At 36.5% G+C, this 244,857-nt stretch overlaps 6 protein-coding genes across 7 annotated transcripts; 3 read left to right on the forward strand and 3 right to left on the reverse strand.

Annotated features, from left to right (window-relative positions):
• Positions 1-12,771: 12,771 nt before the first annotated feature.
• LOC139127629 (dehydrogenase/reductase SDR family member 4-like) lies at positions 12,772-25,465 on the reverse strand. The gene is made up of 9 exons (XM_070693546.1): positions 25,249-25,465; positions 22,870-23,047; positions 19,463-19,540; positions 18,865-18,888; positions 18,077-18,147; positions 17,482-17,533; positions 15,010-15,144; positions 14,299-14,357; positions 12,772-13,472 (listed from the first exon to the last, which is right to left on the reverse strand). The coding sequence occupies exons 1-9, from the start codon at positions 25,395-25,397 to the stop codon at positions 13,358-13,360; spliced, it is 861 nt and encodes a 286-aa protein (XP_070549647.1). The 5' UTR covers positions 25,398-25,465; the 3' UTR covers positions 12,772-13,357.
• Positions 25,466-27,914: 2,449 nt separating this feature from the next.
• On the forward strand, positions 27,915-54,380 carry LOC139127690 (ubiquitin-conjugating enzyme E2 Z-like). The gene is made up of 7 exons (XM_070693590.1): positions 27,915-28,074; positions 37,479-37,551; positions 38,333-38,520; positions 40,802-40,913; positions 50,123-50,238; positions 52,616-52,706; positions 53,252-54,380. The coding sequence occupies exons 1-7, from the start codon at positions 27,950-27,952 to the stop codon at positions 53,429-53,431; spliced, it is 885 nt and encodes a 294-aa protein (XP_070549691.1). The 5' UTR covers positions 27,915-27,949; the 3' UTR covers positions 53,432-54,380.
• An 18,035-nt stretch (positions 54,381-72,415) lies between these two features.
• Positions 72,416-243,513, reverse strand: LOC139127661 (ankyrin-1-like; the record flags this gene model as incomplete). The annotated part of the gene is made up of 17 exons (XM_070693574.1): positions 72,416-75,109; positions 75,667-75,785; positions 77,664-77,765; positions 78,400-78,498; positions 104,042-104,140; positions 152,720-152,818; positions 160,370-160,468; positions 172,778-172,876; positions 174,436-174,537; positions 192,451-192,549; positions 196,060-196,158; positions 197,142-197,243; positions 199,153-199,251; positions 211,080-211,178; positions 227,296-227,394; positions 239,705-239,803; positions 243,415-243,513. Coding segments are annotated over 16 exons (1,584 nt in total), but the record flags the coding sequence as incomplete, so codon positions are not given.
• On the forward strand, positions 92,814-95,861 carry LOC139127638 (uncharacterized). Its single transcript, XM_070693553.1, has 3 exons — positions 92,814-93,025; positions 93,628-93,793; positions 94,182-95,861. The coding sequence occupies exons 1-3, from the start codon at positions 92,841-92,843 to the stop codon at positions 95,859-95,861; spliced, it is 2,031 nt and encodes a 676-aa protein (XP_070549654.1). The 5' UTR covers positions 92,814-92,840.
• LOC139127664 (uncharacterized) lies at positions 96,158-100,643 on the reverse strand. 2 transcript variants are annotated; one of them, XM_070693576.1, is made up of 3 exons: positions 99,975-100,642; positions 99,451-99,800; positions 96,158-97,130 (listed from the first exon to the last, which is right to left on the reverse strand). In XM_070693576.1, the coding sequence occupies exons 1-3, from the start codon at positions 100,133-100,135 to the stop codon at positions 96,745-96,747; spliced, it is 897 nt and encodes a 298-aa protein (XP_070549677.1). In that variant the 5' UTR covers positions 100,136-100,642; the 3' UTR covers positions 96,158-96,744. The 2 variants fall into 2 exon arrangements, with proteins under 2 accessions (XP_070549677.1, XP_070549676.1); XM_070693575.1 differs by having other exon boundaries at positions 96,159-97,130; positions 99,451-100,643.
• On the forward strand, positions 115,294-117,299 carry LOC139127635 (uncharacterized). The gene is made up of 2 exons (XM_070693549.1): positions 115,294-116,855; positions 117,080-117,299. The coding sequence occupies exons 1-2, from the start codon at positions 115,307-115,309 to the stop codon at positions 117,277-117,279; spliced, it is 1,749 nt and encodes a 582-aa protein (XP_070549650.1). The 5' UTR covers positions 115,294-115,306; the 3' UTR covers positions 117,280-117,299.
• Positions 243,514-244,857: the final 1,344 nt, after the last annotated feature.

The raw sequence follows: 244,857 nt of genomic DNA on the forward strand, positions 1-244,857 counted from the left end.
GTGGCGTCATAAGGTGTTTCATCATACCATACATGAAGGCTGTAGCACTTGTGGTTACTGAGTTATGGACAAATATGTATATCTGAGGTCAAAGGTCACCGAGGTCACGTGACATTTTGTCAAAAAAATTGTATTGCTAAGTTATCCCTATATACCAAAAATCAGACCTCTAGCTCTATTGGCGCGCTCAAAATTAGATATGTGCATAATTAATGAGATGCAATATGTGGCGTCATAAGCTGTCCCATCATACCATACATGAAGGCTGTAGCACTTGTGGTTACTGAGTTATGGACAAATATGTATATTTGAGGTCAAAGGTCACCGAGGTCACGTGACATTTTGTCAAAAAAATTGTATTGCTAAGTTATCCCTATATACCAAAAATCAGACCTCTAGCTCTATTGGCTCGCTCAGAATGAGATATGCGCATAATTAATGAGGTACAATATGTGGCGTCATAAGCTGTTCCATCATACCATACATGAAGGCTGTAGCACTTGTGGTTACTGAGTTATGGACAAATATGTATATTTGAGGTCAAAGGTCACCGAGGTCACGTGACATTTTGTCAAAAAAATTGTATTGCTAAGTTATCCCTATATACCAAAAATCAGACCTCTAGCTCTATTGGCTCCCTCAAAATTAGATATGCGCATAATTAATGAGGTACAATATGTGGCGTCATAAGGTGTTTCATCATACCATATATGAAGGCTGTAGCACTTGTGGTTACTGAGTTATGGACAAATATGTATATTTGAGGTCAAAGGTCACCGAGGTCACGTGACGTTTTGTAAAAAAAATTGTATTGCTAAGTTATCCCTATATACCAAAAATCAGACCTCTAGCTCTATTGGCGCGCTCAAAATTAGATATGCGCATAATTAATGAGGTACAATATGTGGCGTCATAAGGTGTTTCATCATAGCATACATGAAGGCTGTAGCACTTGTGGTTACTGAGTTATGGACAAATATGTATTTGAGGTCAAAGGTCACCGAGGTCACGTGACGTTTTGTCAAAAAAAAAATTGTATTGCTAAGTTATCCCTATATACCAAAAATCAGACCTCTAGCTCTATTGGCGCGCTCAAAATTAGATATGCGCATAATTAATGAGGTGCAATATGTGGCGTCATAAGCTGTCCCATCATACCATACATGAAGACTGTAGCACTTGTGGTTACTGAGTTATGGACAAATATGTATATTTGAGGTCAAAGGTCACCGAGGTCACGTGACATTTTGTCAAAAAATTGTATTGCTAAGTTATCCCTATATACCAAAAATCAGACCTCTAGCTCTATTGGCTCCCTCAAAATTAGATATGCGCATAATTAATGAGGTACAATATGTGGCGTCATAAGGTGTTTCATCATACCATATATGAAGGCTGTAGCACTTGTGGTTACTGAGTTATGGACAAATATGTATATTTGAGGTCAAAGGTCACCGAGGTCACGTGACATTTTGTAAAAAAAAATTGTATTGCTAAGTTATCCCTATATACCAAAAATCAGACCTCTAGCTCTATTGGCGCGCTCAAAATTAGATATGCGCATAATTAATGAGGTACAATATGTGGCGTCATAAGGTGTTTCATCATACCATACATGAAGGCTGTAGCACTTGTGGTTACTGAGTTATGGACAAATATGTATATTTGAGGTCAAAGGTCACCGAGGTCACGTGACGTTTTGTCAAAAAAAAATTGTATTGCTAAGTTATCCCTATATACCAAAAATCAGACCCCTAGCTCTATTGGCACGCTCAAAATTAGATATGCGCATAATTAATGAGGTGCAATATGTGGCGTCATAAGCTGTCCCATCATACCATACATGAAGGCTGTAGCACTTGTGGTTACTGAGTTATGGACAAATATGTATATTTGAGGTCAAAGGTCACCGAGGTCACGTGACATTTGTCAAAAAAATTGTTTTGCTAAGTTATCCCTATATACCAAAAATCAGACCTCTAGCTCTATTGGCTCGCTCAAAATTAGATATGCACATAATAATGAGGTACAATATGTGGCGTCATAAGGTTTCCCATCATACCAAATATGAAGGGTGTAGCACTTGGGGTTACTTAGTTATGGCCATATATGTATATTTGAGGTCAAAGGTCATTGGGTCACATGACATTTTGTCAAAAAAATTGTATTGCTAAGTTATACCTATATACCAAACATCAGACCTCTAGCTCTATTTGCTGGCTCATAATTAGATATGCACATAATTAATAAGGTACAGGATGTGATGTCATAAGGTCTCCCATCATACCAAATATGAAGGGTGTAGCACTTGTGGTTACTGAGTTATGGACATATACTCATATTTAAGGTCAAAGGTCATCGAGATCACATGACATTTTGTCAAAAAATTTGTATTGCTAAGTTATCCCTATATACTTATTTTCACTTTGTTTAGTGTGATTAGATATTATTTTAGCTGAAAAAAGGGTCCAGGGAAAGTAAGGAAAATCCAGTATTCCACAGTGTAACAATTGGCTGAAAATATAAAATTTCTTTCAGTCTCTAGAATCCGAAACCGAATCCGAAACCGAATCCGAAACCGAGTCTAATTTCAGCATCGTCTAGCCAGAGTGTAACGTGGGGATAGCGCCCTCAAACCACAGATACCGGCTTGCCATAGACTACCATGTATCAGAAAAATTAAAACTGTGATAACTTCATTAATATGCAAGCCACGCCCACCAAAACCTTTTCAGTTCTAGCCATTTGAATTCTGAAGATGTCTACCAAATTTGACTGAAATACGTTCAGCCGTTTTTGAGAAAATGGACCAACAGACAGACAGACAGACAGACAGACAGACAGACAGACAGACAGACAGACAGACATCGCTGCGACATATGCCCACGTGTGTGAACACGTGAGCAAAAAATGAGGAACATCTTTCTGATTCTACAGTTTGAAACAAGTTCCAAATATTAATTTTAACATCATAACTAGAACACTCAGTCTGCACAGAATGGTAATGAAGACATTGAAGCTAAAGCAATACCTCGTTCCGGCATACGAGTACAGCCAGTTTTATTGCGGCAGCTGTTGTTGACAAATCTCATCGACATTGTTTGATATTACGCATAACGTACCATGAACTGCAAAGCATCTGTAAAGATCTCTTTAAAGTCCAAAGTTCTGTCCACATTTGGAAGTCATCAACCCCGATGCATTGCAGCCGCGCCTTAGGAGTGGACCATTTGATATCGGAGGGCGGTTGCTTTGGAATATTCCGGGGGATTCCGAGAGATCACAAAGATGACAGAAAAATAGGAACAGATTGCAAGCAGATGTGAAGTAAAACATAATGCACGAACAGTTACCTTAAATCTTTACTCAAAATCTTACTACATCTTTACTTTCCGGCGATCCATTCTTGGCGCATCATCTTAATACTTCTAAAACTTCAATGTCAGTGCGCCCTTCGGATGCTTTATTTTCCTCTTTCCGCGCATCCTTTGGTCACGACATTTTCATAACATCTAAACTCGTTATATTTCATTTCATTTATGCCCTGGTTAGATTGATAACTTGATTCAAACTTTTGCTGTTGTTTTACATGTACCCGGTGTTTTATTTTGAAACGTTAAATAGCTTATTCATTTTATTGCTCACGTGTGAACACGTGAGCATATGTCGCAGCGATGTCTGTCTGTCTGTGTGTCTGTCTGTCTGTCTGTCTGTCTGTCTGTCTGTCTGTCTGTCTGTCTGTCTGTCTGTCTGTTGGTCCATTTTCTCAAAAACGGCTGAACGTATTTCAGTCAAATTTGGTAGACATCTTCAGAATTCAAATGGCTAGAACTGAAAAGGTTTTGGTGGGCGTGGCTTGGATATTAATGAAGTTATGAAAGTTTTAATTTTTCTGTTACGCCGCGTATGACAAGTGAAAACAATCGACTGTTTGAGGGCGCTGTGAAATGTGCTTGTCCAGGTTGGCTACAGCTGGATACTCTGGTTTCAACCACGGTCCCTCCGTGTTTCAACCTCGTATTGAACATTAAAAATATGATATTTTATTACTCATTCAACTCACTATTCAAGATAAAATATCGTTTAGCAAATTAGCTTTATCCTTGGTAATTGATTGTTTCCCTCGCTGCTCGATCGCCAGAAATGAGTACATACGTTCTCTACCTAGCCTCATGGCATGGAAGTGCTGATGAATAATAACTTTGGGTCAAAGGTATTGAAGTGTCCAATCAGGTTCGTGCACAGAGTCCAAGGCCATGACCTACTTCATGTACTTCTGCACTGTTTTGATTTTGCTTCGCCAAGAAATGTGTTCGTCATTGTCCATAGAAGTATGTTTGCTCTCCTTTGAGGTTGTTTGTGAAACAAATTCCGGGATAGGCCTTGGAATGCATACGATCGGCATCGCGGCAGTGCATGTAGCTAGCCCTACGAGTATGACGAGAGTGTCCGGCTTTGGCTACGCCGCCTCCCACCTCCGGTAGGCGGCGTAGCCAAAGCCGGACACTGCACTGTCGCCATACTCGTAGGGCTATGCATGTAGCGTACCATGCTTGTGTAACTGCCGAGCTCAACGTGCATTCACGGTTGATACTCGTGTACAATCATGATGTGTTCAATTCTGATGAAGATTCATAAGTCTTACTTTTGCAGTCTTTTTTCCGTACGATAATCCCGACAATACGTGTTACTGTTAGACGAGGTGGCCATTTTATGATAAGTTTCAATACTGCACAGCTACATAGCGTCACTATCGTGTGATCGAGGTACAGCGTTGTTGAACGGGATACAGAAACTCTGCAGAGGGAGAAACGATCGTTGACATGAACAGTCAATGTACTTCAGCACGTAGTCCGCAGATAGCGGATCGAGAAAATAAACGTGTCCCAGTAAATAACGGAATATTTATGTACATTAACTCGATATTAATCAAATTTCCAGCTCATCGCAAAAAAATGTATTGCAAAGATTAATATATATATTTCAGCCTTTGTGAAGCCATTTTATTGATATTTTCAATTTTTGTCTTGGCTTTGTTGTGGAACATGTTGAATCGTCTCCGTGGACATGTAGGCAAAAGTGTGACGGGGTCGAAGTGACTTGGGTACCTGGGGCCGACCAAAACCAGTGTGAATTACTGGGGTCAAAGCGGACAGCGGCCGGGATGACGTGTTCCCCAAGCGAGCTACCTTCAGAAGTCTGTTTCATCGCAAAAAACGTCAACTTTTAAAACCCGTCATTTATTTACTGATGTTATTCTCAGCATCACAAACATATACGCCTCTGCTATGTATCACAGCAAATAGTTATATTTGAGCGCCCCGTAAATGGGATCCTCGTTTTTTTGCGAACCCGGAAGTGTGTCTTGCTCAATGCATTTCCTACCCATAGCGAGGGAAACTGCCGCGTTCCCATGCTCCCATGCACCCTTTTTCAATGCCAGTGCAACGCCATCTGTGCAAAATTTGTGGTGGTATGCTCCCGTGTGATGGAAAACCTCTCTTATTCTAACAATGACGTAGTTTACTTTGGACTTCGATTTCGTAAATGTGATGTCCATGCAGTGAGTTTGGGTTGGCGCGCTTATAATGCAATCTTCGCCCGCCTGCGGTCCGATATCCCGCATTTATTAGCGATATTTATCTGTTTTGACTTGACCAAAGTTGGCAAAACTTGCTATGTACATTAAAGATACTATGATACAAGATTATTGAAAGTCATTTGACATTTTTTTCAGCCAATTCCCAATATACATATTTAATGAACCTTCCAAATTAGGGATATATACTGGCATTTACTTGATAAAATTTGGCGAAACATGCTGTGTACATTGATCATTATACCAGGTTATAACAGTATTGAAAGTCATTTTGCATTTTCATGTCAGCTAATTCATAATTTGCATAAATAGCTAACAAGCTTTCACGGTTTGGCATATAGAGCTTGAAGGACTTGACCAAAGGTAATTACACATGCTATATTGTGATACAATGACAGTACTCAAAGAAATTAATTATTTTTATTTCAGCTAATTACATATTTGAATACTTAATGACCTTTAGAATTGATCTGTGGTGAAATTCATTGTGTTGATCATAACACTTTAATGTAGCAAAGCATGTAGCAAAGGTTCAAACTTGCACATAAATGCAATATATAATGAAACACGTGAGCATTTTCAGTTCATATCTGGTATTGTACCTCCGTTACAGTTTCTCATTCTTACAGATGTCACCTTGAATACTCAATTCAGCATGTCCACATAGCCTGTACCAGATATATGCTTATTTTGTCTTTCAATGCATATTTAAGGTACACCTGTTAATAAGAAAAACGAAGCTGCAATGAAGCAATGAAGCATGAAAAGCGATGAAAATGAAGCAATGTATCGCATAAGCTTTTGATACATTAGAAATGCCGACATGTCTGTTGCATATATATATATATGCAGAAGCTGCATTTTGATTTTTTGGTATTAGTTTGCATTTCTTTGCATTAAGTAATGAAAAAAAAAGTAAAAACATTCTAATCGGGATGTCCACTTATCTCTGTTGACACGATAATAATGGGAAATCATTTTATGTCCAATATATTTTGAGTCTTCATGAAAACTATTTTTAACACTCAAATTGGCCAACAAATAACCCAATTTTAATATGTGAAATTGAATTTTTCCTGTATCAGGAGCTTGACTTTCCTCTTAAGATAGTATGCACCTCGAAAGTGAAAGACTTAAACTTTTGCTCTAACTTTCCTCAAGGAATTCGAATCTTTCAATCATTCTCTTTCCAAATCAAGAATACAAATAGGGGGTCAACGTGCAAATTTTGGTAATAGAGAAACAAATTACCCAAGATTTACCGATATTAGAAATTCAAATTGGCCGCCATCCCTGTGTTAACTCTATGGAGAAAAATAAAAAAATGAATTTCGAAAAACTAGGCCGGTGAAGTTTTCTTTCACCAAGAGCTTTAAAATGAACCCCCACATGTGGTATATCAGAAGAAAACTGTAAACGTTTGAGAGTACGAATGTCTGTCCCCGAGGTGCGTTCTACCTTAACCACCCTAACTAACTGGGTTATTTAATTTCATCATGCCTCTAACTACCTAGAAGAACTTAAGAACTGACAGTGGTAGTGGTTTTCTTACTGATTGAGACCTCGATGGGTTCTTATTTTTCTCAATCAGTAATTCTACTGCAGTAAAGGATGCTTCTATTTCCTGGATCCAACTTTACAGCATCGCAAATATTTCAATGTACAGTCTGTGCTGTTTGACTTTCTTTCTTTATTCAGTTTTGTCATATCATGTATGATAGAAAGCATCTTCGCAAAGAGAACAACGGATATTGGAATTTCTGCGCGTATTACAAGCGGAAAGAAAGATTCCCGTGAGAGGGGAAGAGTTAAAAAACATGCTACAATTTACGTCAAAAAATACCAGGTGAATCAGGGAGACAAGGTCGGTCTTCCAAGCCCCCCCCCTCCCCCAGCCAATGGTCAACCCCTTACCGTGTTTTGAAGCAATACGACTTGGCAGAACGTAAGGTAACCTTCGGACACCTTGTAATAGGTTTTGGGTTCGCCGCACATCGAACGACCTTGTCCCCACGCAATTTTCTTTACACAATGAGGACGTGTAATTGTAACGCCGTCCAATGGCGTCCCTCACTTGGCCAAGGCGTGCGAGATGATGATAATTTTGTAGTTATTAGTTATGGTAGTTTAGAAACGGTGTAGAAGTTTGTGGAGAATGAACATTAGGGAGACATACAGATTAGGAGCCATCTTGAATAAAGATCTACATCTTGGTGTGTCAGCTTCAGTTACTGAAAGCATTATTATCCAGACTGTTACCTCAACTCGCTGAAGCAACATGATTCAGAGGATTGTATGATTCTGAAATCCGCAGTATCTGGTGGTGGAGTCAACGATGGGCGTTTACGAGAGATGGCAGGGTCGGCTGAAGTACCAGTGAACCAGCAGCACGAGCGACGTCGACTGTATGGTGATCATGTAGCGGTTGATCGAAGATGCACCGCAGCGGATTGAGGTGAACTATGACCGGCGAGAGGGGGGCGGCTTGCAGGCATGGACGTCCGAGGTAGGCAATGTGACATTAGAGAGGTTTAGTTACACGTAATTACGTGTACGTCTGACGGCGAGCAGTGGCGTACGCGTGTCCGTGCTCACGTGTGAATAGAGAGGTTTAGTTGTGAGTTCCCGATTATTTTGCTGCATATTTTTTCTCAGAAACATGCGAAATTCGATGAATTTCGATACATGAGGACCACTTTTATAGTAGCTCGTTGTACCATCGAACAACCTTAAATCAGCCGATTTTCTTTGATGCAGCTATTTATGTTGTTTAGAGAATTCTTTTTGGAGGCGTCAGACAAAAAGTGGAATGCGACTACAACATTTCGTTCATGTAAGGAAATTATGGCAAGTACTTCTTGTACAGTTGCAAACTCTACGAAATATTCTGATATCAAAGATGTTTGCTAATTTACAATGATACCTTTTGATTTTGCTTGTCTAAATTCGTGGAAATCATCGAGAAAATATCAAAAATACTACACGTAATTATGACTACGTGTAGAAGTGTTGTTTGACGTTCGGAACGTCCATGCTACACGTACGCGACGTCTGGTTATCACGTGACAAAGACGCCACGCGTACTGATCGAACGTAATTACGTGTAACTAAACCTCTCTAGTATTAATGTTGGTGCTAACGTCATGCCACGAAGATGCACCGGACGAGAGAATGGTTATCTACAGAAATGGCTGAAGAAGTTTGAATTGTACGTGATTACGTGACACCCACTCATAAGGTTCGACAACAACGTGCAAGATGCATGACTTTTCAGTTTTGTTGACTGTATTTTCTGGTACTTCGGAAACTACCCTTTTCATAGGTTAATATTCTGGACTTGTATGCAAAGAAGGCTATTCTTTCTTGGAAGTTGTTTTGTTTTGTTGATGAAGTGTTGTTGTATTTTGTTGTTCATGATGTTCGTTGTACAGGAGTTTGGTTGTTTTGTTTTTTATCTACTCATTTGGCTAGAAATACCAGTGCTAGTGATTTGTAAGTGATGCAATGGTCCTTAGATTTGACCGAATGAGTTTTTGGAGATGATATCAGAATACATGAGACAAAATTACATCACCCTTCTCAATGTCCACCACCTTCCAGTTCACTCACCTTTCAGACAAATTAAAGAAAACTATCAATGATATGTCGCATTTTGATTGATTTCAGCCGATTTTCTTTTGTTCTTATAGGTTGAATAGCCGCACTTTGAGTTTGTCATTAGATGTATTCTAAGTAATTGTATTAGTATTTCTCTAAGTATTTGAGATGCGTTAATGTCAGTCTGTAATTTTCAATGGACACGAATTTATCAGCACACTTCATGCTAACTTGTAAAATATGTGATTTATGCGTATTTTAACCACACTGCCTTACAATTAATGTATCTTTTTATTTTAAGTAGATTGCAATCGTCAGCTATCTCCATGCTTCGTCACTCGTTTTGACCAGCGAGGACGCTGGTTATAAAAAAGGTCTGAGAGTGTAACGCTCTTCCATGGCGTCCCTCACGTGGCCAACGCGTAAGCAGGTTAATTGTGGTTCAAGGTCGTACGAGAAAGAAATAGGAGATAGTGTGATACTTTTAACTAATCATTTGTAGACGACGTTGAGTGAGAACAATCGAGTACGGGATATCCCATGATGTAATCAAAAGACTGGCGAGAAATTGTAGTTGTGTAAGTTTAGAAATGGTATATATTTTGTAGAGAATGTACACTAGTTGTTGTTAATAAACTAGGACTATCATTATTTCGGAAGTCTTAATTTGAAATATTGATGTTGATACTTTCAAAACTTGCATTCCTTATTCAAAAATGTGATATACAAGTGCCGCGGTAACCCCTTGCGTTGCTTCACTTAATAGATGGCATACACGTTGGACAACGCCTCCAGCGATTTAATTTGAAACACTATTGCGAACTGCTTGAGATTGTCGTCTGATTACGGTAGTATACATCTCGGAAGTAAAGGACTTAAAATGTTACTTTCCTCAATGCAACTTTCAACTATTCTCTTACCAAATCAAGAATACAAATTTTGGCTGACAGTCCAAAGTTTGGTACTAGATAATTTCAAATCGACTGCCACCCCTGTGTTAACTAATTAGAAAAAAAACTTCTGATTTTCGGAAACTAAAGCTTCAAAGTCCCACTAGTGGTTAGACAGAAAATAACTGTGAAAAGTTGAAAGTCTGAATATTCGCCCTCGAGGCACTTTTGAAATGATTTAATATGGTATTTGCTTCAGGTAAGATGCGCAGTTCATTGAATAAGAGCTTAATACTACATGTACATAAATCTGCTTCCAAGGTAGATCCATTCAGTTATAGAGTGATTGACATTTCCAGTTGCCTTGGAGAGTTCTTTACAGAATCTTATATTCCACATTAACTGGCCATTTTAAGGTAGTGTGCGCCTCGAAAGTAAAAGACTTACACTTTTACTCAAACTTTCCTGAATGAAGCTTTCAACCATTCTCTTACCAAATCAACACAAAGAATCCGGGGTCACCGTACAAAGTTTGGAACTAGGGAAACAAATTACCCAACTTTTGCAATATTTGAAATCAAAATAGCCGCCACCCCTGTGTTAACTCTACGAGGAAAAATGACATTCTGGATTTTCGAAAAAGTAAGATGGTGAAGGTTTTCCCCTTCAAGCGGTAAATCATAAAATAATTTTAGAAATTTGAGAGTCCGACTGCCTGTCTCCGAGGCACGTTCTACATTAAAAGAAATAATTTAATATCTGACGAACAATTTTGTTTTAATATCTGACGAACAATTTTGTTTTAGAAAAATTAAACAACTGATTTCTACTGAAGAAAATCGTAACAAATATCTTTATCATAATGACAGAAAGTCGAAGATGAAGGAACTAAAACAAAGAATCAAAATAAGTTTTATGCTTGTCTATTAATCTCAAGACAGCTTTCGATAGTGTTTGGCATATTGGGCTTTATTACAAATTGCTGAAAAACAATGTAACAGATTATATGTATAACACTAAATATATGTACAGTAACAAGGTCTTACAAAACAAGTTCAATACAATGTGGGAGCAAAACAAGGATGCAATTTAAGTTTAAGTTTACGCAACCTATTCATTAATGACTTACATTGAAATATTTTACCCTGAAAGCGGTGATCCGCCCGAACTTGACAAATCTCATGTTAGCTGTCTACTCTACGCAGATGATATTGTCATTTTATCGAAATCAAGGCAAGGGCTGTAGAATTGTTTGGATAAAATACATACATACACATCCAGGTGGAAACTATCAGTCAACACAGACAAGTCAAAAATTATGATCTTCAATAAATCAAATAGGTTTTTGAGTGGTGATATGTTCTTCCTAGGAGTAGCAGAACTTCAAAACGTAAAACAGTTGATTGTAGTATCTTTGACTAGAAGTAATTAGTGCTAGCCGTAAATTCAAAGAAGGGATAAAAATCTGACAAAAAGGGACAAAAAGCATAGTTTTTTCTAAAGAAATCGGATTAGAACGACATTTGAGTGTTCCATTAAACCCATTATCGTCTATGTAATGAGATATGGGGTGATTAATGCAACCAATAAGCTATAGAAGAGGTGCATATCAAATTCTGTCGGCTTTGTGTTGGGTATTTCCAGAAACGCATCAAAGATGGCCGTACATGGTGAGCTTGGTGGATATCCAATTGAGGTTTTCGTCCAAAAACAGTTAATTAAGTTTTATAACCGTTTAAACATTGCTGATAATGCCTTGCTAAAGAAAACACTTTGGGTAAACAAAGAAATGACGAAGTAAATGGTATATGAACATAGAGTCACCATTGACGAACATAAACAAATTCCATGAAGTAAATAAATCTTGATGAAATTATCTCGAAGTCCAGTTTCAATATAATATATCATTAACTAAAGGAGGAATTCAATGAAAAGTGGATGCATGAAATAAAGACTTATAGTAGAGCAAACCAATTGCAATTGCAATTGAGAACGTACACGATCTTTAAAACACGAATTGGATATGAAAATTTCATCACTGAAATAAAATACGTGAAGGTACGTAGTTGTCTGACAGAAATTGGAATAACTGGGCCGGTCACCGTCTTAAAATTTAAACCAGTCGCCACAGGAAAACACCCGTGTCGATATAATTAAATTAAAGAAGAATATCACTTTATTAAGACGTTTTTACAAGGAACAAAGAATCCGTCTATTTACGGTAGACAAGCACTGCCCTAATTTGAAGTCCATGTCAAATCGATTCTTGAAAAGGACGCAATGGTAATCAATTTGAAGTTACAGCAACAGTATTATAATAATTTTAACTGACTGTATTCTTTATCTGTTTTTGCGATATTAATGTATTGTCTTTATCCCTTGTATTTTGGGTGATTTCTAAGATATAGTAACTTATTTTTTTCTGAGTGGTTATAACGCTTTTAATTCTCTGCCATATATATATATATATATATATATATATATATATATATATATATATATATATATATATATATATATGTATGTATATATGTATGTATATATATATATATATGTATATATGTATGTATATATGTGTATATATACATATATATATATATATATATATATATATATATATATATATATATATATATATATATATATATGATACCCCTATTTACTGTTACCTTTGTTAGTTGATTTTTATTAAATACAACACTTGTAAACGTACAACATAAATAATTTAATAATTTTGATTTTTTCTCCTCTTAACCTTTTGCCCCGTGCTTGTTGGTAAAGCTTCAAATGGCACCATAGCTGACCGTTGCTCCGAGCGACAAACGGGTTATAGAAGGCACTTACAAAGCGACGTCATATAAGATTCTAATCGGCAATCTGATTTTAACACGATTGGAACTAATTTGGGATAATTCGATGGTGAAGTAATGTCCGTTTAATCTGCAAATGTAAGCTCATCTGCTTTTCTTTTTAAGTTATACACTTGTTTTTATGAGTAATTTGTAATATTCAGCTATATGTTACCTAACACTTTTGAGACATTTGAAAAAATATGAAGATCCAACTATCCCAAATTAGTTCCAATCGTGTTTTTATAAATTCTTGCACATTCAACCGAAACAATTTAATGGATAATGTTGTAACTCTGCTGACCACACATGCTTCAAACAGTATGTCAATATCACGAAAATTTAGATTTTCTGTAAAATTTATGAAAGTAGTTTGCCCTTGTAGTGAGTCATGGCCCCTGCCTCAATAATGGTATCTTCCATCACAGTCTGGAATCAATACCTCCTGCAATGACGATAGTTTCCCCAGTGATGAACGACGCGTCATCAGAACACAGAAAAGCTGCAGCGCCTGCACAGTCACTAGGCTCGCCAAACCTGAAAGGGGGTAAAGATTAAATCTGCAGATTGAAATCTCAAACATTGTTGTGCAAATAGAGTCACCGTCGCGATTGGACAGATTATGCAAAAAAATTGCCTATAGATTGTGTCGAGTACTCCACTTTATCAGTGGAGGAAAACCGGCCTGAAATCTGTTCCAGCTTTCAGTGTGTGTGGTATTGGTGAAAAGTCCAACTGTAAGGTTCGTGTAGGCATCTTGCTTATTTTTCATATTAGTCGCGTTGCTGTTGTCGTTGTTGTTGTGGACCAATAAATTCAACGAACATAACTAATGTGTTGTTGTTGTTTCAAACGTAATGTTGATGTCATAAGAAACACGACAAGGATATTTTCATTATTTGACCCACCGCAGCTCTCTTCCCAACGTAATACCTTCTTCTATAAGCCATTATAGGAAGAGAGTGTACACTGGGAGAGAGTTGTATTGTGTAAAATGATGATAGTGTCCTTGTAGTGTTTCTTATGATATCTACATTGAGATTTAAAAAAACGCACGAAAGTTATGTTCGTTGAATTATATTGGTCAACAACAACAAAACATGACAAATATAAACAACAACAACAACAACAACAATGATAGTGATAATAATGATAGTGACCTTGTAGTGTTTCTTATGACATCTACATTGAGATTTAAAAAAACGCACGAAAGTTATGTTCGTTGAATTCTATTGGTCAACAACAACAAAACATGACAAATATAAACAACAACAACAATAACAACAACAACCAGATTTCTGGGCTCCCTATCCCTATGCATTGACCAGTGTTTATCTTTGTTGACAAGTGTAAAACCGCCTACCTCTTCATGGGAGTCTTGCTTAGGCCATAATTATGCAGCATGCCATCATCGTCTGTGATCTAGAAATAATGAAAGTACAAACCAATGCGACATGTGAGCTAGGAATTTAGAAAGTTTGAGACAGTGAAATTCTCCAGGCGACGTGGGCACAGTAAGTGATCTGCCATGACTAAATCTACATTTTTGCGCCCAGGTGGCGCAATTTTCTGAAGCGCGTACTACCTCCATCCAATTCTCATCACAACCACGATGATTACGTCAGTGTTATTGTTCTCATTTCAATTTTTTTACGAAATATTTCAACAGAACGATGTTTGTCTATCGTTGTTTTATCATCAACTCTAACATGACGTATTTGTATGGATGTCAAAGTTCGATCATAATATGATGCAAAAAGAAATATTGCTTTTATCTCATGTATGCGTGGATTCAATTCACCACCAACTTCTGCCACTGCAAATCTAAAGACGGGCTGCTTTAATCTGCGCAGGCCAATGCTTGCTGCGGTTTACTTAGGGGCAACGCGAAACCTGCCTGGGGAGGCAAAGGCCTTTTCTGCGCATGCGTATATTAGGGATCACAAAGGCTGAGTTGCTTCAGTTGACAAGCAATGATTTTCTTCAAAAATTCTCTAGTCATCAGAATATATTCGCTCAGTCTGAGCACAAGTATTCTCTGCAAACTAAAAGGACTGATCATGAAAATACTCACAAAACTGGCGAATTTTGTTTTGATAATGCCAGGAGCAAGGCAGTTCACCCGTATGTTCCTCTCTGCTAGTGGTGGGGCCAGTGCCTTGGTTAAGCCCACCAACGCTGTCTTGGATATACTGTATGCGCCAAATAACTGAAAAGTACAAATCACGCAATAATTCCATTATTTACAACGCATCATATGATACCATGTGTTTCGAATTACACAGCTTAACCCTTTGAGCGGCAAAGTATATTTTTGTCCGCAACATAAAATAGACCCCTGTCAATTTTTCTCAGATTTTTGCCAAAATTTTGAGAGAAAACTGTTGCCAATGAAATGTGATGTCTATTTGGTCAAAAAATATCAAAAAAATTACAGAAAAATCAGAAAAATTGGTAAAATTTTGCACTAAAATTTTGGCGGGAGAAAAATTACAGTGCTCGGAGGTTACGCTTGCGGTCCTCAATATTAGTGAACGTAGAATGGACGTCAAATAACTAGTTCATCTCCGCATAGTTCTGTAAAATAGTCAGAATGGTCCATACAGGAATGCAGAACGACACAAACACGCCGAATTCGAAGCTACTAAATCACACGAAATTTTAATGTTGATGATTACAAAGAGATTATGAATGTCAAAGGTCTGGTTAGGAACATATTGCTTGCAAAGTAAGCTATCGTGTTGACCGACATGCATGACCGCAAACACTAATTCTGCAATCTATGTTAATTTTTTCAGCGATGTTTCACATATATCTTGGCTAAAAATGAAGGTACGGCGCCCGGAGGGTATTCTGGGAAAGTGACACTATTGTACTGCGCTTTTGCTTAGGCTGTGGGCAATGGAATACTCTTCTGGTCAATCGCTTGATTGGTTTATTTTAAAGCTGTTTGAGTAAGAGAAAAATTCGTCGTCCAAGCTTTTGTTAAATTGACAAATTTATTTTCTCCCATAGAGGTAACATAGGAATTGGCGGTGTTTTTGTTTCTCTAGAATCAAACGTTGCATGGTAAACCCTTATCGTTGACTTATTTGGTGAGAGTATGGTTGAAATATTTTTAGCAAAGTTCTAGCAAAAGTCTAAATCTTTCACTCTTACGCGCAAACTACCTTAAGCATCGTGTTAATACGATAGTTATGACGTTATTCGTGTATTTCCTATCAGATTTCAATAGTACTTGTATCGTCGGTTGGGCAAATCCAGTAATCCGTGAAAAATCGTCAGACTATAATTCTATTCTTCTGGCCATGCGGATCAAACACGATTGGAACTGATTTGGGAAAATTGGATGAGAGTATTATTAGGCAAATGTAACGAAATCGAAATTTTTACAGCTGAAATTTAACAAAATGATAGAATAGTGTAAAATTTGAAATATTGTTCTCATCGGACAAAACAACGAAAATACAACGATTATGCATACCTCTTTCAGGATTCAATTTTATGAAAATAAGTCATTTTTGTGTAAAGGTACTGAAGAAACGAGACTAAATGCTTAAAATTTCTCTAATTGACGAATTTTGAGTCAGGGCACTTTTGAAATGTCCCTGACTTTTTCACGAATTTAAGGCTTCATAAACATTAAATTGAGTCAGGGCACATTTTAAAAGACCCTGACTGACTTAGCTGTAAATCAATCGAAAAACTTCATTTTGTCGAGGAAAAATGACAAACTGAGATTATTACTAGTGTTTCAGTAAAGAAGAAACTACAGACAATCTCTCATATTTTCATTCAAATATGAATATTGTTCACAAATTTTGAACAATATTGCATTAGATACTATCATGCACTGATTCTTACTCATAAGGTTTCAACAGCATCGTAAATTTTGAATAAAATTTTAAGATGGTAAGCAAATATGGTGTAAAAGTAGAGAAATTTCTAAAATTCTTGAGAAATTCTGCCTATCCAATTATCCAAATTTAGTTCCAATCGTGTTATCAGTGAATACTAGATAATGTGGACAAGAAAGAATGCATATAAGACTGGCAAATTAAACTGCAGAACCTCAGAAATGACGCCGATGTTATTCCGATGATTCGTGTTGATTTTACGTGTTCCTCTATTGTGGCACTGGCTATCATTTCGTTCACTTCTACGTCATTCTGGCTAACGATTGACCAACCCACCTTGCTCCTGAAGGGCTATTTACAAATAATGTTAAATCTACTATGTAACGCTGAACTCGAAAATATAAATAAATTAACAAACAAACAAATAAATAAATAAATAAATAAATAAACTGTGATTTGATTTCCCTTACTATTATTGTACTTTGTCTGTCTGTCTGTCTGTCTGTCTGTCTGTCTCTGTCTCTGTCTCTGTCTCTCTGTCTCTCTCTGTCTGTCTGTCTGTCTGTCTGTCTGTCTCTCTGTCTCTCTCTCTGTCTCTCTCTCTCTCTCTCTCTCTCTCTCTCTCTCTCTCTCTCTCTCTCTCTCTCTCTCTCTCTCTCTCGGTAGAACATGTTGTGCAGTACCCTTACCTGAAACGGTACGTACGCAGTTATACTTGCCATATACAAAATCGAACCTCCACTGTTAAAAATGGAAAAAAAAGACTGGCTTTAATAGAGGACACGATGTAGTGTATCTAAATCCACTTAAAGTTTGTTAGGGCTTACATTTTTTCTTTGGTTTAATGGTCGTTTTCATACAATATAGTCAATCGTTTACGCTATGGCAAAACTACATGGTTTGACCTCTTCACAAGTCCGCGGGCGTTCCCTTCCCGTAATATCTCCGTGCATGTAAATCACATGCATGCGCACACACTCCAAATCATGCACACACAAATACACTGTCGGAAATCGATCCCCAAACACAAACATTAACCTCGGAATACTAACGATTAAACTTATAAGTATTAAACTTACACAAGTTCACACGATTTAGTTTGGTCGAGCATCAAAAATACAGCAAATAAGCTTAGTGTATGCAATATTTTGTGATATTTTTATTTTCTTGTGTATTATCCTTTGATTTTTTTTTTTACATTTGTTTCTCTTTTTGGACTTCTTGGTGGGTGCTTTACTTTTTGCATAATTACAGCAACATCTGGGACGAAATGACTTGACTTACCCTCTGGCCTCCATATAAGGTATGGCTTTTTTTGTAAGGAAAAACGTACTATGCACATTAATATGGAAAACCTGTGAGAGAATAATGTAAATCAGTATCTATAAGACAAAAACACGAATTTATCAATATGAAAATGATATAACTGGTTAACCCTTTGAGTGCTGTAATTTTTCCCACTAAAATTTCAGTGCAACATTTTACCAATTTTTCTGAATTTTTCTGTAGTTCTTTTGATAATTTTGAATCAAATGGACATCATGTTTCATTGGCTACAGTTTTTCACCAAAAGTTTTGGCAAAAATCTGAAAAGAATTTGACTGGGGAACATATTGAACATATTGTAAAGATGACAAAAATTGACTTTGGCGCTCAAAGTGTTAAGACGAGTTACCCTGAAATTGCACATATGGCAAATTGTCTCTGTACTATTGGTATTAGCTGATGACATAGTGTATCTACGTAATGTAATTTGTACTGTCTATGTGTACAGCCGAACTCAAGCATACACGTAATACATTCATGGACGTTGGCCCATATCATAGAATACGTCACACAATTAAAATTGATAATTGGAGTGGCGAACTTTTTAAATCTAAGTTACTAACAGCTTATCTTCATAGCTTCAGTGAATCTAGTAAGGTTGGACAGCGTAGCGGAAAACTTGCAAAGACTCGTGACTAAGCGCATTGCGTCTCCTCTGAAAATAAGAAAAACTAAAGTGTGAGACAACTTTAAGGAAATTAACTTCTGTCAGTAAGAGAGAGAACATTTGTGTCTTTTCATCTTACCTTTTCCCACTGTGACTCAGTGGTCTGGAAGGAAACATTGAAAATACTGATCAAAATTGAGAAATGTCAACAAAAAACAAAAAAACAAAACAAAACAAAGAAAAATTGTGTTTTTATTTTTGTACGTTTGTTGCCTGGTGTTAAACGTGTTTTGCATCATCTAGGTGTTACCGCTATATTCGTGGTTCTTAAATGCAACGTATTGTTGTCTCATGATGTTATTATGTTCTTGCTCTGTTAATTGCCATGCGATATAAAGCTCTTGTGTAACCATGTTGTGCGCTGTGACCCATGTGAACAAGACCGGTGAGAAACACTAATCAAAACAAAAGGAGTGAGGGTTTTCATTCTGGCATTATTTTTCCTCTGATTGATGTAACTCGCTACATCAACCACCTGTTCTTCTTAAGAAGCGGTTTGCACTTAAATATATTTTCCTCTGATGTTTGTGTCTAGTCCTATCAGGGCGTCTGATATGTCCCCCTAAGACTGTAGTAAAGTATTGTATATGGCGTTGTACAGAATTGAAAGTGAAGATGTTTTAACTCATATACCGACAGTACCAAATGAATGGTTTGATCAACTTTGATAGACTTACCTCTAGCATTGGTCCGACGTGTGGGTTTACTCCAGCATTCTGAACTAAGATATCAATACCACCATGTCGTTCTGCTGTCTGGAGAGAGAGAGAGAGAGAGAGAGAGAGAGAGAGAGAGAGAGAGAGAGAGAGAGCACATTAGTGCTGTTTGTTATTGTGAACGTCACACAGGGCGATAACACAATGCACAAAGTCAAATGTGATTGTACAGAAAGTTGTTTTTGCAAGTAGAGCTTAATAGGCTCAGGAGAACACCCACCATTCGCCTGTTTGTAGACGTCGCTTTAATGACAAAATGATGAACGACTTTACAAACTATCTTTTAATTACTAACATCATATTTTCTTTGCTAGAATAATAAAACAGGAGCTAGAACGAAACGAAAGATCTGACCAAAAATTGATGTAGACTTCACTGGATTGCGACAGCATAGACTTAATGTTCCTCGGTAGACTTAATATTTTGCAAAAATCCCCACATTTTCAGATGAATAATATACAAAGCAAAATGCACTTTGTTTGCAGAGTGGTACCGATCCGTTAAGGTGTCATAGGCTTGTAAAACAAAACGCCTTAGCCACAATGGATGTGTATGTTTATAGATATACTGGGAGAGGTGGGTCTATATCCTTTACTGACATCGATGACAACTAAAAACTAACCAAACAGAATGTTCAGTTTTTGAAATCAAGAAAATTGGCATTACCCATATAATTTCACTATGACATCAGATCATGCAGCAAGATTATATAATTGAAAATTAGATTAAATTTAGCAAGTTTAGCACACGTGACACACTAATGGCATGGTACTGCTGCTGAAGAGTCCATTTAAACTGCAGTGTTTTTGTACTCCTAAATAATAATAAAAATAGTGCAAATGATCTGCAACTCAAGACAACAATTCACAACCTCCAACAAGACTATATTATACTAGTGAGTCGACACCTTGCCATGTTACAAATTCACATGGTCCTAGGGGATCCAGTTTTCTTACAGGGCAACGTAAGAAGACCCCTAAGTTTTCATGATGTCGATAAGCATGACGCTTGGTAGATTTCGCCAAGAGTTAATAAGTTTGTCTATACAGCACAAGCGAATTGTTTTTAAACAGCTCTACTCATTATGGCAATCAAATTCCATTTTATCCGGTATAAATTGAGTTTCAAAGAAACCTCTGTCCTAAACAATCCCTAAGGGGAATTTGCCCTGTCCTGGCCATCGGTTTTCTTTAATAGAAAAATATTATTTTTGCCCAAAGTAAATTTGTTAATGCCCCTCAGTTTAATGTTATTCGGTCGAGATGACCTAAATTGAAATCTACGTTGGAACGATCGATGAGTTTTTGAAGATCTTCTACCTGTGACGTTTAATAATTTATTGTACTTCTTATAAATCTTCTCTTAAAGGTCAGCTAGTCTTATATTGCAAAAAAACATGAAACAACATGGTTGTCTTTTCATTAAAGTAATCGCGTAATCTGTTTCCCAGGGTAGTATTGGCCAGCGAATGCGACTCGACTGCAAGTCATCATCGGTACAAAATTATTGAATGCAAAGCGGTTAGATATCTAATGGATGTGTGAAATTCAAGCATGCTAGCAATGGTGAGCACCAGCAAATCCCGACTGAAGACATGTGCTTTGACAACACCCTAGTATAATTCAAGATTATCTTGTGTGTTTAGCTCGAACTGAGTCACAAGATCCCTCGACTAGCAGATTTCTACTATGACGAAGATAGTCCCCTCCATTGCCATGAAGAATTCGTGTTTCTCTCTTTATAGCTGCAAGCGCCACTGACAGTGGTAATACTGTTTCCATATCTCTGGGAAAGAATTTCCCCCGGGGGGGACTTGTTCAAAGAAGTGGCAGGGATGTGCGGCCACACATAAAAAATCGAGGGTCCAACCTAAGTCTCGTAATTGTAGGACCCATTTTTGACCTCTACCAGTTTGACCAGGCCAAAGTCATATCGTCAAATATTTATAGGGTAAAAACCAAGCATTTACATGGACGGGTGATCGGCGCAAAGCCTACTATGGTACAGTGTTTCTGGCCAAGCCATGATTTGCCAAAAAAGCCTTTCTGGAAATACTAAAACTTTTGGCGAAAGAACATATATTTCACTCCAACCAAACTTTTGTCCAACTTCTGAAAACTACCCGTTATCACAAGTTACAGACTGTCTGGTGTTTCTTAAAATTCCGAACACAAGAAGCCCAGCCATTCGTCTGTAAAGAACTCGCTCATGCTGCTATGGTTGAGCTGTCACAACAAATACTAGAAGTACTGAAGCGACTTTGTTTTGATGTTTCTATTGGCCAAAAATCTTCCGTATATGGAGTCCCGACCAATTATTGACGGTGTTTTTAAACAAAGTTGAGATTTACTTTAGCTAAAGCTAGTAGGTCTCTTTCATGGTTCCCCACCACAAAAAGATATCGATACCTAATTGAGTGCAGCCCAGAGCCAGTCGTGGCTAGCGAGCTATCGATAGGGGAAAGTACGGTTGAAATTCCTTTGTGTATGTTACGAACTGGCGCTGAAAACTCGACCTCATTTCAGACCCTTGGTTACAGTGTAACTGATACCCCACTTTAGACCAAGATGCTGAAATGCCAATCCCATTGGGCGGCACGTGTACGTATTGGCAAGTAATAGAAAGTCCCCTCCCCGTGAGAATTTCACAGCTTACTGGCGATTTACTAGTGTTTAAATGTCAACTAGTTGTGAAGGTACCACTGTACGATGTATTTTCTAGCAACCGGATGAATTAATTACAAACAAGAACAAGTTAGCCAGTTTTCCTTGAACAGATTTAAGCTAGAATGCACATCGGGGACAGACATTCTGACTCTCAAACATTTACTTGTTAAGTTCATATTTAAAGCTCTCGGAGCAAGAAAAACTTTCAGAGTCTTAGCTCATCAAAAATTGAACGTTTTGTTTTCCCAAGAGTGGACAAAGGAATGGCGAACATTTTGAATTACAAATATCGGTAAATATAAGGTACTGTATTTCTCTGGTATAAATTTTGTATGGTGACCCGTATTTTTTATTATTGATTAGGGTAAGGGAATGTTTGCAAATTTCATGGGGGAAAGTTCGAGCAAAAGTGTGAGTTTTTCATTTTAAGGCACGTATCATATTGAAATATATTTTTTTTTCTGTTGTCCCTTTAAAATTTTACAAAGTCAATGGTTCACAAGGAATTGTCTAGTTGCTTCATGAGCTGTTCCAGACTCTCAGAATTTATATTAAAAACGCCAAAAAATCGACGAAATTTGGTAAATTAAAAATCAGTGGACGCATATGCGAAAATCGCTGATATTTGTTAGAATAAGCATTCACATAATGCGGAAGACTTCATTTTGAATGTATGTTCCAAAATCAAACAAATTCACTTACAGTTGCTAATAAATGCTCCCTTTGTTCTGCATTTCCTATATGACAGATCATGCCAGACACATCCAGGTTTTCAGATGTTAGTGTCTTCACTGCCCTATCTACGTTTTCTTGTCTTCGACTGCTAACAACCACCTGTGCACCGTCTTCCGCCAATCTCCGCGCGATGGCCAATCCAATCCTAGAAGACACAATATCAATTCTTTTGAAATTTTAATCGCCAGGAATATATTCACAATGTGCTAAATGCACTGTTTATACGTGGAAAAGAACTGTGGTTAAAGGAGAAAAAATGAACAAGCTCTTCTTGAGAATATGCAGTGTAAAATTTATTGCAGCAAACGATAAATTTTAAAATGCAAATCATAATCACCTATATGATTTATTTTCAATGTATATAGGCTATATACATACATACATACATACATACATACATACATACATACATACATACATACATACATACATACATACATACATACATGCATGCATACATACATACATACATACATACATACATACATAAGACATACAGACATACAGACATACATACATATAATATATATATATATATATATATATATATATATATATATATATATATATATATATATATATATATATATATAACAAGCGATGTTATCTTTGTATATCAGAAAAGCTGCACATTATCTACACTGTTAAAAAAACTCTCTGAGTTGGTTTGAAAATGTCGCCATCAAAACAAACAGTAATTATCAAAGTTTAACACCACCTACAAATTGAATGGGTACGTCCAAAACATATAAATGAGAGTGTTGCTAAGAATCATTTCACTTCTTATTAATCTTAAGTATTATATATCATTACTTTGTACTTGAAGTAAAGTGTTATTATTTATAAAGCTTTGCTTTCCGCATCGAGCACTGTAATTTCCCACAAGGGGCATCTGTTGTACTTATATATATATATATATATATATATATATATATATATATATATATATATATATAATTATATATATATGAAAATCCTTTCACTACCTTTTTCGTTGTGATCACAGAAATATATCAATTTCTGTTTTGAGTTCATTCAGGGCCTGCCTTAATGAAAAAAATATACTTACACGCTGAGTTCAGTCTCTATTGCATGAAATCATATTTTGCAATTTTTTCGTTTATACACTCGGTTTGGGCCCTGTCACACCTTGACGATTTAGCCAGCGTATGCCGACGCATCAAAAGTTCTCTAAAACGCTGGCCTGCTGAACCAACGATGTATTTTCCATTGTTCGGTGTATACATAGCGTATTCATAACGTACTCATTGGTAAAAATACGTTTTTGATGCTCTAGACAATTATCTCGACGTATTTTAACTTATGAGTAACTTACAAGTGACGAGCGCATAACCTACCTACAACTCTTAGCCCGCGTGTGCGGCTCGTATGAGCCATACGCTGGCATAACGTGACGTCAAAAATTTTGTGCATGCACAAAAGTTTTCGGCGTATTACGACGTATACCAGCGTGCATTTATAAAACTTACCCATAAGGGGCCGTCGATAATAAAAGCGACAAACGTAATTCTTTCGTTTAGGGGGGGGGGGGGGGGGTAAAAGTTCATTTCGTTTTTTGTGCGTCAAAGTCGCATAAGGATTTCTATTGTTTTAGAAGTGCGAATTTGCAGCGAGAACGCAAAACTACCTTCGCGTTCCGTCATCGAGAACAGAATGACCACAGAATACGGAGACGGAAGAGAAAACAAAAAACTTGTATGCTTTTTCAACTTGAAACATGTATGTGAAACATTTTCAACCTACGTGTGAGATACATATGAAAATGTTCTGCCTTACAAAGTGAAACGCGTAAAGTGGAGGTTGATCAATTTATGTGCCCTTCCGGTATTTTTTCATGGGCGTGCGGATCGGAGAGATGCGTGTGGGTTTGTCAGAAACGGCATCATAATACGAAATTGATTTCGCATAAGAACTTTCGTTTTGAGGGGGGAGGGAGGGGGTTTTAAGTAAAACGAAGGAATTAGGCCTACGTTTCTTGTGCGTCAGCTTCGGACGTATTCAACGTACTTTCAGCGTATTCGCCAAATTGTTCATACGTTGGCATACGCTGGCTAAATCGTCAATGTGTGACATGGCCTGAAACTTATCAAAATATCACTGTGAGAAAGCTGAAGTTACTGTTATATGAACCTCTATGCTTTGTGAGTACTGCGTTAATTCTTGCTAGCACATATTTTGATAGTCTAGTCTTCGATTGACGGAATAAAGATATCTTTTCTGTACAGCCATGCTGTTTATTTATTGCCTTGCCCCCACGCCGGGTTAAATTTCCTTTATTTGTTTGACCTTCAAAATGGTGAAAACTAAAAAAGACGAATTCCTTACCCATCGGTCGATCCGGTTACCACAGCAACTTTGCCTTCCAGTTTTCTCGCCGCTACGTTCGATAATGACGCCATTCTCGTCACAAAAAACGGAAACAGTCTACCTTGGTTTCTACACAGACACACCAAACACTTGTTTAGTACTGACATGGTTGTGTTCTCTATGTGAAAGTCTGCCTGTCTGGTCAAATGAGGTCATTTTGTACAGCGCATGTCACGTGGTATAGACTGGCAAGCTATTATGCTCCGTGCTCACGTTTGACCCGTTCACAAAGGTATGGGAAATCAGTCTCAAGCTAAACCAATCACATCGCGCGTATTCCGACTGTTGACCTACATATTGGGCAAATGTCAGGCGCTGTGTTGTCGTCGAGTTTGTTCACCTTGAATTGCATATTTGAATCGCTTTTGGCCTGGGGTACTCACATTATCTGTTATTGCCATTATTGTTACATTATTTCGGACCATACCAGAATAGAAAATTAAATTGTCTTATTTATTATTTTTATTTCAGGCCTTTGGTCGTTAGGCCCTACTAAGAAAATATCAAAATGATAGACGTCAGAGAGAAATAAATTTAACAATTTTTTAAAAATGATAAAAAGACTAATGTGAATACATTACATTCCTACAATGCTACCAGAAAGTTCAATTAAATTAAAAATCTGAGTTTATACAGATTTATACAACGGAGTTCTTACTTATATAAATGGCAGTGCAGTAACTTTTGAGTCTCAACACTATAGGGGAAAAGTGCGTGAGTCTTTATGATTCTCGCCAATGAACGGCGAGTCTTAATGATTCTCGCCAGTGAATTTCAATTCTCGCTGTACTTACTGAGAATTTCCATTCTCACCGGTGAGAATTTGTTCTCACACTTGATTCTCACCAAGAAGTGCATTTCTCACCAATCTCAAGTGGAGATTAAAATTTTCTCACCGACAGCGGTGAGAATAAGAACAGATTCTCACCGATTGCGAGACAGTGTCAGTTTCTCGCTCTAGTCACGCACTTTTTCCCTATAGTGCAAAGTTACCGGCGAACGACGAACTTCGGAACAAGACGTGAAAATATTTCCTAATCCAGTGAATATGTATGCGCTATATTTAAGTGACATTAAAGCAGTGCTTATTTTTGCCAGCCAAAGGCCAAAATGACAGGCTATCAGTTAAATTTTAGCATCTGCACTTCAAGTCTGTTCACATACGCCGTGTACATACAGCACTTACTCACTGTTTGCCCAGTCTACCTAGGTTATGTAAAACTCTAAACTGCAGTCAAACTAAAGGAAATTTTCTGGGGTTCATGGACCAAAGTACTTGTGATATTTCATGTTCCCTCCGCCATTTCGGAAAATCTAATATTCAGTTTATCACCATGGCCTGCAGTTTTCTGTGATTGTATCCATCATCACATGTAAGCCCTCTTTCTCAGTTTTCAAGGTATGAAAATCCATTGATTAATTCCGAAATGTGTTGATTTACAAACATTTTTCATCCACAGAGGCCTAGGGGATACCCACTTCCCCGCGCAACTCCCAAACCAGCACGCTTTATTTGAATTATCATAGTTCTTTTGCATGGTGTACAATTTTGTCAATATGTAAGGGAGTCAGGCCTGGGTTTGGATTTTCACACCAGTGATAAGCTCTTTCGTGTCGAGTCAGAAAAGTTGACGTATTGTGCCTTAAGCAAAACATCGTTATTTTCAGCCTGCCACACCCTTCTATGAACAGAAGATACTTACGAAGATCATAGAATGAAGGCCTTGAGCAAAGATGCAGTTTATATAGGGGAACCTCCAAACATTTTATTGGTTTAAATGGGGCCCTTCAAACTATCCCAAATTTTTGGGGGGCGTCAAAAAAAAGCTGAACTTTACAAAATCCTAATAAAATCAAAAGCCTACACGTTTATCGATCCTCTGATTCAACTCTACCTTAACACAGAATTTGCCGAATCCTTGTGAAAATACGATATTACATAAGTTACAAATGTGCACACCACATTTGTGCACATTGGATACTGCTGAGCGCTTTCCCAGAAAAGGGGTGCGTCACGTCTATATTACGCGTTTATGGTATGTCACAGTACGTTTGAAATCTATCTAGTAAGAAAAGGGAGCTCGAGTTTGTCGCGCTTGTTAGATGAGAGTCCGAAGGGGCTCGTCATTCGCAAATGATGTTATTGTTTCATTTACATGCAAAAAAAGGAAATACTTTTTTCCTGATATAGCAACGTCACGCATATAGCCCTGAGAACGACGAAAATGCAACTAAATGGGTCACTGTGAACAGGGCATGTAAACGGCTCAGACTACAAGCTGCCACACATGCAACACAGTCCAATGTTGCGTCGCGTGCGCGGCAGCGAACAGGCTGCGCGCGTGCAAGCGTCGCAGTCTATTCTCTGCGTGTCCCACATCCCGTGCGCGTCTGAGGTTGGTACGCGCAGGCGCAGGCAGAGCTGCCTGCATCGATGTCGGTCATTGTCTGTTTTCGTAGCCAGATGGAAAAATGAACTTATCAATATTTGTATCCATAACGGCAAGATCAACAGTATTTTGACGAATATCGAGCGTTAGGTGCGGGGTTATGCTAGAACCAGCAAAGCATTGGATCACACCAGCCAGATACCCACCACCCCCGTGAAAACATTGGAACAGTCCGCAGTAAACAAAAACAAGTCAGGCTGACATTCAAGATGGCGGAGGCAGCACTGGAAATGTTGGGAGGGACGTCTGGAGTGACGACCCAGTGGGATCCATTCCAAAGTAAAGATTGGGACAAGGAAGTCCCCACACAACAGTGTATACTTAGAATTAAAAGGTATGATATTTTTATTGGAATTATTTTTATTACTTCAATGCTGTCGCCATCGAAGAATGCGGTGTTTCGATCGTGTGCACTGAGAGTTTATGCTTCCGGTTTCGATAATTTTGACAGGTTTGGTCGAAGTGACTCTACCGTAGCGAAAATTTACAAACGAATTAGAAGATATTGAACTTACCAAGCGATAACTGACATGGAATTTTATTATGTTCATTCGCTGCCATGACACTAGAAATGACAGGGTCTATGACGGGTTTGTGGGAGAGTTCTTGATGTCGTCCTTGTAGTCTGCAGACAAGTTGTTCTTCATGTTTTCAAACTCAAACTGTATATGTTTTATGAAACAGTCGTGATAATTTCTGAAGACGAGGCCAGTATTATAGTGGGTTTTATGTCCATGGTGTAAACGTTGGATCGATCAGGGTGTCCTTTAAAAGTGTGATAATTGACACGGAAGTGGTGGACGTCACCGTGTCATGTCAGTGAAAATGTCAAATTTGAAAATGCAGTCGGTGGTCGTCCGATGCTGACAAAACCAGGTCTTTCAGCAGCGGTAGTTGTACAAAGCTGTTGGCAGGTATAGTGCGTAGATCACAGTGAACAAAAAGACAGTGTTTCGCATGAATCACATTTAAACTACTGAGTTTTTGAGGGTTAGGGATAGAGAACGCAGCCAGGGCCTCTTAGGAAAACCCTTGTTGTTTGTCTGTGAAAGGTTTATAATTATATCCACTGGTCGGTAAGAATGCACCATACACCATGGACGTAAAAATTAGTAATATATGTACGTAAAAAATAGTCTATTTTTTACGTTCATGCTTACACTCGTACAAATGCCACTCTGTGGAAGCAGACTCCACGATGCAAAATGCCAAGTAGAGGTGGTATGTAATTGAGCTTATAGGGAATGACAGACTTCTTGTAGACAAACAATAGCTAGCCATAGAAAGTAAACTCATCCCATATACCCATAGCTCCCTATACCGTCAATGGTAGAATGTAGAAACCATATAGATCAGTCGTTGTCCTTATTCAACCCCTTTCACAACCACGGTTAAGCCCAAACCCAGTTTTACTATAAATTCTGAGTGTGGAAATAGATACTTGGTTTTATGGTGTGGACCTGATTATTGGGATTTTTTGTGGGACGAACAGATTAAAACAAGTTGAAGACTGGAAGATATCACTCTAGATATGAACAGAAAGATTTTATTCCTTTAGCACCTCTAGCTTTCAAGTCACTACTAATTATCAAGACTCCCAATTTTAATGGACCACCTATTTCACTGGTGATTAACAGCTGTAGAGACCATAGTGGTGTCAGAAATCTAGTTCTGTGACACCTTGATGGTAAAAAAACTCCCCGTCTCCAGTCATTCTGTCTCTTAATTGCCAACTATTTCAATAATGAGGATTGTTACACACTATACCACAGTTTACTTGCATCAGGGCGTGTGTGTACCATCAGTATTGATATCAAGGACATTTTCCCATATCTGTGTAATAATGAGCACTCGTGACTCGGATTTTGTTTGTATTTATAAGTGCCAAAAGCTACTGCTATAAACAGACTGAAAATGGTCATCTGCAACCTCTACTACTTCGCAAGAGAAGCGTCCATCAGCATGGAAGATTTCAAACATGATTCTATGAAAAAGCTAATTTTATTGTTTCACTGAATGTTTCTTTCAAAGAGAAATCTCATTGCTGAAGTGTTTGATATCTTTAGGTCACAGTGTTCTTTTATGTTCATGCCAGCTAGCTCTGAAAGGGCTCCAGCTTGATGGATTGCTAGCTCTTGCTCTTTCGTGAAATAATAAAAGGTCAACTTTGTTTCTTTGTCGCTTATACATCTATTTCTACAGAGCAAATAGCTACGCATTTGACAAAGCTGACTATACATGTATGATTTATCCAAGAGACAACACCACTTTTGTTTTGACACATTTAGACCACAGCGTTTATCCCTAACAATAGTTTGTGAAATAATAATAGTTTAAGTTTAACTGTGTTACTGTTGCTTATATTTATACCTGTTTGTAAATAATTTAGCATGGACAATGTAAATTAAAAAATGAGTAGCTACCGGTATGTTCTTTTCTGCCATGGTTTCAGTGAAAGGCTTGAACGAGACATGTTCTGCAAGTACTCGAACCTTTGACCCGTAAACATGTAAACAACTTTACCCAATCAGAATGAGGCTGTGGCAGAAGTAGCTAATCAGAAGCCAATGAGTACAGTGTTGTTGCAAAGGTTGGGGAGTATTATCGGTAAATAATTTTGGCAACCCAGTAACATTGCTGCTGTTCCCTAATCTGATTGCATTGATACACAAAGGGAAACCCCAATAAAATGACTGGGGAACCCCGGTAACATTAATTGGGGTACTGGCCTTTAATAGCAAAATCACTGCATCATTGTACCTATGCCAAACCTGATCACAGATGTTGACACCCGGTACATATTGTTTTGCAAAACTTAAAGAGATCGAAACGTGTCATACTGAGTATCACTCTGTTCTTGTTTTCCGCTTTAACATATTTAACCGTTTGAGCGCTGTAATATTTCCCAGCAAAATATCAGTGTACATAACATTTTACCAATATTTTTGAATTTTTCTGTAATTTTTGAAAATTTTTGACAAAATGGACATAACAATTCAATGGTTTGCAATTTTTGACCCAAATTTTGGGAAAAATCTGAAAAAAAACTTTTCCAGATCTGAAAAAAGTTGCTGGCTATGTCATATTATATGAAGGCAACAAACATTGACTTTGGCACTCAAAGGGTAATAACAGAAACCCATGGTGAGAGTGCATGTGCTTCATACTTGGAGTGCTTGCACTCAGGCTTGCTTACTCCAGTGTTTTGCATCTGTGGAGGATGGCCTTGGACCACACAGCAACCCCTTGTGCAAATGCCCCATGTAGGTTGCACTTGTACTGGTGTTTTGCCCTACTCTTGTATGACAGATACCCAGTATTGTATCACGGCCTTGTCAATACCAGTGACTTTGTGATGTCGAAGTCATCATCCCAGATTATTACTGATAATGTATCAGATTATCAGTGTGCCCTCTGGGGGAGGTGAAAACAATTTTTTTGCGTCAAGTTGAAGAAAACCTGACTAGCTCTGGGTCACTGCATGCATGAAAATGGTTACAAAAATCAGCAGTTGTGAGTATAGCGCCCTCTATGGACATTTGTCTTTCTCGATTCCTGGTACTCTTGTGTTAGTCAATGAGAAGACAATTAAAACAACAATGGTTGCCTCCTTCCCTGTCGATCGGTCGGCAAGATAAGTTAACTATCAGCACGTAGTATCACCGCGGAGACTTATAGAAACGACATATTCAGATATTTTCCCCAAAAACTTCAGGGAAACATGTTCTCTGTGTAAGTTATGAATCTGCTGAGCATTTCTAGTTATCAGCAGGCTTTTCACAGCTATGTCAGTGATGTGTCAGATTACTTGTAATTCAAGGCATCAATCAGGCGGGTTTGGCCTGCGTCCTTGCATGTCAATTCGGCTTAGTTGGCACACTGCTGATTATCCAGCATTGTGGCCTCAGATGTTTTCTTGATCTAAGAATTCCCTGGCATTGCCAAAACAAAATAATACCAATAACATACCCTCCTGACCCATCTTGGGCAGTTTCCTTTTGTCTATAACATCATCCTTAAGGGGTTACATAATTGCCTTAATATCACAGCATGGTCAGGCGATGAGTAAAGAAGAGAAAATCACAAATACATTGTACCTCCGATACACTGCGGTATGATGGGGACAGAAATAGTGCTACATTTTGAATACATGATCTTTCAATGTGGTTCAAAAGCTGTATCAGATAGACCGATGGAAGAATTCAATTTTTTGTTGATACATGCTTTGCAGAATAGAGCAAGAATTTGCAATTTACGTAGAAGAAAACAAAAATAGTGAAAATCACACTAAGAAAGTGGTCAATATTATATATTATTGCCTGAATACCGGTACATGGGTTTATGTGCCCGAGAACAGGTGACAATTTGCCCTACGCCAGGAGGGAAAATTGTCTCCTGCTGCGAGGGCACATAAACCCATGTATTCAGGCAATAATATTTTTATTACATGCCTCTTCAGGCATTTTCATACAATGCTACCGCTATATGACATTTAATTACATGCCAGGCATTTTCATACAATTTTACCATTATTGACCAGCATCAAACAGATTTTAATGAAAGTCAAAAAAGCAGTGCGTGCATGGATATTTTATATTTAGCGTTAAGCATCTACTTTGACGTCGAAAACGTCGAAGGGCTTCACTGGACCAGGTAACCTTGGACACTGGTCAGTACCGCCGGTACATCGTTCACTGGCCCATGAATATCCCGGATGTTCCTATTCAAATCAATGCAATGATTTGCACTCACGTCAAGGCATGTAATAAAGTGTACACTTTGGACTAAAAACCACAGTTTAATCACAGACAGTAGTCTTGCCTGTACTGACTATGTACACATTTGGGGAGATTAAAGCAAGACCAAAGATGGCAACTGATTTACAGTAAACTTCACTCAGAGTCGTTAAACCATCCTGTGAAAACTCATGACATGAGAATACCCATGTGTCTATGTACCGGGCATATCTAAACCAATGCAACCACTATGTGCATTGCATCAGCTCACTTGATATTTTACATTTTTTTTATGACCGGTAACTTTGACCCCAAACCAATTCAACCCGGGTGTTTGCATCAATGACTGTCTCAGTGAGAGCCAACTCGGCTGTGATCCTAGATAACCCTAGTACAACCCAGCTTCCTAATCCAGCTACAAACACAACCCCCAAAGCAGAAGTAGGTTTGGTACGGGTAATTAGGTTGAGGGTACCGGTATATAGGTTAGTGTTACATCTCAGCCCTGTATGAATTAGGACACAGGTTCATTTGACACTTTCCTGGCAAAACGTTTTAAGCAGATTTGGTCAAAGCAGATTTGGTCAAAATTAATTGTGAATCAGTGCCTTAAATTAAGGTTAATACCTTGAAAATTTTTTTTTCAACCAGTCCATCATCAAAAGGGCATTAGCCCAATGACAGGATGAGTTACACATAACCCACTAACCCCTTACGGAGCAATAAGGAGTAAAGTGCCTTGCTCAGGGGCACAACACCGTGCAGAGTATTGAACTCCCCATCCTCCATTGGTGTGGGCCTGCTGGGTCCTGAACTGGGTCTCAAACTCTCCATCCTCTGATCATAAGTCCGTTACCCTAACCAATTAGTCCACGGTATCCATTGGATTGCCCTCATATATCAATGCAGTCATATTAGGGGACATATATGATATTGAGGTTACTAAGCCCTTGAGGTAGAATGCACCTCAATGACATATTCAGATTCTCACATTTTTACCATTCTTTAAAGGTATACTGTCACCTGTTCCAAGTTTGCCACAGTTACCATGGAAAGAGCAAATCTAAACAATCACAGATTTTAAGCGGTTGGCCCTTTTTAGCTTCTATAGACTATAGTCTATAGAAGCTATTGGGATGGTATCCGTCCGGCGTCCATCGTCAGTCTTTTCAGTGTTCTCCCCAGGATTTTGAAATAGGGTGGCGGCTAATTAACATATCATTTGCATATCATTTGCATGATTTTTGCATATGTATCATGGGATCTCTACTTGCAAATGCAACTACACTGAAGACATCTTACTTTTAATACAAGACGCATTTGCTTTACATGATCGGTATTTTTATTAGCATTCTCAAACAGAGGACATCAAAAACTTATGTTGAACTTCTGACATGCCCTGTATAGCATTCCTAAAAGAAAAGACGAAAAGGTCACTTTGTACAATAACAAAAGTATCCCGGACACTTCGATTTTACCCCCAAGTTTTTGCCTCCTTGGGTCTGGTTGTGACACGAAAGTTAATGTAATCTTACCAGCCACAAAAAAATGACACCGCGAATATAATTTTGTAGTTGTTATTTTCGGTTGATAGTGTGGCAATATTTGCCATAAAACGTAAAACGAAGGAATGCGACGATGATTTACAAAACGCTGTAGCTGACATAAACGTAAACAGACATGAAACAAAATGGCCGCCGCCCTGCACGATAGATTCTAGAGAGACATAGCAATTATCAACATTCACAAGTTACGGTGGCATTTGAAACTTAAAAATAACTTTCTAGAATAGGAGACCTACATTTGTTCCCCTGAAAGGATGAGAGATATCAGAAACCACGCCGAACCGAACGATATCTCTGCGTTCTCACTTTGAACTGTTAGTTAGTACTCTCCAGTTCTCTCCTCCAGTCATACAGTGCTCGGATCGGCACGAGCGCCCTCGAAACACACCGATCAATTTTGACAATACACGACGCAAGGTTTTGACGAAAGACATTTATCGAACCGATCTGACATTTAGTTTATTAAAATCGCGAAAAAAATCTCAAGACAACGAGTCCCATGACAGGACGAATGAATAAAACTCAAAACACGTCTCGAACGAAAAGTCTTTGAAGTACTTTACCCGTACCCTTACCGCCATCCTTGTCACCCCCAGGCCAAGTAATCAGCGTTGCCGCTGGCCGCGCGCCCGGTGACAACGTCTTTTATTGAACGTCTTTTACTTACGTCAGTAAACGGTTTACACCATCAAATTGCGTTTATAACACCTTCAAAATTAAGATTCTTTGAAATTGAACTTGACAAAACGAAGTGTAAACGTGATAATTAGGGCCTACAGAACGTAAACAAAAAAGAGGACAATGAACAGGACGTTCAAACAATGAATGTCGGTGAAAATGAAAAGATTTTACAAAGAACGGGGCCGTGATCACAGAGTGGCGGGCCAAGTGGTAAGCGTGGCGGCCTTGATTAAAGCGTGGCGGGTGTGGCCGTAAGCGTGGCGGCACCGCCGCGCTATTTGTCCGCTGGGGAGAACACTGCTTTTATGTATGTATGTATGTATGTATGTATGTATGTATGTATGTATGTATGTATGTATGTATGTATGTACCGGTATGTATGTCCGTTTGTGAGGCGTCCGTCCACTCAAATATCTTGAGAACCGCAGTACTTACTGATTTGATATTTGTTGTGTAGATGAAAAGTGTGATTTTGAGAAACTATTTTTTTTAATTTTTTGATATTGTGAAAATAGGCAAATTGAAAATAGGCAAATTAATGCCAAAAAAGGTGTTTTTGGTAAAAATCTTCTTCTTCATAACCGCTGGTCAGACAGCTTTGTTATTTGGTGTACAGGTCCCTAGGGTAACCCAACTTAGATTTGTTCAAACTGTGATGAAATATGCAAATGTGTATTTTTAAGGAATTTATTTGTCATTATTGGTCAAAACTTGACTTACATTGTATGTAATTCTTGTACTGTATAAACCCTATCAATTCACCCAGAAAAAAAAATAATTAATATGATTTTAAATAATTGAATTAGGAAATCATCAAAGCCAAAATAATTTTAGTGTAGAATTATCAGAAAGTTCAACTTTTTTTGACAGTTCATAGTGAAATGCTTACCATCTTGGAGGATTAAAACATGTAAAGGCAACTTTCCTGAATCCCAACTTTGACATATTCTGAACCGTCATTTATTGTGCCCTGTATGTTATCTAAAAGAAATTGCTCAAAATAGTCAATAGAGATAGAGATAGAGAAAGTTCTAATTTCCATTTATGGTTGACTTGGTAAGGATAAAATAAAATTACTTTTTGAGGAAAAAAATAGAGTGGTCAATTAAAAGAGTGGTCAAAGTGATAGTGTTTTTATGGTAAAGCTGGGCTGTAAGATTCCTCATGTGCTATTTATAGCAATTATGCAATCTGTGTAATCAGTGCAATGAAAGTTACATGATTCCTTATAATGCTTTTGATGACCTTGAACTTCTTAAGTTTCAAAACATTTGTCTCTTCAGTGTGCTTTCTCTGAGTATGTACAGTCTCAACTTTAATATAATCACAGATATCCACCTTCTTCATCAATACATGTGTCACAAAAGGTTATTCTCTCTCTACATAACACGGCAGAGCTCTGTCACTGTTGAGTTGCTTATTCTTTCAAAACCGCTGGTCAGATAGCTTTAATATTTGGTTTACATGTCCCTAGGATGACCTAAGTGAGATAATTTCATATAGTCAGGAAATACTTAATTTTGTATCCATGTCTATAGTAGCTTCAGTGACTTAGGCCCTATGTTTTAAAAACAGCACCCTCACATGGGCATTTTGTATACCAAAGAACGCCTCTTTGACCATATATGGGCATATTTAGATTACAGGTGACTGTATACCTTTAATGATCTAGCATTTGTGGGGGCTCATTTTAAAGCTCTTGGGGTGCAAAAGTGTGCCAAGATCTTAGTGTTTTATAAATCAAAAAAAAAAAAATTTTCACATAGAGTTAACACAGAAATGACGGGCATTATGAAATTCTAATATAAGTGAAAGTGATGTGCTCTTGGATTGTCCCAGTACTTTGCATTGTGGGTAAAATTTTCTGTGCTATTGAGTTGCACCAGTACAGAGTACTTGGCATTATGGGTAAACTGTTCTGTGTACATTTGAATGTTAAGTGTGAAGGATAAACATCAAAACTGTCAGGAGTAAAACTTGCCTTGGTGCATGTAGAGAACATTGAAATGAATTTTGGTGAAATGTACAGGATAGAGGTACATTAGCTTGGTTAGGGATATTCCAATGCATTGTGGGTAATGTACCTTGAAAGTAGTGGATTGCCTAAAGTTTGTAGGACATTGCAATGCATAATGCATATATTTACCCTGTACAGGACAAATCTAAGTATTGCTAGTGAACTCAGTCTTGTCCTGTTGTGTCATGGTGTTGCATTGTTGGTAAACTTTGTAGTGTGATAATCCAGATGTAGTCGTATAGCTTGGTGTATGTTTCAAAAAAAAAAACTCTGTCGTGAGTTTTTCAGACAGTGAGGTCAAATTACTTACAGCAGTATATGGAGTTGATTAAGGCTTACCTTGACATGATTTTCCCAGCTAAAACACATACAACTGTGATGATGTTCACTCACTGTAGATGATACCACAAATATGTGTACTACCGTAAACTTCTTTTGACATGTACATTAGCTTGTACGCTGATTTTAAATGATTTGACTTTGAAGGGTGTCAGAAGTACATTTCAATGCAGTTCTCCCATTTATGCTTTTTTATGTTCTATGCATACTAACCACATCACTTCCAGTCCTTCGTATTTAATCTCAGTTCCATCTCATCTTTAATACCGGTATGCTTTATCAAGTCACACAGATACCTTTTGTCTTGTGTCATACAGACGATACCCTTGGATAATGTAACTCGAGTTTATAGACTATATCAATAATTGTTTTCTAAATTCTGTTTGTTTCTTTGTATCAGGGACATAATGAGTATATACAATGAGCCACCACCAGGCATGTGTGTAGTTCCTGATAAAGACGATATCACAAAGGTCAGTCATACAATTTATCTAATCACCCTCCATGTCACTGAAACTTAATATCTTGTCAAGTACCCTACCACTGGTCATAAAATCAATTCTTGTTTGTAATTATTCCATTAGCAATAATCACAAATTACTTCTAAGCAACAATTTTGCTTTTGATTTGTTGTGGTACATACACATACCTTAGAAGCATAAAGTGCGTTTCACCTACCAATAGGTACCGCAACTCGGCATATGAGACCGACACAATCCACGTACAAAACACATGTTTAGCTTGGGGATCAAAGACACATTTCAAAGCCACCGACTCGTCGATTAATTACAGTAAAACAGCATTGGGCAGCCGCTGTCTAGACTGAGAGATAAACAGTTGACTAGACTTGATCTACAATGTAAATGTTTCTTTACAATTTCAGCAAAGAGTTCAAGAGGTGATAGTATTCTCAACAGAAACTAACTAAAAAGCCACACGTAGATCAAGTGTATCTCTCAATCTAGACAGAGCAGCTGCCCCATGCTGGTTTACTGTAATTAATCAATGAGTCGATGACTTTCAAATGCGTCGTGATACCCAAGCTTATCGTTTGTTTCGTACATGGATTTTGTCTGTCTCAAACGCTGAGTTGCGGTACCTAGGTGAAATGCACTGTATATATAATGAGAAGACAAAAGCGTTCTTTTCTTTGTACCATTCCCTGCGAATGATATTATAATTTCTGATACAGAGAAATTCCATGATTTGTATTATGTATACATGTAATGCCACTTACTTCTGTTTCATTTAAAGGTGCATGCGCTTATTACGGGACCCTTTGACACCCCTTATGAGGGTGGTTTCTTCCACTTCCTTATTAGGTTTCCTCCAGATTATCCAATCAGACCCCCAAGAGTCAAGTTAATTACCACAGGCGATGGTAAAGTTCTGTTTTATCCAAACCTCTATCGAAATGGCAAAGTCTGTCTTAGTATTCTAGGGTAAGTTGCATGTCCTTCTTTATCTTGCTGCAGTTCCATAGCCCTGCCACTCCCTGGCTGGTTGAGTGGATGCAGTGGGGGCTATGGTTCAGTCGATTGGAAAAGTGCACAGTTGTGCGCACTGAAAATCATGCATGGAGAAAGTGAGCGTTTTACTTGCAATTCTCCAGAAAAAATAATAATTGGGAGTTGGGTGCATCTACCGCCTACCTATAGAAAGATGCCTACATAGATGTGCATTTTCCTCTTGGTCTAGTCAAGTTTTCGTATTTCACTGGGCGGCTGCCATGGAAAAATCCGCCATCATGGATATTAAACTGTTGACCTATGACATCACATTCTAACATTGGGATCTCAGCAAAAACAGCATGTGTTCTCGGGTGATACTTTGTTTAGTAAGCAAACTTCAGCGCCAGAATCAAATCAACTCTCTGACAACATTTTTTCCACACTTTAATAGATGTAAACCTGTTTTGTTGAGATCCCGTTGTTAGAATGTGGCGGCATAGGTTAATGGTTTAATATCCATGATGGTGGATTTTACCACGGCAGCTGCCCAATGAAATATGAAAAAGTGACTAAACCGAGAGGAAAATGGACATCTACCGGTACGTAGGTATCCTTCTGTAGGTACGCCCTAGATGCACCCTGACTCTGGGTTATGTTTTTTTAGCTACTATAGACTATAGTCTATAGAAGCTATTGGGATGGGTATCCGTCCGGCGTCCGTCGTCAGTCTGTATGTATGTATCTATGTATGTCCGTTTGTGAGGCGTCCGTCCACTCAAATATCTTGAGAACCGCAGTACTTACTGATTTGATATTTGCTGTGTAGATGAAAAATAGGATTTTCAGAAATTTTTTTTTTAATTTTTTGATATTGTTGAAAATATGCAAATTAGTACCAAAAAAGGCATTTTTGGTAAAAAATTCCTTCTTGATAACCACTGGTCAGACAGCTTTGTATTTGGTATACAGGTCCCTAGGGATAACCCAACTTAGGTTTATTAAAATTGTGATGAAATATGCAAATCTGTATTTTTACGGAATTTTTTTTCCATTTTTGGTGAGGCCATCCTGAAATGAGCTATCAAAGATATCCACCTTCATCACTACATGTGTCACAAAAGGTCATTCTCTACATAACGCAGCAGAGCTCTGTCAACTGTTGAGTCACTTGTTTTTTCAAAACCGCTGGTCAGACAGCTTTAATATTTGGTTTACAAGTCCCCAGGATGACCTTAGTGAGAAAATTTCATACAGTCACGTATCCATGTCTATAGTAGCTTCAGGGACTTGGCCCTATGTTTAGCTGATATTTGGTTTTGTATACCGGTATAAATACCAAAAAGAGCTTATATGATGAGTCGGTGGCGTCTGTATGTCTGTATATTTGTGGGTATGTATGTAAGGCTCCCATATCGCCAGAGCTACCATCGCAGTATTTGGTGTACAGGTAGACGCAGGGGTTGAGATGAGAATTTGTTCAAATGAACACATTAGTATCAAAAATGTGCAAATGTCTTTTTTTTCTGGAGAATTGCAAGAAAAAAGCTCACTTTCTTTGTGCATGATTTTCAGCACACGACTGTGCACTTTTCAAATAGACTGAACTGTAGCCCCACTTCCCCACTCAACCAGCCCGGGAGAAGCAGGGCTACGAAACCACAGCAAACATTACCAAGCATCTGTACTTTTTGTCTGGCTGCTATCAACTTTTCATATCTTTAAGGTCTCTTTGGTTTCATTCATACCCATTTTTCTACTTTTATATGATGGCATTGTTTGGGCTCAGTGTCAGTGTTTGATAAATATTTGACAAAGCATGTACACAGTAGGCAGTCAAATGATTGACTATGAAACGGAAATGCTACACAGAATCCAATAATGTACTGTTTGGTAGTTACATACACATATAAATTATGTATACATTGACTTTGTCACACACACATACATACATACATGTACATTCATACATACCGGTACATACCGATAAATATTCATACATACATACATACATACATGCATGCATGCATACCAGTACATACGTACATGTACATACATACCGGTACATGCATGCATACATGCATGCAATGCTTGCATGCATACATAAATACACCTGTTCCTCTTTGTATGAACATATATATGCCAGTACAGAGAGAGAGAGAGAGAGAGAGAGAGAGAGAGAGAGAGAGAGAGAGAGAGCAAATGTACTGTAAATATTGACTCAGTAATTAGAAATACAGATTTATTTCATAATATATTTTATTATACGTGACAGAACCTGGTCAGGGCCAGCATGGAGTCCAGCACAAAGTTTATCCAGTGTTCTTATATCAATACAGTCATTAATGAATGAAAAACCCTACCACAATGAACCAGGCTTTGAACAAGTAAGTGTTTACTAAAAGTTTTTACTTTTGATTTAGTGTCTACTATCTTTCGTTAATAAAAAAATAAATCATACTTTAAAAGGCATGTAGCAGAAACTCTTAATGGTGTTTCACAAGCTTTGTTTTGTTCAACAAAAAGTTCCTGTTCTCCCTAAAGCGTGTTAAGTAGCTTGCCAACACAATGTCTATATGTGAAGAATGTGCTGCTAATGATATCTATGAAGTCTACCCATATACAGGCTGAGTTGACAAATTGGAAATTGTATCTGAACCTGCTTTGAGTAGAACAAGAAAAGTAGTTGATATAGAAAAGAAAATGGTGGAAAGTCATCAGATGTTACAGCTACTAACAAGGACAACAAAAAGCAAGTGTACAACAAGTATGCTAGCAATCAATCTTGCATAAAGTCTGTCTTCAAAGTGCTCATCTCAATCTCTGGTACTTTCAAAAGTACACTGTAGATGCGTGAAATGCTAATTAACACTGTCAATCTTTTCTTTCAAATGAAATGTTTATCAATCTTTATCAATACATTTTCGATTGTAAAACATTGATAATAAAGTGGTGCCTTTATGAAAGTTACTCCTTCAGTCAAAGAGTGGGACTCTGAATGGCGCCCCCAGTGGCAGATTTGTATATTCCTTTTGGTACTTCAGAACAGGCGTAACATGGCAAAGAGCTTATTTGTAAACCAACAGAAAGAGTGTTTTAGTAAAACGGTACTGACAATTGAACTGAAGTATGGGCATTAGTTTTAAAAAGGCTAAAACTTATTGTTCAAACACCACCATTTGAAAAAGTGTGGCTCACTTAAGGGGGAGACCCACATTCACAGACACTTTTCTTTAACCTGATTTTTCACCATGAAAATGAATCTTTAACCCGACATGTACGGTAGTATATGTTTGGGTAGCTCAACAATTGAAGATTGTAAAAATTGTAAGAATATTTCAAAACCTGTTTGCTTATGTTTGCTTTGCTCAAAAATGTGTGTTTTTGAGTTTTTTTCACTTAAAAAAGTATAAGTACGAGAGGGTGATGGCCATTGGTAAGTCGTTTACTGCAATCGATAGCAGGGTAAGGTGTGTAAAAAAACTGTGTCTTGGATTTTTGATACTCCGCTTTATTTTTGCACAATTAGCCTTGAAAGTGAGAAGTGGTGGATTCTGAATAAATTAACGGCTTTTGTCCACGTTTGTCACGATATCTTTTGTTTTTGGAACATTATCGGAATTCTGAGACACAGTTTTGTAGAAACAGTCACTAACTACAACCTGTGCAAAGATAAGGCTAATCCGTCAATGCGGCGCCAAGTTACACTCTCCAGAAGTTGCGATACATTGCCAAAAACGGAACGGAGTAAATCGCAGAAATGTGTATGCGACCCTTGGAGTCGCACAAAGTCAGCTAAAATTCCGGTTCGCTCACATTTTCGGTGGAAATTCCCAGCCCATAATGAAGTACAGGACTTTTTACACAATTGTCTGAATTTGTGGTATGAATGAAATGATACATGACGTGAAAATTGGAAGAAAATGAACACTGAAACGGCCAGTTCGCGGCGTAAGCGTTAGGCTTTATTTACACAACTGTCATTCCAGCTAAATCTGGGGATAATCTTCTTGCTAAATACAAACTAGCGTATTAACTGTGCACTGTAGTGTACCAGTTAAAATTTGATTAGCAAGCGAAGAAATGGCTGGCTGCGTATATACTTCGTAAAATTTATGTGATTTTGCATGCCAAGTCCGATGACATTGTGTTTTCCTCTCTTTTGGTTGTGCAATCGTCACTGCGTTTTCAGCTTCGTGCCCGGAGAGAGACACGTGACAGGAATTTACAATGTGGTACATACCGACAAAGACGAAGTTCATTCAGACGCCGTGTTGCGTACGTTAGCTTTTACGTTCGGTACTGCATCTTAAAGTACGACCACAGTCCGCCTTGAACATGGCATGGAGCTAAAACCGGACCGCTACATGAACGCGTTTCTGACCTCAGAAGCACCAGTGCCTGGCTAACTTTTGTGTTGTGCCAGGTTAGAACCCATCGTTAGGCTAAACTAAATGTAACACCTGACAATATTATGGCACACAGTCCATGTAGCCGACAATGAGATGCAAATGATATGCGGTCAAGGTCTCCTCAACTAACTTTCAGCTGGTTCTTCACTTTCTACTATTTTTATAGTATTTTTACAAAGGCACAGACTTATTCTACCTGCACTTAAAACTGATAGTGATTTTGCACCTCATTCTTTACTATTTTCATAGTTTTTTGTAGCCGGTAACAGACACTTCATGTTCGTGTCGGCTACATGGACGATCTGCCCAACATATGGTATCTAAAACGATTTCCTAAAAGTAAGATAAAAAGTTGGCGAAAAACTGAAATAAATCGATTCTGACACGAAACTTGAACAATTCTAAAAGCAACTTGTTTTGGCTTCGCGAGTACCATGGAGGCGATTACCTAAAACAGATGTGAATCTGTGACCACGCTGATATTAAACTGAATGCGTCATTCTAAAATCGCGAAGGTCGGATTTTGTACAAGTAATGAAATGCGTGAACTTCAGTCAAACAGTTGAATATCGCGTTGGCTGATATGTGGAAATGAGCATTCGTCGTTCTCCGGTGGCGACTGTCCGTTAAACTACTATAATAACGACGACAGACAAACCAGCAGCACGCTGCTTTTCAGCGTGATTGAGTTTATCCACAGGAAAAAGTAGTTGCTGATTCGAAAAAAGCACGTTCATGGTTGTTTAATTTTTTTCAAGTTCATGGAAATTATTCTATCATTTTCAATTTTGGTTTCTTTAAATTTACCGCATAAGTTTATAATTACCTAATAACAATTAAATCGCAATGATTTTAAAGCTATACTGACATGAATTTGTGCTGTAAAATATCGCATACTTTTCAATCGAGATTGATTTCGACCCTGGACTTCGACTCACTTCATGAGCAGTTCGCCAATAAAAGTTCAGTTGATCGAGACAAATTATGCTCTATGATTAGCTCCGGTACAGATTGAAAAACAAATGCTGGATCAACATTGTGTTTACACTGTAAATCACGGCATCATTCTAATGTAATATAGCAAAACTTTGCGTGCATTACCCACATCACGCGGCGTACCCTCTGTACTCGCATAGAATTTACTAAGAATAAGCTCACGTTTCCAAACCGGGCAGAGCAGACACCGGCGCGATTTTCTCGTTATAAAATTTCGAACTATTGGCATATTTCTATTAAATTTCTACTGAGAGGAATGTTGCTCGCCCAACTGTCGAAACAAAAAGACGTCGCAACCATTTTCACAAAAAAGATAGAAAACTTGTGGTGACGTACAGGAACGTAATCTTCATTGCATGCTTTAAACCGTAACGTAAGCGGGAACAGTTTTGGTTGCCGGACTTCACTGGGTATTTGCAGACATTAAAAAATCATCTGACATTTTTATCGTCAGTCGCAATTAGTTCGGAGCGGGATCAATTTTGAATGTCGGACTTCATTAGGTGCAGACAAACATGTAAACTGTTATCAGAAAAAGACGTAATTTTTGGATTTTCGGAGTAGCCTAGTTTGATTAGGGCGGGGTCAGTTTTGAATGTCAGACTATTCTTGACCGCGGAGTTACGTCACTTTCACCTCACGCACCGAGTGAGGTGAATTGAGATTTGACTATACAGGACAGTGAACAATGCAAAAATTATGTGACAAAGGACGGAACTTAGTGTTTATCATTGACATAATGTTGAAACTTTGAATACTGGTGTAAAGGTTGAAAAATCCACACTTCAATATTTTGTTCTCACAGCAGTGTGACGCAAAAATGACGTTAAAAACCGCAAGTTCCCGGATGTCCGCGGTCAAGAATACTTTGCATTGAGTCCACGTCATTTGTTAGCGGACACAAATGTACGTTTTGGTTTTCGGCGGCGATTAATTTTGAATGCTGGACTTTATTTAGCAAACATGTAAAGACAAAGACCTACTATTTGGATTTTCGGCCGTTATTTGTTTTATACGGGAACAGTTTTATTAAATAAGTGTCATAGGAAAACGAGGTAAAAATAACGTAAACTACAATGAGCAGCCTCTCTGTTGTGCGCAAGATGTATCACAAGTTTTTGTTCGAAGCTCAGTTTAGTGTTGAATGAGTATAAAGCGTTCTGCGTTACAGTCCTCGCTTGCGACCATTTCCAGTTTACACCATTTCAACGCATCGGAAACTGGAGTTTTAAGCCTGACTGTAACTCTGACAATTTTAACTGTTCTCTCATTCCCGGCCATATGCTTGATATTTCGCTTTGTGGACCATATCTTTTGCAATCGACGGCCGGCTACCTTCAGCATGTTTAGTAGCCGCGACATACTTGTACTTCCTGCCGGCAGCTGGGAAGAAGACTGACGCATGCGCACTCCTCCGGATGGAATTAACGTAATCTGCTTACGCTCTTGAGATAGCCTTGACTAATCTGGAAACCGTTAAGACATAAGAAAAACACGGCACTCGAACTGACCTACAATGTTCATTTTTACCTTCTCGTGTCTATTTATAGACAGAGAAGGTATTAGAGTTGAAAACCAATATGCTGCTGTCAAGAACTTCCGTCTGTCAAGACTTCCGTCTGTCAAGATCCGTTGACGGCATGCCATCGTGATGGGTCATATCATAAACTGGTGGGGATGTTCATGGCTCAGGTTGAGGTGTGGGAGAACGATTTTGAGCTATGACAAAAATCAAAAGGGACTTAGCGGCATAGCCACAGTGTTAAGCCTTTCTCCAAGGTTTCTTAGTTGACTACAATCTATTACAGACTACTGAGCTGACGTTAGGGGTACTCACTTTGTGTTTGCTCACTCTGTGAGCGCTAGTGTTTGGTACTGAGTTGCGTGGATATCCCCTCATGGCCTCACGTGATCTGGGCCTGTTGCATAATCTGCAGAGATGATCATATGCCTCCGAGTCTGAAAACTGTCATTGTGTAAGCCTGTCGGCATTTTCTTGCATTTTTTCTCATTTAATTTTGCAAAATATCGGCGAGTACCTCAATATTTCAAGATAACCCTTTCTTCCCAATCGTTTCCTGGAGTTTCAGAGTCATATGAACGAAAATGAGTGAAAGTTTTAGACAGGAAAATCGGACGTCGGCCATGTTCAATGTTTACAGTACAATCAGAAGTTTACGTGGAGGAATTAACCAACAAACACAGGAGTGTTCATGATGCCCGCCCTCTAGAGGCAGACCCTCCTATATGAAGTACCACATTTGATGCTTGTGGAAAGCTTGACCACACAATGGAGCATTTAAACTTTTAGAAAATGACAAACTGAATAAGAAGGTATTCAGAAAATGTCAAATACTGAGGAAAAATGCGCAAATATTCAAAATAAACAGGTTAACTGATTGGTCAGCTATAAAAAACAATGAAAATGTTTATGATCAAAAGTTTTTGAGATGCGCACATTTTAACAAATACAGAAATTATTAACATTATAAATATAAGACCAAACTATTTTTTCAGGGATGGGACAGGTTGGAAATGAGGGTGAGAGACAAAGGCACTCCTATTGCTGCATGTGGATGCAGCCACACCATTTCATTTACAGCATACTTATTCACTGTGTTGTGTTCAAGTTCCATATTGTACTGACTGTCATACAAGGATAACATAAGCAAATCAAATCAAATTAGAAAAGGATCAATGCTGTTGTGTGGATTTTGCTGAACATGGCTGATATTTCGCCCTATATATTTGGTATCCAGCAAAGGCATATTTTGATGTAAAGTCAAAATGAACACTACATTGCTGACAATATATTTTACCGTTTCTGCATGAACTTTTTTTTTTTAAATTATAGTATTAGTACTTCAAACAGATTGACAGTTATCGTGATGTCAACCCATAATTTTACATCACAAAGACTGCCAATTCTGCCAATTTTTTTTGTTTTTCAGTCATTTTATAAATTTTGCATTGCACAAGATGATTGAACAAATTGCAATGTTTGAATTTGTAAACTCAAAGAATAAAAATCCTTTGGTCACAAATTAAATTATTTTTTGAAAAGAAATTTACTCTTAAACACTTTTAGCATATATTCTTTACACGGTCATGTATTTCAAGGAAAATATGGCTATTAAAAACAGTAATTTCTTCACTTTCATTTTTTTTCAATACTATGACAATTATCAGCCATGAGGTTATACAAACACAAGACCAGATAGGCGTTTTTCATCATTTCCACAGGACTCTTTGGAAAATCCATTAAAAACAGTTAAAAGTGACTGGAAATGATCACTTGGTATACATTTAATTTACAGATGCCAGGTTGTGTATTTCACATGCACTCAGGTCAGTAAGGAAGTGCGTCATTACTATTTTGGACTGTTAATTCTTATTCTGAATTGTTTAACTTTTTCCACATTGAACTATCTTTAGGCAGTTTATACAGTAGCTTAGAATTTTTTTGATTGATGTATTTAATCATCTTTTGGGTTCTTTGGGTCCATATCCCACCTCATGCCCCTACATCATCAACTATTTACCAACAACTCCATGCCAACCAACCAATTACCTGACCTGGCCACACATTAGAGAAGGTACAGCGTCATTGACGGTATTTTTGTTAAAATTTAACTCATTTCCGAGTATGTTATGGTTTCAAACTTATCGTCCACTCAAAGGCCATATTAGACAGATTCAAAATTCACCATAAGACAAAAAATGACCAAAATCACTCAAGGAAGGTGGGTCTCCCCCTTAACCCTTTGAGCACCAAAGTCAATTTTTGTCACCTTTATAAAATGTAACCCAGTCAATTTTCGTTCGATTTTTGCCAAATTTTGATACAGAACTCTAGCCAATGAAACTTTATGTAAATTTGTTCCCAAATTATCGAACAACTACAGAAAAATTCATAAAAATTTGTAAAATGTTGTACTCAAATTTTGGTGGAAAAAATTACAGCACTCAAAGGGTTAAATCTGTGTCCAATACTTTGACAGAACATTGACAATATTTTAGAATGCAAAAGTCAGGTTTAACTAATCTTAATTGCATATTGTTTGATATGCAACATTTGTATGGTTTATTGTATTATGTGGCCACTCACACAGTGGATCTCAGACTCTTATGAATTTCAAAATTTCCAGACATATGAATTTCAAAATTTCAAGTTATAGTTACAATCCATAGAGATCAGACCAAAGTAAATACCAGGGTATGTCAAGGTTTATTCATATACTGTCCCTAGTTCCATAACAATGATTATCTATTAAGGGGGAGACCCACATTCGCAGACACTTTTCTTTAATCTGATTTTTCACCATTAAAATGAATCTTTAACCCGACATGTAGTATATGTTTGGGTAGCTCGACAATTGAAGATTATAAATATTGTAAGAATATTTCAAAACCTGTTTGCGTGTGTATGTTTAGCTCAAAAATGTGTGTTTTTGAGTTTTTTCACTTAAAAAAGTGTAAGTAGAGAGGGTGATGGCCATTGGTGAGCCGTTTACTGCAATCGATAGCAGGGTAAGGTGTGTAAAAAACCGTGTCTTGGATTTTTGATACTCCGCTTTGTTTTTGCACAATTAGCCTTGAAAGTGAGAAGTGGTGGATTCTGAATAAATTAACGGCTTTTGTCCACGTTTGTCACGATATCTTTTGTTTTTGGAACATTATCGGAATTCTGAGACACGGTTTGTAGAAAACAGTCATTAACTACAACCTGTGCAAAGATAAGGCTAATCCGTCAACGCGGCGCCAAGTTACACTCTCCAGAAGTTGCGATACATTGCCAAAAACGGAACGGAGTAAATCGCAGAAATGTGTATGCGACCCTTGAGTCGCACAAAGTCAGCTAAAATTCCGGTTTGCTCACATTTTCGGTGGAAATTCGCTGCCCATAATGAAGTACAGGACTTTTGACACAATTGTCTGAATTTGTGGTATGAATGAAATGATACATGACGTGAAAATTGGAAGAAAATGAACACTGAAACGGCCAGTTCGCGGCGTAAGCGTTAGGCTTTATTTACACAACTGTCATTCGGAGTTAAATCTGGGGATAATCTTCTTGCTAAATACAAACTAGCTTATTAAGTGTACACTGTGGTGTACCGGTTAAAATCTGATTATCAAACGAAGAAATGGCCAGCTGCGTATATATTTTGTAAAATTATGTGATTTTGCATGCCAAGTCCGATGACATCTGTGTTTTCCTTTTTTGGTTGCGCAATCGTCACGCGTTTTCAGCTTCCTGCCCGGAGAGAGACAGGTGACAATGAATTACAATGTGGATTTTCTGAGTAGCCTAGCTTGATAGGGCGGGGTCAGTTTTGAATGTCAGACTATACTTTGCATTGAGTCCACGTCATTCATGTCATTTGTTAGCGGACACAAATGTACGTTTTGGTTTTCGGCGGCGATTAATTTTGAATGCTGGACTTTATTTAGCAAACATGTAAAGACAAAGACCTACTATTTGGATTTTCGGCTGTTATTTGTTTTGTACGGGAACAGTTTTATTAAATACGTGTTGTAGGAAAACGAGGTAAAAATAACGTAAACTACAATGAGCAGCCTCTCTGTTGTGCGCAAGATGTATCACCAGTTTTTGTTCGAAGCTCAGTTTAGTGTTGAATGAGTAAGCGTTCTGCGTTACATTCCTCGCTTGCGACAATTTCCAGTTTACACCTTTTCAACGCATTGGAAACTGGAGTTTTAAGCCTGACTGTAACTCTGACAATTTCAACTGTTATCTCATTCCCGGTCATATGCTTGATATTTCGCTTATGTGGACCATGCTTTTGCAATCGACGGCTACCTGCAGCATGTTCAGTAGCCACGACATACTTCCTGCCGCCAGCTGGGAAGAAGACTGACGCATGCGCACTCCTCCGGACGGAATTAACGTAATCTACTTACGCTCTTGAGATAGCCTTGACTAATCTGGATACCGTTAAGACATAAGAAAACACCGGCACCGCGAACTGGCCTACAATGCTTATTTTTGTTAAAATCTTACTCATTTCCGAGTATGTTATGGTTTCAAACTTATCGTCCACTCAAAGGCCATATTAGACAGATTCAAAATTTACCATAAAACGAAAAATGACCAAAATCACTAAAGGAAGGTGGGTCTACCCCTTAACAGCCATTAATCATTGACTCTTAAACTTTGTTTCTAGGAGAGACAGAGTGGTGATGCACAGAGATATAATGACTGTATCAGACATGAAACGATACGGGTAGCGGTTTGTGAAATGTTAGAAAATACCTCAGACAAAGTTCCAGATGAACTTAGGTAAGTAAAGTCATTGCAGTTACTGCACAGTCCCATCTTAGTTTTGAAAACATTTACCACAGCGTTAGTAGAAAGAGTGGAGAAAAAAATGAATGCTTTTTTCAGGTACCGTACAGTCATCCAATCATCTATAGTCATCTCTTCTATTTGATTGTTTGAGGGCGCTGTTTACCTCAAACAGTGGTGTTCATATAGTTCTTACTAGACGGTAGACAGTGACTTGTGCTGCTATGGCTGTTATTTTGTTTATGAAACAGTGGGAAGTTAGTGCAGCTCAACTGTTTTGTAGCTCAAATTTGGTATACCAATGTGAGGTTATCGCATAAGCTAAAGTTGGCTGCGTCTGTATGTACCGTATGTGTGTACGTATAGTATGTCCGTCAACATCAAAAACTCGCAAACTGCTGCACTTTTCAGCTTGGTATTTGGTGTGTTTGATGCATCCTGGGCTATAGATAGGATTTTGTTCAAATTGAGTCTGCATTTTCCAAAATTATGCAAATGAGCTTAAAAATGTGAAAATGGTCAAGAATTAATAACTCAAGAACTGCTGTTTTGATTGCTTTGAAATTAGAGTGCAAGTACCTTAGGAGAACCCTATACAGTTTTATGAATATTGTGGAGATATCTTGAATTTTGTAATTTTGCTGAATTTTTTGGTTATTTTCTCGTTTTAAGTAAACACTTTTCTTCTCTGAAACGGCCAGCCAAATCACTCTAAAATTTGGGTTGGATGTTTGCAAGGATGTTACTCTTCTAATTTGTTGAAATTATGACAAAATTGGGAAAATTACTATTTTGGGGCAATTTTTGTCATTTTGGTCAAAAAATCTTAAAGTGTATTTTCTTTTTAAAGCCCCTGCACAGACACCTTTTATATTTGGTACACAGATGTCCAGAGATGACAATAGTTAGATATGTGGAAATTGTCCTGAAGTATACAAATTTGTATTTTTATGACAATTTTGTCATTTTTGGTCAAGAAAACTTGTTCTCAAAATTTGCAATTTGGTATAAAAGTCCCAAAGGGATGTTATTAAATAAATTTTCTGCTCAAAGTGTTGGGAAACCCCAAATTTGTATATTTTAGTGTAATTTTCTCAGTTTGTGACCTTAAATGACCTACACCACCTAGGATATGTTGTGAGACAGTTTTGAAGGCTGTGAACATAATTTTGTCATATTTGGTATCAATTTGTAGGAAAATTTGATCGAGAAAACAAAGCTAGGTGCATTTTTCATTGCGGACCAATTTTTGCAATTTTCTATGTTAGACACACAAGGACTGGTGAGAAATTTGGATCCAGGATAATTCCAGCTGTTGTAATAATCCCCCCCACAGTGGAACGCATTGCACTATCTGTAACTAACTTAAGTGCCGTTTATCTGCTCTACTTTTAGAATGATAGCACTCATAGCATTAATTAAAAAATCCCAAAGGTTGTAAATAGTCAGTACCAAGGGGTGGAGCATTTGATATCAGGAGGGGGTAGGGTCTGGAAGATTGATGACGTAGCATTACTTTTTTACCAGATCCCTTGTACACTTTTCCCCCACTCCCACCTTTTCTTTTTATCAAGCCTTCTCTGGCTATGTTTTGTTGTTGACATTTTAAAGATGACCTCCAGTACTAAGTTGGAGACCTTATTTGCTTTTGTCATTCTTGTTTTTCTGGTTTAAGGAATGTCTACAGCTTTCCCGGCACATACTGACTTGGTTAGACTGTTGTAACAGAGTCACTATGTGCCGGGAAAGTTGTAGAAATTCCATGAATAAATTAATTTCGCCTTGAAAAGTTCTTGTAAGTGAAATTGAGCCATGAAATGCGGGAAAGCAAAGTGAATAAACAAGAAACGTAATCAGCATTTGCCAAGAAGCTACAAACATATGGATCCAACAATTTGCCAAATCTTTTGCAAAGGACTTTCATGTTTAGAAACAGCATCGTTCAAGAAGTGTTGTCGCCACGAACTGATGATGGTTATACCGGTCATAGACAAAGCACAGTAGCCAATAATGGTGACACACTCACTGCAATTATTGTGAGTAACACTTATTGAATGTTGCCTGAGAAAGTCTGTTTCATTTTTAGAAATGAATATTTATGATGCATATCTATTTGTTATAATTATTGATAGTATATTTACAATGTACGGTATATAGTTTTCAAAATTATCAATAGTTTCAACTTGAAGGAAATAAATGTGATATTTTCAAGGCAAAAGAGGCCAACCACTACCGTACATAAAGAGAGTCATTTAAATCTCTTTGCCAGCAGACGACCGAAGCAATGAAAATTCGGGTAACAGATTTCAAATCTATGTGTGCATTATTGTTGTTTTCATGACTCTAATAGATATTTTGTTATGTGTTTCAGAGTTGTTATGGAGAAATCATTTCCAGAATTTTATGATTATTACACATCAACTGTCAATGACAGGTTGTATCTATCAGGGCAAACAATGCAGGTATGTATACAATGCTAATTAGCATATTGTAGTTGGCATTGAATCTTCTTTGAACAGGAACTTGCCCTATAAAAGCCGGATTATCGTAAATCTATGCAAATGTAAAAAGGCCACGCTACTGATTGGACGTACCCTGTTTTGTCCCAGAATCCCATAATTTTGCCATGTTTCAGGTGTTTATTATCATTGAACCTTCCATGTGAATGTATAGCGACTAAACTTGAGTCGAAAAATAAACTGAAAAAATGTTCTGTCTTTTGTTAGAGAACGCATATCTGTTTCAGAATGTTTTCCCTGTTTGACCATTTAACCCCTCTTTGCATATGAAAGTGCCCATCATGATTATTCAATTTTATACGGTCTAAGCAATGCTATGAGAATTCAAAAACTCAGTGTATGTAAATGACTGTGTCATCAGTAATCCTCTATTGTGCACCCATGGTCCTGTAACTTCCCTTTTAATGACCTTTAGCACTGTCTCTTCTCTGGGGAAGTAAATGCTAGATTCTCTAAAAGTTAAACTTTATTGTACATTTTCTCTTCAGGATCCGTTTGGTGAAAAAAGAGGTCGCTTTGAATATGCAACATTAAAAACAAGACTGGAAGTAATCAAGAAAAAGATAGAAGAGAAATTAGGAGATAAATTATCTGATTTAGACAGCGATATGAGCACATCAGATACAGAAACTAATATTGATACAAATACCAATCAATCAATTAGCTGATTAGTCTATCAATCAATCAGATGTTAAAATATGTCTTTGAATGTAAATAGTCATAATAATTATCAGAGAAGAAGGCAGATAACTTACCATTATGATGGTAGGTGTCTGTTTGTAGTTCATGATGTGAACTGTTTGCAAAATGGCAAAATATAATGACCCTTCCAAGTTTTGTGTTATGGTTTTATCGCAGGGTATGTTTTGCTAAGTTGTCATGACAGATTGTCTGTGTATCTGTAGACATGGAATGACGCCCGGTGTACAGCTAAGGTGACTGACTGTGGTAGCCAATGTAAAATGTTAACAGAATGCATACCATGGCACTATACATTATGACAGATTTATTTAGAATTCAATCAAGAGAGTTTGTATCATATTGTGTCCCATGTTTTCTGCTGATGTGCAGCTGGCTCAGAAGGTTATATCTGATTGGTGGATTGTCACTATTCACAGCAACTTGGGGAGTCTATTGTGTATAATTCAATGATAACAGTCTTTCACATGCTAACCTAGATAAAGTTGTACATGCCTCTACACAGAAACAGTCACTTAAAATTCTGTTTAAATTTCCCTCAAGTAAACTTTAAAATTATTCTATTTAAAAATTTATAAAAATAGGGTAAATGTGCAAATTTAAGTAAAAGGGAAACAAACTACTCATGTTTACCAATCTATCAAATTCAAAGCGACCACTTTTTCTAAGATAACCTTGTGGAGAAACTTAAATTTTTGATTTTCTTCACTACCATAACGTAGAAAGTTGATATACTCTACAAGCTTCCAGACAAGTCTTACATTCAGCAGATCAGTCAAGTATTGTAAAAAAGTGAGTTTGAATATCTGTCCCTAAGAATCTCTCTACATTAAAGCCTCATTATACCTGTGTTCCATGTTTTTCACATGCTAATCAACAATAAAACCTCTGTGCACTTGAAATATAGTGGGTCCAATCTTATCATTATAATCTGCTTCTGTTCAGGGTTCTTTATTAAATATAGAAAATACTTAAGATAATATTGAACTGTAATATGGCTTTATGTAAAGGTGTTATTCTCCATGTTTGCTCAAAACTCACCTGTGATAATCTGTAAAGAAGGGTGATCACCATGTGCAACAAAGCTGGACAAATGTACGCTGAAATGTCAGATGCTTCACTCCATCAAGCTTCAGCATGCATTACTTTCCAGGATAACGGTTGACGTAATCATTTATAATTTACTGCAATGATTCACACTGAATGTGAGTTGAAGGAATGACTTGTGGAAATTCTACAAAATATCAACATAGAGGTTGAAACCTATGTGAATTCCAAAGAATATTAAAGGTATACTGTCACCTGTCTAATTTTGCTTCAGTTACCATGGAAAGAGAAAATCTAACCAATCACAGATTTTAAGCGGGTGGCCACTTTTTAAAACAGGGCCCTCACATGGGCATTTTGAATACCAAGGAACGCCCCTTTGACTGTATATATTTAACATAAAGTCAATTACCTGTATAATAACATGTGGACATTCCAAAAATTATCAGCATAGATGTAACTAACCTGTGGACATTCCAATGGTTATCAGCATAAAGGTCAATAACTTGTAGAAATTTCAAAGATTATCTACAAAGAGGTCAGTTGCTGCAGAGAATAAAAAAATATTGGCATGGAAGTCAATAATCAGGGAAATTCCAAAGATTGTTAACATATATGTGAATAACCTGTCGAGATTCCAAGATTGCCAGTGTAGAAGTCAATAATCAGGGAAATTCCAAAAGGATATTGGCATAGTGACCCATGATGTGTGGAATTTTGAAAGAATATCATCAAAGATGTTGATAGAATCCAACAAAGATTTTCAACATCTTAGAATATAGTGATTTCAATGTTCATTTCATTTTTTTACCATTTTTGTTTGAGAATAAAGTATACTCTCTTGAACCCTATGGAAAGAACAAAAACATTGTAGTTCCTTTTGTATTTTTAGCTCCTATATGGTATATGTATATATACATGTACCAAAGAGAGCTTATATGAGAGGTTGGGTTTTTATTTATGTATATGAATGTATGTATGTTAGTATGTTCAGATGTACGTCCATCCACATCAAAAACTCTATTTCTGCAGCACCTTCTATCTTAGTATTTGGTATACAGGTGCACCCAGGGATGAAGATGTGAATTTGTCAAATGAACATGTCAGTGCCAAAAATGTGCAAATGTTGTGAACAAAGGGAAAATCCTGCAAATTGCTCTAGAACCATGGGCCAGAATTGGTTGAAACTTGGTACGTAGATTCTTTATGGTGACTTTAGCTGGATTTGTTCAAATTATGTTAAAATATTGATAGTTGTATTATTGGAAATGTTTCTCTTTTTTGGTCAAAAAATCATTTTCTACCAAAGTTCAGCAAGGATTGCTCTGAAACTTAACAATCTTGATCCTAGAGTTGTCTTCCGTAAGATTTGTATTTTTTGGGCAATTTCTGCATTTGTGGTCAAAATATATTTTCTGTGAATTAACTTTTCTAATTGCTTTGAACATACGCATGTACCCAGAGGCAACATTAGTGAAATGTTTTCAAATTGTGGTGAAATTTTCATATTTGTATTTTTGGCGTAATTTTTCCCGTCTTCTTGTAATTTTTTTTTTCTGAAATCGATTGTCCGATTGCTTTGAAATGTGGTATGCATGTTACCAGGGGTAAACGTAGTGACGTTTACTCACTGTGACCGGCCACATTGAACCAAGTGTGAGCCAAGTGTCATTGACGCTATGTTTTGTTACTTTTCATTCATACATTTTATTCAGAAATGAAATCTGAAAAAATCCACTAACTATGCGATATGATGCTAATTTCTGATTTGTTTGTCTCTAGTATTTTAAAGCTCAAATGTCAAATGAATGTTACATGTTATGCTATATGGCACCGTGAGCTGAGTCAGTGTTAAATTTCACTTTTCAATGCTACAAACATTTGGCAAATTAGTCGCTTGTTAGATCAAAGTCATTCTGCGTTCAGATCTTCATGTTGTATACTGCCCTCTACAGGGCTTACAAAAGGAAAGCCAGGAACCTGTCTGCATAGTCTTGACATCTCTATTCTTCCTGTTAGTTGAACATGAAGAACTTTTAGATGACACAGGGGCAGTATGTCTGTTGATGTGGTAAGCCTTATTCAAGAGCCACGTAGGGCCTGTCCAAGTGCCCCATGCCAGTGTGTCAAATTTCATGGGCCATGATTCACGCTCTACAGCTTAAGACAGAAATAGATTCATGTTCACTGCAATTAACTTTTAGGTCCTCTACCTCCGTGGTAATACACAGAGGAAAAAAAAGCTTAAGGAAAAGATACAGTAGATGTTCCCTTACAAGTGACTGCAATAGTAGAAAGTTTCCGTTAGCCAATCAGTGACCTCACAGCTGATGAAACGGTCACAATATAGAATCTATATGCAATCAGGCCGTGTTGCGATCAGCTATTTCTTTCGACGGCTACCGACAAAAGTTGGGGACATATGAAATAACAACAGAACTCTGTGGCCTCGGAAAGCTTTTTGTGGCATTCCAAAGGTATTTCCCGAGGGATACGGTGTATTCTGCAGCCAGTGCTTTTCCGAGCAAAGTACTGACGGCAGAACGCCCTCCGAGGCCACGAGGTTCTGTCATAATCTTCAATACAATAACTGACAGCTCATTACTCTTAAATCTGGTAAAGTATAAAATTGATAGAATGTACTAGCAGCATCGTTCTCTTATTTCAAGACTTTAGTATGCTACTTAAAGGCAATGTACACGTGTGTAATTTAAGTTTTTATTTTCGTTTCAAGCATTAAACGCCAACTCACTGTAGGATTTTGTTCAAAAACAGAGATTAACATGGCGTCGGCAGGGAAGATGAAGCCAGACTGTCGCAAATGGATATGGGTGTGGTTTGGGCATCCCTTTAGTCATAACAGTTTAGCAGATGGTAAATTTCCTTTGCAGGAATCAAACCGATCTCATCGTGTTCCAAACATTTGCTGTATTTAAGGTTTTCTCAAATAATATAAAAAGACGCTCTAATACACAGGGACTACAAAATAGATGATTTTGTACGGCTAGACTTATTGTGTCAGAAGAATAATTTCATTCTCTGAAATTACAAAAATGTAATATCATGGTAAACCTTCAGAGTCTATCAACATTATCAAAAATATCAAATCACAGCATATGGTCAAAAGCCAACTCTTTATTTGTCATAGCATTACGCTGAGTGCTTTTTGTATCATTAGGTTTGTCAAAACATCTTTCACGATGTATTGCGTCTGATGTTGTTGCGATTTTGCTTCAATAAAAATGTTGATAATTATATCTCAAAAGAAATATCTTGCAGTGAGTTGACTCCTGCATTATATTATACAGTGAAACTTTTTCTTACCGTAGACATGGCCAAATTATCACCATACACCTGCAAAGAAATACAGCTTATTACTGCGTGACTTGAGTGATGTAAACCAAGAATTAGCAAAATCTTTGTTAAATTCGGCATCTATTGCTACCTTTCTTGAACAACAAACACGTTGATATGACAGGCAATCATCGACAGTAAAATTATGCATGCTGCAATGTCAGTTTTGCTTAAGCAAGAAGTCAAACATTTAATTATCCACTTCTTACGCGACTTAAGAAAGCCCATGTTTAAATGAAGACGACATGAAAATGAACGTCATAAGCTTATGATCCTTCTCTGGTACAACCTCTGAGTATTTCACTTATTTCGGTTACCTTCGTTACAACGATCCGATAGATCTACGAAATTTTCGCCAGAAAACACTAGCGTCACTTTTTGTAAGTGGATTATTGAAACCACTCCACATACCACTTTAATATGATGACCTTAAAAATAAATCAGTCATAAGGGGATCAATGGACCAGTATTTCTAACCATAAATATACCTTATTGTGAAATGTGTACCAGTCCAATTGCTGCGCACCTCACTAAGGCGTTTCACGTTGCAGGCTTAACTAATTATAAGAAAATTTTCTTAAGACCTAAAGGTTTATAAACACAAACTTCCGCGCTGGTGCGGATGCCAGTGGTGTACTTTATCTTGGCAGATGGAAATCTGCAAATGTTTTTTTCAAGCATAACTTTCACAGCCATCATAGCGTTGTCACGGATAAAATAGTTTAACATGGTGCTTAATATTCCATGTCTCAGGCTGTGATAGGTATACAATGCTCTTAGTTTACAGAAGTCTCATTATAGTAATAAGTCTATTTCACTTACTATAATAATAGGTATATTTCAATTATTATTATCATTATATTGAGAGCATTTAAAGATTGAAAGTGGCTTGTAGTACTATCAATTCTATTCATGTGTCAGATCACTTATACCACTTTAAGAGCTAAATTATTACTTAACTTCATGAAACGGTTGCGATGCGAAAGGCATCCAATATTGCCACTATGACCATTTTCCATTATTTTAGGCTGATCCGTCTGTTGTGGGAATCAATTAAAAATCACCCGAGGGCAGAAATATTATGCCAAGAAGAAGACAAATTGTTTTTACCATAACTCATACAACAGCCAGTTCTACAACAAATTATATTATTCAGCGATTTGGCTATGACCGCGAATCGACATTTGCTCTGCCAAAGGACTGTAACGTATTCGCCGAGAGATATCCTTTGCCACGCAGACTTCTAATGCATCAAAAACCATCGGGGATTAAAATAATCTATTTCAATATAATAGCAAACCATTTCAGCTACAACAGGCTGGAGCTTGATCAAGTTGTGTCTAACGCAACCTATATGACGATATTGCGCAATCCCACAAAAAGATTCGAGTCGGCAATTGGTTTTTACAATTTCCTAAGCATATTTAATCGCAATTAAAGTAAAACACCACTGGAAATTTTATTACAAAGCCAGACAAATATTGGAAGAAATCAAAAGGGGTGCGAATTGTCTGCTGAGAAATGATTTGTCTGATACTTTTGATTCGATCATCGTTCTGACAAGAACGATTCTGTTGTTAATGTTGTGTTGTTGAAGAAGATTTTACGAAGGAGAATGGATGATAGTAATACACAAGCAAAGATATAAGGAGTAAGAACAAACGACACAATATGTCACAATCCGTTGTAGGGAAGATTGTGAAAAGGAATAAAGCCGAAGTTTAACTGTTCTGTAATTTTAATGCCACGTTTTATAATAAAGTGAACAGCTATGGGAAAAACTCCTGTGAAGACCTTCGTGAGTTTCGTGATGTCGGCGACAGTTCCATGAACAATGTGTTGACATGAACAAACCAATAACAATTAGCGGCCGTGAAGACGGAATTATCATGAGACTCATGCAAACACTCTATGTAAACTAGCTTTCAAACGTGACAGAGAATTTCACAAGATTATCAAAAACGAGGAAACAGAAAATTACAATATCATGGGAGAAAAGACAACAAACAGCTCAGCATCGATTTGAAACATGACAAAAGTATAGCAAACAAAGTATAAGATCTGCTCTTTGTGTGAATGCCGCTATCGTCATTGCTGAAATTTGTATCTTGACTTCATTTTCGCCGCATTGTTCAAATCAGGGACCTGCCGTCACACGTACGTCTGAGGGCGTACTCCGATTCCGTTTAGACGGCAAGTCATGAAAGACGCACAGTCTAATCAAAGTCCAATGACATTGTATTTCATAATATCCTCGCTCCCAAACTGTCATAATATCGCCTCGGTGACAGTCTCGGTGTTACCGGCAGTAATGGTTACATTTCCTAAAAGTAAAGTTATAGCTCCAGCTACTCCGTTCTTTGCTATCCGAATAATATATAATGATCTTTTTATTTACCGCTATATTTACTTTTTTATCCACCATGACCAAATAACAGGACTCTCAACATTTTGTTATGAAATATTTTTTTATAAAACTTTGGCAATTGCGGCTTGCACTTCCCTCACACGTTCGTGGTGTCTGTAGTATTGGCCGCCTGAAAGTCCCTGACCCCTATTTCCGTTTTGCAGATTAAGCAAAGATGAGCTGGACGTAATCTGGTAATCCATTCTTAGTGTACGGACAGAGAGTTTTATTTTGCCAACTGCCGTACGATGTTTAAGGTAGTATGCGCCTTGAACGCGAAAGACTTCAACTTTTTTTCCAAACTCTCCTTAAGAAATCTTTCAACAACTCTCTTTCAAAATCAAAGACGAAATCGAGGGTCACCGTGAATTTTTTCAACTAGAAAAACAAATAACCCAATATTTACTGATATTTCAAATCCAAAATGGCCACCATCCCTATGCTTTAAAATGAACCCACAAGTGGTAGATCAGAAAGAATTGTAAAAGTTCGAGAGTCCGAATATCTGTCCCCAAAGCGAGATCTACTTTAATTCAGTGATAACTCTTAATCCAAAATGAAACAAAACTGAAAACTTTGATGCCTATAACTGTTGTAGTAATACTCGCTAGCGATAAAAAAAAAAATTTTGAATTTTATTTAGTAAAAAGGATAGCTGTCTTCTTTTGTAGCTAGATATCGAATAAATAAATCCCGTGAGGAAAGGGATATGAAAACTTTAATGCCTAAATGTCCTCGTGTTACAAGGTGGCGATAACAGCTACCGCAGATCTTATATACGGATGGAGATAGCTGTCTCATGTGGTAGTTAATGGATAAATGACGAGTATATAGCGAATTTTATTGACAATAAAAATACGCTGTTTAATTCAGTGATCTCTTTGAATCCCGTGAGGAAACAAAGTGACAACTTTGATGCCCAATTGTCGTTGTATTACAAGGCCGCAATTAAAAATAGCTCAGATAGGGTATTTTAAGAATTTAATTTGCGAAAGAGGTAGCATTCTTATTTTGTGGTTAGATATTGGGTAAAAGAAGAGTATGTAACGAGTATGTGGTCTTTACTTCAGTGACTTGTTCAGTGAATTTTAATAAGAAATTTTTAAGCAATATTTCACCAATTTTTATGATTTTGTTTGTTTATTTTGTATAATTTTTGTCTAAATGGGCATCCGTTTTCATTAGCCAAAGTTTTTGATCAAATTTTTGCGGAAAAATCTGAATAAAAGTAACTGAATTATATTTTATAACAGCAACGAAAATTGACTCTCGCGCTCAAAGAGTTAAAAAGCCACCATAAACACGACCGCAGATCGGATATTTTTTTACGGAAAGAGATAGCTGCATCAGCAGCTTGTAAGAAGTGTTTACCAATGAGGCATGGTTCAGCGAGCACCTCATACACTGTGGCTCGTATCCTTTAAAACATATGATAGTTTACACAAATTATTTTTACTGCACAGCCTACGATGTCTATCAAAGATGTCTATTTACACCACTATATTTAGTACACTAAATTTATTTGATGATTCTAAATTAGTTGCATTCTAATTGTTTTGGAAAATGTTTGCCTATGGGACATGGAAAAGCCTATATTTGGACCCACATATTAACAGAAAATGCGATAGTTGACCGAGATTATAACTCCATTCTTAATTTGCATTAAATTTGAAATCTATTTGGGATAATACATTATATTGATTGCACTAAATTCATTTAAATTTTCAACATGAAACGCTTTCTAGTAGAAAATCAGAAGTGTTTACTTAAACACGATTGGAAATAATTTGGCAGAGATAGATCTTCATATCAAAAGTGTTCGTGCCCTATAGCTGAATGTTGCAATTTGGCAAATTACCTATAAATATCGTACGACTACTGAGGCGATGTCAATGATATCAACCGAGGACGAAGTCCGAGGTTGATATCATGGACATGGCCGATATTTGACATGGCCGATATTTGACATACACAACGAGTGAGTAATGCAAGTCCTTCTACATCTTACCATCCCTTAAACGACAATACGCTGTTCGAATATCATTTGAGCAGACCCGAAGGGGTTGATATCGGCCTAACTTTCAAAATGGTATTATCCTACTTGCAGAAGTATTGTATACATTACCGAACTCAACCAATTATTGCCTAGTAATGAGCTTATGCGCAATGTTTCTTCTGATTTTATTGACTGTGCATGTTTTACACGTGTACAGTGGCATGTGGACTACTATAAATGCACGGCTCCGAGGCACAATTATCTTTTTGATCAACGTGTCATAGTGGCAGCATTGCACAGGAAGTGTATCCAGATTTTTCTGATATCTCTGATGTAGAGTTACTTGAAGCCTCACAAGCAGCATATCTGAACGAGCTTGGCTTCGAAACTATTGATGTAGCAGTGACCAACATCCGTTCGGTGAGTCATTAATTAGTAATTTTCGCCATTTCCATTGAGCATGCAAGTGAAAATGTCTATTGAATATTTGTTTTATTTCATTTAAGGATATTCCGAGAGGGCGGTTTGCTGACCAAGTGTCGGACTTCTACGTACAGGGAGTTGAAAATATTCCATTCCCAGGAATATTCAACGCCGTAATATGTGGGCACTGCGGACTTATGATAACTCATAGTATAGAAACGATGGCCACGGACGATTCGCATTATTGGAAATAGATTGATAAACTTTCTTGCCGACAAAGAATTCGTCGGTTTCCGTCAGGTTCTTGATGCAGAGATGAAGAGACTTTAGCATTTGTATTGAAACAAACAAGAAACAGGCTTAGGAGGCAATATCTACTGAGCAAATCGATATACTGTGGAAAATGAAACTACTAGGTGACCATTCCCCCTGATTCTTGTTCGCACAATGGTATTCTTGAATGGGAAAAAAATTGCCCTCAGAAATGGTCAGGAACACGGCGCGCTTCGCTTTGACAAACCTGCGATTACTTTGAATGAACCTGATAGCGACACCCCGTATCTGCTATACGACGAAGACGTGTCAAAGAGCAATCTAGGCGTACTGAAACACATGAAAGTGGGTCGCAAGGAAGTGAAACATCATGTAAATACCGATAATCTAGTGAGAATGACATGTCATGTCCGGCTATATTAAAAAAAACGTTTCGCTGTGTCCACCTTATGGGGAAAAGAATGGATTTTATCTGCAGCCGCTGTGCAAATACGAAGGATCATCAAAGGTGTGGTTCAAAAAAACAGCCTGTAGGTCACAACACCAATTAAAATTGAAAATACCGACGTCAAAGACCGTGAAATGTCCAGCAATGTCAAATCTGGTGTGCAACTAAAAATATGTTTCCTTGCTCTGGAATCATATTCTATTCGCGGTAATTCCTGTAACTCATAGCGATTTTGCTTTCGGTAGAATATTTCGACTGAATCACTCAGCCTTCATCAGCTGTTGTGTTATTGTGAATAGTAGGATGACGTAACCGGTCTATTGACCGCAGGAGGGCGTTGTAAACTGCTGGAATTTCCATCCCTTCATCCCTATTGAGAGCTGACCGTTGTGCTTTGATTTCAATAGCCTCTTTCACTCTGCGTTTGATGCAATGATCTTCGCATGAGATGATCTTGACATTGTCAGGACATTCAATCAATCCTGACAATGTCAAGATCATCACCGCGAATAGAATAAATCTGGTGTGATTTACAACAATTGTATTTTCAATATTCATAAATAGAGATTTGAATAAAATTAAATAAACATGTCTGAATATTGCACTTTGTAGTTATGTCTACAATTTTATTTGGAGGTAGGTCGTGATATTGTCTCCAGGCGTAGCCGAGGGGCAATATCACGACCGTGCCGACAAATATTCTTTTTCGAGGCATGATGGCAGAAATTTCACGAGACGAAGTCGAGTGAAATTTTTGCTATCATGCTGAGAGTTCACCAGGTTGATATCACCCCTTCCAAAATATCAACTCAAAATGAGGTTGCTCTCTAAAATTTCAACCACTAAATCTATTGTTCTGTCCGTGACGAGTTGTGTATTCATAAAAAACAAGTGTGTCACTTACAAAAAGCAGAAGAGGTAGCCTTATATTTGCAAATTAACCGACATACGTCGCACGTAGCTGTAACAGGTTATGTTTTTCCATTGAATTTGTATGTTCCAGTTCTACTCACGATAAGTCAATACCGTTAAAATTTTACATTATTTTTTTACCTTTCAATAAAATTAACGTCAAATGACTCAATAGAACCTAAATGAGCGAAACCTAATACACATGAGCGGCTGTTCATCAAAAAACCAAAAGTTCTAAAGATTGATTTTCGGGTGGTAAAACACATGAAACCAGCGAAGGGTTGCAAAGCAACGACAAAACATTTTATTTATTGAAACAGTCAAACGTTTCACATGCTGAAAAACCGAGCACATTCATTGGTTATACATAGTGTCGCAACGGCTAAAATCCAAGCGATGGGAGGGTAAGTTATGACGTAACAAACAACGGATCGCGCACAAATGGAGCCAATACAACATTTGTCTCGTCCAAGAATGACTCTGGCTTCTCCTCTTCGAGAGAAGATGACTATAATTGAACCAAAAGAAGGGAATGCAGAAAGCATGCAACTGATAAAAAGCACAAATACTGAGGTCCCGAAACTCACATTAAGACCGTATCTCAAAATTATCCTTCACAGGACCTGGTGACCAAAGCAAGTGGTCGAAATCAAATTAATACATTCGTTCATCAGAATGAACTTGTAAACATTAAAAATTGTATCCGTCATGCAAGTTTATTATTTACAGAGAACTAAATGCTCGCTTTCATTGAGTACGACACGATAATTGTCACATTCCGGTCGGTGACGACAATGATACTGAAAGTAACATATCATTTTGAATGAAAATCAATAATGTTGTGAACTCCCATGAAAGGCTTCTCCTTTGTTTTTGTATTTCTGCGGGATGTAGAATTGTGAACGGTCGAAAAGGCGACTCAAGCTATTTCTACACATCTGTGTACACCAAAACAATTTTACCTGTAACACAATCGGAACTAATTTTGGAAAATTTAATCTTCATATTTTTCAAATTTATCAAAATTGTTAGGTGCCCTATAGCTTAATGTTGTAAGTTTTCAACTTATTCATAAAAACAAAAGTACATGAGGTTATATGTGCATATTAAGTCGACACTACGTCACCATCCAATTATCCCTAATAAGTTTCAATTGCAATCTGTGTAAGGAATTTGGAAATTGTAGTCGTACAGAGTCTGATCAGATGCCGTTGATTTTCGCTATACTTGGTGTACATAGAGATAAATCAGAAATGAATGACGAAAATATAGTTGGAACTGATAGCCTAGGAAAAGTTACTATCGACAGAACATACTGCGATAACTGTAAATTAAAACCTTATCATGATTTTTGCGAGTCGAATTTAGTGTCAAGTCATATCGATAGCATTAACCGTCACATTGCATACGGAGATAGCGACTCTGCTATCTTTTGTTTGAATGACATCTCTGTTGCCATTTCATGTGAATATCCTGAAAATACTTGTATCAGTGGAAATGATATTAAAACTGGCAAGACTTGATTTGATTATGATTGTAAACAAGCAAAACGTAATGTCCAAAGAGAATTGAACAACTTTTCGTAGATAAGGCAACTATGAAAATTTTGGGATCTGTAACGAAACCAAGAAATCATATCAGAAATTAATTGATATAATAAGAAAGAATAAGCAAAGTAAAATCGACACTTTTTTATTCGATGCAATAGAGACCAACTCAAAATTTTGGCAAAGTGTGTTGTTGAAATTCTAGAACAAGACGGTTAAGTCGATCAAAACATTGACTGTTGTTGACTAGATGAGCCTATTACAATAGATAAGGTGTAGTTTCTTGTATAAACATGTCACTCGGGTTAAGGTTTGATGGTATTGCGGGAGAGGGCGTAAAAGAGAATTTCTTTAGTTGTTTTTAGTCAATTTACACAACGTTAAAGCATGTGTTCGTTGGCAACGTGGTTTAACTAATTTGTTCTATTGTATGTGTGGTCTAACATGATGTCGCCACTTTTGTAGCTTCTTTGAAAATGACATGTAACCTGAGTTAGAAACGGAGTATTCATTGGTATTTATATCTTAGGGGTACATTTAATTGTACTGCTTATTAGTCCCCACGGACACCGTCCGGGGGGACTTATAGGTTTGGTCATGTCCGTGCGTCCGTCCGTCCGTCCGTTCACGCAGATATCTCAGAGATCTCGACGTCTGGAGCGATTTTGATCAAATTGGTACAAGGATAGTACCCTACCCCATACGGATGCACGTCGATTTGTTCCACAATGCGATCAAATTTGGCCGTGTTAGAGGACTTTTTAGTTTACACCTCCATAGACTCCCATGTATAAGGCAGTCCATAGACTCCCATGTATAAGGCAGTCCATAGACTCCCATGTATAAGGCAGTCCATAGACTCCCATGTATAAGGCCAAGAAAAATAAAAATTTAGTTTCTCATCGTATTCATATTGCAAAAAGGATGCAGTGACACAGTTTTTAGTCCCCACAGATAAAGTCCAGGGGGCTTATAAATTGGGTCATGTCCGTCCATGAGTCCATCCATGAGTCCATCCGTTCACGCAGATATCTCAGACACTTTGACAAAATGTCACGTGACCTTGGTGACCTTTGACCTCAATATACATATTTGTGCATAACTCTGTAACCACAAGTGCTACACCCTTCATATATGGTATGATGGGACACCTTATGACGCCACATATTGTACCTCATTAATTATGCACATATCTAATTTTTAGCGAGCCAATAGAGCTAGAGGTCTGATTTTTGGTATATAGGGATAACTTAGCAATACAATTTTTTTTACAAAATGTCACGTGACTTCGGTGACCTTTGACCTCAAATATACATATTTGTGCATAACTCAGTAACCACAAGTGCTACACCCTTCATATATGGTATGATGGGACACCTTATGACGCCACATATTGTACCTCATTAATTATGCACATATCTAATTTTTAGCGAGCCAATAGAGCTAGAGGTCTGATTTTTGGTATATAGGGATAACTTAGCAATACAATTTTTTTGACAAAATGTTACGTGACTTCGGTGACCTTTGACTTTAATATACATATTTGTCCATAACTCAGTAACCACAAGTGCTACACCCTTCATATTTGGTATGATGGGACACCTTATGATGCCACATTGTACCTCATTAAATATGTGCATATCTAATTTTGAGCGAGACAATAGAGCTAGAGGTCTGATTTTTGGTATATAGGGATAACTTAGCAATACAACTTTTTTGACAAAATGTCATGTGACCTCAATGACCTTAGACCTCAAATATACATATTTGTCATATTTGTCATATTAACTCAGTAACCACAAGTGCTACACCCTTCATATTTAGTATGATGGGACACCTTATGACGCCACATATTATACCTCATTAATTATGCGCGTATCTAATTTTGAGTGAGCCAATAGAGCTAGAGGTCTGAGTTTTGGTATATAGGGATAACTTATCAATACAATTTCTTGACAAAATGTCATGTGACCTTGGTGACCTTTGACCTCAAATATACATATTTGTCCATTTCTCAGGAACCACAAGTGCTACACCCTTCATATTTGGTATGATGGGACACCTTGTGACGCCACATATTGTACCTCATTAATTATGTGCATATCTAATTTTGAGCCAGCCAAAAGAGCTAGATGTATGATTTTTTTGTATATAGGGTTAGACTATAGGATATAAATTTTTTGACAAAATGTCATGTGACCTCGATAACCTTTTACCTAAAATACACGATTATGTCAATAAATAAGTAACCACAAGTGCTATGTCCTTTATATTTCGTAGGATGGGAGACCTTATGACAACACATGCTTTACCTCATTAATTATGTACATATATAATTGTGGGCAAGCCAATAGAGCTAAAGGTCTGAATTTTGGCATATATGGATTAATTAGCGATACAATTTTTTTTCAAAATGTCACGTGACCCTGATGGCCTTTGACCCTGATTATGCATATATGCATAACTCAGTAACCACAAGTTCTTTATGCTTCAATTTTGATAGGATAATAGACCTGAAGGTGTCACATCTTGTACCTCATTTATTATGCGCATATGTATTTCTTGGCTGGCCAATACAGCTAGAGGTCTGATCGTTTTTCCCGATTTAGAACAATAACTTAGACATGCCTCTTGTTTCAAATTGGGAACAATGACATAGACCTATGTGTCCATAGATCTGAACATATACACTCCAGTGATACTTCTTATGACCACATTTCCCTGCCCAATCAAGACTAATACTCCTATTACAGTGGGGACTATGTCATTGTCAATGACTTGTTGCTGATGATCTCGTTTTGATGAGCTGTGCACTTATAGGTTTACAGAGATTGTGAATTTGTTAAATGAATACTGTATAAGTGGCAATTATAGTACATGTAAATCCATCATTGTTCTTTTTAGGCGTGGGGGACACTCATAAAATAATTTAAGTGGTATCTGGATGGACACAAAATAGAGATTTGCCTAGTTATGTCTTTGATCCCCCGTAGAATATGAGTTTTGTCAACTATGTCGACAAAAACGTTAATTACTGAACAAGCAGAGTAAATATATAAGCATATTTTTTCTTTTCAAAAGAGGGAGAATTTGTTACAAACCTAGATTCCTGCTCATATACCATGATGTATGATGCATTACTGTAAATCGTTTTGTATTAAAAAGGTCATTGACTTTATGTAAATAATATATGACATCCATTTATTAAGTGCCGTTTCGTAAGGTCTTTCAGCAGGCACACAGTGACAATCAGTCTGTTAACTTTTTATTTGCTATATGTGGTTTATTTGAATATAATTTTATTTGTTAACCCGGTTAAAACGTGGGGGTAATTACATGTTTATTGAAAGTTACTGACCAGTTTCGTCAGGAGCAACAGGACAGTCGGGTCTGCCTCAGTTAGCAGTTACTGGTCCGGCATGAAATTCATACGTTTCGTTTCAATTTGAACAATGATTCGCATTTTGCTTGCAGAATTATATTCATTTGGACTTAAATATGATTTGTAAAATTGATTTTAAAACTAACTATATTTCTTATTTTTTCTTCCGCTTTTCATTCATTTCGTTTGTGTTTTGATTTATAAAACGTTGTGGAAAAATCATTAACTTCTCCGAAAGTGTCTTACAAACATGGTTACTTCAGATAATGACATGACACTTTTGAAATTGAAACCTGAAGTGATCATAACCGACATGTATACACATTGTAGCTTTGCAGAAAACAAAAACAAAAACAAGAACAAAACGACTGAATTACTTGTAGATGGAATCACAAGGAGAATATTTCGTGACGTGCAAGCATTTGATGATCTACTGTAGACCCACCTTTCTCTATCTCTATGAGTTTTACGAGGAATACATTGATTCAACGGAATTCCATGAGGGAACGATATATCCTTGATTATTAAGGAAGGCAAGACTGAGTAGAAAAGTTTGGTTCGTTTTCATTATTTAAATAAAAATGGAACAGATTCATTTGTGTCATAGGTATGAAACATCAATGAAGGAGAAGCTCCACTCAAATTTAATATACTTCTCTGATATAAAAAAATAAAAACGAACGACATTTGCATTTCAGATTGTTCAATGATACAAACTAGATCTCTATACACAATGCATGCTATTGAAAACCACTAAAACAGGTCGACTCTTATTAGTATTTATGTTTGTGGTTGAGAATGATTATAGCCATAGAATTTGAAAATGTGCCTTGATAGCCTTCGAATACTTTCATGTATATTTAGAAAGTTAATTGCGAGATTCACTAGCACTTTTAGATATTTCATGTGGAAAAATATATCTGTGAAATCAACACCAGGTATTATTTCTCTTATCAACAGTTTGTCATTGCATGGTATACTCATATTTTCATTCTTACACTACAACAAATGTTGCTTTGAAGTTTTAATGAGGAACGTCTGGGTTAACGTAAAGCACCTAGGTTCATTTCACCTTAATTACAGCGTTTCTGATAGGGATTCTGCGCTGTCCCTTTTACAAGGTAACTCACAGCATATCACGCCATGCATGTGTACGTGAGTGAATTGAAGATACCCAACAACATGTTTATCCCTTTACCGATGAAATGTTTTATTTAATACCATCTGTTAAAAATTACACCACAAAAATCCCTTGCATACAATCTTATAAACAACACTGTAATTGGTATGAAACAAGAAGCAACACTCAGCAAAGTGAAATATCCAATAATTTTCTCCTCTTTGAACAACTACAGACAGTTACAAATACATCTCTGCATGATCACAATCTTTAATGTCTTTAAGTGTTGGAAATTAGACAGTTAACATTGAAAAGAAACAACAGTGAGTGGAATTGCATGATAATCCAGTCAACATGCCTGCTAAAAATGTGCTTATCAAAGTAATCAACAACTAAGGAATTACCAAATATTACAACTTTTTAGCATGTAGATTCTTTCATCAAATACATTAAAATATTATTTTTCAGTGACAACAGAGGTTCATTTCCTATTTTACTGGTTTACAGGTTTATTCAAAGACACTCATTAAAAATGTCTTTAAACATGAACCTCTGTTTAGAGATTCATTTCCTATTTTGCTGATTGTACAGATTTATTCAAAGAAACTCATTAAAAATGTCTTTAAACATGAACCTCTGTTTAGAGATTCATTTCCTATTTTGCTGGTTGTACAGGTTTATTCAAAGAAACTCATTAAAAATGTCCTTAAACATGAACCTCTGTTTAGAGGTTCATTTCCTATTTTACTGGTTTTACAGGTTTATTCAAAGAAACTCATTAAAAATGTCTTTAAACATGAACCTCTGTTTAGAGATTCATTTCCTATTTTGCTGATTGTACAGATTTATTCAAAGAAACTCATTAAAAATGTCTTTAAACATGAACCTCTGTTTAGAGATTCATTTCCTATTTTGCTGATTGTACAGATTTATTCAAAGAAACTCATTAAAAATGTCTTTAAAACATGAACCTCTGTTTAGAGATTCATTTCCTATTTTGCTGATTGTACAGATTTATTCAAAGAAACTCATTAAAAATGTCTTTAAACATGAACCTCTGTTTAGAGGTTCATTTTCTATTTTACTGAAAAATACTTCAAACGATTTGTAAAAAAGTTCTTCCAAAATTCTACAATTTTACTATGCTCATGAAAAATGGTCAAATCACCGTGTTTAAATCTATTTTCTTTGTTGTGCAACGTTTGCCACACTCCAAAATTTGATGCGAGAGTATACTAATCTGACTGAATTATGGGATATCTCACTTATTATGAAATATCTTTTAACTCAAACAGTAAACATTACTCTAAAGTCTTCTACAGTCAGTCACAGGTACCCCATCGTGCAATATGTCAGCTATAATTTCTATTCAAATAAACTAATTATAAAAGTGCCTCTAAACATGCATTCTTATCTGTATATACATATAGCTTCTACACGTTTCATCTTTGCATCACAATCATGTAATGGCATTTGCTTTGATAGTGATAGATTAGTAAAAAAGATCAATCATATTAATATATCTAATAGCATAGAGAGGAGATCACGAAATGAATTTTCGAACAACAAATATCACCGGTTCTACAAGTCATTAAAGTCCTTTTTTCTTTCAAAAGAAAGTAAGAGTATAAAGTTCACTGCAGTATGCTACAAATTATAAAACCTATCAAATCTGTTTTTGAAATAATGATGAACGTGTCAACTATTGAAAACACACAAAAATAACTTTTGTTTTGACCAATACCTGGTAGATACCATACAAATCAAATAATACGTTTCTGATCAAGTAATTACAAAGTGAGATAAATCCATTTGAAAAGACTTTAAAACATCAAGAAATGAAATGTCAATAATGTTACTGAAAATCTACATCTACAAAGTCACCAAACATTAAAGAATATATAGCAAAGAAATAATACGTGTTGTTAAGTTTCATTTGTTGACTACTTGAAAGCTTTACTTCAAAGCAACTTAACATAAACTATTGATGTTACAAAGCATTTAGATTTCTCAAAAGCAGCAGTAACTAATATTAAGTGTGTTGGTGAATATAGAGCATCCATATATGTTATTTCAAATAATCCATTTAAGTGGCTACTGTTATCCAAAAGTGAACCAATACGTATTTCGTGAAAAAACAGTCATACATGAAAAAATTTGAAATTTCACTAGACTAGTGTTCAGTCATGTGATTTGATAACTAATAAGTATAAAATATTGTGGAAAATTGGTAGTAAAGGGAAAGCAACTCCACAAATCGTTCATACTTGAGTTGTTTGCATTTTGTGTATGATATTGTGTATAGTGTAAGTGTATATCATGTTTGGCTTTTTATATAAAATGTTGATGTTTCAATTTTCTGATTCTAAGCAGAACACTACAAAGGATAATGAAAGCATATTCTACTATGCTAAATGAATGTCTAATGTTCATGAAACGTAAAACATTTTTAATACATTACAAATCTAGACATTGTATTCTTTAACACAAGACTTTGACATTCTACCGGTATGCTACACAAACTCAACTGTAAAATATACTTCAATGCTATCCAGGAAAAAGAGATCACAATCAAAGCCATTACCCTTTGGCCTTGGTCGTTCTAAAACTCTGATAAGTGCATTATACATCAGAGTTTCCTTCTTCATCATAAATTGAAGTATCAAAATAGATATTTCAGAAAAACAGTAATTTCTGATAGGATTCTTATTCTGAAAGTGTCTTATCACAATACATTGTAAGGTCAAAATGATTGAGAAATCGTCAAATGTTACATGTTAGTAATTAGAAACATAACTATTTACAATATGGCACACTTCTTTGACAGAGTCTGCAGTACAAACTAAATCCAATAACTAAAGTATATTCTGCAGAAGCATAAACATTAAAAGAAAAGTGTAAACACTTGGCTCATTTTTAGGCTACCAACCTCAGATATCACCTTTAAACAAGTTTGTTTTCTGATACAAATAAAGGAATTGTGTGTGACAAAAATGTTACAGATATAGCTGCTTCCATTGCTATAAGGAATATGCAATAGAAACCAAGAAATCACAAGGATTGCCATCAAGTCCTTGTTCTCAGTTAAAAACGAACAGAGGGTGAGTTAGTGAATCACTCACATATTGACAAAAACAAAACAAAACTCAAATCGTAAAGATGTAAAAGACTAAAGTCACCACAAAGGAAATAATACTCTTAACTCTCAAAATCATTTACACTGTTGCCATAATGACGGACACATGATGTATAGGCCTCTTTGTATTTAAACTAATATGAATAACATGCATATCTCAATATGAAGCCCTGTTAAACTGCAATGCCAAAATGAAAACGTGATTTGACATAAAGTATATTGTATGCAATGTTCTGTTTATTTCACAAACATCTAGCAATTTATCTACATACAGACGTAATTGCATATCACTGACAATCCTTCAAATATAGAAAATACTGAAAATGAATAACTTGATTTTATAGTATTATATTTTTACAGCATACTATGGAACCCAAACATGAAAAACGCTTGAACAGAGTTGCTAAAAATAATACAACCTACTACAATCTATCTTTTCCATACATACTAATTAATATAATTTGTTTTTGCAATGTTTTTAAAAATATTTCTAAGATTTATACCAGTTGGTGTGCTCCGTAATACTGTTTGTAATTTCCCCATTGACATTAGTTTAGATTTTCTGCATTATGTAATACCCCTGTATGTTTGAAGATTCAAATAGAAATGCTAAAAGAGCAATATTGCTACAGTCGATCACGATGCATACATCCTAATATAATCTATTTATGGTTTGTTAACTAATTTTCTACATAGAATTGAAAACAATATACTGTCATAATATGATATTTACAGAATAAATCCTTAGGCCGCACAAAAACTCATTCTGTAACTTTATTCTCTAGACTGCAATGTAACGTCTCATTATAAGTGAATGATGGCTCACAAGATATCATGTAAAGAAACCATATGAATTTTCTAATAAGTGAAAATAAGTATACTCTGAAATAGTCACTTATTGTAGGGTGAAAATAATGTTTCCATCAACAAAAAAATGGTGACAACTAATGCTTCTGGAGAAAAACAATCCTCTGCGAAATCATTTACAGCTAAGCGATTGTACTGAAATGTCATTATAATTTGTTATCACTTACCAATGCAATAGATTTGCACTGTGGACCAATACATTTGTTATCACATAGACTAAACACAATGAAAGTAATGCCTATCTTTGCTTCAGTCAAGTACAAAGTTTATTATACAACACAACTGACTACAAAACATGGAAAACTTTAAAGCTATACTTTTCACAAATATAAACACACAGGGACCGAAGTTACACAAATATGATATAATTCTAATCATCGAAGAGTATTTGATTTTTATGCATATTGTAAGCTATCTCAAAGTTGTATCATCCATGCCATTACATCTTCGTGACATTGTCTTTGTAGTGATTGAATTCCTCCACTAATCTAATGAGGTAGACAGAGCCAAAGTTTGTTTACCAATAGTTTCATTTCCATTAGGTCCAGGAAATTTCTTTGAGAGTGTAATAAGTAATGAATTCAAGTTAGTCAGCCATTTGGGAGTACAAGAATATTTTCATTTCATATATTGAATATATTGTCCGTAACAATGACGTGGAAATACATCACAGCCTTAAAATTTACACAGCTTCCTCATCCAGGCTTCAAAGAGTAGTAGGGAGCACTGTCATTCCTTGAAAGTGTAAATAAAAAAAATTATTGAGAAGTTATTTTAAAATGTACAGAGAAATACGTGGGTTGATTGCCAAGCAATGATGATGCCAATGCTTTTTTAAAGAAAGTCTACAGAGTGGGCAATTTTTCTCTTGATTGTTTTGTAATGAAAGCAGAATTTTGCAACTTCACTAAGACATCTATCAAAGGGACTCCACTTTTTGAATTATATATTTGGCATATGATAATAAGATATATAACTGCACATTTCAAGCAAATTATCTTTATGACAATAATATTTTCATACATTTCTACATGCATGTCAATGGAACTGGCTGGCAATTTTAATATCCATTTGTGCAAACATCGTGCTACAAATGCAAACTTTCAAAAGAGTTACCGGAGATATAGAAATGAACCTAATGGCAATCCGATTTTATTAACGCACAAACATACTAATGATTAGCTATGTCCCTTCAATTGAGTCGAAATAACAATGTTCTATGAACTCTTACCATTCAACGCTATCTTCAATAAAAGTAAAATAAACGTTCTTATGTATGTATGGATGCTCACCTACTTTCATTCACCTACTTGGATTTCGTTTACTTTACTGGTGTACTTGCATCTGTCAACAGCTTTGCCACCTCAGTGTGACCATTATCAAGAGCCAACCTAAGTGCTGCTTTTCCATCCTGTGAAAGAAAGGGGAATGTAATATGGACAAACACGCTGAGTAACAAGTATGTAAAATATCTACCAATGAACATAACTTCATGTTGTGTCCGTAATGTTGACATTAAGAAATATATATTATACATTACACAATCATAGAATATTTCAACAGGAATTTTTTCTACATCCATTATTGATGGGTAGCATCCACACTAGAAATGCAGTATCACTTTGTACACTTGCGCGTTCAAAAGATTTGCATATTAGCTGAACATGATTTTTAGTCCCCAGGGACACCGTCCGGGGGGACTTATAGGTTTGGTCATGTCCGTGCGTGCGTGCGTGTGTGCGTGCGTCCGTGCGTGCGTGCGTGCGTGCGTCCGTCCGTCCGTTCACGCAGATATCTCTGAGATGCCTGGAGCGATTTCATTCAAACTTGATACAAGGATTACTTCATATGGCATACAGATGCACGTCAATTTGTTTTGTGATACAATCCAATATGGCCGCTAGGCGGCCATTTTATTACGATTTTTTCATGTACAGAGCCATTACTCAGGCATGTTTCGACCGATTTTATTCAGAGTTGGTACAAGGACATTGACCAATGTCATAGATATGCACATCAATTTGTTTTGTGATACGATCCAATATGGCCGCCAGGCGGCCATTTTATTACGATTTTTTCATGTACAGAGCCATTACTCAGGCATGTTTTGACCGATTTTATTCAGAGTTGGTACAAGGACATTGACCAATGTCATAGATATGCATGTCAATTTGTTTTGTGATACGATCCAATATGGCCGCCTGGCGGCCATTTTATTACGATCTTTTCATGTACAGAGCCATTACTCAGGCATGTTTTGACCGATTTTATTCAGAGTTGGTACAAGGACATTGACCAATGTCATAGATATGCATGTCAATTTGTTTTGTGATACGATCCAATATGGCCGCCAGGCGGCCATTTTATTACGATTTTTTCATGTACAGAGCCATAACTCAGGCACGTTTCAACCGATTTTATTCAAAGTTGGTACAAGCTTATTGACAAATGTCATAGCTGTGCACGGCAATTTGTTTTGTGATACGATCCAAAATGGCCGCTGTGCGGCCATTTTATTACGATTTTTCATGTACAGAGCCATAACTCAGGCATATCTCAACCGATTTTATTCAAAGTTGGTACAAGGACATTGACCTATGTCATACATATGCATGTCAATCTGTTGTGTGATACGATCCAATATGGCCGCCAGGCGGCCATTTTATTACGATTTTTTCATGTACAGAGCCATTTCTCAGGCATATCCGCATGTTTTGACCAATTTTATTCAAAGTTGGTACAAGGACATCGACCAATGTCATAGCTATGCACATCAATTTGTTTTGTGATGCGATCCAATATGGCCGCTGTGCGACCATTTTGTTACGACATGTTAAGACATGTATCAAGCGAATTCATTCAAAAGTATTTTTATCACAGACCTAATGAAGAGGACTCTATCCTCTTTGAGGACCTGTAATCAAAATACCGATTAACAAGTGGGGACTGTGTCATCAACGATGACTTGTCATTCAAATTTTAATACATACTTCTTATTAACTTTAAAATTTCACAGTCTGATTAAAGTGTAACGAGGATACAGTGGAAATATTTGTTGAGAAAATTGATGGCAAATAATTCAAGGCAGTTCTCTATTTGTTTCTTCATTCAATTCATTCCTGGTAGTAAAAGAGCATGTAATCAATAGCAAACATTTTATTTCATTGCAAATATTTTTTATTAACTGGAAAAAAATGAAAACTAAGAAATCCTTCTAAAACCAAACTTTGTGTTTAGTCTGGTGCAATGTATCACATGTAGATCATATATCAAATATGTCTTATCTTACCTGATTACATACATCTTTGTTTGCACCAGCATTAATCAGAATCTTCACCACATCTGCATGGCCTTCCTGTGCCGCCCAGATTAGAGGAGTATAATTCTTGTACTAGGGGAAAAGGAAACAGTAAATTAGCTACAGGGTCATACTTTATCCTTTCTATTGTGTAAATACAAAAAGGTTTCCCCTGACTAGAATGATGGGATAATTCGTAGGATTGAAGTTCGAACAACACATTAACAAATTGTGTCTTCACAATTTTTACCTGAACAACAACATGTTAAATATAAATAACATTCGTCTAATATTTCAATGGTAGTATGAGAGCATGTAATGGGGATTTATTCAACATCCCCAAGTTTTTGTAGCATCAACAATGCAAATACTATATACCGTTATATGTATGTATGAGTATTCTGAAGATGTTCATATTACCTGAATATGATGGTACATTCTTGTGTTAATTAAAAAGTTCAAAATCTAAATAATGTAGTGTAACAAAGACACAGTGGTGATATTATTTGAGAAGACTGACAGCAAAGAATCCAAGGAAGTTCTTTTGTTTTTATTTCTGATAGCAGACGAGTATCAAATCAGTAACATACATTATATTTCAATGCAAGTATCACAGATCGGAAAAATTAAAAAAGGAAAATACCACTTTGCATCAAACTTTGCATTAATACAGAGTACTGACACACTGTATCCCATGTACAGAATACTCTTAACCGTAGTAACTTACCTGACTACATGCCTCTGTGTTTGCACCAGCATCAATCAGAATCCTTACCACATCTGCATGGCCGTTTCTTGCTGCCCAGATTAGAGGAGTATCCTTGTACTAGGGAAAGGGCAAAATGAATAAGCCAGTATATCTGAATCAACTTAACTATACATATACACATTTTTGTTTGCATCAGCACTGATAAGAATCCTTTCCACATCTGTAAAGGCTTTTCTTTATGCCAAGATTAGATGAGTATTGTACATAAGAGGAGAACAAATCTTGTACAAGCTAACATATCAGGGCAATTACTTCTATATAAATATATTTCATTCATAACAATTCGCAGCATACCATAATTCGGTATAGTACTAGATCCTTACAACTTAAAAAGGTTTCTTTGTCAAATGAGTTTCATATAGTGCAGTGCAGACAAATAAACTTCACAGAAATAAGATATGGTTTGAGAAAACCAATCTGAATAAACTAAGCCTAGATAAGGAAGTTACACTTTTTTTTTGCAAGAAATCAGAGCTTGCATAATTTTTAATGAACCCACACTCTCAAAAATATTGTCATTCTTAAACATGGTTAGGGAGACAGAAATACACTAGGATGTGTATAATAGATGAAATATAATATAAACCAGCAAAAATGCAAGTGAGGAGATACTATTGTCATGCGATAAATGCTATGTCCTGTGTTCATATTTGAAAACAATGCCATAACAAAATTGCGTATGAAATATACATACAAAGATCATGTGATAGGCTTGATTATAAAAAAGTGTGCTAAAATGATACTACCATGCATCGGCTGCAATATTACAAAGACAATGCCAATCAAAATCTGATTAAACTTATTCTTCTTTTGAAAACAGTAATTACATGATTTGTTATGTTCTGTATACTTTTCAACGAAGGAAAATTATAACATGGCTCTTCTTGATACTATCAGACCTGAAATGAGTATTTCTCCATTTTCAACATTTGAGAGAGTCAACGAAAATTTAAGTTGTTCTTTGCATAGCACAAAGGGCAGAACAATTCACATTTTCAACCCACAGTGATGATGTAAATATGATATGGCAGTGTTTTTGCTGATTTGTTTGTTTTTGGACCAAACAAAAAAAACCTTGCCTTGCCCAAAGCAAGCCCTTACAAAAAAGTCCTACAGGATCCCTGTAGGACCCAAGGATCCCTGCAGGAGTCCTATAGGGCTACCTCCATCCTATAGCACTCGTCCTATAGGACAACGCCTGTGCTGTAGGATTTATGTGTCATGTTTTATGGGTTCGTACTAGTCCTATAGGCTCATATTTGTGCCCTATAGGACACCCTACAAGATGATTCTGCCTGACTTTAAGGACTGTAAAACTGAACAAGTAATGTTTGAGTAATGTTTATAATTATAATTATTCCCTTACGAAAATAGTCTGTAGAATTTCACACATTCTCATATACCCTTCCTCAAAAGCTATTTCTATTTACACACACATGCCAGGAACATACCATATTCCTTTTGCCGTTTGTACATGTCATGGCTGTACACAGACAAAGACTCTCTTTGTTAGATCCAAGGTCAAGTGAGCTGACCAGTGTGCCTTGGCTTTGTTATGTAAATAGTTTCCTGCATTTACAATGGTCTGATTACATAATAGTACAGCCACGCATTATTCATTTGAACTTGAGGCAGGCAACAGTGAACATGCATGGCTCTTGTTATAAGTACTAAAGTTCAACTCCAAATTGCATGGAACATTAGGATCCAAGGTCCATTACCAAGATTCTAACAGTGTTATGGAGAAGGGAGCTCACTAATATGTCACAACTGTAAGAATCGACATTGCAGCATCAACTGAACTGACCTTTAAATTACGTGAGTTAAGATACACATCTATTCAGTTAATAATGCACTTGGCTGAGGTGACAAGTCAAAGGTAGGCCTTGCATTCATATGTGTAGGTTGCTTTATATTTTGTAGTCCCTGTATGTTGCATTGATTTCTGTTTTGATTGATTGTTAATCTTAATTCCTTTAGAAATAAACTACATGTTTATAATTACTTGTTTTGTAAGTTGAATTACTTTTTGTGAGTTTAACAGTTATTCATTGCCATTGGTACCTATAGCAAAATCAGAAGGAGTTATTCCTTACTTAACAAAATTTCTGCACTCTTTTACAGAAGTTTGTTTGCCTTGTGCGAGTTCAATCTCTTAGAAAGTATGATAACATATGTAAAGCATATTCTGTACCCTAAAGGGCTCCCTACAAGACCCCCTATAGGGTTCCCTATAAGACCCCCTATAGGCTGCCTACAAGACCCCCTATAGGGCTCCCTGTAAGACCACTATAGGGTTCCCTATAAGACCCCCTATAGGGTTCCCTGTAAGACTGCGTTCCAAAATCCTGTAAGACTACTACTGCCTGATGTCCTATAAGACCCTACATGCCTCTACCCTATAGGACTGGTATAGGATATTTTTGTAAGGGAGGCACAAAAATTTGAAGTAACACTCAGAAATATTTTACCATCATAATCATCTTACCCAAACCCTAATGAAAAAGTTCAATCCCTTGGTGTGTGTAAGATGTCATAAATGCTTATATTATCAGTAAAGTTATCTGAAAACAGATCAGTGCACTGTACATTGCAGTGCAGGACAAGCAAAGGTGATGTGATGTTAAGTACTGGTAAATGTCCTTTACACTATGGATGTAGATTTACATATGATAGTCAACTCAAAGATTTATATATATAATTGCAACGCACAAACACACAGACATACAATGTTTGGCAGTAAAGGAAGTGCTTTATTAACCGCGCAACAGAACACAAACGCGCTACAAGGAGTAAAGCACCTCGGCACCTACAGTAAAGAAACAACGGTAGGTATTGAAAACAGCAGTAAAATGACATAACATGAACAAAGTTCAAGTGTAAAACAAAAGGTGTATCAATAATTACAGAGCGAGGAATGAGCTATGAATGAATGATACAAGGCACAGGGCGGGAAGTATAGGGGGGGAGAACGAGACAACGGCAGCCAAGCAGTAAGACAGATGCATGCTGGGAAGAATTTCCCACAACAGTAGACTGAGGGCGCTAATATTACAGCGGTGCACTGCAGAGAAACCTGCTACGTGCTGCAATTACACAAATTTAGTAAACAAAATTGAATACAATTGCAATGCACAAACACACAGACATACAATGTTTGGCAGTAAAGGAAGTGCTTTATTAACCGCGCAACAGAACACAAACGCGCTACAAGGAGTAAAGCACCTCAGCACCAAGGCAAGGCCACCAAACAGATTATGGCTGAGGCAAAAATTAAAAACAACAACAAAAACTGGTTTTTGGAAAGTGAAATGGAGAAAAAGTGGAGGGAGGAACAGAGTTACGGGGAGAAGAAAATGCTGACTGTGGGAGGCTTAAGGTAGAAGAAGGCCCATGGCCTGGGTAACGGCAAATCTCTGAGAGGGGGGAATGGAAATGTAACCTGTGTATACCATGGACTTCCAGTCTCCCTGAAGCTTAATTAAGGACTCAGGAACTCCCGCCATGGCGGCAGCCGTAGCTCCGCCTCTTCGGAGGCTGTGAAAGGAAAAATCCGCCGATTTGCGCGCAGAGCTGCTTAAATTTAAGAGCGAGGGATGATTTTGTGAGGGGAACTAACTGGCCAGAATGAGGCACGACAAAGGTGGGAGAGCGAGCAGGGGCGGGAACCACGGATAACATATTGCAGTAAGTGCGAACTGGGCAAAGCTGGGAGGCTGGAACCGCAGCTATAGGTATGTGGTGCAAAAAGTCATGTTTCTGTCTGGACTTAGACCACTGAGTGGTAATGAGCAACCCTTGCGAAGTAAATTTTATATCCCCACGAGTGAGATGTTCAGTAGGAGAGAAACTGGAGGCTGAAGCAGGGACTAGGTTTGATTTCCGAAGGAATGAAAAAAAGGCAATAATAATACATGCCCAGATGGTTGCATCCATGGGAACAGTAGTGTCCAGGCAGTTGTACATGGATGCTAGGTGAGAGGGCAAAATTGGCTGGCGGGGGTGAGAGGTCTGGGACATGGACTTGTCCAGTCCTTGCAAAGTGAGGCGGAGATCAATGGTATAAATGTGGGAGTGGGGGAAACCTAGTAACTTGGACCATGTGCAAATACCTGCCACGTAGTTCCGAATGGACCTAGCACTACGAAAGGACCGGGCTAGAAAGCAGGCAAAGGCTGACAGAATGAAACCGTTCGCTGGAAATGGCTTGATACGCATGAAACTAGTGAAATGCAAATAAGAGTCTAATTGAGTCTTTAGGTTGCGGTATGTCCCTGGACGGAATGCTGCGATCTGAGCTGACCGAACTTCTTGTTTGATGATGGCCCAGCGGTCATCGTTACCTGTAAGAAATCAAATGATATCATTCAGATGAAACAGGTGCGGGTAAACAGGCATCTGGTGCAAGGTAAGGTGACTGGTGAGACCATGGGAGCGTTTCTGATGTGTTGCAGATGTGTGCCACCGAGACAGCTGGTCTGCAATTGCGTTATTCCTGCCAGGGAGGTGAGTGGTGCGAACTTTAATGTTGTGGTTGGCACAGACGAGCCAGATGTGCCACGCGATGCAGAGTAAGGTGTTTTCTCGACTGCGTCCTGAGTTGAGCACACTAACAACTGCCTCATTGTCACTGTGAAGCTGGAGACGCTCACCCTGAAGTGAGGTCGCCCAAATGCAGATGGCAACAAGAATCACTAGCATTTCTAAAATCGCAATGTTTTGGTGTTTCCAGGTATCTGGGAATGCACTGTGGAAGTATTCGGCGCTGTTGCCGGCCAGCTGACGCCATCCGTCACACCCAGTAGTGCATGCGTCAGTTGTGATGTAGCTTGGAGTGGACCAGATGCTCTGGGGTATCATGCTAATTCCGTTGAATTTGTCCATGAACAGCAGCCACCACCGGATATCTTTGCGAAAACCACTGTTTAATCGGGTGTGGTGATGCTTGCGTTTGGCGGATCGTAACAGGAGGAGCATGCGTTATTAAATAGTCATGATGAGCATACACATTCGGCGACAAATGCCAATCTGCCGATGAGCGACTGAAGTTGTGTTTTTGTGCACCGTTGCTTGTGTGCAAATTCCTGCAGCGTAAGCTTGACTTCGGACAGCTTCTGCCCAGGTATACTGATGACCATGCTTTGAGTATCGAAGGCTTTTCCAAGAAATGTCAGGCATGTGGTAGGAGGGACTGATTTATTCTCAGCTAGAGGAAACCCTAACTTTGTGATTAGAGATGTGAGCTCCTGAAATGCCTGATCGGCTATATGCGGTTGCTCTGCCCTGGCAAAATCGTCAATGTAGTTAACGACATCGTGACCGGACTTCCTGTGGATATAGGAAACTGCGTCGGTGCATCGCTGACAAGCCATAGCTGAAGTGCGTAGACCAAAGGGAAGCTTAGTGTCAAAGAAAATGTCCTGGCGCCAGGTAAGTCCAAGTAAGTGATAGTCGTGAGGGTCTACCGGTATCCAACGGTAGCAGCGGCGAATGTCACATTTGTAGAGCAGGCAGCCGCTGCCTTTATCGTTAATAATGTTAATCAAATTCTCTATGGACGGATACCTGAGCTTGCATGATGAACCGAGGTATGTTTCGATGGGAATTCCGTCATTAACTGAGGTGCCATATGGGAATGACAGATCCATGACTGTGCGTCTCTCGCAGGAATCCTTCTTAGGGACTGATGAGAGTGGTGATGTTGCCAGTGGGATGTGAAAAGGGTTCTCCCTGAAGGGGCCGAGAAGTGTCCCATATTCCAGTTCCTTAGTTATGTATTGATCCACGTGGGAGGAGAACTGTATGGCCAAAGCGTGGTTCCGAGGGTATGTCGTGGGTAGTTTATTGTCTACGTAGTTAATGGGCCAACCGAATTCCAGGAAGTCTACAACAATCTTATCGTGATAGTCTTGTAAGAATGCACGTCAAAGTGGTATGTCAAATGTTGACGGTACGGGAATACGCATGCCCATAGAGTTGGGGCAGTATGACTCGTATACCTCCCTGTGCACATTGGTTCATAGAGTTGGGGCAGTATGACTCGTATACCTCCCTGTACACCTTTAACCAATGAGCTGTGTTCATGTAAGGCAGGGTAGGCCATACTGGTGGTGGTGTGCAGGTGCTGTGAAGAGGAGCGGATGTCGACGCCGGTGGGCTGCATGCCAGCTGGGGGTTTTAAAATCGGGATGAGGCAGCTCAATGTGGGAGAGTGCAGTTTTGGTACTGTGATTGTGAAAGACTAGAAAACACTCATTGTCATTGCGTGGCTCCGTTACGTAATGTACAGGAAGATCGGGGCTATAAGTGCACAGTCCGGAGGTAGTCTAAGCTGTTGATACGTAGGTAATGTCTGGGTGTGTATCACTGATACGCGTGTCAGGAGAATAAAAGTAGTCACATGGGTCTTCAACAGAGGAGATATCTGCTACGGTAGCGACTGCAACGGTGGCGTCTTGCTGTTTAACTGCAACAATGGCGTCTCGCTTTGGTTTGGCTGTAACAGGGGCGTGTTGACTAGGTGTTACTGCAACGGTGGCGTCGAAGTTGGGGATGAGAGTGCGTCAATCGGTGTGCTGCTGATTTTGGGTTGAAGCTGGTTTGTGTGGGCAGTCCTTGGGTGGGTGTGCAGCTTGTATATTGCGTATGCGTAGACAGAAGCGGCATACGTGCATCTCCATTTCCCCCGACTCGTTGGTGTGGTTGCCCTTTAATTTACATTTTCCCTGTTGGTATGGTGCGCAGTACCGGACTCGTTGTTTGGTTTGGTCGGAGGTGCTGGATTTTGTGTGCAAACACCGTGCTCTCTCTGTAGTGAAGTCGTCTCCCCATGATTTTGTGCCGTTCTCAATGGCTCGCAATGTTTCAGCATGGTATTCCCTGATTTCAGCCCAGCTGTAATCATCTGCAACATGTAACAGTTTGATGAGGTGGTCTGCACGTTGTTTTGCTGTGATTTTTGGCTCAACGTGGTTAATGATATACAACTCCCCGCGAACAAGGGCGTTGAGTGACAACTTTGTGTATGACAGGTCGTTGGCACGTGTGGTGCCTGCTTTGAACAAGTATTCATGTGGCCAGGGTACATTGTATTTGACCAGTCCTGAAGATTTCCTAACTGGTCCGGATTTGGCCTTTTTCTTTTTACTGACTCTCTTGAAAGTCTCATAACCGTTCTTCTTACCTGCTGTGTTGCTCTGGCTTTCATCAGAAGTAGCGATGATTCACTGCTCAATGAACTGGACGATCATTAGTCGGCTGAAAATATGGTTTGACCCTAAAAAAATTGCTACAAAAGGTTTCTCAACGGTTTTCTATAGAGTCAAATGTGCTTAATAACATACTAAAAGTCTACCAAAATCTGACCACCGGAAACGTGTCATTTTCAAGATGGCGTCCAAGATGGCCGCCATATACTTAAAATGACCATAACTACTTAAATATTAAACCTAGACTAGTGATGTCTGTGTCTACCACCATGTTTTAGTGGTTTAGGAATCCAACTACCATATCTAGATTATAGGCAAGTGGTCATAAGTCCCATAATTTGCATATTTGTACATGTATTAAAAATACCCCTACAAAAAAGTCCTACAGGATCCCTGTAGGACCAAGGATCCCTGCAGGAGTCCTATAGGGCTACCTCCATCGTATAGCACTCATCCTATAGGACAACGCCTGTGCTGTAGGATTTATGTGTCATGTTTTATGGGTTCGTACTAGTCCTATAGGCTCATATTTGTGCCCTATAGGACACCCTACAAGATGATTCTGCCTGACTTTAAGGACTGTAAAACTGACAAGTAATGTTTGAGTAATGTTTATAATTATAATTATTCCCTTACGAAAATAGTCTGTAGAATTTCACACATTCTCATATACCCTTTCTCAAAAGCTATTCTATTTACACACACATGCCAGGAACATACCATATTCCTTTTGCCGTTTGTACATGTCATGGCTGTACACAGACAAAGACTCTCTTTGTTAGATCCAAGGTCAAGTGAGCTGACCTGTGCCTTTGCTTTGTTATGTAAATAGTTTCCTGCATTTACAATGGGCTGATTACATAATAGTACAGCCAAAGCATTATTCATTTGAACTTGAGGCAGGCAACAGTGAACATGCATGGCTCTTGTTAATAAGTACTAAAGTTCAACTCCAAATTGCATGGAACATTAGGATCCAAGGTCCTTACCAAGATTCTAACAGTGTTATGGAGAAGGGAGCTCACTAATATGTCACAACTGTAAGAATCGACATTGCAGCATCAACTGAACTGACCTCTTAATTACGTGAGTTAAGATATACATCTATTCAGTTAATAATGCACTTGGCTGAGGTGACAAGTCAAAGGTAGGCCTTGCATTCATATGTGTAGGTTGCTTTATATTTTGTAGTCCCTGTATGTTGCATTGATTTCTGTTTTGATTGATTGTTAATCTTAATTCCTTTAGAAATAAACTATATGTTTATAATTACTTGTTTTGTAAGTTGACTACTTTTTGTGAGTTTTGCAGTGATTCATTGCATTGGTACCTATAGCAAAATCAGAAGGAGTTATTCCTTACTTAACAAAATTTCTGCACTCTTTTACAGAAGTTTGTTTGCCTTGTGCGAGTTCAATCTCTTAGAAAGTATGATAACAATATGTAAAGCATATTCTGTACCCTAAAGGGCTCCCTACAAGACCCCTACAGGGTTCCCTATAAGACCCCCTATACGGCTGCCTACAAGACCCCCTATAGGGCTCCCTGTAAGACCTCCTATAGGGTTCCCTATAAGACCCCCTATAGGGTTCCCTGTAAGACTGCGTTCCAAATCCTGTAAGACTACTACTGCCTGATGTCCTATAAGACCCTACATGCCTCTACCCTATAGGACTGGTATAGGATATTTTGTAAGGGTAATCACTGTCACATTCTTCATCCGGAAAGTTGTTCATGTGGATTTTCACAATTACCAAAGTTAGGTAGTAAAAGTAAAGCAACTCCACACATCGTTCATGTTTGGGTTGTTTGCGTTTTGTGTATGACATTGTGTATAATATAAGTGTATGTCATGTTTGGCTGTTTTAAGTAAAGTGTTGCTTAGCCATGGCGAGATGTACCCGTAATCTACGTGTCTTGATGTTACTCCACACTGGAGCGGAGAGACAAGTGTGACACTGCGATCCTTTGGCGCTGCGTTTCGAAAACAGAGTTTTCTTCATCAGTCGCTTAAAATTCATTCTTGATTGTGAGCTGTGTTGAATGGTTGATTGATTTTATTTGTTAGTATGTTGTTCCACTTACGTTTGGTGTTCAAGTAGGGAAGCTAGAATGTCTACTGGTTGGTCTTGATGTGTTTGTGTAGGTTCGTGTGAACCTGAGGTCGAGCTGTTGTCGCTTTGTGAAGTCTGGCGCTTATAAGTGTATTGCCTCTATTTCTGTTACTTCTATATGCGATTATTGGTTGATTTTTTAACAGTTTTTTAGTGTTTCATCTTTTCCAAGTTCACTCAAGTTTTCTGTCAGGGATTGCTTGATTTTTGTCATTTCGATGTACGGTTTATATGTTGTTATGAAGACTACTGTATTGTTGGCGGCGTTCTTTCTTTCTTTTTGTTGTTCAAGATGTCTTTTTCTGTTTTTTATGATCTGTTTCGCTGATAATGCGTTCTATTTCATTTTTTTATATTGTCAGTCTTGTAATTTTTCACCAAATTGTGTGACTTTCTCTGTAAAATCGGTTTCGTTGTTGCAAGTTCTGATGTATCGTATTGTTTCATCTTTGATCAGACTTTTGAATGTTGCTGCCGGATGGCATTTGTTTCTTTGTAAGAAATGGAATGTATCTGTTGGTTTTGTGTGTGTCTTGGTGTCGAGAATGTTCTTTTTGTTGTATCTACGACCTTTGTAGATAGTCAGGTCTAAATATGTGATTTCTTGAGAGGAGCTTTCAAATGAAAATTTGAAAGTAGGATGCCTTTTTTTTGATGTTTGATATGAATTTATTGAGTTGGTGTTGTGTTCCGATGAAAATCAGAAAATCATCATCCCTGAACCTCAGCCAGGTCGGCATTTGTTGTTTGTGTTACTATATTATTCTCATTTTTGTCTCGTGAAATGTAATATCTGCTATTTTCGGAGACGATAGAGACCCCATAGAGCACTCCCATATTTGCCAGTAGAATTCATCGTTTAATTCAAATGTGTTGTATTTTAAGATTATTTTTAAGCAGAGTTATCATGTATTTCGTTGGTGGCTGCTTGATTATGTATTGTTTGATGATCTTTCCTGATTTCATGCTCTGCCGACTGATTCAACTGCCTCATTATGTGGTGTATTTGTGTAAATTGAAATTACATCTAGTGTTACTAGTGTTGCATTGGACGGAACTTTGATTGTCTAAATTTTCCGTATAAAGTCTGTTGTATCTTTGATGTATGTTGGTTGTTTCTTTGACGATTTGTTTGAGAAAGTGGTCGATGAATTCTAATATGTGAAATGTTGGACTGGAGCATCCACTTATAATTGGCCGTCCTAGTTCCTGGTGGCAGCATTTTATTTATTTTCGGTAGAAGGTACCAAAGTGGTGTTCTTATTTCTCTATTGACTGATTCAAATATTCAAATATGGGATAGTAAATGTGTTTTTCATTGTACATTTCTGTTGTGATATTGTGTGTGTCTTCTATTGTAGTGTTTGTGTCATCTGTTGCCAATTTTGTGTATATATCGTTGATCGCTAAGTTGACGTTGGCATTCTTTTATGTGATCATCAGTGTTTAAAACTGCTGTCCCCCGTCCTCATAAAACGGTTTTATGGTTATCTTCTTGCTCTTTGATAGCGTTTTCAACGCTATTTGTTTTACATGTGCCATGTTGTTTTTTGAGTCTCGAATAGGTGTGTATATAATAGGCAATTTTGTCGCTTCCACATAATTTTCTAGTTTTTAGTTCTCAGTTGTATGTGGGATCCATTTTGAGTTCATTGAATGGGTGTTGTACAGTTATCAAAGACCATCAAACAATACATAATCAAGCAGCCACCAACAAAATACATGATATCTCTGCTAAAAATAATCTAAAAAAACAACACATTTGAATTAAACGATGAATTATACCGGCAAATATAGGATACTCTATGGGGTCTCCCTCGTCGCTGGAAATAGCAGATATTACATTTCAAGAGATAGAAATGAGAACAACAAATGCCCACCTGGCTGAGGTTCAGGGACGATGTTTTCCTGATTTTCATCGGAACACAACACGAACTCAATACATTCATATCAAACATCAACAAAATGCATCCTACTTTCAAATTTTCGTTTGAAAGCTCCTCTCAAGAAATCACATACTTAGACCTGACTATCTACAAAGGTCGTCGATACAACAAAAAGAACATTCTCGACACCAAGACACACATAAAATCAACAGATACATTCCAGTTCTTACAAAGAAACTTATGCCATCCGGCAGCAACATTCAAAGGTCAGATCAAAGGTGAAACATTACGATACATCAGAACATGCAACAACGGAACCGACTTTACATAAAAGTCACACAATTTAGTGAAAATTTTCAAAACCGACAATATAAAAATACCGCAATTATACAGTGTCGGTCACATTTGATCAGAATTGGTACATACCAGTATGGGTACCAAAGATCAACAATAAATGTTGTTTCTATCTCTACAGTGCAGGAAAATTCAACGTTGATGTTATGACAATGATTTCTGCACAGTACAACCAGAAACACAACAAGAAATATATAAACCAGAAAAATAAGAATGACAAAAGTAAATAACGTCTGAAACTTTCGGAACTGGAGGTCAACTTTAGCAACATGCAAAGCAAAAACAGCTAGTCCCTCTTAGTATGAGCAGGTCTGTTAATATGTAACAGTTCAAAAACAATGACAGGAAATGACTCAAGATCAGTGGAGTAGCCTGTTGCAGTCACTGGCATACCACCACTCCTACACATTTGCAGGATTTCCCTTTTTCTTACCTCATTTGCACATTTTTGACGTCCATTTGAACAACGTCACATCTCAGCCCCTGCATCTACCTGTACACCAAATACTGAGATGATAGCTTTGGTGGTAAGGGAACTTTTGTGTTTAACGGACGTACATCCGCACTAACATACCCACATACATACATAGAGATACACAGACGCCACCGACTCACCATATAAGCTGTTTTTGTTATTGATGTACATACCAATTATGAGCTAAAAATGAAATAGAACGCATTATCAGAGAAACAGATCATAAAAGCAGAAAAAGACAGCTTGAACAACAAAAAGAAAGAAAGAACGCCACAAACAATACAGTAGTCTTCATAACAACATATAAACCGTACATCGAAATGACAAAAATCAAGCAATCCCTGACAGAAAACTGAAGTGCACTTGAAAAAGACGAAACACTAAAAAAAAACTGTTCCAAAATCAACCAATAATCGCATATAGAAGTAACAGAAATATGGGCGATACACTTATAAGCGCCAGACTTCACAAAAGCGACAACAGCTCAAACTCAGGTTCACACGAACCTACACAAACACATCAAGACCAACCAGTAGACATTCTAGCTTCCCTACTTGAACACCAAACATAAGTGGAACAACATACTACCAAATAAAATCAATCAACCATTTAACACGTCTCACCAATCAAGAATGAATTTTATGCGACTGATGAAGAAAACTCTGTTTTCGAAACGCAGCGCCAAGGGATCGCAGTGTCACACTTGTCTCTCCGCTCCAGTGTGGAGTAACATCAAGACACGTAGATTACGGGTACATCTCGCCATGGCTAAGCAACACTTTACTTAAAACAGCCAAACATGACATACACTTATAATATACACAATTTCATACACAAAACGCAAACAACCCAAATATAAACGATGTGTGGAGTTGCTTTCCCTTTACTACCTAACCTTGGAAATTGTGAAAATCCACATGAGCAACATGTTCCGGATGAAGAATGTGACAGTGATTATTTTTAATAGATGTACAAATATGCAAATTATGGGACTTATGACCACTTGCCTATAATCTAGATATGGTAGTTGGATTCCTTAACCACTAAAACATGGTGGTAGACACAAACATCACTAGTCTAGGTTTAATATTTAAGTAGTTATGGTCATTTTAAGTATATGGCGGCCATCTTGGACGCCATCTTGAAAATGACGCGTTTCCGGTGGTCAGATTTTGGTAGACTTTTAATATGTTATTAAGCACATTTGACTCTATAGAAAACCGTTGAGAAACCTTTTGTAGCAATTTTTTGGGGTAAGGTCTTTTTTTTTCATAAATGCAGCCAACTACGAAGTTGCTACCATTTTTTTCATGTGTTTTTTGGCTTTCTTGGTGATTTGTTTGTTAGTGCGAATGTCCTGTATGGTGGTAGTACTGCTGCTGTCAGGCTTCACTTTCGAAGGAGTAGCCGCCTTCTTAAGTTTGGTTTCTTGGCTATTTCTCGTGCCAATTCCACTTCAAGTTGGTTTATTTTCCTGTTTCAGGGTGTCTAACATCTGTTTTGGTGACTCGGATGCGCTGGGAGGATTCCATTGCTGTCGAATCGCCTTGCGTGTCTGACTGAGATCTCTTTCACTGGTTGTAGAGAGTGTGACCAGGGCTGGCTCCGGTCGAGGAGAGACAGAGGAGGCGGCCATGCTTGCTGTGACGTCACCCAGTGCGTCTTGGCGGAAATACGTACTGGAGCCTAGGTCAAACAGAAAATCGCCTTGTTCACTGGCCTGTGGGCACTTTTTGCCAGAAGGGCCGATGTGCCTGTTCAGTGGGACTTGGCAAGTTTTACACAGTCTCTTAGGGCGGCCGGACATCGTGGATGGACATAAAAGAAACGGCTGAAACGGGTACGGGATGCAGAACGAGACAATGGCAGCCAAGCAGCAAGACAGATGCATGCTGGGAAGAATTTCCCACAACAGTAGACTGAGGGCGCTAACATTACAGCGGTGCACTGCAGAGAAACCTGCTACGTGCTGCAATTACACAAATTTAGTAAACAAAATTGAATACAATTAAACAGATGGAGCTGAGTTCATATGGACTCTGATAATGCACCTTATCCTTGGTTTGGATGCCAAAGACACACTAAATGCTACAGATGTATTTTGTTCATAGTTTTAATCAAAGCTCAATCAATTATTCCAAATCAGTGTTTTATGAGATATTGACAAGTTTACAGTGATATAACTGACAACTGACAGTATGCAAATTATCCAGAAGCACATTTCCCCAGTTTTGCTTTGAAATTGAAAGGTAGGGTCGTTTGAATGAAAACTATCAACATATGTGAATGAAAGTTATCAAAATTCGCCGTTTTCATGACCCCATATGAACCCTATACGTCACTTCCGGTTGCGGCCGTTGGTATGGGGATTACCCAAGCTAAGATGGCAGACGACACTGTATGCATAGATCTTACCGAGGATGATATTCCTGGTGCTAGACTATCTGTTTCGGACCCAGCTAATCTGACAGTTTGGCAACTGAGAAGATGGTTACAATGTAGGAGAGGGGCGTCTATTTCAGGGAAAAAATCAGAGTTAGTGAAAAGGTATATGGACGTTTACGTTATCGTAATGTCGTCTACTGGTTACATTAGTACAGTCTATACAGACGATATTGATATGTTTACAAATGTCATTATCGGTTATTTCCCCTGGGGGTTCATAAATCTGTATGATCTATGTGTAAAATATTTGTTTGTGGTTAAAATGTTTGCACAACTCTAAAAATGTGACCATAAGCTGCTGTCGAGTTCAGAGAGCAACATCATCAAAAAGTGAACCCGATACCGGCCATGTCGATGTTATGCAACAGTGCCGGTTGGTCACTCACGGTACGCGAACGCGTACCTAAAGTCCATACATGCTGTTGTCTTCCGAAGAGGTTTTTTTGGCGTCGGGTGGTCAACTTTACAGAAAGTCTTCACATTTTTGGCAACAGGGAGCTTAAACGGGAACCTGATCTGAACATGCATTCGTCGATGTGTTTTGTTGAAACATATACCATATTGGTACGGATTTGTATGAGCTGTCAACTGCATTGCTGTTTCATTGAACCAGACATTGTACACTGTGATCTCCAATCAAAATAAGCGAGTTTGTCTTACAGTTAGATGTATCGATTTCATGCTTTTGTATTCATTTTACTTAGAGTAAATGACTACATTGCTGGTGGATTGGATGGTTTCCTTGTTGATCCTGATAACGGAAGAAATGTGAAAAGAAAGCTCGAAGCCAAGGGTATTGATCAGCCTGCAACTCTGAGTACTGAGTTTACTGTTCCACCCGATAAAGGGTGGGTTAAAGACTTGACCAAGGTAATTGACATTTCCTCATTTACTTACAAGCTTAGGGCCTGGACAGATTTTTGGTAAGCAGGGAGGGGATTCATGGGGGTCACCATGTTTTCAATATTGGTGGTATGTGGGAGTCACTCTGTTTGGAAATGTGAATGGCCTCAAACCAGAGCATGATTTATAGTTCTGTTGATTGTTCACAAACTAGTAACATTCATATATATATAGCCGTTATTTTGTCTGTTACATGTTAAGGCTATGGCACCTTAAGGGTTAACTTGTGTTATCATCAGTTATTTGCTAAAGAAAACTGAAGGGTCTATGAGAAAAAAGTGGACATTGTTTTCTTAACATGAATGTTTTTTTGAATGTAAAATATCTTCTCACTGTGTCACTGTCAAATAAATAGGTACCAGCTATTGATTTTGGATCAATGTGGCATTTTCTTGTAAATCAACCACACCTACAGGAGAAAGCCAGGGGTACTGACAAGCAGTTTGGTAAAGGATACAGAATTTATCGTGCTGGTCATATACAATCTGTAGAATACCACCCAATGTCAGAAGAAAGTCCATTTGTCTATCTGAAGGCTTCCATACTTCCATCAATGAAGAAAGCAAATTACAAAACATATATCTCCATCAGAAAGAGTAACTTGATGCTTCAGTCAGCTTACTGTACATGTATAGCAGGTTTGTCTGGCCTCTGCTGTCATGTTGCTGCATTTTTGTATGGATTGTCAGAGAGCAAACAGACACACATATCTCATGAAAATGAGGAAATCACATGTACATCACTACCCCAGCAGTGGAACATTCCCTCAAGAAGAGTCAAGCAGAAAAACATGCCAATCCAACAAGTTGTATTTGTTAAACACAGGCCAGACAAGCCCAAAACAACAGCAAGGAGAAACCACCACCTTGATCCGCGACAATCACATATGCAAAAGAATAATGCTGAACGCGTTCTCAACCTCCGGGGAAAGTTGGATGTGTTGAAATGTCAAGGGAAATCATCTGGTTTTCTACATGTTTTGCCATTTTCCATATCAAGGCAAGCTGCAGATTCTGATCATCCTTATTCATTATTGTCGAAGCCAGCCACCACTGATGACCAGCCATACTCTGATACACCTCCAGATGCAGCAACCACATTTCTACCTGTACCTGTAGCAGAATTGAGTGGTAACCAAGCCAAGTCACTTTCAAGTGTAGATGCCAATTCAGCACAATCATGTAGCCACAGTCATCACAACACAATATCTGAATGTACACAACCAAAACTTGATAGACAGACATTAATTTGCAAGCAGAAGATTAGTATTGATGAAGCAGCCAGCATTGAAATAGCTACCCGGGGCCAAGCTGATAATGAGAACTGGTACAAACATCGACAAGGGAGAATAACAGCATCAGTTGTGGGAACCATCATGAATAGAAGAAAAAATACACCACCAGATAATGTTGTCAGAAAAAATTTAAGCTATGACAAGAGGCAGTATACTCCAAAGTCATGTCAGCATGGTCTTGTAATGGAGCCAAAAGCAGTACAAGCTTACACGAAACACATGATAGATAATGGCCACCAAGGACTTACAACATCAGAGGCCGGATTGGCAGTAGCACCAGAGTATTCCTGGTTGGCAGCCAGTGTTGATAGACATGTCCATGACCCAACCAGTTTGCCAAGTGAAGGTTGTATGGAAGCCAAATGTCCTGTTTCCTCATTACCGGTATCTCACCTCTGTGATGAACGTGGTTCTGTTTTCTGCCTAAGGAAATCAGCTGATGGATCACTTTACCTAAACAGGAAACATGCGTACTTCTACCAAGTCCAGTGTCAGATTGCAGTGACAAAGAGGCAGTGGTGTGAATTTGTTGTCTACACTGAGTCAGGAAGTGGAGAGGGTGACATCTATGTTGAGAGAATTGCATTTAATGCTGAGCTGTGGAAGGAAACTATTTTCCCTAAGCTTCAAAGATTTTATGATTTTGTGGTGCCTGAAATTCTGAAGATGCATTCAAATGATGGTGCCATGTTTTGTCAAATTCTGAGCTGTGAACAATTCACTGGTGATAAAGGCAGATAATAAGGGCAACAAAATTAGCCATTTTCATGACCTCTTCATGACCACATATCATTGTACTTCTGTTGGTACAAATTTGTCAATTATATACATAAATTATTAAACTATTTATATCATAATATTATTATTATATTATATCATTTACATTTATAAACTATTTACTTAATTATCTATATATAATGAACTATTTTAATTCAGTGCCAGTCAATTATATACATATAATATTATATAGATATAATAAATTATTCAGACAATTATTAAAGAAAATTTTAAAATTATAAAAAATGAATTTTGACCAAAAAGAATTCATACAGATGCAGCTCATGGACATAAGAATATATATGCCGATGGCTTTTGCACAATATTTATTATTTATTTGGGTTGATGCAATTTTCATAACAATTTTGAAAAGGGCTGTTAATGCTTTTGTACTGCTGGTATGAAAACGAAGAGTAATTGTACCACTGCACTGAATGTATCATTACAAGCAAACTGTTTCACAACAAATCTACCAACCACATACATACAGCTAAAAATATCACAAAGTCTTGCTGGGTTAATGGAAATATTCAATAGTCATTTATTGTAAAAACTTCTGTTGCAGCTTTAGATTCTTTCAAATTTATAGTACTGATAACAAATTTTTCACATTTTTAGTTATAAAGAATTACATCCAGATTTTAAAAAAATTAGGCAGTTCATGAAACCTTCAATAAAACTCTCTGGGAGATAGATTTGGTCCATGTTCACATTTGTCAAGTCCCTGGTTTCAGTGCCAGCCTAATTAACAATATCTGTGACCTCTGACCCCTTCAGATTTCAAAATGGAAGACGTTGCATGGAAAGCAGAAACAGTTGTATGTTTATATTCAATAAATATTTGTCATTACTGGAACACTATTTCTTTCTTGTTTTTTACTTCTGGTATGAGTGGTGGGAGAAAATTTGTTAAAACTGCACATACATAGAACATTTGATTTGCAAGCGCACATAATGAGACTGGAATTGGTCTGTCAAATATGTGGTAATTTTTTATCCTTTCCATGCATCTCTCAATGTGGATCCTAACAACAGCAATACTACGTGTTTCTATGACATCCTCAACTGACATCTGTTGTCCTGGAGTAACAAATGGAGGCATGTTCAAAACTGCACCTTTGGCTGCAAGTTCATCCTGTATATTGAACCCCTTGTCTGCCATGACTCCATCCCCTTTCTCAAGTTTATCTGGTAGCCCACTAAAAATGGTGAGTTCCTTGTCTGAAACTGACCCTGAAAATTAAAGAAAAAAAATCAATTTTATGAAACTGGCATTACAAAAAATCAATGGCTAATGAAATACTTCAGCCTTTCACTTTGAAGAGACAAAGTCACTCACTTATGACAGTATTTCGATCATTTTAGTTTCTCTTGATATATCATTTACATGTATTCTGTTACTGAAATGTGCCCTATCACTAGATGTTACAAGTCAACTCTTATCCTGTACATGGCCATAACACATGAATGCTACTATAACATAATTTTTTGTATGTATCAAAAATTACATAATGGAAGTAATCATGCATTACATATACATTACAGCATGTGAATTGAGCTGTGACAATCAGAATTTAAGTTCACTTCTGTGAGTAGAACACCAAAAATAAGATTTCAAAAGAAACTAAAATAATCAAAATTATGTCGAAAATGAGCAACTTTGTCCCTTTAAATGGACAAAGTTGTTTTATTTGACCCTTTTTGATATCAAGGACATGGGGAATACTTGCATAAAAATATGTATGAAAAATGATGTCAATACAGAACCAAAAATGTGTAAGACATTGCCCCTTTGCTGTATAAGAAGATGTGATTTTATGTGTAACTCTACATGAACATTACATTCCAACTTTCTTTTCCGTGACAAATAATTATTTAGCCACCCATCACCTTGTTGATCCCACCTAAACAATAGATATGTGATACATGTACAGCTTTCATCTGAATGAATGACGACGTCAGGTTGAAGTATCAGAATTTAAAAAAAATTTAAATCTTGGGGGTGATTTTGTACATATTACAAAAACTTTGCTTTGTTGGCTGTAATGAAAGAACAACTTTATTGATATTTAAAGGGACAAAGCCACTCATTTTTGTCATAATTTCAATAATTTTAGTTCCCTTTGAAATAAAAATATTTATTCTGTTCTGTTCACTGAAATAGGCTCAATCTCTGGTAGACGCAGCTCAACTCACACAATGTACCGGTACACGAACATAAAGAATGATTACTTCCATCATTTCATCATGGGTATGTACCAAAAATAATGTTATAATAAATTTCATGTGTTATGGCCAAGTCCAGGGTTAGAGTTGAATTGTGACAACTGTTGATTGAGCTTATTTGAATGAGCAGAACAACATCAACATGTCAAAAGACAGTAAAATACTTGAAATAACATCATAAATTTGTGACTTTGTCTCTTTAAAGGCGGAGCCTCCATTTTAAAGGGCGCTAATCTATGGCGGCATTCATTATGTAAGTGGACACCAAGCAGGCAACATGTAGGCACACGCTCCAGAAAATTCCACTTTTTTAGTTTTTTTCCGACTGCAAACACACAGACAGACTGCCCAGCAGTCAGTGCGAAACTGCTGCTGATCTAACTTTGTGGTTATATTCAAATTCTAACGTGACTGGAAGACGTTTTTTAGGAAATTTGAGCGTTGTTGTTGGGAATCAATGACCGTTGGCGATTTGAACCGACCGTCAATCAAAAGCTTGCATAAACTCTGTTTGCAGGATTATTAAAAGGTGATAAAAGGTTGACATCAGTTTGTGTAATTAATGTTATAGAAATCAAACATTGTACTGGCCTGGCCTGGGATTGAAAAAGTGCGGCTTTAAAGCTGCACTTTTTCAATCCCAGGTTCTCACATTTGTAGAGTTCTCCTCCAAGTCAGACACTTGGCCAGTACGATGTTTGATTTCTATAACATTAATTACACAAACTGATCTCAAGTAATTACACAAACTGATCTCAACCCTTTGTCACCTTTTGCTAATCCTGCAAACATAGTTTATACAAGCGTTTGATTGACGGTCAGTTCAAATCGCCAATGGTCATTGATTCCCCACCACAAATGCTGGAATTTTCTAAAAAATTGTCTTCCAGTGGCGTTAGGCTTTGAATATAACCACGGAGTTTGATCAGCAGTAATTCGTGCAGACCGCTTGGCAGTCTGTCTGCGTTTTTGCGGCCGAGGAAAACTAAAATGTGGCATTTTCTGGAGCGTGTGCCCGCATGTTGCCTGTTTGGTGTCCACTTACACTATGAACGCCGCCATAGCTTCACATCCTTTTAAAGGGAGGCCCTGCCTTTAAGATACCAGCAAAAACAACCAAACATAAAGTGATCTAATGGCTGATAAATTTACGCTGTTATTTTAATATTGCTCAGGCATAAAAATCAGATTTTGTAGATAAGTGTGCCAATAAACACTGTAATATATATATGTATTATAGACCAAACATGGGAATTTATTTGGCAAAAGCAGGTGATCTGTATGACAATTGGGAAAAAACTGCTGAAAAATAAACAACAAAACAAACCTGTATGAAGGTCAGAGACAAATGAAACTGCCCCACTCGGAGTAATGCCAACCAATCCTTTGACAGTGTTTCGGCTCTTGTAACACGAGTAAGTAAGAGACTGCAGGTCTGGAGATGATGGCTTTTCCATCTGAATCTCTGTCGCATCTATCACAACTCTTGTAGTTGGATATTTCTCCTTGAAACAAGATGGCATCATCAAGTCAACAAGCTCTCTTGACGGCCATATGTCAATCTCCTTCAGGTCATAGTACATAAGGTCGATCCACTTACTGCATATTCTTGACACTGTTGATACTGAAATCTCAAAGCGTTCAGCCATATCTTTCTCAAACAGCCCAAGTCTCAATCTACACATGACCAAAAAGAATTGATTCAAAGGAGTTAGCTTATCCCTCGGCGATGTTATGTGGTTTACAGACTCTCCAAAATATTCAAAACATATTTTGAATCGTTCGAAATCTGGAAATCCTGTGTAAAATGACACATCTTCATCATTATTTTTGAACTTGTCAACGCTGAACCTGTTTTCCCTTGATTTTGCCAACTCTTCCTTGAGCTGCATGTATTCTCGTAGATGCTTTTCTTCACATTCTTTTGACAGTCCTATCGCATTCTTGAGCTGCCTGTTCTCACTCCGGAGTTGTACTATTTCATCATCGCGTTGCCTCAATAATTGCGTCATGTTTGACAACTGTTTACGCAACTCAATAACTTCAGCAGATGGCTCGGCTTGTGACACGTCCGTGATAATATTATTTGAGTCAATCGACGATATTTGATTCTGTAATTGATGAACTCCCAGCGGCTCTCGCTCCTTGGGGGGTTTCCTTGGTGGCTCGATTTTTGTCCATGGGAATATGCTTGGTAGTTCATCGTAATATTTTCGTCCGCCTTGAAAATGGACACTACAAATACGGGTATTTTGCCACTCTACCTTAAGAGTATTGTTCCTTACCCGGGCTTTGAACAGTCTCAGCAACTTCTTTTGTTTTGGCAGCCGATAAAAGTGTAAACCTTTGTTTTTGACGAGTTATTGTAGCACTTCGGCACGCAACAGTTGTACGGCATAGTTGAGCTGCTCACAGCTGATAATCAAACATGGCGGGGGCATACCAACGGCGGCAACCGGAAGTGACGTATCGGGTTCATACGGGGTCATGAAAACGGCGAATTGGGAAGAACCAAGCAATGTTGGTTTTGAGAGTATTTTAGGCATTGATGTAAAATTCCTTGAAGGCACTCCTAAAAGCAATGGACTCACATAAATTGAGTAGTTTTATTTATTTAGATGTTACAACGGCAAGCGAGGGTATTTGGTTGTGAAGCGAGGTGGTTATTTCACCCAAATATGCTAATTTTCACCCCAGAGGTCTTATATCCGCAACCAAATACCCGAGTGACTGTTTATAATCTCATTATAATATGCTAAAGTTAATTATAAATAAAAGTGGACAATGTCGTTATTTAGGACCGAAGTTGGAAAGAGGGTTTAGGGCCCCAGCCTGAAGAATGTTTCAGAACGCGCGTGCGTGCACAGTTGATTCCATACAATACTGTAATGATACGCATCGATATCGCGATTACATATTAAACTTGATGAATATCAGTTATAAAAATGCTCAAAAATACTTTTAAATAATTATGTTGTTGTTACATCGCCGTCGCTGCTTATCAAACTCTGCATTTGTGGGTTCATCGAGCTGCACCAGACTAAAATTTAACAATCAAAATCAATCTCAAGGCATACACTTGTTAAACGTTATGGCACGTTGAGCTATGGAGCTGGAGTCCGAAATTTGTGCAAACTCAAAATCTTTTCTCCCACTGCGTTCGCTAGCCAAGGATCGGTGAATTCTCCATCTACGCTAGCAAGTTCAGAACGCAGAATCGTTGGTTCAGATGATGGTGAAGTTCCTATGACTCTGACCAACGAAAATATTGATCCCTCCGACCGGCAGTCGGCTTCCCGGAATTGGGAAGACTCGACGATTGGTCAGGCGGATAAGGTAAGTGGTTCAGGTTTAGGGGGAACGATCGACATGTCCGACAGTAGTACCAAGGAAACCCGAGAGGTCACGGTACCTAGTGTAGGCAAACTTAACAATGAAGTTAGGCAGGACTTACGCCGCGAAAGATCTCAGAAGCGACGTTCTAGTCCGAATTATATCTCTCGCTCCAGCCGAGGCCTACGTCGTAATGATTTTAATTCCTCGCTCCAGCCGAGGCCTACGTCGTAATGATTTTCCGCCTCAGCGTTTTGAGGGTAGACGTCATCGCTCCCCTTGCAGAACTTACAGGGAGCGTGATCAATCGCCCTATCGGTATGACGATTATGGGGCTCGATTGTGTTTGAAGCGCGCAGGTGTTCTTGTTGAGAATATAAACCCCGGTTCCAGCCAATCAGATTACTAGATTCAAGCTTAGTTTGTTTAACTGTTTTCATGAAAAGAATGTTACATGTATATCATACAATCTGAATTGGTATTGAAGATTTATTGAATGGCTCGTCATATGTTGTAGTAATGTCTTTCCCTCAATTGAGTGCTGGAGTGAAATTACGCATGCAAATACAGCCATTATGCAATTTTAGCAGGCTAATGGATATACTGTACGAAAGGAGGAAAAAGTTACCACGAACACTGATATGTAAACTGTACTGGAATAAAGTCACATTTCCTTTCGGGGGAAAACTTGCCTGATTGCAATGCACAAGCCATTTACACAACTGTCATTTCTTATTTAAAGTCGAAAGGACCAGACCTCAGAAACTTAACAACTGTGGATACCAATGGGGCATTGGTTATGACCGGAACAAAAACAGGTGTGACAATGCGATTTAAAGAGAACATATAAACCCATACAAATTCATTGTATTGCTCATAGATTGGCATTTGCCAGTGGCAATGCAGCTGATAATGGTCAATTATTTGCTGCATTTCTTTATTACCTTAAGTCTGCAACATGTCAGGTTCTATAAGCAAATCAGAAGGTAAAAAAAAGCTCAAAGATTCGAAAAATCACCATTAAATCAGAATCTAGAACTCGGTTTGTGATATAACAAACTACTTTCTCAATAAATTCAGAAGTAGTTGTTTCAAAGATTTTTCCTTAATGCTCTATCTTTAATCTGAGGAGACATGAATTCGGACTGATCCCCACCCTCAGGTGCACATGTACTTCTGTGACACAATTTGTCAGGAACTCTTGAAATGCGAGGCTTACAATTGCTGCTGGATCTGAGCAAAAACTTTTCTTCTGAAGCGATTCACAAAATGCACTGAGTATTTCCAGTGCATCTTTGAGGATATGCCGTAGCCAAGAATTTGTAATTACCAGCCTGCTTAAGCAACCCTGCTGTCTTCACATTGTTGGAAGACAAAATCTGAGAGCAAGTTAACAATCCATTTACACAAGTGATCACTGATGCTACTGATCTGTGAAATGAAAGCTACCTTGTATGGAACATTAGTTTCACAGTTACGGTTCTGTCGTCCTGTAACACTTCCCTGATGCTCTTTAAAGTTTTCGCAAGTTCTTTGGTAAATAGTGGAAAAATTTGAAAATTGCATTCATGATTTCTTGAAACTTTATTAGTTGATATCTAACATTTTAGGGATGCCAAAATCTGGTAAGGATGGTAAAGAATATGGCCAAGTTGTTGATCCAAATTCTACTTAGGTGGAATGGAGAATTGTGAAACCGTTGATGGTCTCCAACAAAGATATGAGTCTTGACCTGAGTTATAGGTGTTTTGGTAACTGACAGTGATGTATACCCAAATGTGTGTACATTAGTAGTTATTTATTTGAGAAGGCCATATACTGTTGATTGTTAAAGGGGATCCTCGCAATACAATTAAGTTAAAACAAGTTCAAGAAACTTATTGAGAACATCATCTGTTAGCAGACTTTTGCAAATAAATATAGAGGGACCACCTATTTCTGATTTCAGTTTCCAAGAGTCATTTGCCATATGCACCCACTAAAAAGAGAGACGAAATCTGAGCACACTGTGTGGGGTGAGCAAAGGGGAAACTTTTAACACAATGCAATCTGACCTTGATTTGTTCAAGCAAGGCCTCAATGCTCTGCAACAAACTTTGAAAGTAACAGAAGTTGACTCTGATTTATTGTGAGACAGTAAGCTGCATGTGCCAATGTACCTGTGGCGTGTACCATTGACAGTACTTATATACTATTAAATGCCTGAACTAAATGTGCGCATGACACTAGTACTTACCTACTGAGTGTACCATTGACAGTTCCTGTTGTTGACTATTTTATAGTGTTAGCAGTGGTTTGTTTAAGTTACACAACTGATTGGTTTAAGTAATAAAGTTACTACCAAGTGTTACTCTTTATGTCATGTCTTTCCTTTATTCAATTTTCAATTTGATTTGTGTGGCTAACAAACTTTGGCTGTGGATAAAAATTTCAGGACTAAATTTGCCACACCAATGGAGTCTGGCTAACAAGAAAAAATCCTAGCGTAAGGTTATCCCAATTAGTTTTAAAAAATACATGCTAAATTGGCAAACAATGGAAGTGCACCATTATTGCTTTCTGCTTAAGGAGACAGTTACACTTACCTGTGAGAGAGCTTCTATGTTAGCCTTAGCACCAATGAGAATCTCTACAACATCTTTATGGCTATATGTAGCAGCATAGTGCAATGGAGTAAAACCAAGCTGAAGAATGAATTAAAGATATAAATAATATATATCCTTTGAAAAGATCACTGGCATTATAAGTAGGTGTGGCAAACAAAGAATTCACAAATAAATTATATAGCATAGGACTATATAGGAGTCTTTTTGAACTCTTTATAGAATATAATCTTACTTGAGTAGGCACAATCCCCTTGTGCAATGAATGATATTCATAGTCAGGATACTCTTGTTCTCATATATGGTCATATTACTTAGTTTTGCTTGTATTGCACTTTGCAAGAAGCAAGTACTTTTAGACAATTTTTTCCATTATCAGATTGAACCATCCCACTTCTGTTTTCACCTTAGTGGTGGGTGGGAAGCTGACAGTATATGTTGAATTTTCATAGCAAAGTCAGTTTATATACATTGGTTGTTGATAATCTATGCTTGTATGAATGATGATAAAATGTAGTTCAGGTATGGTTATATTGTGACCTTTCCATCAAGGTTATTCATTATCAATGTTAAATGGGACTTTGCTTTCAAAATTATATTATCAGAGCCAAACAAAAGTACCCTACACATGCATCATTTCTTGTGTTGTATTGTGTAGATTTAGTTATTTTGATACGATGAAATATGAACATGCAAAAATAAACTTCGGATTTTGGTTGTTCTAGTAACATTTACAAGGTTTGACCCCTTATTAATGCCATGTTATCTTTATAATTAAACTTTTGAAAAACAAGTCATTGACAATGACATAGTCCCCACTTGTAATAGGAGTATTAGTCTTGAGGGGGCAGGGAAATGAGGTCATTAAGAAGTATCACTAAAGTGTATATGTTCAGATCTATGGACACATAGGTCTATGTCATTGTTCCCAATTTGAAACAAGAGGCATGTCTAAGTTATGGTTCTAAATCGGGAAAAAAGATCAAACCTCTAGCTGTATTGGCCAGCCAAGAAATACATATGTGCATAATAAATGAGGTACAAGATGTGACATCTTAAGGTCTATTATCCTATCTAAATTGAAGCGTAAAGAACTTGTGGTTACTGAGTTATGCATATATATGCATATTCAAGGTCATAGGTCATCAAGGTCACGTGACATTTTGAAAAAAAACATTGTATTGCTAATAAATCCATATATGCCAAAATTCAGACCTCTAGCTCTATTGGCTTGCCCACAATTATATATGGGCATAATTAACGAGGTAAAGCATGTGTTGTCATAAGGTCTCCCATCCTACTAAATATAAAGGACATAGCACTTGTGGTTACTTATTTATTGACATAATCGTGTATTTTAGGTAAAAGGTTATCGAGGTCACATGACATTTTGTCAAAAAATTTCTATCCTATAGTCTATCCCTATATACTAAAAATCATACATTTACCTCTATTGGCTTGCTCAAAATTAGATATGCACATAATTAATGAGGTACAATATGTGGCGTCATAAGGTGTCCCATCATGCCATATATGAAGAGTGTAGCACTTGTGGTTACTGAGTTATGGACAAATATGTATATTTGAGGTCAAAGGTCACCAAGGTCAAGTGACATTTTGTCAAAAAAATTGTATTGCTAAGTTATCCCTATATACCAAAAATCAGACCTCTAGCTCTATTCGCTCACTCAAAATTAGATATGTGCATAATTAATGAGGTACAATATGTGGCGTCATAAGGTGTCCCATCATACCAAATATGAAGGGTGTAGCACTTGTGGTTACTGAGTTTTGGACAAATATGTATATTTGAGGTCAAAGGTCATTGAGGTCACATTAAATTTTTTCAAAATAATTGTATTGCTAAGTTATCCCTAGATACCAAAAATCAGACATCCAGCTCTATTGGCTCGCTCAAACTTAGATATGCACATAATTAATGAGGTACAATATGTGGCGTCATAAGGTGTCCCATCATACCAAATATGAAGAGTGTAGCACTTGTGGTTACTGAGTTATGCACAAATATGTATATTTGAGGTCAAAGGTCATTGAGATCACTTGACATTTTGTCAAAAAAATTGTATTGCTAAATTATCCCTACATACCAAAAATCAGACCTCTGGCTCTATTGGCTCGCTCAAAATTAGATATGCACATAATTAATGAGGTACAATATGTGGTGTCATAAGGTGTCCCATCATACCAAATATGAAGGGTGTAGCATTAGTGATTACTGAGTTGTGGACAAATGTGTATATTTGAGGTTAAAGGTCACCAAGGTCACTCGACATTTTGTCAAAAAAATTGTATTGCTAAGTTATTCCTATATACCAAAAATCAGACCTCCAGCTCTATTGGCTCGCTCAAAATTAGATATGCACATAATAAATGAGGTACAAAATGTGGCGTCATAGGGTGTCCCATCATACCATATATGAAAGGTAAACCACTTGTGGTTACTGAGTTATGCACAAATATGTATATTCGAGGTCAAAGGTCACCGAGGACACATGACATTTTTTCAAAGTGTCTGAGATATCTGCGTGAATGGATGGACTCACGTGGATGGACTCACGGACTGACATGACCCAATCTATGAGCCCCCTGGACTTTATCTGTCGGGACTAAAAACTGTGTCACTGCATCCTTTTTGCAATATGAATACAATATGAGAAACTAAATTTTTATTTTTCTTGGCCTTATACATGGGAGTCTATGGACTGCCTTATACATGGGAGTCTATGGACTTCCTTATACATGGGAGTCTATGGACTGCCTTATACATGGGAGTCTATGGACTGCCTTATATATGGGAGTCTATGGTCTGCCTTATACATGGGAGTCTATGGTCTGCCTTATACATGGGAGTCTATGGTCTGCCTTATACATGGGAGTCTATGGAGGTGAAAACTAAAAAGTCCTCTACCACGGCCAAATTTGATCGCATTGTGAAACAAATCGACGTGCATCTGTATGAGGTATGGTACTATCCTTGTACCAAGTTTGAACGAAATCGCTCGACCAGGCGTCTCTGAGATATCTGCGTGAACGGACGGACGCACGGATGGACGGACGGAGGGACGGACGGACGGATGCACGGACATGACCAAACCTATAAGTCCCCCCGGACGGTGTCCGTGGGGACTAAAAAGTCATCACAACAAACCTCTTTGGTGGTTAAGAAAAATCACACACACACGCAAAAACTCAGTTTATTTAATGATACCGGGTACATACTATGACTAATATACATTTATACCTTAGTTGATGACAACTCCCAAAATCAGACCCACTAGCCAATACATTATGACAATGAAAGTTTTACTTAATCATGTGGGTATTTCTCCCAGCATGCTTGGAGGAAGTAGCCAATAGTGTGACACAGTCAGGTACCAGAGGCTTTCTATTGCCTGATTATAATGTTTATAATTTAATATAAAATCATCAAACACACTTTTTGTGCAAAAAATAATGAAGAAGGCTTCTCTTGCATAACTATAAACCTATGTAAATATCCGGCATAAGTATAACCTTATATAAAGCTATTACAGCCGAATTATTTCTTTGGTTATTGGCAGATTGTCATATTAGGTTGTCCACATTGTTAAGGGTTTATAGATAACAGTAATACCTATATTAGCATGAACATTTACTGAATTCAAGAAAATCACTGACTGGCTAATGGAAATGGTCAGATCACATCAGTCATTGGTGGGTCATGTATTGACTTTGTGCAGACCTGGATATGGTAAGAAACTGCATGATCACTGTTATTTGCTGGTAATAATAGTTATGACAACAGGCCATGTTGGAGTCAGCAGTTAATTGTCATGTTGCTTGCTATATATTATTGTACATATCCAATTTCAGCAATCATGATAGTACAAATACTGAGTGATTCCAATGGCATCTTGCCATGACAGAGTATTTCCAATATCCACTGAGTGACACGCACTTCTTGTATCCACAGTTTGAAAGCTGCATACTAATTGTCTCCGAATATACATTAACATTTTGCAACCTTACAGATATATGATACAGCTATGAAAAATTCAGTAAATTAACTTTACCAAAACACCTTAGCAGTACATTGAACATGTACCTTTAACTATTTGCACAACACTATACTGCTACAACAAGTTGCATTGTGTGAAAGTGTTAATCAACACGCTATCAATGCAGGAGTGTCCAATGCATAATTAAATTTAATTAAGCATTGGTAGAATCATCTGAGTCTTTTCATTTCTCATGTGTTGTATATGATATATTATCTTGTAACCAAGATTGTCTGTTGATTGACATTCTGTATTCCTACAAATTGATCAGGGTATGTATTTTCTTGATCTTTATTTCAATTAGCTAGGCATGTAATTTTATCATTTAAATACTTTATATCACACTAATTATCAATGAAAATACTTTCATATATGTGTGCTAATACGGATAGTTTTCAATCAGATTCGAACCCACAACATACGTCATCAGTCGCCTAGCTGAGAGGCCACAGACAGAACCACTCGGCTAAATCTCCACTCCCAAAAAAGAGTGGTTCAATAGCCGGCTAAGTTGTTATATTTTTCTGACTGAGATCGCTCATCACGTTGTAGAGTTCGTGAAGCACTCACGCACGCATGCTCACTATCATACATTGCACATACACACTTTATCGAAGCGAAGAAACGAATTTCATCGCTTTAACTGGGCGAACGATAACTTTGGGGAGAATTCTGTCCACCAGCAGTGTTACCAACCCTGGGTAGAAAATACGGATAGTTTTCAATCGGATTCGAACCCACAACATACAAGTGTCACATATTTTCCTGGTTTACTTATTATAAACAATCACTCTTCAATGGATCAGACTTAATTGTCTGAGTATTACCGTGATATTGGTTGTCCTCATTACAGTCTACTATTCTGGCACTCTATTGGTATCGTTGCATTGTATAAAATCAGGGAAAGTATGTGTATGTAGTCAATCTTTCTTTAAGAAAGCCATACAGAGAACAAATCTGACAGTGATCAGACAGCCATGATTCAAGTTTTCAAACATATTCACATGGCTGAGCAATTTTACTAAACTTATAGTTTATACTATATGTATAATGATTCATGATCAAAATTTTATTCTTTTAAACAACAATCTTTTAGAGCATTAAATTATAGCATTAAAAGAAAAAGAAAGCAAAAAGCTGCCAGAGTCTCACCCTAATAGGTTGCAACAGTGTTATACTGACCATAAGGCCCAAGACTTGTATACATTTCTAACTCCTGACTCAGCAAGGCAGATGTCCAATGAAAAAAATACAACTATTCTATATAAGAAAAAATGTTATACTAGGGAATAACTGGTTTATCATGCAGTCAGGCAAGAATGTTAAATGTGCATTAAATGATGGTACACAAGATCAATGTGTTACAAAACTACAATGCCACTGTGAACTCACAAAAATGCATGTCTCTCCCATGTATCTTACACTGCATGAAAACGCAATAATACAGATAAATTCACAATAATGAGTTTACTGTATTATACAATAATACACGAGAATTCACATGAATCCACACAAATACAGGCTTGCTGAATACAAGCAATGGATTATTGACTGTATTCATCTATAGATGCACTCTTCAGCTAAAATACAAATCATTATACAAAATTTATTTAATGTCCATGCAAATACAGTAAGTATCTTTGGGTTTTCATGCAGTGTTACTTTACACCATTAGAATAAGGATAGAATTATTCAAGGTCAATAGAGCATTATCCATAAAAATTTCCATGTAATTGTGCTTCAATTTCCTTGGTTTAAAATATTGTACTATATTAACAAGTGCCAAGTGCCAATGCACACCAGCGCATTTGTATTTTTTTAGTCTGCAGACATTACAGAAGCAAATTGATGTCACCTGCACTTTCAAGTATTCTTAGTAGACTGCTATTTACTACTAGTCTGTTTACTTCTCTTCAAAAGTTCAATGACACAAGGATTGTGACTCTCAACGATACCATGGCAGATTCAATATAAAGTGGATATTTACAAGTCACACAAACTACCCTAAATCATTAAAGCTATTCAAATTTATAGCATCATCTCAGTTAATCAAGTTTATATGTACACGTGTATACATGAGAGGGTTTTCTCTAATTTAAACTTTTGGAGGAATTCAACATCAGATTGAGGTGCAACATAAAAATTGTAAATTTAAGTTTAGTGTATGGGGCTTTTACAATGTACTAGCAACGTTGAAATGTGGGTCAGTCCCTTACCAAACCTGCAGACTTGCCTGGAGGCTGGTGCAGATCTGCACAGCTCAGCTATATAAGATCACTTGCATATGTCTACAAATGGTCTGATTTTATGCATATATAATTAGTTTTGAGCTGCAAATTGCAGCTCATGGGGCATGGTATGCAGATCAATGACATACACATGACAGCTCAAATGCAGCCCGTGACTTTTGACCTGCAGACATACAGCAGCTCATAGCAGACAACTTTCAGCCCATGACTTTTGACCTGCAGACATGCCACAGCTCATTGCAGACAACTTTCAGCCCATGACTTTTGACCTGCAGACATACAGCAGCTCATATTAGACCACTTGAAGACATATAACAGCTCAAAATGGACATTGCTCATTCACCATTATCATACTGCATGTAATGGGTCATATTTTATTTGTACACACAAAAATATATTTATTTCTACCTCATGTCATGCTCACTTCAATGGCTCACAACAATACAACACAAGCAGCTGGAGATCCTCGTCACCCTGTTAGATAAATGTGACACACCTCATCAAAGTTACCATACCAGTGAACTAGCTCACATGTGAGTAAAAAAAGATAACACCTGATGTAGGATGAAGAAACACTCATTTATTACGAAAGGTTACGGGAAAAATTACATTGAATACAACAAAGGAAAAAAGTCTAAAACCTTTATGAAGCTAGCATAATGTTATATCAAAACTAGTACAAACTAGTCCAAGTTTACTGTCATGAACAACTGATGTTGGAGATATTGTGAGATGTTTACCTCAGCATTGTTTGATGAATCAAACTTCTTCTGAGAAATTGTGAAGAGTTAATCTCAGCATTGTAAAATAGATCAAAGTTCTTGTAGTTTATTAAAATATTTCCAGTACTTATCAATTCCAACAAAAGTTATTCTGATGTATAGAATAAATATAGGAAGCTTTGAACAAATACCGGTAGCAGTAATGAAATTGAGATCCTCTATATGGAAAGGACATCAAACTATATATCAAGCAATACACATTTGTTTTGGCATTTAATGAGAAAGAAGATTCGCGAGGGTGTAATTTAAATAGATACAATTCACCCAGATGGACCATGGGAAATAAAAGTGTTACTTTATGTAAAATCACTTCGCAGCAAACATGTTTACAAATTCTGTTTACTCACTCAAACGCTCGCGTTTTTGATACTTTTATAGTGTAAAACTGTGAAGTTTTCCTTCAACGTGAAGCCTTAATACCAGTCACAGATGAACTCTGAAATGATAGAAGAATGAGAAACACAAGTTACTGAAATGTGAAAATATGTGATTTACAGTGCTTAAGTGCAGACAAAAGGTTCACGTAGCTTTTAAAATCCAGTGAGAATTTACATTAGCGAACTTATCAATAAGCCATTTAAGGCCTGTCGATGAAAAAGAAAGTGAAGCAAGGCTGCAGGCTGGCAAAAACTGAACCATATTACCGGTACACAGTGTTTCATCTAGGATACTACACCAGGGTGGGGGGATTGGTCCCCTTCCACTGGAATTTTCGAGGGGATTTTAAAATTTTGGGGAACTTAACTTGTAACTTGTACGGGTTTATTTGCCCCGAAAAATAAGTTTGTCTGTTCACTGAATTCAAAAACAGGACCCATTGTGTGGGCCATTGACACCACAGTTTGCTTGTGACTTTCATTGCATGCCGTCTGCACTGAACACGTTTCTGTGACAATAAAGTCCGATTGTTCGTGTCGATTTTGCTATCAGAATTATTTTCAGAGTGTTATGGACATCCATACAATGCATAAAAACTTCAGTTTGTCTCCTTTTCTCAATCGTACAGAGATAATCAATCTGATTAAAATCAGATAATGTGACACAGAAACCGTATCGGGCTAGGGCAATGAACTTTGTGAACGTACACGTAACTCTCAACTGGCAGGCTTTCATATGCAAAATCAGCGTACGGAAAATATTTACGCGTGGTATATTGTTTCAACAGCATTTTCATGAAGCAGATCAAAAGCCTAGATGAAACACTGATTACATGGTGATCGAAAATCGGCAATTTTATTGATGACAATTGTGTTGGATTGACTGTGTATATTATTTCAGCACCCTGTCTTCTTGAACCGTATCTACAATCGCAAATCGGCAGTTTTACTGATGCCTGGCTTGAACTTTGAAGCAACTAGATATCCTCGATATACCGAATGTAATCTTCAGAAAAGTCTGTACAAATAAAAAACGCATATGAAGGAGATATGTCAAAGTAACTTACCTATACTAGTATCATTGGGATCGGTATGCGGTTTGCAATGCCGTTTGCAATTGCAGGCAATATATCCATGGTTTGACGTCATTTCTCCTGACGGCGAGACCTATTGGTACGTTGAATATGTCGTCAAGTATACTCGTTCAATTTGCTACCATTTTATCAAAGTTTGGATACCGTTTTCGGCGAAATTTCATCCAAAGTTTAGCAAAGAAACATGACAGAGTAACCCTGAAGCTAATTCAATACGTGTAGATTAACGGTCGATGTGTCTTGCCGCTAACACTTTGACCTGCGTGACCTAGGTCATTTAGCGAATCTGACCAATCGCGGACAACTTTTCACATGATAAATGACGTCATCATGCGTGATGCAGCCTAACCAACAACAACATGCAACGACAACGTACACGTTTTTCTCAAGGGTCTATGATTTGATGTTCGGACCTGTGGGGAGTAGCAAAAGTAGCGGTGCTCGGATCTACAAATATCAAAGGTAAAACGGATGAACAATGATTCTGAGGAAGACATGTTGATAATTATAAGGCAACTTCTCATTGATGCACAGGGCTTTCCCGGCGTTTTTATATGTGTGCCCATAGGATTACGCTGATGGACTATACATGTACACGTACACGCGTACTCGATCAATTTTCTGAGCCGAGATCGCAAAACGGACGCACGCAAATTTTAATTTGAAAATGGACTGAACTCATTAAATACCTGACCGTCCTTATAACTTCACTCTACTAGAAACGAAAACTCAACTACGGTGGTGCCTATTATATATACCTTGACTGGCTCATGTTTTGCTGCCAGTGAACTGTTTCGAGCTGCCATAGAGCTGTGACAATTGTAGTGTCAACAAAGTTTTACTTCGAACGATTTTGAGCTGCATAACGGCTGTTGACCGATCGGCCAAGAGCTGCACAAGTCTGCATTTCGTCTTCCAGAGACACTCGAATCTGCAGCAGACAAATGACAGCTCCAAACGCTCTGTGCAGATCTGCATTAAAGCTGGTTTGAGCTGTCACAGCTCTGAAACCGATCTGCTGCAGATAAATGAAGATCTGCACGTTTCCTACGGGGTATCAAACAAATCATATACAAAAATTTATTTAATGTTAATTTTAGTGTCAGTGCCTGTCTTACTTTAATAATGATACAAGATGTGTGGTGAAGCGATTCGGGAAACCGTACTGGCCATATTTATTCACTTGAAGCAGCAAAATCACCGCATAAAACAATAAGTACCAATCATATAACTGCATGAGAAAGTCAGTGACTGGCTAATACAAGTAGGTCAAATCACATCATCCATTGACTGGTCATCAAATGACTTCGTGGAGATTTGGAAATAGGAACAAACTGTGTAATTACAGTAATCAACTGGTCATTGGGTAATCAGAACAGGTGATGTGTAAGTCGGTTGTCGACACATCACATGCTGCATGTATCCATTATTGTACATGATAAATTTGAACAATTACGAATGATTCCAAAGGCAAATCAGTCATGTTGCCATGACAGAGAATTTTGAATATCCAATAAATGATAATACACACACCTGCCTTGCACCCTCAGTCTGAAGACTGGATACTTCACTGTCTCTGAACCTACACTAAAAATAATGTAAACTTACAGACGTATAGTACAGCTACGGAAAATTCAGTAAGGCCAAAAGAAAGTTTACATAGTGAGCAGAGTAGAGTAGAGCAGAACTGTGATCTCTAGCGAATAACTTTTTGTTTTAGTTCAAATTCTGTTTCAAAGGACGCCTTTGCCAATTGCTTTGCAATTAAATAGGTTCTGTGAATGATTCTTCAGAAATTATATGAAAATCTCTCAAACATTAACAAGCAATGGATTTTTTTAAGAAACTCTAAGAAAATATGGTTTATAACTTTGCCTACACTTTTATTTGTATATGTCAATATGGTAACCTGAAATGTATACACAGCTATGACAATATTTTTACTTTTAATACACACTGAGATATAGTATGGCCTGTTTTGTACCAATCTCTACAATACTTTACATAACTCTCGTAGCTACCTCCTGCTTCGGTGTCAGGCTGTCTATCACCATTTTCGTCAATGGAATTGAGCGTTTTGCAATTTTTTTTCCATTTTATCATGGTTGCTGGGGAGAGAGTAACTGTGATTTCATGAAGTCGTACTGACGTCAACGTAGGGCTGTTTACTTCCATTGAAACATTTCTGGATGAATGACACAATCATTCAGTCGAGTTCAAAAGGCTATTTTGAGACGCTCTGCCTACAATATGAATAAGCAATAGATGTGCTCTCTCATCTTGCCGATTTTTGAAGCAATAGTCTTTTGGACAGTATATATAGCATGTTGATTCTAGTCAGACTTCAAAACCTGCGGTTACTCACACCTCATAGTCCATGGGCCGACCAGATCTATCGTTTCAAAAATGGAACTAAATCGAATTTGGAGGTTATAAACAATTGAAATGACAAATACTTGCCCAAAAGATATAGAAAACAAATTTTTCAACCTCCTTTGCCTGAGTGGGGCGTAGAATTAAACCAAAAAGTCCCATAAAACGAAGTAGATGCAAATAGGGGTAAAAGGTCATTAGTTTGTTTGTCGGGAGCAACAAACGTTCTCATTGGTGGCTGCGATGACATTTCAATCGCGTGATCCAATCAACAATGCGTTATATAGACGTACAAGATGGCCGCCCTTGCCAATATGCAGTGTGTATGCCACGTCGCGAAGACGAAAGAAAATGAGCCTGTTTATTCCTTCACGGATAAATCATGGGCTAAATTACTTCAATGTACTGAAGTATGGAAGGATTCTGATGGTTTGGAGCAGGAAATAGCACTGCAGGTAAGCGCTGAATGCCGAGATCGGGCGGGCTTCCATCGTGTATGCTATCAGCGTTTTACAGATAAACACCGGCTTACTCAGGCACAGAAACGCAAAGAGAAAGGTACTGTGCGGAAAACGCTGTTAACAAGCAAATCAAATGAGCCGACGGAAGTTGATAATGACGGTCAATACCAAGTTTCTCCTAAAAAGCGACACCTGCGGTCCAATCCTACTTCCACCGCCATTTCGGCAGCAAAACGCCGAAGTATACACGTATTACCACCGATATGCATCTTGTGCAGACGTCGGAAACAAAGACGGGACCCGATAACAAAAAAGAGGTCAAATGAAAGACTTACTTCCTGTGAAACCGATGGACGTACATTGATTAAAGCTGCGGAACATAGGAAAGACGAGAAACTGTTGATTCAACTGCGAGGTCAAGACTTAGTCAGTATAGAAGTTAAGTATCACCAATCATGTTACCTAAGTTACACAAGATGTGTAACTTACACATATCAGAAAAAAGCAGAGGAAGACAGCGGTATCATGTATGCCCCATCCTTTAAGAAATTTTGTGATGAAGTTGTACAGAAGAGAATCATTGAAGGCAGAGAGTGCATCGCAATGGATGTGATGAGAAATATCTTTATTAAAATGATCAATGATGAAGAAGACATAGATGCATCTACATACAAAAACTCGTCACTAAAAAAAAGACTGCAAACAAGGTTTGGTGACAAACTAGTGTTTATTCGACCTAAGTATCGCCAATGCGAAATACTGATGGCTAACCGAGGAGATTCTGCTGCAGATTATCATATCTTGAATATAACCAATACAGATTCTGAAAGTGAAGAGAGTGAAAATGAAATGGAATCACAGTCGATGACAACAAGCTATGATAACAGCCAAGATGAAAGGCTTGAGATGATTCACACTGCAATGAATATTCACAGTATTCTTGAAGAAACTGAAGGCGTTAATAACTGGCCTCCAAGGGCAGAAGACCTGTCAATTCAACAAAGTAGAAGTATTGTGCCAACAAAGCTGTTCAATTTCCTAGCTTGGTGTACTGGCACATCACAGGACTTTCTTACAAGTGAACGCGTGGATGTCCCGTCAGCTGTAGAAAACAGATTGTTATCAGTTTGCCAGGACTTAATCTTCTTGTCATCTCGAGGACGGAAAGTCACCCCAAAACACTTGTCTCTCGGTATGGCAGTGCGTCATTTGACAGGGTCTTCATCTTTGATAGGATTGCTGAATGGTTTGGGCCATTGTGTTTCACATTCATCGGTTTTAGAGCATGACACAGCACTAGCTCAACAACTTCACAGTGATGGTTTGCCACCTGGATTTTGTCAAGAAGTGTTTACCACCTTAGTTTGGGACAATAATGATTTTGGTGAAGAAACTCTAAGTGGTAAGTAGACTCAGATACACATACTGTGATTAGCTTTCCATGTTACAGCTTATGATTTACATCAAGACGCCATGAAAACTTAATTTTTTAAAGCCTTTGTGTTAAACATTTTGCTGTGATTTTACATTTTTTCAGTTTTAATACAAGGAGGTAATTTCACATTTTAACAGCTGACAACCTTTTATTTTCTTACGAGGTTTATTTCAATTATGATAATATTGTAGGAAAAGGTACAACTCACAACACCAATGGAATCATAATTCAAAGGAACACTGGAGATGAAGCTAGTACAGCTGACAACCTTTCAACTGCAGTTGCCATTACAAAGTCAAAGCAAAGGACACTTACTGCTCCACCAAGCAACATTATTGAGTACCATGGTCGACCTCGCCATGGCCCTGCACCGTCAGGTTGTACATTGTGAAATACAATAATCATCACAGTCACCACTTATCATGATGTCATGGTCTCATGTTACGGTTGTAAGTATTGTAAGCGCACACTCATGAAATGTTGCCATATTATCGCAGCATTTGCACAAAGCCTTACTTGCCCTTCCCTTTCATCCTAAATTTCAATCATTGTTGCATTTTCTCAGTTTAAACAATATGTAAACAATCAAACCAATTACTGTTCATACATAGTCTCGTTAACCCCAATATAACGGTGTCCCTTTAACTGTTGAACCCTTATATTTATTTCCTTGTTGGTTAATGTTTTAATTACATTTTATGAAAGTTGTTGTATTGCTAATTTAATCGACATTTTCTTATTGTACTATTACCATGAAATACTGTTGTTATTATTATTATTATTATTGTTATTATTGGAATATCAAGTTCAATACAATAATTTATTTTTTCATGTTACCTAAAGGTTCAGATGCTGATTGCATGTTTCAAAATCAGGATAGAGTGATTGATGTACCACTTACTAAAGACTTGGCATTTTGGATGTGCAAAACTGTGCAGGTACCGTATGTATTGACATATCATCAATTACTTAAATGTGGCATGATTTTTATTTTTATTTATATATTTTCTTTCTTCTTTTAACATTTGCACTTTGATTTTTTCATGTTTGCATCATTAGGTCGAGGAAGGAAATGTGACTTTGCCGGCATGGACTTGATTCAATCAGCAACTCTCAGGCAATATCATACAGCCTGTCAGCAAAATTGGCTACCTACCAGTGATAGATGCCAGTCCAACAGAGAAGTCCACAATAAACACAGTACTGAGTACAAGTGTTGACATCGCTAATAAACTCCGTCTGCAAAGTGTGGTACTTAATATGGATCTGGCAATTTATTCAAAGGCACAGGAAATCCGATGGCAGAATGAAGAGTACACAAAACGCCTAATGTTATGTTATGTTATATGTTATGTTATATTTATTTATTAAAGTGTCATGTGTGGTCTTAAACAGCTTGGTTGCCACACCCAGCCCCAAGGGCTTACAAGACACTAAAACAGTAAATAAAGTACATAGATATGAATAGCTCGAAATGTAATTTAAGTATAAGAAGCTTCTTGTCTCATTGAAAATGCATGATAGACATAGGATGCCAATTGGGATGGCATGTCGCTCATTAGAAATTTGAGTTTCTGATGTACATCAAATGAATCAAATACAGAGCACAAGTTTCTGGCTTTAGAGAACAATTGTTTCCTAATTACATTGTAAAGTTCTTCTACATTTGGACAAAAATCACATTGTCTTTCCTCTTTAGGCACATTCGTGTAACGCCCAGTTTCAATTTTCAGAGGTAAGATACCAACTCTCAATTGTGCTAAAAGTGATCTTTTGATCTAGAAATGGGAAATTGTAAATATTTTTCCATTCCATATTCCTTCTTAAACATCAAATATGTACGCAATTTGGGCTTTTCACTCAGTTGGGATGTCCAGTTACTAATATACAACGTCTTTAATGCATCTTTCATGACAGGAATACTACAAACCTCTAAATTACCAAATTTCTCCTGCAAACCAATTTCTGAAAATAAATCAAACATATCTTTAGCCCAGTTTTTATATTTTAAACTGATATCCCAAGTAAAAACTTGCTTAATCATTCTGTTATCAGGCATAACTACTAATCTATTCCAGAGTCTTACCATGTTCAATTTATTTCTTAATAGACAAGGGTCCCAACCCATATCTCCATTTATACCAAGTATAGGGGCAAATTTGTGGACTCCAAGAAAATATCTAATCGCTCTGTTTTGAATTGACTCACATTTTGAAGAGAAACGGTAGCCCCAAATTGCAGAACAGTAGTCTAAAATTGGAGTAATACAAGAATGAAATAGAGTTGTAAAAGTGTTATATCTAAAATCCTTAAACATGTGTATCTTAGAAATAACTGATCCCAAAGCTCTACCTGCAGCACTTGCTAGGGTTTCAGCAGTCACTTCAAAATTTAAGAACTGATCCAAAACTAAACCCAAATATTTATACTGAGAAACTACGTCAAGATTTGTACCACCAAATTGAAAAATAAAGTCTGTTTTCATTTGTCCCATATTTCGAAAATGAACAATTTGTGTTTTGGACTTGTTCATCATCATACGCCACCTTTTGCACCAATCTTGTAGATGGTCAATCATCTTTTGTAAATTTGTCTCATTTTCAGCAAGCAAAACAATATCATCGCATACAACATAATATTAATTAATGAGGTACCAACTGGGATACCTAAAGCTAAATCATTAATCTCAATTGCTAAATCATTGATAAAAATAGAAAAAAGTGTTGGGGAAAGTACATCACCTTGTCTGACTCCATAAGTTGTTGCAAACCAAGACGTAAGGTTTCCGTTTACATTAATACATGATAAAGAGTTACAATACATACTTTTAATAGACTCATAGAACCTCCCATTAATATGTTTTTGCAACAATTTGTAGAACAGTAAGTCCCTGTCAACCCAATCGAAAGCCTTTTTCATGTCAACAAAACAGAAAAAGTTGGTAAATTTTGAGCTTTTCTATTTCGTATAATAGATGTAAGTACATAAATATGGTCAAGACAAGTTCTTGTTTTTCTGAAACCATTCTGTTCGTCAACTATTATTTTTTCTAAATCAAGGTATTTCGTTAATCTATTATTTAAAATACCAGAGTAAAGCTTACTAATATTAGACAATAAACTAATCCCCCTGTAATTTAACGGGACACGTGGGTCAGACAGAGAACTTTTTGGGATGGGTTTGATTACTGCCTTTCCCCACTGTGAGGGCACTCTACCAGAAGTAAAACAAAGTTGGAAAAGGTTATGAAGAATCTTAATCGCATGATCATTCTTTAAGATCTCGTATGGGATTTTATCTGGACCAACTGCCTTGTTGCATTTAGAGCGATAACAACATAGACAACTTCTTGTAAAGAAATATCACTATTCAGATACACATTAAGACTTGCATTATTTGCTAGATACATTTGTTCACACTGAGTTTTAGCACCGATGATTTTTGTATAAAAAGAATCATCGAAAGTCGATTCATTCTCGATATCAGATAAATTATACAATCCCTCAAAATCACTTTTCCATTTATGTAAAACAAATTAATATCATTAACTATCATACCATTGTCACCATAAACTTCAGAAGGAATGTCCTTCTTACACCTAGGTCCTAACTTATTAATTTGGTTCCAAAATTCTGTTGGATTTGACGCATTTAAATAATCTATATTAGACATCAACTTACGATGATATTCTCTCTTGGCAGTTCGAAAAGTTTTATCAAACTTTCTTCGTGCTGTCAAAAACTCGTGTTTCAAAACTAAACCAACTCTTCTAGAACAATGACTATTCAGAAATTTACGTTCTTTTTCCCTTAAATCTTTCCAAAGACTGGAAGTTCACTCGACCAGAATGGTTTAGACGTTTTACGTTTTCTAGAACAAGTAGGAAAATCTCGGTAATCAAGTCTCGAGTCCATTTCATGAAAATACACTGACAGAGAGAATCATACAAATTATCAATGACATATTGATTTTGTTGGCTAGCTTGTATAGTATCTACGATTTGAATTATGGCATGCCTACACATATCAGAATCAAGGAAATTAGGTGGGATACTTGAAATATTGTACTTTCTTTGTGTTGCTTCACTAGTGGAACCAGACATATTTGAAGACGCTTTATACATGCAATCCTCGCATGTTGAAAACACAATAGAAAGAATAGAATGATCTGGAGCAGCACGATCACTTAAAGTCCATGCAAATTAAAACAATCAATCAACTGAGATACTTGTAACACTTTGAATTCCTTACAATACTCAATATTGTTGTGCGGTAGAATAAAATAGTCAACTACCGCTTTACCTCTATGAGAAATTGAAGTAAAATTATCATTGGCAGGAGTAATCCTACCATTCACAATACACATTTTGATGTCTTTCAAAAACTCAATAAGGCTTTCTCCATGTTTGTTGATAGTATGGTCTATACAACATCTTTCACCTATATTATCAATATCTGGTACATAATCTAGCAATGAACCAACTCTGCCATTTAGATCACCACAAATAATAACATTATCAACATCGGAATTTATATAGAGCTGACAAATTAAATGACTAAAAAAGAAGTTGAATCTCTACCCCAAGTAGAATTCTCGGGTGACAAATAACAAGTAAACACCAAAAAACTATAATCTGTAAACTTGTTGACAAATTTGAGACCGAGTATACCATCACGACCTTTGTCAATGATGGACACAGAAAATGAATTGAACAACGAGTTCTTTACAAGTACACCGACACCACCAGATGCGCGAATGGCATTCTTATGCACAGCTGGTCTATTGAAACCAAACCAGGTGTGCCCATCGATTTCAATGGTTTCATCTCTTTTCAAGTGAGTCTCGTTCAGACAGAAGATATCCGATTTCTGCATAAAATAATGTTTTCCAGTAGTTCTTTATTCTTTACAGTCCAACCATTAATGTTCCACTGAGAAATTGAAATCAGTGACCCCGGGGGCTGGTTCACTCCTCATCCGTCTTGGTCGCCGTTGGTTTCGCGTTCGCGTCGTTGTTCGGGTTCATCTTTTTTAAATAAACGCCCACTACCAGTAAATCTATACTGATCACCTCCTGGAATATCTTTTAGTATAGCTTTAAAGTTTAATTCGATTAAACGTTCAGCGTGAGATTTCAAAGAGCGAATGTACACTCGAGAGTAAGGACTCTTAGATCTCAAAGCAGTTTTAGCTCGCAATACCCTGACTTTTGAGTCCACGCTATCAAGCTGTACTTTGATAAGACCTAATACTGCGTCTTGGAGAATTTCACATGGCGATGTCATTTCTATCCGCATAGGAAAGCGCTTCAGAGATGCTGGCTTGGAGGATATCATGATAGAGTCTGGTATTTTAGCCCAAGGTTCAGTCAATGGTGTAATGAGCGGACATCATTACAACCGAAGTGTTCGCTGCCATAAACTGGTTGCAGAGGCCATGCACCGTCTCCGCTTTAATGAGTTCCTTGACAGCTTGACTGAAGAGGAACATTTACCAGTGATCGCCAGCCTTCTTGATCTTCGTGACAGCTATCCCCATTCGTTCATTGATGCAGTGAATACAGAAGAAATGAAGCAGTTACAACAGAAATACACAGACCATATAGAGAGGTGCTGTGAAAGCAACGTCAATTATGCTTTCTGGAGTTCGTATTTGAACATGGTACAGCTACTACTCCTATTCATCAGAGGTACACGTGAGGGGGACTGGCATTTACATCTAGCTGCTATACGACAGATGTTACCATGGTACTTTGCCTATGGGAAGGTCAATTATTCACGTTATCTTCAGTCTATCTGCAGGAAATGTTAGCTCTGCCACAAGCACATCCATGTATATGAGAAATTTTGTGAAGGTGAATTTGCTGTACAGCGATCATGTGATCATCCATTTTCAATGACAGCATGTGATCAAGTCATCGAACAGACTTTCAATCGTGAATCCAAGACAAAAGGTGGCCTGGTTGGTTTCACACGAAACAAGGGTGCATTCAACCGATGGATTCTCAGTCATCCAGCACGTTCAGCTATTGCAACAGGTTGCTTCACCCAAGCTGGTAAGACAGACAAGCAGTCAGAAAATAAAGACCTGACACAAGCCAGGATGAAGAGAGATGAATCTGATGTGCAAGAAGTAATGTCAACCTTGCTGTCAGTTGGGTCACCGTTCACCAGTGATAAAGATAGTCAACTAGTTCATCTTACAGCTGGTGCCCTAGCTAGTGAAGAGATCACATCAGATCTTACCAATGCATATTCAAGAGGCGAAGAGGCCTACCTACAGTTTGAGAGTGAGCGTCTTACACAAGGAGTCAAAGATTTGTTTGACAAAATGTCCGTGGTACGAGGGAAGACGTTTGCAGATATATCCAAGAAACCAAAGTCAAAAGTAACCATGAACTGCTTGTTGCTAAAAGAAAATAGAAATCTTCTCCAGAGAATGCTGTTGATTGCACAGGTACGACAACTTGATCTTCATGATGCTCTGACATACCCACTAGGCCCAGTTCCAGCAATGTTGGCCAACTTCGATAAGACAATGACGAAGACAAATAAAGCTGTTCTTGCTCATCATCTGGAGGCAACATTTCCAGAAGCTATTGTTGACCTCAGTTTCAAAGGCAAGACTGCCATTATGTTGATGCTATGGCGATGATTCAAATACAAAGTAAAATACCAGCTACATTTGGAGAATTTGCATCCAGCATATTTTACCAGTTGAGAGCAATCGCCGCTAAGTATGGTGCAACAAGAATTGACTTTGTCATCGATCAATACAGAGAACAGTCCATAAAAGATGCAGAGAGAAAACGTAGGGCAAACACAGGTACCCTTACTGAGATCCGGATCACAAGACCAACTCTAAATATGCCAATGCAGTTCAAAAAGTATCTTGCCTCTGGTAAGAATAAGGAATCTCTCCTGCTCTTTCTGTTTGAATCCTGGAAAGAATATGAATCAGAATGCCTGCAGGGTATCACCATGTATGTTACCAATGGCGAGTTATGCTACAGGTTGCAATCTGCAGACGGTGTTATGGACGTAACCGAGGTACCTGAATTACAGTGTGACCATGAAGAGGCTGACACAAGACTACTACTTCATGCTCAACATGCATCATACATTGGGGAGGCAGACAACATTGTCATTCGCAGTCCTGATACAGATGTCTTGATGTTAGTTGTGAGTTGTGCTCATCAATTACAGGGCCAGCTGTTCCTACATCAAACCAGCAAAAATGGTAAAATCCTCCATGTAAACAAGATATCAGAGTCTTTGGGAGACAAGACTGCCCTGGCTCTCCTTGGCCTTCATGTGTTCTCTGGCTGTGATAGCGTGAGTGCTTTCAAAGGCAAAGGCAAGAAGAAGATGATAAAAATGCTGCTTGGAAGTGATACCTACACTGGTACATTCCATGACCTGGGAATGTCATGGACATTGTCTGATACCCTGATGACACAAATAGAGTCCTTTGTCTGTAATTTGTATGGATAAAGCCGATGCAGTAATGTGAATGAAGCAAGATACAACTGCTTTCGTCTTGGCCTACACAGTGATGGTGCCCTCCCTCCAAACAAAGACAGCCTGAAATTGCATACACAGCGTGCAAACTACCAAACAGCAATCTACAGGCGATGTTTGCAAGCCAAAATGGATGCACAAAGCCCACATGGACATGGATGGATACTGCAACCCTTACGAAAAAGTCCTATAGGACCCAAGTGGGATTGACCGTGGACCAATAGGAGTACCACAGGAACGGTGTAGGACCAGGCTGGTCCTATAGGAATGATGATTTTAAGTCCTATTGGACAATCCCGTTGTAAATGAAATTCCAATAGGAACTTTGTGGGACCATTCTTGTCCTATGGGAACAATTCCTGAATGTCCTACAGGACAATCCTTTTGTAAATGACATTCAAATAGGATTTATTCAATTCTGTCAGAATCATTAGCTTTTGCTATTGCTCTGACAAAATTATTCTTACCATTCTCAGAGAGCAAAATATTTTACAAATTAATTTGCAATTAATCTTTGGATCGGTACTGAAGGAAACATGGTTTGTAAAAATATTGCATTTTGCTATTTCTAGAATTAAATGAAAAAAATATACAAGCAAGCAAAATACATAAATAAGTAAACAAACACTTAAATCAATAAAATAAATCAATAAATAGGCCCAGCAGTCAAGTTTACATGCTGGCTCATGCATACATATGAGTAACACATAGTTACAATATCATTGAGTTTCCACAGACTGAAGACTATTACAACTACCAGCACTTCAAATTCATAAATGAGAATCAATATCACCTCATTATCTTAGCTATAATGTCTGATCAACACATATTTTGTACACCTTTTTAAAGTCCTATTGTCCTATTGGAAAACCTAAGCCCAGAATGCATTTGGGTGGCTGCAGTGCATTATGGGCTAGCATCATCAAAACAAGATGGCCGCTGCAGAACAGACAAAAGGGGTCAGTTGTAGCTCTGAAAAAGGACTGTGTGGCAGCATAACCGGGTGTTTTACAGCTTTTATATCACTGTAGTACAGCAAAGTTAGGTAGGAAAGATTATTATATGTCAGTGTTTTCCTTTTGAAGAATGAATAGTTACGGAAATAGCCAGGTTACAATAGTCCTTTGTCTACTTGCCTGCTCATGATCCAGTGTATACCCATTGTGTGACTTCTAGCTTGTTGACTAGGCATTTCAGTCCACACAAAGAATATAAACAGGAGTGAAGTTTAAAGCCAAGGTAGTAATGTAGTTAGTGATTGGATACATATGGTCAAAATGCATTGATATTTATGTGAGACAAAGGAGCAATGGAACAACGGGGTTGGACCCCCTGTTACATAACAAACAGGAAGTTGATATCTCAACGATTTCTACTCATGTATTGCCATCATGAAACCTTAATTCTTTCTATGCTGATAGAGCTCATTTGGCTTTTGAATTATTAAAATTATGATACTGAAAATTAAATGCTTTGTGTAACTTTTGGATGCATTACATAGCAGCATCAAATTAACCTATCACCTAAAACAAGAGCCAGCCATATAAAGCTACAACTCAAAAATTTCATGAAGGCAGACCTTAATTTCTATGTGGATACCCTTACGAAAGATCAAAATTTGCCACAAGTTTGCATTCCTTATTTGTTACAAACTTGATACAAATTCTGACATCCAAACAAGCACCAATCTTGCTAGTCAGTTATACACACTTTGATTCAAAAATAGGCTAAGTTTGCAGCAAGTATGTGTGGAGAGTGTGATGAACATTGCACCAAGTTTGTACAGAGAATGTATAGGTCATTTTGTTTTTGTTTGTATTGAGTGTGCACCAAGCTGGAGATGTGGGGGGGGGGGGATTCAATATCGTGGGCATGGTATCTGTTGCCTTAGCAACAGCAGACATATACCGGTACTGTTGCCCTGGTTACATTTCAGGGATTTAGATGATTGTAATTCCTGACAGCGTCTTTTTCAAAGTAATGCTCACACATCATGTGGTACATGACATCATCGTGCTGCTACTCCCCATTGTATTGTATACAAATGATAATTTCTAAACTGGCTTATAAATGTACACTCTTTAGATATGTTTACCTTGTGAGCAGCAGATTCTAAAATTCACCTTTGAGTCATGTATCCAGATGTTAGGTTGAACATCTATGAAAAAGTTGAGAGGATATTACTACATCCAACACGCACTCACCCTACGACACATTCAACTATATTACTACACTGTAAAAAGAAAAAACTTCTCACACAATAAATTTTGTTAACTAAAAAACACAATATATTACTGCAGAATAAAACAGTATCTCTACTATAATAAACATACAATCTTTGTACTTTATACATAAAATGAGCTGTAAAATATATTCTTTTTGGCATATATGTACAGTACACTCTAATTCAAATATTCCCTGACAATGGAATTTAGATTGAAAAATGGTAAATTCTGTCTCTTTAAAGAAGATCATACAGATCACAATTTTTTTAATGTGTACCAATAGAAACTGAATGGTGAAAAAATATTAAAGTCTCATAGACAGTTAACTATGAAAAACTTATTCAAAAAATTGTGTAATTTTTGTGACATATATACTTTTGTTGACGAATAAAATTCACTTTAAACATTTCAAAATACCTTTCCGATTGAATGTACATGGAAAACATAAGAGTTTTAACTTAATGTTGTATTATTACATGTTCAAATCAAAACGCAAAATCATCGAAAAACATTGTCCAGAGCTACAAAAATATAATAACTTCATGGGATGACCTTGACTTAACAGTGATATTTGAACAGATACTTAGTGTTCAGTCCAACTTCAAAAAGCAAACAACTAAACACAACCACATTCCACATCACTTGGATGATAGATAAGTTCCGCCGAGTCCAAAATATTGTTTCCACCGTAAGATACTGACAACTGTGACGAAAATAACTCTGCCATGTCCGATTTGTCCAATGCACAGCATGCAGTGGAGTTTCTATCATAAGAACCAATGCAATGATCGATAGGGACAGTCTCACTTCTTGTCATCATGATGTTCTCAATGAACAGTGGTTGGTTTGAAATGGTCCTCTGTGGCATGGAAAGTGTCAAAGCAGCAAACTCTAGCTTGAAACTTAACTGAAATCCCGCGGAATTGTCCAAGGTCATTTGAGTGTATAACGGACATCATGATTTTCCACTGAATGTGTTTAACTTACATAAACTCTCGGTGTCGAACGGAGGCAATGTGTCCTTCATCAAACAACAATTGTACTCCCAAATCTCTTCTTTGTTCCCTTAATCGTCGGATGACAGAAATAATCTACAATTTCTCCCAAAAACGGCAGGTAAAAACGTTGTAAATTTGACTGCTGAAGCAGTGCATGATCCATGACTTGCTATGGTGCAGTGGAATTCAAATGCTGGTGTTGGCCAAATTAGCCAATCAAGTGTCTCTCTTCACGACATGTGATCTTGTAAGGTCGAAGTTCAAATACATAATAGGCTGTGTGACCTGTGACCTCGATGCTCTCATTTATCTGAAACGTCAGTTTCTCGAGAAATGGGAGAGTATATTACTTTTTTACAAACTTTTATGCACTTGAAATCAATCATTTGAAGACATTTGGTGTCAGCTGGGATCCATGGTCTTTGGACATGTGTAATAATGCAAGTAATCATTTATAGCCGTGGCAATGACTTTTCCCTGCTCTGAGCGTACTCAGTACTGGTATGCATGGTATGACAGTGTGAATGTGTTTTGGCGGACACATGACAGGTACTTTCAGTGGTTACGACTAGTGAACGGAACAAAAAAGTCTTTAAATGGAATTCGAGTACCATTTTTGGATCCTTATCATTTGAAATATGTCCAAGGAAATTGTTTGAAAAAAGGCAGCGTAGTTGACTTTTGATGTTTTTCATTCATGATGTTGCAATGGTTTGATATGGAGGTAGCTACCTCAATGGTTTTTATAAATTTGTGCATTCCACGCGTAACCTAATTCATATGTGTTTAACAACCGAGAGTATTTAAAAAATTTTTGAATAAAAAAGAATTAATTTGTCATTTTGTACAATGAACACAGGGTACGTAGTTCGATCATTGTTTCAATTCTGTGACAAAACAGTGCCACGTGGGACAGCTAAAAAAATCTGAAGTTCGTACCAAACTTGATTTGTATTTCATATATATCTACAAGCTTGGTACAAATGTCACAACTACCATGGTGAAAATCCCATAGTGTGTACCAAACTAGTACAAACTTGGTGCATATTTCACATGTTCAATTAAAGTGTGTATCAAATTTGTAACATATATGTACTAATATGTAGCAAGTTTTGATCTTTCGTACGGGGATGCTTCAGTAGTCTCAGCCATAATAGTTTAATTAGATAATTGTTACACACAGCTTTGTATAATATTTTTCTGATTATAGAAATAAAGTTTCTTTGTTCAAAAGTATATCCATTGTAAGTTCTTCTTTGCTCCCTAATGAACATTGAAACACCCACTATATAGTTTGTCTTCTTAGCGTCTGTATGTGTTAAATGCAAATGTTATTGTTTACATTTTAATTCTAGTCCACACCAGAATTCATTCCTCAACAATAACAATGTCTACACATGTGCAGGCCGAGTTCAAGGAAACGTTCTAATGTTCAATTTGGATTACCATAGGACTGTCTAATAGGACATATTATTATTAGACTACCATAGGACTGTCTAATAGGACATGTCTAATGTTCCTATTGGACTACTATGGGACAGTCTCGTAGGACAGGTGTCGCATTCCTATTGGACTACTATGGGACTGTCTCATAGGACAGGTGTCACATTCCTATTGGACTACTATGGGACTGTCTCATAGGACAGGTGTCGCATTCCTATTGGACTACTATGGGACTGTCTCATAGGACAGGTGTCGCATTCCTATTGGACTACTATGGGACTGTCTAATAGGATATTGTCTCTAAATACTATTGGACAATCCTATCAGACTGATTCCTATTGGAGTCCAATAGGACTTTTTTGTAAGGGAAGACTCAGAGCTATCAATCCAGTGGATGACACTTCCCCCTGCACCAGATTCTATCATCAATTTTGTAAGCTGTAAATGCAAGAAGTCTGGATGCTCATCAAGATGTTCATGTAGAGAAGTGGAATTGCATTGCACAGAGCTGTGTCAGTGTGTTTCCTGTACAAACACAACAAACATTGATGAATGTGAACTAGCAGATGAAGAGAATGATAGTTCCTCAGACATAGAAAGTGACATTGAATAAACTAATTAACTGTAAGGAAGACATCGACAAAATCAAACATTCAATCATAGTGATCGCAATGCAGATAACACTCCCTGACAATAGAGAATTATGGACACTTGTGTCTTTCAAATGAAGGGAGATTTCAAATTGAAATGTATTTCCACTGATTGTTCATCTGACAAAAAACACAAAGAATAAAAAACCAGAGTGAAGACTAACAATTGTGGTCATTTCTCCCGTGTAAATTCAAACTTCCAGGCAATTTTTACCATATACTCTCAAATAGTTGAGTACATCAAGGTTAAGAATACGATAAGTATGGACCCTAGGGATTTCTCCATATTTGGTAAAAATTAATTAAAAGAAGGTAATTAGCCATATGAAAGTAACACCAACCACTGTTTTTTGAAGAAGGAATAACACAACACATCACACCTTATCATGTAGGATCAGCAACCGTTTCAACAAAATCAAAGGAAATGCCCGGTCGATACATCTTCTTTTTTAGTGTGAAAAGTTAAAAAAATTGCAGTTTTAGTTAAAAAATATATGTTGGACATTTTCAAGAAATGTTTGTGGATCTCATGTGGGAAAATTGGAGATGAAAAGGGAATAGTTTCATGGTTTTGAACATACAGTAAACCAATAAACACATCTCTTTTTTTTTAACAAAAAACATGAAAATGTGTGTTTTTGGTAAAAAAGTGTTTTTTCATGTTTTTCGATGAAATAACAGTTGTTTTCAATTTTTCTTATAATTATTTTGGTACACTCAACAATAACTATCATGAACAGAGTAACAACATACTTTTCATCATTTTCACTGAAAATTACAAAAAAACCAAGCTTTTTTGGTCAAAAATCTTATTAATGTGCAAGATTTTGCAATGGAAAATTGTGATTTCCATACAAGCATATTGTAAACTGTCTTTTCACATAATATAAATATCTACAAACGTGTGGGTAAAAAAAATCAACTTCCAGAGCTTTTTCTAGGGCTCGGCCCACAGACTATCACGGCTTTGCCGCTCGCGCAGCATGCATGTTGGAGGTCTGGGATGCGAGACTGGGAGTATGACTCCCTGGGGGTTCTGATCAACACACATGTATAATCAGCAACTGCACTATGGATACAGTATGCCTTTAATCTTTCAACTTTTGGGCTAGAATTCAGCACTTCTAAATTCCAGGAGTTCAAACAAACCTGAATTTTCTAATGAATAATGTAAATGGAATGAAAGAGTTACAAATTACATTCAAGCATTGTACCCCGTGGCCATGTGTGGAGTAGCAATTTGGGAACCCTTCGTCATATTCTTTTACTTGAAGCAATAAAATCACCGCATTAAACAATATACAATCATATAACTGCATGAGAAATGTGATTGGTTAATTGTTATTGGAATTCTTTTTAAAGTAGAACGCACCTTGCAGATAGATATTCAGACTCTCAAATTTTTTCAATTCTTTTTTGATCTACCTTGCTAGAGTTCATTTTAAAGGGGAAGTTCACCAAGGATGATTTTTACATATGTGCTAGCTTTGTGGTCACTTACCCCGGAAAAGCTATTTTCGCCATTTATAACTGGCACGATTTTTACAAAAACCGATAGAAATAGTACAGGAAGTTGCCCATGTAATTTGAATCATGGGAAAAAAGCGCCAAGCTTGGAGCTTGCATCATGTGATATGGAAGGCACCATTTTCCCATGGGTATGGCATTGTCCACTCACTCATGCTTAAACCAGGCTGTGCGTATTTACATAACTTTTGTTTATACTGAGTATCCTTGCATAAACGGTGAATCACTTATAATAAACTGTCCACTGTCAGATTTTGTGTTGCTGTTTACTACTGTATTACTGTGAGTGGACAATGTGGGGGCCATACCCATCCGAAGATGGTCCCTTCCATATCACATGATGCAAGCTCCAAGCTTGGGGCTTTTTTCCCATGATTCCAATTACATGGGCAACTTCCTGTACTATTTTTATCATTTTCGTAGAAAATCAGGCGAGTTATAAATGGTGAAAATAACTTTTTTTGGGTAAATGACCACAGAGCTACCACATATGTAAAAATCATCCTTGGTGAACTTCCCCTTAAAAGCTCTTTGTGTAAGACTTTTTTCACCGGCTTAGGTTTTTCAAAAATCGAAAATTCAATTTTTTTCTCCACTGAGTTAACACAGGGAGGGTGGCGATTTGATTCAAAATATTGGTAAATCTTGAGTAATTTGTTTCTCTTTTACAAAACTTGCACGGTGACCCCCATTTTTTCTTGAAATTTTAAAAGAGGATGATTGAAATATTATTTAAGGAAGTTTAAGCAAATCTTAAAGTCTTTCACTTTCGAGGCGAATACTACCTTAATTTCAAACCAGGTAGACAGTTATGAACTTTACCTATTGCCGAAGTTGTTTATCTATTTTATAATGACTTGGCAAAATAACCAGTATTTTTCAACACAAATAAAACACAAGTAGGTGTCACAGTATCATATGAAAATGTAGGAAAAAGTCAACTTATAGCACAAAAGTCTGATAAAAAGGTATTACATACACTCATAGTTGTTTCAAATAAATGACTTCATACTTGCCAGAGTAACAAATTTATGTGATTAATGAAAGTAGCAATGGTTAGTGTCTACATCAAAGATCAAACTTATATGCCTTCATAATTCAGCTTGCGAACGCACAGAATCATGCTACCATTATTTGAGCTTAGTTCTTTGAAAATACAATGATCTTTAATTTCCTGAGCACTATGACACCACTATCTTGACCTCAACAAGTAAGCCTTTCAATAATTAAATTGATCATTTCTGGTGATATTTTGCTGGATAATCGATACCAGTTGTGTTGATGTGATGAAACATGATGATACAAAAATAAAAATGTTCTGATTTTGGTTTACAAACAATATTTTTGTGTTCTACAGTGTGGCACTGGAAGTGCTCACTACTTTTGAAACACGTGACAACATTTCCTGGTCTATTTGCTAGAGGTCCATATATCTTGTCTTTTACAAATTTCACTTTGTTGTGTGTACTAGTACTTTTTTATGTTTTCTGTGCTGTTTTTTGTCTTTAACTGTTAATGGTGTACGGTATTACAAATTTTGACCTAGTGTTATTGGATTGTGGATGAGTATCATTGTGATTATTTTAAACACAAATGCAATGCCATCAAAGTAACGACAATAATAATTGAACTATAGGTAAAATAAGGTGATCACAACAAAACTCTCCAGTGCTTAAGAAAATAACACAGACACACTCCTGCACACACACATGGGTTTTTGAATGATAGTATATGGCTTATAGAAGCTCCATTGGTACATCAACAGTACTACTGGTAAACATGTTAATGTTTAAGTTGTTAACAACACTCCCCAGATCACACTGCATGATAATGCAGACATAATGATTAAGCATACACAGTTACCGAATCAAAGTCACACGGATTCTAAAAAGGTAAACACATTCACAAATGGGTCATCAATTCTCTTTGTGCGGACTTGGAAACAGTGATAAACTGTACAATTACAGTAATTTACTGGTCATTTGGTAAACAGGTGTCATGCTTGTTTCTGGTATGATCACGATGTGTATGTGCAGGAAATACTGTTTTTTATTTTCCTGTAGGGTCGCCATTTTATGGGTGCGGCATTATTTATTATTAAGCATTTTAAAACATGTAGGTATAGTCCAAATCAGCGAGCAGTGATACTTCAATACACATCCTTCAGTTAGCACGTTTACATGAACAAAGTGTGGTTTGAAAATAAAATTATGAAAAAAAAGCATAACATTATCAGCTATTGGGGCTTTAACCAATGACTGAATAATGAACGGTTTAGATGTTTTCCTTACAGATTTAATCACTGTGATATTGTGCTGTTTGTCTTGAATTTATCAGATCTTCTTCATGTGCAATTCTTTGACACATCTTTTACCAATGATCTAACACCTCATCTGAAAATGCTGTGCTGTGCTTTTTCCACAGACAATAGAAATGAAAATTGTCTGCTCTCACTAATGCAAATCCTCTGAGAAGGCTTTTATCAAAAAACAATAGAAACTGGTCAAAATCGAGTGGTATACCATAGCTGGGTGTGATTTATAGATATCATAACACTATATTGAAATTCTGGCATGGAACGTCAGAAAAGGATTATTGCTCTGCCTGAAAGCTCGCCACATGTGTTAGTCATGGTATATCGTGAACATACCATGGTTCTTATCATGTCTCCATCAATCAGATTGCTGCATTTGCATCATCAATACACTGGTATGATAAAACATTATTTCCCGAATAGATGGGTTTATGTGCCCAAGAGCTGGCGACAATATGCCCAACGCCAGGGGGCTTGGCTCCTGCTGTGACGGTACATAAACCAATGTATTCAGGTAATGATATTTTTATTACATGTCTCTTCACAGTTAAAGCCACATGTTATTTATTACTTACAGGGCATTCTCAAAGAATCTTACCATTAACAACCAGCGCATCAAACAAATTGTAATGAAAGTCAAAGTAGTAGTGTGTGCATAGATATTTTCCATCATTCTAGCGGTAAGCACGTAATTTGACGTCTAAAACGTCAGGCTTCACCGGACTGCATGTATGGAAACTGGTCAGTAAATTGTTCACACAGCTCGTTAACTCCCCCGATGTTCCTATTAAAGTCAATGCACTGACTTGCACCCATATCAAGTGATGTAACAATCGTTACGTATGCCATTAATGTTAGATTCCATATAAGTCAATATACATGAATATACTGAATGTATATAAAGCACTGTAAGAGCGTCTACGGTTGCCTTAACACCAATGAGAATCTCTGCAACATCATGGCCATTTTTCGGCAACATCTTTATGGCCATTTTGGGCAGCATGGTGCAGTGGAGTAAAACTCTAAAGTGTGAAATATGAAAACAATGAAGAGTATATATGTGTACCAAGAGTTTATAAAAATAAAGTCTGAAGCCATTTAAGATATAAATAATATGCATCCTTTGGAAAGAACATTGGCCTTATTGGTAGGTCTTGAGGACATAAATTCTCATGAGTAAAATTATGCACTCTTACTTGAAAAAGCACATGATATCAAGATGCTGTTGGATCATAATGACTTTCTATTCAAAAATATTTCTAACTGTCGAAAAATAGTTGTAAATTGGAAAAGGAAACAAACTTATTTCCCTTTGGCCAGAAAAATAGCCTATAAATATTTTCTTGACAAGTCAACCGAGATAGCTAAAATACATTATGATAGATCAACATGGCAAAAAACTAGTGTATTTTGTTGAACCAGCATCTTCAAAGATATTTTTTAACAATGATGTAGTATACAAAAACAGAGACACATGTACTCTAGCTTTTATGTACAGTCATTACTCTAATTTAGATTGATATGCACTTGCTAGAAGTAAACGTTCAATTTTTGATTATTCTGAAGGTAAAGTCCCATCTAACATTGATAATCAATAATGTAGATGGAAATGTTACAATAACAATGGCTGAACTTCGTTTACCATTATGCAAATGAACCCAGCAACCCATGTATATAAACTAGATTTTGTAAAAAAAAAAATAAAAAAATAAAAAAAATAACACACTGTCAACTTTTCACCCACCACTAAGATAAAAACAGCATAAGGCTGGTTCATTCTGATATTAGTAGGTCAAAATAACTAGTCAGCGTTCTTGCTTGCTGAAGTACAAAGCTGATGCCCACTTTTTTCGAAAGTTTACGTCACCTTACCCTACGAAAATGAAGATTTTATGACTTGGACCCTGAGAGTTTCAGCCCTTTCCGTCGACTATCTAATGAGCTGCTAACGGCTAATTATAATCAACGAAATAGCGAAATGGCGAAATAGCGAAATGAGGGACTGCACAGAAATATCCAGGAAGGAGGGCTGGTGTTGTCACGAATTAATGAGGCTCAAGATGTGACGCTATTAGGTGCCTTATCCAACCAAATACGAAGGCTTTAGCTCTTGAAGTTACTGATTTCTAGGCATATTGATGAAATCAAGGTCAAAGGTCATCCTTGTTACATGAAATTTTGGTGGAAAACTTTGCTTACATAATCAATCCTGTCCACAAATTTCAGCTCTCTAGCTCTACTGGCTAGCCTTTAATTTCATAATTGTTTAAAGCTGCACTTTTCAATCCCAGGTTCTCGCATTAGTGGAGTTCTCCTTCCAGTCAAACACATGGCCAGTATGATGTTTGATTTCTATAACATTAATTACACAAACTGATCTCAACCTTTTGTCACCTTTTGCTAATCCTGCAAACAGAGTTTATGCAAGCTTTTGATTGACGGTCGCTTCAAATCGCCAACGGTCATTGATTCCCCACCACAAACGCTCGAATTTCAAAAAAAGTTGTCTTCCAGTCGCGTTAGACTTTGAATATAACCACAGAGTTTGATCGGCAGCAACTTCACACTGACCGCTTGGCAGTCTGTCTGTGTTTTTGCGGCCGGGGAAAACTAAAATGTGGAATTTTCTGGACCGTGTGCCCGCGTGTTGCCTGTTTGGTGTCCACTTACATGATGAACGCCGCCATACCTTGGCGTCCTTTTAAAGGGAGGCTCTGCCTTTAATAAATGAGGTACAGGATGATGAGAGTCAAAGGTCACCAGAAATATTAGTTATATGGTTTTATCCCATATTGGTCATTTTTCAATATACACCAGCCCTCTCGGACTGTATGTAGGAAACGATCTAGTCATACTTTACTGCAAGGTCTAGGGCAGGTTAAAGGTCATAGAAAAATTCAGAAAAAATAATACTTTCAGGATCTTCATCGCAAGATTAATGTGGACACGGTTTTAAACATTGATGTTTGCAATGTAGCAGCCTGGCCAAATGGTCTACAAAGTGAATGTACAGAAATTTGATTGATCAAGTATTATACAAATAAGGTTAATTTAAACGTTAAAATCCAAGATGGCCACAAGAAAAATGGGTTTAAATATTAGTGTGGACTGTGACATGTAGGGGGAGGTCACTCCTGGTGTGCATGAAAATAGGGGAGGTCACCAACACTTTTGAAGGGTCACTATTTTACGCACAGCGTCATTTGAAAAAGTGCCGGCCCTCCCTCCCTTTAATTTCTCTCACTTCCCTTTCTCACATTAGGGCGCTGTAATAACAGGACAATTGAGAGCTTCTGGAGCAAGTGTTACATCCAATCGACCCTCTGTTTGCTGTTTGTCGGATTTGTTCATTCTATATATTTCAGTTTCTCATTATTTCTTTATAAATATTTGAATTTACAACTCAGTTTGTTTATTTCTTTATTTCTTTATTTCGCCATTTTGCAGTTTCGCTATTTCGTTGATTATAATTAGCTGCTGCTTACGAGGCATTTGGTCAAGGCGATAAGCCCCCGCGTCAGTGATCGATAGAACAATTAATGAAGGGGATCAGGAAGGGCAATTAATAGGTATTGACTGTTTTCTTTGAAATACTACACACTGATAGCTACAGTAAAGTAACAGGTACACAATAGACACAGGTAAGGCTTGTATAATGAAAAATAGTTTAATACAAGACATTATTGATCATATTCATAACTTCTAGACGAATATTGCTCGCGAGACTCTGTGAAGAAACAGAAGTTAACTCTGATTAATTGTGAGACAGTAAACTGCATGTACCAATGAACTAATACTTTCATGTGGCGTGTACCATTGACAGTACTTATATGTTATATGTTTATTGAGACACTAACAATGGCATTCCAGACTCAGCCTCACCTCACAATTTGACAACAAAGTCAAACTAAATGTTAAGATATCAATATCTTTTCAGTACTCTTAAGAAACTTACATAGAAGCTTATGTTCAATAAAATAATCAGCATTTCCAAATAAAGTAGTCTCTAACAGCTTTTAGATGTGTCCAACTCTGAAGTAATCAACTTACACTTTGTACCAAGATAATCAAAGTCAGTTCGTCAGATACTGAATTTCTTTCAATTTATATCTAGCACTTAAGAATAATCCAGGCGACTTGGAGGAATTTGTGCAACATGCAGTTAATATGCTGACATCACAGTATCGTTGAGCAAAGTTATTGAGTTAACCAGAGATACATGTTGAAATTTACTGTTTCTCCAAACTCGATTGACGAAAGAATGTATTCGGTTTTTGTGCTTTGATCAGTTTTTAAAGATTGCCACAAAAATGCTATCATGTGTGTTCATGAGTCTAAAATCTAAAATGTCAACTTTAAATCTCTTGATGTTCCAAGTATTCTGTTTATTTAGTCAGTATGTAGAGTTTTAAGTTGAAAACAGCGTCCATCTTAAGTTAATTATAAGAGAGCTTGTCATCAAACAAAACACTTATGATGGTTTAGCTGTTAATAACTGCAAATGGCTTAGAAATATTGAGATTAACCTTATCTGAGAAAATTCAATAGGGCAGGTAGTTTTGCATATCGGTACATGTTTGAAGGATCTTTGAACTGTGATCTTGACATACTAACCAGTTAATGTACATTTTATGTGACAATGAAGGTGGCGGACAAAAGTAAACCAGATTTTTCGTGTATGGGTTGACTTCCTTATGGGCCACACACAATTACTAACTAAAATTGCCCCGAAAACTTCTGAGTTTGAAAAATATGGAGTCATTACACATTGATATGGTATTCATCCTGCTGTATAAAGTATTGGCATTTCATAATTGTTCGTTGAAAAATAAAACGCTGCGAATCTTTGTGTTCTCCGTTCATGTAACTGGTACGGTCTCTCTTTGCATAGTATGTGCTCTTATTTTAATTGGATATTTAAAACTAACGGGTGTTTTTAAAGAAAAAACAAACTTAAAACTGATAAAATATGTTAAAGATACAGTATATCATTATGCAAGCTTTGTTGATGTACGGTTTTGATTTCAATATATTTTATCTTCACCTTTCAACCTCACTTCTAAATTTTTGTTAGTTGTCTAAGAATTATGATATCAAATCATGACTTCCAATTTATTAATATTCTTACACCTTGCTGTTTAAGTAATATTTTTTTTTGTTTTCAGATGCAATTTGTTGGAATATATTTTATGTGTAGGATTGTAATTTTGCCCACAAATGTTTCTTTAGCTTGTTAACTATGAGATCTGTCTGAAATATTGTCATCTTTTACATCTCAAAAGTCAAATTTCTTAACAACAAACTCTGCAAACAAAAGGCTCTCAATTAAGTATATTAAGTTTTGCTATTTTGTTCCAATTGTATTTAGTGTCGTGTTTAATTAATTGTCTCTCAAATGTGTTCTTTAAAAGCAGCAAGATGCACTGGCATTGAATTATCCTACAAGTGAAATGAAAAATAATTGATGATATTTAATCCCTGTAAAAGTAACTGACTATTCAAGAAATTATTGAACCTGATCATACATGACAGGTAGCATTTAAACCCTGATACACTGAAATTGATTTATTTAAAGATAGAGTAAATGCGTTGTAACAGTGTTGGGCTGGCATTCGATTATTCTGCAGATGAAATGAAAACTCGTTAATGATAGGTAATCAACTCGAAAGTAACTGTTGAAGAAATTGTTTAGCCTAAGATAAACGCAATGTGCTTTGAATCTCTAATACATGAAACTTTGTACTTGCAATGTTTCAACCCGTAATCAGAGCTTAAACTGTAACAAACTAACATAATGCCATGAATTGAAAACGTGATCAATAGACACAAAATTAAACCTAGTACTTGTTATGTGTTGCTTATATAAATGTTTTTTCAGAGTCAATGTGCCTGTAATTTTACTAAAGCTAGATATTTTGAAACTGCAGTTATGATCTACTTTTCTGCTCTGATACCCAATTTATAACAATGTCTTACACTTTATTTGTTACAAAACTTGGATATCTGATCCTAATTAACCATTTCTAATTTGATTTTCAAATGATGCATAACTCTTGTGATGATCACCTTTAAACTTTAATATGTTGCATTGGTTTTGAACTGTAACAGAAAACCTCATTTGTTTGCATACACAATTAAGGTAGTCTGATTCAGCTTTCAAAAAGACTAAAATTATACTCTTGAGAAATACACTAATACAGACTCTGAGTTACAATTTATCTTCGGTTAATGAACCTTAGGACTAACTTAGGACTAATTGCAACATAAAATATTTTTTCACCATGAGCTTTGGGAAGGTCCCATTAAGATCATATAAAAAGTATTGGAAAATCTAAGTGGTGCAAATTGGTTTAATTTGCATATATTCAAATTACCTATGTGTTTTCTTTAAAATGCATGAAATGCTCACAGTTGGGCATGTAAACTGAATTGTAGTGACTATTTTCTTTGCCATACGATTTAGTAAGGTTTGAAAAAGTTAATTATTGAAAGTCTGGAACAATAAGTGTCATGCAAATGAATTAATTTGCATTATGTAAGCTCATTATTTCGATTATTTCTAACAAAATGGAAGTGGTTTACTCATGTAAACAAACTTATTCTCTACGAATTGGTGAACTTTCAAGAATGTATCTTTGTGTCTTGCTATATTGGTGACATATAGAAGTGTATGAGGAAATAGAAGCAGTGGACATACTTTTTCTTCCTAGATTGCGTAATGTAATTAATATCTGAATTATGTTGTGCTACACCAGCCTTTTCTGTTTGTGCTTGTTTGCTGGCTGACCAGATCCTAGTCCCTGTTGTTTGCTGCAAAGTGAGCATTATTTGGCTTGCTGTGAGAACCATGACAAAACATGCAGAATCCCTGAAGCAATCGTGACAAAATGTGTACTAACCATAGAAGAACAAGGCAAAACTAATGAAAGGACCATGATATTGCCCTGCTTCCCGTCCTACTGCGGACAATCTCCAAGTTTTGTTACGGTCTACTTTGCTCTGTCACGTTTCCTTGCGTTCAGCCCATTTTATTGTGACCTACCAGGTTTCTCATCTGTACCGTCACAATTTTAAAATTTGGACGGAAACCACGGCAATCATGGCTAGTCACATTTGCCCATTCCGTCCTTCCACGTTATCTCCCATCCATCCTGTTTTGTCCACAGTGGCCTGAAACGGGACTGCCGTGGTCACCGGGAACATAGTGTAAATATAGCATTATGTGTGAAGCCAAATGTTTTACGAGGATAAATTTGGAGACATCAGTTTTCTTCCTAAATCAGACCTAGTCAGTCAAAATGAGTGAGTAAATCATTTTGCTTATATGTCATCTATAGGTCACATATTTGATTCAACATTGGCGCTGGCTATTAAAAGCATTAATATGTGAATAATGTTTTCATTAGGCTCATAAAAGTAATTTCATTTACCTAAAATAACTGGAATTTACGCATCTAGTCTTGACCTATTCTTCTTCTTTTTGAATTTCACATGCTATAAATTGTTTATTCAACAAACTAAGTTTAACTGGTAAAGAATGCCCTCTGATTTTACTTGTGTCATAAGATTTAAAATTGCCGCTTAGTGTGCAGACATATGAAACATTTAATAAAATAATTGATCATGTTCAGTTTTCCCTGACACATTTATGTCATAAAAACAGAACATTCATAACTGGCAGCAATCAGATTCCAAAGTCATGTAGAAAGATTATTTTCCAGTAACTTTAAGCGATATTTCATGCTGTACCGGTCTTCTATGACAAACAATCAAGCTAGAAAAATTCAAAAGACATTGGTTAGGGAATAAATCATACAACTTGTTCACAACTCTCCTTTTAATCATATTTACTAGGTTAATTGTTTTAAAGTCTCCTAATTTGTACTTGTAAGAAAATTATTTGTGAAAAATAATTGTATTTTTAAAATACCTATTTGTTTATTTATTGTTTACATTTACAAAATGCACATATTGAACTTCAGTTGCATCACTTTACTTCATGCAGCCATCAGTATCACACACTGCCTGCTATGGTGCATAGATGTAATCTTTCCCTAATCGGGTAATTTTTCTTTATTCTTTATATTTGTCCAAGTTAAACATTTTTTCTTGCAAAAAACAAAATCCTAATTGATTCTGCTTTGAAAGTGTTGATGATATTAGTACTGTGTCAGTAAGTTGCCAATCATTTCATTTCTTTGGTAACTTCAGAGAGGAACAGCACTCCCGTTCACGTAAGAGGCAAATGCAGGATGATTGCTCTATGTACACATACCAATCTTCCACAAAGTTTTAGATAAACAAGTCATCGTTGATGAACAGTCCCCACTTGTGAATGGGTACTTTGATTATAAGTCCCTAGAGAGGATAGAGTCTTGTTCATTAATTGGGTCTGTGATTAAATGAGTTCCATGATAGTTAAAACGTAAAAACAATGTCTGCTGCTACCCTTATTACAAAAGGTCATGAAATAAGTCAATTAGTAATTAATCAATAGGATGTTGCCAAACATTTTTTAAAATGTCTATGACGGAGGAAATATCACACAATATGACCTCAGATTTAATATGAATTTATATTCACAAGTGGCACAAACTATCCCATATAATCAAATATATTAAATTTAACAAACTTTTATGAGGTGAAACATACTTTCACAATAGTTTGCCATTTTACTAAAGCTCACAAGTTAAACTCATATTTGTATTTTACTTTCAATGCACAAACGGTAGAACATTACCAACTTGTAATGCACAAATTCACAACGATCAAAGTTGAAAAAAAAAATCACTTTTCAAAGGACTATGTGCATTCTACTAAGTGACACCCTCAAAATGATATTTCATTCATTACTGATCAACTTGTTATGTAACGCATCATTTTCCGTTTTGCTGTTGGTCTTTTGCAATGTTCTATAACTAGCTCTTCTAGTTACAAGATACACAACGATATATTTGCATGGATGCTTAAATGCAGTGTTTAAATTTACAAGACTTACCAAGCACCATGAATTACTGATTGAACAGCATATAATGGGCTAAAGACGACAACTATTGCAACAGGTCGGGTGAGGTTTCAGTTGCACGTAGGATAAATGTGTTAGAATTGTCAGTATATTGTATCAATGCAAAAAGGGGCTAAATGAGTCATAAAATTAGGTACACTTAAATTTCTATCTTTGTGGGTAGATATTATCGTTCACTATGTTACCAGATATCAATATGAAGACTTGCTAACAATGTATCCTTTGTATATGATAAATTTTAGGAATCTGTGGTGCCTGAGATGCAGCTGTTGTAACAAAAGATGCACTGAACCATGCACACAATTATTCATAAAATCATTCACATAAACTTCCAAAGAAATATTGTAATAAAGTCCCAAAGAATGTTCACAATAGTGAGTTAACATTAGGCAAAAGAGTTGAACTGTGATCCTGATGATGCACTTGTTGTTTTTGTTCAAATTCTGTTCCTCAGAAAGTCTTTGCCCATCGCTTTGCAATTGATTAAGTTCTTTGAATTTAGGTTCTTTGAATGATTATATAGAAGTTTTATGAAAATCACCCAATCATGGACAGGCAATATGGTATTTTGAGAAACTCTTAGAAAATGCAACTTATTATTTTGAGAACTCTTTATATGAATATTTCAACATCATAACCTTAGATGTACACACAGCTGTGACTATATTTACTTTTAATTCATAGTAATATACAGTTTGGCCTGTTTTGTATGAACCCCTATTACAATATTCAACCTTAAAACATGCTAAAAGTTGTATTTTATGGTTTACAAGAACTTTGAAATCTATTGTTTACTGTGTGCAGTAGTGGTCAATTAGAAGATCATCATAACTTCACTAACTGGCACACTTTTCCTTTCAATGTTCAGATGTGAAGCACCAGAAATTCACAATTTGCACACTTCAAGCAATGGCATACTTTTTGACGACGTCATTGAGTTGTAAAATGTACATGAATTAAGAGACAAAAAAACTGATGGGATTCTTTTTGGAGATACTCATTTGGGTAATCTACACAAAGACCCTGATGTTGCCAAACTGCAGCCATTTTTGTTGTGTATATATTTTTGGTTATTGAGGTTGCAAGGTATCACAGCAATGCTAGCAAATTTTGTTATGTTGATGACTTTGTCATGGTTTTTTTGTAATAAACATTGTTTCCAACGAAAAAATTGCCAGATTACTTTGACATTTTTTGTTCAATAGAGCTACTGTTCATAATGTATAATATAAGTAATTTTAATAGGCTAGCATCATTCTGATAATGTTTATTGTCGTTTGTCAAAATATATTTCCATGTACTGCTCTCATCATTTTTCTGGAAAAAAATATCTTCAGGTTTCACAGGCAAAAATTTAGTTTCCATTTGGATTCCTTGTAATGATGTTTTTTGAAGATATCAACCTTAAATATTGCACATTGTGAAATAATTTAAATTTTCCTTCATTGCAAATTTTTTTTCTTATACTGAGAGTACAGCTACTGATATTAACAATGTAGAAGCACTTAAAACAATATGCCGTGTTGGTGTTATATTATGTTAAGTTCATCAGTGAACAATGGTAAATGTAACTGAAGGAATCGATGAATCTGTCAGTACCAGCAGAATGTAGAACGGACGATTCAATGGAACTAGAGGCATCGCATGTCAAAAACTGAGTAAGCTTTTAGCAGTCGGAGGCTCAACTGGATGGAGACAACTTGGGGAACGCTCCTTTACAACTAGTCGGATTGTCATTAGCCTGAAAGCTAATACAGTTATTACACTAAAAGGGTAATTCTGAGGCAAGACTTAAGACCCGAATAGGCATGTGCGATGTTGTCGGTTGAAATGGTAGGCAAGTCACTGCAAGACTAGTATCCTCGTCAAACGGTAGATGACAACAGTTCTCCTCTTATAGAGACCAGAAACGTGAAGAAACATCAAGTGCTGAATGATTAGAACTGTTCATCATTTGGAATTTCCCACCGATGCTTCATGAAAGTCTATGCAGAAAACAATGCTGATCAGGATTACTAAGTACCGGTATAGTCAGTCTTTGTCTCGTTGAGGCTTGTGAGGGCAAGTATCAGCTGGATGGTTGGCTTGCACCTTCCGTATGAATAGACATGGATGGCAAACATGATGTTCAGTTTCCCCCTGTAGGTTAGGATGGTCCTTAATATGTTTGCATTTACCTACTTGGTAGTCTGCGCAGTACCTGACCTTGCCCTTACTATTGGTGTTGGCTGTGCCTAATTTGGTATGCAGACATCTTGCCTAGAGAGGTTAGAATAGTTAGAGATCCATGTAACTTTCCCCTTTCTATTAGATGGAGAAGGTCTACCGGTATTAGGTGCTCTGTTATTAGGTGCTCTGCTTTGTAATGTCTCTGACTCTCTGGCTCTTCATGGAAAATGATAGATAACTCACCTCGCATAAGGGCAGAGGAAGTGAGTTTTGAAAAATTGCGAGATCAGCTTGACTCCCAGCACTGGCCTTGGAAGTGAACTCGCCGGGCCATGGCACCATATACAGCACTTGATCAGCTGCCTTCCTCGAAGCACTCAATTTTAGCTTTTTCTTTTTTATCTTTACTGCGAAATGAATGCCTTATAATCTAAGTGCCTACCTCTTTGCTTTGTATCTCCGGTGGTTGTCTCTAATTCACTTGATTCAAAGGCAGATTTGGTAGATCTGGACGTTGACGAGACAGCACCAAGTTTTTTTCTTTTCCTTCTTTACAGCAGCTATCGCCTTTTCACTCTTTTTCACTGAACTGAATGAGGTCTGAGGAGTTGTATGTGTGGCTTTCCGGTCTTTTAGCTTCTGCTTCAGTTGGGAATTCTGTGCCATGGCTTCCTCAAATTTAAGTTCCAAAACCAATTGATCATTTTCTTTCTTGATGGAGTCCAACAGCAGGGACCTTTTTGTCACTACTGGCTGAGGGAGTACTATCAGAAGACCATGACTGCATTATTTCCTTTGTTTCAGGTAGAGCTACAAAAGATGGATCATCAGCACATTTGGAACTGGCTGCCTTGACATTGGTCTTCTTTTTCAACGCTTGGTCCTCTCTGGCTTCACTAAGTAGAGGTGAATGGCTGTCTGGCATCTTAGAGGGCGATGACCAGAAGTAGAAAGGATTACTCACATTAACGGTACAAACATGACCAGTGGGGCTCTAATGTTCATTGATAGGTACTTCACAAATGCTGCAAAGTCTCTTTGGGTGGCAGAACATTGGAAAAAAGATGTGAAAAACTATGTGCGAAATACTATACTGCCATGAATGAGCAGACTGAGCAAAAGTCGGGAAGGATCAGAGGCAGGCTGAGGTAGATGTTCACCAAATAGGGAATTGAACTGATCCAGCCCCTCAGTAAGACTGTAAATTACACAAAATTACCAAAGTCAATTTATTACACAATGCCTGTTAAAATACATGGCATATATCATGCATGCCATTTGTCTTAATTGTTAGCCTTTCAGTTCAGTCAATCCGATGTTGTACTGCCCTGATGTTTTGAATACTTTCCAGTGTACTAAAACACTACCTGTCACAGTGATAAGCTTTTTGTTTAGGTTTTGGCAACAGGTATTATGTAAAAGTGTGCTTTGTATCAAGCACAAAATTACAAAGTGTGCTCTTTGTTGTGGAAGTTAAAGGTATACTAGCTGTCACCTGTTCCAAGTTTGCCACAGTTACCATGGAAAGAGAAAATCTAACCAATCACAGATTTTAAGCGGGTGGCCACTTTTTAAAAACAGTGCCCTCACATGGGCATTTTGAATACCAACAAACGCCCCTTTGACCATATATGGGCATACATGAGATTACAGGTGACTGTATACCTTTAAGCTTCCATCACACATGTACCGGTACATGCAATTTATTAGCATGGTGAAAACATGTTTGACCATGAAAATGATAACAAAGAGCTGCCATTATCTAATACTATTTGGTTTCACTAGTGTTTAGTGACCACAAGGACCTTCCTTTGTATTAATTTACAACTTCTGAATAACTAGGGCACTTAATTGTCACAAGTCAAATGAAGCAAATTTTACAATTCTATATAAAAAGAAGGTGACATTAGGCAATGACTTAGATTCATCATGTAGTGAGGCAAGAATGTAATGTTGAAAAAAATGTTGTTTAGGTTTCTATTCCAAACATATAATTATAAACAAGTTGTATGTGTCACAAAGTAAAATGTCACTATGGATTCACAAAAATGTATACACCTCTCCTGCATCTTACTGTACAGTTTAAGGCATGAAAATATAAAGACAAAACTAAACTCTGACAGAACTCTTCATGGTCCATCAAAATATTCAAGTAATTGTACCTCAAACCATTTCTATTTCATGATTTAAAACATAATGTAAGTGCACAAGATTGCAATTGTGTATATAATTTTAAATCTGCAGACATTACAGAAGCAAATTGATGCCACCTAGCGCTGTCAGGTATTCTCTGTAGACTGTTATTTACTGCTAGTCTCCTTTATGAAGTTGCTTAAACTTCTCTTTAAATCCTCTATGACACAGGAGGTATCTCACAATATGACGTCATATTTAATATAAATTTATAGTCACAAGTCACACAAAATAGCCCACATCATCAAAGCTATTCAATTTTAATGCACCTTTTCGTGCATTAACATACTTTCATAAGGTGTAAACATTACTTGCACAACAGTTTGCAATTTCACCAAATCTTACAAGTCAAACTCATAGTTGTACTTTACAAAAGGTAGAACATTACCAATTGTAATGCACAAAGTATCACAGTAACCGAATTTGAAAAAAAAATCACCTTAATTTTCTAAGGACTACCGGGGTATGTGCATTCTACAAGTCCACCCTCAAAACGATATTTCATTCATTACTGATCAACTTGTTATGTAACGCATCATGCTGTTGGTCTTTTGCAATGGTCTATATCTAGTTCTTCTGAGTAGAAGATACACAACTAAGTATTTGCATGTCTGCTTAAATGCAGCGTCTAAATTTACAAGCTTTATGGTAAAGCTCAAGCACCATAAATTACTAATGAACAGCATATAATGGGCTAAAGATGACAACAATTGCAACAGTCCACATGAGATTGCAGTTACATGTAGAACAAATGTGTTAGAATTGTCAGTACATTGTATCAATGCAAAAGGTGCTCAACGAATCATAAAATTAGGTACACTTACATTTCTATCACTGTGTGTACATGTTTTATACAATCATTCACTATGTACTAGATATTGACTCTAAGACTAATGCTAATTTTGTTTCCTTTGTCCAACTTTATTATAATTTTGTAGTAATTTGTAATTTGTGGTGCCTGAGCTGCAGCGCATTGTAATGGAAGATGCACTGAACCATGCACATAATTATTAATGAAACCATTCACATATAACTTCAAAAGAAATATTGTAAGGAAGACAAAAAGAACGTTTCATAGTGAGTAGAGCAGAGTAGAGCAGAACTGTGATCTTTAGGGAATAACTTTTTGTTTTAGTTCAAATTCTGTTTCTTAAGGAAGCCTTTGCCCATTGCTTTGCAATTGAACAGGTTCTCTGAATGATTCTTCAGAAATTATATGAAAATTATTCAAAGATGAACTAGCAATGAGTTATTTTTAAGAAACTCGAAGAAAATATGACTTATTACTTTGCCCACACTTTATTTAAATATTTCAATATTGTAACCTGACATGTATACACACAAATACACACTGAGATACAGTATGGCCTTTTCTGTATCAGTCTCTATTACAATACCTTACATCAAACTTGCTGAAAGTTATCTTTTATGGTTTACAACAACTTTGAAATCTATATTACACCAAATGTAATATTGGTTAGCTAAAATATTTTCATTAGTTCACTGGCACTATCATCCTTTGAATTTTCAAATGTGAAGTACCATAAAGTCACAATTTGCACATTTCAAACTCTATGGCATATTTCTCAACAACCTCATTTAGTTGTAAAATGTACAAAAAATAAGAGACAGAAATATTGAAAGGGTTCTTTTTTAAGATAATCATTTTTGTAAACTACACAAAAGACAATCATGTTGTTGGGATGCAGCCATATTTGTTGTGTTATTGTTGGATCATTGAGTTTGCAAGATCTCACAACAATGCTAGCATTTATTTATGTTGTCGAATTGTTCTTCGTTTTTGGTAAAAACGTTCTATCCATAGAACCAATTGCAAGTCTGAGAATACTTTGAAACTTTTAGATCCCTAGAGATACTGTTCAAAATAAAAATATAATATTTAATATATTGGCTTGCATTATTTTGATGATATTATTGTCATTTTGTCAAAAATATAGTTTCATGTACTGCACTACTACTGTCTGTCCTCATTTTTGTGGAAAATCCTTTAAGATGTCACTAGTCAAAAAATTGAAATTTTCTGTTTAGTTTCCCATAATGATGTTACTTGTAGATACCATTCTGAAATACGGCACATTATGCAATACTTTTAAATTATATTTTCTTTTATAGCAATATTTTTTATTTTACTGAGGGTACAAGTACTGATATTATAATTTTAGAAGGTCTCAATATGCTGTGTTGGTGTCAATAGTTTTTAAAGTTTATTAGTGAACAATGGAAAAGAAAATTTTAAAGTTCATCAAAGATTAAGATAAGACTTAAGATAATACATAAATCTATCATTTTATCATAATAAATGCACAGCAGCCAACTGTACCAGATTTTCCCTTCTTAAGATCAACTGCAAGTTGAATTTCCAAGCATATAGCTCTGGATAGAAAATAAAAAAATAATTACATACTGATGACCATATTAGATCACAAAACAAACTGACAGACAGTTGTATGCCTTTGCAAAGGGTTAAAATGAGAATCAAGACCAGGAACATTAAGACACTGCTATCTTGTGATAGAGATCTATATTGATGCTTTGATACAACCAACAACTTGTAAGTCCATGCATTTATTTAGCACTATGATGCAGATTTACATCAAAGCATATTCCAAATGCTTAACCAGTGCTATTTAAGATAGTTAGCTATAGTTTCTATTCAGACTAAATAACTGCTTATCTTAAAATACATTGGTTTCTTTACACAGACAATAGAAATGAAAATTGTGTGGTTATCTCTATTGCGCATCAAATGACTGTGAGAGACAATAATTTATCAAAAGAAAAAAAATAGAAAAATAGCGTCAATGACACTGTAGCTCCCATCCTGGACTATTTAGTGTTTGTTCTCTGGTCAGATATTTGAACATGTGTGAAAGGGAGAAAGTGCATGAAGTGAAAATACTTAAATGAAATGTACTGGAGACAGTGACATATGTTTAATGTAATTATTCAGAATATAAAATGGAAAAAATACAGAATGAGATATATCGAATACTGTGATACAACCATTAACTCAACAAGTCATTTACAATGACATAGTCCCCACTTGTAATAGGAGTATTAGTCTTGATGGGGCAGGAAAATATGGTCATTAAGAAGTATCACTGGAGTGTATATGTTGAGATCTATGGGCACATAGGTCTATGTCGTTGTTCCCAATTTGAAACACATGTGGCATGTCTAAGTTATGGTTCTAAATCGGGAAAAAAGATCAGACCTCTAGCAGTATTGGCCAGCCAAGAAATACATATGCGCATTATAAATGAGGTACAAGATGTGACATCTTAAGGTCTAATATCCTATCACAATTGGAGGGTATAGCCCTTGTGGTTACTGAAATATGCATATATATGTATAATCAAGGTCAAAGGTCATCGAGGTCACATGACATTTTGAAAAAAAAAATTATATTGCTAATTAATCCCTATATGCCAAAAAATCAGATCTCTAGCTCTATTCGCTTGCCCAGAATTAGATGTGTACATAATTAATGAGGTAAAGCGTGTGTTGTCATAAGGTCTCCCATCCTACTAAATACAAAGGACATAACACTTATTTATTGACATAAACATATATTTTAGGTAAAAGGTCATCGAGGTCACATGACATTTGGTCAAAAAATTTCTCTCCTATAGTTATCCCTATATACCAAAAATCAGACATCCAGCTCTATTGGCTCGCTCAGAATGAGATATGCGCATAATTATTGAGGTACAGTATGTGGCGTCATAAGGTGTCCAATCATACCAAACATGAAGGGTGTAGCACTTGTGGTTACCGAGTTATGGAAAAATATGTATATTTGAGGTCAAAGGTCACCGAGGTCACGCGACATTTTGTCAAAAAAATTGTTTTGCTAAGTTATCCCTACATACCAAAAATCAGACCTCCAGCTCTATTGGCTCGCTCAAAATTAGATATGTGCATAATTAATGAGGTACAATATGTTGCGTCATAAGGTGTCCCATCATACCATACATGAAGGGTGGTAGCACTTGTGGTTACTGAGTTATGGACAAATATGTATATTTGAGGTCAAAGGTCATCCAGGTCACGTGACATTTTGTCAAAAAAAATTGTATTGCTAAGTTATCCCTATATACCAAAAATCAGACCTCTAGCTCTATTGGCTCGCTCAAAATTAGATATGCGCATAATTAATGAGGTACAATATGTGGCGTCATAAGGTGTCCCATCATACCATACATGAAGGCTGTAGCACTTGTGGTTACTGAGTTATGGACAAATATGTATATTTGAGGTCAAAGGTCACCGAGGTCACGTGACATTTTGTCAAAAAAATTGTTTTGCTAAGTTATCCCTATATACCAAAAATCAGACCTCTAGCTCTATTGGCTGGCTCAAAATTAGATATGTGCATAATTAATGAGGTACAATATGTGGCGTCATAAGGTGTCCCATCATACCATACATGAAGGCTGTAGCACTTGTGGTTACTGAGTTATGGACAAATATGTATATTTGAGGTCAAAGGTCACCGAGGTCACGTGACATTTTGTCAAAAAAATTGTTTTGCTAAGTTATCCCTATATACCAAAAATCAGACCTCTAGCTTCTATTGGCTCGCTCAAAATTAGATATGCACATAATTAATGAGGTACAATATGTTGCGTCATAAGGTGTCCCATCATACCATACATGAAGGCTGTAGCACTTGTGGTTACTGAGTTATAGACAAATATGTATATTTGAGATCAAAGGTCATCAAGGTCACATGACATTTTGTCAAAATATCCGAGATATATGCGTGAACGGATGGACTTACGGATGGACGAACAGACGGACATGACCCAATCTATAAGCTCACTGGACTTCATCTGTGGGACTAAAATTGTGTCACTGCATCCTTTTTGCAATATGAATACGATGAGAAACTAAATTTTTATTTTTCGTGGCCTTATACATGGGAGTCTATGGAGATCTGCCTTATACATGGGAGTCTATGGACGTGTAAACTAAAAATATGCAAATTTCACCACGATTTGCCCAAATTTGGGAAAGGTCACTCCTATGCACTTCCATACCAAGTTTCAAATCAATCGGACTTGTGGTTTCAGAGCAGGAGATTTTTTGACCAAAAATGGGAGAAAATTACAAAAAAATTCATGAAAATAGCAAGTCCAAGATACTGACCCAAGATGTGCACAATCATTTTATGTCAGCCCAAAGTACTTACATGCTAATTTTTCATGTAATCTGCTCAGTGGTTATTGAGTTCTTTCAATTTTGACTGTTTTTACATTTTTTCACTTAATTTGCATATTTTTGGCAATGACAACTTCATTTGAACAAAATCTCATCTACAGCCCATCATCCATGTACACACCAAATATCAAGATGAAATGTACAGCGGTTTTGGAGTTTTTGATGTTGACGGACAGACATACAGACATACAGACATACAGACATACAGACGCACAGACATACAGACATACAGACATACATACATACAGACATTTCCCTAGCCTATAAGAATAGCTTCCATTGCCATATATACATATGGCTATGGGAGCTAAAAATCACAAAATATGTGATAGTTCATGTGTTACTTCAACTTTAATTATTTGGATATTGTAAACCATACTCTATTTGAGACCCTGGGTAAGGTTATCTCAATTGTTTGCCGCTTATTTGAAAAATGCATCCTAAAGGTTGGCGTGTATACAAATCGGCAAACAGTGGAAGTGCCACACTTATGTGTTTCTGCTTGAGGAGATATTTACACTTACCTTTGTAAGAGCTTCTATGTTTGCCTTAGCACCAATGAGAATCTCTGCAACATCTTTATGGCCATTTTGGGCAGCCAAGTGCAGTGGAGTAAAACCTTTCTGAAGAGTGAAATATGAAAACAATGAAGTACAGGTATTTGTATCAATAGTTATGGTAATAAATTCAGAAGCCATCAACAATATAGATCACTTGTATTATTTGTAGACCTGATGAACAAAAATTTTCACAAATGAAATTATGTAGCATGATTATATAGGAACTAGTCTTTTTTGAACTCTTTATATGTTACTTGAGTGAGCACAATCCCCCTGTGCAATGAATGATATACTGTTGCATTGTGATTATTTTCTATTCAAGAACATTTATATCTATTGAAAAAAAATAATTGTAAAAGTAAACAAAGATAAAAAGCAACTCATTGCCCTTTGACCAGAAAAAAATAGCCTACAAACATTTTCTTGATGAGTCAAGAGAGATAGCAAAAAAACATTATGGCGGATCAAGATGTCAAACAAGTGTATTTTGTTGAATTTTGTTTGTCTTCACAGGGGTTTTGTCATAATGATATAGTACACAAAAAGAGTCAAGGATACTTTATCTTCCTTATATGGGTATTACTTTAGTTTGGACTGCTATGCACTTTGCTAGTTTCAAACAGTTACTTTTGAACAAACCATTAACAGATTACACCATTTCACTGTTGTTGTATCATAGTGGTAGGTGGGAAGATGACAGTATGTTTACTGTTCTACACAGAATGTTCATAGCCTCTCGTCATTCGAATGATGGAAAAATGAAGTTCAGCCATAGTTATTGTAATCTTTCCATCAACATTACTCATTACCAATGTTAGACGGGACTTTGCTTTCTGAATAATATTTTCAGAACCAAACAAAAGTACTTCAAATGGTATTAACCCTTTGAGAGCTGTACTTTTTTCCCTCCAAAATTTTAGTGCAACACTTTACCACTCTTTGTGATTTTTTCTGTATTTTTGTGAGAATATTAGACCAAACGGACCTCATTTTTCATTGGCTACAGTTTTGAATCAAAATTTTGTAGAATCTGAACAAAAAATCATTCGTTATATTTTATTAAGGTGACAGAGATTGACTTTGGCGCTCAAAGCGGTATATTATCTGAAGAAAGCATAAGTAGGCAATGTTACATTTTTGAAAATATTATTTGGCATTTTTGTTGAACTCTATGAAAGCACTCCTCATAGTTCAACCAGCTTTCTATTTTCATTTTTGAAAATAGTGGCATAAATGTGTTTTAATTGTCTCCCCTTTTCAGTACGACAAAAGGCACTCATTATTCTGTCTGTCTGTCTGTATGGAAATGACAACTATGAAAATTAGGAGAAAATAAGCAGTTGTTTTTTAGAGTATTTCAGGCTTTAATATACAATTCCAAAAAAGCACTCTTAAAGCATTGCCTTCTCTAAATTTGAGTGTTTTAAAACGATAAGTTTAGATGTACATGATACAGTTCACACTGCAATTTCTGGTAATCAACATTCATCCATAAATCTATATGTAAGTTTACAAGGGTATCATCCAACCCTCTTCCACACATTTGCCAAGCTTAAACATATTTGTTTATAACCAAATGTCCCCTTAGGCAATTGTTCAATTTCTGATGTGAACAAAGACGCTTGACAAATCATTCAATCTCCTAATCAATGAACCCACTGTTTATTGCATTTGAGAATGACAATGTTAATATTATTTTTTCTAGTAAGGGAAAAGTCAAATTGTTTGAGCAAAATTTCAAATCAAACAAAGTCAGCCATCTTTACTGTGATATTTAAATGATAAGACTAAGCAACTGTCTCAATGGCCAACGTTTTGAAAGCTATTTTGCCACACACAGGGAAGACAGTGATTTTCTGAATTGAAATAAGGGATAGGAACAGCAGATTTTAGATTTGTTTGTTTGTTTGACTGAATTTTGTTAATATTTAAATGACTAACAGTCGATGTAATGTAGACTTTGAGGTCAGTGCCTGACTTACTAATGATACAAGTGGCTATAGCAGTCGGCAGGTTTGTTTTCAAAATGCAGACTGTAGGATGTTCCAAATTGTTGACCTTGCAACATACATTTAATGTGGGAAACTCGTTGTTTTACAATGACAAATTTGCATTCTATAGTTTTCTTCCTAAATAAGACCAATTTTAAGCAAATCTTGCTGTAGTCAGTCAAAATGAGTGAACAAACATTTTGCTTACATGTCAGCTATAGTTATTTAATTCAACATTGGTGCTGGTTATTAAATCATTAAATAGTTATGTGAATATTATTGTTGTCATTTAGGCTCATACAAGCAATTTCATTTCCTAAAATAACTGGAATTTATACATGTAGACTTAACCTATTCTTCTTATATTTGAAATTCCCATGCTGTGCATTGCTTATTCAGCAAACTAAGTATTGTGTCATAAGATTTAAGCTTCTCACTTTATACTTTGCACACACATGAAACATTTAATGCATATAATTGATCATTTTCAGTATTCCCTGACAAATTTATGTCATAATAAAAGAACAACCATATCTTGCAGAAATCAGATTCAAAAGCCATGTAGAGAGATTATTTTCCAGTTATTTTAAGTGATATTCTATATAATAAATAGTCTAAGACAAACAAACAAACAAAGCAACAAACAATCAAAATACAATGGGTATGGAATAAAGTTAAACTGCTTTTTCACTACTTCTCATTTAAGCCATTAATATTTACTTGGTAAATTATCTTAAAATCTCATTATTTTCGCCTCTGAGAAAATGATTCAAGGGAAACGATTGTATTTATAACCAGATATGAACTGTAAATGCTCACGTGTTTCATTATATATCGAAGTTATGTGTAAATTTGAACCTTTGCCACATGTTTGCAACTTCATTGAAAGTATTATGATCAACATAGTGAACAATATTCACCACAGATTAACTTTATAGGTCATTAAGTATTCAAGTACGCAATTAGCTGAAATAGAAATAGTTAATTTCTTTGACTGTTGTATCACCACTTTATATAGCAAGTGTAATTGCATGCCTTTGATCAAGTCCTTCAAACTATATATTCCAAACTGTGAAAGCTCATTAGATATGCAAACTATAAATTAGCTGACACGAAAACTTAAAGTGCAAAATGACTATCAATATTGGTATAACCTTGTATAAATCATCAATGTGCATAGCATGTTATGCCAACTTTGATCAAATAAATCCAAGTATATATCCCTAATTAGGAAAGTTCATTAAATACACAAATTAGGAATTGGCTGAAGCAAAAATGCTTAATGCCTTTCAATAATGTTAGCCTACATAATAGTATCTTTAATGTACATAGCAAGTTTCATCTGCATACCCTTGGCCCCCCTCACAGAACTCGACTGAGCGACATTCCATTGCATGGAAAGAGTTGTTCCCAATCTATCTAGCCTGCGTAATTTGGGGACACTATTGGCATGGTCAACGTATCATGTTTAACTGCGATAACCAGTCTGTCATCGATATCTGGAAGAAAGGGTCCTCGCGTTGTCCTCACATCATGGAGATCATCCGCGGTATATTCTTCACCTCAGCCACAGGCAATTTCCATGTCATGGTCACCCACATCACGGGCACCACTAACTGCATTGCTGACTCTCTCTCCCGATTACAGATGGACCGATTCCACAAACTGGCACCTCAAGCGGAACCCCATCCAGTACCCTTGGAAGATGTCCTCTGCAACATACCAAGACCCATCCTGAGACACATCAACGGACCGTAAGAAGCTTGGAGGAACAAGCCAGGTTCTTCATAGCCAACAGCACATCACTCTCAACGCGCCGGACTTATTCGACAGGACAAACCAGGTATGCCAATTTCTGCCACACACACCGATTGCCCCCTCTACCAGTAACGCAGCGATCAGCAATTCTATTCATTACCCATCTGGCAACACAATCATTAGCGTACAAGACCATAAAGCTGTATCTGGGTGCGGTATTACGATTGAATACCGAAGCGGGGTATGGAGAACTAACGGACGAACCTTTATTATATAGAGCTCTCCAAGGTATCAAACGACAGCTGGGCGATCCATCTCGACGAAGACTCCCCATCACCATCGACATTATGCGGACTTTAAAAAACACACTACGGACATCCTGCGAATACAACGAACGAGACACATTAATGCTATGGTCAGCCTTCACCATTGCCTTCTTTGGATTTCTACGAATCAGTGAATTTGCATCTCCCACCATGACAACTTACGACGTCAATCGCACGCTAATGGTGCTCCGAAGTCCTCAACATCAATATAAAGGCTGCGAAAAACGACCCCTACAGACGTGGCCAGCAGATCAGCATCGCCCCATCAGGATCATCCATCTGTGCTGTCAGGGCATATCGCAACTACCTTGCATCGTGGAGACAACCAAGCCCACGCAAACCGCTGTTTACCTTCGCTGATGGGACCTACCTGACAAGACAAACCCTGACAAATGTCGTCCGCTGTCTCCTGCGACGAGCTGGTATACCTAACGCCAACTAATATTTCACCCACAGCTTCCGTTCTGGTGCTGCCACCACCGCCGCCGACGCAAATCTTCCGGACTGGTTAATCAAGACCCTCGGCCGTTGGCGCAGTGACGCATACCAAGTTTACATCCGCACACCCGAAGACATTATCCACGCAGTACCAAAAATCCTTACCATGTGCTAACAGACTTATTCATTGGACTCAATCCTTTTGCCTCATTGCCATGCTTCGAGCCTTTTGCCTTTCATTGCTAGCAGCCATACACTGGCCAGCTTTACATACATTTCACTTTGTAGTTTACGCTTTCCAAGAACTCATGAACTTGTGCTTCGAACCTCGAACACTAGACCGCGGACATTTCCGTTTTGACCAGTTTTCCTGATTTGAATTTCATTATATGCCTCTTTGATTGTGTAAAATTTATTGAGCCAAGTAAATTCTCAGGCCAGTACATGTTCTCTCATCCCGCCTTTGTTTGGTCGGTTTCCCCTTTTCAGTGCCTGCTTCACTTGTGAATTTCAGTCGCTTCCTCCTTCACGTCTCAATATGCTTGCCTCGCCTTCTCCGCCGCTCTTAATTTGGGGGATTTGCTGACCAGAGCACACGTGTCCCACTCGAGCACCAGCGCCTACACCATGAGGGAGTCGAATCAGACATGTCTCCCATCATGGGGTCTTGGTTGCCATGACGCCGCTTGTGGGGCTCCTGCGTTCGGCAGGTATACTCAGGTAACACGCCATCACCTCATGATGCTACCCGAAAGCAGGGTTTCATCATGAGGGAGACCGAGGCTAAGACGCCTGCTTGTCATACCTAGATTCCCCCAACCTTGTAACGGCATAATTTGTCTCCGTGTCATCATTCAGCATTAAGTGTCTGATTATGGTATAATACTATAATCAACGTTAATGCCAAGATGACCATGCCTTCACCTTTCCTACGCCTGCCTATCTGCCTGGCTCTGTCCCTAACCTTTTAATTCTCCCACACATTCGTTCCTCTCTTTTTCTTGACCTCGGAACTTAATTTTCTCTCTTTTGTGACGCCTGCCTTTGTCCACTTCTCTCCGATCGTAGTCCGATCACGCCTTGACCTCTGACCTCCACGCCTTCCAGGCACAATAGCCTTCCCATTCCTGCTCTCCCAGTATCTTGCCTTTCCCCACGCTTTCCCTTCGTGTCCTTCACCCCTTCCAGCTTCCATCCATGCTTTCCCCTCGTGTTCATGACCTCTGACTTTTAGTTCTTGTCCCCTCTGCAGCTTATGCCTTTGTCTTTCCTTATCTTTGTTTATATTTCGTTTATGCCTTGACCTCTGACTTTCACACCTGCAGCTTTATATTCAGCTCGCTCGCCCTCCTATTTCATTCCACCACTGCTTGCTGCCACAGTGCACATCGCTACGCTTTTTCGCCCTCCCACCCACACCTTTCCTTTTTTTTTTAAAAAGCAGCTTTGTTTCATGTTTCGGACATTTGGCATTCCAGTTTTCTCATACGCAGTAGGCAGCCTCATTTATATTTCGGCTATTTCGACACTACTGCCTGCTGCACTCACCATTTGTATTTTGCTGGTTTCTGATTTACTGTTTAGTTTCCAATAAAGAGTGTAGGGGGATTTGCTGACCAGAGCACACGTGTCCCACTCGAGCACCAGCGCCTACACCATGAGGGAGTCGAATCAGACATGTCTCCCATCATGGGGTCTTGGCTGCCATGACGCCACTTGTGGGGCTCCTGCGTTCGGCAGGTATACTCAGGTAACACGCCATCACCTCATGATGCTACCCGAAAGCAGGGTTTCATCATGAGGGAGACCGAGGCTAAGACGCCTGCTTGTCATACCTAGATTCCCCCAACCTTTTAACGGCATAATTTGTCTCCGTGTCATCATTCAGCATTAACGCACATGTATAGTTAGGCAGCAACGCACATGTATAGTTAGGCTGTGTTGAATTTGCGACGCACATGTAGGCCTATAGTTAGGCTGTGTTGAAATTTGCAGCGCATACTTAGTTCTTTCAGCAAATAGTATCAACAACGACAACAACAATAACAACAAATTTACTGAGTCCAAATATATGTTTATTTATCTTCATTTTTAAATATTTAATCATCATCATCGGAGATTGAATCCCCTGTGCTGTGATCTTTAGGGAATAACTTTTTGTTTTAGTTCAAATTCTGTTTCTGTGATAGCAATGTTTTTTTTTTCATTCTACTGAGAGTACAACAACTGATATTAGAATTTTAGAAACACTCAGAGCCTGACACTCATTACAATATGCTGTGTTGATGTCAAAATCATGCTAAGTTTATTGGTGAACAATGGTTAAGATAATTTTAAAAGTTCATCACAGATTACGATAAGATCTAAAAGAATACATGAATCTATCATTTTATCATAATAAATGCATAGCAGCCAACTGTACATGTACTATATTTTCCCTTCTTAAGATCAACTGCAAATAAGAATTTAAAAGAACATGGCCCTGAACAGATTAAAAACAAATTACATACCGATAAATGACCATATTAGATCACAAAACAAACTGACATACAATTGTATGCCTTGATAAAGTGGTAAAATGAGAATCAAGACCAGGAACACCAAGATACTGTCATCTTGTGATAGAGATCTAAAGTGATGCTTTGATACAACCAACAACTTGTGAGTCCATGCATATATTTAACACTACGATGCAGATTAACATCAAAGCATATTCAAAATGCTTAACCAGTGGTATTTTAAGATATTTTCCACTCAGACTAAATAACCGGTTATCTTAAAATACAGTCACTTCTTTCCACGGACAATAGAAATGAAAATTGTGTGGTTATCTCGACTGCTCATCCATTGACTGTGAGAGACAATAATTTATCAAAAAAAAATAAAAAATGACAAAATTTGTGATAGTTCATGTGTTACTTCAACTTTAATTATTTGGATATTGTAAATCATACACTATTGGAGACCCTGGGTAAGGTTACCTCAATTGTTTGCCGCTTATTTGAAAAAAGTACATCCTAAAGGTTGGCTTGTATACAAATCGGCAAACAGTGGAAGTGCCACACTTACCTCTTTCTGCTTGAGGAGATAGTTACACTTACCTTTGTGAGAGCTTCTATGTTTGCCTTTGCACCAATGAGAATCTCTGCAACATCTTTATGGCCTTCTTGGGCAGCCATGTGCAGTGGAGTAAAGCCATTCTGAAGAGTGAAATATGAAAACAATGAAGTACAGGTATTTGTATCAATAGTTACGGTAATAAATTCAGAAGCCATCAACAATATAGATCACTGGTATTATTGGTAGACCTGATGGACAAAAATTCTCACAAATGAAATTTTATGTAGCATGATTATATAGGAACTAGTCTTTTTTGAACTCTTTATAAAATGTAATGTTACTTGAGTATAGGCACAATCCCCCTGTGCAATGAATGATATACTGTTCCATTGTGATTATTTTCTATTCAAGAACATTTCTATCTATTGAAAACAAGTCATCGTTGATGACACAGTCCCCACTTGTTAATGGGTACTTTGATTACAGGTCCTCAGAGAGGATAGAGTCCTCTTCATTAAAACTGTGATAAAAATACTTTTGAAAAAATTTGCTGGATACATGTCTGAGTTATCGTTCAGGACATAAAAAAATCGTAATAAAATGGCCACACGGCGACCATATTGGATTGTATCACAAAACAAATTAATGTGCATATGTATGACATAGGTCAATGTCCTTGTACCAACTTTGAATAAATTTGCTTGATACATGTCTGAGTTATGGTTCCAGACATGAAAAAAACGTAACAAAATGGCCACACCGCAGCCATATTGGATTGTATCACAAAACAAATCAATGTGCATGTGTATGACATAGGTCAATGTCCTTGTACCAACTTTGAATAAAGTCGGTTGAGATATGCCAGAGTTATGGCCCTGTACATGAAAAAATCATGACAAAATGGACGCACGGCGGCCATATTGGATCGTATCATAAAACAAATTGATGTGCATAGCTATGATATTGGTCAATGTCCTTGTACCAAATTTGAATAAAATTGGTTGAAACATGCCTGAGTAATGGCTCCGTACATGAAAAAATCGTAATGAAATGGCCGCTTGGCGGCCATATTGGATCATATCACAAACCAAATTGATGTGCATATGTATGACATAGGTCAATGTCCTTGTACCAAGTTTGAATAAAATCGGATGAGATATGCCTGAGTTATGGCTCTGTACATGAAAAAAATCGTAACAAAATGGCCGCACGGCGGCTATATTGGAATGTATCACAAAACAAATTGACGTGCATATCTATGACATTGGTCAATGTCCTTGTACCAACTTTGAATAAAATCGGTTGAAACTTGCCTGAGTAATGGCTCTGTACATGAAAAAATCGTAATAAAATGGCCGCCTGGCGGCCATATTGGATCGTATCACAAAACAAATTGACGTGCATATCTATGACATGGGTCAATGTCCTTGTACCAACTTTGAATAAAATCGGTTGAAACATGCCTGAGTTACGGCTCTGTACATGAAAAAATCATAATAAAATGGCCGCCTGGCAGCCATATTGGATCGTATCACAAAACAAATTGACGTGCATCTGTATGACATATGAAATAATCCTTGTACCAAGTTTGAATGAAATCGCTCCAGGCATCTCTGAGATATCTGCGTGAACGGACGGACGGACGCACGCACGGACGCACACACGGACGCACGGACACACGCACGGACATGACCAAACCTATAAGTCCCCCCGGACGGTGTCCATGGGGACTAAAAAATAAGTATAAAACTAAACAAAGATACAAAGCAACTCATTCTCCTTTGGTCAGAAAAAATAGCCTACAAACATTTTCCTTGTGAGTCAAGAGAGATAGCAAAGAAAAACCATCATGACGGATCAAGATGGCAAACAAGTGTATTTTTTTTGAGGTACAGTGTCTTCTATGGTGTTTTGTCACAATGATACAGTACATAAAAGGAGAGTCAAGGATACTTTATCTTTCATATATGGTGATTACTTAAGTTTGGATTGCTATGCACTTTGCTAGTATCAAAAATTTAACTTTTGAACAAACCATTATCAGATTGAACAATTGCACTGTTGTTTTATCATAGTGTAGGTGGGAAGACAGTATGTTTACTGTTCTAGGGCACACAGAATGTTCATAATCTCTTGTTATTTGAATGATGGAAAAATGAAGTTCAGCCTATGGCTATTGTAATCTTTTTATCAAAGTTATTCATTGCCACCGTTAGATGGGACTTTGCTTTCTGAATAATATCATCAGAACCAAACAAAAGTACTTCAAATGGTTTTTATCAACCCTTTGAGAGCTGTACTTTTTCCCTCAAAAATTTTAATGCAACACTTTACCACTTTTTGTGATTTTTTTCTGTATTTTTTTGATAATATTAGATGAAACGGACCTCCTTTTTCATTGGCTACAGTTTTGAATCAAAATTTTGTAAAATTTGAACTAAAATTCATTGGTTATATTTTATCAAGGTGACAGAAATTGACTTTGGCACTCAAAGGGGTGTATTATCAAAAAGCATTATTAGGCCATGTTACATTCTTGAAAATATTATTTCGCATTTTTGTTGAACTCTAGGAAAGCACTCCTCATAGTTCTGCCAGCTTTCTATTTTGATATTTGAAAATAGTGACATAAATGTGTTTTATTTGTCTCCTCTTTTAGTACGACAAAAGGCAGTCATTAGTCTGTCTGTCTGTTTGTATGGAAATAACAATTATAACATGGGCCCGGGGGCACCGACGTCCTTTGTACCTCCTTACTATTTATTATTTGCCATAAATGTGAAATTTGGCAAATTGTTTGGACATAAATGAAAGTTATTTGAACTGGTTGGTTACTGCTCCAGCATAAGTTCAAGTGTGGATTCTAAGTATCAACAACCCTGATATGAAAGTGAATTAAGAATTAGAGATGGGACTCAATAGGATCAACAATATCTAAAACAGGAAACGGTGAACTTATATAATACAGAAGGGGAGAAAATTTAGCCAATGGCTAATCTAAACCAAATTACTTAAACTGGACTGTTGGCATTGATTACACATGTATTTATTGTCCATCATATAGAAAATAAATTTGGGCCATTGACTAAAAAACATTTGCTTGTTACACTCACCACACTTGTACTTAGTATTTGGAGTGTACACCTATCTACAATACAATGATAAAAAGTTTGGACTCTGTAGGTCAACAGTGCATCTTTAATGTGTGAGACTAAATAAGCTTACCCCTCAAGTATATATGTATAGGCCAATGACAATATTTAATTTTGAATTATGTAGTGCAGGGAAGGACATACAATATGGTGAAAAGCAAATTAAATATAAAAACTGAATATACAATTATATGGAAATGTTGTTTTACAGTCATGAGTATCTGGTGTGTGCCGAGAGACAAATATTAAAATTGGACAGTATCATCCTGACCACAGTTTGTCTGACTGGTTGTTTCCTTCTGATTTTCTGACACGGTGATAGGTACAAAATATTATGCTATTCACGATAGTTATACAACATAGCTTGCATTTTGTTCACAGTAGAACTGAGTTTTACATGTAAGATAACTTTCTCGTAAACTGTAAATTCTGGCTTCTGGCAGCTCAAACGTCGCAATACTACATTTTTTGATATGATATGGAGTGACTTCCACACATATGCAATATGCAGTGACAGTTGATATATTCATAGTAAGAGTCTACTACATTCAAGCATAGTGATGTTGACAACTACATGCATGCCAGTGCACGATTTCAAAGTAGCAAGGATGAAATTCTAATGGTCTTTTAGTGGAAATATAGGTATTAAACGACAGTGAAACAAACAACATTAGTTATCGTGACCTTGCTGTGATCGTGCGGATCATCTCGGATCATGTATGATCTGATGATCATGCCAAATTTATACCATGTCGGATTATGCCGTGATTCTGAAGTGCGCGTACTTCCTTAGTAAATCGGTCAACATCCCTGCGTACGATGCTGTGTGTTCCGCTACAGCTAATCGCCCCGCTCACCCTACGTACGGGTCTTTGCAGGGCTGTGGTGAGCGGGACGATTTAATAGCTGTAGCGGAACACACACCATCGTACGCAGGGCTAGGTCAACATAAGCATGCACATACTCAGACTGTCTTTAGCGATCGGAGTCAACAATGATGTCAAAATCAATGCACAACTGTCAAAATTACCCAAAATAAGCAACAGAAAACTAAAAGTTATCGCTATGTCGAAAGGACAGTACATCAACATAAAACGACGCTAGTTTGTTATGACATGGAGGTAGAAGGACAGAGCGTTCCCTCGCTCTCACCCAGCTATTAGTACGGGCCGCCGGTGGGCAGATGGGATTGCCTCGCTGAAGCAATGGTACTGGGGAGTACCGAGTACGGAGGCCATCATTCTTCAGTCTATCGAAGGAGCGTTTCGTGCCAAAAAATACATGACAGCAACAAAAGTACCATCACTGTGAACTTCATATTTACAAAACAACATCAAATACACGCTAAAAACCAAAAAAAAAACGTCAAGATTCGCACCAGACGCGAGAAACAAGATGGCGTCGGTTTGATTTTTCAAAGTTGCAAAACAATGCTAACTTGTTATATGCGCATGCGCATATTAAGGGGAGACCCATTTGATTTCGGGGGGGGGGTATGCAGGAACTTTTTTTTTGTCAGAGAGACAGCATTTTTTTATTTCTACTGTCAGACCTGCATCAATTTTTTTTTCAAATGGAGTAGCAGTGAATTTTTAAATTTAAGCCACTGTTTCACATATATCACAGGATGGTTTTATGTATTCATTTTACATTCCAACAAATGAAAACAAAATGGGAAGTCTAGTATATATACAACTTTCAATTGTAGAACACTTTTTTGGCAAATCAACTGTGATCAGTACTATACCTGCTTTTCTTTAAAATAGTCAATTCCTTTTAAGTTCTCAGGGGGGGATGTTATCTTTTGTGGTCAGAGAAACAAGGCTCACACATTGTATTTCTTTATATTTGTTGTTCCTCAATTTTTCATTGTCAACTTGTAATCTTTCTAACATATTTATATTGAGAGAATAATGTATTGGTTTTAACACTAGTTTATTGACTCCTGTCTTGTGTTTTAAATTTTCACAATTTACAGAAGTCAAATAGTCCCATCTAGATATTGCCTATACCATTGAGATATTGCAACAGAAATCCTGAAATATGATTTCTTGGGTCAGAAAAGGGAAGGGAAACATCGAGTGCACTGAGGTGTAAAGTAGTGAATGCTTATATCGTAAGCGCTGGGAAAAAAAAACACATAAGAATTGCTTGTGGTAAAAACATTTGCGCTGCCTATGGCAGCATGCCAGCAAAGAATACATGAGGATGAAGTTTCCAAAATTTTGCTCATTTCAACTGCATTGTGACAATTCCTTTTTTATTTCTGTCTGTTATGAGAATTTTTTTTTCTCAAGCCATTACAGGCTTAATTTTTTTCTTTTCTTTCACCTGGTGACATTTTTTTTTCTCAAAATCCTCCATACCCCCCCCCCCGGAAATCATGTGGTTCTCCCCTAAGTGAGCCCCTGACCTATACGGGCCAGTGGATTGCTTCCTCAGTAGAACTGATATGCCTGCCGGTACCGGTGTTTATCGCCTACGGAGGCCATCATTCTTCAGTCGATCATAGGCGCCTTTCGTACCAAAAAATACACGACAGCCGCAAAAGTGCATCACTGTCAACTTCATAACTATAGAACATATTGAAATACACAGTGAAACGTTCACGACGTAAAAAATGTACCCACACCGAGAAACAAGATGGCGTCCGATTCGATTCTTCAACTCAGAATTGTCCTAGAATTGTGCGCATGCGCAGACGGTAGCTTTAACGAAAGCGAGGCAATATCAAGTAAATATAAAATAAAAATGGATAAAAATATTGTTTAAAAATAATGTAAGGCATGTATCACCAAATTTTGAACATTTCTGACGGTATTTCAACTATACGAACACCCATGCCAAATATCACAATAATCAAATCAGTGGTTTTGAGGAAAAATTGAAAATAGTGGTTTTCAGAAAAAAGCTAAAAAAGTGACTTTAAAATGATTCAATCAAAAAAAGAAAACAGATCGTTTGAGATACATGCCCAAGTGACCACCAGGCCAAATTTCAGAAAAAGTTACTGAAGCGTTTCTGAGATACCTGCGTCCACAGCATACGGCCCACTGTATGCAACAACAGAGGCCGCGTCATCACATTAGTACTTTGTGCCCACAGGGCACAAAGGACTAAAAATTAAGAGAAAATAAGCAGTTGTTTTTGAGAGTATTTTAGGCTTTGATATACAATTCCAAGAAAACACTCCTAAAAGCATTGCCTTCTCTAAATTTGAGTGTTTAAAACAATGAGTTTAGATTGACATGATACAGTTCACACTACAATTTCTGTTACTCCGTCAACATTCATTTACAAGTCTACACATAAGTGTACCAGGGTATCGTCCAACTCCTCTTACACACATTTGCCATGCTTAAACATAATTGTTGAATGTCCCCCTTGGCAATTGTTCAATTTCTGATCTTAACAAAGTCACTTGACAAATTATTCAATCTCCTACTCAATGAACCAAATGTTATCGCATTTTAAAATGATAATGTTATTTAATATTATTTAATCTAATTACGGAAAAGTCAAATAGTTTGAGCAAAATTTCAAGTTAAACAAAGTCAGCTATTTTTACTGTGGATATTATAGAAATAACAGACGACGCACTGACCATTAACGTTTATTTATGGGCAAGGGCGAGAGGAAAGCCAAAAATTAACGGGCGAGGCTTACCAAGCCAGTTAATTTGGCTTTCCTTGAGCCATTTTATTTTGTGGAAAGAACCAAGCAATGTTGGTTTTGAGAGTATTTTAGGCATTGATATAAAATTCCTAGAAAGCACCCCTAAAAGTATTGCCTTCTCTATAAAACTGAGTGTTTTACAATGATGAGTTTACGTGTATGTGGTACAGTTCAGGCTATAATTTCTGTTAAACCCTCAGCCTCCATTTACAAATTTATGCATGCCAAGGTACATGACAACGCCTCTTACACACATCTACCATACTTTAATATATTAATTCATAACTGGAGGTCCCCTAGGCAAAGTTAAGTAATCAATTTCTGGTGTCAATAAAGTCATGTTACAAATATTTCAATCTCCTTATCCGGGAACCAAATGCAATAGCACATGATATATTATAGCCCAAACATGGGACTATATGTGCCCGAGGGTAGGTGACCATTTGCCCGACGTAAGGAGGGCAAATGGTCTCCTGTCCTAAGCGCACAGAGTCCCTTGTTTGGGCTATAATGTTTTTATTACAAGCCTCTCTTACTCAGTTTTATCTAAAAATATTGGCAATGGTAATACAATGCTTTATTTCAATCTTAGATGAAAATCTGTTCAAAATTGAACAATTTTCATCATAGAATGGTGCAATGATATATTATGCAGTTTATCGATTTTTTTCAGCAAAATTTTCCAAAAACCGGATTTTCTATGCAAAACATGAAATTTAAACATTTTTACATCAAAAAGTTGTCAAGTTGAAAATAGTTCTGGTTCACTTTCAGTCCAATGATGACTATGCGGCCCGCGACGTAATTGACGAGTTACCATTGAATCCTACGGAGCGTGTGACGTTCGATATATGAGGCATGTAATAAAAGAACTTAAATAATAGTATTATTTACTATAATCATGGAAAAGTCAAATTGTCCAGGCAAAATTTTTAAGAAACTTTAAAAATCGTTAATTGTATGTAAATACTTTAGCAGACTGAGCAACTGTCAGCTCAATCACAGAAGTTTTGAAAGATTATTTTGACACACACAGGAAATGCAATGATTTTTCTGTTTTAAAATACACAATAGAAACAACAGGGTTTTTTATACTGTTATAGAAATCAAACATCGTACTGGCCGAGTGTTTGACAAGGAGGAAAACTCCACTGATGGGGAACCTGGAATTGAAAATTGCAGCTTCAAGCCCTTAGCCTTCATTTACAAAATTAAGCTTGCCAGGATGCAAGGCAACTCCTCTCTCTATTTCTACCATACTTTAATATATTAATTCATAACTGGAGGTCCCATTAGGTAAAGTTAAGTCATCAATTTCTGGTGTCAAAAGTCATGTGACAAATATTTCAATTTTCTACTCCAGGAACCAAATGCAATATCATATTACAACTGAAATAATAGTCGCGCCAGCGGCTTACTGACTACGCATGCGCTTATTCATAATATACTATGCGAGTAACCGGAAGTGTACCCTTCTTTCTCATGATGGGCGCCGCCATGTTTTTTTTTTGAGTACTCGTAAATAAACAAATACGAAACAAATTACTATGATATAACATGCCTTTTATAAAATATACCTCTTTTATTAGCCAGTAAATGTTATTATACACCTTGTCGCTGATACAAGGTATCGTTGATATAGATAAACGGAGAAAACTGAAGTGCATATGAACGGGGGCATACGCAAAGAATGCTGGGATTGAATTATAGAAGAGCGCCCCTGTGTCAATAATTAGATTCAAAAATTGCAAGTTTTTAGACGGAACGCTATAGTTTTCAGCTAGCAAGTGGAAGGTGGGCAGTGCGGTTACCATTGCAATGATAATTATTGCATAATACGTCCCTTAGGCTGTTATCATTGTAAAAATTGCCAATTTTTGTCCAAAATTTTTACACGCTACAGAAAATCTATACCTGCCCTGCTGCAGGGTTTGACGTTATGTAAGTACGTGAACTGCTTTCATCAGAGGGAAACTGGGCATAGTTTTCATATAAACGTTTATGAAGTAACAATTACAGTTTATCATGAATCAATACAAATAACATTGCCAATCTTAACCCCTGGCGCGACACCAAGGGCTGAGCCCTATATAATATTAGTATTATGTACTATAATCATGAAAACGTCAAATTGTTTAGGCAAATTGTTAAGACAAAAGACTGCTATCTGAATTGTAAAAATTTTATCAGACTTAGCAACTGTCAGCTCAATGACAGAAGTTTTCAAAGATTATTTGTGTTGAACATAGGAAAGACTATTTGTCAGATTTGTAATAAACAATAGAAACAACAGGTTTTTAGCTCCCATAGCCATATGTATATATGGCAATGGAAGCTATTCTTGTAGGCTAGGGAGATGTCTGTATGTCTGTATGTCTGTCCGTCAACATCAAAAACTCCAAAACCGCTGTACATTTCATCTTGATATTTGGTGTGTACATTGATGATGGGCTGTAGATGAGATTTTGTTCAAATGAAGATGTCATTGCCAAAAATATGCAAATTAAGTGAAAAAATGTAAAAACAGTCAAACTTGAAAAAACTCAATAACCACTGAGCAGATTACATGAAAAATTAGCATGAAAGTACTTTTGGCTGACATGTAATGATTGTGCACATCTTGGGTCAGTATCTTGGACTTGCTATTTTTCATGAGTTTTTTTGTAATTTTCTCCCATTTTTGGTCAAAAAATCTTCTCTGTAACCACAAGTCTGATTGATTTGAAACTTGGTATGGAAGTGCATAGGAGTGACCTTTCCCAAATTTGGGCAAATCGTGGTGAAATTTGCATATTTTTAGTTTACACGTCCATAGACTCCCATTTATGAGGCAGATCTCCATAGACTCCCATGTATAAGGCCATAAAAAATAAAAATTTAGTTTCTCATCGTATTCATATTACAAAAAGGATGCAGTGACACAATTTTTGGTCCCCACGGATGAAGTCCACTGGGCTTATTGTACCTCATTAATTATGCATATATCTAATTTTCAGCGAGCCAATAGAGCTAGAGGTCTGATTTTTGGTATATGGGGATAACTATGCAATACAATTTTTTTGACTAAATGTCACATGATCTTGGTGACCTTTGACCTCAAATATACATATTTTTCCATAACTCAGTAACCACAAGTGCTACACCCTTCATGTATGGTATGATGGGACACCTTATGACGCCACATATTGTACCTCATTAATTATGTGCATATCTAATTTTGAGCGAGCCAATAGAGCTAGAGGTCTGATTTTTGGTATATAGGGATAACTTAGCAATACAATATTTTTGACAATATGTCACATGATCTCGGTGACCTTTGACCTCATATATACATATTTTTCCATAACTCAATAACCACAACTGCTACACTCTTCATATTTGGTATGATTGGACACCTTATGACGCCACATATTGTACTTCATTAATTATGCGCATACTTAATTTTGAGCGAGCCAATAGAGCTAGAGGTCTGATTTTTGGTATATAGGGATAACTTAGCAATACAATTTTTTTGACAAAATGTCATATGATCTCGGTGACCTTTGACCTCAAATATACATATTTGTCCATAACTCAGTAACCACAAGTGCTACACCCTTCATATATGGTATGATGGGACACCTTATGACGCCACATATTGTAGTTCATTTATTATGCACATATCTAATTTTGAGCGAGCCAATAGAGCTAGAGGTCTGATTTTTGGTATATAGGGATAACTTAGCAATACAAATTTTTTGACCAAATGTCATGTGACCTCGGTGACCTTTGACCTCAAATATACATATTTGTCTATAACTCAGTAACCACAAGTGCTACACTCTTCATATTTGGTATGATTTGACACCTTATGACACCACATACTGTACCTCAATAATTATGCACATATCTCATTCTGAGCAAGCCAATGGAGCTGGATGTCTGATTTTTGGTATATAGGGATAACTGTAGGAGAGAAATTTTTTGACCAAATGTCATGTGACCTCGATGACCTTTTACCTAAATATATGTTTATGTCAATAAATAAGTAACCACAAGTGCTATGTCCTTTATATTTAGTAGGATGGGAGACCTTATGACAACACACGCTTTACCTCATCAATTATGTACACATATAATTCTGGGCAAGGGAATAGAGCTAGAGATGCATATAGGGATTAATTAGCAATATAATTTTTTTCAAAATGTCATGTGACCTCGATGACCTTTGACCTTGATTATACATATATATGCATATCTCAGTAACCACAAGTTCTATACCCTCCAATTTTGATAGGATATAAGACCTTAAGATGTCACATCTTGTACCTCATTTATAATGCGCATATGTATTTCTTGGCTGGCCAATACTGCTAGAGGTCTGATCATTTTTCCCGATTTAGAACCATAACTTAGACATGCCTGATGTGTTTCAAATTGGGAACAACGACATAGACCTATGTGCCCATAGATCTCAACATATACACTCCAGTGATACTTCTTAATGACCTTTTCCTGCCCCATCAAGACTAATACTCCTATTACAAGCGGGAACTATGTCATTGCAAATGACTTGTTGAGTTAATGGTTGTATCACAGTATTCGATATATCTAATTCTGTATTTTTTCCATTTTATATTCTGAATAAATACATTAAACATATTTCACTGTCTCCAGTACATTACTTTTAAGTATTTTCACTTCATGCACTTATCCCTTTCACACATGTTCAAATATCTGACCTGAGAACAAACACTAAATAGTCCAGGATGGGAGCTACAGTGTCATTGACGCTATTTTTGATTTTTTTAATGCTTTTCCTAAAGTCGACTGAATTGGTTAATAATGAAATGTCTAACAGTTCATTAGCAAATATTTATGAAATGTAAACTTTGATGTCAGTGTCTGCCCTACTTACAATGCAATACGGCTACACCAGTCACCAGGTTCGTTTACAAAATGCACACTGTAGTATGTTCCACAATGTTAACCAATCAACATATTTCTAATATGGGAAAACTCACTGTTTTACCAGGATAAATCTGAGTCTACGTAAGACCAAATTTAGAGCACAAATCAATCTATAGCCAGTCAAAATATGTGATTTAACTTTTTGCTTACATGTCAACTACAGCCTACATATTTTATTTGACATTGGAACTTGTATTTAAAAGCATTAATATGCAAATATTGTCATTATGATTTTAATTACTGCTAGAATTCATAATTAACTCCCTGTCTCTGACCCTTACAACATCTCATAACTAGTTTATTATTTTATTTAACAATTAAAAGTGATGCATGTAAAGACAATCGTTTGATTCACAGTGATTCTGACATAGATGGCATCACACATAACTGCCATGATGCGGCATTACTTTGTCATTGATTTCCCTTTGATTGTCATGCTATTCACATTACCATACTGCAATGGTGTTGCAATGGTAGACAATTTCCCTCATTCTTGACTGATATGACCAGGCTTTACAATTTAACACAATTCTCAGGTTTGGTTTTACCTGTGAATATCACATTTCAATTTGACACAACATCTGAAATCAGCATAAATGTTAATAATTTACCTTGAAATATCACAGATAACAAATTCAATGTTCAATGACATCTTGTCAAACATGCACTTACTGATGTAACAGCTTCACTGTCAGCACCGATACCAAGTAGATATTTTACCACCTCACTGTGACCACCCTCAGCAGCATTTATCAGGGGTGTTTTATTGTCCTATAATTCAATAGTTAAACAAATAGACACTTGTTTTATTGATCTATAGTTGAGAGTTTAGCATGTATATGTGTGTTCAATGATTGAGGTATGTGTTAAAACACAAATGTTGGTATGTCAGACTTCACAGACTAGATTTTAGGGAGGAGATATATTGCATACTTAAAATATGTCAAATTAATGGTCTTGGTGTGATAGATATCAGCATAAATCAATCATTCTAATCCAGGGTCATTTCAACAAAAACAAGAATGTCATCCAAGTGAGGCATAAATGTCTGATCTAAATGTGCTGTAGACATACGTATATTTAGTTCATGAATGATGTAACTTTGGTTTGTTTTCATAACAGCTAAACTTGAAACAGCTCACATTTGTTCCAAAAAATAGGCGCTATGTTCGTTTTGCTGTGACTTCCTGCAGCCATCATGTTTTGATATTATTGTCAGCTCTTTCTGTTGCATTTATGTAAAGTTTGAGCAAACAAGGTTATGTTTCTGTCAACACCTTGAATGATATATCTTTAATTTCATATTATCTTAATTATCACTCAACTTGCGTTTCAAATATATTAAAAACAGTAAAGACTATAAGTACATTTAATATTTTAATTTATCAGGTCTTGCTGGGACTGAAAAATGCTTTTGACATTTAAAGTCATTGTCATACACTATAGTCCTGTTGATCACTGTCAATTGTTGATCAGGCTAAGACCAATGCTTATATCAAGCTAATTCAGTCTGAAACTTTATGAAACTGGCCAATTCATGTTGTGTTGGAAAAACAAAAGAGAGTGTAATACTTTGCCTGCATTCACATACCTAGGGTGGCTGGAATAATTAAGGGTGGTGGGATTTGAAAGTTCTGGGGGTGGTAGGGGAGCATGCATGATAATAGTAAAAAAAATCATTTGGGTCATGCTTCCTCACAACTCAAACAAATTTAAACTGCACATGTTTTATAAAATAGGAATACCAATGTTTTGTAATTGTGGAAACACTTGTTCACAAGTTACAATCATCATGCAGCCCTTCACATGACAAAACCAAATGCATCTTGAAATGAAGTTCTTTGATATCATTAAGGTTAAAATTGAAGCTCTTAATATGGCTTTTAGACACTATGTTGTTCTACAGATTAGAGATCCTCAGACGCCTTAGGCCATGTTTACATAACCCATAGACTAATTGAAGGCCAGATGTTTGCAGCGCCATGATGAATACATCGAGCTGAAGAGGATGGACATCCATCGATCATCCACCGATCTACACACTACATGCAGACAGGACGACAGATAGACAGTCAGACAGACAGACTGGCAGATAGACAGTCAGACAGTTATATTATTCTCATCTACATATAAAAAACTAGGCACAAAACTTACAAAATATAAGCATTTCATGTACAGAAAATATAGGTATCATCGACTTGAAAAGATAAAAAGTGTTTTGTAAAATTAGGTGTTCAAATATTTAAGATGGTCATATTATGGGATAGAATTACCAAAGCACATTCCCGTTTTGAAAAAAAAATCAATGGCATCAATGAATATTTACATACCTGTCCTTTGACTTCTTTGTCAATACCAAGAGTTTTGATAAAATACTTCACAACATCAAGGTGTCCATCCAAAGCAGCAAGATGCACTGGCATTGAATTATCCTACAAGTGAAATGAAAAATCATTGATGATAATTAATTCCTGTAAAAGTAACTGTTAAAGAAATTGTTTACATACATGAAAGAATGCATTGAAACAAAGATTCATTGAACTCATTATTTTTTATCAGGTATTGGTAATAAATTATTCCATGGTGATGAATGAACGTAATGCCACCAAACTCAAGAAAGACAGAGCTTAAGCGGATCTTAAACAACTGACATTCATGTAGGAATCATAATTAAACTTATCACTTGTTATGTATTGGTAGCGTAAATATTTTCCAGAGTCACGATTATTTTACTCCAGCTATGAACTTTGAGAGTGCAGAGATATTTCAAATCTGCTCTGAACCCTTTTTGTAAAAAATGGGATAGCTGATGTCTGACATCCTCATCGTTTTTTTCCGATTTGATTTTCAAATTATGTATGACTCATATTCTGAGCAAAAAAATTGAAATTTAATATGTTGATCAGAAGTGGTTTTAAACAGGTAACAAAAATTATTTATAAATTATTTGCATACACAACGCAGTCTGATATCAAAATCATTACATTTTTGAGAAGTACATGTTGTGCTTCATCCTTTCAGGTGTACAAAGTTTCATTTAAAATTGACCTCAGGTGATTGAACCATGTCACAAATTGTCAAGAAAGCTCGTAAAAATAAGTTACATAAACTTAAAAACATTTGTATATTGCCATGTTTTCAAAGATTGTGTCCATATCCTTAATCCAAATACCTGAATGAATTAGTTACAAGAAAGTCATTTGTTCATGTGTGTAAATAATAAAAAGAAAACAGTATCCCCCTGAAAGACTTATACAGTTCTTCATTAAAACACCGAACAGATCACATCTGCAACTTAAAATACCTCAAAGGGGCAATTGTGTAATTTTTAGGTATTATTCAATTTAATATTTCTTTTTAAACAGAAAATGTACCTTTTAGATTAACAAGTTGATTTTGTGTCAATCAAAGTAAAAGTTGATGATGATGCTAAGAGGGTAAGTCCCTGATGGTTGTTTGTGATTATATCATATTTACTACAGGTATGCCATCAGCACAATGCAAAACAATTCTAATTTAGATGACTTATAATGACATAGTCAAGCAGCTTTGGTGAGAAGCATTACCAAGATGGACTTTTGGAAAAAATAAATTTCACAAAGAAGTGGTTAGGCACCAGCAGTTTTGTGAACTGATAAAATGAAGAAATATATCCATACATTTTGTAGATATTCTGCCTCTACTGGTACATGCACAAAAGAAATGGAATAAAAGTTTCTTCTCCATGAACCTAATGACCTTTAGTTTTCACGTTTTATTTCTACTTGCAAATACTATCATCGATGTTTTATAATAGATAATATTGTTAATGGATATCAAACATCTGTTTTTCATTTCAGTATGTTATATTAAGTAGATTAAACATTCCATATCGTATATGGTAGTGTTTTCTAACAAAGTGTGATGGTGACCATTTGCTACGATAAGTAGTGCTTATATCGTACTTATTTTTGAAAAGATGAATATGACACGTTATTGAAGTAAGAAATGTCTTCTGAAACCTTTACTTCAAAGTTAACCAAATTATGGCTCTTCCTTGGAACCTAAGATCCAAATATCTTTGAAGTGTTTGTCATGTCTACAGTGATTGCACACGTTGAGGATGGTTTGATGAGCCTTTGCAGTGCACAGTGTGGTGCAATAAACAGTCTTAATACATAATAAAGATAGTAAATACAATGGAATTCAGTAATATGCATTGAGTATAGATACAAGGAGGTAAGTCACTTCCTAGGTCCACAAAGTGAAAGAACACAACATGATTACATATTCATGCACACTGACAGTATGCTGTGACCATAGATTTCACATTTTCCCAGAGTGACAAAAAGTTACGGTATTCGCCATGGTCACAAATATAACAGGTGCATTATATTGTACTGCAATGAGATTACATATCACCATTCAAAATCCTTTTTCAATATCTACAGATTGATGTGACAGACTCAACAATACTTTTTCTTATGGCACATATATGATAAAAGAAGATGAGAAATTAGAGTTTATTTTTTATGATAAATTACAGTTTTTTTGCATTGACTGTAAAGTTATTGGCCATTTTCACCATATTTAAATGCCACCTATCAGAATTCCTCACTCAGTACAGGCTTCACCTTTACTGACAAAAAGTGTTCATGTTTATTTGAGGAATTTATGCCCTTTGGGATCAGATAGGTACCCTCATACAGCATTGTTAATAGGCATTTGTATGCAGTTACTGCACAATAGGCACTGATTTTACCTGAAAGCCTACAGCTTTGGGCCAGAATTCAGTGCTTATATACTACAGGAGTTAAAACCTGATATTTCAAACAAATGATACAAATGATATAGTAAAGGGAAATAGAATGACAGAATTATGAGTTATATTCAAGCATGTAGTTTCCCATGGCCATGTGGGGCTGCAATTTGGGAGACAATTATGATTACCACAAAAAGTCGACATGTCAACTCTAAATGGAGTGTCTATAATCAAGCTGAATTGAACATTGTTAATTCACATTTTATTGTTCTCAGGTCACTAAATTTAACCCCTTGACTACCAAGGCCAATGTATTCCTATATACCAGGCCCCTTACGTAAATATTGATAAAATCTAGGGTGTGGTCATTGCATGAACACTGCTTAGAGTAAAAGTTAAGTAAGTACCAATAAACCATATATTTTCTGAATCAGCATGAAATTTCCCACTTTTTCATATATAAGTTTTGTATTTCCAGGTCACGTGACTGATCACATGACACATCATGTGACCAGAGTTGGCAAAGAATATGAATATTTGAAGCATCAGGACGTGTTTGGAATCCATAAAATCACGCAAATTTGAATACAGTTGCAATTTTCATGGCATTGTCTACATATATGTAATAATAACTACCCTTTACTATATTTATAGATGTACTTATTTAAGATTTTTCTCACAAAAGGCAAAGTAAATGAACCACAAACATCAGCATCTGACATGATTCTGTATTTGAAAATCAACACATTTTATATTTGTAAACACCTGCTTTATGTCTTCCTTGCAGAAACATGCATCTAAAATGGTTATGATTTATCAAAAAATAATTCACAATATTTAAAAATACATTTCAGGGAACAACATATCACATGACCAAACACATGACCAGTCATGTGACCAGTCATATTGATAATATGGCTGCTATAAAATTTCACTGGCTTATAGTAAAAAATTGTATTTCCTCTAGTTTCATTCACGAATATTGCTGTTAATAGAACATATTTACATATAAATCATTTGTTTTCAATAAATAAACATTTCATTTCATTAAAAAACAAAACAATAAACATCTTTGCCATCGTCCGTACTTCTGAAAACTCTAAACAATCAGCGCGACGCTTCTGTGATCAGCCTGACCTTTAAGGGTCGAGGTCATGGGTCATGACATTTGCTTCCGGATTTTGGCCGTACTCGGACGTACGGGGGCGCAATCACATTCAGGCCAGATCGGAATACGTCAATCTTAGTCGCACTGTGTGCAGACGCCGAAATTACGGGAGTTTTAGCGACAAAAACGAAGCAAATACGCCTATTTAACCCCTTGACTACCTATGGCGCCGGATATATCCGGCGCCATATTGAATTACCATATACCTTGAGTGCCGGAAATATCCGGCACAGTTAAATAGGCGTATTTGCTTCGTTTTTGTCGCTAAAAATCCTGTAATTTCGGCGCCGGCACACAGCGCGACTAAGATTGATGTATTCCGATCTGGCCTGAATTTGATTGCGCCCCCGTACGTCGAGTATGGCCAAAATCGGAAGCAAATGTCATGACCCATGACCTCGACCCTGAAAGGTCAGGCTGATCACTGAAGCGACGCTGATTGTTTACAGTTTTCAGAAGTACGGACGATCGCGAAGATGTTTATGTTGGTTTTTTGAATGAATGAAATGTTTATTTATTGAAAACAAATGATTTATATGTAAATATGTTCTATTAACAGCAATATTCGTGAATGAAACTAGAGGAAATACAATTTTTTACTATAAGCCAGTGAAATTTTATAGCAGCCATATTATCAATATGACAGGTCACATGACTGGTCATGTGTTTGGTCATGTGATATGTTGTTCCCTAAAATGTATTTTTAAATATTGTGAATAATTTTTTGATAAATCATAACCATTTTAGATGCATGTTTCTGCAAGGAAGACATCAAGCAGGTGTTTACAAATATAAAATGTGTTGATTTTCAAATACAGAATCATGTCAGATGCTGATGTTTGTGGTTCATTTACTCTGCCTTTTGTGAGAAAAATCTTAAATAGGTACATCTATAAATAAAGTAAAGGGTAGTTATTATTACATATATGTAAAGACAATGCCATGAAAATTGCAACTGTATTCAAATTTGCATCATTTTATGGATTCAAAACACGCCCTGATGCTTCAAATATTCATATTCTTTGCCAACTCTGGTCACATGATGTGTCATGTGATCAGTCACGTGACCTGGAAATACAAAATTTATGTATGAAAAAGTGGGCAATTTCATGCTGATTCAGAAAATATACGGTTTATTGATACTTACTTAATTTTTACTCTAAGCAGTGTTGTTCCAATGACCACACCCAAGAATTTATCAATATTTACATAAGGGGCCTGGTATATAGGAATACATCGGCCTTGGTAGTCAAGGGGTTAACTGTGCCGGATATTTCCGGCACTCAAGGTATATGGTAATTCAATATGGTAGTCAAGGGGTTAATGGTGATTTGATCTTTTCAACATGCAGACTATTCAACATGCAGATATGAGAACACTAAAAATTTCCTCCATGTACAACTCAACTAGTTGAAAGCTAACTAGAAACCGCGGCCCACCCTTGTCGGTTGCCAGTGTAGCATAAAGTTGATATCGACCGACTCCTAATTCACTTGCCTCAAGCAGTAAGATCACGGCATACATCAATTAACAATCATATAACTTTACAATAAATGTGATTGTTTGCAGTCTATTTATTATTATTTTTGTCAATTCAGTGGTGAAATTGCAAAGTATTATAAACATGCAGAAAACACAACTATAGCTGTCATGGGATCAACTGAAAATTTGCTAGAATATGTCACGTGACGAGAATAGTTACAACTAGTCCTCACTGAGTCGACAAAAGTGACAGGAGAGGGTATTTTAGAAAAGATATTTCTGAGAGAAAAATCATTTTACAGGACACAAGTCTTAAACTAGAAAGCATTTGCAAGCAAAAGCGAAGTTCCAGAGACCAGAGCAGCGGAAGAAACAAGAGAATGTGTGACAAAGATAGGTGCAGAATGAAAGAGTGCTTTGGATTTTAATATTCAAGCACATACCTATAGTTAGGGCTGCTAGCAGTAAACACCATAATACAACTGAAAGCGAGGCAGTCCACAGATTACAAATGACTACATGTACGGTAAAAACGCAACAGATAATACGGGGGCGACAACGCACGGAAATGTATATCAGACGACATTCTCGCGAGCCAGAGCAATAATTTCGCTCCGCTGACCTACGCGAAAGTCAATCGCTTGACGGGTAGCGCTGAGTTGTTGCCGTAAAGAGGTGCGTGGTTTACGACGATGATCAGACGAGAGGAAACATCGGACCATGGGATCTATTTTTTACATCCATGATCGGACCTAGGCCGTTGAAATTGAAAACCGAGGCCACAATTGCATTGTCATTTGATTAAAAGCACAGACTAAAACGATTTTCATTGCAATGTCGCTGTTTTCACAAGATACTGACCGTTTGATCTTGGAAAGTTGAGCTGCTTTAACGTGCAGCCAACGCATGCCCTTGCGATGCGGTGACAGGGCCTCGCCCGCCTCGCAGACTGATATAGGAAAAAACGCTGGTGGCTCCTCAGAAATACGGCGGGCAGTTTCTCCGCCAAAACAGCGGATTTTGAATCCAAATTTTGCATTGATCTTCGTTTTCGAGCACACCCACCTCGCCTAGGTACACGATTTGCCCAGCCGCGCTTGTAAACTTATGGAAAGCATATTTTTCGCTCTCTATGCGAGCGAAATCTGCCGCCATTGTTATCTCATGAGCATTCGGGCGAAACAGTATAGCCACGTACGGCGAGTATATACCAGAAATAGAGAAAGAAAGAAAGAAAGAAGAAAAAGAAAGAAAGAAAGAAAGAAAGAAACAATGAAAGAAAGAAAGAAAGAAAGAAGGAAGGAAAGAGAGCAAAAACTAACAGTTCCAGAGCTGGTCTCTGGAACTAATAACAAGTCATCGAAAGATGACACAGTCCCCGCTGTTTACAATATAATATCGAAACTAGTCTTTCGTCGACTTTGCCGAGAAAATGTCTATCGAATGGCTTTGTGATCAATCAAGCTTTATCAATACCAACACTATCATAAACGGGCCATTGTTTACTTTGACAAATCTCAATAACATTCAACATCTAAGAATTCCTAGGGTTTCTGCGAGCCCTCGAGGCAAATATCTCCCTTGCTCTGCCGTACGGGAAATCGGCAACACACGGCCCTTCCATTGAGAGCAACATCAAATTATCTACATTGCTGTCGGAAAATCTAACTACGGGCTCCTGTTTTAGCAGCTGAAGCCCTTTTCGCATGCAACCAAGGATACAGGAATTACTACTGCAATACATGTCAATTGTCGAACTGCAGGAAACCTTTCCGCATATTCTTGAATTAGCAAACGACATGACTCCGAGTTCTCAGCGTAAACTTCGCTTGTCTGAAGTCGTTTCTAAACGCGTTGCCGTGAGTGCTCACGGTTTACGTAGTCTGATCCAAGATGATCGATGAAGTTTCAAGTGCCTCGATACCGTAGTCACGGAGTTCATTGTCAATCTCTGGGTATTTACTTGCATTTATGACTTTGTCAAGACACAATAGGATATTAGTACATGTAGTACAGTTGGCAGGAAATCGCTCTCTCTGTTCGCTGTATCAAATGTTCGGCGCGATGAAGCGTCGATGCGAGTTTGCACAGGCAAAGCGGATGACGCAGCTCTCATTAGCATATGTCAGGTCGTGTGGTTGCTTCGATTTCTTCTTTCGCTGATCACTGCGTCTCACGTGACTAGCTAGACGCAGCAGCTGTGAGGCATGTGATCACCAGCGATTCAAATCGTCTGACCATACCATTATTTTACGGGAGCCCGCATAAACAACCGTAGTGCTTGTCAACGATGACGTTTAAAACTGACGAGATGACATTTTTGCAAATTACTAAAGCTTTCTGTGCTTGGCTCTCGTTCATCACGACAGACAACGCTTGACGCCTAAAACTCCTAAAACTGACCAACCGAAACCGTCACCAGTCCTGCGAAATACCTTTTGGAATCGACTACAACCTTTGCTAGCGTCTCCCCCATAAATAATCGTACAGTCTGGTGATTTACGTCATCAGTGTATTTACATGATCCAAACATTGGCTTCAGATTCGGATTCAGAGAAAAAAAGTCTGAATAAAAGACATCAAGAGTAATTTTGGTGACTAAATTGAATTATTTTGAGATAATAAGGACTGTGCATCAAGAGACCATATGGTACTACATTTATGCCCAGTTACAAAACGATCGCTTCACAGATGCCACAGAAATCGTTGATGACAGGTGCACGGACGGAAGGACGCCGGGACGGACATGACCTAACCCATAAAGTCCCCGCTTGCGGGGACTTAATAAGGACTGATGCACTTTGACATACTCTTAATGTAATCTTATAGAAATGACTTCAAATATGCTCAAGTCTGAAATTTGTCCGCAATCAATGAACGTTGCCACAAATAGAGCACACATTTCAATTTACACATGCATCGTTTCTGTAGTGATGTGTCGTGTAGACAGTAAAATTGTTTTGATACAACGAAGTATGAACATGCAAGAATAAAATGTTTAGATTTCGGTTGATCAAGCAACATTTACAAGGTTTTTAGCCATCAATGCCATGTAATCTTAATAATTAAACTTTTGGAAAGAAGTCATCACAACAAACCCCTCCAGTGGTTAAGAAAAATCACACAAACATGCAAACACTCAGTTTTTGATGATACATATTATGCCTTATACATTTATACCTTTGTTGATGATGACTCCCAAAATTAGACCCACTAGCCAATCCATTATAACAATGTAATTTTTACTTAATCATCAGGGCGAATAAGCTTTAGTTCCCATTGAAAACAATGGTGTCTAATGTACTGAACACACTGCACACTTCTCGCTGGTTAAAATTCCTTAATCCTTTGCCATGCAAAATTCCTATGGTTTTAAAGTTTTGAATTTCGTGACAAAACTTATGTTATTTGCATGGAATTTATTCCAATCACTGAAATATACTCCTGCCCCTAATAAAATGGCGATCTGACAGTGTTTATGCAGAACAAGGGTCTGAAATTGACGCAATTTTCATCAGTAAGCATCCCGTAAGTCGTACAGACCAAATACCTGTCTCCTGTTTTAATGTATACGAAATTTGGGTGAATATGAACGATGAAAATTGCAGTAAAAAGGAAAAATATCACAGAACAGAGGCCAACACAGGGCAGAGTCTCGTGTAGTGAACATTATGGATCAATATTCTTTTACCATAAATTGATACAGTGTTGTCTTGCACGCTCGCATGTCATTCCAAGCTCACAATGGCGCCAAACTTGGCTAAAGTCTGGGGCTAAAGTGCGCTTAAATATGCTGAAATGTAAAAGTATCACTAAAAATTTGATAAAGTTGTTGATTTAATTTGAGTACAAGAAACCAACTACGATGTTCACGATATTGGCATATAAGTCAATGTAGGGGTTATCATGGAAATATTCTCGATGTGACCTGAACACACGAGTAACACGTGCGTGCAGTGAGTTGTATCGATATTCTAATGAAAATAAATTAATGAAATTAAATTAATAAGACTTAAGGACGTACGATCGGAAAAATATAAGCGTACTGCGCCGATTTCCACGCAGAAATGTATCCATAGTAACCACGCGCGCATAGTGACGTTCCGAACGTTTTTGCTTTGTGCAAAATGTCGTCTGCAGGAAAAGGAAAATCGCGCCGAGAAAATGTTTAGCGTGCCCTCAAAACATGCTGGAATGTACTTCAGCAAAGAGATAAAATAAATGCAACATGACCGTAGCCTGTACAGTGTAAATCAGAAGTGTGACGTCTGATTTGCTATTCGTGGTTATAATTCCAATGATAGTGTCTCTAGTAGACCTACCGGAGAATGGAAGAATGGCCGTCGCATAGTCGATTTGAGTGAACTAGCCGAAAATCTTGACACTTGTGTCAGTTGCGGGCTTGCCTTTACGATTGTCATCGTGTATTGGAGAAACGCCAAGTTCACGGCCTCGGCTCCTGGCTCCACGTAATGTGTGAAAACTTACTTAGCCTGCAGCGAAGTCAACCTAATCCCTACCGATAAGCATTACGGCAATAAATATTACGTGATTTTTTGTATGCTGTATTAATATACAGACTCTAAAAGTAAAAGAACCTAAAAGTCTTTGCTTTGTTCTGTCATTTCCCTCTCATTAAAGTTTAATGGTAGGCTTAAATCATGACCATGCCTGGACAGGGCCACTGCGGGTAGCCACGGCAGGTCAGCGGCATTTGAAGAGCGCCCTCGTGCGACGAACCTGGGAGAGCATGGTTTATCGCCAGAACCTGTAAATCCTAGTTAGTTTTTGCAAATTGTGAAAAATCTAGCTCAGTGACCTACTAAACAAAATATGGTTTTGGAAAATTCACAAAAAGTGCTATTATTTGGCAAAGTTTGAGAAAATTGACATTAGTAGAAACTATCAATAATCAATAAATTACCCCCTCCCATTCCTAAAATTTGGGGCATATTTGTTGCAATTTTGGTTAAAAAATAAATATGATGACTTTTTAACTCAATTTTAATGTAAGTAAAATCTTCAAAGTAGCTTAGGTTTATAATTTCTTTATTCTTTTACAGTGTAAACGTGAAAAATGCAATCATGATATAAATATGAAAATGATGACCTGTTTTATTGATTTTAAGTGATTTTGTGACAAACCGTGAATTTTTAATGTCATTTTGTAAAAAAACAAGTGCAGTGACCCCATGTTTTTTTCCCAGTTTTGGACTATTCACATATGTAGGTATTCAAAAATCCCCATTTGAAAAAATCGACATTACATTTACTTTTTCCGATCGTACATCCTTAAGACACAAATAGGCATGTGCGATGTTATCGGTTGAAATGGCAGGCAAGTCACTGCAAGACTAGTATCCTCGTCATACGGTGGATGACAACAGTCATCCTCTTATAGAGACCGGAAACGTGAACATCTAGTGCAGAATGATCAGAACTGTTCATCATTTGGAACTTCCCAGTGATGCTTAATGAAAGTCTATGCGGAAAATAATGCTGATAAGTACCAGTATAGTTAGTCTTTGTCCAGTTGAGGCTTGTGAGGGCAAGTATCAGCTGGGTGGTTGGCTTGTGCCTTCCGTATTGCAGATATGATGTTCAGTTTCCCCTGTAGTTTAGGATGGTCCTTAATATTTTTGCATTTACCTCCTTTGCAGTCTGCGCAGTACCTGCCCTTGCCCTTATTGTTGGTGTTGGCTTTGCCTTATTTGGTTTGCAGACTTGCCCCTTTCTATTGCTTGCAGGACTGTGCGGTGAAATTGTCTCACTTTGGGCCAGAAAGTTAATTAGATGCTCTGCTCTGTACTGTCTGTGACTCTCTGATTCTTCATGGAAAATGATGGATACATCACCTCGCACAAGGGCAGGAAGTGATAGTTTTGAAAAATTGCGAGACCAGCTTGACTCCCAGCACTGGCCTTGGAAGTGAACTCGCCGGGCCATACAACACTTGATCAGCTGCCTTCCTCGAAGCACTCGAGTTTAGCTTTTTCTTTTTTATCTTTACTGCAAAATGAATGCCTTATAATCTAAGTGTCTACCTCTTTGCTTTGTGTCTCTGGTGGTTGTCTCTAATTCACTTGATTCAAAGGCAGATTTGGTAGATCTGGATGTTGACGAGACAACACCAAGTTTTTTCTTTTCCTTACAGCAGCCATCGCCGTTTCACTCTTTTTCACTGAACTGAATGAGGTCTGAGGAGTCGTATGTGTGGTTTTCCGGTCTTTTAGCTTATGCTTCAGTAGGGAATTCTGTGCCATATTGGCTTCCTCAAATTCAAGTTCCAAAACCAATTGATCATTTTCTTTCTTGATGGAGTCCGACAGCAGGGACCTTTTGTCTGAGAGAGTACTATAAGAAGACCATGACTGCATTATTTCCTTTGTTTCAGGTAGAGCTACAAAAGATGGATCATAAGCACAATTGGAACTGGCTGCCTTGACGTTGGTCTTCTTTTTCAACGCTTGGTCCTCTCTGGCTTCACTAAGTAGAGGTGAATGGCTGTCTGTCATCTTAAAGGGCGATGACCAGAAGTAGAAAGGATTATTAACATTAACGGTACATTTTAACTTGACTAGTTGGGCTCTTATTTTCATTGACAGGTACTTCACAAATGCTGCAAAGTCTCTTTGGGTGGCAGAACATCGGCAAAAGGACGTGAAAACAATTAGCTAAATACTATACTGCCATGAATGAGCAGACTGAGCAAAGGTCGGGAAGGATCAGAGTCAGGCTGAGGTAGATGTTCACCAAATAGGGCATTGAACTGATCTGGCCCCTCAGTAAGACTGTAAATTACACAAAATTACCAATTTAAAGTCAATTTATTACACAATGCCTGTTAAAACACATGGCATATATCATGCATGCCATTTGTCTTAATTGCTAGCCTTTCAGTTAAGTCAATCTGATGTTGTACTGCCCTGATGTTTCAACAACAGTACAGACTGGTTAGTATTATTGCTGACATTGCACTATACAGACTATACAAGCCTGTTCGTGCTGAACCTATGACTGATGATCATCGTCATTTCATACATCTTCCATTTTACTAACAAAGGAATTGATGCCATTAATATCAGCAATATACTACACAACAAAAAGGTTACATCAACTATACCTGTATACTTTAAGAACCAGTCTGTACCTATTCTGTCATATCAATACACCAAGACAATCTCCAATAAAATATTCAATTACAATAAGGCATTGCGGCACTTAAAAATTGATGAATTCCTTCAAACACCAGCATCCTGTGACTGCTCTACATCTCCCTTCAATATACTCCAGTTGGCCATGTCATCACTGGTGATCTGAACTTGGTTGAACATCACCACCTTCGTAAGATACTATCTTGTGGACCCAAGTTCAGAGAACCTCGCAGGATCAACTGGAACCATAATTTTAAGATCATTATGGACTCAGTTGAAGAATATGCCAGGAAATGGGCTAAAAGGGAGGATGTAGAGCTGGACACACTGTCAGAATGGGTCAAATCTGTGAGAAAAATAGTGCGTGGCCGTATTGGTCGACTAAGATCACATGTTTGCAGAAGACCCTATTCTGTATTTAAAGATCCTGATGCTGTTAAGTGTTTGAATGATATACATAACAAATATGCCGTCCATGCTGATAAAGGTTCCAATAACATTGTATTTGTCTGTAAGAAGTATTATTTTGAATGTCTTATAGACGAACTTGGTGTAACTAAGACCTCAACCAACTCCACTTACAGACAATCAATGTTCAACAAATCTGAAATTTTGGCAAACCATAAGTCATTCATGGATAATTTTGATATTACAACAAAGGATGACCATAATAAGTTGCCTAGCTTATACTGGATACCAAAGCTCCACAAAACACCTTACAAAGCTAGGTTTATCGCAGGATCTTCAAAATGTTCAACAACAGAGTTATCGAAGATACTGACTTCTGTTCTTTGTACTGTTAAACGGGGACTTCAATCATACTGTGATGTTGTCTTTTCTCGGAGTGGTATAAATCAAATGTGGATATTAAAAAATTCAAAGGAACTCTTGGAAAATTTGAAATCAAGATCTGTTTCAAAAATAACATCTATTAAAACTTTCGATTTTTCCACATTGTATACCACAATACCACATGATAAATTGAAAGAACGCTTGAAAAACATCATCAACCAAGCATTTTTCTACAAAAACGGTTCACGCCGTTACAAATATGTGGTATTAGGGTATAATTCTACATATTTTGTTAAAAATATTACCAACGCTAAAGTGTTTTATACCGAGAAAGACATTATCAGTATGCTTGATTTCCTCATTGACAACATATTTGTTGAATTTGGAGGACACATTTTCCAACAGTGTATAGGAATTCCCATGGGCACTAACTGTGCTCCCTTACTTGCCGACTTATTTCTGTTCTCATACGAGGCAGAATTTATCCAGAACCTTATCAAGCAGAAAAAGGTCTCTGTAGCTCGTACTTTCACCTTACATTTAGATACATAGACGATGTTATTTCATTGAATAACTCTGAATTCAGTAAATATCTCGCTATGATTTATCCTCCAGAATGGAGATTAAAGAAACTACAGAAACAGCCTCTTCTGCTTCATTTTTGGACATTTTACTTGAATTTGACTCTAATGGTCACCTTTCTACTAGGCTATATGACAAGAGAGAGTGATTTCAACTTTAGTATAATTACTTTTCCACACCTCATCAGTAATATTCCACTCTCACCTGCTTACGGGTATACATTTCCCAGCTTATTCGATATGCAAGAGCATGCAGTTCATATGGTGATTTGTAGAGAGACATGACCATCTCTCTTTCAAACTGTTAAATCAAGGTTACACCAGAGCAAGACTTGTCTCTACATTCAAACGCTTTTTTGGCAGGTATCGCAAGCTGGTTGATAAATACGATATCTCTCTTCGACATATGATCACTGATGGCATCGGTGACATGGGCCTTAGTTAGTGACCAACTACCTATCTGACTTACAGATTGATATATGGCGGTGCCACATGTGGGGCAGGTAGCGCTTACTATTTTCGAAACACCTGACATCACTTCTTGGTCTTTTGGCCAGAGGTCCATATATCTTTCTTTCATGAATTTGACTTTGTTTGTGTACCGTCTATTTACTGTCTGTTCTGTGCTGTTTTGTGTCTATGTTTACAACGATTGTCTTACAAATTTTGACCTAGTGTTATTGGATTATGGATTGGTATGATTGCGATTATTTTTCAAATACTTTCAAGTGTACTAAAACACTACCTGTCACAGTCATAAGCTTTTCGTTTAGGTTTTGGCAACAGGTATTATGTAAAATTGTGCTTTGTATCAAGCACAAGTTAACAAAGTGTGCTGTTTGCTGCGACAGTTAAACTTCCATCACATATGAACAGGTACATGCAATTTATTAGCGTGGTTAAAACTTGAAAAAAAAATGTTGTTTAGATTTCTATTCCAAACGCGCATTGATATAATTATAAACAAGTTGTATGTGTCACAAAACTAAAATGTCACTATGGATTCACAAAAATGTATATACCTCCCCTGCATCTTACTTTACAGTTTACAGCATGAAAATAAAAACAAAATTTAACTCTGATAGAACTCTTCATGGTCCATCAGAATATCACAGGTAATTGTACCTCAAACATTTCTATTTCATGATTTTAAACATAATGTATGTGCATAAGATTACATTTTTGTATATAATTTTAAGTCTGCAGACATTACAGAACCAAATAATGCCACCTAGCACTATCATGTATTCTCTGTAGACTGTTAGTTACTGCTAGTCTCATTTATGAAGTTGTTTACTTCTCTTTAAAACTTCTATGACACAGGAGGTATCTCACAGTATGACGTCATATTTAATATAAATTTATACTCACAAGTCACACAAAATAGCCCAAATCATCAAAGCTATTCAATTTTAATGCACCTTTATATGCATTAACATACTTTCATAAGGTGTAAACATTACTTGCCATTACAAATGGTAGAACATACCTAACTTGTAATGCAAAAAGTATGCACAGCAATCAAATTTTAAAAAAAATCACTTAATTTTCAAAGGACTATGTGCATTCTACAAGTGACACCCTCAAAACGATATTTCATTCATTACTGATCAACCTTTTATGTAACGCATCATTTTCCGTGTTGCTGTTAGTCTTTTGCAATGTTCTATACCTAGCTCTTCTAAGTAGAAGATACACAACTAAGTATTTGCATGTCTGCTTCAATGCAGTGTTTAAATTTACAAGCTTTATGGTAAAACTCAAGCACCATGAATTACTGATGAACAGCATATAATGGGCTAAATTTAAGACAACAACAGTCCTCATGAGATTGCAATTACATGTAGAACAAATGAGTTATTGTCAGTACATTGTATCAATGCAAAGGGGCTCATGAATCATAAAGTTAAGTACACTTACATTTCTATCTCTGTGTACATGTTTTATACAATTGTTCACTATGTAACTAGATATCGACTCTAAAACTAACGCTAATTTTGTTTCCTTTGTCCAACTCTATTATAATTTTGTAGCAATTTGTAATATGTGGTGCCTGAGCTGCAGCGCATTGTAATAGAAGATGCACTGAACCATGCACACAATTATTCATAAAACCATTCACATAAACTTCAAAAGAAATATTGTAAGAAAGTCCAAAGGAAAGTTTACATAGTGAACAGAGTAGAGTAGAGCAGAACTGTGATCTTTAGGGAATAACTTTTTGTTTTAGTTCAAATTCTGTTTCTTAGGAAGCCTTTGCCAATTGCTTTGCAAATAATTGGGTTTTCTGAATGATTCTACAGAAATTATATGAAAATCATTCAAACATTAACAAGCAATGAGTTTTTTTAAGAAACTCTAAGCAAATATGGCTTATTACTTTGCCTACTCTTTTATTTGTGTATTTCAATATGGTAACCTGACATGTATACACAGCTATGACAATATTATTACTTTTAATACATACTGAGATAATGAGTATGGCCTGTTCTGTACCAATCTCTACAATACTTTACATCAAAAATGCTAAAAGTTATTGTTTATGGTCTACAAGAACTTTGAAATCCATGTGTAATATTGGTCAACTAGAATATTGACATCAGTTAACTGGCACTCTTTTTCTTTGAATGATTCCACAGAAATTATATGAAAATCATTCAAACATGAACTAGAAATGAGGTGTTTTAAAGAAACTCTGAGAAAATACAGCTTATTACTTTACCTACTCTTTTATTTGTGTATTTCAATATGGTAACCTGACATGAACACAGAGCTATGACAATATTTTTACTTTTAATACACACTGACATACAGTATGGCCTGTATTGTATCAATCTCTATTACAACACTTCATGTCAAACATGTTAACAGTTATCTTTTATGGTTTACAAGTACTTTGAAATCTATTTTACACACAGTGTAATATTGGTTAGCTAAAACATTGTCATTAGTTCACTGGCCCTATTTTCCTTTGAATGTTTACATGTGAAATACTAGAAAGTCACAATTTGCACATTTCAAACTCTATGGCATATTTCTGGACAACCTCATTTCGTTGTAAAATGTACAAAAAATAAGAGACTGAAAAATTGAAAGGGTTCTTTTTTAAGATAAGCACTTTTGTAATCTACACAAAAAACAATCATGTTGTTGGGATGCAGCCATATTTGTTGTGTAGTTATTGTTGGATCATTGAGTTTGCAAGATCTCACAACAATGCTAGCATTTATATATGTTGTCGAATTGTTCTTCGTTTTTGGTAAAAACGTTCTATCCATAGAATCAATTGCAAGTCTGAGAATACTTTGAAACGTTTAGTTCCCTAGAGTAATAATATAATAATTAATATATAGGCTAGCATTATTTTGATAATATTGTTGTCATTTTGTCAAAAATATAGTTTCATGTACTGCACTACTACTGTCTGTCATCATTTTTGTGGAAAATCTGTTCAGATGTCAGTAGCCAAAAAACTGAAATTGCCGTTTTCATTCCCATAATGATGCTACTTGTAGATACCATTCTGAAATATGGCACATTGTGCATTACTTTATATTATCTTTTATAGCACTATATTTTAACAGAGAGTACAAGTACTGATATTATAATTTTAGAAGCTCTCAATATGCTGTGTTGGTGTCAATATTATGCTTAGTCTATTAGTGAACAATGGTAAAGATCATTTTGAAAGTTAATCACAGATTAAGATAAGATTTATCATTTTATCATAATAAATGCACAGAAGCAAACTGTACTAGATTTTCCCTTCTTAAGATCAACTGTAAGTTAAAATTTCAAAGCATATGGCTCTTGACAGAAAATTAAAAAACAAATTACGTACTGATGAACATATTAGATCACAAAACAAACTGACATACAGTTGTATGCCTTGGCAAAAGGGTAAAATGAGAATTAAGACCAAGAACATAAGACACTGCTATCTTGTGATAGAGATCTAAAGTGATATTGCTTTGATACATCAACTTGTGAGTCCATGCATATATTTAACACTATGATGCAGATTAACATCAAAGCATATTCAAAATGCTTAACCAGTGATATTTTAAGATATTTTCCATTCAGACTAAAGAACTGCCTATCTTAAAATACAGTGGTTTCTTTCCACAGACAATAGAAATGAAAATTGTGTGGTTATCTCTACTGCGCATCCATTGATTGTGAGAGACAATACTTTATCAAAAAAAAATAACAGAAAAATGACAAAGTTAGTGATAGTTCATGTGTTCCTTCAACTTTAATTATTTGGATATTGTAAATCATACTCTTTTTGAGACCTTGGGTAAGGTTACCTCAATTGGTTGCAGCATATTTGAAAAATACATCCTAAAGGTTGGCATGTATACTAATCGGCAAACAGTGGAAGTGCCACACTATCTCTTTCTGCTTGAGGAGATAGTTACACTTACCTTTGTGAGAGCTTCTATGTTTGCCTTAGCACCAATGAGAATCTCTGCAACATCTTTATGGCCAAATTGGGCAGCATGGTGCAGTGGAGTAAAACCATCCTGAAGAGTGAAATATGAAAACAATGAAGTACAGGTATTTGTATCAATAGTTATGGTAATAAATTCAACAATATAGATCACTGGTATTATTGGTAGACCTGATGGACAAAAATTATCACAAATGAAATTATGTAGCATGATTATATAGGAACTAGTCTTTTTTGAACTCTTTATAAAATGTAATGTTACTTGAGTGGGCACAATCCCCCTGTGCAATGAATGATATACTGTTGCATTGTGATTATTTCCTATTCAAGAACATTTTTATCTATTTAAAAAAATAATTGTAAAACTAAACAAAGATAAAAAGCAACTCATTGCCCTTTGACCAGAAAAAAATAGCCTACAAACATTTTCTTGAGGAGTCAAGAGAGATAGCAAAAAACCATTATGACGGATCAAGATGTCAAACAAGTGTATTTTGTTGTATTTTGTTTGTCTTCACAGGTGTTTTGTCATAATGATATGGTACACAAAAAAGAGTCAAGGATACTTTATATTCCTTATATGGGTATTACTTAAGTTTGGATTGCTATGCACTTTGCTAGTATCAAACATTTGCTTTTGAACAAATGATTATCAGATTGAACTATTTCATAGTTGTTTTATCATAGTGGTGGGTGGGAAGATGACAGTAGGTTTACTGTTCTACACAGAATGTTCATAATGTCTCGTATATGCATGTTCGTATGGCATATGAGAATGACAATGTTAATATTATACTCTAATAAGGGAAAAGTCAAATTCACAGCACACTTTCAAATCAAACAGTCAGCTACATTTACTGTGAATGTTTTTAAAATTATGAGACTGAGCAACTCTCTCAATGACCGATGTTTTGAAAGCTATTTGTGTCTCCATGCACACACAGGGAAGACAATGATTTTTTCTGAATTTTAATATATATAATAGAAACAGCAAATTTTACATTTTTTTTTTATTTGACTTAATTTTATTAATATGATTATCAGTTAGTGTACTGTAGACCTTGAGGTCTGTGCCTGCCTTACTAATGATACAAGTGGCTATATATAGCAGTTACCAGGTTTGTTTACAAAATGCTGACTGAAGGACGTTCCAAATTGTTGACCTTGCAACATACTTTTAATGTGGGAAATTCATTGTTTTACCAGTAAAAATTTGCATTCTTTAGTTTTCTTCCTCAATCAGACCAATCAGAGCAACTCTTCCTGTAGTCAGTCAAAATGTGTGAGCAAACCTTTTGCTTACATGTCAGCTTTAGTTCACATCTTTGATTCAATATTGGTGCTGGTTATTAAAAACATTTTTTCATCAGGTTCATACAATCAATTTCATATACGTGAAATAACTGGAATTTATGCAGCTAAACTTGATCGATTCTTTTTATTTTAAACTTCCCATACTATGCATTGCATATTCAACAAATTAAGTTTAAGTGGTAAAGAATGCCCTCTGATTTTACTCGTGTCATAAGATTTAATATGCACACGCATGGAACATTTAATTCTAATAACTGACCATTTACAGTATTCCCAGACAAATTTATGACATAACAACTGAGCAATCATATTCCAAAGTCGTGTAGAAAGATCATTTTCCGGTTATTTGCTTTTTCACTACCTCTCATTTAAAACATTTTAATATTTACTTTGTAAATTATTTTAAAATCCCATTATTTGTGCCTCTGTGAAAATAATATAAGGGAAACAAATGTATTTATAAAAATGCCACTGTTTGTATATTATTGTTGTTTATTTTACAAATATCCATATTTTGAATTTCAGTTGCATCACTTGCAATAACATAATTTTTTTCTCGCAAAACAAAACATCATAAATGATTCTGGATTATGTGTTTGAATGGTATAACTATTACTGTGTCACAGACTGCCTGGTATGGCACAGCATAGTCTGCTACGTTGCACTGATCTACACCAATAATGAGATGTAATTTTTCCCTAATCTGGTATTTTTGTCTTTATTCTTTTCTTAATATTTCTTTACGCCTGAAATTCATTTTTTGCTCGCAAACAAAAAATCCTAAGTGAACCTGCGTTGAAACAGATGAACTACTTTTAGAATAATATCATTACCATGTTAGCTAATTGCCAATAATCTCTTTTCTTTGTTCACTTGAGAGGAACAACATTCCAACTTACGTAAGAGACAAATACTGAATGATCACTAGGTCTACATGACCAAAATTGATGAAAGTTTCTATGCACATTGATGATACTATGATATATTATTATTGAAAGTCATTAAGCATTTTTACTTCAGCCAATTCATTATTTATATATTTAATGAACTTTAATTAACTAATTAGGGATATTTACCTGAATTGCCTCGACCAATATTGTCGAAAATTGCTATTAAAATTGTAGATACTATTATACAACATCCAATTATAGAATGTTTGTAATTGAATGTGTCACAAGTAACAAAGTCGATGCTTGATGAATACTATTGAACACGTAACTATTGAACATGTCTCCCAATAAATGTGTTTTACTATATTCACTTTTTGTCACTGTTAGCATTTGAAGCGAATGCTAATGTACTCATTTAGTGGACTAGTATCTTGATTTGCACAAGTTTTGATTGACAGTGATATCAAATCATTATCAGCATCCCATGGATTGACTTCCTTATGGGCCACACACAAGTACTAACTAAAATTGCCCAAAAAAACTTATGAGTTTTGATGTACGGTTTTGATTTGAATATATTTTATCTTTCACCTTTCAATCTCCCTTCTAAATATTGTTTGTTGTCAAAGAATTTTGATATCAAATCATGACTTCCAATTTATTAATATTTTTACACCTTGCTGTTTAAGTAATATTTTTTTCTTTTCCGATGCAATTTGTTGGAATACATTTTATACGCAGGATGGAAACTTTTGCCCTCAAATATTTTTTAAGCTTGTTAACTATGGGATCTGTCTGAAATCTTGTCATCTTTTACATCTAAAATGTCAAATTTCTTAACAACAAACACTGCAAACAAAAGGCTCTTAAGTAGGTATACTAAGTTTTGCTATTTTGTTCTGATTGTACTTGGTGTTGTGTTTAACTCATTGTCTCTTAAATGTGTTTTCTGATCACTATAATTGGTAATTAACTTTTCATCTCTGATCAACACTATGCCTGATATACACCAATATTTCGACAAATGAATAACAATTTATCAATTCATTTGAAAGACAAAAGGATGCACTGATAAGAATTTGATTGGTTTGCTGTGATTATATCATAGATGACATCACTGTGCTGCAACACTTTGTTATTGATTTCTCCATAATTCTGATGCTGTTCACATTACTAAACTGCAATGATGCTGCAAGGATTGATACTTACTGCCTATACTCAACTTGTATGACTGGGCTACGCGAGTTAACACTTAACTGATATGATTTATCTTACCTGAGATTATTGCATTTGAATTTGACACAATATAAAAAACGATCAGTATAAATGTTGATGAGTAACAAAGTCAATGTTCGAAGAATATCCTATCAAACACTTACTGATGTAACAGTTTCAATGTCAGCACCGATACCAAGTAAATATTTCACCACTTCACTTTGACCACTTTCAGCAGCACTTATCAGGAGTGTTTTATTTACCTACAATTTAAAACAGATAGATGTGTTCAATGCATGAGGTATACTTGTATGTCATACATAATCGACAGTATAAAAGACTTCACAAACTTGATCTAGGGGAGGAAATATATTGAATAATTACAATTAGTCAAATTAATGGTCTTAATACAGTGTGGTGCACTCCTGCATAGTCAATTATACATTCTTATCATTTCAGTGATATAAATATGATTTTGATCCAACTTTAATCAAGAATAGAAGATGATTTAAGCAAAAAACATGTCCTCGTCTTAATGTACCACAGACATATTTAGTTCACGAGAGATCTTGGGTTTGTTTTCACGACAGCTGAACTTTAAAAGGCTTTCATTTGCTTGAAGAAAAATATGCCCCTTGGTAGTTTTGTCATGATTTACTGCGGTAATCATGATTGGATTATTGCACTCTCTTCAAGGTCATTTTGTCAAGCTTGGACTTTTTTTTCAAAACCTTGAATGCAGTATATATCCCTAACTTCTCGATATTGACTATCAGTCAACTTATATTCCTGATATTGAAGCAGTGACTATAGAGATCATATGTACATTAGTCTTGGTGTTTATCAGGTCTTCCCTGTTAGAGTTGAAAACTAACATTGAAATTTGAAAAAAGTTTCGACTACATAATCCCCTGCTGATTGCTGTAAATTACTGCGGGTATTACTACTGTGTATATCAAGCTAAGTGACTTAGCTTAATATAGACAGTGGGTAATTCAAACTTTCTAAAACTGGGAGGTAAGCTATTTGATAAGCTTGGTCCTATTCTCATGTACATATGACAGAAAAGGAGAAAAAAAATTCTAAAGAAAGAAAGAAGTTCAATTTAATTGCCAATATCATAAACACTGCCATGTAAAATTAAAGATGCCCAAACCTCAAAGTTTGTCATTTATGGGAATAAAATTCCCGATGCATTTTTTATTCTTCAGAAATTAATTACGTTTGTTATTGAAATTATACTTACATGTCCTTTGATTTCTTTGTCCACGCCAATAATTTCTATGAAATACTTCACAATATCAACGTGTCCTTTCCATGAAGCAAGATGCACTGGCATGTTATCATCCTGCACGTAAAATGAGAAATCGATATTGAAGTGTTATTACTTTGAAGTAACTGTTAAAGGAATTATTTAGTTGCTTTGAATCTCTAACACATTAAAGTATATGTACTTCCAATTTTTAATAATGTACAGCATTTGTAATAAGAGATTACATTGCAACAAATGAACATAATGCCATGAAAATTATTGAAGATACAATTTGGAAACTTGATCAACAGACACAGGAAACAAAATTTAATCCTAGCACTTGGTATGTATTGCTTATTTACATGTTATTTCAGAGTCAAAATAACTGTAATTTTACTAAAGCTACGAACTTTGAAACTGCAGTTATGATCCATAATTCTGCTCTGACACCTAATTTATATCAATGTCTTACACTGTATTTGTTACAAAAATGGGATAGCTGATCCTCATTGATCATTTCTGGTTTGTTTTTCAAATTATGAATGACTCTTACAATGACCACATTTAAGTCACAATTTGCACATTTCAAACTCTATGGCATATTTCTCGACAACCTCATTTAGTTGTAAAATGTACAAAAAATAAGAGTCAGAAAAATTGAAGAGTTCTTTTTAAAGATAATCATTTTTGTAAACTACACAAAAGGCAATCATGTTACAAGGATGCAGCAATATTTATTGTATGGTTATTGTTGAATCATTGAGTTTGCAAGATTTCACAACAATGCTAGCATTTATATATGTTGTCGAATTGTTCTTCGTTTTTGGTATAAAACGTTCTTTCCATAGAACCAATTGCCAGTCTGAGAATACTTTGAAAGTTTTAGTTCCCTAGAGATACTGTTCAAAATAATAATATAATACTTAATATGTAGGCTAGAATTATTTTGATAATATTGTTGTCATTTTGTCAAAAATATAGTTTCATGTACTGCACTACTACTGTCTGGCATCATTTTTGTGGAAAATCTTTTCAGATGTCACTAGCCAAAAAATTGAAATTTTGCGCTTAGATTCCCATAATGGTGTTACTTGTAGATACCATTCTGAAATATGGCACATTTTGCAATACTTTTAAATTAGATTTTATTTAAAGCAATATTTCTTACTTTATTGAGGGTACAAGTACTGATATTATAAGAAGCTTTCAATATGCTGTGTTGGTGTCAATAATATGCTAAGTTTATTAGTGAACAATGGAAAAGATAATTTTAAAAGTTCATCACAGATTAAGATATAGATCTAAAAGAAAACATGAATCTATTATTTTATCATAATAAATGCACAGCAGCAAACTGTACTAGATTTTCCTTCTTAAGATCAACTGCAAGTTAGAATTTCAAAGCATATGGCTCTGGACAGAAAATTAAAAGACAAATTACGTACTGATGACCATATTAGATCACAAAACAAACTGACATACAGTTGTATGCCTTGACAAAGGGGTAAAATGAGAATCAACACCAGGAACATTAAGGCACTGCTATCTTGTGATAATTAAGATCTAAAGTGATACTGCTTTGATACAACCAACAACTTGTGAGTCAAAGCATTTATTTAACACTACGATGCAGATTAACATCAAAGCATGTTCAAAATGCTTAACCAGTGATATTTCAAGATATTTTCCATACCGACTAAATAAGTGCTTATCTTAAAATACAGTGGTTTCTTTCCACAGACAATAGAAATGAAAATTGTGTGGTTATCTCTAATGTGCATCCATTGTCTGTGAAACTGACAAAATTTGAGATAGTTAATGTATTGCTTCAACTTTAATTATTTTGATATTGTATACCATACTCTATTTGAGACCCTGGGTAAGGTTATCGCAATTGGTTGCAGCATTTTGAAAAATACATCCCAAAAGGTTGGCATGTATACAAATCGGCAAACAGTGGAAGTGCCACACTTATACCTTTGCTTGAAGAGATAGTTACACTTACCTTTGTGAGAGCTTCTATGTTTGCCTTAGCACCAATGAGAATCTCTGCAACATCTTTGTGGCCAAATTGGGCAGCATAGTGCAGTGGAGTAAAACCATCCTGAAGAGTGAAATATGAAAACAATGAAGTACAGGTATTTTTATCAATAGTTATGGTAATAAATTCAGAGGCCATCAACAATATAGATCACTGGTATTATTGGTACAAAAATTCTCAGAAATGAAATTATGTAGCATGATTATATAGGAACTAATCTTTCTTGAACTCTTTATATGGTACTTGAGTAGGCACAATCCCCTTGTGCAATGAATGATATACTGTTCCATTGTGATTATTTTCTATTCAAGAACATTTCTATCTATTGAAAAAAAATAATTGTAAAACTAAACAAAAATACAAAGCAACTCATTGCCCTTTGACCAGAAAAAAAGCCTACAAACATTTTCTTGATGAGTCAAGAGAGACAGCAAAAGAACATTATGACAGATGAAGATGTCAATCAAGTGTATTTTGTTGAGGTAGCGTCTTCACAGGTGTTTTGTCATAATGATATAGTACACAAAAAAGAGTCCAGGATACTTTATCTTCCTTATATGGGTATTACTTTAGTTTGGATTGCTATGCACTTTGCTAGTATCAAACATTTACTTTTGAACAAAACATTATCAGATTACACCATTTCACTGTTGTTTTATCATAGTGGTAAGTGGGAAGATGACAGTATGTTTACTGTTCTACACAGAATGTTCATAATCTCTCGTCATTTGAATGATAGAAGTTCAGCAAATGGTCATTGTAATCTTTCCATCAACATTATTCATTAACAATATTAGACGGGACTTTGCTTTCTGAATAATATTTTCAGAAGCAAACAAAAGTACTTCAAATGGGTTTTATTAACACTTTGAGAGCTGTACTTTTTTCCCTCCAAAATTTTAGTGCAACACTTTACCACTTTTTGTGACTTTTTCTGTATTTTTTTGATAATATTAGACCAAACGGACCTCATTTTTCATTGGCTACAGTTTTGAATCAAAATTTTGTAGAATCTGAACAAAAAATCATTCGTTATATTTTATTAAGGTGACAGAACGTGACTTTGGCGCTCAAAGGGGTATATTATCAAAAAAGCATTTATTAGGCAATGTTAAATTTTTGAAAATATTATTTGGCATTTTGTTGAATAGGAAATGACTCCTCACAGTTCAGCCAGCTTTCTATTTTGATATTTAAAAATAGTGACATAAATGTGTTTTAATTGTCTCCCCTTTTAAGTATGACAAAAGGCACTCATCAGTCTGTCTGTCTGTTTGTATGGAAATGACAACTATAAAAATTAGGAGAAAATAAGCAGTTGTTTTTGAGAGTATTTTGGGCTTTGATATACAATTCCAAAAATTTAAAGCACTCTTAAAAGCATTGCCTTCTCTAAATTTGAGTGTTTTAAAACAATGAGTTTAGATGTACATGATACAGTTCACGCTGCAATTTTTGTTAATCCCTCAACATTCATTCACAAATCTATATGTAAGTTTACAAGGGTATTGTCCAACTCCTCTTACCTACATTTGCCAAGCTTAAACATATTTGTTTATAACCAAATGTCCCCTTAGGCAATTGTTCAATATCTGATGTGAACAAAGTTAGTTGACAAATCATTCAATCTCCTAATCAATGAACCCACTGTTTATTGCATTTTAGAACGCCAATGTTAATATTATTTTTTCTAATAAGGGAAAAGTCAAATTGTTTCAGCAAAATTTCAAATCAAACAAAGTCAGCCATTTTTACTGTGAATATACTTAAATTATAAGACTAAGCAACTGTCTCAATGACCAACGTTTTGAAAGCAATCTTGCCACACACAGGGAAGACGGTGATTTTCTGAATTTAAATAAGGGGTAGAAACAGCAGATTTTATATTTTTTGTTTATTTGACAGAATTTTGTTAACATTTAAATAACTAACAGTCTATGTACTGTAGACTTTGAGGTCAGTGCCTGCCTTACTAATGATACAAGTGGCTATAGCAGTCAGCAGGTTTGTTTACAAAATGCAGACTGTAGGATGTTCAAAATTGTTGACCTTGCAACATACTTTTAATGTGGGAAACTCATTGTTTTACAATGACAAATTTGCATTCTTTAGTTTTCTTCCTAAATCAGACCAATCAGAGCAACTCTGCTGTAGTCAGTCAAAATGAGTGAACAAATACTTTGCTTACATGTCATCTATAGTTCACATATTTAATTCAACATTGGTGCTGGTTATTAAAACCATTAAATAATTATGTGAATATTGTTGTCATTTACATGTAGGCTCATACAAGCAATTTCATTTCCTAAAATAACTGGAATTTATACATGTAGACTTAGCCTATTCTTCTTATATTTGAAATTCCCATGCTGTGCATTGCTTATGCAGCAAACTTAGTTTAAGTGGTATAGAATGCCATCTGATTTTGCTTAAATTATAAGATTTAAGCTTGTCACTTTATACTTTGCACACAAATGAAGCATTTAATGCATATAATTGATCATTTTCAGTATTCCCTGACAAATTTATGCCATAATAAAAGAACAACCATATCTTGCAGAAATAAGATTCCAAAGCCATGTAGAGAGATTATTTTCCAGTTACTTTAAGTGATATTTGATATGATATATTGTCTAAGACAAACAAACAAAGCAACAAACAATCAAAATACAATGGGTATGGAATAAAGTTAAACTGTTTTTTCACTACCTCTCATTTAAGCCATTAATATTAACTTGGTAAATTTTCTTAAATTCTCATTATTTGTGCCTCTGGAAAAATGATTTAAGGGACACAATTGTATTATAAAAATGCCACTGTTTGTTTATTATTTATTGTTTACGTTTTACAAATTTGCACATTTTGAACTTCAGTTGCATCACTTGCAGTAACATAATTTTTTTTCTCGCACTACAAAAAATCCTAAATGATTCTGGATTCTAGGTTTTAACTGTATAACTATTACTGTGTCACAGACTGCCTGGTATGGCACAGCATAGTCTGCTACCATGTTGCATTGATCTACACCAATAATAAGCTGTAATTTTTCCCTAATCTGGTATTTTTGTCTTCATTCTTTTCTCAATATTTCTTCACATCCTAAAATTCATTTTTGTCTCACAAACAAAAAGTCCTAAATGAACGTGCGTTGAAACCTTTGAACTACTTTTGGAATAATATCATTACCCTGTCAGCTAATTGCCTATCCTTTCTTTTCTTTAGTCAGCATTCCCATTTACGTAAGAGATAAATACTGAATGATCACTTGGTCTACACATTAATACCTTCCACAAAGTTTTAGATGAATTATTTTTACTGGTTAAACACTAATTCAACTGACTTTGAGCTCATGTTTACGAAACGATTTTCGTAATTCCTTCTGACTATACAGACGTTTATACATTTGTGTGTTTTCAAGGCTTGGATGATTATTCCAACAGTTTAGGTCTCAGTATACATCATAGATGCAGCATCGTGAGCCCTGTTGTTATAGAGGAAACTATACAGTATGTGTATATGTTCTACAGCATGCAAATACTAGCTCATGCGTAAATTGGTAATTCAGGGAGTTGAGTCGATGTATGCAAATATGAACCTCATTTGGCAACAAAACTAAAACTTAAGGAATCTGCAAATTCCCCAAGTGGATGTAATTCGTCACACATCAATAATTTGAACTAAATTTTTACAAAATTTTACATCAGGACACAAATTTCAATCACGGGAGAAATACTGGCTTCCATGTTCTTTATTAAAATTGAGAGGCACATCGAATATCAACGCAATAATGTTCCAACACACCAACAGCAAGCCAAAATTTATGTCATAGACACAGGCTGTAGTGAAATGGAATGACCGACTTATGCATGTGATAATACTTAACCCCTTGACTACCTATGGCGCCGGATATATCCGGCGCCATATTGAATTACCATATACCTTGAGTGCCGGATATATCCGGCACAGTTAAATAGGCGTATTAGCTTCGTTTTTGTCACTAAAAATCCCGTAATTTCGGCGTCGGCACGCAGCGCGACTAAGATTGATGTATTCCGATCTGGCCTGAATGTGATTGCGCCCCCGTACGTCCGAGTATGGCCAAAATCCGGAAGCAAATGTCGTGACCTATGACCTCGACCCTGAAAGGTCAGGCTGATCACAGAAGCGTCGCGCTGATTGTTTACAGTTTTCAGAAGTACGGACGATCGCGAAGATGTTTATGGTTTTTTTTTTTAATGAAATGAAATGTTTATTTATTGAAAACAAATGATTTATATGTAAATATGTTCTATTAACAGCAATATTCGTGAATGAAACTAGAGAAAATACAATTTTTTACCATAAGCCAGTGAAATTTTATAGCAGCCATATTATCAATATGATTGGTCACATGACTGGTCATGTGTTTGGTCATGTGATATGTTGTTCCCTAAAATGTATTTTTAAATATTGTGAATTATTTTTTAATAAATCATATCCATTTTAGATGCATGTTTCTGCAAGGAAGACATAAAGCAGGTGTTTACAAATATAAAATGTGTTGATTTTCAAATACAGAATCATATCAGATGCTGATGTTTGTGGTTCATTTACTCTGCCTTTTGTGAGAAAAATCTTAAATAGGTACATCTATAAATAAAGTAAAGGGTAGTTATTATTACATATATGTAAAGACAACGTCACGGAAATTGCAACTGTATTCAAATTTGGGTCATTTTATGGATTCAAAACACGTCCTGATGCTTCAAATATTCATATTCTTTGCCAACTCTGGTCACATGATGTCATGTGATCAGTCACGTGACCTGGAAATACAAAACTTATGTATGAAAAAGTGGGAAATTTCATGCTGATTCAGAAAATATATGGTTTATTGGTACTTACTTAATTTTTACTCTAAGCAGTGTTCATGCAATGACCACACCCAAGATTTTATCAATATTTACATAAGGGGCCTGGTATATAGGAATACATTGGCCTTGGTAGTCAAGGGGTTAATAAATGCATGGTTGGATTTAGGCACTATTGGACTATATAACTCATGATTTACCTGCAATTTAGAAGCATTTATACTCTCCAATATGAGACTCTATATGTAATCCACTGCATTCTTTGTTAACAGAAAAGATTGCATGAAATTGGAGCCTTCTAAAAACTAAAAAATATTTGCATTGAATCAATTGAAAACATGCAACTTTTTTATGTAATTCACAAGTATTCAACATCATTTAATGCATTTATTAAATTTTAAAATATAATATCATGAAGAAACCTAACATAAATAAAAATAAAAATTCATTCTAACCGCGGGAGGGCGCATTCTGCGCCAACGGCCAGACTGCGGGAGGCACGTAAACGCGCCAAGAACGTACGCGTTTATATGCGTTCGATATACGTTGGCTTTGTCTGATCTAAATCATGTTTGTTGACTATTTCCTCAAGCCTAGCTAAGCGTACGAGGTAGAGGTCAAACCTAAATGAGCATGCGCGCCAAATTTGTAAACAAATGCCGCCATACTCGCTCATTTCTCCGCCGTAATTTGTAAGGATCGTGTGATCAGTTGTTGTTTTTCTGTCAGGAGATATTTAAAAATGGCGACGCGGGCACAGTTTAACACCGACTAAGCCCTTTAGCATGTTTTTCTAGACAGTGATAGTGGAATTGTCAGTGATCGTGAAACTGAACTCGACGGAGATAGCGGAAGTCAAATCTCAAATTACAACTTTATTACCGAACTTGAATATGTTCCCAAACCAGTTGAGCAAAGACAGACATTGCAAGCAAGACAGGAAGGTAGGCCAGCTGAGCATGCTGAGAGAAAAGTGCGACAAAAGGTCTGTGAACGACGTCACAAACGTTGATGGTGTATCCTGTGGATGTTGTACGACACCAATCTATCAATGACAATTACACATTGGACTATCTACCAGTATATAAGCTTATATATAATATAGCTCTCTTTTGAATGTCAGATGTGTACCTGTTGTTCGAAGATGAACTTGTAATAAATATGCATATTAACCTCATTTATGTGGGAAATCTTATAGAGTATGTGTTCCCCCTACTGAATTTGAGTTAATAAAATGTAAGTAGTAATTTTTAAAGAGTTGCACTGAAAAAAATACATTTATATATAGAAATAACAAAAAATGCAACATTTTTTGATTTTTTTGTGTAAAGTCCAATATGGCCGCCGTGATCACGTGACCTTCCTGGTGTGTCACATGACATTTTGTTCATTTTTATGATGCTCTATCATATTGCAATACTCACTGAAAAAATTGTCCCGAATACTATTATAATTACAAAGATACAGCTTATGCATGTAAATCAATATTTATAAGGCCGTATTTCCATAGAAAACTACGCACAGGAATGCACATATAAAAATTAATTACGCAGTGAAAGTGTTAATAACATGTTCAAGCTGTAAAGGGAACACACAAGTATTTTCTGTTATGTCTTTGTATAATTTGACACCTGTTTGTTCCAAAGCAGAGATAAAATAGAGCCCCTTGGATGGTCATCTAATGACTTGCTTAATATTGAAAGGCCTGGTGTAAAGAGCCAGTAATGACTTAATTTTCTTAAGTAAAAGCAAACTGTGAAATCAACCATACAATCACAATGTGCCAATATTCTCACTAATAAACTCTAAATACCTGATACTGTTTATTGAGACACTAAAAATTACATTCAAGACCCAGCCTCAACTCACAACTCAAAATTTGACATCAAAGTCAAACACAATGTTAGGATATCAATACCTTTTCAGTAGTCTTGAAAAACTTACACAGAAGTTTATGTTCAATAAAATAATCAGCAATTTCAAAGAAAGTAGTCTCTGACAGGTTTCGGTTGTGTTAAACTCTAGTTTAAGTAATCAACTTCCACTTTGTATCAAGATAATCAAAGTCAGTTCATCAGATAATCAAGGCGACTTGGAGGAATTTGCGCAACATGCAATTAATATGCTGACATCATGGTATCGTTGAGCAAAGTTATTGAGTTAACCCTTTGAGCGCTGCAATTTTTCACACCAAACTTACTGTGTGCAACATTTTATCAATTTTGTGAATTTTTCTGTAATTTTTGTTGACAATTTTGGATCCAATGAACATAACATTTTATTGGCTTCAGATTTTTATCAAAATTTTAGCAAAATTTGGAAAAAAGTTGACTGGTGTATATTTTGATACAGGCAAGAAAAACTGACTTTGGCGCTCAAAGGGTTAACCAGAGATACATGTTGAAATTTACTGTTTCTCCAAACTCGATTGACAAAAGGACGTATTTGGTTTTTATGGTTTCACCAGATTTTGAAGATTGCCACAAAATAATGCCATCATGTCAGTTCATGAGTCTAAAGTCTGAAATGTTGACTTTAAATCTCTTGATGTCCCAAGCATTCTGTTTATTAAGTTATTATGTTAGTTTTAAGTAGACAACAGCATCCATCTTAAGACAGCTTCTCATCAAGCAATACACTTATAATGGTTTAGCTGCTAATAACTGCAAAATGGTTTAGAAATATTGATATGATCCTCATCTGGGAAAATTCAATAGGGCAGGTATGTGATGATACTAACCAGTTTACGTAAATTTTATGTGGCCATGAGATGGTGGAAGAAAGTAGAAACAAGTCATCGTTGATGACACAGTCCCCGCTTGTCCATTTGTTATAATCTTTGGTGTCTAGGTAGCTGTAGTCTAGGTAGCTGTGGAATGACATTGATGCAACGGGTGCATCAGGCCTGTGACTTGCATAATAAAGTAATCTGAGGAACGTTCAATAAATGACTCATCTCTGCCGGTAATGACCACTCAAGGAACTTTTGATTACATCACACATAACGATGCCCTTACTGCCTCCAGTGTCGTGATTGGCACATACTATACACATGGTTTGGTGGAATTTTCGAAATGGTATGGGATCGGGTATGTTGTTGTAATCAGCCATTTCGGATCATATAATGAAACAATTTAATGTGCACAAGAATGCAGCCATAGTACTTTATCTTCGTATCACGTTTGAACAAAATCAGTCCATCGAGGGACAGTGACCTATGTTTATGTTTCAAAGACAAAAAAAATCACACCAAAATTTAAATCAAATGGCTGTTTATTGACCATATGGATCATAGCACAAAATTAGTAGACATGCATATGTATGCCATAGCACTTTATCTTTGTACCAAGTCTCAACAACATTGGGTAAAGAATATTTGCATATGATTAAGCCTGAAAGACATGAAAAAATCCAAAAATGACCATCTGACAGCGATATTGGAAAAAAATGACAATCTGGCAGCCATATTGGAACATGTCACGAAGTAAATTGGCATGTGCGATCTTTGTGCCAAGTTTGGACAAAATGGGTGTAATGACCTTTGAATTATGATTCAAAGACATGCAAATTCCAACAAAATGGCAGTTCTGCAGCCATATTGGATCCTATCCCAAGCTTAATTGATACATGCATATGTATGCCATAGTGCTCTGCCTTTGTGCCAAGTTTGAACCAAATCGGTTCAAGGATGTTTGAGTTATGGTTCAAAGACATGAAAAAATCGCAAAAAAATGGCCGCCTGTTGGCCATATTGGATCATATTACGAAATAAATTGGTGTTCATATGAAGGGCATAATATTTTGCTTTTGTGCCAAATTTGAACAGAATCGGTTCAAGGATGTCTGAGTTATGGTTCAAAGACATAAAAAATCGCAACAAAATGGCCGCCTCACGCCCATATTGGATCGTATCGCAATATAATTCGACATGCATATGTAGGACATAGTGTTATGCCTTGTGTCAAGTTTGAACAGAATCGGTTCAAGGATCTTTGAGTTATGGTTCAAAGACACGAAAAATCGCACACAAAATGGCCGCCTCGTGGCCATATTGGATTGTATCACAAAATAATTTGACATGCATATGTAGGCCATAGTGTTATACCTTTGTGGCAAGTTTGAACAGAATCTGTTCAAGGATGTCTGAGTTATGGTCCAAAGACATGAAAAATCGCAACAAAATGGCCGCCACGCGCCCATATTGAAACATATCGCGAAATAATTTGACATGGATATGAAAGCCATAGTGTTATGCCTTTGTGCCATGTTTGAGCAGAATGTGCTCAAGGATGTCTGAGTTATGGTCCAAAGACATGAAAAATCGCAACAAAATGGCCGCCACGCGCCCATATTGAAACATATCGCGAATTAATTTGACATGGATATGAAAGCCATAATGTTATGCCTTTGTGCCCAGTTTGAGCAGAATGTGCTCAAGGATGTCTGAGTTATGGTCCAAAGACATGAAAAATCGCAATAAAATGGCCGCCTCGCGCCCATATTGGATCGTATCACAAAATAAATCAACGTGCATCTGTAGGTCATAGTGCTATGCCTTTGTGCCAAGTTTGAACAAAATCAGTTTAGCAGTGTCTGAGAAACTGTTGATGACGGACGGACGGACGGACGGACGGACACACGGACGGGACCCAATCTATAAGTCCCCGCCGGACTTCGTCCGCGGGGACTAACAAGCCAGAATTTTCGTGTATAACAGTATTTTGTTTGGTTTGGAAATAGAAAGGTTGGATGCACTGCAAAAAGCTGGACAAGAAATTACAGATACATTTCTCAAAAGTAGGCATGGATTTGCTGTCAAACATGTGAACTTTGAGCAACATGCACATTGGAAGTGCATCGTTTGTCAATGGCTCTTGCACATATCAATGGGAATATGTTGCTGACATCATCAGTATCCCAGGGACCAACCACAACAATTATTGCAGCTGCTTTATGCACTATTTGTTTCAGTCATAAATTTGAGATAACCTTGAGAAATGATATTTTTTGCAACTGTTGATTACATTTGCAGCCATATCAATGTCATACATTTGCTATGTGAATCATGAACAAAATGCATTGAAAGAAGAACTAGCATCACTTGTATGATCGTGTATTTTGAATATAAGTGTGAAGTGTTCTATAGAAATAGATTAAATAACATTTTTGAGTACAAACATGATGAGAGGGGCTTTTGTTAATGGAAATGACTAGTAGAACATTTTGTTACTTAGACAAAAGCTACCAATTTGACAGATCATTGCATGCAGAAAAAATAGGAGAAGTATGCTTGGTCTGAAACAAAGTAACCACTCACTGTCAGGATAGTGAATTGATGCTACTAAGTACTTGTCATAGCATAGTCCCTCCACTATCCTGGAGATTCAATGACTGTGACGAAATAAAGTACTCCTACAGTATGTCAAAACACCTGAGTCTATTATTGCTGTGGTCCATGGACAAACAAAGTTTTAGAGGCAAAGAAACTGAAGTGGGCCCACAATTTCTCTCTTCCAATCACTGTATCCCAATTTGCCTGCCATACAATATTATGTATGTTTGCCATTTTTGGGTGTAGGGTAAGAGCCACCACCAAACAAAGAACTAAACGGCCCTTTTCAGCGCCGACAAAATTTCCAAAACGGGAATACCGGATAACAATACATTTTCTTCTTGACGATTATACTAACATGTAGTCTGACTACAGTTTTTGTCACTAAAAATATGGCAGGAAGGTAAAAATGTTGGCCATTGATGAATTGAGAAGAAAACTGTTGCACATATCTTTGGACAAATGAACTGTGTTTTATTACATTTATGTTTTGTCAACTTTAGCAGATGAGGGCAAAGCTAATCCAATTATGAACTCATCTGGCTGATTTGTGTAATACTTAACTTGCACAGGTTTGATTGACAGTGATATTAAAATCACCTTTCTCACTGGCCACACACAATCACTAAAATTGCCTCAAAAACTTATCGACTTGAAAACTCTGGAGTCATTACATATTGACGAGGTATTCATCCTGCTTTATAAAGCATTGCCATTTCATAATATTTCATTAAAAAAATCAAAACACCACAATCTTTGTGTTGTTCGTTCATGTTACTTGTATGGTGTCTCTTTGCATAGTGTGTGTCCTTTCTTTTAGTCCGATATTTACAATGAATGGCGCGTCTTTACAGAAAAAAGACTTAAACCTGATAAATTAAAGATACAGTATATCAAATCAGGACTTCCATTTCATTAATATTCTTTTACCCTGACTATTTCTTTAGCTTGTTCAGTTTGGGATCTGTCTGATACACATCTTCTTTTAAATCTAAAAAGTCAAACTTCTTAAGAATAAACACTGCAAACAAAAGGCTCTCAATTAGGTGTACTAAATTTTGCTATTTTGTTCCAATTGCATTTAGTGTTGTGTTTAATTCATTGTCTTTTAAATGTGTTTTGGTTAGGAATTCTATAAAATTGCGCAGTAATTATGCATGTTCATTCCTTTTGCGGCAAAGTTGATGGAGACCAATTGATACTTTGATATTAGTGTTATATATACAGTAAAAGACCAGAGAGTTTGAGTGAAGTAAACATGTTTATCATTTGAATAATGTTGTATTTTGCAATATCACCCATCCTGAGTATTTATAAGTATATTTGGAAATCACAGTCAGCAAATAATGGAAACCTGTAATCAACATTCAACAATTGAGTTGCATTTGGATGGGAAGGGCGTTGTGCAAAACTTAAAAAAAAATAACATTTTTATCAGACGAATCTTTTGAAGTTGTCCCTAAAACATGACACTGCTTTTGAAAAATTGAAAATGCATGACTTCTTTGAGATGTAATTATTTGAACACTACTACCAATAGATGCTTCACAGTACATCTGTATGGTGGTATCCATCAGATAATGAGATTGATAATGGTTCAAAAACACAGATGTCACGGACAACATTGCATTTGAAACTAATTTTAAATTTCTGGTTTGAGTATAACTTTTGCATACATATGAAATAATTCAGTGTAAGATTTTGCTTACCTCTGTAACAGCTTCTAAGTTTGCCGTTGCATTGATAAGAACCTTCACAAGATCTGCATGCCCTTCTTGAGCAGCACAGTGGAGGGCAGTGAATTCCCTCTGAAAAGAATAATCACTTTATAATCACTTTATTGCATAACAACACACTTCGGAAAGTGCAGTATAGCAAGAACAAAACTAAACATTGCATAAAACATTGTTGTCTATGTCTTTACCTGCAGCTGCTGGGGGAAACATAGTGTTTGTAATATATTTCATGAGAGACAGCGTCTCATCTGAAGTTAAAATGTACAAAAACTTATCTCTTTCATTTAAACTATCAAATATAGGATAATACAACTTCATTGCAGAAAAGAGAACTTCTCTATCACTATTATATTTTTGACACTTCATTAAATAGTGAAATTCATCCTCGACGGAAGACTTACAAAACTTACAAAATCTGGATTCAGGTGGAATTCTTGGTTTTGACCTTCTGCCCAACTCGATTTGTAAACAGTGATCAGAAATACGAAGTTTTGTGACCAATTTTCTACAGCGTAAGTTCTTAATATCCAGTAAGTAATTCTCTAAACCAAACTTAGTTTTAAATTCTCTGTACGTTCTGAGCTTATTATTTCCCTTCCCAAGAGACTTATTATCATTGTGTAAATCACTGTACCAAGAAACTTGATAATGCTTGCGTAAGTTATTCTGTACAATTTTAATAGTAGCATTAATGTTACACACAGCTGACCAAATATACCCTCGCTATAAGTATCATAGTATGTTTTGAATGAACTCAACCACTTTGAATGATATCTTGCAGAAAGATACGCTGAACGTAACAGAATGTCATCACTGAAAACTAACTTATGCCAATATTTTAACATGCGTTTGACTATGGCAATTTTGATAGGATATCTACCAAGTTCACCTATAATACCTGCCTGGGGAGCATGTTTTGAAACTCCCAGTAAATATCTGTAGAAAGAAAAGCTAACATCATTTAAGAAATTACTCTTATCATTAATTTCATTCCCCAAAATTTCACAACCATAGGTAAGAATGGGAACAATCAAATGATCAAAAGGATCTAAAGCAACTTTCACAGAAAAATTTCCATTATAAGAAATACCTTTACGAAGACTAAAAAGAGCTTTAGTAGCTTTCATCTTAAGATTGTGAAAATTTGCTTTAAATTTGCCATTGGGAGTTATAACAAAACCGAGATAACAATACTCTTTCACAACATCAAGGGCAAGTCCATTATAGGTAAGTAATGTACCTTTCAGTAAGTGATTACTTTTGTTAAAACCATGACTTTTGACTTCTTTGTACTAATAGAAAGCTTCCACTTCAAACAATAAGAGTGTAATTTATCAAGACAACTTTGCAAACCTTCTTGAGTTTCTGAAATCAACAGCAGATCATCAGCATATGAAAGACAGTTGATGTGCAATGAATCTAATGTAATGGGTCTGTCCTCACTGGAGCCAAAGTACCTGGAAGGTCATTTATGTAAATGTTAAATAACGTAGGGCTCAGATTACACCCCTGTTTAACTCCTACTTTAGATTCAAACATGTCAGTGAGGCTATTGTTAGATTTAACACAATAGTTAACATTTCATACATAGACTTAATCACAGAAAAGAAATTACCATTGATACCATAATTGATTCCTAAGTTTCCAAAGCAAACCTGGTCTCCAAACTTTATCAAATGCTTTATGAAGATCAATAAAACAACAAAAAAAGATACTTGTTTCTTAAGTTGCAATCAGCTTTGTTCATATACGAAGAATAAATATACTTATCAACAGCAGATCTCAAAACAAAAATATTATCAGAAGTAGATCTCATGACTCTGAAACCAGACTGAAATGAAGTGTAAATTCCCTTATCATTCAAGTACTTAACAAGTCATCGTTGATGACACAGTCCCCGCTTGTCCATTTTGTTATAATCTTTGGTGTCTAGGTAGCTGTGGTCTAGGTAGCTGTGGAATGACATTGATGCAACGGGTGCATTAGGCCTGTGAATTGCATAATAAAGTAATCTGAGGAACGTTCAATAAATGGCTCATCTCTGCCGGTAATGACCACTCAAGGACACTTTTGATTACATCACCCATAACGATGCCCTTACTGCCTCCAGTGTCATGATGGCACATACTATACACATGGTTTGGTGGAATTTTCGAAATGGTATGGGATCGGGTATGTTGTTGTAATCAGCCATTTCGGATCATATAATGAATCAAATTAATGTACACAAAAATGCAGCCATAGTATTTTATCTTCGTATCACGTTTGAACAAAATCAGTCCATCGAGGGATAGTGACCTATGTTTATGTTTCAAAGACATAAAAAAATCACACCAAAATTTAAATCAAATGGCTGTCTATTGACCATATGGATCATAGTACAAAATTAGTAGACATGCATATGTATGCCATAGTACTTTATCTTTGTACCAAGTCTCAACAACATTGGTTAAAGAATATTTGCATATGATTAAGCCTCAAAGACATGAAAAAATCCAAAAATGACCATCTGACAGCAATATTGGAAAAAATGACAATCTGGCAGCCATATTGGAACATGTCACAAAGTAAATTGACATGTATATGTATGCCATAGTGCTTGATCTTTGTGCCAAGTTTGGACAAAATGGGTGTAATGACCTTTGAATTACGATTCAAAGACATGCAAAATTCCAACAAAATGGCAGTTCTGCAGCCATATTTGATCCTATCGCGAGCTTAATTGATACATGCGTATGTATGCCATAGTGCTTTGCCTTTGTGCCAAGTTTGACCAAATCGGTTCAAAAATGTTTGAGTTATATGGTTCGAAGACATGAAAAAATCGCAAAAAAAATGGCCGCCTGTCAGCCATATTGGATCATATCACAAAATAAATTGGTGTTCATATGAAGGGCATAATGTTTTGCTTTTGTGCCAAATTTGAACAGAATCGGTTCAAGGATGTCTGAGTTATGGTTCAAAGACATGAAAAATCGCAACAAAATGGCCGCCTCACGCCCATATTGGATCGTATCGCAATATAATTCAACGTGCATATGTAGGACATAGTGTTATGCCTTTGTGTAAAGTTTGAACAGAATCGGTTCAAGGATCTTTGAGTTATTGTTCAAAGACACGAAAAATCGCAAACAAAATGGCCGCCTCGTGGCCATATTGGATTGTATCACAAAATAATTTGACATGGATATGTAAGCCATAGTGTTATACCTTTGTGGCAAGTTTGATAAGAATCTGTTCAAGGATGTCTGAGTTATGGTCCAAAGACATGAAAAATCGCAACAAAATGGCCGCCAAGCACCCATATTGGAACACATCGCAAAATAATTTGACATGGATATTTAAGCCATAGTGTTATGCTTTTGTGCCAAGTTTGAGCAGAATGTGCTCAAGGATGTCTGAGTTATGGTCCAAAGACATGAAAAATCGCAACAAAATGGCCGCCACGCGCCCATATTGAAACATATCGCAATAAAATTTGACATGGATATGAAAGGCATAATGTTATGCCTTTGTGCCAAGTTTGAGCAGAATGTGCTCAAGGATGTCTGAGTTATGGTCCAAAGACATGAAAAATCGCAATAAAATGGCCGCCTCGCGCCCATATTGGATCGTATCACAAAATAAATCGACGTGCATCTGTAGGTCATAGTCCTATGCCTTTGTGCCAAGTTTGAACAAAATCAGTTTAGCAGTGTCTGAGAAACTGTTGATGACGGACGGACGGATGGACGGACGGACGGACGGACAGACGGACGGACGGACACACGGACGGGACCCAATCTATAAGTCCCCGCCGGACTTCGTCCGCGGGGACTAACAAGCCGACAATTGAGAACGGAAGTGAACAATTTTGCCAGACAGCTATTAATTGAGATTCCTCGATAATTGGATGGATCACTTCTGTCACCTGACTTGTAAACAGGAACTAAAAAAGCTGATTTCCAAGAACTGGGAAACTTACCGGATCTAAGAATGGTGTTAAATAAAGAGCAAATTGGAGTACGCAAACTTTGTCCACCAAACTTCAACATTTCATTCAAGATACCATCTGCACCTGGGGACTTTTTTGATTTCAACTTACAGAGGGCTTTAAGTAATTCTGCTTCAGAAAAAGGACAATTGAGAATAGGACACTCATTATCATAATTACTCTTTACCATGCAATGCAGATCAGAAAGTACTTGTACAGAAAAGTTATCAGAAACATCATGACCACCATCAGCTAAATTTCTAAAATGATTAAACCATTCCCCTTGAGAAATTGAAACGTCACTTCTGTCAGTAACACTATCGCCTATGATTTCTTTCCATAACTTCCAATGATTCTGCGTACTTTCAGAATGAGAATTCTCTAACTGTTCAAGCAAGTTCTTTTTGTAAATATACTTCTTTTGCTTGATAAGCTTTTTATAATGCTTTTTTAAAGTAAAGCATCTACCTCTAATGAAAGGATCACAAGGGAAACGACTTAAAAGTTTACAAGCCTCATTTAACTCTGTGCGTACTGCATAACAAGAATTATCAAACCAAGGTTTCTTTTCTTTGCTTTTGATTTCGATTTTTTGGAACTAGGTCTTGGTGTAAATTTTTTCAAAGAACAATCAGCAACTTTGTGGATAATAGCTTCAAAGGTAGCAACAGACTCATCGCATGAAGTAGAACTATTACAGACAGTACTGAAATTACTGAGCTCAGCTTGAATGGATGAGCTCTGCAAAGATTCTAAAAATTGTTGTTTTGCATCATCATTCCAAATATATCTGCTTGGACATGGATTACAAACAGTGCTATCAACTGCGGAAGAGGAACAAGTACCTAAAACAATAGAAATACCAACTGGACAATGATCAGAAAAACGTGTGTAATCATATACTCTAAAATATTGAATATCATCAAGAAGGTTCTTAGCAGCAATACAATAATCTACTGTACTGTATCCATTATTTTTATAGCAAGTGGGTTTACCATTAAATCTCCAACAGTTCTACCATTCAAAATTAATAAATTGTTCTTAAAACACAATTCAGAAAGTTGTTACTACAAGATTTCCCATTATCCATTGAAATCCTTTCCTGAATAATGTCAGGTACATAACCCATAGGTGTGGGACAAAATTCTACATCATCATGTTTAATAAAATCTAGAAGCTTACCAGTTCTGGCATTAAAGTCACCAAAAAGGATTATTCCCCTAAGTGAGAATAGTTTAACATCTCTGACTGAAGAGTCTCAAAGTAATCATTTGATAAATGCATTACAGATCCTTGTGGAGGTGTGTAAACACAACAAATAAATGTCTTTTTCTAAAGAAAAAACATTTTTGTCTACTTTAAACCAAAGAAAATCAGAAATATTAGATCCAAGTTTATGAATGCCCTCTTTGAGGCAAGACTTAAAGAAAACAACAGTTCCCCCAGCAGCACGCTTACTACGTCTATTTTTATAATACGATCTGATCTGAAATAACTATAACCATTTAAATGTAAAACATTAGACTTAGAAAGCCAAGTTTCCTGCATACAAACAATATCGAACTTATTAATGATAGATTCAAAATCACTATCATTACACTTATTTGATAAACCACCCTGAATATTCCAACTTCCAATGCGCAGATGAGAACGTACAGGTTGTTTTGGGCCACAAGGGCTCTTTCTCAAAGCAGTGAAACACATTAGTTAAAAAAAGTTATAAAAAAGACAAACAGCAACAATGCAACACTGTATGGAATAAACGACAAACTTACTCCTCTTAAATTTTCTAGTACACTGTGCAGTAAATTCCTTTAAATGCACAAACACAGTATGAATACCTATAGGCAACTATTTAGAATGCAAAGCGAACACTACAGTGAAGTGACTGTTCAGACTGGCCCCAAGGCAAAACCAACAAAACAAGTCAAGGGAATACAAAATTTCAAGGAAAATTACATGTAACAATCACAATATTGCAGTCAAAGACACACTAGTAATATCTGTAAACTCGATCAGTATACATGTTGTTGGTATGAGTTTTACCATTACTACGGTATCGGGATATCTGACTTGTACTAAACATATTGAACTGGCGAGGACTATGACTATTATATTGAAATCCTCTATCATGTTGATCACTCCATGAATGATAGGCAGGTCGTCTGTGCCTACTCCGTAAGAAAGCTCTCACAGACCCTTTAAAATCACCAACTAGTAAACTAGTACCCTGCGGGTTGACGTGAACCCCATCACTGTGAAAAAGATGGCGGCTTTTACTCAATTTATTGTGAGTAACAAACACACAATTATCAACAGAAGCGCACACTCTTTTGACATGATCATTAATAAAAGCAATTTTGTCGTTCAGATATGAATCAGCACCCCAAAATGGCAAAATGCTTGAAATAACTACAATTGCATTTGGACACACTTGTTTGGCTGTATTGCATAAGGAAACCAACCCATCAATGATGAAATCTTCATGTTTGTCAGCAACATCATTTGAACCCACATGACAGATAACAATCTCAAATTTCTCAGCTGGACCATATTGAAAATTACGAAGACGTGCATGGGCATCGTCAATATCACTAGCTCTAACTTTGACAGAACTTCTATTTTTATATAACACATCTGACCGGACATATTTAATACTAGAATCACCTAGCAACATCACGTTAGGAGTCTGTTGAGGATCTCTCGCATACGCGCCTCTAAAGTTGTTGTACTGATGACCACGACTCCGCTCTGAACTGCGACTAGCGCTGACATCAAAACCTTTCGAGTTCAATGTCGGGACTGAGGAGGATGGTGATTTGTCCTGTCATACATCGGCGTTAAGCACGACTTCCGACATATAGGACTTCTGGACCAGCGGAGTAGACTTGGGATGATCAGAAGTCGTTACCCTATGTTCTCTAGATGATAACATGTCATCGTCGCGATCAAAAGCAGATCCACGGTTGTCAACGGGGGAGTTGTACGTATTAAAATCTGTGCACTCACGGCGCTCGACGATGTGACCCGAGTACTGAACCTGCCCCATCTGTGACGTCGGAGCGTTCACCTTCTCCAGCTCTGAGTTAACAATCGAGAGTCTTTCATCAATTTTAGAAATTCTGCTCATGACAACAGAAACACCACGATCTGCCACAGCATATTTACTCTCGACATCGGAAATTTTCTGGTTGAATAAAGTTTTCATTGAAGAAAGCTCACTTTTCAACTCACGTACTTCTGCCAACACTCTACCTTTGCACTGCGACTCCACAGCCAGTTGCGTGTCTGATAACTTGGTCTGAAAATTGATACACATCGCTCTCACATCTGCTTTCAACGAACTCATGTCCTCCAACAAAGAATTATATCGATCTGTCAAGGAAATGTAGTTATGCTGTAACTTCTCATAACTCTGTGAACATTTGTCGCATGCAAGACAGTTATCTTCCGCTAACTTTCTATCGGTATCACAGTAATTTTCGGCGACGTCACCACCACAATGAATGAAGCTCTCGTGGAGTTGCTCAGACGCGCGGGCAAACTCTGTCCGTACATCTACTGGTGGACCACTCATGGTAAAGGGCTTCATAACACAGGTTTCAGGAGACAAAAAGTCCGTAACTTCAGTCACAGAAACGTGAGGAGCAGGGTCCTGGTATAGAATGGAAGGCGCGATGGGAACATGCATGTTCTCAGTGTCGACAGACTTGATGCTGTAACTCTGTACTGAATCTAGGTCAGATCTGGCTGATTTCCCGCCCACACCAGCACATGTGTTGAAATAGTTCCTCAGAAACTCTTCGGCGTCCTTTCGACTATTGAATCCCTTGAAGCACGCACCAGAATAACCATCTACCTGTTGATGACAGGCGTCCCAATCAGCGAAAACACCAGTTTCTCGACCAACAGCAACGGCATAAAATTTCTTACAGGAACGCTTCTTTGCCGAAGTCTTACGTTGTTTACGCTTACTTTTGCGATCACACGAGACCATCTGTACCAGTTGCTCATCGTCCGAACCGAAATCACCGTATATAAAGTCTGGATCACTCTTCCTCTTCTTATAACGTTTAACCATTGTTAATATGCAAATTGACGACCTCGTAAAAATGAAAAATATAACAGAAAGCTGCCTGGGAACCACTGAAATCAGACCACCACTGAGAGCGCTAGCAAAACACGTTTACACAGCAAGCGGCCATATTATACACATGCCAAATCCATCAATAACTAAAATCATGTACAGTGAGAGTGCTTTTATTTGACAGCCTGTTTTATGAAGATCTGTTCCATGGTATGTTACTTTTTATATTCACCAATGGCTGCATCAGGCTCTTCCACTGCTATTTAAATCTGTACTGCTGTGATGACCAGATAGCTATTATCTAGTATCACAGGATGTTCATGATGTTCACTTCTGATATGAATCCAACAATACTGCAATGCAGAATAAAGTTTCTATTACACAAGCAGTTAATGTTTTTCAGCGTATTGAGCTTTCAATCTGTAATGGGCAACGATCTTCATCAAGATGACAAAAAAAGACTAATTTATAGTCGACCACTAGATGGTGGTGTAATCAACGGATTGTAAATATGGACGTATTTCAAGACCCCCGTCTCTGTGTATTTGTGGATTGTGACGTCTAATGTTAATGGCTTCTCGGATCTTCCTTGGCAAGTCATACTGTGCTGAATGAATGATAGTAATGGAATTCAAATTGATATCGTGATGGAATTGCTGTGCATGTTGGGAGAAGGCTGATGAAATTGTTTTTATGTCTGACAGATTTCCGATGTTCGTCAAGTCTTGTTTTAAGTTGTCTACCTGTCTCACTGATGTAAATTTGGCCACAATCCTTACACAGTATCTGGTATATTGTACCACATCGCTGTTCAGCGGCTGTTTTGTTCTTTGGAGAGAGAAGAAGGTGTCATAAAGTTTGATGGGGTTTGAAAGCAATGGTTATGCTGTGTTTCCTGTAAAATCTGCAGGGTTTCTGTGAGATGCCTTGTGCATAAGACAGTGTTATCATGCCTTTCGTTGATTTCTTGACTTTTTGACTATCCCCTGTTTGGGAGAATGAAGTAATCATATGCTGATGTTGTTTTAGTGTTCAGGATGGATAACCATAAGTGGCCAGTGTTTCTTCAAATTCCTTATTTTCCAATAATATTCATTTCTTGTTGTCATTCTGATGAACACTGTTGTCCATGACAGATCGAAAGCTCAATATGCTGAAAAACATTGACTGCTAGTGTTATAGAAACTTCATTCTACCTTTAATCTGCCAAGCTGGTGAATAATCTTTGGACAGTACTGCTATGAGTTACTAGGAGATTCCAAGAGAGAAAAAATTCCAAGAATTTTAGAAGGATGCATACTGCTAAACAGTTTAAGACTGGGTTCATGAAATGTCACAATAACGCAAAAAACAACTTTATAATATAGGTTTCATATTGCTGTACGAAATCAACACAATAGTCTTTACTACATTGAAATATGTATCCAATCACTTTGCATCCAATCACTTTACAGAACCTGTCACAATGGCCCTTTACACATATATTAGCAGGTTTGCTGCTCCAGGAGTTCATGGAAACTTAAAACTGATGAAGAACTTGTTTTGCTCAGATTACAAGTCTTACCTGATTGTAAATTAAAATTTAAGTTTTTTAACATTCAAACTTAAATATTCCTTATCAAAGATAGCATGAGAAACCACCTAAAATATATGTTATCAAAAGCATTACGGGAAAGCTCAATTAACTTAGGAATACCCTACCTCCCTACTTAGTTATCAGAGGATCAATTTCACAGACCTTCCTTTCCTACAATGGCACCAGCTGGATTAGATAAACATAACAATGGAACATTCACACCTTGGGGGATTAAAAGTCTTCTGTTTGTCACCCGAGTTGGTCAGGCAAGGACCCGGGTTTCAGGTACCATGCAAGTTAATGCAGTCTTTCCCTAATGGCATAGAATCTAAACTTTAGGATGATCACAAGTATGTTGGTATGAATTTTAGAAAACCAAAATTTTGATATCAATGAAAAAAGTTAATATCAGTCGAAATATGATACTTCATGAAATGTAATGCCTAATTTGAAAACAGAGTGTATGTAAAACTTTGGTCATTGACAATGACATATTCCCCACTTGCAATTGGGAACTTGTCAGTGGAAGTAACTAAATTAAAGTCAATATGACGAACATTATAAAAAGAAGGTACCAAAGACCTGTCTATCACTGATGCCCATTTTGGATTGCATTATAAACGAGGAGACATAAGTATGACTGGCATAGTGTTATGCGCTTTAGAATTAGGTTTACCATGTGCTGGCTCTTGAAATGTCAAAATTCAACTGATCTGCCAGAAACTGGTATCACATGTCTGAGTAATGGCTCTTTACATGAAAATATCACATTGCCATACATGAACCAAAAATGCTTGCATGTTCATTACAGAATATACTTACTATAATTAGGTATTGATATTGCTTAATGCCTCTCTTGATTGTTATTTTTTGTAGGATCAACATCTGCAGCTATTGCCTTCAGTTTTAATGCAGTCATTTAGGATTATACAGATTGCTAGGAACAAATATTGTTTCCCTGGTTATATGCCAAAGTTTACTACAGAAAACAATGGGGATGGTCTATAACATGGTGGTGAAAAGGTTAAGCCAATCTGGACAGCGACGCTGAACATGAAAGGTTGTTAGGTGGCTCAATTTGTACTAAATTAACAGGATGGGGCCAAATGTTTTTGCATCGTACCATAACATTGTAAGATCCTCATCTGTGCCTAGTTTCCTAGTTTTGGTAGAGTATTTCTGGACAAATCACATTGTTCTACATGTGGATTGTTTATCAATTAAGGAAATACTGATACATAGCATACATAGCTCAACTGTCAAGTGTAAAGTTTGATCAAAACTGAGAAAAAGTCACCCAAAATATATATAGTTGGTAGGTTTTATCATATTCTCAACAAACCTGCACATAAAAGCAATTGGATAAGGAGAATTAATAGAATTTTTGTATCAAAACAGCACGAATTGCCCATAAGTACAATTTAGTACATTACGTCACTTCCGCACAAAACAGATAGATGATCCACACAGAACTTACTTTGAAATTTCAAAATCCAGATTTAAAACATGGAACTTATTACCCCCACCCCAACCCACCAAACTGCAAATTACTGAAGTCATTCTCAATATCAAGATTCAGAAAAATGGCAAGTGGTGTCAGAGAGGAAGATTTTTTGTTAAAAAACAGGAAGAATTGCCCCAAAATACAAATATGTAAATTTCACTACAATTTGATAAGAATTGACTTAGGTCAATCATAGTAACCTGCATATCAAATTCCAAACCAAAAGGACAAGCAGGCTCGGATAATATCTTTCACCAATGAAACACTAAAAATTGCCTCTTTTACACATTTATGCTAGCTTCACCATGTTTTGCACAAATCATACTGAAAACAATCCAAAGATCTTCAAAACTAAGTTTCAAAGAAGTTAAATAAGTGGTTTCAGGGAAGATTTTTTGACCAAAACAGGAAACATTGAGCAAAAATTCAAATATTCAAACTCCACATATCAATCTAAAACTCACCTAAATAGTGCTGAGCAGTGGTTTCAGAAAAGAAACCTTTTCCTATTATGGGAAAAATTGCCCAACAAGTTCATATTATGATTTTTTGTTTCAAAATTGGAACAAGCATACCAAATATTAGAGCAATTGGACATGCAGTTTCAGAGATTTTTTTACCGAAAGTGGGGAAATTGCAACCTAAAACGCAAAGTATGCAAATGATGCCAAAATTACTAAGATTACCCCTAAGAGACTGCATACTGAATTTCAAAGCAATTTAACAGTAGTTTCTTGTAGCTCCATGTCATTGTCAACAGCGCTAATAAAACTAAGTGGTAACAGTGCAAAGCTTAGTACCAGAGGCACAAATTACCAAATATTTCTGCTCACTTGCAACTCAAAATGACTAATCCTCCCTGTGTCAACTCTAAGGGAAGAACAGCATAACAAAACACAAATATAAATCTCTTTGTTTACAAAGGAAGACTTATCCTGTTTAACCAATTAAAAAATTACATAAATTTACAATTCATCAATTTTCTACAGAAGATTCACAACATATCATAACAACAAGTCATCGTTGATGACACAGTCCCCACTTGGACAATTACAGGTCCTCAGAGAGGATAGAGTCCTCTTCATTAGGTCTGTGATTCAAATACTTTTCAATAACTTCGCTTGATACATGTCTGAGTTGTGGTTCAGGACATGAAAAATAACGGTGGCCATATTGGATCGTATCACAAGACGAATCAATGTGCATATGTATGACATAGGTCAATGTCTTTGTACCAACTTTGAATAAAATCGGTTGAGGTTTGCCTGAGTTATGGCTTTGTACATGAAAAAATCATAACCAAATGGCTACCATATTGGATCGTATCACAAAACAAATTGACTTGCATATGTATGTCATTGGTCAATCTCCTTGTACCAACTTCGAATTAATTCGCTTGATACATGTCTGAGTTATGGTTCTGGACATGAAAAAAACGTAAAAAAATGGCCACCTGGCGGCCATATTGGATCTTATCACAAAACAATTCAATGTGCATGTGTGTGACATAGGTCAAAGTCCTTGTACGAACTTTGAATAAAATCGGTTGAGATATGCCTGAGTTATGGCTCTGTACATGAAAAAATCGTAACAAAATGGTTGCATAGCGGCCATATTGGATCATATCACAAAACAAATTGATGTGCACAGCTATAACATTGGTCAATATCCTTGTACGAACTTTGAATAAAATCGGTTGAAACATGCCTGAGTAATGGCTCTGTACATGAAAAAATTGTAATAAAATGGCCGCCTGGTGGCCATATTGGATTGTATCACAAAAAAATTGACGTGCATATGTATGACATAGGTCAATATCCTTGTATCAAGTTTGAATAAAATCGGATGAGATATGCCTGAGTTATGGCTCTGTATATGAAAAAAATCGTAACAAAATGGCCGCAAGACAGCCATATTTGATCGTATCACAAAACAAATTGAGGTGCATATTTATGACATTGGTCAATGTCTTTGTACCAACTTTGAATAAAATCGGTTGAAACATGCCTGAGTAATGACTCTGTACATGAAAAAATCGTAATAAAATTGCCACCTGGCAGCCATATTGGATCGTATCACAAAACAAATTGACGTGCATCTGTATGACATATGAAGTAATCCTTGTACCAAGTTTGAATGAAATCGCTCAAGGTGTCTCTGAGATATCTGCGTGAATGGACGCACGCACGCACATACAGACGCACGCACAAATGGACGCACGGACATGACCAAACCAATAAGTCCCCCGGACGGTGTCCGTGGGGACTAATTAGTGATAACGCAAAACAAACGCAACATGGAGACGTATACAATTGTTACAGATAGCTCAAAAACTACTTATCAAATCTTTCCAAAATATCATTATTACCAAGGCTGTGTCATTGCAACAAAGACAAAATACGTATATTTTTGGTCTAATTATTAATGTAGCAGATTAGCTTTTTAGTTTGCTTTAAAACACGCTCTGCACTATGTTAGAGGAAGAAATATAAAAAAGCAAAATTCTACTCTGTTGCACAGTCCCCTGAAATGCAAAAACATAAAACATTTGAGACATACAAGAGCCCTGATTTTGTTTCAAAATAGTCGTTTAAGTATTGCCCTTAATAAATTAACAATAAGTATTGACCTATGATTGGAATGAAAATTGAAAGTATCATTGTAAAAAAAATTAAAACATACGTCAATGAGGAAATCTGAATTAGTACAACAGTATTTTAGCATACACTGAGTAGGTTACTAAAAGCACAATGATGTTCCGAATATTGTTATTTTCTCCATGAAAAAACATAATGTAGGTGTGAGTTAGTAAATAAGAAATATGATGAGAAGAATTAGTGTTCCTATTCCACTTTCTGAATTAAGTTCTACAGAATATGCAGTGCCCTTCTGCAGAATAGTTCACACTGCGTTATGATAAATTTGTGTCATGAAACATGTAAGGTATCAATTAAGACTGGAGCATTGCTATTTCCTTTCAGTGAAAATGAAGTATTACATTACATGTTAATTGTTTATTTGAAAAATGAGTATGCTATATACTAGCCAAAGAAGGTACATAATATATTTATCAAAACAACAACATGTGCTGAATAAGCATTTTTCCCGCAAGCTCCCTACCATGCTTCTTATATACAAGAATGTTATAAGATTCTGATAAGATTCATGTACTTACTGAGGTAACCCAATGGAATATGCACACCATGTTTCAATGCAATTCGATAGTCATTTCAGTGGGGGGGGGGAGGAGATTTTTGACCAGAAAAGGAAAAGATTACCCAACAAATACAAACATGCAAAATTAGCAAGCCATAAAGAAACCTGCATACCAAGTTTCAATCTGATCTGTCCTGCTGTCATGTAGTTTTAGCAATTTGCTTATTTTTTACCTCATTTGCATATGTTTGACACTGGCATGTTCATTTGAAATAATTCCCAACTCCAACCCTGGGTTCAACTGTACACCAGATACTACGATTCTAGGTGCTGCGGTTTTTGGGATTTTGATGTGGATAGACATTCATACATCCATACATACTGTACAAACAGAGATACAGACCTGTTGACTTATCATATAAGCTCTCTTTGGTATATATAAATGTGATCTATAAATGACAGATCAGATAAGTAATGACTACATTTTAAACATATACATGAAATTGAAGGTAGCACAAGAGATGAGTTGATTTTTATCATTCCTCATACCCTTATTTCAGCATTAATTGTAGTAGTGATATGAAACTGTAATTCAGAAATACAGATTCTACTAAAATGTTTCTGTATCAGGGTGTGCCATTAATCAGCCAGTGGCTCCTGACATTGATATATATTTACATAATAATAACAAGAAAGCATATAAGCTTTGGAAACAAGATTGAAATACTACCCTTAACCCCTTGACTACCAAGGCCAATGTATTCCCTATACCAGGCCCTTATGTAAATATTGATAAAATCTTGGGTGTGGTCATTGCATGAACACTGCTTAGAGTAAAATTAAGTAAGTACCAATAAACCATATCTTTTCTGAATCAGCATGAAATTTACCACTTTTTCATACATAAGTTTTGTATTTCCAGGTCACGTGACTGATCACATGACACATCATGTGACCAGAGTTGGCAAAGAATATGAATATTTGAAGCATCAGGACGTGTTTTGAATCCATAAATGACGCAAATTTGAATACAGTTGCAATTTTCATGGCATGTCTTTACATTTATGTAATAATAAGTACCCTTTACTTTATTTATAGATATACCAATTTAAGATTTTTCTCACAAAAGGCAGAGTAAATGAACCACAAACATCAGCATCTGACATGATTCTGTATTTGAAAATCAACACATTTTATATTTGTAAACACCTGCGTTATGTCTTCCTTGCAGAAACATGCATCTAAAATGGTTATGATTTATCAAAAAATAATTCACAATATTTAAAAATACATTTTAGGGAACAACATATCACATGACCAAACACATGACCAGTCATGTGACCAGTCATATTGATAATATGGCTGCTATAAAATGTCACTGGCTTATAGTAAAAAATTGTATTTCCTCTAGTTTCATTCACGAATATTGCTATTAATAGAACATATTTACATATAAATCATTTGTTTTCAATAAATAAACATTTCATTTCATTAAAAAAACAAACCATAAACATCTTCGCGATCGTCCGTACTTCTGAAAACTGTAAACAATCAGCACGACGCTTCTGTGATCAGCCTGATCTTTCAGGGTCGAGGTCATGGGTCATGATATTTGCTTCCGGATTTTGGCCATACTGGGACGTACGGGGGCGCAATCACATTCAGGCCAGATCGGAATACATCAATCTTAGTCGCGCTGCGTGCTGACGCCGAAATTAGGGATTTTTAGCGACAAAACGAAGCAAATACGCCTATTTAACTGTGCCGGATATTTCCGGCACTCAAGGTATATGGTAATTCAATATGGCGCCGGATATATCCGGCGCCATAGGTAGTCAAGGGTTAAACATGTAATCTGACCTCCCAAGTAGTATATCTGTAACAAAAACTTACCTCACCACTTGTATTAACATTGGCTCCCGCGTCAATGAGACATTTCACAATGTCCACATGCTTCGTTAGTACTGCTAAAATAATGGCTGTGTTACCATCCTGTAAAAGTCAAATTTGCATGTTACTATTTGGTAAGCATGCAGTTGTTGTCCTTTTTACCACAAAAAACTTTACAATTACCACTGACATTAGAAAATTGTACTGCAATTGCTTGCTTCATATTTAAATAAGGATTTTAAATTATATCCTTATATCATTGCAATACCAATCCACTGAGTCAAACACTAAAGGCTGGTTGGGTTATTCAAGTTTTTTGTCCATGAGTCAATCAGCAATTGCATTCTTCCATAAATGAGTCCAACTTGGGATACCTTGATCAATAGGACATTAAGGACCAATTGTCTTTCCCATCATACAGAAAGTGGTAAATGTTAAACGTACAACACAAAGACACTCTAATCCTGTTACCTCGACAACATGTAACAATTATATTATTTTTGTGTAGAATTTGTGAGTGCTTATGTTATACATTCCACTGCTGGATATAAGCTTTGTAGGGTATAGAGTTCCCATGGGAAACCAATACAAGGTCTGTAGGTCGTATAAGGGTTCCCTATAATAATCTAGTGCATGCTGTCATGTCGAAAGGATGATGATATTAGCATTATAATATTGTTGCAGAAACACCAACATCCATATTTTCATATGACAACCTGCATCTAACTGTCATTGAATTTGTTGTGTTTGAACTCTCTAGCCTGCGACTTCAGTGTGCTTGTCAATGGTAAACAAATCATTGTAAATGCATACAGTGTTATAATACAGACTCTAAACTTAAGAGATTGTGCAATGACATGTAGCTTAGAACTGTTTCTTGCAGAGGCTAACCAGGAGTCTAAGAATAATATGAAACACACTTACACGACAGTCTACCACAAATCCCCTAATTGCAGTACGATTGCATCATGGGTAATCTGGCCCTAATAAATAGACATTCCCCAGTGCACGAGAGCAAACATTTGAAGACTACTTTGAAGAATACTGAACAATTTGTTCAACTCAGCACGTCCACACTAATTAAGCTACAGCATTCAGTGATCCATACTTTATACATTTAAGTTTGGTTTAAGTCAGAGTATGTCTGAAGTCAATAAGACAAAATTATGGACTTGTATGGACTTGTATTGGCATGACCTATGGTGCTAATCACCGTCACTGAAAATGCATATTTTGTAAACAAACAAATTCAAAAATGTGTATTTTTGTAAAAAAGTAAAGATGCCAACATTAGTCTTCAAATTTAATCTGCAGCAGCTTTCTTACTACCTGTTACAGGGTCAGCTCAGTCAGTGACACAGTCTAATGTTTCATTTCCTGGCCATAAGGCAGGACTGTATTTTGGTCATATTTGCAAATTTCAAAGGGACTTGATGAGATGATTAGTCTCATCAGAGCATTGATGTAATATCTAATCTAAAAATAAGACAAGTCATCGTTGATGACACAGTCCCCACTTGTTAATGGGTATTTTGATTACAGGTCCTCAAAGAGGATAGAGTCCTCTTCATTAGGTCTGTGATAAAAATACTTTGAATGAATTCGCTTGATACATGTCTGAGTTATGGTTCAGGACATGAAAAAAATCGTAACAAAATGGTCGCACAGTGGCCATATTGGATCGCATCACAAAACAAATTGATGTGCATAGCTATGACATCGGTCGATGTCCTTGTACCAACTTTGAATAAAATTGGTCGAAACATGCGGATATGCCTGAGAAATGGCTCTGTACATGAAAAAATTGTAATCAAATGGCCGCCTGGCAGCCATATCGGATCGTATCACAAAACAGATTGACGTGCATATGTATGACATAGGTCAATGTCCTTGTACCAACTTTGAATAAAATCGGTTGAGATATGCCTGAGTTATGGCTCCAGTGTTCTCCCCAGAGCTATTATAGAGTGGTGGCCGCCACTCTATAATTTTTGGTAAACAATAGAAACTCATTACCATAACAATTACATTTATTGTTATGCAAATTAGCCGCCACTCTATCAGAAAATCCTGGGGAGATCACTGGGCTCTGTACATGAAAAAATCGTAATAAAATGGCCGCACAGCGGCCATTTTGGATCGTATCACAAAACAAATTGCCGTGCACAGCTATGACATTTGTCAATAAGCTTGTACCAACTTTGAATAAAATCGGCTGAAACATGCCTGAGTTATGGCTCTGTACATGAAAAATTGTAATAAAATGGCCGCCTGGCGGCCACATTGGATTGTATCACAAAACAAATTGACGTGCATATCTATGACATTGGTCAATGTCCTTGTACCAACTCTGAATAAAATCGGTTGAAACATGCCTGAGTTATGGCTCTGTACATGAAAAAATCGTAATAAAATGGCCGCCTGGCGGCCATATTGGATTGTATCACAAAACAAATTGATGTGCATATCTATGACATTGGTCAATGTCCTTGTACCAACTCTGAATATAATCGGTTGAAACTTGCCTGAGTTATGGCTCTGTACATGAAAAAATCGTAATAAAATGGCCGCCTGGCGGCAACATTGGATTGTATCACAAAACAAATTGACATGCATATCTATGACATTGGTCTATGTCCTTGTACCAACTCTGAATAAAATCGGTTGAAACTTGCCTCAGTTATGGCTCTGTACATGAAAAAATCGTAATAAAATGGCCGCCTGGCGGCCATATTGGATCGTATCACAAACAAATTGATGTGCATATCTATGACATTGGTCAATGTCCTTGTACCAACTCTGAAAAAAATCGGTTGAAACATGCCTGAGTAATAGCTCTGTACATGAAAAAATCGTAATAAAATGGCCGCCTGGCGCCATATTGGATCGTATCACAAAACAAATTGACGTGCATCTGTATGACATTGGTCAATGTCCTTGTACCAACTCTGAATAAAATCGGTCGAAACATGCTTGAGTTATGGCTTTGTACATGAAAAAATCGTAATAAAATGGCCGCCTGGCGGCCATATTGGATCGTATCACAAAACAAATTGACGTGCATCTGTATGACATATGAAGTAATCCTTGTACCAAGTTTGAATGAAATCGCTCCAGGCATCTCAGAGATATCTGCGTGAACGGACGGACGGACGCACGCACGGACGCACGCACGCACGGACATGACCAAACCTATAAGTCCCCCCGGACTGTGTCCGTGGGGACTAATCACAGTTAACATACTATATTTAAAACAAAGTCATCTGTGTGTATGTCAGTTTGCTGGCATGTTGACAATAAAATCCGTAGCACAATTTCCAGGGTTACAGTCAAGCACAATTTTGCATGCTTGTACTTTTTGTCGCAAATAAAATAAATTCGATTTCATCATCATTGTGTCACATAGATACCATAACCAATGTCCGTTGCATGATTACTAAAATTTCAGGTGTAATGAGTAGTTGAGTGTCACTTGAATCTCAGGTAAAATTGCTAAACTATATGTACTTTCAACCAATTCTGTCAATATCTCCGCTCAGTACCAAAGATAGTTTTAACGATACCTCCACTGCACAATGTACTCAATATAAATTCCGGATCCGGCATTTTGCGAATAACTGTATATTAATGTCATTAAATTAAAAAATCCCCTTCTGGAATTAAAGGTACTGCATATGATTGTCATTGTCCATGGTCCAATCAAATTCATAACACCAGACACATCTAGCTCCAAATGAGAAGTTCTGGGGTGGACTGAGATACACACTATCTAACACTAAATACAAGCAATTTAGGCATGAAGGACATTGTGGAGTTGCTTTAACTTTATTGCATTACATATATGCAAATGAGCTATTGATCAGTATTTAATGCTTATCATAAATTCAACTCAACTATCCTCGTTGCAGCAGTGTATCTGCTATATAAAGTCAAAGGGAGCCCTCTTTGTGTTGTTATTTGGCTAATTACAAACTCATTAAATAGTCAAATGACTTCCTTATCAGTAGGTCTGTCTAGTGCAAGTCTCCTTAAATTCATTATATTCAGGTTTATGGCTTAATTACAAGAAAGCTTTAATTATGCTAACAAATTATTATGCAGTTTCACATTTATATTTGACTCTCAGCAAAACCTAATGTAGGTATGACCCATTACTGTAGAGAAGTGTGATCTAAATTTGGGCATTCAGTTTTATACATGGCTCCATTACATAAAGTCATTAAAATATGGAAATGGCCTTATTATTATCTGTCTTGATCATAAACTTTCAGCTCATGTTACCAGGTATGACCTGTTTGGCTAAGAAGTCTGATAAAATTCAGTACGTTCAGATTTGATGTCTGGCCATATTCCATAATTTTATTAAATATAGTAATAAGCTAGTAATTCAAATGTCATATTCAGTTACCTATTGACCTAACCTATCCTACTTAGAGCTAATGTGTCTCTGAGGTTCTTGTAAAATGAGTGATTGTGTTCTTCATGATGTATTCTGAGTATGAACTGTTTGAATCCATTAAATTTAGCACATTCTGCCGGCTTTCATAAATTGACCAGTTCCAGAAAATCATTAAAATATGCAAATGAGTTGCACATAAGAATTTCATGCTTAACTTTAGTGTGACTAATGTACCTCTCAGGTCCAATCAAGATCAGGACATTCAGTGTTGATACATGACATAAGGTTGTTGGACGTGTAAAACAGCCAATATATTTATGGCACACTTATCTTCCAAGCAGCATCATTTGACAAAAACAACCAATCTACATCAGAGGCCTGGTGACATTCAGTGACTTCAATATTTATGTACAGTCATGTAACATCTATTTTTTACATAAACAGATGAGTCCACATCTGTAAGCCCAACTCATCTATACATAAAGCACTTTGAGTATTTGAGTAATATCATATCATATTTGGTTGAGTAATTCTCTTGAGATATGTTGTTCATTCATTATACATATAAATAGAAATTAAAGATTGAAAAATTCACCAACAGCTAATCACATCAAAATGTTTCTATGATAATGGTATATGCAAATTTCTATGCAATTTTGACTAATTCTTAAAATTTATGTCTAGAACGAGCAGGCTGTATGATTACCATGACCAATGTAATCCTTTAAACGAAACTTAATCAATTACCAAAACAATATAAATTTGATGATGTATGCCCTTAATAAATTAACAATAAGTATTGACCTATGATTGGAATAAAAATTGAAAGTATCATTGTAAAAAAAATAAAACATACGTCAATAAGGAAATCTGAAATAAATGAGTACAACAGTATTTTAGCATTAACTGAGTAGGTTACTAAAAGCACAATGATGTTCAGAATATTGTTATTTTCTCCATGAAAAAACACAATGTAGGTGTGAGTTAGTAAATAAGAAATATGATGAGAAGAATTAGTGTTCCTATTCCACTTTCTGAATTAAGTTCTACAGAATATGCAGTGCCCTTCTGCAGAATAGTTCACACTGCGTTATGATAAATTTGTGTCATGAAACATGTAAGGTATCAATTAAGACTGGAGCATTGCTATTTCCTTTCAGTGAAAATGAAGTATTACATTACATGTTAATTGTTTATTTGAAAAATGAGTATGCTATATACTAGCCAAAGAAGGTACATAATATATTTATCAAAACAACAACATGTGCTGAATAAGCATTTTTCCCGCAAGCTCCCTACCATGCTTCTTATATACAAGAATGTTATAAGATTCTGATAAGATTCATGTACTTACTGAGGTAACCCAATGGAATATGCACACCATGTTTCAATGCAATTCGATAGTCATTTCAGGGGGGGGGGGAGGAGATTTTTGACCAGAAAAGGAAAAGATTACCCAACAAATACAAAACATGCAAATTAGCAAGCCATAAAGAAACCTGCATACCAAGGTTCATCTGATCTGTCCTGCTGTCATGTAGTTTTAGCAATTTGCTTATTTTTTACCTCATTTGCATATGTTTGACACTGGCATGTTCATTTGAAATAATTCCCAACTCCAACCCTGGGTGCAACTGTACACCAGATACTACGATTCTAGGTGCTGCGGTCTTTGGGATTTTGATGTGGATAGACATTCATACATCCATACATACTGTACAAACAGACATACTGACCTGTTGACTTATCATATAAGCTATCTTTGGTATATATAAATGTGATCTAAAAATGACAGATCAGATAAGTAATGACTACACTTTAAACATTTACATGAAATTGAATGTAGCACAAGAGATGAGTTGATTTTTATCATTCCTCATACCCTTATTTCAGCATTAATTGTAGTAGTGATATGAAACCTTAATTCAGAAAAACAGATCCTACTAAAATGATCCTGTATCAGCGTGTGCCATTTAAGCAGCCAGTGGCTCCTGACATTGGTATATATTTACATAATAATAACAAGAAAGCATATAAGCTTTGGAAACAAATTGAAATACTACCCTTAAACATGTAATCTGACCTCCCAAGTAGTATATCCGTAACAAAAACTTACCTCACCACTTGCATTAACATTGGCTCCTTCATCAATGAGACATTTCACAATGTCCACATGCTCCCATAGTGCTGCTAAAATAATGGCTGTGTCCCCATCCTGCAAGAGCCAAATTTTCATGTTACTATTTGGTAAGCATGCAGTAGTTGTCCTTTTTACCACAAAAACTGCACAATTACCACTGACATCAGGAAATTGTACTGCAATTGCTTGCTTCATATTTAAATAAGGATTTTAAATATATCCTTATATCATTGCAATACCAATCCACTGAGTCAAACACCAAAGGCCGGTTGGGTTAAAAACCAAAGTTATTCAAGTTTTTTGTCCATGAGTCAATAAGCAATTGCATTCTTCCATAAATGAGTCCAACTTGGGATACCTTGATCAATAAGACATTAAAGAACAATTGTCTTTCCCATCATACAGAAAGTGGTAAATGTTAAACATACAACATAAAGACACTGTAATCCTGTTACCTCGACAACATGTAACAATTATATTATTTTTGTGTAGAATTTGTGAGTGCATACATTTCACTACTGGATATAAGCTTTGTAGGGTATAGAGTCCCCATGGGAAATGAATACAAGATCTGTAGGTCGTATAGGGTTCCCTATAATAATCTAGTGCATGCTGTCATGTCGAAAGGGATGATGATATTAGCATTATAATATTGTTGCAGAAACACCCACACCCATATTTTCATATGACAACCTGCATCTAACTGTCATTGAATTTGTTGTGTTTGAACTCTCTTGCCTCCAACTTCAGTGTGCTTTTCAATGGTAAACAAATTATTGTAAATGCATACAGTGTTATAATACAGACTCTAAACTTTAGAGATTGTGCAATGACATGTAGCTTAGAACTGTTTCTTGCAGAGGCTAACCAGGAGTCTAAGAATAATATGAAACACACTTACACGACAGTCTACCACAAATCCCCTAATTGCAGCACGATTGCATCATGGGTAATCTGGCCCTAATAAAATATGACATTCCCCAGTGCACGAGAGCAAACACTTTGAAGACTACTTTGAAGAATACTGAACAATTTGTTCAACTCAGCACGTCCACACTAATTAAGCTACTGTATTCAGTGATCCATACTTTATACATTTAAGTTTGGTTTAAGTCAGAGTATGTCTGAAGTCAATAAGACAAAATTATGGACTTGTATTGGCATGACCTATGTGCTAATCACCGTCACTGAAAATGCATATTTTGTAAACAAACAAGTTCAAAAATGTGTATTTTTTGTAAAAAAGTAAAGATGCCAACATTAGTCTTCAAATTTAATCTGCAGCAGCTTTCTTACTACCTGTTACAGGGTCAGCTCAGTCAGTGACACAGTCTAATGTTTCATTTCCTGGCCATAAGGCAGGACTGTATTTTGGTCATATTTGCAAATTTCAAAGGGACTTGATGAGATGATTTAGTCTCATCAGAGCATTGATGTAATATTTAATCTAAAAATAAGATCACAGTTAACATACTATATTTAAAACAAAGTCATCTGTGGTGTATGTCAGTTTGCTGGCATGTTGACAATAAAATCCGTAGCACAATTTCCAGGGGTTACAGTCAAGCACAATTTTGCATGCTTGTACTTTCTGCCACAAATGAAATAAATTCAATTTCATCATCATTGTGTCACATAGATACCATAACCAATGTCCATTGCATGATTACTAAAATTTCAGGTGTTATAAGTAATTGAGTGACACTTGAATCTCAGGTAAAATCGCTAAACTATATGTACTTTCAACCAATTCTGTCAATATCTCTGCTCAGCACCAAAGATAGTTTGAACGATACCTCCACTACACAATGTACTGGATACAAATTCCGGATCCGGCATTTTGTGAATAACTGTATATTAATGTCATTAAATTAAAAAATCCCCTTCTGGAATTAAAGGTACTGCATATGATTGTCATTGTCCATGGTCCAATAAATTTCATAACACCAGACACATCTATCTCCAAATGAGAAGTTCTGGGTGGACTGAGATACACACTATCTAACACTAAATACAAGCAATTTAGGTATGAAGGACATATGGAGTTGCTTTAACTTTATTACATTACATTTGCATATGCAAATGAGCTATTGATCAGTATTTAAAACTTATCACAAATTTCAACTCAACTATCCTTGTGCGGCAGTTTATCTGCTATATAAAGTCAAAGGGAGCCCTCTTTGTGTTGTTATGTGGCTATTACAAATACTCATCAAATCGTCAAATGACTTATCAGTAGGTCTGTCTCTGCAAGTCTCCTTACATTCATTATATTCAGGTTTTATTTATGGCTTAATTATGAGAAAGCATTAATTATGCTATCAAATTACTATGCAGTTTCACATTTATATTTGACTCTCAGCAAAACCTAATGTAGGTATGACCCATTACTGTAGAGAAGTGTGATCTAAATCTGTAAGGCATTCAGTTTTATAAATGGCCCCATTACATAAAGTCATTAAAATATGGAAATGGCCTTATTATTATCTGTCTTGATCATAAAACTTTCAGCTCATGTTACCAGGTATGACCTGTTTGGCTGAGAAATCTGATAAATTTCAGTACATTCAAGTTTGATGTCTGCCATATTACATAATTTAATTAAATATAGTAATAAGCTAGTAATTCAAATGTCATATTCGTTACCTATCGACCTAACCTATCCTACTTAGAGCTAATATGTCTCTGAGGTTCTTGTAAAATGAGTTATTGTGTTCTTCATGATGTAGTCTGAGTATGACCTCTTTGGATCCATTAAATTTAGCACATTCTGCCGGCATTCATAAAATGCCTAGTTCCAGAAAATCATTGAAATATGCAAATGAGTTGAACATATGAATTTCATGTTTAACTTTAGTGTGACTAATGTACCTCTCAGGTCCAATCAAGATCAGGACATTCAGTGTTGATACATGACATAAGGTTGTTGAATATAAAACAGTCATTATATGTGGTATGGCACACTTATCTTACCAGCAGCATCATTTGACAAAAAAATCCATACTACATCAGAGGTGTGGTGACATTCAGTGAGTTCAATATTTATGTACAGTCATGTAACATCTATTTTTTAGATAAACAGATGAGTCCACATCTGTAAGCCCAACTAACCCATACATAAGCAGTTTGAGTATTTGAGTAATATCATATTTGGTACAGTAATTCTCTCGAGATATATTCATTCATTATACATGTAAATAGAAATTAAAGATTGAAAAATTCACAAAGAGCTAATCACATCAAAATGTTTCTATGATAATGGTATATGCAAATTTCTATGCAATTTTGGCTAATTCTTTAAATTTATGTCTAGAACAGGCAGGCTGTATGATTACCATGACCGATATAATCCTTTAAATGAAACTTAATCAATTACCAAAACAATATAAATTTGATGATGTATTGCCCTTAATAAATTAACAATAAGTATTGACCTATGATTGGAATAAAAATTGAAAGTATCATTGTAAAAAAAATAAAACATACGTCAATAAGGAAATCTGAAATAAATGAGTACAACAGTATTTTAGCATTAACTGAGTAGGTTACTAAAAGCACAATGATGTTCAGAATATTGTTATTTTCTCCATGAAAAAACATAATGTAGGTGTGAGTTAGTAAATAAGAAATATGATGAGAAGAATTAGTGTTCCTATTCCACTTTCTGAATTAAGTTCTACAGAATATGCAGTGCCCTTCTGCAGAATAGTTCACACTGCGTTATGATAAATTTGTGTCATGAAACATGTAAGGTATCAATTAAGACTGGAGCATTGCTATTTCCTTTCAGTGAAAATGAAGTATTACATTACATGTTAATTGTTTATTTGAAAAATGAGTATGCTATATACTAGCCAAAGAAGGTACATAATATATTTATCAAAACAACAACATGTGCTGAATAAGCATTTTTCCCGCAAGCTCCCTACCATGCTTCTTATATACAAGAATGTTATAAGATTCTGATAAGATTCATGTACTTACTGAGGTAACCCAATGGAATATGCACACCATGTTTCAATGCAATTCGATAGTCATTTCAGGGGGGGGGGGAGGAGATTTTTGACCAGAAAAGGAAAAGATTACCCAACAAATACAAACATGCAAAATTAGCAAGCCATAAAGAAACCTGCATACCAAGGTTCAATCTGATCTGTCCTGCTGTCATGTAGTTTTAGCAATTTGCTTCTTTTTTACCTCATTTGCATATGTTTGACACTGGCATGTTCATTTGAAATAATTCCCAACTCCAACCCTGGGTGCAACTGTACACCAGATACTACGATTCTAGGTGCTGCGGTCTTTGGGACTTTGATGTGGATAGACATTCATACATCCATACATACTGTACAAACACACATACAGACCTGTTGACTTATCATATAAGCTATCTTTGGTATATATAAATGTGATCTAAAAATGACAGATCAGATAAGTAATGACTACACTTTAAACATTTACATGAAATTGAATGTAGCACAAGAGATGGGTTGATTTTTATCATTCCTCATACCCTCGTTTCAGCATTAATTGTAGTAGTGATATGAAACCTTAATTCAGAAAAACAGATCCTACTAAAATGATCCTGTATCAGCGTGTGCCATTTAAGCAGCCAGTGGCTCCTGACATTGATATATATTTACATAATAATAACAAGAAAGCATATAAGCTTTGGAAACAAGATTGAAATACTACCCTTAACCCCTTGACTACCAAGGCCAATGTATTCCTATATACCAGGCCCCTTATGTAAATATTGATAAAATCTTGGGTGTGGTCATTGCATGAACACTGCTTAGAGTAAAAATTAAGTAAGTACCAATAAACCATATATTTTCTGAATCAGCATGAAATTTACCACTTTTTCATACATAAGTTTTGTATTTCCAGGTCACGTGACTGATCACATGACACATCATGTGACCAGAGTTGGCAAAGAATATGAATATTTGAAGCATCAGGACGTGTTTTGAATCCATAAAATGACGCAAATTTGAATACAGTTGCAATTTTCATGGCATTGTCTTTACATTTATGTAATAATAACTACCCTTTACTTTATTTATAGATATACCAATTTAAGATTTTTCTCACAAAAGGCAGAGTAAATGAACCACAAACATCAGCATCTGACATGATTCTGTATTTGAAAATCAACACATTTTATATTTGTAAACACCTGCGTTATGTCTTCCTTGCAGAAACATGCATCTAAAATGGTTATGATTTATCAAAAAATAATTCACAATATTTAAAAATACATTTTAGGGAACAACATATCACATGACCAAACACATGACCAGTCATGTGACCAGTCATATTGATAATATGGCTGCTATAAAATGTCACTGGCTTATAGTAAAAAATTGTATTTCCTCTAGTTTCATTCACGAATATTGCTATTAATAGAACATATTTACATATAAATCATTTGTTTTCAATAAATAAACATTTCATTTCATTAAAAAAACAAACCATAAACATCTTCGCGATCGTCCGTACTTCTGAAAACTGTAAACAATCAGCACGACGCTTCTGTGATCAGCCTGATCTTTCAGGGTCAAGGTCATGGGTCATGATATTTGCTTCCGGATTTTGGCCATACTCGGACGTACGGGGGCGCAATCACATTCAGGCCAGATCGGAATACATCAATCTTAGTCGCGCTGCGTGCTGACGCCGAAATTACGGGATTTTTAGCGACAAAAACGAAGCAAATACGCCTATTTAACTGTGCCGGATATTTCCGGCACTCAAGGTATATGGTAATTCAATATGGCGCCGGATATATCCGGCGCCATAGGTAGTCAAGGGGTTAAATGCAACGGCATGTATCTGACCTCCCAAGTAGTATATCTGTAACAAAAACTTACCTCACCACTTGTACTAACATTGGCTCCCGCGTCAATGAGACATTTCACAATGTCCACATGCTTCGTTAGTACTGCTAAAATAATGGCTGTGTTACCATCCTGTAAAAGTCAAATTTGCATGTTACTATTTGGTAAGCATGCAGTTGTTGTCCTTTTTACTACAAAAACTTCACAATTACCACTGACATCAGGATATTGTACTGCAATTGCTTGCTTCATATTTAAATAAGGATTTTAAATTATATCCTTATATCATTGCAATACCAATCCCACTGAGTCAAACACTAAAGGCTGGTTGGGTTAAAAACCCAAGTTATTCAAGTGTTTTTTGTCCATGAGTCAATCAGCAATTGCATTCTTCCATAAATGAGTCCAACTTAGGATACCTTGATCAATAAGACATAAAGAAACATTGTCTTTACATCATATAGAAAGTGGTAAATGTTAAACATACAACATAAAGACACTCTAATCCTGTTACCCTCGACAACATGTAACAATTATATTATTTTTGTGTAGAATTTGTGAGTGCATACATTCCACTACTGGATATAAGCTTTGTAGGGTATAGAGTTCCCATGGGAAACCAATACAAGGTCTGTAGGTCGTATAAGGGTTCCCAATAATAATTTAGTGCATGCTGTCATGTCGAAAGGGATGATGATATTAGCATTATAATATTGTTGCAGAAACACCGCACCCCATATTTTCATATGACAACCTGCATCTAACTGTCATTGAATTTGTTGTGTTTGAACTCTCTTGCCTCCAACTTCAGTGTGCTTTTCAATGGTAAACAAATTATTGTAAATGCATACAGTGTTATAATACAGACTCTAAACTTTAGAGATTGTGCAATGACATGTAGCTTAGAACTGTTTCTTGCAGAGGCTAACCAGGAGTCTAAGAATAATATGAAACACACTTACACGACAGTCTACCACAAATCCCCTAATTGCAGTACGATTGCATCATGGGTAATCTGGCCCTAATAAAATATGACATTCCCCAGTGCACGAGAGCAAACACTTTGAAGACTACTTTGAAGAATACTGAACAATTTGTGCAACTCAGCACGTCCACACTAATTAAGCTACAGCATTCAGTGATCCATACTTTATACATTTAAGTTTGGTTTAAGTCAGAGTATGTCTGAAGTCAATACGACAAAATTACGGACTTGTATTGGCACAACCTATATTTTAATCACCGTCACTGAAAATGCATATTTTGTAAACAAACAAGTTCAAAAATGTGTATTTTTTGTAAAAAAGTAAAGATGCCAACATTAGTCTTCAAATTTTATCTGCAGCTTTCTTACTACATGTTACAGGGTCAGCTCAGTCAATGTCTAATGTTTCATTTCCCGGCCATAAGCCAGGGGTGGCATTTTGGTCATATTTGCCAATTTCAAAGGGACTTGATGAGACAATCTAGTCTAACCAGAGCATTGATGTAACATCTAATCTAAAAATAAGATCACAGTTAACATACTACATTTAAAACAAAGTCACCTGTGGTGTACGTCAGTTTGCTGGCATGTTGACAATAAAATCTGTAGCACAATTTCCAGGGGTTACAATCAAGCACAGTTTCGCATGCTTGTACTTTTTGTCACAAATGAAATAAATTCAATTTTGTCATCATTGTGTCACATAGATACCATAACCAATGTCCATTGCATGATTGCTAAAATTTCAGGTGTAATGAGTAGTTGAGTGACACTTGAATCTCAGGTAAAATCGCTAAACTATATGTACTTTCAACCAATTCTGTCAATATCTCTGCTCAGCACCAAAGATAGTTTGAACGATACCTCTACTACACAATGTACTGGATATAAATTCCGGATCCGGCATTTTGTGAATAACTGTATATTAATGTCATTAAATTAGAAAATCCCCTTCTGGAATTAAAGGTACTGCATATGATTGTCATTGTCCATGGTCCAATCAAATTCATAACACCAGACACATCTAGCTCCAAATGAGAAGTTCTGGGGTGGACTGAGATACACACTATCTAACACTAAATACAAGCAATTTAGGTATGAAGGACATATGGAGTTGCTTTAACTTTATTGCATTACATTTGCATATGCAAATGAGCTATTGATCAGTATTTAAAACTTATCACAAATTTCAACTCAACTATCCTTTTGCAGCAGTGTATCTGCTATATAAAGTCAAAGGGAGCCCTCTTTGTGTTGTTATGTGGCTAATTACAAATACTCATCAAATCGTCAAATGCTTATCAGTAGGTCTGTCTAGTGCAAGTCTCCTTAAATTCATTATATTCAGGTTTTATTTATGGCTTAATTACAAGAAAGCATTAATTATGCTAACAAATTATTATGCAGTTTCACATTTATATTTGACTCTCAGCAAAACCTAATGTAGGTATGACCCATTACTGTAGAGAAGTGTGATCTAAATCTGTAAGGCATTCAGTTTTATACATGGCTCCATTACATAAAGTCATTAAAATATGCAAATGGCCTTATTATCATCTGTCCTGATCATAAACTTTCATTGTTACTAGGTATGGCCTCTTTGGCTAAGAAGTCTGATAAAATTCAGTACATTCAGGTTTGATGTCTGGCCATATTACATAATTTCATTAAATATAGTAATAAGCTAGTAATTCAAATGTCATATTCAGTTACCTATTGACCTAACCTATCCTACTTAGAGCTAATATGTCTCTGAGGTTCTTGTAAAATGAGTGATTGTGTTCTTCATGATGTAGTCTGAGTATGACCTGCTTGGATCCATTAAATTTAGCACATTCTGCCGGCATTCATAAATTGCCTAGTTCCAGAAAATCATTAAAATATGCAAATGAGTTGCACATAAGAATTTCATGCTTAACTTTAGTGTGACTAATGTACCTCTCAGGTCCAATCAAAATCAGGACATTCAGTGTTGATACATGACATAAGGTTGTTGAATATGTAAAACAGCCAATATATGTTGTATGGCACACTTATCTTACCAGCAGCATCATTTGACCAAAAAAAGCCAAACTACATCAGAGGTATGATGGCATTCAGTGAGTTCAATATTTATGTACAGTCATGTAACATACATTTTTTAGATACACAGATGAGTCCACATCTGTAAGCCAAACTAACCCATATATAAAGCAGTTTGAGTATTTGAGTAATATAATATTTGGTTCAGTAATTTTCTTAAGATATGTTCATTCATTATACATGTAAATAGAAATTAAAGATTGAAAAATTCACCAAGAGCTAATCACATCAAAATGTTTCTATGATAATGGTATATGCAAATTTCTATGCAATTTTGGCTAATTCTTTAAATTTATGTCTAGAACAGGCAGGCTGTATGATTACCATGACCGATATAACCTTTAAATGAAACTTAATCAATTACCAAAACAATATAAATTTGATGATGCATCGTCATGTACGATAAAAGATTTGTAACCTGGGGTAGGGAAAAGGTTTAATATTTTAGCGCATTTTTTAGTTCTTATTTGATGTAAATGAACACTATGGGCAAGGTAAAAATGAATTACCGAAAAAAAAACATTAACAATGATATTACATCGCACTATCCCTAAAAATAGCCAGCAATCTCAATCATTGCCATTTATAATTTTTACTATTGCATTTAGCTCCTTAATTAACTTTGTTTAAATAGCTTTCATTATTTACAATATTCTCTTGAATATTTTTCTCTTACCTTGTTTTTACATTCCACATCAACTCCCGCCTTGATAGCAGCATTTACTTTGTTGATGTCACCAGATTCTGCAGCAATGTGTAGATATGTATTGCCGTCCTGAAATATAAGATTTATATTACTTGTTAATATCAAATTTACAACACAGCAAACACATTAAAAGAAAAATGAAATGTTCGCATATGATAGCAATTGTTTAATGGTTGTTCAAAAACTTTTGGATGGATTTGTGAATATATGACATGCATACTGTTAGCCCTGTATACGATGCTGTGTGTTCCCCATGTTGTATATGGCCTCCTGCTGTATAACGCCGGGAACACACAGCATCATACGCAGGGCTAGCATACTGTATGACCTCACTTGCACTTATGAACTCTATGCAAATTTCTTCCTTTGCCTCTGCCCTGTTCTCGAAGTCATATCTCATGAATGATTAATGGCAACCAAAGTCCTGCAACAGACAACAGTCCCCTTTGTAAATATATGCTTTCAGAACGCCCAGCGCTACACTTACAATTCCCCACACTGTCATATGTTCAAGAGACAACATCAATGTGAGACAGAAAAGGCACAAGGGACTGTCTACAGTCTAATCTGTGCGAAACATACTGATAAACATTAATAAAATATCTGAAATTACAGTAAATTTTGTTGTCACTCTTGTGTTGTTATTTATCACTGTTGTTAAACTTCTATAGAAAAGTATTTATTTTAAGATATTTCTCATTGAACTGACAGATGAGGTGAAAAGAGGTGGCATTTTTACAACTTGGCGAATGAATAAAATTCTATACCTTTACATGTAGGCTTTGTCACTGTAGCATAATTTATTCTTGCAACTGCCATAACAGCAGTGTTTTGCTACCATGCTTGGCAAAACCACAAACATTCAAAACTTGGGCATGGCATCGAAATAAAATCAGTCTCCTAGCCACAGTGTGATTAGTTTGCGAGTAGTGTTTTTATAGCTGGCTTTATTTTTTGTGCAGATTTACTTAGTCGCACTAAGTATATTTCGATATCGATGACATATGCTACATTTGATTTACTGTTTAAGAGCCAACAAAGCTAGTTTCCTATAACTTTTTCCCATGCACAAAGCAGGCAAGAACATAAGCCTTATCTTGGCAAATTCATTGACATTACCAAAATAGAGCCCGTCCATTGCAAAAAATACTTGTGGTAGAAGTTCTTCAGGTTGATAATAACCAGGTCACGATTGTAAAACAATATTGTCAAAACATATCAATAGCTAATCGTTATTTGAAAAAACATTTTGCTTTTCAAACATATATCAAAACACAAAACATTGTCAAGACGGTAACTCTGAGAACCATCTGTTACTCAGCTTGACCTCAGATTTAGAGGAGAGGAATCTCAGAAAAGAGGCAGAAATGACATTAATTTGATGTTAATACTTTTTGATAGAACAGTAGTTTA

Source organism: Ptychodera flava, unplaced genomic scaffold (genome assembly GCF_041260155.1).
Source record: "Ptychodera flava strain L36383 unplaced genomic scaffold, AS_Pfla_20210202 Scaffold_34__1_contigs__length_2629520_pilon, whole genome shotgun sequence".
In the NCBI taxonomy this organism is placed as follows: Eukaryota; Metazoa; Hemichordata; class Enteropneusta; family Ptychoderidae; genus Ptychodera; species Ptychodera flava.

Bases quoted from the DNA above. Each gene is read 5' to 3' on its own strand.
- LOC139127629 (XM_070693546.1), bottom strand. From the start codon at position 25,397: ATGTCAGTACTAAACAAGTGTTTGGTGTGTCTGTGTAGAAACCAAGGT. The intron at 19,541-22,869 runs GTAAGTGAATTT...CTCTCTCTCCAG, and splicing joins GGGAGCATTTATTAGCAACT to ACAGCAGAACGACATGGTGG. The intron at 18,148-18,864 runs GTAAGATGAAAA...ATTCTCTCACAG, and splicing joins CTGAGTCACAGTGGGAAAAG to GTTTTCCATATTAATGTGCA.
- LOC139127635 (XM_070693549.1), top strand. From the start codon at position 115,307: ATGCAGTGTGTATGCCACGTCGCGAAGACGAAAGAAAATGAGCCTGTT. The intron at 116,856-117,079 runs GTAAGTAGACTC...ATAATATTGTAG, and splicing joins TGGTGAAGAAACTCTAAGTG to GAAAAGGTACAACTCACAAC.
- LOC139127664 (XM_070693575.1), bottom strand. From the start codon at position 100,135: ATGACGCAATTATTGAGGCAACGCGATGATGAAATAGTACAACTCCGG. The intron at 97,131-99,450 runs GTTTGTTTTGTT...TTTAATTTTCAG, and splicing joins TGTCTCTGACCTTCATACAG to GGTCAGTTTCAGACAAGGAA.
- LOC139127690 (XM_070693590.1), top strand. From the start codon at position 27,950: ATGGCGGAGGCAGCACTGGAAATGTTGGGAGGGACGTCTGGAGTGACG. The intron at 28,075-37,478 runs GTATGATATTTT...TCTTTGTATCAG, and splicing joins TGTATACTTAGAATTAAAAG to GGACATAATGAGTATATACA. The intron at 38,521-40,801 runs GTAAGTTGCATG...TATACGTGACAG, and splicing joins GTCTGTCTTAGTATTCTAGG to AACCTGGTCAGGGCCAGCAT.
- LOC139127638 (XM_070693553.1), top strand. From the start codon at position 92,841: ATGGGGATTACCCAAGCTAAGATGGCAGACGACACTGTATGCATAGAT. The intron at 93,026-93,627 runs GTATATGGACGT...CATTTTACTTAG, and splicing joins AAATCAGAGTTAGTGAAAAG to AGTAAATGACTACATTGCTG. The intron at 93,794-94,181 runs GTAATTGACATT...TCAAATAAATAG, and splicing joins GGGTTAAAGACTTGACCAAG to GTACCAGCTATTGATTTTGG.